Genomic DNA, 287102 nt, shown 5'->3' with positions numbered 1-287102 from the left:
GACCAGGCTGGATTCCTGAGTGCTGGAATTAAAGGTGGTCCCCTCTACACCTGGTGCAGCTATTTTGAATCACTGTTGCTAGTTTAGACTGCGCAGTGGCTACCTTGAGCAGTAACTTACTAACTTATTCAACCTTTTACTTTTTTCTTTTTCTTAATTTATTTTTGTCACTTGGAAGGCAGAAGCAGATGGATCTCTGAGTTTGAGGTCAGTTTGGTCTACATGGCAAGTTCTATACAGTGAGACCCTCTTTCAGAATAAGGAAGTCTTGTTTTTATTCACACCTAGGTGTCCTTGGGAACGAACACCACAGGTCGTGAGTGCTCCTGGAGACCAGAGCAAGGCCTGAGAGTCTCTGCAGCTGGGGTCGCAGACGGGTTTTCTTAGGATGTGGTGTTGGGCCGAAGACTCTTGACTGCTGAGTCATCTCTAACTTTTAATTTTTTTTTTAAAACTAGGCCTTTAGGGGGCTGGAGAGATGGCTCAGTGGTTAAGAGCATTGCCTGCTCTTCCAAAGGTCCTGAGTTCAATTCCCAGCAACCACATGGTGGCTCACAACCATCTGGAATGAGGTCTGGTGCCCTCTTCTGGCCTGCAGACATACACACAGACAGAATATTGTATACATAATAATTAAATAAATATTTAAAAAAAAAAAACAAAAAAAACTAGGCCTTTAATTCTAGTACTGTGAGGGGTAGAGGAGGGCAGAGCTCTGAGAGTTCAAATCAGCATGATCTACATAGCAAGCTCCAGGGCTTCATAGAGAGAGGCCTTTCTCAAAAATAAACGAAATGAACAAAACAACAACAAAATTGTTTTGAATGTGTTTTTTAAAACTTTGCATTGGGCGATGGTGGTGCTCACCTTAAATCCTAGCACTTGGGAGGCAGAGGCAGATAGATCTCTGTGAGTTCCAGGACAGCCATGGCTGTTACACCAGGAAGAAAAAAAAATCTGTGGGGTTTTTTGTTGTTGTTTATTTGTTTTGTTTGTTTGTTTTATTTTTCAGAGTGGCAAAATTTGCCAGGCAGTGGTGGCACACGCCTTTAATTTCAGCACTCAGGAGGCAAGCGGATCTCTGTGACTTCGAGGCCAGCCGGGTCTCCACAGTGAGATCCAGCTAGCCTTGTTACACAGAGAAACCCTGACTCAAAAAACATACCCAAACAAAACAAAACAAAAAGATTGGCAAAATTTATGTTAAACAAAAGCAAAAGATCTGAATAATGAGTGTTGGTCCTGAACGGGGAACATAGCTGGAGTGAGTGAAGTCGTTTCCTGTGTAGTGATGCAAATAAAAATAGTGTAGACCTTAGACTAGAGAAGCCCTGTCTTGAAAAGCAAACAAACAAATCTTTAAAAATAAAAAGCAAAATAAAAAACAAAAACCTTTGGGTACTAAGTTTTCAAGGCCAAGTGTCTTCTTCCCTTGCCGATCAGTTTACGTCAGGTAAATCCTCCAGGCTTCTGTCATTTCCTTCAGCGAGGTCTAACCTGACCATCTGGTTGCACAGCAAGTCCAAATGCCTTTATATTGCCTTTATTTATTTTCCTGAAGCAGTTGGCATGTTGTTGTTTTTTTTTTTTTATCATTTTATCCCTTATCTCCTCCTGGCTTAGCTTGGATAGGGGCTTATAGCGAAGTCAAGTGAACTAAAACCTGGGTGTGATGCCTGCCAGCCTTGGAATGTTAGACCCCTCTGTGAGTACTGGGTTAGCCCGGTCAGTCTGGGAGTGTTAGAGTGTTAGACCCGACTGTGAGTGCTGGGTTAGCCCGGTCAGTCTGGGAGTGTTAGCCTGGTCAGTCTGGGAGTGTTAGAGTGTTAGACCCGTCTGTGGGTGCTGGGTTAGCCCGGTCAGTCTGGGAGTGTTAGAGTGTTAGACCCGACTGTGAGTGCTGGGTTAGCCCGGTCAGTCTGGGAGTGTTAGAGTGTTAGACCCGTCTGTGGGTGCTGGGTTAGCCTGGTCAGTCTGGGAGTGTTAGACCCGACTGTGAGTGCTGGGTTAGCCTGGTCAGTCTGGGAGTGTTAGAGTGTTAGACCCGACTGTGAGTGCTGGGTTAGCCTGGTCAGTCTGGGAGTGTTAGACCCGTCTGGGAGTGCTAGGTTAGCCTGGTGTTTATGGTGAATTCAACTCACCAGGGTTACATGGCGAGAACCTGGCTTAAAAAATAAAGGCTGGAATTGCTGTCTAGCCTTAGTCAATAAACCTGTAGGACTTTTAACATTAAAAATAAAAAAAAAAAAAAAAATAAAGGCTGGATGTAGAGAAAGCTGGGTGTAGCAGCTGTAATCAACACTTGAGAGGTAGCCGTGAGAAATAAAAGCGTTCAAAGTCGTTCTTGGACTCTGAGGCTTTGTCTCAGAAGAACAGGCCTAGGGAGAGGGTACTTGGCTCTCAAACAGGAGGACCTGAGCTTAATCCCTAGAATTAAGTAAAAATGCCAAGCAGGAGGCAGAAGCAATGTGGTTATAGCTCCCGCACGAGAAGATACAGACAAGTGAGTCCTCGTGCTTAACAGCAGTTAATGGAGCTTAACCTGTGATTTCCAGGCCTCCAAGGAGGCAGACAGACTGCCTGAGGTTTCCAGGCCTCCAAGGAGGCAGACAGACTGCCTGAGGTTGTCTTCTGACCTCTGCACATGCACACAGAAGCGGGTGTGCACAGGAAAAGAAAACTGAAAGAAACAATAAATGTTAACTAATGATTTTTTTATTTTTTGAGACAGGGTTTCTCTGTTATAGCTCTGCTGTCCTGGAATTGACACTGTAGAACAGGCAGGCCTTGAACCTGCCTCTTTCTGATCTAACTGCCTCTGGCTCCTGAAAGTTGGACTAAGGGTGTGCCCTACCACACCCAGTGTGAATTGGTGAATTTTTAAAATTTTTATTTTTATTTTATGTTTGCTTGCACGTATGCATGTATATGCATCATCTTTGTGTTTGGTGCCCAGGAAGGCCAGAAGAGGGCATCAGATCCCTTAAAATAAACAACCATGTACCCACAGGGAAACTAAACCCTAGTGTTCTACAAGGGCAGAAAGTGTTCTCCAGGTCTTGGGAGTTAATGACTTTTGTAAGGATTGTACCTCTTGGGCTTCTTCGGTCAGTCAGGGCTCAACAGCAAGTTTCCCTGAATGATTGACTAGGCAACCAAGGAGTTACCAAGGGCTGGGCTGGGTGGTGGTACTGTCTTTAATCCCAACATTTGGAAGGCAGGGGCAGGCAGATCTCTGTGAGTTGTGAGTTCGACTCCAGCCTGGTCTACACAGTGAGTTCCAGGACAGCCAGGGCTGTTACACAAGAGAAACCCTGTCTCGAAAAACCAAAAACAAACAAACAAACAAACGTGCAAGGCTGCATGTGGAATATTCTGTCTGTGCTGGTCATGGACTTAGCCCTGTATCTCCCGCCATACAGTGCAGTCCCTGGAAGAAGAATTCCTGCTGCACCGCAAACACAAGCCGGGAAGCTCACAAGGACATTTCCTACCTGTACCGATTCAACTGGGACCACTGTGGAAAGATGCCATCGAAATGCAAACGACACTTTATCCAAGACACCTGCCTCTATGAGTGTTCTCCTAACTTGGGACCGTGGACCCAGCAGGTATGAGTGTCCCCCAAAGCCAACAGGGCAGCTGCGCTCTCTAAATATCTCTACAGGGTCTGCCTCCCACACCAGGTCTACTCAGGCTGCAGTTCTGAGGCTCCTGAGCTCAAAACCTTCTTCATCGTCTTGCAGGTGGACCAGAGCTGGCGCAAAGAACGAATCCTTGATGTCCCCCTGTGCAGAGACGACTGTCAGCAATGGTGGGAGGACTGCCGTGCCTCTCTCACCTGCAAGAGCAACTGGCACAAGGGGTGGAACTGGACTTCCGGTAAGGAGTAGTGGGCGGGAGGGGAGGGGCTGGACCTCTGGCAAGGAGTACGTGGGCGGGAGGGTGGGGGCTGCACCTCGGGTAAGGAGTATGTGGGTGGGTGGAGTGGGGGCTGGACCTCGGGTAAGGAGTAGTGGGCGGGAGGGGTGAGGGGCTGCACCTCCTGTAAGGAGTAGTGGACAGGAGGGGAGGGGCTGGACCTCTGGCAAGGAGTACATGGGCGTGGGCAGGAGGTGGGGGCTGTGCCTCCGGTAAGGAGTACTTGGGCAGGAGAGGTGGGGGCTGGACCGTGGTTAAGGAGTATGTGGGCGGGAGGGGTGGGAGGGTGGAGGCCGGACCACGAGTAAGGAGTAAGTGGGCGGGAGGTGGGGGCTGCACCTCGGGTAAGGAGTACGTGGGCGTGGGCGTGGACGGTAGGGATGGGGCTGGGCAACTCCTGTGTGAAGATCTGGGGTTCTGACGCTGGCACAACCAGAGATAATTCTAGGCACGGTGGCTAAAAGTCTTCCATGATTTCTCTAGGGTACAACCAGTGCCCTGTGGGGGCGTCTTGCCAACCCTTCACCTTCTATTTCCCTACACCTGCTACTCTGTGTGAGGAAATCTGGAGCCACTCCTACAAACTCAGCAACTACAGCCGAGGGAGCGGCCGCTGCATCCAGATGTGGTTCGACCCAGCCCAAGGCAACCCTAACGAGGAGGTGGCGAGGTTCTATGCTGAGGCTATGGGTGGAGCTGAGCTTCACAGGGCCTGGCTACTAGTGTGCAGCCTGTCCTTAATGCTGCTCTGGGTGTTCAGCTGAGTCCATTCCTCTTCTGATGCCTGGGGAGCTCCCTGCCTGGCTTAGCCTCTCACCTCCTAGCCTTCTTTGTGGTGGGACCTCAGACAGCCTGCTTAAATAAACCAGACATTCAAAATCTGTCTTAAATTATTTGGGTGTGAATTGGAATATAATTATTTTGCCTCCTCCTTCCCACTGATTGAAGTTGTTTAAATTTGGTTAGTTCCCTGTTCTGACATTTTCTGTGGGCTACTCAGACAGACTTTATTTTCCTAAGCCTTGCCATGTTCCTAGTTCTTGACTTCATTTTTCATATGAACCCTAATTTATATCCAAGCCCAGGATTTTGCCTCATTTATTTATTTATTGTTTTTTGAGACAGGGTTTCTCTGTATAGCTGTCTGTCCTGGAACTTGCTTCGTAGACCAGACTGACCCACAACTCACAGAGATCCACCTGCCTCCCAAGTGCTGGGAGTAAAGGTGTGTGCCAATACATTGGCTAAGGATTTTGCCATTTTAAATCGAACCCCAGCAGGACTAACCACTCAGTGATGTACTCATCTCTCTAATCAAAGAGCAGAAAATGAGAGGGTCCCGCAGGTTCTACACTTGATCTTAGCCGAAGGTCCAGAGGTGATCCCAGCTTGTCATATGAATCTGTGGGGAGAAGGAAAGAAGAGAGCCGTACCCTCCTTACTGTCTTAGATTTTATTTTGAGACAGGGTCTCACTAGCCCAAGTTAGCCTTGAATTCATCTTGAGCTACAGATCCTCCTGTCTCTATAAGTATTGGGATTACAAGTACCACACCTGAGCACCTGAGCTAGGCAATGCCAGCACACGCCTTTAATCCCAGCACTTGGGGCTGGAGAGATGGCTCAGTAGTTAAGAGTACTGACTGCTCTTCCAGAAGACCTGGGTTCAATTTCCAGCACCCACATGGCAGTTCACAACTGTCTGAAGATCCAGTTCCAGGGGATCTGACACCTTCACACTAGTGCACATAAAAAAAAGTTAAATAAACCATAAAAATATTTAAAAAAATAAATAAATCCCAGCACTTGGGAGGCAGAGGCAGGTGAAATTGCTTGATGTACAGGGTGAGTTCCAGGACAGCTAGGGCTATTACAGAGAAAACCTGTCTCCAAGAACAAAACAGATATATACGACACTGGACTTTGAAATTTTAAAGTTTGGGGCTGGAGAGATGGCTCAGAGGTTAAGAGCACTGACTGTTCTTCCAGAGGTCCTGAGTTCAATTCCCAGCAACCACATGGTGGCTCACAACCATCTGTAATGAGACCTGGCGCCCCCTTCTGGCTTGTAGGCACACGTGGAAAGAATGCTATACACATAATATAATATAATAAATAAATAAATATTAAAAAAAAAAGAAATTTTAAAGTTTGTTTCTCATTTATTATTAGTGTGTACTATGTGTGTATATGGTGTGTGTGTGTCCCCATCCTTGCTAGGGTGCTCATGTGAGAAGAGTTACAAGAACCTCTGGATGCTGAGAAATGAACACAGGTCCTCTGGAAGAGCAACCGGAGCTCTAAACTGCTGAGTCACCTTCCAGCCTTGTCTGTGGAGGTTTGAAGGAGAATGGCCCTCTTAGGTTCACATAGATGAATCCTCAGCACCCAGGAGTGGAACTCTTTGATAGGACTGGGAGGTGTGGCCTTGCTGGAGGAAGTATGTGCTCCTGGGGGTAGGCTTTGAGGTTTCAAAAGCCCATGTTAGGCCCAGTTCTCTTTTTCTTGGTCTGTGGATCAGGATGTGACTCTCAGCTCCAGCTCCAGCACCATGTCTGCCTGCCCCCATGTTCCCTGCCATGATGATAATGGACTGACCCTCTGAAACTGTAAGCAAGTCCCCAATTAAATGTTTTCCCTTATAAGAGTTGCCTTAGTCAGGGTGTCTCTTCACAGCAATAGAACAGTGACTAAGACATTAGCATCTCCATGAATCTGGAGTTCACCAGCAGTGAACTCCCAGGCTCCACCTGTCCCCACTCCCCAGGAGACACTACAGGCACCAACTCAGCAGTCTAGCAGGAATGTGTGCGTGCAAGCCCTTCGAGACCAGAAGAGCACACTAACTCCTGGGCCGGAGTTAGAGAAGCAAGTGCTCTTAATGACCAATGCAGATTCTCCATCTCTTACGCTAACATTCCTAATATTCTAATAATACAGAAGTTTAATACAACATTTATTTCTTGATTAAGCTATTGTGTTGACTGTGGATTTTTAGGGAGCTCGTGCTACTTAACTGGGATCCCAGGGTGACAGATAAAGGTGTCCTATGGTGGGGGAGTTGGTCCTATCTTATCACACAGTGCACGAGATGAGACAAGAGAGCTTGAATTCTGGAGAAGCCCTTCATACCTCCGCCACCTACCAGTTCTTTTATTGCCAAATGAGGTAGGTCATGACCAAGCCAAAAATCCAGGAATTCTAGAAAATATCATAATCCTACTAAGTTCCAGAAGGAACAGAAAACCACCTGGTCTGTCAAACAACCCACGGCCACTACAAAGACCTTACCTCACTTCTGGAATGGTCTCCCTGACAAAATCCCCGAGGAGACAACTTAAGGGAAGACTGTGTGTTTCACTCTCTGTTTCAGGGAGTTCCATTGTTTCTGGGTTTCTGTTGAGGCAGAGAATAAGGGTGGTGGGAACACGTGGTAGAGGAAGCTGATCAATAATCTTGGTGGCCACAAACAGCAAGTGACTTCAGGGCACACTGGTGGCCCACTCCCAGCTAAGTCCCCTCCTCCTTTCCACTGCCTCCCAAGAAAGACGTTGGGTTATTTGTTTTGTAGCTTGTTTATTTCGAGATAGAGTCTCACTCTGTAGTTTTGGCTGCCCTAAAATTCACACGTAAGCCAGGTTGGCCTTGAACTCATGACAACCTTCCGTCCAACTTGTCATATGATGAATCTATCAATGGATGAATTCATTTTTAGGTCAGAGCCGTTGTGGTCTAATCCTTTCTCAGTATAACTTCTAACAGAGGTCCAAGATTTCGACATGATGTTTTTTAAACCAATTTTTATCTACTTGAGAAAAGATCTTACTAAATAGCCCTAGCTGACCTCCTTTGTTGGCCAGGCTAGTCTCAAATTTACCGAGATCTGCCTGCCTGACTCCTAGGTGCTGGGATTAGAAGTGTGCACCACCACCACCAGGCTGTTAGTCTGGTTTTTTATGTGTGTATATATGAATGCATAAATTTATATGAGTGCAGGGGGCCAGAAGAAAGGTCAGGTGCCTGGAACTGGAGTAAGAGCCCCATTGTGGCCTGGCATGTTGGGTGTGGTACTAGGAACCAAACCCCGGTCCTCTGGCTGTGTTCAGCCAATGAACTGTCTGTTGAGCTCCAACTTCTCAGTGCGATCCCACTGCAAAGGGGTAGCTCTGGGACCTGCACAAATGACTCTATCAACACGAAAAGCTCTTATAAGAAGACTAATATGGGGAGGCAGAGGGAGCCTAATCTCCGAGTTCGAAGCCAGCTGGTCCATGCAGTAAGTTCCAGGGCTGTTATAGTAAGATCTTGTCCCCCAAAATGAGAAAGAGGCCTCCTGGGGGAGGTTTGGGGTGGGGGAGGGTGGCAGTTGAGACCACTGGGGTGCGGTGGAAACAGTCCAGGAAGAACTCTGTTCCCAGAGCAGGCTCTAGACAAATCCAGTTGGGACATTTATGGGAGTTGCCTACTGACCAAGGACTTTAAAAGAGAATGTTTGTTCCAGCAGACACAAGTATAGCCTGCTAAATTGAGGGTTACAGACCAGAGCCGGGGGCAGGGTGGAGAAGACTATATTGTATGACTGACCAAAAAAAATATATATATATATGTGTGTGTGTGTGTGTGCGTGTGTGTGAAGTACATTACCCAAAATAACAGGATCTTAACCACAATCACATCTCCCTCAGTTGTTGGGTCCCTAGAGGACAGGCCTTTGCACCCCCACTTGATCTGTTTTGCACTCTTGATGTTAGTTAAAAACAGGAATCTGTTGTTTTCAGCAATGTTTCTAAGGATGTTTATCCCTAAGCCATTGAGTTATGGTGAGGAGCTTCCTGCTATCTCTGATTTGGCCTCCCCTCCCTGCTGTGAGAAAGTGGAATAAAAGGCTTGTCTGCAGAACCTGAAGTTGTGTTGCATGTTAATCCCAACTTCCCTCACTCAGAAGAACGACAGTTGCCGTGCTGGTGCGGCAAAGTGGAGGTTTCCACAGAGATCTGAGAAAGAAGGGGTAGCAGACAGGGTCGTCCTAGGCCGGTAAGGACGGATTGGGGTAAAATGGGATCCACAAGCAGTAAGAGAGACCTGATATGTCAGATAGCTAAATTGTTAGAGAAACAAGGAACCGTGGTCAAAGAGAGAACTATAGAAGATTTTTTTAAGAATATAGCTGCAACAAGCCCATGTTTTTTGACAGGTGGAGTTTTGAACATCTCCAATTGGAAACAGGAAAAAACAGATTTGCAGAAACGGCTGCGCCGGGCGGTGGTGGCGCACGCCTTTAATCCCAGCACTCGGGAGGCAGAGGCAGGCAGATCTCTGTGAGTTCGAGACCAGCCTGGTCTACAAGAGCTAGTTCCAGGACAGGCTCCAAAGCTACAGAGAAACCCTGTCTCGAAAAACAAAACAAACAAAAAAAAAAAAAAAGAAAAAAAAAGAAAGAAACGGCTGCAAAAGGAGGGTGCCGATAGTGTCCCTATATCTACCTTTTCGCTATGGCGCCTGGTTCGCGATATTCTACTTAACTGATAAAGTGAAAGTGAGACCGGAGGTCTTCGCGGCTAAAGAGATACTTGTAGAAATACAGGAGGAAGAGACTCGCCGATCCATAGGATCAGCAGAGTCACATAGGGACCAAAAGGAAATGTCAGAGGTGCCAGGGGGAACTTTGGAATCTGGTGCGGGACTAAGGCTAGCGCCAAAGTCTGCCTGCTTTTGGGCGCAAAACCAGATAGCAATAACCTCCGAGTCAGAAAATGGGGAAGGCAGCCTCAGCTCTAGTGCAGAGAATAGTTTATCTGATGAGAAAGCACAGCTAATGCAGGAAATTAAGATACTTCGGAAAAGGCTGAAGCGCTGTAAGGCAAATGATTACTTATGTGTGCCGTCAGCCCCATTTGTTTTGAATGAGGATTGGGGAAGGAGGGAGTCCCATTAGGGACTGACAGATGACAGGGAGGCCGAAGAGGGCTCAGGAAGAAGAGGAGGTGTCTGTTTTCGGCCCCGGCACACAGTTGCTCCCGTTATAGAGGTACCTGATCCTAACAATCCAGGACAGGTACTGAGACAACATGTGGCCTTGAGCTTTAAGGAGATGAAGCAATTCAAAGAGGCCGAGTCGGTATACGGCTCTCAGGCCCCATTTACTCTTGCCATGGTAGAGTCTTTTGCGGCATTGAATCTTACACCTAGTGATTGGCAGCAGCTATGCCGTGCAGTATTACCGGGAGGAGATTACTTATTGTGGAGGGGAGAATATCAAGAAAATTGCTTACAAACGGCTAGGTTAAATGCACAAGCGGGACAGGCACAGCGCAATCTAGACATGCTAACTGGAGCAGGAGTTTATGCTGACTTGGCCAATCAAATTGTGCTCAATCCTGCCTTAAATCTCCAAATAAGGCCGCGGGGGATCAGCTGTCAAAAGTTTTACAAGGGCCTTCAGAACCATTTCAGGACTATGTGGATAGGATATTGCAGTTGGCGGGGAGATTATTTGGTGATGTGACCACAGCTATGCCCATAGTTAAGCAGCTGGCATTTGAAAATTCTAATAAATATTGTAAGGAAGCTTTGAGGCCACATAAGACAAGAAGCTTAAACAAATACATTCGAATCTGCCGAGATATTGACGGGCACTTCATTCAGGGCCAGGTGATTGCCGCTGCCATCAGGCCTGGGCTAGGATCCTGAACTGGGGGTAAAACCTGCTTTAACTGTGGTGCCCTTGGACATTTTAAAAAGGAATATCCACAACTCACTCGGGGAACTACTGCCAGACCAGGAAAGTGCCCACGATGTAAAAGGGGGGTCCATTGGACAAATGATTGCATATCTAAGACAGATATAGATGGAAGGCTTCTGCCCATCCAAGGCCAACAGCAGGGAAACTGGTGGAGGGCCCTGCTCCAGGGCCCCAGAACCTCAGCGTATGGAGCAATGACACCAGGAGTCAGGGGTCCCACCCCGGCAATGGCCGTTTCCAGTTTGTTCCACAGGGCAATCCTTTTGCGTTGCAGACCTTGCCCGCGCCACCCCAGGAAGTACAGGACTGGACCTCAGTACCTCCGCCCAAGCAGTCTTGACAGCCCAAATAGGGGTTCAAGCTTTACCCACTAATGTTTTTGGGCCGCTCCCTAGAGGGACCTTGAGGCTTATCTTAGGAAGAAGCAGTACCATCTTGAGGGGAAGTCAAATTCATCCTGGGGTTGTTGATGCAGATTATCAAGGAGAAATAAAAATTATGACATGAGTTTCTCAAGGAGTTACAGTAATTCCTCAGGGGGATCGTATTGCCCAATTGATCTTGGTACCCTTAGTTAACACCTCCAACCCTGCAGCCAGGTCCAGATCAAGTGGGGGTGCGAAGGCCTGTCCTCTAGGGACCCAACACTCAGTAACTTGACTCAGCCCTTTAAATTATTCCTCGGGTGAGCATCTCTCTCCATGTCCTCTGCCCAGAGGCTGCAAATTCTCTGGAAACCCTCAGAGTTTGACTCATCCAAGTATTACTTTAAGGCAGTGATATCATTTACATGAATCTGTTTTCTGTCAGCAAATTGTGGGAGGAATCTTTAAATAGACAAGAGGGGAGAAGAAAAACCACCTATAGAAGGTATCAGATGGTTGGGGCAGCCTGTTCATTTTCAATACCAGAGTGAAAAAAGGCCAGGAATGGTGGCGCACCTCCCTCCCCAGCAGTCCATCCTGAAGGCAGAGGCAGGTGGATCCGAGTTCAAGGCCAGTCTGGTCTACAGAGTGAGTTCCAGGACACCAAGGCTACACAGGGAAACCCTGTCTCCAAAAACAAACAAGCACCCCCCAAAAACCAACAACAACAAACAAAAACCAGAATGAAAGAGAAGAAAGTTTACTGGGATTTGACAGCATAAACCTACTGTCCTTCACTCGGAGGCAGAGGCAGGCGGATCTCTGAGTTCAAGGCCAGCCTGGTCTATAAAGTGAGTTTCGGAACAGCCAGGGCCGCACAAAGAAATCCTGTCTTGAAAAATAAAAATTTAAAATTAAAGTAGACCTACTGCCCTAGTTTGCTTTCTCATCGGGATCACAGTCTCTCAGGAAGAGCAGTCAGGGCATAAACTCAGCGCAATAACTGTTAATCCCAAAGGCAGCAGGAGAAAGACTCAAGTCATCATGTCCAACTTAACGGAAGCAAGTTTTTGTTTGGTTTGGTTTGGTTTTTCTGTGTAGCGCTGGCTGTCCTGGAACTCACTCTGTAGCCCAGGCTGGCCTTGAACTCGCAGAGATCTGCCTGACTCTGCCTCCTGAGTGCTGGGATTAAAGGTGTGGGTCACCACTGCCTGGGCTAAAGCAAGCTTTTTAATTCATGTACGTGGGCTGTCTCCTCCTAAGGCAGAGTTCGAGAGGCCAGCATTGAATCTGGAAAGACAAGGATTTTATAGCTCACAGGTGGGAGGGTTCCAAGTAGGGGGTTTGGTGGCAAAATAGGTGGGCTTATAGGAGCAGAACATGGTAACATGTAAGTCCTAAGGACTCCCTGAAACAAAGACATTGTTGCAAGTTGGGCATAACAAGGTAGTCATAACCACGGGTAGTCACAACAGAGTAGTGGCAGGGGGTCATATAACCTTCTGAAACAAAGGTAGGGTTGCAAAATGGTTACAAACAACTTTTTGAAATAAAGACATGATTATCATTTCCTGAAACAGGCAGAACAGAACCATTTGTAGTTAAGGTTACAAATACGGCATAGTCTAATCATTGAGAAACATTGGTTTAATCATAAACAGGCATGGATCTAGTTTGTCTTTTCTATAAGACGACTTTTAAGCTAAAGATGGAGGTAGGCCCGTTCTTTAGAACCCTGAGGCAGGAACTGAAATAGAGGATGTGAGGGAGCGGTGCTTACTGGCTTGTTCCTCATAAACCAGACTTATTGGCATAGGCCTGCAATTCTAGAACTCAAGAGGCTGATTTGCCAGTATCAGAAATTCAAGGTCAGGGCTTGGAGTGATGGCTCCGTGGCTCAGTCGTTAGGAGCATCAGTTATGGTTACTAGTGCAGAGAAGCTGTGTGTGATTCCCAGCTCCCACACGGTGGCCTGTAATGGTCAGTAACTCCAGTCCTAGGGAATTCAACACCCTCTACTTGTCCTCCAAAGGGATTGCACACCCTTGTTCCCAGGCACACATTTAGGCCAAACACTCATACACATAACATAATAAAATAATTTAAAAAATAAAAAAAGTTCAGGGCTGGAGAGATGGCTCAGTGGTTAAGAGTGGTGGCTGCTCTTCCAGAGGTCCTGAGTTCAATTCCCAGCAACCACATGGCGGCTCCAGGGGATCTGACACCTTCACATCACTGCACATAAAATAAAGTTAAGCCAGACGATGGTGGTGCACGCCTTTAATCCCAGCACTTGGGAGGCAGAGTCAGGCGGATCTCCATGAGTTCGAGACCAGCCTGGTCTACTAGCTAGTTCCAGGACAGGCTCCAAAGCCACAGCGAAACCCTGTCTCGAAAAACCAAAATAAATAAATAAATAAATAAAATAAAGTTAAATACATTAAAAAAAATAAAAATAGCCGGGCGATGGTGGCGCACGCCTTTAATCCCAGCACTCGGGAGGCAGAGGTAGGCAGATCTCTGTGAGTTCGAGACCAGCCTGGTCTACAGAGCTAGTTCCAGGACAGGCTCCAAAGCCACAGAGAAACCCTGTCTCGAAAAACCAAAAAAAATAAATAAATAAAAATAAAAGTAGTTCAACATCATTCTCAGCCATATACCAAGTTCATGAGACCTTTGCCAAGTTGTTTTTTATATAACCCAGCACCACCTACCCCAATAGTTAATGACAACTTTTGTTTGTTTTTCTTTTTTCTTTTTGGTTTTTCGAGACAGGGTTCCTTTGTGGCTTTGGAGCCTGTCCTGGAACTAGCTCTTGTAGACCAGGTTGGCCTCGAACTCATAGAGATCTGCCTGCCTCTGCCTCCCAAGTGCTGGGATTAAAGGCCACTACTGCCTGGCTAATATTTGTTTGTTTTTCAAGACAGGGTTTCTCTGTGTAGCTCTGTCTTAGAACTTGCTGTGTAGACCGGCCTGGCCTTGAACTCACAGACGCCTGCCTGCTCTGTCCCAAGTGCTGGGATTTAAGGTGTGCTGTGTTTCAAAACAACTGGCTGTTTTCTGTTGAGTGGTAGCGTGCTTGCTTAACAAACACAAGTCCCTTAGTTCAATCCCTTGCAGCACAAACAAGAAAAAATAAAATAAAAGTGACATCTCTAGAGCTGGGGTCCCTCCCACTGAACTATGTTAGAGTATGATCTGAACTATGTTAGAGCATGATCTGAGAATTTGACATGAGTCAGCACAAAGGCAAGAAAGCAAGCAAGAAAAAAAACTTAAAATAACAGACTTTTTGAGAAGTGAAAGTTCACTTTTAGGTTGAGTAAGGACATAAAAGCTGTAGTCAGGGGAAAGCACAGGAAACAAAAAACACTTTTATTTCCCCATGTTAAGAATAGACTACACTCTAGGTGACCAATATCGTTTAAAGCTTTATACTTCTTAAAATAGAAGTGATCTGAGCCAGCAGTACTAGAAGGGCAGAGGAAGGACACCTGAGAATCTGTCCTTCCCCAAAGCAGCAAGAACCATGGCAAGTGTCAATGTCAGATTTTCCAAAACTCTCAAAATCAACCAAAGCTTTCAAAAATAGAAGGAACAGCCTGGCGGTGGTGGCTCACACCTTTAATCCCAGCACTCAGGAGGCAGAGGCAGGCGGATCTTTGTGAGTCAAGGACAGCCTGGTTTACAGAGTGAGTTCCAGGACATTAGGATATTACACAGAAAACCCATCTCAAAAACAAAAACAAAAAAACAACCAAAGAAACAAAGAAGGTTTTACTTTGTTTTATATTATGATATTAATATGAGACCATGAGCCTAGGAAACAAAGGGGAAGGTTATGATTTAATAATGGGTGTGTTTGTCAGCTGTGCTGGTTTGTTTCTTGTCACTTTAACATGAATCAGAGCCATCGGGAAAGGGGACTTTATAAAAAGGCCTCTTCTCGACTGGCCTGCAGACAAGTCTGTGGGGCTTGATCAAGGACCCGAGTGTGAGGGTGCAGCCCACGGGAGCAGTGCTGGGCTGCTGGTCCTGGCCTGTAGCGCACCATGGCGCGGCCATGTTCTCAGGGTTGCCGTTTTTTTTCTATTGTCCCTAGTTGGTAAACAACTGCGCACGCTCGCTGCTGGCCCAGGAGTAATTTGATTCCCACCTATCACTTGCTCACAGGTCTTGCTCACAGGATCGCCTCAGTGTGGTCTGAGCCAATCGAGCAGTGATACGTCAAATCTGGCAATGACACGTCAGAGGCGGACCAGGGGCTGTATATATTCCCCCACGCGGACGGGCTCAGGGTCTTTTCGCCTCTACGTACGCTTCAATGTTCTGTGCTCCATTAAAGTACTTTCCAAGAAGAATCCTGTTGTGGCGTCTTCTCTGCTGGCGGAGTCACGCGCCGCACTGGACTGTGCATGGAAGCAGCCGAGCAAGCCAAAAGTAGCATTCCTCCATGGTATCTCTCAGCTTGAGACTTCCCTTCATGATGGAAGGTGGACACTGTAAGATGAAATTATTTATTTTATGTGCACTGGTGTTTTGCCTTCACGTATGCCTGTGTGAGGGTGTCAGAAGCCCTGGAATTGGAGTTACAGACAGCTGTAAGCTGCCATGTGGGTGCTGGAATTGAGCCTGGGACCTCTGGAAGAGCAGCCACTGAGCCATCTCTCCTGCCCCACCAAGTCATTTTTGGTCATGTGCTTTATCATAGTTATAGAAAGCAACTGAGACAGAAATTGGTACTAAGTATTTGTGCTACATGCATACATACATACATACATACATACTCAGGCACACACACACAACTATATAAAAAATTTTCAAACCTTAAGCAAAAGCAGGCAAGCAGGCTGAATCTCAGCAGGCACAGTGTGCCTTGTGTGGCATTTTTTTTTTTTTTTAAATTTATTTATTTATTTATTATGCATACAACATTCTGTCTCCATGTATGCCCGCATACCAGAAGAGAGCGCCAGATCTCATTACAGGTGGTTGTGACCCACCATGTGGTTGCTGGGAATTGAACTCAGGACCTCGGGGAGAGCAGCCAGTGCTCTTAACCACTGAGCCATCTCTCCAGCCCCCTTGTGTGGCATTTTTACTTGTGTTTTGGAAACTACACATTAGAAGCTTTCAAAATCAAGTCTCACTACCGCAGTTGTGAAAACCAAGATCCTGGCAGCCACTAGAGGGGGCAGAATGGGTTTGGAGCCTCCCCAAAGCCCCGTCTGGAGATCATACTCTTCAATCCATTGGGCTGCCCCCTTAAAAGTCTCCTTCGTTCCAGGTGCCGTGGCCTGTACGTAAAGTCCTATCTACTGATTAGTTGAACTTGGGAATTAGGGGCCAGCCTGGCAAATATAATAAAATTCTGTCTCAAAATAAGTAGAATAAAATAAGTAAACTTAGCTACCATTCACAGGGCTAGTCTTTATTTGACCCTGCTTGTAGCTCACATGGTGAAAAATTTACACAAACCTTCAACAAATTGTTTCACCTTCCAACTGTTAAAGGCAGGAAGAAGGATAAGGGAAACATGAGGCTAACCAAAATAGTTAAAGGGAACGAGATGTGTACAGGGCCCTTTGGAAAGCTCTGAAGCATCCCTGGATGTCTAGGAAGGCCTGAGAAGACACTCAGCTTCAGGGATCACGAGGCTGGACGGCATTGTCAGAAAGAGAAGGCAAAGGCAGAGCCGACTGCCAGAGCACTGAACGACTGGTCCAACCAACATGCAGAGCCCAGAGGAAGGGGAGGAAGCTTATGGTTTGAGGCATACAAGGAATTGCCAGTTTATTAGTTGACTTTTTTGTTTGTTTTTCGAGACAGATTTTCTCTGTGTAACAGGCCTGGCTGTCCTGGAATTCACTCTGTAGATCAGGCTGGCCTCGACTCACAGAAGTCGGCCTGCCTCTCCCTTCCAAATGCAGAGATTAAAGGTGTGTGCCACATTGCCCGGCATATTAGTTGACTTCTAAGTTAGCCAGGCAGAAACTTCAGTGAGCACACAGAACAAAGAAAATAGATTTTATAAAATTATTCTATGAAAATCACTAAATAAACAGCCACAACTAGCCAGCAAGATAGAACATGCCTGAAATCCCAGGAGGCCAAGGCAAGACCTCTGAGGCTAGACTGGGCTACTTAATGAGACACTGTCTTAAAATAAAACAAAAGAAGAAACAAACACAAGTAAAGAAGTATGAAGACCTAAACCCCACCTCTAGATATGAAGAAAAAATTGGGTATGGTGGTGAAGGCTTAGAACCCTATCACTAAGGAGGCAGAGACAGTTCCGCTCACTTGGTGAGCTCCTGGAGTTCATTTTGAAACAGTTTCATTAAGTTTCCCATGCTGGCCTTGAATTCATTTTGCAACCTATACTGGCTTTGAACTTGTGATTCTCCTGCCTCAGCCTCTTGAGTAGCTGTGGTAACCAGCCCGTGCCTCCAGGTCTAGTTCTAGAGTATCAATTCTGCAGGATGCAAAGGCTACGGAGATTGGACTCCAAAGTGACTCGGATGGCCACTAGTGACCAAGGTATGTATGTATGTATGTATTTATTTATTATGTATACACTATTCTGTTTTGCCTGTATGCCTGCAGGCCAGAAAAGGGCACCAGACCTCATTACAGATGGTTGTGAGCCACCATGTGGTTGCTGGGAATTGAACTCAGGACCTTTGGAAGAGCAGGCAATGCTCTTAACCGCTGAGCCATCTCTCCAGCCCGACCAAGGTAGTTTTAAAGGGTTAAGACGGGGAGAAAGATGGCTTATGTTAAGAGCACTTGCTACTCTTGGAGAAGTCTTGGTTGGATCACCAGCATCCACGCATCAATTCACAACCACTTCTCACTCTAGTTCTGGGGATCCTATACCCTCTTCTGGTCTCCGAGGGCAATAAAATAAGAATAAACAGTCAGGTGGTTATGGCATATTATAATAATAACAATAATAAATCTAAGCCAGGAGTGGTGGCACATGCCTTTAATCTCAGCACTCAGGAGGCAGAGGAAGGCAGACCTCTGTGAGTTCGAGGCCAGCCCGGTCTATAGAGTGAGTTCCAGGACAGCCAAAGATACATAGAGAAACCCTGTCTCAAACAACAACAACAACAACAAATCTATAAAAATGGTTAAGAAAGACAATTTAAGCTTTTCTGTATAGCGGGTAAAATCTGTCAGCTGACAGAAATCATTTATGCCTATGCAGGATGTGCCGGACTTTTACATGTATAATTCTCAAAATGTTTTGTGGAGCCAATTACAGCTTGGTAAGGTCTAGGGACTCCTGGGAGCTTTGAAAGGGGCGGATTTCTCACTGGGCCCTATTGGCATGATCTTACAGCCTGGTTTCTTCTCAGCCAGGGTTTAGTGTTGTAAAAGGAACAGTGGGCTGCGTCCCTGGCAACCGGCCACCCCCACGGCTAGCTTTACCCGAAATAATTACACGGAAACTGTATTCTTTTAAACACCGCTTGGCCCATTTCTATCTAGCCTCTTCTAGGCTAGCTCTTGCACCTGGACTAGCCCATTTCTAATAATCTGCTGTAGCCCACGAGCTGGCTTACCAGGAATGATCTTAACCTGCGTCTGCCTGGGGTGGGAGAATCATGGCGACTCCTTGACTCAGTTTCTTTCTCCCAGCATTCTGTTCTGTTTACTCCACCTACCTATGTTTTAACCTATGAGGGCCAGCCAAGCAGTTTCTTTATTACTTAACCAATGAAATCAACAGATTGATATATGACACTCCCCCATCACTTCCCCTTTTTCTGTTTAAACAAAAAAGGAAGGCTTTAACTTTAACATAGCAAAATTACATATAGCAAAACAGTTATCAAGCAAGAATTACAGTTACAATATTTATATCTATTTTATCTTTTATCATAACTAAGGAAAACTATAACTATCTATTCATTCTTCAACTCCATCAAAGACTCCAGAAAGATACAATATTACCTAAGCAAACAAGAAAAAAGCAACTTTCAAACTCTAGAAATGACAGAGACATCTCGCTGCCTGGACATTTATCCAAAGTTTCTCTGTACCGTTGGGGCATCCATCTTCGGCCTACAGGCCCATGGTATCCAGAGACATTTCCATGAAGCAGAACATTTCAAAGTCAGTTCAGTCACTATCTGTTGTGTCCTGCAGAATGTCTCGCATACTCTTTCATGAATTAGGAACCCCGAAAGATCATCTCACCTTTAGGCAAGTTCAGTAGTCCTCTCTCTGCGGGTTCTCTGTGTCCAGTTTATGCAATAGTCCAGGCAAGAACAGTTTCTCGCCCAAATGGCTATCAAACTCCATAAGGATCCTCTTCGATGCCCATCTTCTTCTTGAAGTAGATTGGTGCTGCCAGGAGCAGAATGTCTCATTGTCATGAAAAGTCCTAAGTTATTAAAACATTAAATGCCATATTCTGCAGTCTTTGAAAGATATGAAGAATCTCTATCTAACTGAAATGTATCTCTATATATCTAGAAAATCTAACTAACATGACTACAAGCTTGACTATTACTGATGATTATCCATTAACCTATATTTCTTAATTATACATTACATTTTTTAATGAACTACACAATCACAATATCTTAATCAATAGCAGAAATATGCATATACATATAACAAAATTGACCTTAAATCTCTATCAATAAAGCAAAATCTATACTAATACAAATTATTCATATCTATATCATATCCCCCTTTAAATGTTAAAGAATGTTTATAAACCATATTTGGGAACATGGGCGCAGTTTTTTCTCTCCAAACTGCTTCCTGCTGAATGGGGGCGCTGTTAATCAGATCATTTAGGGTGTAACCTGTGTGCCAGGTTTATCTCAGTTGGCAGTTGAGTGAAGTAATTTTTGAGGATGTTCACAGGAACTTTTCGGGAGGTCGTGGTCTATCGTACCATATCGGGATAGATGCAATCCACAGGGTCTGGTCCTTTGTGAAAACAAAAGAAGACCCTTTCCAAAGCATCATATCCTTAGGCCCAAATTTTGACATCGTAATACCCTTATATCCATTTTGGTTTAGCTTGGCAGCCCATATAATGAAATGTCTCTCTGTACTTAGCTCCTTCACAGTCAAAAATTTTAAAGAAAACACAATGTACATAATCCAGACTCTCTGTGAATTTTCCATTTTTACGTGGCTTATTTTTACTTTATTTCTCTTAATCTCTTAACTATCTGTACTCTGTCTCTTTAAAGACTTTACTTCTTTTTTTTTTTAAACCATTAACTTTATTCTCTATATTCTTTTTCTTTTCTCTCCCAAGCCTACGTACATTTATCCAACAGTGTGGTCTTTTATTTATGAATCTGTTTTATTGTGAATCTGCAATTTTTTACTATCCAGGAGCACTTTTGATTTGCACCTTTAAATCACTAGGCGCTTAAGAATCTAAGCTGTGACATTCCTAAGTCAAAAACAGGTACTGCCTGCTGGCCCCGCCCAGTCCAACATGGCGGAGCCGCTCATGCCTCTGATCCTTGCACATTGCACCACTAGCATGGCGGAGCTACTTGTGCCTCTGAGCTGCGGCTGAGTCATTGGCACGGTCTCAGAGCATTCTCCTTTCGATCCCAAGCAGGAACACAAACATCGAGTCCCATAAAAGCAGTTGAAATGCTTTAAAGCCAGAGTTTGCACTGGTGGCACAGTCCCAAGAAACTGCAATTTAAAATGACGCAGCTTTTTTTCTGCTGCTGTTGCCGAATCAGAAAATCTCTCTATAGCACGCCACCAACAAATAGCAAAAATCTGTGTTAAACTCTCTCTCCCTTATTTTTAAGCCTTCTCAGATTTTTAAGTGGATTTAGTCCATCATGTCTGGGCGCCATCTGATGACACTCCCCCATCAGTTTAGCACCAAAGCCAGCCTTGTCCTAAGAACCATCTACAGTATCTACAAACTTTGGATTCCCTCAGGGATAGGCAGCGGTCCAGATATTGGTGGATGCTGAGTGTGTGAACTACAGAAAGGGGGTGGGGAGAGGCTTCCACAGTTTTGCGCACCTCCGTTTAGGATGGCCCAGCTCCAGGGGATCTCGTGCTGTCTTCTGTCCTTTGTGGGTACCCACATACACGGGGCACATATATAAATAAAAGAAGAAAGGCTGGGTAGTGGTGATGCACACGCCTTTAATCACAGCACTTGGGAAGCAGAGGCAGGAGGATCTCTGTGAGTTCTAGGCCAGCCTGGTCTGGTCTACAGAGAGAATTCCAGGATAGCCAGGGCGGTTACACAGAGAAACCCTGTCTCAGGAGAACAAAAGTAGAGATGAATGAAAACAGCAAAGACTAGATGATGGTCTCACGGAGCCCCGAAGAGGGTAGGGTTTGCAAGAGAAGGAAGAACGGAAGTGATGAGCGGGCATATTTCATTTTGTGCTTACCAAAGCCCTCATCCTCTGTGCTCGGCAGCGGACAAAGACTGTGGGGACTGCCCAGGCTCTGAGCTGTTGCTAGCCTAAGATCAGGCCAACTTGGACACTCCTATATGTGCTCCCAGAAGGCAAGGACATTCAGGTAAGGTCTTCCAAGTGGGAAGGATGACAAGGACATAGGGGGACTGGGCGGTTTGTTCAAAGAAGGGACCTCTCTCTCTGGAAGAGCACTCTCACCCCTGTGGACACCTGCACCCTCATGCGCATATCCACACGCAGATACACTTGCCTACTATAATTAAAATAAAAACAAATCTAAAATCTCTGGCCTGGAAATGTAGCTCAGCGGAAGAGCTCTGGTCTAGTGTTTTTAAGGCTCTAGGGTCCATGACTAGTTCTAGAGGAAGGAAAATAAAATAAGAAAAGAAGTGGAAGGATGAGCTCTGAGCTCCAGGCCAGCTTGGTCTGCATAACAAGTTCCAGGCCAGCTACGGCCACACAGAGACCCTGTCTTTAAAAAAAAAAAAAAGAACAAGAAGAGGCTAGAGAGACAGCTCAGTGGCTAAGAGCACTGGCAGATCTTGCAGAGGACCCAGGTTTAATTCCCAGCACCCACATGACAGCTCACACCTGTCTGTAACTCCTATTCCAGGGGATCTGACACCCTTACACAGACATACATGCAGGCAAGACACCAATGCACATAAAAAAATTATTAAGAAAAAGAACAAGAGCCGGGCGGTGGTGGCGCACGCCTTTAATCCCAGCACTCGGGAGACAGAGGCAGGCCTATCTCTGTGAGTTTGAGACCAGCCTGGTCTACAAGAGCTAGTTCCAGGACAGGCTCCAAAACCACAGAGAAACCCTGTCTCGAAAAAAGAAAAAAAAAAACCTGTTTAAAGAAAAAGAACAAGAAAAGAAACAGGAAAGGAAGGGAGGACTGAGAGAAAGAAAGGAAAAAGAAAACAGAGATAGATCATTCTGGCTTTTGTGAGGAAGGTGAATGACTCAAAGAAGAAACTGGAGGGAAAACTTGTCCCTTGAATGTAGAGCCTTGGGAGGTTAGGCACAGGAAGGGGTCAATGTGTGCTGAGATGGTGAGGGGGAGGGGCTTAGGTGCTCCACAGAGGGAGCCCTGACGGAGAAGATCTGCCAGGGTGAGGTGAAGGTGGGAGGGAGCAGAGAAGGGATCATTGTGTTCCCCAGGTTCTTCCCCCGAGTGTTAGTTTAGTTGCTCTAACAAGGGGATATTTATGTAAGTATGCACGTGTGTATGCATATATGTGTTTTTAAAATCCAAATCTTTAAAAATGCCTCACATTTATTGATGGATTGAATGTGTTTGAGGACGTATACATGTGGGGAGTCAGTTGTTTCCTGCTATCACAGGGATTGAACTCAAGTCATTCATACATATTATTTCATCTTGTCAGCCCCAAGAGAGACTTTTATATTATCCCTCAGCTCTTTGGAGTGGGGGAATTATCACTATGTAGCCCAGACTGACCTAAACCCCACAATTCCTCTGCCTCATCCCCCTCTTCAATATATGAAAATTATAGGTATGTCCCACCAATTGCAGCTGAATTTGTTCTGTGTGTTTTCTTTGAGAGCTTAGCAAGGGTCTGGTGCATTTGCCGCAGAAACTGGGTCAGGCTAGGGTGCAGGGCTTTTGGAGAACAGGGAAGGAAAGTAGGAAGCGACCCTCTGACCAAACACCATCCTGCAGGGTCTGTCACTTGATCCTACGGCCACTCTGCAGAACTCAGCAGGGCTGGGTCACATCCCCCCCAGGGCTAACAGGATTTCTAGTCTGACATGATGACCCAGCTGATACAGGATGAGTGCAGAGAACTTGCTTGTGACAGGATGAAGGATCTGTGTGTCCTGGCCCTTCTCAAGGTAGCAAGCAGTCAGGGACCTGAACATCAAACTACATGTCAAAGAGTCCGGAAAGAAGATGAAGACATCACATTTCTTCCAGCCTGGGAAGCCCAACTTCTTTTATAAACCTCCTGTGCCACGGGGTCAGAGAGTATTCTTGCTGATCTTTGTTCCAGGCTTAGGGAGCCTCAGGGTCTAAGTGCTGAAGGAGCAGGGTCTGACCTTATCTTTTACTGTTGGGACAGAGAGTCTGAGGAAGGGAAGGAATGAGACACACCCACAGGGAACAAGGGGGTGTCTAGGTCTCCCTAACCATAGCTCTCCCTGCACAGACAGAAAGACATGGCCTACAAACAGACACCAGTGCTGCTTTTGGTCTGCATAGCCACCACATGCAGTGCCCGGGACAGAGCAGACCTGCTCAACACCTGCATGGATGCCAAGTACCACAAGACAAGGCCGGGCCCGGAAGACAAGCTGCATGACCAGGTTCTGATGAGTGTAGTGTCGTCAGGGAGGAGGAAGTCGCGGGGAAGGAGTGAGCAGCCAGACCACCCCCCACAACACACACTCTGAGCTGCTGCTGGACTGCTATGAATGGTTGGAGGTGATGTGGTAGAGCCGGGAAAGCGGTGAGGTGGTGGCCATGATACACCGCTCTTTAGAGCCTCTACCTAGAGGCCATGCGATGATAATCAAGAGTCTATGGAAGCACATGGACCCACAGCAGTTAGACACAGCCCTATGGCAGGGTTCGGGGAGGACTAGGGAGAGCTGCTCTAGAAATCTGGAGGGTGAGAAACTACGGGAGAGATGGTTTCTACCCTCAGTAGCCAGCAGGACCAAACACAGAAGTGGGAAGGCCCTCTGTGAGAGCCACAGGTATGGACTGCTATCCACACCGTTTATAAACATTTATGCCAACAGATGGAAACTCAGTGTGGCCTTTTTGTAACAAAAATGTTTAAATACCCTTTTATATTCTGGAAAGAAATTTAAAGTTAAAAACAAATACAAAAACATGGTCAAGTGAGGTGGCACACAGTTTTAAACCCAACACTCAGGAGGCAGAGACTAGAAGATCTCCACGTGTTCAAGGCTAGCCTGATCTACAGAGCTCCAAGGCAGCCAAAAATAGAGTGAAACCTTGCCTCAAAAACAAGCAAGCAAAAAAAACCCCCAAAACCTTATTTATATTTATTTATTGTGACAGTTCATTTTATTATTGATTGCTATGTCTATGCCAGGATTATATGTTAATATTTATATATAGTAATTGTTTTATTATTAGTATATACTAATAAAGATTAGAATGTGTATAATAGTATTGATGTGTATCTATATATCTATATCTATTCTATATAGTATTGAACACAGGACTGGAGAGATGACTCAGCAGTTAAGAGTACTTACTGCTGCTGAGGAGGACTGGACTAAAGAATGTAATTCCCAGCATGCATAAGGCAGCTCACAACTACCTATAACTCCAGTTCCGGAAGATTTGATGCCCGCTTCTGATTTGCTCATTCATACATGTAGGCACAGACATGAAATTTAAAAAAAATTGTAAAAAACTCATAAGAGCACAGAATGTGATTTTCAACCTTTATTACATGTATTTACTATGTGTGTGTGTCATACACACATGCTTGCTCATAGAAGCGCACATACATGCATAGCACATGTGAGGAGGTCAAAGGACAACTTGCAGGAGTCAGTTCTCTCGGTCATGTAGGTCCTGGGACTGCACTCTGGTCCTTAGACTTGAAGGCAAGTGCCTTCTTTACTCACCAAACCATCTCATTGGCCTGTTTTGTTTTTGTTTTCTTTTTCTTTTTATTTATTTATTTATTTTGGATTTTTGAGACAGGGTTTCTCCGTAGCTTTTGGTTCCTGTCCTGGAACTAGCTCTTGTAGAGCAGGCTGGCCTCGAACTCACAGAGATCTGCCTGCCTCTGCCTCCAGAGTGCTGGGGTTAAAGGCATGTGCCACCACCACCTAGATTTTTTGTTTGTTTTTGAGATAGTCTCATCCATGTTGTCTAGGTTGGTCTTGAATTCATGATCCTCCATCCTCAGCCTCCTGAATGCTGGGATTACAGGCATGTTGCCAACATGCCCAGATGAAAAGAATTTTTGTTTGTTTGTTTGTTTGTTTGTTTGTTTTTTCGAGACAGGGTTTCTCTGTGACTTTGGAGCCTGTCCTGGAACTAGTTCTTGTAGACCAGGCTGGCATCGAACTCACAGAGATCCGCCTGCCTCTGCCTCCCGAGTTCTGGGATTAAAGGTGTGAGCTACCACCACCCAGCTTTGTTTTTTTGAAAAGAGTTTTTATAAAGTGTGCGGCGCTATATAAATGAGAACTATTATCTCAAAGACAAAGCTCCTCTAGCTTCATCATAGTATTGTGGCAACCGAATCTCCCTAGAGAAGGGGACTCCTGAAGGTAAGAGAGAGGGGCCTCTGGTCAGTGTTCACAGACCACAGCGTTCATAGAACAGCCTATCTAGGGCAAGGAAGTGAGGACCAAGGGAAACACCGTTGGACGCTGACGTGGAATACAGAGCAGGTACAGAGACTCAGCCCTGTGTTTTCCCAAGTAGTGTAGTCCATGGAAGGAAAACGCCTGCTGCTCAGTCAACACCAGCCAGGAGATACACAAAGACAACTCCCGTCTGTACAGCTTCAACTGGGATCACTGTGGCAAGATGACCCCTGCCTGCAAGCGGCACTTCATCCAAGATACCTGTCTGTATGAGTGCTCCCCGAACCTGGGGCCTTGGATTCAGCAGGTAATAGGTACTTCCCTCATACACGTCAGGAGGGCACCCTTGGGCTCAGTTTCTTTACAGCTATAGCTGTCAACATCCCCTCTACCCAGGTGGACCAGAGCTGGCGTAAAGAGCGTTTCCTGGATGTTCCCTTGTGCAAAGAGGACTGTCGGGAGTGGTGGGAAGCCTGTCGTACCTCATTTACCTGCAAGACAGACTGGCATAAAGGCTGGGACTGGACCTCAGGTAAGATGGAGTTAGGGTTTGGAAAAGGGAGATTAAAGATTCCTGGGGTGAGTTTTGACCCTAGGGCTGAAGGCCTGTGTCCACCATGGTTCCGCCTGCAGGCGTTAACAAGTGCCCAGCCTCTGCAGCCTGCCGCACCTTTCAGCACTACTTCCCCACACCAGCCAGCCTGTGTGAGGGTCTCTGGAGCCACTCCTACAAGGTCAGCAACTACAGCCGAGGGAGGGGCCGCTGCATCCAGATGTGGTTCGACCCAGCCCAAGGCAACCCTAACGAGGAGGTGGCGAGGTTCTATGCTTCCCTTGTGTCAGCTGGGGCTGTTCCCCAGTCAGTGGTGCCTCTTGTGCCCAGCCTGGCCCCAGTGCTGTCATTCTGGCTCCTTGGCTGAGGTCAGTCTTCTCTATCAAGAAAGAGGAAGTCCTAAGCCTGCTTCCATCTCACTCCTCTGCCTCCAGTTCCTGCTCCACAATGGGGCTCGGGCTTCCTACAACAGTCATTTCTAATAAATCTGCGGCACATCTAGGTCTAATGAACTGTAGTCATTGTGAGTTCGTGGGTGGGCGGGGACAGATCCTTTGGGGTCAGAGCAAATAGAGTGTTTGAATGCCCCTTGTCACCATATAAAAGCTCGTAGTTAGTGCCCTCCTCCCAGAAGGTGGATGAACTAAGTGTCTAAGCATTAGTACTCTGTAGGAATCTAGTTGTTTCGGGGACCCCAAGTGAGAGGCAGATCCAGGATTTCTTATTTATATAGTTCCCAAACATTATCCCCTCATGGGCTGAGACTGTAACTCAGTTGGAAGACTGTTTGTCTTGCATTCAGAAGCCCTAGGTTCTATCCTAAAGGGTGTTGGCATAGGCCTGCAATCCCAGCACTTGGGAGAAGAAGGTAGGAGGATAAGAAGCTCAGTGTCATTGTTGACTACATGGAGAATTTGAGGACAATATGGGATATAAGAAACACTGTCTCTGGGGCTGGAGAGATGGCTCAGTGGTTAAGAGCACTGCCTGCTCTTCCAAAGGTCCTGAGTTCAATTCCCAGCAACCACATGGTGGCTGAGGTCTGGTGCCCTCTTATGGCCTGCAGACATACACACAGACAGAATATTGTATACATAATAAATAAATAAATATTAAAAAAAAAGAAACACTGTCTCCAGGCTGGAGAGATGGCTCAACGGTTAAGAGCATTGGTTGCTCTTCCAGAGGTCCCTGAGTTCAATTCCCAGCAACCACATGGTGGCTCACAACCATCTGTAATGGGGTCTGATGCCCTCTTCTGGCCTGCAGACATACATGCAGGCAGAATCCTGTGTACATAATAAATAAATTTAAAGAGAGAGAGACACTGTCTCCAACAAAAATAAAATCACATTCCCCATATCCCACCATGTGTCTGCTTATCTCCGTACTCAGCTTACAATGGGAAAACTGGAAATAGGAAGGGGGAAAATGTCACACTGCCTACCATGATGTAGATAGACTGGGTTTGGGCCCCTCGGAAGAGGAAGAGTCCTTTAGGAACCTGACTGAGGATACTGAGGAAATGCAAGTTTCCATTTGCCCAGTGCTGTGTCCTGCAGATGATGCTGAAGGTAGAAACCCTTTCCAGGCTTCCCTGAGGCAGGAGCAGCTCTGTCCTGTGTTTAAATTACATTTGTATTTATTCGGGGGGTGTGCACATGTGTGTGGCTGCATGGGTGTCTTGACACAGCTGTAAAGTCAGGACAACATGCAGGAGCTCTCTCCTTCCAACACCTGGGTCCCTGGGATTCAATTCAACTTCTTAGCACCTTTACCTGCTAAGCCGTCTCATCCCAAAGACCCAATCTTTAGCAGCCTGTTCTCGTGGGGGCTGTAGATAGTGATTTTGGAGAGTTGTTACAGCTTTTTTCTCTTCCTCCTTGTTCTTTCCTTCAAGGCCGGATCTCCTATGTATGTAGCCTTGGGTGGCTGAAACTCTAGACCAAGAAAGCTGCTTATAAAGTAAGAGATAGAGTAGGGAGAGATAGGTAGGGATGGTGCTTCTGCCTCCTGAGACAGTAAGACCCCTGTTTGCTGAGTCATTGCACACCTCCAGGAGCTTGAGTTGATTTCTGGGCCTGCTGTGCCCTCTCTTCCTCCCTTGGGAACTTCTAAAACTCCACATCCCTACGACAGTTACCCTCTGTGAGGTACAGGTATGAGACCAGTTGTTGAGGCTAGAGCCTAAATTGCAGATCCATAGTCTAGGTCTCTGGCCGTAACACCAGGGTGCCCCTGACAGGAGGCACACCTAAGTTCCTCACGGGAAAAGGGGCAGGAGGAGTTGGATACAGATTGGAGGATGAGTGTTTTTATTTAAGCTCTGGCAGGACCAGAGAAACAGGTAGGTGAGTAGAGGATCTCTGCTATTGTAGTAATCTGGTCAGGAAGGCCCCCACAGACCTTCTCTTCACGTCGTCCACGCTTTGTTCCAGGCTGGGTTCAGCCAACACACCTTCGAAACAGAGGAAACTCCACAGGGCTGACCCCGGGCTGGGCCAACAGGTTCAATTTACCAAAGCGAAAGTACTCTCCTAGATTAAAGGGATGCTCAGGCAGTCTCCCGGGAGTTGGAGGCTGAAGACGAACGGCTGGAGGCCTGCGCCTTTAAGGAACTAGGGGGCAGAGGGGCGGGGCAGGAAGAGAAATCCCGGGAGACTCCGCCACCGTCCAGGTCTTTTTTTAGGGGGAAAATGGGGCGGGCTAGAGCCCCGTTGGGTTCCGCCCCATCTTCTCCCGCCGCTCCCCCCTTTCCGCCCCACGGGTGGGAGGATGGGAGGTCGCGGCGACCGGGGTCTCCGGAGCTCCCCGCTCGCACCTGGCCCGCCAAGTCGCAAGTTTGTTGACTCGGAGGGAGTAGCCGAGGCGGGGGCGATGCTAATAATACCGTTCAGTCCCCAGTCGCGCTTTACAGTTTACACAGCTGTCACCTTCTTTACTCCTTAATTAATAATAAAAATAGCCGCCGTCCGGGAGCGCCCGCAGCGGGCCAGGCCGGAGCTTTTCAGGCAGAGCCTCCACGAGTCCGCCCTCGGAACGCTACCCCAGTTGTCGGGAGCGGGAAGCCGGGACGCGGGGAGACCCGAGAGCGGCCCGAGGTCACTCTGCGGGCGCGCGGCGCGGGGACCGGGACGCGGGCGGGCGAGGCGGGGCGCGGGGCAGTCCGGGCTCCGGGGGCGGGGCTCGGGCGGGGCGGAAGGCGCGGGGTGCGCGGTGGCGGCGGATGGCCATCTTAAGTGGCCTCGGGGAGTCCGGGACGGCTTTCCCCGGCTAGGAGTCACCCGAGTCGCCCCAGAGGTGCGGCCTGTGCGAGGCGGCCGAGGCACTGGGACTTGAGGGAGCTTTTTTCTAGATGGTCTGGAGGGGTACCCCCGGTCTAGGACTGCGGGTGTGGGGCGTGGTGCCAGGGAACTTGGCGGGGATGGGGGAAGGGCTCTGCCAGGCTTGGAGGGCCTGCGGGGACCCATGCGTGTGGAACTTGAGGATATTGGACCGTGTGCGTGTGCATGTGTAATCGGATCTCCTTGGATGGGGTCTTGTGGGATGTGTCAGGGACCGGAGTTTAGGGGTTCAGGTTGAAGGGGCTCTGATCGTGATCCCCCACAAGAGTTGGGGAAACTTGTACGCATAGATGATAGGGATATTTGCTGGAGAGATTCATCCCGGTGCCTTCCTTTGAGAACCCTGATTCCGCAAAGCTGTGGGGGTGCCGAGTAGAAAGGACGTGTAGTAGAATCAGACTGTTATAGGGATTAAGGGTCATCTCATTGCGAATAGTTGGAAGGGTTTAATTCACCGGGGAGATCTGGCACTCTCAAATTGTCCCGGACTGGGTCCGGGGAACTGGATCTTCTTGAGGTGGGGGGACAAGATAATTGCTGGGTTTGGGGAGGTGCGAGCCCTGTAGGACTTGTGGGGGCATCGTCCTTGCTGAAAGGTTGGGGGCAGGGGCGGCCTGGGCCCTCGGCCGAGTAGAGGGGGGAGGGGACCGCCGGCTCCTAGCGTCGCTCCTGCCCCTCCCCCGCCGCCTCTGAACAAACTTTTCTTTCTTTCTCTTCAAGTTGGGGCCGGCGCTGCTGGCGGCTGCTGCTGCGCTGAGTTCGAGGCGGCCGGTGCGGCCAGGCGTAGAGCCTCGATCTCGGCTCGCTCGGGCTGGTGGATCCTCAGGCCCGGGACCCGGGCACGGCCCCAGCCTCGACTCCAAGCTTTCCCGGGCGGATGGCGCGGGGCGGCAGGCTTCGGCGGCGCTGAGCCCTAGGCGGGCCATGGCCTCGGTGTGTGGGGCGCCGGGCCCCGGGGGCGCGCTGGGAAGCCCGGCCCCTGCCTGGTACCACCGCGACTTGAGCCGCGCTGCGGCGGAGGAGCTGCTGGCTCGGGCGGGCCGCGATGGCAGCTTCCTGGTGCGAGACAGCGAGAGCGTGGCGGGGGCCTTCGCACTCTGCGTCCTGTGAGTAGGGCGGGTTATGCCGGAGTGTTCCTTGGTGGTGGTGGTAATCGTGGTAGTGGGGAGACTGGAGCTGTGGGGCTGCAGCCCCGCCTCCACCCGAGAGGAGACCTTGACTTTCTTGCTGGGTGGAGGAAGGAGACAGGGAAGCACTTCCTGCTGTCTGAGAGCAGTTTCTGGAGCCTGAGGCCAGAGTTCTTAAGCCCAGGGTGGGTGTGATAGGAAGAAATGTTGGCAGTCTGCGGCTTAGACTGCCCGTGCCTCAGAAGCACGGGGGAAAGAATGCTTGTTTCACGTGCGTGCAGTTCTTTTAAAAACACTTAGTGGTAGGCAGTAGGGGGCAGAGGGATCAGTGTTTGGATGCCCAGCAATTCCTTAGGAGTTTGAGGCTGTATATGGTTCTGGGGTAGGGTGGAATAGTGGGTGTTGAGAGGACTTGGGGAGGCAGCAGTGTGAAGCTGTGTGGAAAGCACTTTCATTTCAGGAATCAATGAGTGAGTCTTGGCTTTGGATTGAGCTCTAGTTAATTGGCCATGAATGAGTGCTGAGTGTAAGCTAGACTTGGCAGGCTTTTTAGTGGGCCTGGTACTGCGGCTGTACCTGGTAGCTGTGTGTGTTTTTCTGTTTTGCAGTGTTTTTTTTTTTTTCTTTTGAGACAAGGTTTCTTCTGTGTAGCCTTGGCTGTCCTCACTTTGTAGACCAGCTGACCTTGAACTCAGATACCCACCTGCCTCTGCCTCCCCAAGTGCTAAACTGTACTCCCTGCTCCACAGTTCAACACTGAGTGGCCTCTGTAGGAAGCGTCAGGCACTGCTGTGTTGAGGTCTTGTGAGAACACTTCCTCTGTCCTCCCCACATCGTCTACCCCCCACATCTTTGGGAATACACTGGCCCAGCCTACAGGGACCATTTTTGATTGTCACACTTGGGATGGGGCTGTGGGTATTTGGTGGATAGAAGCAGAGATGCTGCTACATATCTGGCAGTAACTAAGACAACAAAGGATTATGGGGTTCCAACGGCTAGTAGTGCAGACACTGAGGACTCTGGCCAAGACAGTTGACCTGCTGAGTGAGGGGTCCTATAAATCTCAGCTTTTGCAAAGTCAGAGGCCCACTCAGTGTGGAGAGACGAAAGCCAGATATCTTATGCCCAAGAAAATCTCAAGAGTCCTGCCTCCTAGCCACCTCTAAACAGATCCCTTAATTAGGGAGGGGACAGGGGCAGGTGCTGGATCAGCTGTCCGAGTGGGAGGGGACAGCTGCGGCCCTTGTCTGGTTGAAGAACTATTGTCCCAGTGAAGAGAGATCCTGGTTCCATTGTCAGGAGAAGGCATTTGGGGATGTAGGGGTTTTGTGTGTGGAAGAGGGATAGCATTCAGGAGCCTGGCAGAAGGGATCAGAAGTGGGCGGATTTCTTAGGCTTCTCAAATCCATGCTTACCTATATACACATCACGTGTACACAAATAACATCCAAGGCACACCCCTGCCCTGCAGACAAACTGGCTTCTGCCCTGCCCTGGTTTTAGGTACTAGCCAGTAGTATTGCCTTTTGTTTGTTCTAGGACCTTGAGCAAATAATTTTTTCTTTTGAACCCCAGTTTTCTCATCTTGAAAATGGAAATATTAGTATCTACAGTGTGAATACGAAGTGTGGGGTGCATAACATAGTCAGGGTTTGGCTATTAGGGTGTATTATTGTTATAAACAGCTCCAGACACCACCAAGTGACTCCCCTAACTCAGGTAGGCTAGCTTTAGAGAGAAAATGACCTTGTGGTGTTTGGTCCTCTCTGGAGCTTGCACCTGCTTCTGCCCAGCATGGACAGAGACCCCAGTACCTCTTTGAGGTGTGGAGGCCAAAGAAGCCTTCCATCCCCCATTTAGTATGTGTCTGGATCAGCTGTTACCTGCTCAGCTGCCGCCGCCATCTGTCAGCACCCTCTTGGCTTGGGGTTTCTAGAAGCTGAGTCTTCCGTAGGGATCCATCCCCCTTGGGTCATTCCAGTTTTCTGATGCTTGAGAAAAACAGAAACCAAAGCCCTAGGTTGATGCCCCCACAATCCCCTGTAAAACTGCCCCTGGCAATCCAGCTCCAGTGGAGCCAGACACCAGCATAAACAGACAAAGCCTTACATGTGTGTTAGCACATTGCCCATGCATGCAGATAGGCGCTAACCAGGCTTCTGAGGACTTTTACTCTGGCGGGGGGCCCAGACTGCTACCACAGCGCAGAGGAGCTGTTTAGACAGCTGTAGAGGCCACAAAAGAGCTAGCTGCCTGTTGCTTCTCAGGCCCTGCAGTGGGTGGATGTGGAGGCTGTGTAGGTCTGAGAGTGGGGAGGGGGCCTGGTTAGTCCTGCTCCTGTGGACAATACTAAGAGGGTGGAAGTTGGCTGCACCGTCATTAACCCTGTGCAGCCTGGACAAGTGGTTTTAGAGAACCCAAGCTGAGGGCCAGAGGCTGAGCCTAGTGACAGGAGTAAGTAGGAAGAAGGAGAAGAAATCGTTGCTATTCAGACTCCAGCCTGGGGCTGACAGGTTCTGGTCCCTGCTTTGCACTAGGTATCAAAAGCATGTGCACACATACCGCATTCTGCCAGACGGAGAGGACTTCCTGGCTGTGCAGGTAGGAGCTCAGACCCGTGACCTCTAATTTTGGTTTAGCCTCGAGCTTGGGGACCTGCTGGCTGACGCTGCCATCCTTGTTCTTCAGACCTCACAGGGTGTCCCTGTGCGCCGATTCCAGACCCTGGGTGAGCTGATAGGGCTGTACGCCCAACCCAACCAGGGTCTTGTTTGTGCCCTGCTGCTGCCCGTGGAGGGGGAGAGAGAGCCAGACCCGCCTGACGATCGAGATGCCTCAGGTATTGTTTCTCCTACAGCTGGAGAAATCCCTTGGACTGGGGAGGTGGCTCAGTGAGTGTCAGGATGAGAGTGGGGTTCAGATCCCCAGAACCCACATAAAAGGTGGGAAGGTGTGGTAGCCTTGGGCAGGGAATCCTTCAGTTTATAAATAAGGTGAAGTGTGATAGAGGAAGCCACTCAATATCAATCTTAAGCCTAGATGTGCGCACATGTGTGCGCACACACACTTTCACACACACACACACACACACACACACACACACACACACACACACACACACGGGCGCGCTAACATGTATTCACATGCTTGCAAAGAAGAAAAGAAAATCCTCTCCTTGCCAGGCCTGACTCTCCCTGTTTCTTCCCATCCCTACCTCCTTGAAGGCCTACTCTCCCTGACCATGTCTTCTTGTCTGTGGACGTCTCTGACAGCCCTGGCAGATCCCTGTCATATAACATGGTCTCAACTGCTGTCCCACTGTTCCCTGTCCACAGATGTGGAAGATGAGAAGCCCCCACTGCCCCCACGCTCTGGCTCTACGAGCATTTCTGCCCCTGTTGGGCCCAGCAGCCCCCTGCAACCCCCTGAGACTCCTACAACTCCAGCAGCTGAGAGGTAAGACCCTCCCAGTCCCCTCTGCTGAGCAGGAAGTCCCTTCTCTAAGAATTGTTTCCCCATTTGACTGTCCAAGCCCCCCTCCTGGGACCCCATCTCAGTTCCAGAGACAGAAACTCTGGCATATTCCCCTCTAGCTGCCTCCAGTACTTGATGTGCTGGATGGAGCAGGGGTGCTTTGGCAGTCGGGAGGACCTCCTCTGACTCTGTGGTCTCTCTTGGAAGCACCCCCAATGGGCTCAGCACTGTGTCACATGAGTATCTGAAGGGCAGCTACGGGCTGGACCTGGAGGCTGTACGAGGCGGAGCCAGCAATTTGCCCCACCTCACCCGTACCCTTGTCACCTCATGCCGAAGGCTGCACAGGTATTGAATGTGGAAATGCTACGCTCAATGCCATGTTCCCTGAGTGACGGTCAAGGTACATAGTCTGACTTCTGTGTCTCCCCTAGTGAAGTAGACAAGGTCCTGTCAGGTCTGGAGATCCTGTCAAAGGTGTTTGACCAGCAGAGCTCACCCATGGTGACTCGCCTTCTGCAGCAGCAGGTGGGACTGGAGGGAGGCCTCCAGGAGGTGGGGCATACCTTGGAGCTGTACATGGGCCTTCTGCTTAGGAACTTTGTCTACCACCCTTATTTTTCTCCCCTCAGAGCTTACCACAAACTGGAGAGCAAGAGTTGGAGAGCCTTGTGCTAAAGTTGTCTGTGCTGAAGGACTTCCTGTCAGGCATCCAGAAGAAGGTGGACTGGCCTGCCCTTACTTGCCCCTGCAGACACTTACCCAGCATCCTGGGCCCTGCACTGTACATTGTCTCCTTACCTCACCTTCCGTACCCCTCCAGGCCCTAAAGGCACTGCAGGACATGAGCTCCACAGCACCCCCTGCTCCACTGCAGCCTCCCACACGAAAGGCCAAGACCATCCCTGTGCAGGCCTTTGAGGTACATGGCAGGCGGGACCACACAGCGCAGAAGGCGCTGGAGGCGAAGGGGGCACCATCCGTCTAAGGTCTTGTCGGCAGCCTTTCCATTCCTGTCTTACAGGTGAAGCTAGATGTGACACTGGGTGATCTGACCAAGATTGGGAAGTCCCAGAAGTTCACACTGAGCGTGGATGTGGAGGGTGGGAGGCTGGTGCTGCTGAGGAGACAGCGGGACTCCCAGGAGGACTGGACGACCTTCACACATGACCGAAGTGAGCTAGAGGCAGAGTTGGGAGAGGTGGGCAGCTTGATGGCACAGGTTTGTGTGACTCCTCTTTCGTTCCCCCAGTCCGCCAGCTCATTAAATCCCAGCGCGTGCAGAACAAGTTGGGTGTTGTGTTTGAAAAGGAGAAAGATCGGACCCAGCGCAAGGACTTCATCTTTGTCAGTGCCCGGGTGAGTTGCTGCCTGTGCCAGGGTATTGGGGGCTACTGGAGTCTCCAGAGGATATCTCCTACTGGAATATGAGGTACGGGCCTGTTGCTTTTGGTAGGGCATGTATTGACAATAGGTAGCCCGAGGTTGGATTCAATACTCATTTTTAAGATCAGCGTTCAGGAAGCAATTGCTAGTGTTTTCATAGTGTGTGTGCGGTGGGAAGAACTCAGGATACCTGCCACAAATTGGGGCATCCCCGTGGAAGGGACTGGTGAGTGCATACTGCCCATGACTGGCTGCTGTGTTCCCCCCTGCCCCTGCCCCCAGAAGCGGGAAGCCTTCTGCCAGCTTCTGCAGCTCATGAAGAACAAGCATTCCAAGCAGGATGAGCCAGACATGATCTCTGTCTTCATAGGCACCTGGAACATGGGTCAGGCCCGGGGTTATAGTCGGGGAGGAGGCTGGCCTGGGACCGGGGCATGACCCACACTCCTCTAATTCTTGCTGCCCCCCTCTCCAGGAAGTGTACCACCTCCAAAAAACGTGACATCTTGGTTCACATCAAAGGGACTGGGGAAGGCCCTGGATGAGGTCACAGTGACTATACCCCATGATATCTATGTCTTTGGGACCCAGGAGAACTCAGTGGGTGACAGAGAGTGGCTGGATCTGCTGCGTGGGGGCCTCAAGGAGCTCACAGATCTGGACTACCGCCCGGTGAGAGGGCTATCTTTCCTGATCTCGTGTTCCCACAGACCTGTGTTTTCTGTTTGATTTCTTGGCTGGCTCTGGGGAGTACTATTCACATGAATTTTCCTCAAAGTCCTGATGTTTCTTTTGGGAGACTAAAGTTGAATTTTATGAGTTATTCATGCCATGGGAAGGGATGCTGTTCTTGTTTACAGTATAGATGATAGGCCGCGGAATGCAGCCAGAGACCTTGACTTGGGCAAGCATCACCCCCGTTCTTCCCGTAGATTGCCATGCAGTCACTGTGGAACATCAAGGTGGCAGTGCTGGTCAAGCCAGAGCACGAGAACCGCATCAGCCACGTCAGCACTTCCAGTGTGAAGACCGGCATCGCCAACACCCTGGGTGAGCAGGAGTGGGCGCGAGGGTCCTTTTCAAGGCTCCCCCTTCTGCCTGGTTTCAGTTTTCTCTCATATGAGACACTTTGAACTTCGTATGTTCTCATTCTAAATCTCTCCCAGCCCCAAGGGAGACTCCTAGTGAAGGTGTGTGTGCTCGTGTGTGTCTGTCTGTCTGTTCTGGGAAGGAAGGATGCTGACTGCTGTTTGGAGGGATAGGGACAGTTGGGATTCCTCTTTATGTGGTCCCTCTTCAGCCTTCTTTTTCTTGTCCTGACAGGGAACAAGGGAGCTGTGGGTGTTTCCTTCATGTTCAATGGCACTTCATTTGGCTTCGTGAATTGCCATCTCACCTCAGGAAATGAGAAGACTACCCGGTGAGAGACTTTTCTCATATCTCTTTTCTTATCCTCCTGTTTCCTGAAACCCTTTTCCCATTGCCCAGTCTTTGACTTCTCTCATTCCTGTTCCTAGAGACCTCCCATCTTCTTAGGACCCCTCTTGTCTATGCCTGACCGTGGCCTTGTCCCTCTCTACTTTCTCCATCCGTAGGGACCCTCAACCCTGCCCATCCCTGACCCCAACGACTATCACTTTTATGCTCTGCCTCCTTTCTGACTCTGGATATCTGCCTTGCCCCTCTACTGTAGGCGTAACCAGAACTACCTAGACATTCTGCGCCTGCTCTCGTTGGGTGATCGGCAGCTCAGTGCCTTTGACATCTCTCTGCGATTCACTCATCTCTTCTGGTTTGGGGACCTTAACTACCGCCTAGACATGGATATCCAGGTGCCAGCAGGGCCCAGAGGGTGGCTATAAAGGAGGGCATTGGGAGGGAGGCTTGCATGGTTCTCCTTGAGAGGCAAGCCTCTGGCATTTGTATCTGCACCCCAGGAGATCCTGAACTACATTAGTAGGAGAGAGTTTGAGCCCCTGCTCAGGGTGGACCAGCTCAACCTGGAGCGGGAGAAGCACAAGGTCTTCCTTCGATTCAGTGAGTGAGGGCCTGGTGATGGTCAGTGATGACCCCGTGGCTTGAAATACACCCGGGTCCTTGGAGCCATGGACTTCATGTGTCCTCTGCTCTCTTTAGGCGAGGAGGAGATATCTTTCCCACCCACCTACCGTTATGAGCGGGGCTCCAGGGACACATATGCTTGGCACAAGCAGAAGCCAACGGGGGTGAGTGAAAAATATAGATTGGGGGACCCCTCCCTCTGCTTTCCAGGAGTTAAGAGATGGGACGTCAAAGATCTGGGTCTTGCAATTACTACTTCAGCTTATACGGCTTCCCTGAGGCCTTTGGGGGTGAGGTTGGCTATTTTGGGAATTCAAGGAAGAAGGCAGGTGCTGGGTTCAGTAATAGAAGAGGAGTAGGGTTTTGTCAGCTCTGGGTGGAACCCATATTGTTATTCCCAGCTGACGGGGCTAACCACATTGCCACTCCTGTTACAGGTCCGGACCAATGTGCCTTCGTGGTGTGACCGGATTCTATGGAAATCCTATCCTGAAACCCACATCATGTGCAATTCCTATGGTCAGAGCCTTGGGCAAGGATGATGGGAGGCACTGGTGGTCACTGTCCTGCCTCAGCCCTCTTTTGGGAAGTGGTACAGAGACCAGGAATAGTTCTCTTGAGCCCCTATTCCTGTCCCCTTGAATAGGTTGCACTGATGACATCGTCACCAGCGACCATTCTCCTGTGTTTGGAACATTTGAGGTTGGAGTTACTTCCCAGTTCATCTCCAAGAAAGGTGCCTGTCCTGATGTGGAGACGTGTGGGAGGGCCTAGGGATGTGATGGGCTTGATCACCACGTATTTCGGTGTGTTTGTGTGAGTGCAGGGGTGTTTCTGAACCTATGATGTGTGAGGCTGTGTCTGTATCTGTCACACATATGCTCTGAGTATGCCTGCAGGTGTGGTGTAGTGTTGGCACTGTGGTGCCCATACCCTCTGACATGAACTTTCCATGCTTGGCATCCCTTTTTGCCCTGGGTTTGGGTTTGTAGATCTCTCTATTGGCTTAGGACTGGGAGACTGCTTTTTGCCTTATTGTTTGATCTGCCAGGGCCCCTCATTTTCTGTCCTAAGCTCAGTATCCTGACCCTTTTGCTTACGGTTCTTCCTTCGCTCCCTTAGGGCTCTCTAAGACCTCAGACCAGGCCTACATTGAGTTTGAGAGCATTGAGGCCATTGTGAAGACAGCCAGCCGCACCAAGTTCTTCATTGAGTTCTATTCTACCTGCTTGGAAGGTCAGAGGGGGCCATTACTAGCTGTGGGCCAAGAGAGTGGGATGCCGAAGGCTGCTCAGAGGGGTCAGCCCTTCAGCTGGGTCCTCCCACCTTCACCCCAGAGTACAAGAAGAGCTTCGAGAATGACGCTCAGAGCAGTGACAACATCAATTTCCTCAAAGTGCAGTGGTCCTCCCGCCAGCTGCCCACGGTGAGGCTGTAGGAAGGGTCCAGACTTGTAGATAGAGAGGTACAGAGAGTAAGACGTAGAGCAAGGCCTAGCGGGTGTGTGTGCGCTTTTGGACACAAGTAAGGATAGACAATTGCATCTTTGGGAGCTGTGGGACCAAGTTGTAGATTGTTTATTCATTTGTTTAACAAATACTTTCTGAACCTTTGATAAATGTCTAGTACTGTCCATTGATGGCACAGAAAATTAATTAAAGTGATGTTAAATGATATTAAAGGCCATGCAGGGCTGTGTCTTTAAGAGTGAGCATGAACAAGCCTTAGGGCAAGGGGTGAGTGGGGCCCCGATTGCTGTGGGAAGGGCATGGTGGGTGTTTAGGGCACAGCTCCTCATTGGGCCTCTCTGTTCCTCAGCTTAAGCCAATTCTGGCTGACATCGAGTACCTGCAGGACCAGCATCTCCTGCTCACAGTCAAGTCCATGGATGGCTATGAATCCTATGGTGAGGGACAAGAGGTACCCAGAGGTACAGGGAACCAGGTAGCGCCTTAGAAACGCCTGGCAATTTGTTGGTGTGTTGTATCTCCTCCTCAGGAGAGTGTGTGGTCGCGCTCAAATCCATGATCGGCAGCACTGCCCAGCAGTTCCTGACCTTCCTGTCCCACCGTGGAGAGGAGACAGGCAACATCCGTGGCTCCATGAAGGTGCGGGTGCCCACAGAGCGCTTGGGCACCCGTGAGCGGCTCTATGGTGGGGGCTCCATTGGGCAGGGTGTGGGGCAGGCGAGGTGGTGGTGTGAGCCAGGTGTAGGATGGGTAGACCCAGGGTGGGCAGCATGCTGGAGTCTTGTGGTACTCGAAGGTTCTGCAGCTATGACTGAGTGGGTCTGCCCTGAGGGTCAGCTGGGAAGGGACTAGATACTCCCAGTGCCCGTTACTATTCCTAGGACCCAGGTCCCCAAGTCCTTGCTACGTTTTCCTTCTCTGTGTTTTCCCAGAATGGATCAGCATTGATAAAGATGAAACAGGAGCCAAAAGCAAGGTTCCTTCAGTGTCCCGAGGCAGCCAGGAACACAGGTGAGCTAGGGTTATGCCGAATATCACACGAAGGACACTTGGGAGCTCCTGGCAGCTCCATATCATCTTCCTTCTCTGTCCTCCTGGCAGATCTGGGAGCCGCAAGCCAGCTTCCACAGAGGCCCCCTGTCCACTCTCCAAGTTATTTGAAGAGGCTGAAAAGCCACCACCAACTGGCAGGCCCCCAGCCCCTCCCCGAGCGGCCCCTAGAGAGGAGCCCTTGAACCCCAGGTGAGAGGAGAAGCTTGCTATCCCCTGACGCTGCTGTAGTCCATTGCTGTGCCTGTAATCTCAGTGTTTGGAGATGGGGCAGGAGGATTAGGCGTTCACAGTCATTTTCAGCTACAAGTGAATGCAACAACCAAAAGAAACAAACAAAAACAGACAAAGCCTGAAGTTGTTTGGAGAAGGCCCCAGCTCACCCTGAGATTTCTCGAGTCCACGCTACGAGGCTGTACCTAACGCAAGATCCCACTGGAAATGGTTCATTGCCAAAAGTCTGACAAATGCTTCTTTCCGGGCTCTTTTTAGTTTCCGTTAGTTTGTGCCGTGTCCATAAGTATTAGCAAAGGTTCTGAGGATGTGGATAAGAAAGTTTAATAAGTCATCCAAACCTAATGGGCCTGGAGACTTCCTCCCACATAGCAATGTCCTGGACCTGGGTATCTTGGGAATTTGAGGTTAACCTGGGCTAAATCGTGAGGGTTTGTCTAATGGGGAACTAGCAGGTAAAACGCCAACCTGAACCTGGGTAGGATTCTGCAGGAGGGTCCTCACCTGTTCCTGGAGGCTTTCTGATCTCTTTGGTCACCCTTACCAGATGCTTTTATCACCCATTCCACCCATTTCAGCTCAAGTTTCAGTCATAAAAGCATAAAAGATCTGAGAATGAGCAAGTGGGGAGGGTTAGGGCTTTGCCTTCCACACTCACCCTCCCATCTTAGAGATCAGGAAATCAAGAGCTCAGAGTGAGCTAGTGACTTCTCAAGGTCATGTGCACGTCGGACCAGGACCCTGGTCGCTTTTCCCCAGCTCCCTCCCCTGTACCCCATTGTCTTCACTTTGGGTCCTGAAAGTTTTCCTGCTCCCAAACTAGGTTGAAGCCAGAGGGGACAGCTGAGCTGGAAGGCGTGGCAGCTCCTCCACCCAAGAACAGCTTCAATAACCCTGCCTACTATGTCCTGGAAGGGGTCCCCCATCAGCTGCTGCCCCTGGAGCCACCTTCACTTGCCAGGGCCCCTGTCCCACCTGCCACCAAGAACAAAGTAGCCATCACAGTGCCTGCTCCACAGCCTGGGCGCCACCGGACCACTCGTGGGGGAGAGGGAAGCTCATCGGATGAGGATTCTGGGGGCACACTGCCTCCTCCAGATTTCCCACCTCCACCACTGCCAGACTCAGCCATCTTCCTGCCTCCTAGCCTGGATCCTTTGTCGGTGCCAGTGGTCAGGGGCCGAAGCGGTGGTGAGGCCCGTGGTCCACCACCTCCCAAGGCCCATCCGAGGCCACCACTACCCCCAGGCACCTCACCTGCCAGTACTTTTTTGGGGGAAGTTGCAAGCGGGGATGACCGGTCTTGCTCAGTACTGCAGATGGCCAAAACACTCAGTGAGGTAGATTATGCTCCTGGGCCTGGACGCTCAGCACTGCTCCCCAGCCCCTTGGAATTGCAGCCTCCTCGAGGGCCCTCCGACTATGGCCGTCCCCTCAGCTTCCCTCCACCCTGCATCCGAGAGAGCATCCAGGAAGACTTGGCAGAGGAGGTGTGTAGACCAGAGCTAGCTGGCTGTGTGTACCTGGTGGGCAGTGTGCCTTCATCCTGTCACTCAACTCGCTGGTGTCCACAGCTCCCTTTGCTTGTAGCTGGATAATGGGCCTTTTGGGGGGGCACATGGACCAGCTTCATTCCTTGCCTTTCTCCTTAGAGCATGGGTAGAATGTGACTGTTTGCATGTGTTTCTGTGAGGAGCCACCCTTAGTTCTCCGCCTAACATGCTGTATTCCCTCAGGCTCCGTGCCCGCAGGGCGGGCGGGCCAGCGGGCTGGGAGAGGCGGGCATGGGTGCCTGGCTGCGGGCCATCGGTTTGGAACGCTATGAGGAGGGCCTGGTGCACAATGGCTGGGACGACCTGGAGTTTCTCAGGTGGGGGCGGGGCTGGAGGTGGATAGGGTGGGGTGTCTGGCCTCAAGGGTGGGATTGCGGGGGCGCCAGGACCTCCTATCCCATCTCCCAACTTCTCTTAACTCCTGCAGTGATATCACTGAGGAAGACCTGGAGGAAGCTGGGGTGCAGGATCCTGCTCACAAGCGCCTTCTTCTGGACACCCTGCAGCTCAGCAAGTGATAGAGATGCTGCCAAGCTGCAAAAGCAGAGAGGTCTTTCCCGTGGGAAGGGCATATGCAACCAGGGGTTAAAAAGTTTGCAGGGGTGTGACAGTGCACCTGTGTCTATTTATTGGGGACCAGTGTTCCCTACTGCCCAATTGTTTGGGATGCTCTAATTAGGACAAAGTGCTCCCCGTCAAGCTTTTAGGGTCGGGGTCGGGGAGTTTAGTAGCCTGTGGGGATAATGAAGCACGCTGGCTACTCCGGTGTGGACACCTCCAGCCTCAGGGTGGTACATGGGGTGCAGTTGGGCACATCCTGTTCCCACTTCCATCGATGTTTCCACTTCCCTCGCTCGGACCTGAACCACAGGGGAAGTTCTTCCCTGCAACTCCTACTCTGGGGACTTTGTCCGGAAATGAAGGAAGAGCCCAGAACTGGGCTGGGTTTATTTAAGTTTTTCTGTGTGGGTTTTGGGGAGGGTGGGCACATTAATTTTATTGGGGTGGGGCAGGACCTCGGCCTTAAATGCGAATTTGTGTACTTCTGGCTGCACCTCTGGTCTGTCTTGCCCTGGCCCAGGGAACACGAGGCAGTCTGTGGTAGAGACGGAGGGGGCCTCCATGGTTGTCACTGCATTGGGGTGGGGGCCGGGTTTTTGCCAACAGTTTATCCCATCTTGGGAACTTGGAAAAGTTGCCAGTTTGATGTCTTCAATAAATTAAGTTTTATTTGGATTGAGCAAAACCACCTTAATAAATAAGTTTTTTCAAAGAAAGAAAAACTAAGGGAAAAGGAAAACCACTTTGTTCCATTCCTGGACAGCCCTTCTCCTGTGTGTCTATCCTCTGCACCAGACTGGCTAGGGATGGGAGGTGACTCCTTAGGAAAGTGGCAGTGGGACCCTTCAGGTTGCTTCTTTTAAGGAGTGGCTGGCCCAGGTAGCTGGAAAGTAGGAACTGCCAATTGGGCTTTTTAAGATCCGTTAAGATTGGGCACTGTATGAGGGACAGGAGTAATTTGATCCCGGTTCCGAAGAAAGCCAAGCAAGAAAGGGCTTCTGGGCGCCCTGGAAGGGGGGATCCCTGTGTGGGTACTCCTCCGCTGGGTGTTGGTGGGTAAGGACGAGTGACCCTGGCTTGTTTTACAACGAAAGGGAGGCCACATCTAGGCATCAGCCACTGGAAAGTGGGGACGACTGGGAGTTTTCCAGGCAGGCGGCCGGGATAGGGAGGGACTGTCGGGTCCAGTAGGGTAGGGGTGTCTCTTGGGGCAGGCTGGGTGCCTCCAAACGCCCGCGGCTAGAAGAGGTTTGTCTTCAGGGTGGGGCCGGGCTTTCGGTGAAAAGAAGACAGAACTCCAGAAAAGGGCCCGGGGCCGGGCTCCGCTGGCTGCCAAGCCTTAAGCAGCTCTGCTGCTCCCGCGCCGGGCCCGCCACCCCCGCCGCCCCCTACCCCCGCCCACAACGCCCCCTTGAGTGGCTGGGGCCCGGGCCCGGAGCCCAGCGCGGCGGGTAGAGGGCTGGGGCTCAGACGCGGGCTGGCCAGACTGGGTGCGGGCGGCGGCGGCAACGACGCGGTGCTGTCGGGCGTGGGACTGCACGTGGACTCCTTGGAGTCGTCGTCCTCAGAAGAGCAGCGCGCTTCGCCCTTTTTGGCTCCTGTCGCTCCCGCCGCGCCTTTGGCGCTAGCCGCACGCTCCTGTTTGCGGAACTTGGCCCGGCGGTTCTGGAACCAGACCTGTGGGCACAGGGGCCAATCAAACCCAGAGGATGGACATAGGGAGCACTTCAGCCCCCGGGCCGCTAGGCGCCTATAAGACCGCGGTCCAGAAAGGATCGGTCTCGGATCACAACCAGTCGGAGGTCCACAGCCTTCCGCCCCGCCCTCCACCACTCCGTCGCCGCCCGGTCCTTTCTTCCGGCTTCTGGAGTCCCTTCCTCCAGGCCCTTAGGTTTTTGTCTTACGATCTGCTCACCAGAAGACCCCTCTACCTCCTTGTATTTTGGTCTCCTGGAGGGGACTCTGCTGTCAGTCTTATGACCCTAGGCATACTTTTTAGGAAGCTGGGCATTCACCTGGAGCATTCTATGATAGTGAAGAGTGGGTCGGGGCCCTAGGGAGCCTTTTGTACAAGGTGCCGATGTCAAAAAGGGCCAGTTGGAATTTGCATACCCAGGCCTCTCTTGTCCTCCCTGCAGCCGCCCCAAACTTAAACTTTACTGACTCAGGAGTCCAAATTGAGATGCTGGGTCCGTCATCTAGAAGTACTGATTGGCCTGATCCTACCGTCTACCGTCAGTACCCTGTCAACCCGGTCGCCTTGCTTCCTGGCTTCAGAGTAAAAATTCTCAACCTCCGATTTAGCGGGGTGGTGGTGGTGGTACGAGACGGGTTGGGATGGGACGGGACACGCGAAAATGTAGGAAGCAAATTGAAGCTACCCAATTCCGGTCTTTGAGAGCTCAAGTCCCGACCCGCTGCTTCTCCTGAACTGTCTTGGCTTGCAAGCTGTACCCTCCTCTAGCAAACGCGTGCACAGCACCTGTGTGCATCCACGCACCTGCACGCGAGCCTCAGTGAGGTCGATCTTGAGCGCCAGTTCCTCGCGTGTGTAAATGTCGGGGTAGTGGGTCTCGGCGAAGACGCGCTCCAACTCCTTGAGCTGCGCACTCGTGAACGTTGTGCGGATACGCCGCTGCTTGCGTTTCTCATGCAGGCCCGACGGCTCCGGGAAGAACTTGTAGGGCACTGCGGGGGTGCGTGCGAGGAAGGCAGGGGCGGGGCAATAAAAGGGAGTGCGTGAGAAGCTGATCTCAGTCCCCCAGATCCTGTATCCTGCCCTAGTGGAAATCGCATACAACCCCTCTCTCTTGGCTATTTGGTCCTCAACAGTCTCCAGCCAAAGTGTCCAAAATGCGAATCATTTGGGAGACCTGGGGCTTAAGCGTTCCCTGAAACAAGCCAGAAACCCCAATCAAGGGTTCAATGTCCATATCCCCTCCACCTTCTGCCAAGCCCTCCCACCTCCACGGTGGTGTTTCTCCTCTGGCACCCTCCCTACGGGACTTCAGGCTCTGTTCTCTGATCACATGAGCCGGCTATGTCTGCTAGATCTCATCAGCACCAAAGTCTCGCTGCTATCCAGTCCTGGGCCTTGAGACGCTTCTGCTGGGTCTACGCCACCGCTGCCTCTGCTGTGTACTGTTTCCGTCTCTCTCCTTCCTAATCTTTATTTCCTCAGTTCTGCCTCTCATCCCTGGATCGTCATTCTTCTCCTCCTCTTTTTCATCTTCATCTTCCTCCATCTGAATCTCTCTTCAACTTTCCCCTTCTGGGTCACTGTTTTCTTATTCCCTCCTATCCAAATTGTTCTATTTTCCTTGCCCCCTTTATCCCACCCAGTCGCCTTCTCTGTGTCCCATCTCCTCTAAATCCTATCCTAGCCCCTGTACCCCATGCAGATACCATCTCCAAATTTCTGGTTTAAGTCTCCATATTTTTCTTGGGGTTCCTCAATCACCTTCTTTGTCTCATCTTCCAAACCCTTGTCTCCAACACTCCACTTTTATCTCCCTCCAGCTTATCTCTTTTTCCAACTCTTTTGCTCCCTCTCCTCCATAATTCGTGTTCCCACCATCTGGTTCTTATCTGTCTCCCAACTCTGTGCGCCCATTTCTCTCCTATCCGTTTCTCTCCACTTTCTCCCACCCACAGTCTCACAAATCCCTTTCTCGGGAGTCTATCTCCCTATTTCCTGTTCCCATTTCTGCAATCCCCATCCTTGTCCAGTCCAGGAATCTTCCCACCCCCATTTTTGGCTCCTATTTCCCTAAATTCAAGTACTTATTTTCCCATCAAGCCACAGTCCTCCTTTTGGGTTCCATGATCTTCCCAGGAGGCCAAGAGATAAGGGATGAGGAACCGGGTGGGGCAGGCTGAGACTCTTGACAGAAGGGCTAGGGATGCCTGAAAGGCTAAGCGATGTTGAGGGTTGGGACAGGGACTTGCTTGGATCAAAGGACTTGAATGAAGGTGGAGGATCTGCCCCTGGGTTTTGTTGGGCTGTAGCTAGTCTAGGTTCGGGGGAACGTAGAAAGGAAAGTGGCTCAATGATAGAGGCTCCTTTCTTTTCTGTGCCTTTGGGAACCGGTTTTTGGTGGTGCCGTAGATTTGGGCCCAAGCAGGACAGGTCTAAGGGCTCTAGAAAGGGCCCCATCTATACAGCTCAGCTGCAGCAGGGATCTTTGCTGAGGGTGGCATAATCTAGGACATAGGTGGCAAGGATGAGAGTTGACCGGACTGAGCTTCAAGTCCATTCCGAGGATACGAGGATATGGGGTATGGAGAGGTTCGGTGGTCGCCTTTGTAGATGGGAAAGGGAGGGCCTAACGAAAGACCTAGGACTGGACCTGTTTCTTTGATTCGAAAAGCACAGGGTAGGGATTTGGCATGGAGAAAAGGGGACAAGAGGGTGCAGCTCATCCCTGCCAAGAAGAAACTCCTATTACTGGGGTTCTCAAAGTACATTGGAGGGTCCAGCCAGGGGCATGGTAGGGGGCGGCTTGTGGGTACAGTCACATTCACTTGCAGAGCAGGGCAGGGAGTGGGAGTTCCGTGGGATTTGGAGGTAGGGTTGGGACGGGACTGCGCTCACCTGCCGAGTAGGGCGCTGGCTGGTGGTCGCGTAGGGCGCCAAGCGCACAGTTGGAGGAGCCGAGCGCGGGGCAAGGTGGCCCCGCGGCGGGGAAGGCAGGCCGCAGGGGACTGTATTGGAAGCCGCCAGGCTGGCTGCAGGCGCCGAAGTCGCCGTAGGCGGACGCCTCCATGGCCGCCACGCACGAGTCGTACGAATTGAGGTAGGAGTAGTCCATTGGCCCGAGGGGGCGGGGGCGGGGGCCGGGCCGGCCGGGTTGGGGTCGGGGTCCCGGGTTTGGTGGAGTTCGGAATGGGGGACTCGAGCTCCAGGCGCAGAGGACCTGAGACCCGCTCTGAGCACCCGAGAGTCCGCCCGCCCCGTCGCAGCCCGCACTCTGCCCGGGTGCAACGCAAGTGCAGTGTGGCCAGCCCGCGCGCCTTTTAACGCGCAGGACCCCGAGGAGGGGGCGGGGCGGGGCGAACTCCGCGGGGCGGGGCCTCAGCGGCCCAGACCCCGCCCCGGGCCGCCCCGGGCCCCTCCACCCTAAAGGGCTCCTGTCTCCCTCTTAGGGCTCCCGAGGAGCAGGCGGGGCTGCGCGGGACCCCATCCCGAGAGTCCCTTATCCTACCCCAATCTGGCCCAGACACATCATGCCCAGCAGGAGGGTCCCGACCTCGTCCCTGGGCCTCCCACCTGCGGCCCCGTGGAAGCTAGGGAGGCAGACTCCGCGGTGCTGGTGTGAAGAAGTTAATTCAATTCTCTCCGATAACCAAATTATTCCTATCTGGCCCCTCAGCCCCGCCCCCAGCTAGGTCCTATCCCTGCGAGGACTGCAGAGGCTGCCCTGGAGTGAGGGGGGCGGGGGATGGAGGCAAGGACGAGAAAGAGACAAGTGATAGAACCTGGGATAGGGACAGGAAGGGGACGTGGGTATGGAGAGGAGACCGAAAGAAAAGGGGACAGACCCTGTGGTGGGGACAGAGAAAGAGGGATATATAGATTGAGACAAGGATAAAACGCAGAGGAGAGAAAGGCGGTGGTGGAGAGGGAGACAAGCAGAGAGGCCAGCAGGATGGAGAAAGACAGGCATGGAGACAGAGGGACACGGAAGAACATGGATGTGGACTGCAACCAGGATTGTGCTGGAGCGCCGGAGAAGGCTGAGGGACAATCATAGTGAGGCCACACGCAGGATGGTCTTAGAGTTACAAGACCAGAAACAGACCAGCGGAACAGAGGCTCATGAGTGGAGAGCTGGGGTTTGTGAACCAGAGCAGAAGGCGGCCAAGACTTTGTGGTGGAGGCTGTTGAGGGGGCGGCATAAGGGGAGGAAGGGGCAGGGTCGAGGTCTCCCTGATTGTCCTGAGGGCTGCCCCACTCCTCCCTTCCCTGTTTCCTCAGCTTCGTTGTCTTCCCCAATAACTTGTGTGACTTCGCGCGCGCGTGTGTGTATGTGTGTGTATGTGTGTGTATGTGTGTGTGTGTGTTTTGAATATGGTAATGAACCCTTCCTGTCCTTTGCTGTCTCTCCCCTTCAGAGGCCCTTTTCTTCTGGAAAGCCAGGTAGGATGATCCTCCCGGGATTTTTACCCCCACCCCAGGCTGTGGGGTAAGGGAACACATTCAGCATTTTTACCTGGAGGATGCGTAGAAACCCCCTTCTGCCTTTCTGGCTCTCCTGAAGAACGAATTGAACCTCTCCTCCGTAGTCCCCAGCCCCCGGTGGCCAGGTTTCTACACTAGGTCTTGCTGATGGAAAGTCTGAGACCCAAGGAGAAGCCAGAAAGAGTATCATGTCCTTGTCATCAAGTGGGGACCACAACCCCCAGGTCATTCCCCTCCCCAGTCTACCTTCTTTGCTTGACACACCCCTCGGTTCCTGTAAGTACTCTGTCAGGAGTTTTGGGGGTGTTTTCACAAGCCATTTCCCCCCATTTTTGGTTGGTTGCATGCATAAACACCAATTTTACTGTCATAACTCTGTAATTGTATAGTTCCGTGTTGTTATTCATTATGTTGGACAACACAGTGTCAGTGCCATGTTTATTTCCATAACTTTGTAAAATACAAACTCCACATATGAAGCAATAATACTCTAACCCCATCTTCTGGTAAATACCGTCTGATGTCTGTCTCTCTGTGTAAGTTTTTGAGATGGGGTCTCCTGTATCCCAGGTGACCTTGAACTCCCCGTGTAGCTAAGGATGACCTTGAATGTCTGATTCTCCTGACCCTTGTTCTGTACCAGGTATTACATGCATGCACTACCGTGCTCAGCTTTATGGGAGGGGCTGGAGATGGAGGCCACGGTGCTGTCAACACTGGACAAGCACCTGAGGGCTGGACTTCATGTGCAGCAGCAGCTCTGTAATATAAACACTCAGTCTTGGGCTGGAGAGATGGCTCAGTGGTTAAGACCATTGCCTGCTCTTCCAAAGGTCCTGAGTTCAATTCCCAGCAACCACATGGTGGCTTACAACCATCTGTAATGAGGTCTGGTGCCCTCTTCTAGCCTGCAGGCATACACACAGACAGAATATTGTATACCTAATAAAATAAATAAATAAATATTTTTTTTAAAAAAGAAAAAAACACTCAATCTTATAAAATGGAATCGCACACTATTTACCTCATGTGTCAGGCTTATTTCACTAAGCATGTTCTCAAGGTTCATCTGTGTGCATATGTCGGATTGGTTTCCTTACCTATCCACTCATGGGTACGTGGAGTCTGCTTTAGTTGCCATAATGCTGATATGAATGTGGGCATGTAGATATATAACTTTGGAATGCTCTGATTTCCATTTTAAAAAGATTTATTTATTTTATTTTATTTATTTTGGGACTGGAGAGATGACTCAGCCATTAAGCAACATTTGGCTGCTCTTCCAAAGGACCCAAGCTCAATTCTCAGCACGTACACGATAGCTCACGACTGTCTGTAACTCCAGTTTAGGAAGATCTGCCACCCCCAGAGAGACATTTATGCAGGTAAAGCATCAGTGCACATAAAATAAAAATAAATCACTGAAAAGTACACACACACACACGCACACACATGATTTATTTATTTATCTGAGACAGGGTTTCTTTGTGTAACCTTGACTGTCCTGGAAATAGCTCAAGCTAGCCTTGAACTCACAGAGATCCACTTGCCTCTGCCTCCTGAGTGCTGGGAATTAAAGATGTGCACCACCACTGCCCAGCAGATTTATTAGTTTTACTTCATGTGTGACTGTTTTGCCTACATGTATTTATGTGCATCGCATCTGTGCCATCTCTCCAACTCACTTTTTTTTCCATTTAAATCAGTGTCTCACTATGTTGTGCAGGCCTTGAGCTCACAGAGATCCGCCTGCCTCTGCCTCCCAAGTACTGGGGTTAAAGGCCCTGCTTTCGATTTTCTATTTTATCTTAAATATTTATTATTATTATTAGTATTGGTTTTTCAAGACATAGTTTCTCTGTAGCTTTGGAGCCTGTCCTGGAACTAGCTCTTGTAGACCAGGCTGATCTCAAATTCACAGAGATCCGCCTGCCTCTGCCTTCCGAGTGCTGGGATTAAAGCATGCACCACCACCGCCTGGCTTATTTATTTTTATGTGTGTATGCGTGTGCCTTCATGAGTTTTATGCAGTGCATGCACGTCTGTGTGTGAGTGTGGGTGCCTGTGGGGTTCAGAAGAGGGCATCGGATCTCCTGGAACTGGACTTACAGATGATTGTGACTGACTGTGTGGGTCTGGGAACCAAACTTGGGTCCTCTGCAAGAGCAGCCAGTGCTCATGAGCACTGAGCCCTCTCTCTGGTCGTGGCAGGGTTTTCACTTTTTAAGGAACTGCTGTGCCATTTACATCCACACCAAGAGTTCCAAGGGCTCCAGTTCCTCTCCATCCTCACTAACCCTTATTTTTTTTTAATATTTATTTATTTATCATGTATACAATATTCTGTCTGTGTGTATGTCTGCAGGCCAGAAGAGGGCACCAGACCTCCTTACAGATGGTTGTGAGCCACCATGTGGTTGCTGGGAATTGAACTCAGAAACTTTGAAGAGCAGGCAGTGCTCTTAACCACTGAGCCATCTCTCCAGCCCTTAAACCTTATTCTTCTCTGTGCTTCTCGTTACATTTTAGATTGTAGAGACTGAGATCCGACAGTTTGACTGCTTCCACAAGTTCTCCTCACTGGTGTGTGTGCTGTACCCTCACTTGGACCTATCTATATATCCAGGGGCTCAAGGAGTTACAATGGGACAGGGCCCTTGTCTTCTGTCCTTCCACGGCTTCTCATGATCAAACTCAAGTTCTCACACTGGCCCACCATGTCCTGGGTACCAGGGCTCCACCTCCTTTTATTTTTCTTTTCTTTATAGCACCATACACACACTAACTGTTTTGTTCAGAGATGCTTTTCCCCTGCTTGTCTCAGTACTCAAGCCTCATATTATTTACCCACGGGCTCACCTTGGACCTTGCTGGCTTTTCCAAGTCATCTTTGGGTGTCTCTGCTGTATCCTATAGGACCTCTCTTCCATTGATTGCTCAGCTCACCATATTGAAGTGTTCACAGCAAAGTGTGGGTTGTTTTTGTTTTTCTAAGACAGGGTTTCTCTGTGTAGTCCTGGCTGACCTGGAACTCTCTCTGTAAACCTTGAACTCTGAGCACTGGGATTAAAGGGGTGCGCCACCACCGCCCAGCACAGACTGCGGCTTTAGTGCAGAACTGTGTCCCCTACAGCTTGCAGGACAAAGATGTGAGGGTCTGAGAGGCCCAGTGCTGTTGAAGGTCCTGACTCCAGGTGTCTCAGAGGCCACCGTGCAGTACATGACTTCTACAGTGTGGTCCTGGGGCTGATGATAACCCCACCTCTGTTCTGCAATACTTTTTTTTTTACAAGTTTGGCTAATTTTCTAAGTTTTTTAAAAATATTTATTTATTTATTATGTATACAATATTCTGTCTGTATGTATGCCTGCAGGCCAGAAGAGGACACCAGACCTCATTACAGATGGTTGTGAGCCACCATGTGGTTGCTGGGAATTGAACTCAGGACCTTTGGAAGAGCAGGCATTGCTCTTAACCTCTGAGCCATCTCTCCAGCCCTTCTAAGTTTTTTTGTTGTGTGTGTATGGGTGCTTTGTCGGCATGTATGTCTGTGTACCATATGTGTCTTGGAGGACAGAAGGGACATCAAATTTCCCAGAACTGGAGCTACAGGTAGCTGGGAGTTACCCTGTGGGTACCAGAAATCAAACCCAGGTCCTCTGGAAAAGCAGCGACCCCCCTAACCATCTCGCCCACCTGCAATGCTAGTTTTAGTTGGAATTCTAGCACAATCAAGAGTAATGACATAGTAGGGATATCATTGTGGAATGTACACTATGGAGTCCTCAGATGAGGACCTGGCCTCCTTGTGCCTCAATGCTGGACAGCTGTGTTCTCTTTTTCCTGGCAGCCACTGGCTGCTTGCTGGCTTAGGAGCTGAGAAATAACCTGAGAAAGTGCTCTGAACCTTGTCCACTGTTGTGGTGAGACAGTGGACATAGAGGGGCTTTGAAAGACAGGCTGTGGGAGAGTAAGGGCCAGAGAGAGTGTGTGTGTGTGTGTGTGTGAGAGAGAGAGAGAGAGAGAGAGAGAGAGAGAGAGAGAGAGAGAGAGAGAGAGAGAGAGAGAATAAGATTCCTGGAAGGGGAGAGCTAAGAGAGTGGCTGGTGATTAGGAGTCTGGGGTGGGGGGCTCGTTCTAACTGAGGGTATCCCACCCCACGTGTGCCCTTGTGGGAGAACTAAAGCTGCTCTGGCCCCAAGTGCTGTCGTGCACGCTGTGAGGACTCTCCTTGTGAACGTGATGTCTGCAGTTTAATGACTGGTGGCCAATACTAGCTTCCAATGGCTAGGTACAGCTCTGCCCTGCTGCTGTCTGCTGAGTGACAGGGTGAGGTACTCAACCTCTCTGTACCTTGGCTTTCTCACCTGTGAGCTGCTTTATTTTGATTAGATGAAATATTAAAATATATAGTGTTGGAATATATATTTATTCTGTATTTATTTGTGGGGGTATTAGAGCTACTCACAGGCTGTGGTCCAGCTAGTCTAACAATGGCCATCTACCAATGGACAGCCCAAGAATTTAGCAGTTGTTCTGTCCCCAAGTCTGGATGTCTCAGCTGGTCTTTGGTGTTCACTGGAATCCTAAAGAAGCAGGCTGTAATGCCAGTTAAGGAACAAACTTGTCACTGAGAGTGAGGGCAAGCAGGCAAAACAATGAAAGCTTCCTTTTTCCATGTCCTTTTTTTTTTTTTTTTTTTTTTTTTTTTTTGGTTTTTCGAGACTGGGTTTCTCTGTGGTTTTGGAGCCTGTCCTGGAACTAGCTCTGTAGACCAGGCTGGTCTCGAACTCACAGAGATCCGCCTGCCTCTGCCTCCCGCGTGCTGGGATTAAAGGCGTGCGCCACCACCGCCCGGCCCACGTCCTTTTTGTAGCCCACTACCAGAACGTATATGGCTCAGATTAGAGGGGGATCTTCCCACCTCCAAAAGATCTGGATTGGAGGTGGGTTTTCCCACCCCAAACACTTTAGTTGAGAAAAATCCCTCATGGAAGTAATCAGCTCCTTGGTTTTCATTCACTTCAGATGTAATCAAGTTGACAACCAATGATTGCCGTCACGAATAGTGTCTGGTATGTAGCACATGTTGATGAAATTAGCTTCTTCCACACCACCACCACGGTCCTGAGAGTCAGCCAGTCTTCTCCGGCAGAGATCGAGGTTAGGGGAGGAGTCGCCTGGTACAGTGTGCGCTGTGGCCCCACCCTGTTCTGTGCTAATGTATCCACTGACGCTGGGCAGCAGGAGAGCTACCAGAGTGGCTGAGAAAAACCACTGTCCTGGAGATCTCTGCCCGCCGTTGGCCACACCGAGCAGGGCAGCCTGCAAGCAATCACTAATCTCCTGGGTCTGAGTATCACCTGCATGGTGGTCCTTCCTGCTACTACAACAGATCTTCTCTCCTTGGAGGTAATGACCTCAGGAGCTTCATTATCCACTTACAATTAGAAGCTAAGTGGAGTCAAATGTCTCTGTCTAGTCTCAGACCATATCACCCTGAGCAGGCGTGATCTCTGAAGAATACTCAAGCCCAGTTAGACCTTGTGTGAGTGACGTCCCAGTTGTACTGGTTTGGATGAGAATGGCTTCCATTGGGTAGTAATTCAGGGAGTGGCACTAGTTGAAACCATTAGGAGGTATGACCTTGTTGGAGAAAGTGTGTCACTAGGGGTGGGCTTTGAGGTTTCAAAAAGCCCATTCCAAGCTGAGTTTCTCTCTTCCTGCTGCCTGCTTTTTTTGTTTTGTTTTGTTTTATTTTTGTTTTTGTTTTTGGCTGTCCTGGAACTTGCTCTTTTGACTAGGCTGGTCTCAAGCCTCAAACTCAGGGATCTGCCTGCGGTCTGAGTCCTGGAACCAAAGGAGTGCACCATCATGCCCAGCTAAATGCTTTCTTGCTTTGTTTTATTTTATTTTTATTTTTTAAATTTTTTTAAATTTTTTTATTTTTTGGGTTTTTCGAGACAGGGTTTCTCTGTGGCTTTGGAGCCTGTGCTGGAACTAGCTTTGTAGACCAGGCTGGTCTCGAACTCACAGAGATCTGCCTGCCTCTGCCTCCCGAGTGCTGGGATTAAAGGCGTGCGCCACCATCGCCCGGCTCTTGCTTTGTTTTTTTGAGACAGGGTTTCTCTGTAGCTTTGGAGCCTGTCCTGGAACTAGCTCTTGTAGACCAGGCTGACCTCAAATTCACAGAGATCCGCCTGCCTCTGCCTCCTGAGTGCTGGGATTAGAGGCGTGCAACACCACCACCTGGCCAATGCTTTCTTTTCTAAGAGTTGCTGTGGTCATGGCGTCTCTTCACAGCAGTAGAACACTAAGACACCTGTCTGAATAAAACAGATAAGCTCTGTAGTTGCTTAGAAAGGGGCTATAAGGATGGGCGGTGATGGGGCATGCTTTTAACTCAGCCTTTGGGAGACAGAAGCAGGTGGATCTCTGTGAGTCTGAGGACAGCCTGGGCTACAGAGCAAGTTCCAGGACAGGTTCCAAAACGACAAAGCCCTGTCTTGAAAAAAAAACCAAAGGGGGGAAAAACACCAAAAACCCCCCAAAGAAGCAAAAAACAAAAAGGGGGCTATAGAAAAAAAGCGAAGAGTTTTATTCTATTCTATTAGTTATTTTTATTGTTGCCTGTGACCAGACAGAAAACTTCAGGACAAAATAATTTATTTTCATTCATGGCCTCAGAGAGTCCAGTCCATAGACCTGGACTCTCTGAGCTTGGTCTCGTGTTGAGGCAGACTATCATGGCAATCGTGGGTGTGTGGAAGAGATGTTTGGAGACAGAAAGTGAGGACAGGACCAGAGACCGGGTGAAACCTTCAGAGCCATGCTCTGGTGACCCATTTCCTCCAACTAGACCCACATCCTTTCCAGGACCCACTGGGGACAGTTCACATTCAGCCCTTAGCTCCTACCAAGCATCCCACAGGGCTGCTGTAGTAGACAGGAATCGGTCGTCCTGGCAACCCTTCCCCTCGGGAACTGAGAACCATATGGTTACCAGGACACACGTGTTTCTATAATCCTGCCTCAGTCAGAACTGGTCCAAGTGCGGGCCTCGACCAAAGGTGGGTCAACAAAGCTCTTCCCCACCGGTTATTGTTAAATGACTTTAGAAAATAAAATAATATTACTTATTTATTGATTTTGAGAGGTCTCATGTAGCTCTGGCAGGCTTAGAACTCACTATATAGTCCAGGCTGGCCTCAATCAGCAGAGATCAACTGCCTGTTTCTGCCTCCTGACTTTTGGTGTTAAAGACATATGACATCTTGTGTGTGTGTTTCACAAGACGCCTTTGGGAGTCCATTTTCTTCTTCTACAATGAAGATCCCTGTGGATCAAATTCAGGTCAGGAGACTTGGTGACTGCAACCCCCTTTCCGTGCTAAGCCCCTGGCCCTTCCTGAGACATCTTTACTCTTTCTTCAGATTAGTTGTCTAGCCAGTGATTGGATTTTATTACCTTACACATTCTTATCTACGTTTAATCTAGTTCAAGTTGGATTTCTGTCACTTCCAAACCAAGGAATCCAAATAGAGTTGGTATACTTAGTGTGGTGTGCCGGGATGCAAATGGCAAGACCTAAAACATGGACCCGGCTCTGCTGTTGTTGTGGATGGGATGCAGTGAGGCCCCTCCGCGGTCAGAAGATAGAGAAGCAGCTAGGACACAGCCGCATTCTGTCATCTGGACCGGACCTCAGTCTTCCCCTCTTCTTGATGGCAACTTCAGGAATAAAGTGGGAAATGGTAAAATACTGGAGTGCTCTTTGTGGAACCCTCAGAAGAGTCCTTGAAGTGATGGACAGCAAACTGGCCTCAGGAAGGAGGTGGAAGGAGCTGGAGGTGGGGTGGGGTTGTGTACTGTCGGGGTTTGAATGAGAAAGGCCCCATAGGCTCACATATTTGAATACTTAGTCTCTGGGGAGTGAAACTGTTTGAAAGGATTACAAGGATTAGTGGATTAGTAGGTATGGCCTTGTTGAAGGAAATATGTGTGGGGGTGGGGTTTGAGGTTTCAAATGCCCATGCATGGCCCACACTCTCTCTCTCTCCACTTAAGGATCAGAACGTAGAACTCCTAGCTGCTTCCCCAGCACCATGTTTGCATGTGTACTTCCATGTTCCCTGTTATGATGCTAAAGGATTAACCACTGGAGTTCAGTTAAATGCATTCTTTTCTAAGAGCTGCTGTGGTCATGGTGTCTCTTCACAGCAACAGACACGAAGACACACATTTAAGGCATCTTGGGGTGTACAGCAAGACAGAGTGTGGTGGGGGAGCCAAGAAGAGGGAGAGGTGGGGAGCAGCAGGCCCACGTGTGGGTTGCTACAGGAGGAGGAACAAGAGTCACAGGGGCCACTGAGTCACATGTTTTACATCCTGGAGTGAAGCAGAGGTTCGGAACTGAGGAATGCCTGCCAGGTGACCCGGGGATGTCTGGGAAGTGTGACTTTCCAGCAGCTTGGGACTTTGGCTTTATGGGATGCCTTTTCTTTTTTTTTTTCTCTCTCTTTCTTTCTTTTTTCCTTTTTTAAATTTATATTTCATGTGTATGAGTGCTCTGTATGTATGCCTGCAGGCCAGAAGAAGGTGCCAGATCTCATTACAGATGGTTGTGAGCTTCCATGTGGTTGCTGGGAATTGAACTCAGGACCTCTGGAAGAGCAGCCAGTGCTCTTCAGCATCTCTCCAGCCCTCTTTTCCTTTCTTTTGAGACAGGGTCTCACTATGTAACTCTGGCTGTCCTAGAACTCGCTCTGTACACCAAGCTGGCCTCAAAGTCCCAGAGATCCACCTGCCTCTGCTTCCTGGGTGCTGGGATTAATAACATGAGCCACCACAGTCCAGCTTGACCTTGGCCCAATGGAATGGAAGAGTTTATATTTGTCATTCCTTTTTGAAAAAAAAAGATTTATTTATTTATTTATTTAATATGTGTGTGTACTTGCCTGCATGAGTTTATGTGCACCTTGTGCATGCAAGAGCCAAAAGAGGCCAGAAGATGGCGTTTGTCTCCTGGAAGTCCAGCAGCAGGCAGTTCTAAGTTGCTGTGTGAGTGCTGTGAACTGAAACCTGGTTCTCTGCAAGAGCAGAAAGTGCCCTTAACCACTGAGCCAACTCTCCAGCCTGTGGCACACACTTTTAATACTAGCAGAGGTAGGCAGATCTCTGTGAGTTCAAGACCAGTCAGGTCTACTTAACAAGTTCAGGCTAGCTAGGGCTACATAGTGAGATCCTATCTCAAACAAAGTTAGACTGTATGGATATAGATACATTAATTGTTTGAGTTCCAAGTCATTGCCTTAAAGGCCCAGGGCCTCATGTGATTTGGGCTGTCCTGCGAAAGACACAGCCATGCCAGGCTCCTGACTGCCTTGTCCCTGTGGGGTTCCTTTATTAGGAGATGTCCTTTTAAGGAATTTCCCATACCCCTCTGGTTTTTTGACCCAAAGTCTACCACAGTGGACGCCTTGTGCTAGGCTTTGACTTTTTTTAAAGTCCCAGCATGGACTTTAAAAAGAAATGCTTACAATTCGAGACCTAATCCTCAAACACCCTTGGTCTGCCTTTTACAAATCTTTTAAAAGTGGGGCTATCTGACACCTTACATCCCTTAACTCCTAAAAAGGTTTTGAGGTCATAAAACAAACAAGCCCCCCATATGCCCATGGTTTCTGGATGCTGTGCTCCCACCCCCTCTGCAACCTCCCTGCCCTCTTCTCTAGCTGTCTGTTGTTTGTCTGCATTCCTGGTATGTAATCTGGTCATGCTGGGATTCTCCCTACAGTGGATCCATTCCCTGGTCCTTCTACTCTGAACTGCATACGCGTTCCATCCCTCAATGGGATCACCTGTGTGCTCACCTGGCTTCTGTAGCCTACTCCAGAATTTTTAAGTTGGTTCCTTAAAAAAGTTTTGTTCGTCTGTCTGCTAATATATATGTGTAAATAGTGTGGCCATGGTATGCTTGTTTTATGTCTGTGTGTGTATGTGTGCTTGTTTTAAAATCTGTAAAACTTGTAACTCCAGATTACAACAGCTCTGGAAAAATACAAACACATGGATAGCCACCGTTTTTGGTAGAGGTCAAAATAAAAACCTCAGTGCCATCTTTGATAAGAGCACCCACATGTGCTGGTCGTACCAAGGAGAAATTCTACCTCCAATACACTTTGGCTTACTAAAATATTCCTTCTAATCTTCTTGCCTCTAATAGCATTGGTAGGCTGTAACTGACTGGGTAAATATATGTCTATATGTCTAAATTTAACTTATATGTCTAATTTAAATATATCTGACAGGTAATGGTACCCTGATTCTCAAGTGCCTTTACAGATCTGAGAGTATGGCATTTAACAAAAGAGCTTCTTATGACAGACATGCCAGCTCCTGCAGCATCCTATAGCTCCTCCAAGAAGATGCATGGTTACAGAAGACCTTCTGCCCTGAAGGCTTGCCTTTGGGTATGGCAAAGCCACCCACACAGCAAAAGCGACTTTCCACATCATCAGCTTCCTGGACTACACCAGGGGATTGAACGTCTCATCTTGCTAAGACAAGTAGACTGAACCCTATCCCCACAGGAAAATCTGTCAGACCTCCTGGGCTCAGCAGCTAAAGGCAAGCACTGCTTCTAAGACTGGTGCTTGCCAAAGACCACAGAGAGACTTGGGATTGCCTGCATAGGTAAAAAAGCTACCTTGTTTCTGCTCATTTATCCCTCTTAGATCTGTCTACTAGTTAGCTCATTACTTCATTTGTTAAGTTTTCTGCTAAAAATACCGACAGGTGTGCCTCTTTCATAGGCTTCATAGTCCAGAATGAACAGGCTTCAGGTGTATCTTCAGAGGTTCAGAGTTTCCAATTTCCTTTATCTGGTCTGGTAAGAACTAACAGTCTCCAGAGCCCATTTTGACCCCATCAAGCGTATTTTACAGGTCACTCCTGCTGTGTGAGCCAAGACCAACTTACAGAGAGCTCTCCAGATAGCACCAGCACCTACACCAGCTCCTGGGACTCAGCCACTGGTACCACCTCTCCTGGCTCAAATGGGCACCTACCCAGCAGCTAAAATCTGGTTTTAAAGGGCATGTGTGCTCTCCTCTCACTCATTCACCCTTGCCTCTCCTGTGCAATGGGGCTCCTCTCTGTCCCATTCTTTCTGGGCGTTAATGACCCTTCCCATGGCTAGTCCCATTCACAGGGCCAATAATGATCTATTTTTTCTCTTCCCACCTGCCTTCTCATCTCCTTCAAGGAACAGATGCCTGAGGTCTCCAGGATGTCAGTCAACTGAAGGCCTCTCCAGTTACACCTCCCCTGAGCGTGATCCCACCAACGTCCAACTCTCCCCTCCCCCATGTCACCCCATGTCCACAGGAAGTAGCTAGACATGAACCAGCGCCCATCTTGGAAGAGAGAGAAGAAAGAGTGGGAGACTGAGGAGGACGGGGCAAAACTGGAGTCTTCTGGCGGGACAGGCTCTGGTTGCCTGCTCGAGACCTGCACAAGGGCAAGCCAGTCAGCATTCTATAAGCCCGATTCCCCACCCCTAACTTGGGAGGACTTGAGGCTTCTGAGGGAGGGAGAATGAATTTTCTCTAAGCATGTGGTTCCTGGCAGGTCAGCCTCATCCTGTGGACGACCCTACATGTCGGCAGTACAAACTGGAGTCCATGGGTTATTAACCAAAAGAAAAGAAAGGATAAAATGGGAGGATGGGTCTGGAAGGAGTTAAGGGAAGGGGTGAATATGATCAAAAAACATTGTGTAGAACTTTCAGAGTTAATAAAATACTTTAAAAACTATTGCAGTTTGATACACTGATACAGTCTGCCAAGTCATGAACTCATTTTATCAATCCAGGATCTTCAACAGACCAAATGCCAGCATCGCTGTGTCTTCCCTTTCTCTCCCCTCTCCTTACCTCCTGTATTTCTTTCCTCTCGGACTCAAGTACACAGAGGTGAGCTTTACCAATCTACTAGGTCCTTCTGATCAAACTGACCTGCTGTTGTTAGTTAAGACAGGGTCTCCACATATTCCGGACTGGCCTTGAACTCACTTTGTAGTCAAGGCTATCACCGAACTTTTCCTTTCCTTTCTCTCTCTCTCTCTCTTTCTTTCTTTCGAGACTTATTTATGTATATATTTTAAGCATATGGGTGGTGTTTTGTCTGCATGTATGCAGACCAGAAGAGGGCACTGGATCCCATGGGTCTACAGTTATAAACAGATGGCCATGGGTCCTGGGAATTGAACTCAGGAAGAGCAGTCAGTGTTCTTACCACTAAACCATCTCTCTAGCCCCCAGACCTCTAACTTCTGATCTATGCTTCTACCTCCCAAGTGCTGGAATTACAAGCTTGGGACACCATACCTGTTTTCTCATTGTGATTTTAATTTGCATTTCCCTAAAGGCTAAAACTTGAACATATTTCAGTGCTTATTGGCCATTTAATTATCTTTTTTGGGTGAAAGTGTATTCATACCCTTTGCTCATTTTAGTTTTTTTTTTTTTTTTTTTTGGTATTTTTCGAGACAGGGTTTCTCTGTGGTTTTGGAGCCTGTCCTGGAACTAGCTCTGTAGACCAGGCTGGTCTCGAACTCACAGAGATCCACCTGCCTCTGCCTCCCGAGTGCTGGGATTAAAGGCGTGCGCCACCACCGCCCGGCGCCTTTGCTCATTTTAAAGATCTGGTTCCTTTTATTGTTAAGTTTAGTTCCTTATATACCCTGAATACCAGATCCTTATTGAGTTACTGTAGATTGTTTTCACTTTTTTTTTTTTGAGATAGAGTCTCACTATGAAGGTCTAGCTATCCTGGATCTCACCACATAGACCAGGCTGGTTGGAATCCCAGAGAACCTCCTGTTGCCGCCTCCTGAGCGCTGGGATTAAAGGTGTGTGCACCACTATACCTGACGGCTCACATCCTTTTTTCTTTTTTTAAACTTTAGAAAAATTTTATTTATCTCTTCATTTTACTTTTATGTGTGCTGATGTTTTGCCTGCATGTGTATCTGTTCAAGGGTGTTGGGTCCTCTGGAATTGGAGTCACAGACAGTTGTCGTTGGCAGAGACCGCTCGTTCATTCTTGGGCACCCACACCCGAAATAATCACACAGAAACTGTATTAATTGCAATACTGTTTGGCCAATAGTTTAAGCGTATTCCTAGCTAGCTCTTACATCTTAAATGAACCCATTTCTATTGTTTTATATTTTATCACGAGGGTTGTGAACTGCTGTGTGGGTCTTGGGAATTGAACTTGTGTTCTCTGGAACAGCCAGTGCTCTTAACCACTGAGCCATCTCTCCAGTCCCACAACCCCATCACTTTCTTCATAATACTATCTCTTTCTTTCTTTCTTTTTTTCTTTCTTTCTTTCTTCTTTCTTCTTTTTATTTATTTATTTTGTTTTTTTCAGACAGGATTTATTTATATAACAGCTCTGTCAGGGAACTAGCTCGATAGACCAGGCTGGCCTTGAACTCACAGGCTGGCCTGCCTCTGCCTCGCTGGGATTAAAGGTGTGTGCCACCACCACCTGGCTAATAATACTGTCTTTTGTTTATATTTTTTTTTGAGATAGGGTTTTACATTGTACAGGCAAGCCAGGCACTCTGCCAAATAAGCCACACCTCTGTCTTTGAGAGTGTTCCTTACAAATAAAGGTTTTTTAATCTTTTGATTTTCAAAAGGTTATTGTATGTGTGCATGTGTGTGTGTGTGTGTGTGTAGATTTATGCCATGTCTTCAGGTACTTGAAGAGGCCAGAGGAGGGCATCAGATGCTTGGGAGCTGGAGTTGTTTAGGAGTCACCTGAAGTTGGTGCTGGAAATTGAATTAAGAGCAGCTACCATTCTTCTAAAAGTGAGTATTCTCTCTGTCCCAAGTTCTTAAATTTTGATAAAGTTCAATTTCTTTCTTTAAAAAAAAAGTATGTGTATGTGTATAACTGGGATGATGTGTGTGTGTTTGTGTGTGGTGTTTTCTTGTAGCCCAGATTGGTTACCACACTATGCTGTAGGGCAGCAGTGTGTGTGCGTGTGTGTGCATGTGTGTGTGTGTCCATGTGTGTGTGTGCGTGCGTGTTTGTGTGTGGTGTTTTCTTGTAGCCCAGGTTGGTTACCTCACTATGCTGTAGGGCAGCAGTGTGTGTGTGTGTGTGTGTATGTGTGTGTGTATGTGTGTGTGTGTGTTTGTGTGTGTGGTGTTTTCTTGTAGCCCAGGTTGGTTACCTCACTATGCTGTAGGGCAGCAGTGTGTGTGTGTGTGTGGTGTTTTCTTGTAGCCCAGGTTGGTTACCTCACTATGTTGTAGGACAGCATTGTGTGTGTGTGTGTGTGTGCGTGTGTGCGTTTACGTGTGTGTGTGCGTGTGTGTTTGTGTGTGTGGTGTTTTCTTGTAGCCCACATTGGTTACCACACTATGCTGTAGGGCAGCAGTGTGTGTGTGTGTGTGTGTGTGCATGTGTGTGTGTGTGTGTGCATGTGTGTGTGTGCGCGTGTGTTTGTGTGTGTGGTGTTTTCTTGTAGCCCAGGTTGGTTACCTACTATGCTGTAGGGCAGCAGTGTGTGTGTGTGTGTGTGTGTGTGTGTGTGTGTGTGTGCATGTGTGTGTGCGTGTGTGTTTGTGTGTGTGGTGTTTTCTTGTAGCCCAGGTTGGTTACCTCACTATGCTGTAGGACAGCAGTTCTCAACCTGTGGGTTGCCACTTCTTTGGGGGTCAATGACCCTTTCACAGGGCTTTCAGATATCCTGCATATCAGATATTTATATTATGATTCATAACAGCAGCAAAATTATAGGCATGAAGTAGCAACGAAATAATTTTGTTGTCACCACAACATGAGGCACTTGTATTAAAGGTCTCAGCTTTAGGAAGGCTGAGAATTACTATTGTAGAGAATGACCTGGAACTTCTGGTCCTCCCGCCTCCACCTGCTTAGTGCTGTGAGCACAGGTGAGTGGCCTATTTATATTAAATCCCCACGTGGTGCTTGCTGGGTAATCACTTTACCCAATGAGCGACACCCACAGCTCCTTGGTTTCTTTTTTCTTTTCTTTTTTTTTTTCAAAGTTTGAGACACTTTTATTAGAGTTTTAAGGATAAACCTCATGGAAGGCAAACTGTAAATCCTGCAGCTGCCGTAGGAGAAGCCTGGGGAAGAGCAGCGATAAGGAGCACAGGTTTCTGAGTTAAGCTGCACGGAGTCAGGCTGCAGGTGAGGCAGCCTGTGCTGGGGAGGGGATTTAGGCAAGGACGGGAAGCCACATGCTTAGGGAGGCTCTGGGCAGGATGGAGAGAAAGAGGCAGAAGAGGAGGCTCTCAGGACTGGAACACTGGTGGGCCGACCCGTCTTAGAGCTTGAGTTATTGATGTCCACATCTAAGACACCACTGGTTAGTCTAAGGTCTAACAACCACGTCTCTCAAAAATTACACTATATAAAAGCTCAACAGTTAGACCACTCTCAAATGTAATTTTTGGTTATCAGTGGTGGCACACACCTTAGATCCTAGCACCTGGGTAGCAGAGGTAGGCACCTCTCTATGAGTTAAAAGGCCACTTGGGGCTACATTATTTAGTGGCATTTCATGCATTTACAATGTTGCAGGACAGCATTTCTAGAGTTCCAGAAAGTCCATTGCTTCTTCCCATTCTTTCCTTTGCTGGCACCTGGCAAGCACTGGCTGGCTGTCCATCTCTGTTCTGAGAGAAAGGCAATTACACAATGTGTCTCTTTGGCAGCTTTCGCTCAGCATGAGGCTCTCAAGGTTTAGCCCATGCTGTAGCATGTGTCCATATTTTATCACCCCCCCCCAGAGAGAGTTTCTCTGTGTAATCCTGGCTGTCCTGGAACTCACAGACATCCACCTGCCTCTGCCTCCAGAGTTCTGGGATGGTTAAAGACATGCATCACCACTGTCCACCTCTTATTAACTCTTATTCTTTAAATTTTACTTAAAAAATTCGAGTTTTCTTAATGAATATAAATAAGATCTCATTGTGGTTTTGATTTGCATCTATCTCAAGCATAATGATGCTCTAGTACATTGTATGCATATCTTTGTGTATCTTTTTGTTTGCATCTCTGTATATGAATGTGTATTGGTTACTTTTCTATTGTCCTGAAGAGACACCATGACCAAGACAACTTATAAACTGGGGGCTTGCTTACAGTTCCAGAGGGTGAATCCATAACCATTCTGGTGGGGGTACAGCAGCTGGCTAGCCTGCCACTGGAGCAGTAGCTGAGAGCTTACATCCTGACCAGTAAGTTCAAGGGAGGGAGGGAGGGAGGGGAGAGAGAGAGAGGAGAGACAGAAAGAGGGAGAGAGAACGCAAGAGCACGCAGAGTGTGCTGGAAATGCATGGGCTTTTGAAACCTCTGAGTTCACGTTCAGTGACACACCTCCTCCAACAAGGCCACACCTCCTAATCCCTCACAAACAGTTCCACCAACTGTGGACCACATATTCAAACACATGAGCCTATCAGAGCCATTCAAGCCACCACAGTGTGTGTGTGTTTCTGTGTTTGTGTGTGTAGATGTGAAGGCCAGAAGTTGGTTTCAGGTGTCTTTCTTGATTGCCCTCTACCTTGTTTTTGAGACAGCGTCCCTCTCTGAAACCTGTGCTGGACTGATTGGCCAACAAGCCCTAGGTGAATACTGTACTGCTAATGCTTTTTTTTGGAGGAGGTTTTCTCTGTGTAACTGCCCAGCTACCCTGGAACTTGCTCTTAGACCAGGCTGGCCTCAGATGCACAGAGATCCGCCTGCCTCTGCCTCCTGAGTGCTGGGATCAAAGGTGTGCTACAATCACCACCAATGAATACAGCTTCATTCTTATGATTATGCCTTTCACCCATTATGAGTTAATTTTTGTGTACACTGTGAGAAACAGATTTCTTTGCACGTGGATATTCAGTTGTTCCAATATTCTTCTTGTCCTTTGAGTTGTAATGCCCAAGTTTTAATTTAACATTGGACAGCCGGGCGGTGGTGGCGCACGCCTTTAATCCCAGCACTTGGGAGGCAGAGGCAGGCGGATCTCTGTGAGTTCGAGACCAGCCTGGTCTACAGAGCTAGTTCCAGGACAGGTTCCAAAGCCACAGAAAAACCCTGTCTTGAGAAACCAAAAAAAAAAAAAAAAATTAACATTGGACAATATGTGTGGGCAGCAGATGCTAAAGTGGAATTTATGTCTAGATATGGGTATGTCCCTCTGCTGGACTAACAGCCTGGGAAAATTAGGTAACTTAGTGAAGAGTTGATCTGGATATAGGTTCTATTGTTGCTATGGTTACTGGCATAGAGGAAAAGAGCCAACAGAATTGATATATAATTATAAAGGGGGCTTATTAGATTGGCTTACACAATCAGAGGCTGGGTAGTCCCACAACAGCCATCTGCAATCTAGAGACCCAGGGAAAGGAGTAGCTGCTCGGTCCAGGAATGTGGCAGCCTCAGAGCAAGTAGGGCCAGTGATACTCCCCACTGTGGGGCTGAGGCATGGGGTGGGGTGAGGGGATGGGGTGGAGCCTGGGGCCTGTAGATGGTGACAGGGCAAGAGGAAAATGCATTTCGTTTGTTTGGTTTTTCGAGACAGGGTTTCTCTTTGTAGCTCTGGCTGTCCTGGAACTCACTCTGTAGACAGGGCTGGCCTCGAACTCACAGAGATCCTCCTGCCTCTGCCTCCTGAGTGCTGGGATTGAAGCTGTGCGCCACTATCACTCTGCAGAAAGTGCATTCTTAAGAAGAATTGGACTTACCCTGGCAGGCAACTTCCTATTTATTGATTAATTGATTTGTTTGTTGATTGATTTATTAGTGGTAGGGATTCAGGGTTCTATGGTATCCGATACACTCCAAGCTAGTATGCTAACATTAAATTATATCTCCAACCCTTAAAATGTCCTTTTTCCTTTTTTTCCCTTCCTTCTTTAAAAATAATTTTGAGTTGGGAGTGGTGGCACACATCTTTAATCCCAGCACTTAGGAGGCAAAGCCAGGCAGATCTCTGTGAGTTCGAGGCCAGCCTGGTCTACAGAGAGAGTTCCAGGTCAGGCTCCAAAGCCACACAGAGTTGATAAGAGCTGGGCAGTGGTGGTGCACGCCTTTAACCATCCCAGAACTCTAGAGGCAGAGACAGGTGTATCTCTGTGGGTTCCAGGACAGCCAGGACTACACAGAGAAACCCTGTTTCAAAAACCAAACAACAACAACAACAAATTGTAAGAATTAAGACACCAGCCAGGCGGTGGTGGCGCACGCCTTTAATCCTAGCACTCAGGAGGCAGAGGCAGGCGGATCTCTGTGAGTTCGAGGCCAGCCTGGTCTACAAGAGCTAGTGCCAGGACAGGCTCCAAAGCTACAGAGAAACCCTGTCTCGAAAAAACTAAAAAAAAAAAAAAAAAAAGAATTAAGACACTGGAACACTCACTCAAAACAGCAGATTAGGCCGGGCGGTGGTGGCGCACGCCTTTAATCCCAGCACTCGGGAGGCAGAGGCAGGCAGATCTCTGTGAGTTCGAGACCAGCCTGGTCTACAGAGCTAGTTCCAGGACAGGCTCCAAAGCCACAGAGAAACACTGTCTCGAAAAACCAAAAAAGAAAAAAAAACAAAAAACAAAAAAACCCCAGCAGATTAGAAACACCCCCAGTCCTGTCAACTCACTGATGCACAAACAAAACGTAGCATGTCTGGTTCATGAGTACTACCCAGCCAGAAAAAGTGACGAAATATCGCCGGGTGGTGGTGGCACATGTCTTTAATCCTAGCACTTAGGAGGCAGAGGCAGGGGAATTTCTGTGAGCTTGAGGTCAGCTTGTTTTACAGAGGGAGTTCCAGGACAGCTCCAAAGCTACATAGAAAAACCCTGTCTTGAAAAACCAAAAATAATAAATAAATAAAAAATAAATAAGTAGGTAGATAATTTTGAAGTGCTAGATCCCTGGAGCTGGGATTACACCTAGGTGGTTGTGAGTCACCCCACCCAGGTGCTGAGGAACTGAACCTGGATCTCCACACCCTTGAATCCTCTATTGTACAAACACTTCCTCCCATTTTGTGGGTTACTTTAAAACTTCTTTAGTAATTTTTAAAGATTTCTTTACATTTTATGTGTATGCATGTTGTTGCCTACATGTTTGTGTGTGCAACGCCTTCATACCTGGTACCTATTAAGGCCAGAGAAGCGCATCAGATCCCTAGGGGGAGTGAGGAACCAGAGGCACTGGGTAGGAGCTGGGAACCAGCCCTGGTCCTCTGCTAGAGCAGCGAGTAGTCTTACCCACTGAGCATCTCTCCAGCCTCGACTTCCTTCCTCTCCCCGCTTTTCTTCTGGGTAGCCCTGACTGTCCTGGAACTTGCTTTGTAGACTAGGCTGGCCTTGAACTCACAGAGATCCGCCTGTTTCTGCTTCCCAAGTGCTGGGATTCTAATTTTTTTAAGTCAAGAGAAGGCATTACATTTTGTCAGTTTGTTCTCTACATGAAGCGAGATGCTCATGTGCATTTCCTCCCTCTTTGTTAGAGAAGTGTGGTGATTGACAGATGATTCTTCCCACATGAATTAGCCCTGCATTCAGGGAGAATGCCTACTTAGTGACAACATGGATCCTTTTAACATGCCACTAATTTCGGTTCGCTTGTGTTTTGCTAGACTTCAGGCATGTGTTCACAACAGATGCTGACTGTTGTTTTCTTCTTGTGTCTTGTCTTGCCTTTGGTATTGAGATAGCCTGGTCACAGGCTGAGTTAGAAGTGCATCTTCCTCTCAGTTTTTAGAGCTTTAGGATTCTTGTTTGTTTTTTAACTACTGAAGCCATCCGGTCTAGGGATTTTGTCAGGACAATTTTTTTTAAAGATTTATTTATTTATTTTAAGAATGTGAGTACTCTATCTGCATGTACAACTTCTATGGCAAAAGAGGGCATCAAATCCTACTAGGGATGGTTGTGAGTCACCATGTGGTTGTTGGGAATTGAATTCAGGACCTCTGGAATAACAGGCAGTGCTCTTAACTATTGAGCCATCTCTCCAGCTCCTTGTCAGGACATTTTTGCTTACTGATTAATCTCCTTCCTAGTCGCTATGGTTTTAAAATGGATATTGACCCTGTATTTTACCCACCAAGGTCGTGGTATTGGAAGGTGCTGTTGACTTGATGGGAGGTCCTTAGAACACAGTTTCTTCCTCCTAGATGTCAATAATCACTCTCCCATGTGCCCTCACTACCTGCCTCTTCCTCCTAGATGTCAGTACTCACTCTCCCATGTGCCCTCACTACCTGCCCCTTTCACCAGAACAGCTTGCGCCATGCCTTTGAACTTCTAGTACTATAGTGGATAAGCTTTTTCTATAAGTGCATCAGGGGTTTTGATATGGTAATGAGAAATAGATTTATAGATTCTTGATGAGTTTGTTTATATTTTCTCCACCCCCATTTCTTCTTGACAGATTTTAACTATTTTTATTTTTTTATGTGTATGAGTGTTTTGCCTGAATGTATGTCTGTGTCCCACAGGGCATACAGAATGTATGTCTGGTGCTCCAAGAAGCCAGAAGATGGCATCAGACCCCCTGGAACTGGAGTTAAAGCCACCATAAGGGTGCTGGGAATTGAATTCAGGTCCTCTGGAGGAGTACTAAGTGCTTTTAACTGCCAAGCCATCTTTCCAGCCTGCCTTGACAGATTTTAAATCTCTTGGGATTTATCTATTTTCTCTAGACCAATCATTTGTTGGCACACAGTTATTCATACTAGAAATGCCCCACTTGTACTATGTAAAGACTTGTCACTTGTATTAATTTAATAAAATCCTGATTGACCAGTAGCCAGGCAAGAAGTATAGGTGGGTGACCAGAATAGGAGAATTCTGGGAAGAGGAAAGGCTCAGTCTGCAGTTAACACAGAGTCAGCAAGATGAGAACGCCTCACTGATAAAAGGTACCAAACCACATGGCTGACACAGATAAGAATTATGGGCTGATGTAAGTTATAAGAATTAATAAGCCTGAGCTAATAGGCCAACCAGTTTATAATTAATGTAGACCTCTGTGTATTTCATTGGGATTGAACGGCTGTGGGACTTGGTGGGACAGAAACCTCTGTCAACACCCACTGTCATTTCTGACTTTAATAATTTGTTGTTATTTATTTAATTTTGGGATTTTTTTTTGTTTTTTTTGAGACAGGGTTTTGCTGTAGTTTTAGAGCCTGTCCCGCAACTAGCTCTTGTAGACCAGGCTGGCTTTGAACTCACAGAGATCCACCTGCCTCTGCCTCCTGAGTGCTGGGATTAAAGCCATTCCCTATCACAGCCTGGCTGACTTTAGTAATTTGAGTCTTCAAACCTTTCTAGGAACCATCTTTTTCTTTTTTAATTTTCTCATTTTCATATTACTAATTTGTTTTCATCTTTACTATTTTCTTCCTTCTGGTAGCCTTGGGTTTATTTTCCTTTGCTTGCTTCTTAAATTGCAAGTTAGGGTTGATCGTTTAGACAAGTTCTCACTATGTAGCCTTGGCTGTCGTCACACTCAACTACTCTTGTTTTTCAAGACAGGGTTTCTCTGTGTAGCTCTGACTTCCCTGGGTCAGGTTTTGTAGACCAGACTGGCCTTGAACTCAGAGATTCACCTCTCTCTGACTCCCGAGTGCTGGGGTTAAAGGTGTGTATTACCACTCCTTGGTTTCAACTCTTTCTTTTTAAACATCAACAAAAAAAAAAATCTCTATTTGTAGGTCTGAGAACCAATTGTTGGAGTTGGTTCTCCCCTTCTATAGTGTGGATTCAGGGACTGAACTCAAATCAGCAGACTTGGCAGCAGGCACCTTTACCGACATTTAAAGCATGTTGGGTTTATCAGTCCACTGCCTCCTGCTTATATTTCTGGGGAAAAAAAGGGGGGGCTTCCCCTAGTGTTACTTTGTATCCTTATACATGAGTTGTTTCCCTCTCGCTGCCTTCAAGATTCCTGCACGGGTCTGAGTGTGACGTGTCTCTGTTGGTGTCCTAAGCGCCCAGGACCAAAAGCAAACAGGGAGGAAAGAAAGGGTTTGCTTCCCACCCCAGGTCATAGTCCACGTGGAACGGACACCTCGGGGATTGCTGCTTACTGGCCCACTCCATGTGGCTTTCCTTACATAATCAGGCCCCATCTGCCCAGGACTAGCGCGGCCTGAAATGGGCGGGAACTCCCTCATCAATCTTCAAACAAGAAAATGCCCACTTCACCAGGGTTTCCTCTTCAGGAGACTTGTGTCAGGTTGACATATTTGGTTTACAATGAGTTCACAGAACCTTCCAGACATTTATGTGCATGTCTTTCATTAGCCCTTATTTCTTCTCTGTCTCCTCTCATTTTTCTTTCCTGATAGGATTATGTAGCTCAGGGTGACCTCAAGCTCACTACAGTTGAGAATGCAGTTGAACCCCTATCCTGCCTCCTGCTGATAATTGAGGTCGCAGGCGGTCACTACCTAGTCTGGCCTTGACCATGCCTTCCTGCCTCAACCTCTTGACTACTGGGATTACAAACATGTATTACCTCAGTTCCTGTGTGTGTGTGTGTGTGTGTGAGAGAGAGAGAGAGAGAGAGAGAGAGGGGGGTTGTGGGGTCAAATCCAGGGCCTTATTCATGCTAGGCAGGCACTTTAGCCCTGAGTTACAAGCCTACCTTGACATTTACACCTTGTCTACAGAGTATCCAACTCTATCCATGTCTGTCTTTGGTTATTTGAGCATCTTTAAGTCAATTATGCGAAGACTTTACTTCATTGGACATGGTGGTGCATGAGGGAATCCAGGAATTAAGGCGGAAGGGATGGCTCAGTGGTTAAGTGGTATTGCTCTGGTAGCAGACCTGGGTTCACTTCCCATCACCCACAAGGTCACATACTACCTCCTGTAACCCCAGTTTCAGTGGCTGGCACCCTCCTCTGCTTCTGTGAGCACAAAGCCTGCATGTGGCGCACGGAGACATGCAGGCAGACATTCATCTACATATAATAAATTAAGGAGATCCCGGAATAGGGAAGGTTGAGCTGGCAGCACTACTGTGGTTTTTTTTTTTTTTTTTGGTTTTTCGAGACAGGGTTTCTCTGTGGCTTTGGAGCCTGTCCTGGAACTAGCTCTATAGACCAGGCTGGTCTCGAACTCACAGAGATCCGCCTGCCTCTGCCTCCCGAGTGCTGGGATTAAAGGCGTGTGCCACCATCGCCCGGCGACACTGTATTCTTTTAAACACTGCTTGGCCCATTATATCTAGCCTCTTCTCAGCTAACTCTCGCACCTGGACTAGCCCATTTCTAATAAAGTGTGTAGCACCGAGGTGCGCTTACCGGGAAGATTCTAGCCTATGTCCATCCTGGGCCAGAGCTTGATTGCCTCTGCCTCAGAGAGCAGAGCTATCGCGTCTGCTTGGGAGAGAGGAGCATGGCGTCTCTGTCTGAATGGCGTCTCTGTCTGAGGTGTCTTACCTCACTTCCTCTTCCTCCCAGCATTCTGTTCTGTTTACTTCTCCCACCTATGTTTTAACCTATGAGGCCAAGCAGTTTCTTTATTACTTAACCAATGACCTTCCTCCATCAGGGCGTGAAGTTTGAGGTTTCGTTCTCCGCTTCCTGTTTACGGTGGAGGATGTGATCCCTCACGTGGAGGTGCGGTGCTGCCTCCTTCCGCCATTCCTGGCAGCGATGGTGAAGGGCTCATCCCTCTGGGACTGTCAGCCCCAAATCGACCTTTTCTCCTGTAAACTGCTGGTCGTGGTGTTTATCACAGCCATAGAAAAGCGGCTAATACGCCGGCAGAATAAAGAGATTTTTTTTTGTGCACTCAGCTTTTATTCACCAAATATCTACAATTCTGGTAGGTTTTCACAACTGCCCTTTGGATGTTCTGAATACAGAGCTGTACATCAGAACAAGAGAATTCACTCCCCAACATCTGTGCCAACGGGTATTCTCCGTAGTGGAGCCTTCTAGGCAGTCTCCTACTTCAGCCTCTCAAGACAGGCTTAGTGCTTAAAAGCAAAACAGTTATTAGTTTTTTGGTGTTCTATCATATACAAATATTTTCAACTCAGGTTTAAGAAATCCCACTTGAAACTGGTCATCAGGCTATCAAACCCCACAAAAAACTACACACACTGGTGCTCATCTTTCATTTAAAAACCTTAATTTTGAAGTAGTTCTAAATTTGCAGAAAAGTTTGCAAAAATAATACAAAGAATTTCTGCATACCTTTCTGGAGACTCCAAATGCTGACTGCTGTTTCTCCTTGGTGCACAGCATGCACGATAAACTCAGGCTCCCGAAGCGGTGCCTTTACATTTTCTAAATATAAGGACTCTCTTCCATAGTCACAATTACCCTGGGCAGCAGCTGCAGGCCCTCATGAAACCAGGGACTACAGTTCACCTCGCCTGGCTTTCCGCATGCAGTCGGAGGGAGACTACGACTTTCAGTCACCTTTGCCAGGTCTGAGTACCTGTGGGTCTGTTATTTATTGTTCCAAGGGGTCTCATATAGTTCAGGCCTCGTAAGTCACTACCCAGGGATGATCCTCGTGCTTCCACCTCCCAAGTGCTGGGATTACAAGAATGAGCCACTATGGTCCTACCACCACCCTTTGCCCACACAAGGCTGGGTCCTCCTACTTAAATTTGCAATTGAAAAAATGCCTCCCAGACTTGCCCACTGGCTAGCCAAATGGAGGCAGCTCCTCTTTTCCCAGGTGACTTCAGTTTGTGTCAAATTGACACTAACCAACACATATATAAATATAACCACAGCACTGCCGAGGAAGGCAGGCAGGTCCCTGGCAGCCAGCTCAGTCTCCACTCCGGTGAGCTGGTCTCAGAAATTCTGGGTCATGGGATAGCTCAGGAGGTAAGGCTGCCTGCCCCCAAACCTTCAAGAGAACCGAGCTTCACATGCACGCCCGCTGCATGCAAGCTTCCTCCTTTCCACACGCGAAATAAGTCACAATACTGATAAAACGTAATGTACTAACAAAAAACCCAAGGCAAATGGCTACTGAGTAACAAACTGAGGCAGACCCTGACATCTACACATACCCCTCCCCCAAACCCGAAAACAAACCCACACAAAAGTTTAACTGAAATGTTTTTTTTAATTTATTTATTTATTAAAGATTTCTGTCTCTTCCCCACCACCACCTCCCATTTCCCTCCCTCTCCCCCAATCAAGTCCTCCTCCCTCGTCAGCCCAAAGAGCGAACAGGGTTCCCTGCCCTGTGGGAAGTCCAAGGACCACCCACCTCCATCCAGGTCTAGTAAGGTGAGTATCCAAACTGCCTAGGCTCCCACAAAGCCAGTACGTGCAGTAGGATCAAAAACCCATTGCCATTGTTCTTGAGTTCTCAGTAGTCCTCATTGTCCGCTATGTTCAGCGAGTCCGGTTTTATCCCAGGCTTTTTCAGACCCAGGCCAGATGGCCTTGGTGAGTTCCCGATAGAACATCCCCATTGTCCCAGTGTGTGGGTGCACCCCTCGCAGTCCTGAGTTCCTTGCTCGTGCTCTCTCTCCTTCTGCTCCTGATTTGGACCTTGAGATTTCTGTCCGGTGCTCCAATGTGGGTCTCTGTCTCTGTCTCCTTTCATCGCCTGATGAAGGTTAATATTCAGGAGAATGCCTATATGTTTTTCTTTGGGTTCTCCTTATTTAGCTTCTCTAGGATCACTAATTATAGGCTCAATGTCCTTTGTTTATGGCTAGAAACCAAATATGAGTGAGTACATCCAATGTTCCTCTTTTTGGGTCTGGCTTACCTCACTCAGGATGGAGTTTTCTATTTCCATCCATTTGCATGCAAAATTCAAGAAGTCATTGTTTTTTACTGCTGAGTAGTACTCTAATATGTATATATTCCATACTTTCTTCATCCATTCTTCCATTGAAGGGCATCTAGGTTGTTTTCAGGTCCTGGCTATTACAAACAATGCTGCTATGAACATAGTAGAGCATATACTTTTGTTGTATGATAGGGCCTCTCTTGGATATATTCCCAAGAGTGGTATTGCTGGGTCCAGGGATAGGTTGATCCCGAATTTCCTGAGAAACCGCCACACTGCTTTCCAAAGTGGTTGCACAAGTTTGCATTCCCACCAGCAATGGATGAGTGTACCCCTTTCTCCACAACCTCTCCAGCAAAGGCTATCATTGGTGTTTTTTATTTTAGCCATTCTGACAGGTGTAAGATGGTATCTTAAAGTTGTCTTGATTTGCATTTCCCTGATCGCTAAGGAAGTTGAGCATGACCTTAAGTGTCTTTTGGCCATTTGAACTTCTTCTGTTGAGAATTCTCTGTTCAGCTCAGTGCCCCATTTTATAATTGGGTTGATTAGCCTTTTACAGTCTAGTTTCTTGAGTTCTTTATATATTTTGGAGATCAGACCTTTGTCTGTTGCGGGGTTGGTGAAGATCTTCTCCCAGTCAGTGGGTTGCTTTTCTGTCTTAGTGACAGTGTCCTTTGCTTTACAGAAGCTTCTCAGCCTCAGGAGGTCCCATTTATTCAATGAGGCCCTTAAAATGTCTGTGCTGCTGGGGTTAAACGTAGGAAGTGGTCTCCTGTGCCCATGTGTTGTAGAGTACTTCCCACTTTCTCTTCTATCAGGTTCAGTGTGTTCGGACTGATATTGAGGTCTTTAATCCATTTGGACTTGAGTTTTTTTTTTTTTTCAGTTTGCCAGCTGTGACTGTTTAGTAACTGACCAGATTACAAAAATACCATGGGCAACACCTTAGTTCATCCGTCTAATAAGCCTGTTTATCTGGTCTTCCCTGTTGCCAGCATCTCCACCTTCCACAAAATGAGTTGTCTTTTTCTTCATTCCACCTCGTGGAGAAGACAATTTGAAGGGCCACAGGAAGTTATTTGCTTCCTTGAAGCGTTTTCCAACTGTATAGATCTCATGAATTAGATCCTCCATGCAGATGATGCCGTATTTACCAAGAGACCGAGCAATCAAGGAATTATCTGTCAAGGCAATTCTCTTCTTATAAATTTTGCCATAGCCGCGTTTGTAGATGAGCTCTTTTACTGACTTCAGATTGGGGTACCCCCATGCAATGTATGGTTCCACAATCCTCAGCATGTTGATTGAAGCCTTGTTGAGCTTAACGAAGGTGCCGTTGAAGATCTGCCGCAGACGAAGAAGCTGCAACACCTTGCGCACCTTTGGGCTTACACCATTGATACCTCGGATTCTGATGACGAACGCCAGCTTCGGTTCTGCAGGCACATAGAAGTTCCCAGCTTTCCTTGCCATCCTGGCCATGCGAATCTCCGTCCGGTACATTTGCCTGTACTCCTTGTGATAGTACTTTGCCTTCTCATAGATGAGCTTCCTCTGGGCCCTTCGCAGTGACTTCAGGGCAATCTTCTTCCGAAGGCGCTTCACCTTCAACTCTGTGAAATTTCTTCGCTTTTTCTTCAGGGTTTCTGGCACAGCAGGAAGCTTCTTCTTCTTCAGGGTTCCTGGCGCAGCAGGAACCTTCTTTTTCTTCTGGGTTTCCGGTGCAGCAGGAACCTTTTTCTTCTCCGGCACAGCCTCCATGGTTCCAGGCGGAAAAAAAGAGCTGGACTTGAGTTTTGTGCATGGTGATAGATATTTTCATTCTTCTACAGGTTGACATCCAGTTTTGCCAGCACAATTTGTTGAAGATGCTCTCTTTTTTCCATTGTATACTTTTAGCTCCTTTATCGAAAATCAGGTGTTCATAGGTTTGTGGGTCTTCTATTCGATTCCATTGGTCGACTTCTCTGTTTTTATGCCAGTACCAAGCTGTTTTCAATACTGTAGCTCTGTAATAGAGTTTGAAGTCAGGGATGGTAATGCCTCCAGACAATCCTTTATTGTATAAGATTGTTTTGGCTATCCTGGGTTTTTTGTTTTTCCATATAAAGTTGATTATTGTCTTCTCCAGATCTGTGAAGAATTTTGATGGGATTTTGATGGGGATTGCATTGAATCTATAGATAGCTTTTGGTAGAATTGCCGTTTTTACTATGTTGATCCTCCCAATCCAAGAGCAGGGGAGATCCTTCCATTTTCTGGTGTCCTCTTCAATTTCTTTCTGCAAAGACTTAAAGTTCTTGTCATATAGATCTTTCACTTCCTTGGTCAGAGTTACCCCAGGATATTTTATGCTATTTGTGGCTATCATGAAAGGTGATGCTTCTCTGATTTCCCTCTCTGCTTCCTTATCCTTAGTGTATAGGAAGGCCATTGATTTTTTGGACTTGATCTTGTATCTTGCCACATTACTAAAGGTGTTTATCAGCTGTAGGAGTTCTTTGGTAGAGTTTTTGGGGTCGCTTATGTATACTATCATATCATCTGCAAATAACGAAAGCTAAACTTCTTCCTTTCCAATACGAATCCCCTTGATCCCCTTATGTTGTCTTATTGCTATTGCTAGACTTCAAGCACTATATTGAAGAGGTATGGAGAGAGTGGACATCCTTGTCGTGTTCCTGATTTTAGTGGGATGGCTTTGAGTTTTTCTCCGTTTAATTTAATGTTAGCTGTTGACTTGCTGTAAATAGCTTTTATTATATTTAGGTATGACCCTTGTATCCCTAACCTCTCCAAGACCTTTATCACAAAGGGGTGTTGAATTTTGTCGAATGCTTTTTCAGCATCTAATGAAATCATATGGCTTTTTTTCTTTCCGTTTATTTATATGGTGGATTACATTGATAGATTTGCATATGTTGAACCAGCCCTGCATCTCTGGGATGAAGCCTACTTGATCATAATGGATAATTTTTCTAATGTGTTCTTGGATTCGGTTTGCCAGTATTTTATTGAGAAATTTTGCGTCGATATTCATGAGTGAGATAGGCCTGTAATTCTCTTTCTTCGTTGGGTCTTTGTGTGGTTTTGGTATCGGGGTAACTGTAGCTTCATAAAAGGAATTTGGCAATGACTCTTCTGTTTCTATATTGTGAAATACATTACAGAGTATAGGTATTAGCTCTTCTTGGAAGTTCTGGTAGAATTTTGCATTGAAACCATCTGGTCCTGGGCTTTTTTTGGAAGGAAGATTTTTGATAACAGTTTCTAGTTCTTCGCGACTAACAGGTCTATTTAGATAGTTCACCTGGTCTTGGTTTAGCTTTGGTATATGGTACTTATCTAAAAAAATGTCCATTTCTTTTGCATTTTCCAGTTTTGTGGCATATAGGCTTTTGTAGTAAGATCTAATGATTCTCTGAATTTCCTCTGTGTCTGTGGTTATGTCCCCCTTTTCATTTCTGATCTTATTTATTTGCGTGTTCTCTCTCTGTTGTTTAATTAGTTTGGATAGGGGTTTGTCGATCTTGTTGATTTTCTCCAAGAACTAACTTTTTGTTTCATTGATTCTTTGGACTGTTTTCTGTTTCTATTTTGTTGATTTCCGCCGTCAGTTTGATTATTTCCAGTCTTCTACTCCTCCTGGGTGCGTGTGCTTTCAGGTGTGCTGTTAAGTCCCCGATGTATGCTTTCTCCGTTTTCTTTAAGTGGGCACTTAGTGCTATGAACTTTCCTCTTAGCACCTGAAATGCTTTTTGTGGCGAGGTGTGGTGGTGCACACCATTAATCCCAGCAGTGGGAAGGCAGAGGCAGGCGGATCTCTCAAGTTCAAAGCCAGCCAGGTCTACACAGTAAGATCCTATTTTAAAAAGTACAAAAAAAAATACACAAAAACCCAAGCCACAAAACAAAAACCCAAAACCCAACCATCCAAACAAAAGCAAACCAACGCAGGAAGTTTTCTGTGGTGCTAGTGACTAGACACAGCCTCACACGGCTTAGTGATCGCTGTCACACGCCAGCCCAACAGAGCCATCTAGAGCCAGTGTTCCTAGACAGCCTGATACTGCGAAATCATAAAAAAATATTTCCCCATACGCTGGTTATATCTAATTCATACTCCTAATCTTGGATTTTCATTTTTGGCCTTTTTTGTTGTTGTTTTGTTTTTAAGTTGCTTATTGTTTTGCTTTTTTTGTTTTATTCTTTTCTCATACATCCTGACCACAGCACATACACTAAAATTGAACAATATGGAGAAGATTAACATGTGGTTGACATGCATTTTTGGCCTTTTTCTGGGTTCTCTTTTCCTTTAGCTGGCTCAGGAAATTTTCCCTATTTAACTTACTCTTTCAGCTAATTCATGAAGATCCATCTGCATCAGCTTCCTCAGTGCTGGGATTATAGGTGAGACCCCACACTTGGCTAGTTAATTGTTAGTATTATGATTATTTTCTTTTGCAGTTTTTTTTTTGAACTCACTGATCTGCCTGCCTCTTCTTCCCAAGTGCTGGAATTAAGGGCATGTGCCACCACTGCCTAGCGAGTTAATTTTTTTTATCTTATTTTTTCCTCCTAAATTTCAGCTTTGATTGTCCACTTTCTGCCCATTTCTTAAGATTTTTTTTTTAAATTATTTTTTATTTTATGTGCATTGGTGTTTTGCTTCTGTGTGTGTCTGTATAAGGGTGTTGGGTTGCCTGAAACTGGAGTTACAGACAGTTGTGAGCTGCCATGTGGGTTCTGGGAATTGAACCTCTTAACCACTGACCCATCTCCCCAGTCCCTATTTAAGATTTACTTTAAGAAAACGTTCAGGTTTAGATGTCTTCAGCGTTTTTATTTTAATGGGTATGTTCATGAGTTCGTGTGTGCACCAAATCACAGGAGCCCGTGGGAGCCAGAAGAGGTTAGGATTCCCTGGAACTGGAGTTTCAGACATGTGGGTGCTGAGAATGGATCCAGGTCCTCTGCAAGGGCTTAAGTACTCTTAATGGCTGATCCATCATTTTAGCCCCTAAATGTTTATTTTGCCTCCTCACCGAATCTAAAACAATCAGTACACTCCTCCTGCCAGAGTGCCCGCCCTCTCCCCCAGGGATTACAGGTTTGACCCAAGCTCTGCTCAGCCTTTTCTCTTTGCACCACAGTCATGAACGACAGGACCCTCCATGGGATGCCTGCTGTCACCTTGCTCTGCTTGCTCAGATCACCCCTGGTGCGTCCCACTTCCTGGCTAACAATGAATAAATAATATCATCTAATATTCCTGGGGCGCCTGGGTGCATGCTGGCACCGTGACATGGCAGGTTCTGTGCCGATTAAGCCAGACAGCATCTGCCCTCTTGGAGCTTGCGTTCTAGTGACAAAGACTGACCACAGAACAAGAGGGGTAGGCAGGCTGAGCAAAGCCAGGATGTGCTCCAGTCCTGGACGAGAGCACAGTGTAACCAAGCAAAGGTCTATTCTGTTCCCCATGCTACAACCAGGAAGATAGCCAAGGGGTTTCCAGGCACAACAATGATCTAGTTTAGAGTTTAATTCCAGTTGTTTTTGTCCACAATTGATTATCCAATAGAATAAGGCATAGGGATGTGCACTGCCCAACTGACTTAGAGCATCTAAGGGAGTGGTCCCCAACCTTCCCGATGCTGTGATCCTTTAACAGTTAGAGCATCTAAGGGAGTGGTCCCCAACCTTCCCGATGCTGTGATCCTTTAACAGTTAGAGCATCTAAGGGAGTAGTGCTCAACCTTCCCGATGCTGTGATCCTTTAACAGTTAGAGCATCTAAGGGAGTGGTCCCCAACCTTCCCGATGCTGTGATCCTTTAACAGTTAGAGCATCTAAGGGAGTAGTGCTCAACCTTCCTGAATCTGTGATCCTTTAACAGTTAGAGCATCTAAGGGAGTGGTCCCCAACCTTCCCGATGCTGTGATCCTTTAACAGTTAGAGCATCTAAGGGAGTGGTCCCCAACCTTCCCGATGCTGTGATCCTTTAACAGTTAGAGCATCTAAGGGAGTAGTGCTCAATCTTCCCGATGCTGTGATCCTTTAACAGTTAGAGCATCTAAGGGAGTGGTCCCCAACCTTCCCGATGCTGTGATCCTTTAACAGTTAGAGCATCTAAGGGAGTGGTCCCCAACCTTCCCGATGCTGTGATCCTTTAACAGTTAGAGCATCTAAGGGAGTGGTCCCCAACCTTCCCGATGCTGTGATCCTTTAACAGTTAGAGCATCTAAGGGAGTGGTCCCCAACCTTCCCGATGCTGTGATCCTTTAACAGTTAGAGCATCTAAGGGAGTGGTCCCCAACCTTCCCGATGCTGTGATCCTTTAACAGTTAGAGCATCTAAGGGAGTGGTCCCCAACCTTCCCGATGCTGTGATCCTTTAACAGTTAGAGCATCTAAGGGAGTGGTCCCCAACCTTCCCGATGCTGTGATCCTTTAACAGTTAGAGCATCTAAGGGAGTAGTGCTCAACCTTCCTGAATCTGTGATCCTTTAATACAGCTCCTCATGTTGTGGTGACACCAAACATAATGTTTTTAGTTTTTTTGTTTTCCAAGATAGGGTTTATCTATGTAGCTTTGGAGGCTGTCCTGGAACTTGCTCCATAGACCAGGCTAGCCTTGAACTCACAGAGCTCCACCTGCCTCTGCCTCCCAAGTGCTGGGATTAAAGGCATGCACTACCACCACCTGGCCCATAAAATTATTTTTGTTGTTACTTCATAACTGTAATTTTGATATTGTTATAATCATAATGCAAATATCTGCTATACAGGATGGTCTTAGGCAACCCCTGTGAAAGGGTCATTTGACCCCCCCCCCCCAGAGGGGTCCCAATCTACTGCTCTAAGGGCAGTCTGACACCACAGAGGAAGAAAAGGAAAGGAACCGAAAAGGAATAGTAAGGTTTTAAGAAAGCCACTGCATGTGCTGGAGCAATGGCCCAGTGGTTAAGAGGTCTAGCTGCTTTCTCAGAAGACCAGGTTCAAATCTCAGCACCCACATGGTGGCTCAATAGTGTCTGTAACTCTAGTTCCAGGGTATAAAACACTTTCTTCTGGCCTCTAGATACATACATGCATGCAAAACACTAATACACATAAATCTAAAAAAAAAAGGCTGCCACACATTACAGTATTAGATTGGACTATAGGCACCACTTGGAACTCATGATTTTTTCATAACATAGATGAAGGGATAAAACCAGACATATGTATATGCATGTATCTTTAGTTCCTGGTGCATCTGCTGGGAGGGTCTGGACACCACGAACATCCCTGGTGTCCAGATCTTACTCTTGAAGTATCAATAAACCAATGGTCCATACAATAAAAGGAGACAGGAGTCTTGGAGAAATGGCAGCTGTGCTTTGGAGACGGTGAGTGAGCCCAGAAGTCTATGGTGCTGGAACATGAGGCTGTGAGGCTTGACACAAGGGCAGAGCTGAAGGAGCCAAGCAGGGCTGCACCATCAGCACTCTTCCTACTACAGTACAGCCAACGCATGTCATAACTGGATATATGAGGTAACAGTCTTTAGAACAGAACACCCATTAATAGATACAGATGAATAAGGACGGCAAAGTCGTCATAAGGAATACAGTAAGCACAGCAGTAAAACAGCTAAGCGAGATGAACACAACACTAAGAAAAATTCTACATATGTGACATCCAAACAGCCTCAAGTTATCTTCCCAGAACATTTTATCCCTTTTTAAATTTATTACTAAATAATGTGTGTATGGGGGCATTCATGCTACTGTATGTGTGTGGAGGTCAGGGGACAAATTTTTTAAAGATTTTATTTATTATGTATACAGTGTTCTGATGCACACCAGAAGAGGGCACCAGATTTCGTTACAGATGGTTGTGAGCCACCATGTGGCTGCTGGGAATTGGACTCAGGACCTCTGGAAGAACAGCCAGTGCTCTTAACCTCTGAGACATCTCTTCAGTACACAGAGGACAAGTTTTTTCAAGTTGGTTCTCTCCTTCCATCTTTATATGGGTTCCAGGGATTAAACTCAAATCATGAGGTTGTGCAGCAAGCTCCTTAACCTGCTGAGCCATATTACAGCCCCCTCCCCCCTTGTTTTGACAGGGTCTCACTGTGTAGCTCTGGCTGGCCTGGAGCTCACTCTGCAGACCAGGCCAGTCTAGAATTCATAGAGCTCTACCAGCTTGGCTCTTTCTATTTGGAGACAGGGTTTTACTATGTAGCTTAGACTGGTCTAGAACTCACTATGCAGCAGATGGTAGCCTCAAACTTGTGACAATCCTACCTCGACTTCTCAGTTGCTGGGAGTCTAGGCATAAGCCAATATATTTGGCTTGATTTCATTTCCAGAGGAAAACTATTTATTTATATATACACTTATTTTTTTTAAATATTTATTTATTTATTTATTATGTATACAATATTCTGTCTGTATGTGTGTCTGCAGGCCAGAAGAGGGCACCAGACTCCATTACAGATGGTTGTGAGCCACCATATGGTTGCTGGGAATTGAACTCAGAACCTTTGGAAGAGCAGGCAATGCTCTTAACCACTCTCCAGCTCCCTATATATACACTTATTTCTGTGGTGTTGGGAATCAAACCCAAGCCCTCATGCATGTTAGGCAAGGTCTATTACTGAGCTACACCCCAGCCTGAAAGTTTACAATTTTACAGTAGAGAATCCTTCCACAGACAATCCTAGTCTCAAGATTACAGTTACCAGTGCAAGTGCTAGGAGCGCAGGGCAGACAGCTTCTGTGGTCACCCTGCTAAGGATGCAGACCTCAGTCTCATCAGTGACATCAGACAAACCCAAGCTGAAGGACTGTTTAAAAACGAGCAAGGACACAGAAACTGCCTCAGGCAGACAGGAAGAAGAAATGGAAAGAAAAGGCAATGTGGGGTTTCGAGAGCTCGCGGCAGTGTGCGTCTCCCGGCCCTGGTCTGGTCATTACCCACACTGAATGACAGGAGGAGAGGCCGACTGAAAGGTGTCAGAGGGGAGGGGGAGAATTTTCTATAAGTCTAAACGATTTCAAAATAAAAAGGAGAATAAATTACTGAGGTAGAGATGAGCAGCTGCCTGGGGAGCTGGGGACACCCAGAGCTCGTCACTCATGCTCTGGCCTGGCCATCTTGTCCTGACATTCTTCTGTGACCCTATCTCTGCACCCTGGTGGACAGAGGGCTCGACCCAAATCCTGCAGGAAACTACCGGTGGCTTCTGCCAGGTCTGTTGTATCCTGCCTGGCTGGGCTGAAACACACACGATGTCATGCTGTCCGCAGTGGACATGGCACACTGAGTTACCAGCAGGCTCATTCCTGACTCACTCGGCTGGGACAGCAGTTGAGAGACAGCGCTGAGGCACACTCCACGTCCACCTACATGGAGCCTGACCCTAACCTTGCTCCCATACAGCTTTCCAGTACCTGTACTGCCAGCCTGCTGAGTTTGGTCACCAGGGAGCACAGTCCCATCCCAGAGGATGGCAGGAACCACTCAGACCTATGGGTGCCCTACCCTGGCTTAGTCATAAGGCTGGACTCCAGGGCGGGCACGATAGAGAGCTACGGGCATGGGAAAGAGACAGCTGTAGACTGCAGAGCCTCGTGCTTGGAGCTCTTGCCTTCCTCCACCCCCATGGGGACACCATGGGAACGCACTGCGTCAGCACAAGCAGAGGTGCACAACACCGCCTGGCCCTGTCTTCTTCCAGCCACACTTGGTTTCTGTTGCCATGCTTCTGATCTTCTGGTGACATGGAATGGAGTCCGCACTCAAGTGCAGACCAGGCCTTCCTGTTCCTCACTCGGAGATCACAACAGACCATGAACCTCACAACCAAGAAGGCAGGGGAGGGCCTGGGCCTTGGGGAGGCATGAGGGGACGGCATGTCAGTTGCCATGTCACAGCAAGGGGTCTTTATTAGATGTTCAGGGTACACACAGGCAGGCGGATGCTAGATGGTGTAGCACACCTTTTCAGGGTGGAGTGGTGCCCGGATGTCCAGTTTGCGGGTCTTGCTGTCCTTATCAATGATCTCCAGACGCAGTGTGGGCGGACGCTTCTCAGCCTTGGGTGAAGGCAGGTCAGGGCTCTTGAGGAGCTGCTTGTCCGAGTCCTCCACGGTGATGCGCAGGGTGCAGCCCCCTGGCAGTAGGTCCTGCTCATAGGCTGCTGCCAGCTGGTTTACCACACGGCGCTCTACCTGCAGGTGAAGGAAGGTGATAGGGCCATCACTGCCTTAGCCTGCACCCGACCTGCAGCTTCAGCCAGGAGCTGGCCTCTATGGCTTACTGTCTGGGCAAGTCACAAACCTCAGAGCCGTAGTTCTCACTTGCAAAGTGAGCTTTAATGGCAACTAGCTTACCAGGAACTGCTGAAGGCTCCATGGTGTTAGTTTTCGGAGTCTCTCAGTCCAGGTCCTTCTAATGAGGATTCATACTTATTCACCCTGCTTAGAGACTAGTGTTTTGTTTTGTTTCTGAGACAGGGTTTCTCTCTGTAGCCCTGGATATCCTGGAACTTGCTCTGTAGACCAGGTTGGCCTTGAGCTCAGAGATCTGCCTGCCTCTGCCTTCCACCTGACTAGAGACTAGTCTGAATTGATCATTTTTTATTTTTAGTTCTGAAGGGGCTTCTGTTCACTGTTGGTATGGATAATTTCAGGGAGACCGGCTGAGCATGGAAGCCAGGGCACCAGGGGGGAAGGTGTAGAGGTTCCGTGTTTGTCTCAGGCCTCTGTGCTCACCTCATGCTTGATGGAGCGGGCGCCATAGTGGACATTGTAACCATCAACCAACACATCTGCCACCTCGCGGTCCCACAGCAGTGTGATGTTGTGTCTCTGCTTGGCCTGAGGTGGGTCAGAGAGAGGACTGTCTGCATGTTGCCCAGTACCTTCTAGCTCTAGGCACAATTGGTCCGCAGGGGCCTTGAGAGACCGTGCCCCCAGGACCACTGGCTCCAGATATCTTATCCCCACCCACAGGCAGTCAGTCCTCTCTTACTCTCTTGGCCCAGAAGTTCAGTTCCTTGTTGACCAACTGGATAAGCTCTGAGTGGCAGAAAGGGAGGAAGTAGACAATCTCATTGATCCGTCCCAGAAATTCATCTCTCCGGAAGTGAGCCTGCAGAGACAGGTAAAGGGTGGAGGCGCTCAGTGACAGTCAGGTTGTTTCTGGACCAATGGGGGAGACAGGGACTTCCGTACTTCTAGAGCCCCAGCAGGAAGCCAAAAGAAAACCTCACTTTCAGAATGGGACGGATCACATTCTCCTTGAAGTTCTTTGAGATGGTGATCTTGTCACTCATCTGGACGTCCCCTGTGAAGACAGATCATAAAGTACTTAGCTATCACACTCAGGACCTCTGGGGCTGTGCTGGCCCCAGGGAAAAGCCTGGGCTTCTGTTGAGTGCATGTAGCCACAGTCTGAGGTCCCAGCCTTGTCCTGAGCACCTAGCTGACTTCTGAGGCCCTTTGGCTTGCAGATGCCACAAAGCACTGACTCAGGTTTGGTTGGGTTGGGGCAGAGACAGCTCTGACCCAGCAAAGAGGCCCAGGCTCTTCCAGGAGCAAGGCAGAAGCGGCCTCTCTCTGATGACATCTCCATGACCCTTGTACGTGAGGCCTCGCCCACTTCCCCAATTTCTGACCCATTGAATATGTGTCTCCCTGGTCCCTAGGGGGGTGGGGTGGGTCTGAAGCCGTCCTGTAAACTGGTGGACCCGGGCTTTCCTGAAGGTGGGGCACTATCTCTTGTCCCCACTGCTCTCTGGGATGATGCCTACTTTCTACTCTAAGGGTTTCAGTTCCATTTCTGCCCCAGATATGCCTGTGCTCAGATCACCTCCCTGGATCGCCCAGGCCACACATCATACCAAGGTTTTCGGCAATTCGATTTCGGCTCATCTCCAAAGCTTCCTGCCTCAGCTGTAGTGCATGCTGGGCGATCTCATCACTGGCTACATTGGAAGTCATGATAAAGATGGCATCCTTGCAGTCAATGGTCTTCCCCTTGCCATCTGTCAGGCGGCCCTGGGAAGGATGAAGCTGGTAGCTGGGTAGGCTCCATCAGACAGCTGTTCCCCAAGTCCCTCTGCTGCTGCCTCCCACTCTAAGCTCTCTGGGGATATGACTCACATCCTGATGGGCTTTACCAACCGAGGCCTCCAGGTGAGGTGCCCCTACTTTTGGCACCTAGCATTCCTGGCTTCCAGTGGCCAGTCTCACTCCCAGTCAAACACACTTCCTTTGGAGGCCTATTGTGTTGGAACTTTCTGAGCCTTCTCATGATCCTGGCCTAGAAGGTCAGTGAGATCAGGAAATAATCATGATGATGATGATGAAGGAAAGCCTTGGTCACTGCAGAAGTGCAGGGGAGGGCATCTTAGAGGATGATTATCAGGACCACACATGGTCATTGGTGAAGGGCAAATGGTTAGACAGCTGTTACTCCTGTCGCTAATGACATCTGCTAAAGTCAGGCAGCTCTTATTTTTACAGTGTACACTATGCACGTGTGGGTGCCAACAGAGGTCAAAAGAGGGCACTAGATCCTTTGGAGTGGGAGATACAGGTAGCTGTGAACCCGATGAAATGGCTGCTAGGAACTGAAAAGCAAGCACTCTTAGTCATTGCCTAATTGCCTGCGTATGTATGTATGTATGTATGTATGTATGTATGTACGTATGTATGTATCCATCCATCCATCCATCCACCCACCCATCTAGCTATCATTCATGTATGTATGTATATATGTATGTATGTATGTACGTTTGTATGTATCCATCCATCCACCCACCCATCCATCCATCCATCCATCCATCCATCTAGCTATCATTCATGTATGTATGTATGTATGTATGTACGTATGTATGTATCCATCCATCCATCCACCCACCCATCTAGCTATCATTCATGTATGTATGTATGTACGTATGTATGTACGTATGTATGTATCCATCCATCCATCCATCCATCCACCCACCCACCCATCTAGCTATCATTCATGTATGTATGTATGTATGTATGTATGTATGTATGTATGTATGTATGTATCTATCTATCTATCTATCTATCTATCTATCTATCTATCTATCTATCTATCTATCTATCTATCATTTAATGACAGGGTCCCATGCAGGCATGCCTAGCTTCATACTTATTATAATATAGTTGATGATGAACTTGAACTCCTGATGCTCCTGCCTCCATTTCCCTAGTGCTGGGGTTACAGGTGCAGACCACCATATTCAGCTATCTTTGGAGTTGTCCTCCATGCTGGCAAGGAGGAATAGATGGCGAGGTTCCTCTAAGCACTTTGGGGATTTTTTTTTTTTTTTTGAATTTTCAGTTCTTTCCAGAAGTGACATTGAGGAAGCCATCTCTCTTAGAGGCAGGCACACAAAAGAACAGGAAAAGGAGCAAAGGGAAGAAATAGGAATAAAAGTACAGGGTTCTGAAAGTAGCCAGGTGAAAGGAGCAGAGGCCTGGTCATCTGTACACTAACAATGGACAGTTGTGACAGCAGTGGCAGGGCGCACACAGGCAAGGGCACTGTCACTGCAGTGTTCTACTCATCCAGGACCCATGAGGAGAGGCCAGGCTGCTCATCACTGTCCAGGGTCAGTACCTGGCCCAGGCGTCCAGCACTCCGAGCCTCATGCCCTCCTCACTGGCTTTCTAGGCCAAACTTAGTTTGAATCCTTTGCTTCTTACTGGAGACAAGTGTGAGGGAGAGGGAGACAATCCCTGCCTGGAGTTGTCTGAGGTACGACAGAATGAGAGAACATGGCCCTGGGGACAGATCACTGAGCTATGGTGGGCTCCTGCTCCAGCCTAAACCTGTCACCACGCTTTCCCCTTCCCTGATGGCACGAGAATGAGTCAGAGGTAGTCTCTGCTTCTACAGTCTGTGCACTGGCAAGAATCCCTAGTGCTGGGCCTGCTTTCAGGGCTTGTTCCTGTTCCTTGCTTTTCAGTTCCGGCCCCCCAAAGAGGAGGGCAAGGGAAGCAGGGTCAGTCCTTGAGCTCTCTGCTCTTGCCCCAGTTCACTGGCTCTAAGATGACGGAGTCAGTGGGGGAGCCAAGTCTGCGTGCCTGCATGACATGGCCAAGCATGTACCTGGCACCTCACTGTGTGTGGTCCACACTGGCTTTTCAAGCCCATCTCTGAGGACTGGGTTCATGCACTGCTGTCCCGGACCTAGCAATAACCCAGCAGCAATTTCAATGTGAGAGACCAAAGCTCTGCTCATAACTGGGCCTCAGGATGGATCCAGGTGGCCAGGGGAGCAGGTGCAGTGCACACTTAACCCAAAGGTGACTTTCAGCACTCACACCTCAGTTTTCTTGGTAATTCAGATGTGTTCCAAAGATGAAACTGTCCTTGTCCTTGTCCTGGCTGGGGTGCAAATCTCGCCCCAGGCTTATGGGCTGCCCGTCTTCCCAGCCAATAATTAGGGTTAGGATCATTATGAATCCTCAATGTCCAGGATTTTCTGGGACTTCTATGCTGGGCTATAGTGCTGTGTCCATGGGAGATAAGCCAAGTATTCAGGTGCTTTGGTAACTGCCATAGAATTCTTGATTTTCTCAGGGCAGGCTTGGGAGGACAGACCTGGTATGGTTCCAGGGACTTCTATCACCCCAAAGTCTGAACCCCGTGCCCCTAACTGCTGCGCTTGTTACTGTCCCTGGGCACAGCTCCCACCTCAGCATCCCGTCCACTCAGCTCATCATTAGCACCGCAGGCTGTGCCCCGCTGCCCTGCACAACACCTCATGAATAAAGACAAGAGCTACACTCTGGGGACTGCCTATCACTGGGGTGAGTCCTGATTCCCTCCCTGAACCTTCTCTGACTCGTACTAAGCTCACAGTTTAATCCCTCACTGTTCCTGTGCCACAGAACCCTGCTGAGATGGACGTGGCCTCCCTTGAGGCCTCTGTTAGCCTCTGTGCTGAAGGAATCATGAATTGTAGCTTTTGGCCAGAGTGTCCCTAAATTCTGGAGTAGCTATGGGTGGTTCATATGCATCACATTATTAGCCACAGCGACTCCCCAGGCGTCCCCTTCCTACACGTGAGAGTCTCCATCTGTTGCTTGGTCCCCAGGCGTCCCCTTCCTGCACGTCAGGGTTTCTATCTGTTGCTTGGTCTGCAGATTTTCTTGCTTCAGGTCATGGCCCGGTGCTGGCCAGAAATCGGCTCATGTGGGCACCACTCTCTCCCCACAGGCAAATGTCTAGAGCTTTCTACATCCCATGGAAGCTGCTTTAGGCCAGGTGCTGCAGGTACAGATGGATTCTTTAGCACTTGTGCACACATGCCAAGGATGGAACCAGGATCTGCAGAATGCCGGGCAAGTCTGAGGCTCCTTCTAGCTGTGTGTCCTTGGCTACCTCATCTGTGCTCTCCACCTGACGGCACTGTGGCACTGTGGCGAGCTGCAGACCCCTGAGGCTTCGGGGGTGTCAGCTTTCTCCTTTCAGCCCTTCTCTGTGTTCACCTCATAAGCACATGGTCGTATACATATTTAATCCTAGTACTTGGGGGGCAAAGACAGGTGGGTCTGGGTTTGAAGCCAAGTTCCAGGACAGCCAAGACTACACTGCGGAAACCCTGTCTCAAAAACCAAAATTACAGTTAGCCCACAGCGTTTGCTGGCCTGGGGGCTGGTGAAGGGCTGAAGGGCACCAGCTGAAGCCCCGCCCTCAACAAGCATAGCAGCTCCAACTGAGGGCATCACAAACTAGCAGACTGGGCTCTGTGCTAGAGCTTCCTAATAGGCCTTTAGTGGAGCCCTGTGGCAGGACAGGGGCAGACTGGCCTTCCCATCTGGCCGGAGTGTTTGCCTTTCCCCCAGGTGTGCTGTCGTCCTGCAGAGGACGAAGGGCCAGTCACCCGAATGTACTCGGGCATGTTGGTGGAAGGCAGTTGCAGCTGGTAGGGAGGGACATTTGGATCCTGTGACTTGGTGCCTAAGTTGTTAATTGCTCTTGGAGAGTCTCTCCCTGTGCCTCATGGGGCACGGGAAGCAAAGCTGGAGGGGACCAAAGACCAAAGTGACCCCATCTGCACACGATGCCAGCTAGTACAGCTCTTAGCATCTCCTGGTAGGGCAGGGACCCTGAAATGGGTAGAGCCTGCCCTCTCACGGAGACAGGCACAGGGTCACATGTATCCACAGAGCACCCCCGTCTTCACAGAAGCTCTGTCGCTGTGCACTCACCATCTATACCTTCTCTGAACTTTGGTCTTTTTGCCTGTAAAAAAATCAGCTAATTTCTTCCTAGCTATCACAGTAACCAGCAAAGATGTCTGTAAATCTTTACTAGAGGTACACATCAAATGCACCAAGAAAAGCAAGTTCTTGTTGGGCAGTGGTGGCGCACACCTTTAATCCCAGGAGGCAGAGGCAGAGGCAGAGGCAGAGGCAGAGGCAGAGGCAGGCTAATCTCTGTGAGTTGAAGGTCAGTCTGGTCCTTGGAAGCAAGTTCCAGGACAGGTTCCAAAGCTACAGAGAAACCCTGTTTCAAAAAAAAAAAGAGAGAGAGCAAGTTCTTATTTCTAGCTCACCCTAACTAGTGGAAGGACTGCCCAGTCTGTAAGGAGATGGGCCCTATGAACACCAGTCACACAATTTCATTACAAATAACGTGGCTGTCATTTTAAAAAAACTAGTGCAGACCCAGAAAACTGGCTCAGCAGTTAAGAGTACTGGCTACTTGTCCAAAGGACCCACGTTTGATTCCCAGAACCCACATAGTAGTTATTATTTGTAACTTCTGATGCCCTCTTCTGGCCTCTGTGGGCAGCACGCATACACACATGCACGCAATACTGCAACCTCCAACCTCCTTGTTTGTCACTGATATCTAGAGATGAGCAGTGACAATTATAAAGTCAGTCAGGAGCAGGGCTAGACCTAAACTTCCTGTCTCCCTCACCCCTACCCTATGGCACCTCAGGAAGGCAGCTTGGGAGCCATGAAATCTGGTTGGTTTCCTTTCAAGTGCCTCACTTGGGCCTGCCGAGAGGGGATGGAGTCACACTGCCAAGTAACTAAGTATACATGGGAGGAGAGAAGATCAACCAGACAGGCTCTGGGCCTAGGCTCCTGCTGCCCGCAACCCCCATTAATGCTGTGTCCCTACTCTTCACCTTGGCCTAGTCTGCTCTTACCTCATCAAACAGCTGCAGCATAATGGTGAGCACATCTGGATGGGCCTTGTCCACTTCATCGAAGAGGACAACTGCATTGGGGCACTGTTTCAGCTTCTTGGTCAGTTGGCCACCCTCTTCATGTCCGATGTAGCCTGGTGGAGAGCCAATAAACTTGGCTACCTGGTATAGGGCAAAAACATATTAGGAAGGTCTCTCTCTGTCTCTTTCTCTCTTTGATAGGGCTTTTCTCTATAGCCTTGGATGTCCCAGAACTTGCTCTACAGACCAGACTCTGAAGACTTAACTTGAAATCAGAGATCGGCCTGCCTCTGCCTCCTGAGTGCTGGGATTAAAGGTGTGCGCCACCACCGTCTGGCTTCTTTTTGTGTTCTTAGCCTACAATGTGTTCCCAATGTGGGAAGATGGCTGCATGCAGTATTAACAGGGCCAGTTTCCTTCAGAACAAATGTGGTGTAGAAGACATTACTGACTCTATTGTGCATGTAACCCCCATGCCCCAGGACAGATCCTAGGGCTGCTGATTTTACTGGAAGCCAAAGGCTCGACTGACAAGTCAAACAAAACACAAAAGTAGCCATGACAACAGGCCCTCTTAGCCACACTTCCCTGAGACTTTGTCTCACCTCATGTCGCTCCTGGAACTCAGACATGTCGAGCCGGATGAAGCCCTGCATAGAAAAAAGCAGGAGGTCTGTCAGTGTGAGACAGGCGGCAGGGGAAGGACCCAGGCCAGAGCCCTCAACTATCCTAGGTCTTTAGGCCACAGTAGCTTGAGATGTCTGCCATCCCAAGTGCACTTTCTGTTTTCACTCACTCTCCCTCCTGACACCTTCATTTTCTACCTTAGCAAGGCAGCTCACATCTCTGCCTTCTGAAATATGGTTCACCATGTCCTTCCCTCAGGCAGCTTCTACTGGTCTCCCTTCCCACATTCTCAGAGGGTGTTCCACACGCACTCAGAACTGATGCTCTCATCTCTGAGGAGCAGCTGTCTGAGCGGAGTCGGCAGCACCAGCGAAGATGAAGGACAGGGCTCCATAGCTCCTGGACTTTGCAAGGCTGTGGGACAATAGCTATTGTTTCCATTCTTCCCCCTTAGGTATCTATGATGACCCTGCAGGTCTCCTCTCTCCACCACGGGCAGGTGGCTCAGAAAGTAGCCCTTTAGGGAGAAGGCCACAGTTAGTGCCAGGAAAGAAGGTAGAGAAGCCCTTCCTTGTTACGGGCACCTGGCTACTGAAAACTTCTGCTCTGCTCTCCTTCCCGAACTCTTATAGAATGTACAGTGCTGCTGCTCCAGGAGCTGAGGGCACAGCAGGACACTCAGGAGACGGCATGCACAGCTGTATTCTGGCCAGACATTCAGCAAAGTGGTCTGAGTTATCTGTCCTGTCACTGTACAGAGGTACAGGCTGGAGGGAGGTGCTCAGACCCAGCGCTGTCACTGACTGTGGTTTTAGCCCTCCAGCCAGTCTCTCTTGGGCAACACTAGGCTCTTGACTCCTCTCCGAGTCAGCTGGGGCCTACGAAGGAAAGGTCTTAGAAAGACTATTATTAAGGCTATGTGGGGTGGGGACTGCTCTCAGTTCATAGGGCATGAGCAACATTTCCAAGAGCATCTCATCAGCTCATTCATAGAAGCTTCTGGAAAGGTTCAGAGTGCTGACCACGAGAGCGAAAATCTGGAAGAGAGTCATAGACACGCTTCTGATAACAACAGCTCACATCTGTTAGGCTTGCTACCTGCCCAACAATGTCCTGAGGAAACTACTACTTGTCTTAGAACTATAAGCCTGTGGTAAGCAGGAAACGAAGGTCAGGCAGGCTTTGCTGTTAAGTTTTTAATTATGACAAGTACTGTGCTTCATTTCCTCCTCTTCCAACCAGCTGGGTTCTCAAAAGACTTCACTTGGAAGGCTCAGAGGTTTGTGCTCAGAAGGGCTGTCCCAGGGCTCAGAAGGTCCAGAGCAGTGGTTCTCAGAAGTCTTCACTTGGAAGGCTCAGAGGTTTGTGCTCAGAAGGGCTGTCCCAGGGCTCAGAAGGTCCAGAGCAGTGGTTCTCAGAAGTCTTCACTTGGAAGGCTCAGAGGTTTGTGCTCACAAGGGCTGTCCCAGGGTCCAGAAGGTCCAGAGCAGTGGTTCCTATGCCAAGGGATCTCACCCCAGCTACTCCGGAGTCTATTTCAGAGTCTTGCTAAGCAGCTTGCACAGGTTTTTGGGCTTAATATTCTTGGCTAGAATCTTTCTGGTTACATGTGACACCCCCTGCCCCCGGGTTTCTCTGTGTAGCAGCTCTGGCTGTCCTGGAACTAGCTTTAAACTGGCCTTGAACTCACGGAAAACTGCCTGCCTCTGCCTCCTGAGTGCCGGAGACTAAAGGCGTGCACCACCACTGCCTGTTTGGTGACATGTGACTTTAACCTGGTGCTGTGTACACAGTGAGATAACAGCAACCAAGAGCTCATCCAACAGGTACTGACTGCACTCTAGGTAACGCTCTGAGAAATGGCGGTCACCATTTGCCATCACTGTCTCAGTGATCTAATGGGCTATGGAGCATTACGGAACCTACTACGTAGACACTGGTGAAACAGAGTCTCAGCCAATTCCACAGGGGAGGAGACCAAATACTAGTTCTTACCCTGTAACCATACAGACACTAACACTCAAAAGTCTTTTGGGCTCTAGTACCTGACCTTATGACGACATCACAGAACAAAGGTTCTTTCTCAAGGATTATTAACTCTGATGAGAGCTAACAAGGCTGTCTAGCCGGGGCGAATTAGTGCAGAAGCCGAGGGAAGGAAAGCCAACAAGCGCACAGTGGACCTGCTACCAATGTACAGCTACAGACAATGTCTTGTGAGGCGGTGAGGCACTAGCGTCTCTTCACAAACCAGTAAAACGAGGAGCAGAGAGGCAGGCCAGCGCTCAGTTCAGTTCATGAGCCACCTTGGGTGGCACAGGAACACAGCTCCTGCCTGTGATGACCCATGGGACACAGGGCTCAAACCCAATACTTTTTGCTTTATGGAGTGTCCAGGAGGTGCCAGGAACACTGGTTAGTCAGCTTACAGTCCAGGGTTCTCTTGGATTTTGAAGGCATGCTTCAAACATGAATGTTCCATGGGCAGACAATGTTTATGTAAACACATTCTGTAATGAGTTGGCCCAGGGGACTGCACAGATCAGGGGTTTTATAGAAGAATCATCTAGGATTTAGTAAGTGTTTGGGGGGGGGGGGCTGTTAGGCACCTCATTTTCCTTTGTGAAACATTTCAACAGTTTAAATCCTCACTCCAGAGCAGCAGAGAATATGGTACTAAGGAAAGAGCGGAAGGCTGAACTCCGGGTTCACGCCTCTACTGCAGGGCTTCAGTTCTCTCAACTAAACAGCAGACCTAAGTCAGCACCGCGCTAAGCTCCTCACAGGGTCAGGTGAGCACACACAGCAGGAGGACACTGCTGGGGACAGGAGAAAGGTGACGCTCAACACAACCTTAGACACAGAGCTGGAGAGTTCTGCCTGAGAAAACAGCTGGAACTCCAGTCGAGGGTCCCTGGCTCTGGAGCTGGGTGCACCATAGATCACTGTCAAACAGCAGGTGTAGGCATGTGCTGATGGAAGACACCATCCCACCTGGGGACACCCTGAACGGGAGTAAACTCTGTCTCCTATTTAGATGTTCTGCCTAGGAAGTACCCGTATCACCGGTCTTCTGCTAGGGCCCCTCCTTTCTACAGCAGCAAATCAGCAGATACTCTCCTATTTCTAGTGTATATGAAGATATATTAAGACAGCATGGATAAAGAGATTATAATTTGTAATTAAATATTAACCTTTCTGATAGTATTAAAATTAAGCCACTCAGAATTCTTCATCCCTAATCAGGTGGTTCCTGCCCGTAACTGTATCTTTCCTAATAGTCTTGTAGTTTATGGCCCTTTCCAGAGTGCTAATTGTTTCAATCGCTGCCAACCTGATGAACTGTCTAAAGCTGCTGTTTCGGTTGGAGAACATCAGCATGCCACACACTTCTAGCCTGCCTGTCCGGCTAGTGGGTCTGCCAGAGACGAAGGTTTACATTTTTCTACTAGCTGATCCACAGGAGACGCCCACAGAGCCTGGCTCCAAGGATCCTCAGAGAGGTGGCAAGGGAGCAGGGGCCACAAGGGATAGAAGTTCAGGACTTGACTGCTGGGCTACATGGCTGGAAAGGGCCTAAGCAACTCTTCTTTGCATGTGGAGGGTGGGGAAGTGGGGAGATGTTCATGAAACCAGGCAAGCGCACTGAAGTCTTGGGCAACCTCTTGGAAAAGGGAAACTTAGCCTTAATGTTGGGAAGATATTTAGCTTTGAGTATTTTGTACTGTCAGCAAGGACTGATTTTTCAAAAGCATCCCTGTCACCCAAGGCCTTTAAAAGCCAGGTGTGGATAAATGGAGCTGGGAACGGCTCTTTGCTGGGGAGAGCCAATGGCTCTGGGCTACAAGAAGGAGCAGAGAGGCAGTCCCAGTTGAGGGCACAGGCTAGAGAGAGACACGGCAGACACCACACGATCCCTACTTGTTTTCTCCAGTGCCTCCCGAGGTTCCTGTAGCACAGCCCTACCTGACTAACACTGAGCTAGCCTGAGCTCCTGCAGACAGGGCCTCAATATAATACACACTGTTAGCTTGGCATGGGCCGGGTGCTCAGCTACGTGTGGATGAAATCTCATCTATTTCTCCCAAGAGTCCTAACTCAGGCCGGCTAAAGATGGCCATTTTCATTCCACAGCTGCAGAAACTACGGCATGAAGAGATGATTCCTGGAGCCAGTCCCGGCTACAACCGAGGCCTGTTTCTGGGGCCAGGGCCAGCTCTTCAGGACAACAGTCATGAACAGCAAGGTTTCCCTGGCTTGTTGACTAGACCTTGGTCTTAATTCCTTACCTTTTTGGCATCTTTGTGCATATACTTGGCAGTCTGCTTGGCCAGTTCAGTTTTCCCTAGGAATAAGGGGATGAAGTGGATCAGGCCCAGGCAATGGTCTTCGGCGTCAAAGAACACTAGGGCCAGGAGTGGTGGCTCATATCTTTGATGCCAGCACTCAGGAGGCAGAGGCAGAGGATCTACATAGTGAGCTTCAGGACAATTAGGACTATGTAGAGAGACCCTGTCTTAAAAAGTTAAAAAGAACACTAGGAATACATGGACCCTGACAAGTACTCCTACGGATAGGGAGCTGAGATTCAGAAGCTCTCCCAAAATTGGTCACCCAGAAAATCAATGGCGAAGTTGGGACCACAATGAAAGTCTGGACTGTCTCCCAAGGGCTTTTCTCTGTAGCAGCACTCTCAGAGTGGGGACAGGCAGGAAGACTCATAAGCCACTCATCCTCTGGAGCTCAGCACAAACCGCATCTCTTCTTGGGTGCCCTGCTTATGGCCTCTTGCTCTGCATCTCTTGCACACACTCAGGATCCAGCCATTCAGCTATATCCTGAAACCTCGAGCCAAGAAATGGCTGAGGAGGATAGAGTACTTCCCATGAGCTCCACAGATGATCTTGTGGCAAAGTGGTATCTTGGAAGGGCCATCTAGAATGATGGTAAAGCCACTCTGTGGGTACATAGGGCTTCATGATCAGGGTTATCAACTTTTTGGGATCCGAGGAGAGTCAGATCCATGAAGTTGCTGGGAGGGGAAGAGGTTGTGGTTAGACCACAAGACAGGTGGAGGAAAGGCAGAGAATTATCTCAGAGGGTACAGCCCAGTTGACTACTAGAACAGTTTTCTTGAGCTCCCCAAAGGTAAGCTGCCCCAAGTACAGATCATGTGCCAGGCAATTAAGGTGGTTCAGTTGTCCCCAAAGGGAGCCCTGGGGATGCACAGTACGTGGGCCAGGGATAACAGGACCCAGTGGTCTGGTGCATCAAGTAAATTCACCCTTGAACCACGACAGGGGAAGGAGTAGAAATTCCAGCTCTTGGTAAATGGAACATGATTAAGAAGCCTAGGTCTTCTTTTCTTGGTAGCTCTGTAGTCTGGGCAGCTGTTTCTGGAGCTTCTCCAGCTCTTCTGCCCCAGTGGCTAGCCGATCTGCCTGCGATTACCTATTCCAGATGATCCCAAGAAGAGGAAGACCAGAGGGTGCTCCTCATCGTACCAGCCATTCTCCTTCCTCCGGATCGCTACGGCCAAACACACAACACGGGATGGGGAGGGAGACAGATAAATCAATGACACAAAAGGCAGGATAATTATCACTAAGTATACAATATGTTTTACTGCTCTGTGCCCACTCAAAGTCCTCACTACCATTAGTGCTGCCTAATCTGATTAGCTGGCAAGGTCCCTAGAGACACCTAATCAGGTTAGCATGGATTTGGAAAGCTGCCCAGAGCAGATTTCGGATAAAGTTTTCCAGGATGAGCACTCAGCGTTGCTAGGGAAACGGAGAGGCGGGTGGATGGTGAATGGAGGTGAAGGGGGTGGGGGACTGGTGAAGGAGAATCTGAGAGGAATGTTAACTCTCGCTGGTCACCCCTCTATCACTTGGGGAAGTAGAGGGAAGATTTTATGGTGATGCCTCTAGGGGCCCAGGGAGGTGCAAGATTTGGGCTGTTTCCCATTTGGGGAAACCAATGTCTGCTCTGTTGTGATTTAAGAAGTGGAAACAGCTAAAAGCATTTCTGGGGCCAATCAAGGGTAGTGTAGAGCTTGGGGTCCATCTCTGCTAACTCTGGAAGGCTGGGGGTGAGGAGTGGAGCAGATCTGCACTAAGTTCTTGAGGCTCTGCTTCAAGGGCTATGCATGAAGGTAAAGAAGCTGAGTCTCAGTACGGAGTGGGAGAATCAGGCTTCAGGTGGGACAAGGCAGGACCGTAATAAGAGTATTCTAGGTACAACTGGAAACTTGTATTTATTCAAGACCCACAAAACACTGAAGGAAAAGGATTTTTAACTCCATTATCTGGAACAGGAAACAGAAAGATGGCTAAAGAGACTTGTTTAAGTCACACAAGAGTTTCTTCTTTCCCCAAACTTGTCTTTATTAAAAAAAAAATCCCAATACAGCTGCTGTAAGAAGCGAGATCGAATTTGGGTTGCACTAACAGAGACACTGATGTTAGGAGCAGGAAGAGGACACAAGAGGACAGAGCACTGTGCACCATCAGGGTCTGTCTGCAGATGGAACCGTGTGTCTGCTCTGGTCCCCAGAGTGTCAGGAAAATAAGAGAAGGACATATGTCAGAGCACAAGGCCTGGAAACTTACTCAGTGGAGAAGTCAACAGGCCTAGGGATGTGCCTGCCCATCTCGAGGAGTCAAGCTCCCGAGTGTTATGCAGTTGAGTCTCAAAGCAGCTGCAGAAATGATGACAGATCTCGGGGGCTGACGGGATCTGCAGAGGTGGCTGGCACAAAGTGAGGAGGGCAGAGGATGATGACATGAACACAAGGGATGGGTAGGAGCCGACCGAGTCTGGACAACCTGTCTAAGGCTTTCAGGCCTGTGCTTGTCATCTTCCTCACCTTCCAGCAACAGATGGAAGCCGTGCAAACCCATGGAATCCAGACTAGCCACCTGTGTTGCCAGGAGTTGCTCCTGGAGAAGGGGCTGGGGAAACGGCCTGATTGCTCCCCTGGGCTGGCATCTGGATCTGCTCTAACTGGCTGCTTGGGACTGTCTGAAAGGCTGGTCAGGAATACTCAGAGACCTCATAGGCCTGGACTGAGGGCTATATATCTATATCTATATCTCTATATCTATATCTATCTATCTATCTATCTATCTATCTATCTATCTATCTATATATATATATATATAAATATATAAATAAAGGCAGGGCTGAGAAAAGGTCAGCATTCTCCCAAAAGCTGGCAGAGATAAGAATCTGTATTGAGAACAGAGGAAGCCCGGAGCAGGGTTAGGCTTTGTATATCTGGGGAGGCAGAAGGACCCAGCATCACTCAGACAGGTGGTATGACCCCCTCAGGCAAGGTATCACATTTGTGAGGTTCTGCTCTTGGCTGTTCTTTTGGGGTAGCGTCCTAGCCCATTGCTGGGCTGTGCAGCACAAGAAAAAAAAAAAAAAACAACTCACCATGGAGAATGTGGAATTGAATTACGCCCGGGGCCATCTTTCCCCTCCTCCCTAATAATGCACCTGGGGGAGAGCTCTTTATAATGCCAGGCAGACTCCACTGCACAGCTGTCCCTGGTCAATTCTGCCAGACCCAGGGCATGAGTTTGGGGTGGGCCTGCTCTGGGGTCCCTCTGAAACAGGCGAAATGCCAACCATTAAACAATTATAACTCTGGATATTTCTAATAATATCTGAAGAGAAAAACGGCCAAGCAGATGGAGTCCGACAGAATGAAAAATGAAGGCGGCCAGGAAAAACTGGAAAAGGCGAGAGCCCCAGGGTGTGTGTGGCTGGTTGGGTGGCTAAGGTCTAACTAAGGCTGGGGAGCCTGGAAGAGTCCTGCACAGAGGCCAGATGAAAACATCCATGTGGCCATGGTGCTGATGGCTCTTTCTGTGGCTCAGCAAATGTGCAACTTACTTGGCTAGAGCTTTATAACTTGTATCAGTAACGTCACATTTCCTCACTGTGATTATATGGGGCGAGATGGGCAGGGAAGGTGATTCCTGTTTTATAGATAAGAATATATAAACATACACACACACACACACACACATACACTAGGAAACCCGCTCAGGTTCATAGGAACATAATCAGAAGAGCATACACTGTGTTAAGAGCACAGCAAAGGAAGTCAGTTCTCCCAGCCCTGACTCACTCTCAAAGTGTTCTCTCTGTAGTCCTCCAATCTGCACACTCAGCCATTCAGGACACTGTCCCCGGTCCTGTCTTTCCCACTGTTGGCTCTCTCCATAGTGCCAGGGGTGGGGGCAACTCAGAAGCTCCTCCCTAATGCCCCCTTAAAAGCCCAACTCTGCAAGTTCCAACCATGTGCTTCCGCTCTTACAGGCCATGCCAGTGCACATCTGCTTGTGTCTGTCTCTTCTAGATGTCTTTTCCTGCCTAGGGCTTTTACTGTGAGGCCACTGAAGGATGATCTGTACCAAGTCTTCAGGGTTAATTCCACCAAAATGGCCAATCAGTTCTCTGGTGTGTATTCATTTACAGGGTGGCGTGGTAGAGGTGATGAGTTAGGAGGAGCTAGCCTGGAGTCTTGTGCCTGACTCAGTAAAACACCCATTCCTTTAGAGTTCCCATTTCTTCACTTCTGCAGTGAACACAGACTCATACACTGTCGGCTCTGATGAAGAAGGGACTCGGTGCTCAGGAGAGCAGGAGAAGGCTGCGGACAGGGCAGTGACTGGGTGACAGGAACAGGGACTGGGTGACAGTAACAGGGCTGCGGAGGGAGCAATGGTGGCAGTCAGGTCGGCATTTTAAATTTTTCTATTTTTTATTTCCTTTCTTATTTTTTATTTATTTATTTATTTATTTATGTTTTTTGAGACAAGAGTTTCTCTGTATAGCCCTGGCTGTCTTGGAACTTGCTCTGTACACCAGACTTCAAATTCAAAGAGATCCACCTGCCTTTGCCTCCCAAGTGCTAGAATTAAAAGTGGGAGCCACCACGAACTGCCGTGGTGTCAGCATCTTCTTTGAGACAGGATTTCTCCGTGTAGCCCTAGCTGTCCTAGAATTCGCTTTGTAGACCAGGCTAGCTTTGAACTCCTGAGTGCTGGGATTAAAGGCATGTGCCACTATGCCCAGCTAGTGTCAGCATTTTTAAATATCCTTCAACAGTATAAGAATCTCAAGACGTATGTACTGTCTCTGCTTCATACAGGAGGAAATTAAAACCAGACATGGGAAAACAATGTAAGGTGTTTTCTTCTGCTAACTGCCCTTGTATCTGGAGGAGAAAGTGCCCTCACCTCAATTTGTTCTGGGGAGGTCGGTGCTAGACACTTTGATTCCTTGGGATTATTGCAACTAAGCCCTCATCGGTTTGATGGCTTAATGTTTGTTGACTAAATTAATTCTTGGTATTTCTGGGACTGTAAAAAGGAAGGCCGAGTCTCCAACTCCCATTTTATAGAGGACAGTGTGGCTGGGAGAGACTCAGTTCTGCTGGTGGTTTCTGCCACCCTGGAGAAAGGTTTCTGGTCTCTTTTTGAGCTCTTGAGGAGTCCTATGCATTCTTTCTGCAAACAAGCTTTACCATTCACTTGGCACACACTGTCATGAAGACTGAGGGCTCTGGATGGGACGGTGTGCCGGGAGTATGGCGGAGCATCCATGACTGGATGGCATTCATACTTGAGCATGAGGTAGAATAGGACATTCTAAGAAGGCTCTGATGTGTGAAAAAGCAAAGAGAAGAAAGAGCTGCCTCCTCTCAGCCCAGGATTCTGCTTCCATTCAACTGAAGGTTCTGGGGCAGCCTGGCTAGCTGACTCATATTTCCTGAGAATTCTTTTTATTTTTAAATTTATTTATTTTTTTGAGACAGGGTTTCTCTGTGTATCTCTGGCTGTCCTGGAACTCACTCTGTAGACCAGGCTGGCCTTTAACTCACAGAGATCAGCCTGCCCCTGCCCCCTTGAGTGTTGGGATTAAAGGCATGCGGTACTATCGCTTGGCTTAAATTTATTTTTATTTATGTGTGTATGCCATGTAGGCAAGTAGCTGAAGGCCAGAAGAGGGTGTCAGACCCCTGAAGTTGGAATTACAGGCAGTTGTGAGCCACCCAATGTGGGTACTGGGAACTGAACTCAGGTCCTCTGTAAGAGCAGCCAGTGATCTTAATTGGCGAGTCATTTCTCCAGCCCCTCTGGTTAAGTTCTTAGGTCTCATGTGAGAGGATTTCCAAAGTAACCGAGAACACAGCTGTTCCATGCTGTGGCATCTCCTGTGGAACCAGCTCTTCAGAGATGCTAGTGGCTCAGAGTCACCCTTGTGTCTACAAGCGGTATCAACACGGGCTCTGTCTTCATTCACCTTTGTACAGCTGTGACCCAACCCCGGGAAACAGCTGACACAGGTGGTAGGTCCTGATCTCTGAGAAGTGACGACAGCTACTCTCAGGAAGCCCAGGGAAAGCTGAAAGGCATTGCCAGGGAAGGGCATGTGGTCAGGCCCGAGGTGCATGTGCAGATGTGCACTGCAGATGTGCTGTGGGTGCACGGAGTTGCACGTGGGAGTGCAGGGAACGCCGAGGCTCTGCGGGGACCTGGGGGAATGTCCTTATACAGACACAGTTCTGAAGCTGCCAGGTATCTGCAGGCTGACCTGCTGCCCACTCAGGAGGTCAAAGGCCAAAGAGGATCACTGTAACTAACAACCTTATGAGTGTTCCCTCCAGTATGCCTGTGAGCTGCTAGAGGGCAGGGCTGTTGCTTCTCTTCTCTCCTCAGAGTAGTTGACAGAGGCACAAAGGGCCACAGCACATAAGTGAATTTCATACACCACTTTAGCACCTCCTTTGAGTGGGAATGGATAACACAACACGTCCTGGTCTCCTCTTACAGAGCCTGAAGTATACTGCTACCCAACGGTTAGTCACTGTGTAGGGCTGGCCCAGGTGGCAGAAGGTCAGAGGAGGAACTTCAGGCAGAGAGGGCAGCATGACAGACTCAGAAAGGAAAGCAAAGGCAGGGTGCTGTGGCTGGTGGGGGCTGTGGGCAGAGGCAGTAATGGAGGGGGCAGCAGCGCCAGTGGTGGGTTCCCTGTGCCACATTAGGGCAGTAAGGACACTCACAGGCTGCAGCACGGGAGCGCTGTTCAGATACGTGTTCTCTAAAGGTCACTCTGGCCCAGCAGGAACAGCAGGGGAAGGAGAGGAGGCCACTGCATGGCTGGATCAGAGCATCACGATGTGATGGTTCACACTGTCAACTTGACAGGTTCTAGATTCACCTAGGTGACAAGCCTCTGGGCATGCCTCAGGGATTTTTCTAGATTAGGTTAACTGTGGTGGTGGTGGTAGCATTTCACAGGCAGGGTCTCAGACTTAGTAACAAGGAAAGTGAACTAAGCACCAGCAATAGCTGCTTGCTCTGTTACCAACCGCCTGAAGCTCCTGTCACTATGGTTTGCCTGATATTATGGACTGTATTCTTGAACTGCCCTCGAACTCACAGAGATCCCCCTGTCTCTGTCTCCCAAGTGCTGCTATAAAAGGCATGTGCCACCACCGACCCTCTATGTTTGCTTCTTGTTAGGTATTTTATCACAGCAGTGAAATCAGTAAAAATTGTACAGGATAAGAAAGAAAGGTTAGGTCTGAGAACCATGGAGAGAAGGGAGGTGGAGCCAAGGAAATACTCTAAGAGGCTAGTGACTGGAGGCCTAGTTCTGGTATGCTCCGCAGACAGCCTTTCTGAGGAGAGCGGGGCTGGTGCTGAGCTCCCAGGAAGTCTGCCATCTTCTATCACTTGACTGGGTTCTGGAAGGAGAAGCTCACTTTCCATGCCCATGTAGTCTGTGTGACCTCATGGAACTGGTGACCCTAACAGACAAGAGCAGCCTTGGGGGCCTGGTTTGCAGGACTGGTACTTTAGCTCCTCCATTTGTAAGGCAGTAACTGTGCGCCAGCCTTGCTAGAAGCCCCGCAGCTGGGGATCACACTGATAAATTCACTGTATTACTTTGCACAAATCAATATCCCAGCACTTACCAGGGGTTGATGTGACCAAAATTGGTTTCAGCCAATTCGTGAGGGTAATAAATGGCCATTTATCAAATCAATTCATTCTGTAGGACTTCTCTGGCTGCCCATTCTCATGGTACCCATGGGGTGCCAGGCTCTGTGTCCATCCAGATGGTCCTAAACACACACACAACACTAGCTTGGAGAATCCAGAAATGCCTAAATGTCCTCTACATCTGCCCACGCTCCTATGCCTGCTGGGGTTCTGAGGTGCCAGGGTCCTGGGTAAAAAGTGTCTCGTGCTTGACTAGGCTTGCAGCTACAGCCGTTAGGCTGCTCACTCCTTCTTCCAGGAATCCAGAAGCTTCTAGGATCTGGTCACAGGAATGAACATGGGGTAGGACATCCTCAGAGTGGCTCTTCAGGAAGGCAGGTACACAGTAAGTGAAATAAAGAAAGAGCACAGCCCTGTACAACATGGGCCCCAAGGGTACTGTCTTGTGTAGGGTCACCAGAGCCATAGCAGGGACAATCTATACACAGTGGGGCAAGGGGTGGGCCTTCCTGGCAGCCAGTTTACTGTTGACCTCGTGCAGAGTTCAGGACAGAGAGAGGCTTTGAGGGAATGGAGCTCTCAAGAGTACAGGACCCAACCCAAGAAAACATCTTGAGGACAGGGACTAGATTGTGGGCTGGGTGGCATATAGAAAAACATGGGCTTCAAAGTCATGGGGTGTTGGTCATGGTACTTCACTATAAAGGCAAGAAACGTGATGCCAAAGAAGCCGAAGTACACAGAGGAAAGCAGCATCCCAGGGCCCCTGTAAATGGTGCTTCTGGAAGTGTTTTAGCTTCTGAGCTTGAGGGGCTGCTGAGAAGTGAAGGTCAGAGGTCAGGAGAAAGTCGGCTGAATCACTGAGGGCAATGGTGTGTTCTGTTAGGCCTTCAGGTGGGGCTCCTACCCCGTATGTGGCAGTTGGACATAGATGTGGTCACTTCTGACTTTTATAGGGGACGTCAGCGTTGGTCCCTAGCGAAAGGCTCATAAGCTTCCATGATACATGAGTATGAAGGAGATAAAAAGTTGGGCTCAATGTGTCTTGGGGTAACTGCCACCATTTTCTAATTACTCCCTAACGTGTCCCCAGAATGTCCCAAAGAGGGCAGCCTGGATTCCCACCTGATGGCTCCTTTCTTAGTGGGCAGAACGCAGTGAGTCCTGGACAGACCCTGGGATGGAATGGGAGGATATGCCTAGAGGGGCCAGTTAGCAGGACTGGCATAGACAGTTTAGGATAGAGGGTGTTACACTCTGGTTCAGTGGCAGATCATAAAAACCAGATTCTGATTTCATAGGTGTAAACCAAGGCCTGAAACTGTGGTAGCTGGTGCAGATTCTCCTTGGAGAATCACTTGTATTGAGGGGGGACCTCACCACCTCCAATTAGTCTGGTACAAGCAACTGCTTCCCTCTTCACCTGCCTCGTCACCCTGAAACAGGCACGGGTTTGAGATTTAGAACAGAGGCGAGGCCCCTGCCTTCAGCAGCACCTAGTGTACACATTTGCTGAGAAAGAGCTGTGCTTGGCAGGGGCCCTTAGGATGGGAATGAGCCCGTTAGCAGTGGGGAAGAAGGCATTTCTTGAGATCTGGCCATGCGGCTGCTGGCAAACCATTCTCAAAGTCTGGGATTGAGTTCTGGGCTGGCTGGCATATAGAAACTGAAGTCTCGTTCTAGCTCAGCTACCACCCCTCTGAGTAGGAGGTACGCGAATGGACCAGACGATGACAAGAGTTTGATTCCAAGCCCAGGAAAGCATCCTCGAGCAAATTTCTTAGATGCCGCACCATGTTCCTCTGTAAAATGGTATTTGCTGGTGTCCCTCTCATAGCATCGCTATAAGGACTAAATGACCTAAAATACGCCAAGAGCTTAAGACAATACCTGGCATGCAGATGGCACTTCACAAATGATAACCCTGAATATAAACCACATCTCTCTGGCTTTGGGGCAGCCTTGCACCTCTGTGGTGGAGCACAAGCTGTCCCGACTCCCCCCACCCCCCAGTGCCGAGGACTCACCAGCACCCACGGTGGCAATGGCACTCTCCTGGCCGATGATGTGCTCCTTCAGCCGCTGTTCTAGTGGGAAGCGGCGCCTCTCTTCTGCCTCACGCTTCCTCTGCTTCTCCATGTACTGGGGAGAAAAAGCAAATGGTTCAGGGAGGCTGGCCTCAGCGCGCAGGGGAAAACTACAGAGGTTGGGGCTCCAGGGGTCCTGCTCTGGCTCATGGCCACTGAAGGCTGGTTCAGATGATCCCTAGCCCACGGTTCAGGACGCAGGAGTGGCAGGGCCTACCCACAAATACTCCCTGGGAAGAACCACTCTCCTCATGCTTTGACGGGGGTAAGAGCTTCCATCCATGACTGTACTTTTCACTGAAAGTGCTACTGGAAGTTTCTGAATGTCTGTAAGCCTATCCTGACTCCACAGAGTGCTTCCTAACACAGGTTCCAGCTGTTTCTGACACGGACTCTGACCTAGCAGCAGCATCTGGCGAGCATAAACATTAATGTAAGGGTAGACACAACAGGAGAATTAACAGCTAGATGGGACGGTGCAGACGTTCAGGAAAGGGGAAGATACGTAAATATGGACTGCTTGGGTGGGGGCTTTCAGGGACACAGGGCACTAGAAAAGGCTGGAGGACCCGTAACCAGGCAGAGGGTGCTGAGGGTGTGGGGCAGATCCTAAACTGAGAAGGAAATGCCAGGTCTTAAGCGGCCCTGATAATGTGGGCATCTTTCCTGGGAGAGAGCTGCCTAGGTAAGGCCCCGTCACAGAAGTTGTGGCTGCAAATGTTCTTGCGGGCAGAGTGGATGAAAAATACCTGCTGCTTGGGTAGTGTTTTCCTGTTACAGTAGTGACCTTGACAGAAGTTAAAAAAAATAAATAGCAAACAATCCAATTTTGGCTGTTGCTATCAGTCTGTAACTGAAAGCTCCCATCAGTCCTCGGTTTCATATGGAGCAATAATTCGGCGCCGATCCCAGTGGAGTGACGCTTGCCGGCTGGAATCCAGAGTGTCACTGTGCAGCTCCCTCAGGCGCCACATACATCACCTGGCTCTGCCAACTCCAGCCATATATCTGCCTCTTCCTCCTCCCTGCCCACAAGCCCATTCAGCACTCAGGCCCACTGGGCTGGGCGGTGCTGGTGACAAGACACATACACTACACTCACTGGAATCGTGTCAACACTGGACAGACCCTGAAGGAGCCTCAAGATGAACTTGGTTTGCCAGGATGACCCGGGCACACGTACACACTGCCATGTGCCAGGCACTGCACTCAGCACGTCATCCAGTGACTGTTTAGAGTCACCTTCCGTGTGAAGGTGGGCTCCTCTTCTGACGTACAGTGAACTTGTCATGTGGCAGAATGACCAAGCTTCTCTGTAGACAGACGTGAACTCCAGTGACCTCATCCATTAAAGAGCTAGTGACCTTGTTTGAGCTACCAGAGCTGGAGAGGGTGCTCACACCCACCCTGCAGGCAGCTTAAAGAGGAAATGAGATAAACACTCAGCAGAGCCAAGCATGCAGGAAATATGGCAGTCAGAGTGACTCAGATGTCTTCGAAGTACCTACCCTATGAAACATTTGAGCATATTTTTCTCTCTCCCTTCCTTTTCCTTCCAGGAGAGGAGATTGGGTCTTGATCATGCTAAGCAAGCACCTTAACCCTGAGCTATACGCCAGTCCTGGTCTTGCATAAATACTACTTTCCTTTACTCCATCTGGTAACTAACTGCCTAATCTGTTGTCTGTTTTTTGTTTTTGGCAAGGTGTGGGGTGGGAGTGGGGATCAAGTTCAGGATTCCTTTTAATTAATTCAGTCACAGGTAGAGGACCACAGACGGAAGGAAGAGCTGCTCTGAACTAAGTGGAAGCTGGAACCAAGTCCATTTGGGTGTCCACTATCCGGGGAGCTCAGTCTGCAGGTGCTGGCTCCACATCGTCCACTTCTGAAGATTCTTTGACAACAAGAAGCCGCTAACTGGCCACCAGTTTTCCTTACATGGCATGGAATTCGGTCTTTGTATATTTTCCATCTATGCAGCCTCATAGAACACAAATTCCCTTTGTGCCAGGCAATGCCTAATGAGACTTTTTATTCCATTTTGGTGAGTGAGGTATGGCCATCGTGGTTCCCCAAGTATTCTTCCTACATGATAAGGTCATGATTTTATGTTGCTTTAGAAGTTCCTTTACCCCTTTGGATGTCAGTGTGGCGATTTCTCAGAAAATTAACTTTCCTCAAGACCCAGTAATACCACTTTTGGGTATATATCCAAAGAATGCTTAATCGTGTCACAAGGACATGTGCTCAACTATGTTCATAACAGCTTTGTTTGTCATAGCCAGAACCTGGAAACAGCCTAAATGCCCCTTGACCAAAGAATGGATAAGGAAAATGTAGTACATTTATACAAGGGAGTATTACACAACAGAAAAAAATAACGGCATCTTGAATTTTGCAGGAAAATGGATGGAGCTAGAAAACACCATTTTGAGTGAGGTAACCCAGACCCAGAAAGACAATTATCACATGCACTCACTTATAAGTGGTTTTTAAACATAAAGAAAACCAGCCTACAAATCACAATCCCAGAGACCCTAGATAACAATGAGGATCCTAAGAGAGACTTACATAGATCTAATCTACATGGGAAGTAGAAAGTAGAAAAAGACAAGATCTCCTGAGTAAATTGGGAGCATGGGGACCTTGGGAGAGGGTTGAAGGGGAGGGGAGCAGAGAAAAAAAATCAATAAAAAAAAGTTCCTTTAATTTCTTGGACAAAGGGCAAGAATCTCTAATTACTATGGAAGTGAACATGGGGAACGGGTATGAATGACTGGTTGGTTTCTTGGGAGCTTCCTAGATAGTCTTGGAAAAGGTGCCAATGGAATTAACTCCTGGAACACACTAGAACCTCCCAAGTGTCAAGCCTCAAACAGCTATTTATTTAGAAAAATCTCTGAAAGTCTATCAGATTTATTTGATAAAAATGTACAGGAGGGCTGGCAAGATGGCTCACTGGCTTAAAGTGTTTGCTTTGCAGATCTGACCCCTGACTTCAACCCCCAGATCCTATGTGGGGGGACAGCACAACTTCTCAAAGTTGCTCTTTGACTTCCACACACGTGCATCATGGCATACACGGATCTGCATTTATATACATGTCTCATGTACATAACACACATAATAAAAATGTGCAGTCTGCTGGGGGTTATATGAGGTCACATGTTACCGCTTTGTGTTGTTTCACCAAGGTGTAGAAGCATTTGTACTACAGTGTACTAAATCACATTTTAATCTGTGCTGCTTTACACTGCTGGGGACAGAACACTGGGCCTTGTCCATTCTAGGCATGGTCACTTTTTGAAGGCATCTGTTCTGAGCCCAGCCTTGTGGAAAGTTAGTCAGCTGGAAAAAAAAAAAAAGAAACAAAAACTGAAGAAGGAAAGCACTTGATTTGCACTTGTTCCAACTGGGGGAAGGAAGCAGGAGAGGAGCTCCGAGGGCTCCATGGATGCAGGCTGTTGTGCCTGGCTCTTCTGAGGGCCCGTGGAACAAGGCTACAGGACTGAGTTCGAGGGGCTCCACTTACCTAGAAGACGAGGCAAGAAAGGGGCCAAGGGAAGCAGAGGGTGTTGAGCTGAGGAGCTGCGAAGGGGCTGCCAGGAGAGCAGCTGTGGGGAGTGACCATTCTCTTAATAAAAGCCTGCTACAATTAACTTCAGACGCTCTCACCTGGAGCTGGCATCCACCAGCTTCCCATGCTGCACCTTGGCTGGATAATCACAGCCCCTGGTTTCCATCAGTCTTGATTTAATATGGCACTCCTCCTGGCTATAAGTGCATTTACAGGAAAGGGCTGGAACCTAGCTAAGCTTGCTCCGCTCAGAGGTGAGCGGCACTGCAAGGGAGGGTTTTGGGGAGAAGGCGAATGACAAGCGTCTTGACTACTGGGCATGCCTTAGGGGACAGGCTTGACAGTGAAGCTGGAAAGAAAAGGGCAGCTGTGGTGCTGGTGAGAGGTGGGCAGAAACAGTCCCTGGACAAGAGTGAGCTTGTGAGGTGTACTGGAAGGAACAGAAGAGAGGCCAAGTTTGCAAGCTCCCTTGGAGAGATAGGGCAGCCAGAAAAGCTGGCTACTCCAATCCCCTCTGGAGCCTACACTTTCTACTTGGGGATGAGAGAAGCCCCCATCTTCACTGAGTTTAAGGTCTAGTTATGGAGACAAGACTTAAAAGGCAAATTTGCTCTCTTTGCTTCTACTACTGGATTACATAGTGAGTTTACTGAAAATAAATACCAGAGGGTGTTCTGTTCAGAAATATCTAACGAGTTGAATCAGTAGAACAGTAGAAAAACTCCAAATGAAGGACATTCTACAAAATAACCAAGCTGTACTGTGACAATGGCAAGCTCATCAACAAGAAGAGACTGAGAAAGCAGCCCCGTCAGAGCAGCACGATGACCACATACAATGTACGGACCAGACCTTCTCCTTACAGAGAATTCTGCAGCGCTGGGAATCGGAATACCACGAGAAGGTTATTTTTATTGATATCAATTCTTTTTGATATTTTGATTTTGATAACTGTGCTGACAGGATGTAAGAAAGTGTGGGCTGAGTGTGTTGCTCAGTGCTCCTGAGGCCCTCTCTAAGTGTAGAAAAAAAGTTCCCCAAATATAAACAAACCCTTGTTTTAAAACAAACACCCCCCCACAGAAGAGTAAAGAACCACCATGAGTACAACCTTAAAATGATTCAGAAAAATTTACCTATATCTTCATATATAATTCTATCTATCTATCATCTATCTATCTATCTTTCTTTCTACCTACCTACCTACCTACCTACCTACCTACCTACCTACCTATCTCCACACACACAACAACTGTGATAAAATGTTAGCAGCTGGGGTCTGATAGAAAGCTTTTTGGAACTTGTTATATGATTTCTAAAACTGGGCCATAATAAAGGGGGAAGTTAGGAAATGGACAGGCCTCTCTGGATCATTTCTTCATCAGGAGTGCTTGCTGCGAATACACACTAACCATGGCTCTGATATGCACACCTTCCTTATATAGATATATTTCAACAGAAAGTTCTTGAAGAGGGGGAGGCCGGAACTCACGGAAGCTCGTTCCCATAAAGCTTGCCTCTGAGGCCCACAAGCAGGTGCCTGTGCTGATGTGCAGCCCAGCACACGGGACAGAGCAGGTGCTGAGAGGAAGAGGTGCCCCCCACCCCTGCCCTCCACCCTCTTGGGTGCTCTGCCCACCACTCTTTGCAGAGCTTCCCTCAGGTCTGCTGGGAGCAGCCAGGCTCTCAGCCTGGGACGGGGACCCAGGGGACCCCCAGCTACCCTGAAGCGAATGAGAAACTAGAGACAGGAACTGTGATTGTGATGCTGTCACTGGGATATGCAAATAAAATATAGAGGATGGGCCTATCTGCCTAATATTCCTGCCAATTCATTCTCTGGGTGTGATTAAAATGAGCAATAAATTCCTCGTGAGTCTCAGTGGAGTGAGGATCGGGAGAGGAGCTGCGGCTGGCATGCGTGCGTCCCCCTCAGCTGAATATTCATCATGGGATAGCGCCCCATATTTTTGTTTTATCTGCCATCATGTGCACAGAGATATATTTCTACCTCTCTTTCATCTCTTAGTTAGGACATGAAAATGGTCTAGGCGCTAAGTATTAAACTCTCATTGTACTGAAATCATTCAAAGTGAGATCTAGGCTAACCCGTTCTATGAAGCCTGCCCTGCCCATTCTGCCAGGAGCCTGGCAAGCCCCACTTTCCTAGAGACACCCCACCTCCACGACTCTGCATCCTTCCTGAGGCAAGGCACCTGTCAGTTCTCTCGACAGTGGAGCCTGTCTCTCCCACAGTAGGACAACAAGCTAGAGACAGCGGCTGGGCCTCTCCTACTGTGGGTCTCTCCAGGGATCAAAGCTTAGGCCTAGGGGCTGCAGAAAGACTCTCATTACGAGAAGATCATTCGGTCCAGTTAAGGTGACAGAGAGTCTGAAAGCCATGATTAGGATTATGGATAATTTTAAATATGCAGAAATCACGAATAGTAAGGGAGAAGGGTAACACAAATGGCTGGCGGGTGAAGACACAATACAGCAGGGACTTGGCAGCGGCATATACCCCACCCCTCCCTCTCACTGTCCCATCTGCCATTTCTTCATTAGAGGAAGAAAATGCAACACCACAAGTCCTGTGTCTTTAAAGTCACACTTTTGGGGGAATTCTGGGTTGACATATAAGACATTGTTGCCAGTAGGTTTAGGCAAATCTATGTAAAGAGAGCTGGCTGTGGTCTGTACAGTACCATCGAGGTACATCTGTTTAAAATACTGACAACTTGATTTCCTGTGTGTCACTTCCTTCTTTTTTATTTATTAGATTTAAAAAAAAAAAAACAATCCAAGTTCCCACTCTCTCCCCTCCTCTCATCCCCCCCACCCCCGCCCATCTAATCCTTAGCTAGGGTAAGGCACATTGCTTTGTGGAAGGTCCAAGGCCCTCCATACTATATCTGGGCTGAGCAAGGTATCCATCCAAACAGAATAGGATCCCAAAAAGCCAGTACATGCAATAGGGATAAATCCTGGTTTCACTGCCAGAGGCCCCTCAGCCTTCCCCAGCCATACAGCTGTCACCCACATTCACAGGAACTAGTTTGGACCTATGCTTGTTCCTTCAGTTTCGCAGGAGTTGGTGAGCTCCCATTAGCTCAGGTAGATTGTTTCAGTGGGTGAACCCATCATGGTCCTGACCTCTTTGCTCATATTCTCATTCCTCCCACTCTTCAACTGGACTTTGGGAACTCAGTCCAGTGCTCCAATGTGGGTCTCTACCTCTGCCTCCGTCAGCTGCTGGACGAAGGTTCTATGGTGATATTTAAGATAATCATCAGTCTGACTACAGGGCAAGGCCAGTTCGGGCACCTTCTCCTCTACTGCTTAGGGTCTTGGCTGGGGTCATCCTTGTGGATTCCTGGGAATTTCTCTAGAGCCAGGTTTCTGCTAACCCTATAATAGCTCCCCACTTCCTTCTTTCTGGCCTATTCAGTTTTCCCATCCGCGAGATAAGAGTATTATGAGCAACCGTACACGTTTGCTACAGGAATAGAGAAATTATGTTACCATGCAGCACAGTGGTAATAACAATACAAGCAACACTTATCCAGAGGCAGGATACTTTTACTTGAGATTGGGCTTAGTTGACCTCTCTTCCAGAAGCCTTTCTTGAGTAGTCAAGGCACTGATTCATTTGCCTGTCTGCCTGTCAGACTGTGAGCTCTTGGGTTCAGTGCAGGAGGAACAGAAGGGGAGCAAGACAAAGTCAGAGAAGTAGTAACTTGCGTTGTGCTGGACAGTTTGTGTACACTGGACACAGGCTGGGGTCATCTGAGAGGAGGGAACCTCAATTAGGAAACTGCTTCCAAAAGATTGGGCTATATGCCAGGCCATGATGCTGCACACCTTTAACCTCAGCACTCGGGAGGCAGAGGCAGGCAGATCTCTGAGTTCTCTAGGCTAGCCTGGTCTACAGAGAGAGTTCCAGGGCAGCCAGGGCTGCACAGAGAAACCCAGTCTTGAAAAAACAAAAAACAAGCAAACAAAAAGATGGGGCTGTAGGTTAGCCTGTAAGGCATTTTCTTAATTAGTGGTCAATGGATGAAGGTCCTACCTTGGTGGGGCCTGAACTCTGATGGGCAGCTACTGCTTACTACTGGCAGAGAAAGATGAAGCTCAGGTCAAAAATAGAACTTTCCCATAAAATTCTGCCTTAAAGAGCTAATTTTTTAAAAAGATTTATTTATTTATTGTGTATACAGTATTCTGCCTACATGCATGCTTGCAGGCCAGAAAAGGGCACCAGATCGCATTACAAATGGTTGTAAGCCACTATGTGGTTGCTGGGAATTGAACTCAGGGCCTTTAGAAGAGCAGGCGGTGCTCTTAACCATTGAACCATCTCTTCAGCCCCCCAAGAGCTGGGTTTTGCAGTTTGGTAAAAAAATAAACAGAGGAGAAGGGAGAGCAAGGAGAGCTGGAACAACCACGCCGAGGACAACATAGACAGCACAATGAGTGGAGACACTGAGGGCACCTGGTACTAGATTAACAATACTGTCGTCACCTCCCTCAGGACCTTCAGTAGCTCTAACAACCTGTGCTGACACTAACATGCTTGTCCCCTTTGAGAGAGACCTTGGCATGACCAGCACCAGGACTACGTCCCACACCTGACACACTACAGGTGTTTTTGGCCTACAGAGAAGATGATGGGTACAGTTCCTGGGGCTCTCTGGAGCCAGCAGGGATTTCATCAAGGCATGTGGGGAAGCTGGCCTGAATGGCAGTGCAGCTGTTTCTAGGGGCGAAGAATCTGAGCCCAGGGAGGGAAGCAACAGCCTCTTGAATTAGTAACTCTTTTTGGTCCCAAGAGCCCACTGGGATGGGCTGTGAAAAGCTGGCTGTCATTTCTTAACTCACCTCTTCTCTCAAGAAATTATCCTAGGACAACCAAGTGCATCAGAGACACCCTTTCCGTGGCCGAGGCTGATCACTGAGTTGTTCCAGCTCTCCTATGAATAAGGCAGGATTACTTTTTTGCCCTTGTTTGATTTGGTAGGAGCCTGTGGCTAGTTCTGGCCAGTGAGTTGTAGGAAGTAAAGGGTTCTGCTTCCAGATGGAGTAGTCAACTCTGAGTGTGGCCATGAGTGAGAGGTCAGAGGGCAACTTGTGGAGTTGGTTCTCTCCTTCTTCATTTTATGGGTTTTAGGGATCCAACTCAGGTTGCGAGGCTCTCACAACTGAAAATTTAACACCCTTCAGAGTATACTTTACCCTTTGGCAAGCAACCAGTGACTGGGTGTGGAGCAGGGTGGAGGAAGAGAGTGCTGTAAAGGTGGCATCTGAGTGCCTTTGATGAGCAGAGCCCACCTTCCTTCTCCAGCAACAGAGAACAGTAGCACAAGGCAAAAATACATGTTGTTCAAACCACTGAAATTTTGGACAATTACAGCAACAGAGTCCAGCTTATTCTGCTGGATAAGCAAACATACATCTAGCTGACCCTTAGGGACTATTTAGTTCAGTATTTCTCTTCCCTGGAGCTTCACTGAGGCTTCAGTGAGGAAAGTGCTAGTTCCAAGGATACACAGGCAGAATGATGGAGCTAGGCTGAGAACCAAGTCTCTGCTGTCTCAGACAGGCAGAGTATCTGCCACTAGGTGGGACCTGTCACTCTGAATTATCTCTGTGGACAAGACCATGTTAGGAAGAGCAAAGAAAGAGGAGGGCTCAGAAGCCTGGTGTTCCGGGCTAGATCCCGCCACGGAGCTCATCAGTCAGCTGTACCGCACCTCGGCAGCTGCCTGGCTTCTGAGGGAAGAGTGGGCTGCATGGGTAACACTCGGACCATCTTCCCTTCAACCAGAACAATTCCATTCCTCTGATTCATTTGCTTTGCTTTCCTACGATTTCCCATCACAAGATCCAATGGCTGTCCATGTTTCTGCCAGGTCTGATTCTTGGATTCTACCCAATTGCTCCCAAATTGTAAGTTCTGTAGCTGGGGAAAGCAGGACCTTAGTCTCGGGAAGTTCCAAAGTGTGGCTGAGAAACTAACATGAGGATGAAGCTGTTCTTCCTGAGAGTGTGGAGCGCCAGGGCGAAGGAGTGAGGACGGGAAAGGATGCTGTCTGTGAGAGGCTACAGGACAGGTGAGGTCTGAGGAACACTAGGCTGGCCTCCAACTCACAGAGATCCACCTGCCTATGCCTCTCAAGTGCTTGGAAGTAAAGGTGTGCGCCGCCACCACCACCCCGCTAGTTCACTCAAGACTTCATTTGGCTTCTGCTGAAAAGAAGCAGGGAGGCTATCACCTTAAAAATAAAGGAGACTGTTTAATTCTCAGAAGCCACATATGGCTTGGGCCTCTCCCTCTCCATGTTCATGACAGGAAAGCTCTCTATTCTTGGTAAGACCAGAGCTGGATGTGAACTGAAATAGACAGTAACCATCAAGGGTTGGCCTAGCGACCCATGCCTGCAATCCCAGCACTGGGGATTATTTTAAGGCTCTTCAGCCAGGCTGCAGACAACAGATCCCATATGCTAGAAAGAGAGCAGGATAAGGGCCAGAGAGCCAGGTATTCTGTGCTCATTCCTACATGGAATCTACTGTACATAGTCTTGTGGTCAAATGCATTTGCTTCGGGCTTGATAATTTACTCTAAAAGTGGCAGTTTTATAAAGTAAGATCACCTAAGAAGTGCTCTTGGTGTGGAACCTGAAGCAACTGATAAAAATGGAAGGTTATGGGCTGGAGAGATGGCTCAGCAGGTAAGAGCCTGGCTGTTCTTCCAGAGGACCTGGGTTCTAGTCCCAGCACCCATGTGGCAGCTAACAACTGTCTGAACTCTGGTTCCAGGGGATCTAATGTCCTCTTTTCCCCTCTTCTGGGCATTGCACACACATGATACATATACACAAACACAGGAACCCCCAAAATAGTAGAAGATTAAATGACATATGGGGTACCCACAGCCTCCTCTCTCTACTTACCTTGGTCTCCGATGCTTTCAGAAGCTTCATAATCTCTCCTTCCCGGGCATAATCCAAGGGTGTGTGTCCCATCTCATTCCTCTGAAGGGGGTTGGCTCCTGGCAAGAAAAAAGGATAAATGGTCAGGGGCTATACAAAAGATTCCTCAGCATTCACCTATAGGTGGCTCGGGAGTCTCAATTTCAGTATGAATCTCCATGAAAATTTATGAGATTACAGAATGACAGGATAAGCATATTAAGTTACTTTGGAAGGAGAGATATGATGGAGGTCAGGAGGGGCTTCATACACAGGTACATGCAGCTAAACATGCTAACACATGCATTCACATATATACATATATGCATTCATTAAAATGTTCACATTTTCCAATATAACTACACACCAAGGAACAATGATTCACAAAGCCATATAATGGGTTCCTTTCTAAAACAGAAGAGCCCAAATAGGAATTTAAAGGCCTTGCTTGCTTCTTTTCTCCTTAATATCTTTTATTTTTCTCTTTTGCGAAGTCTCCCTATGTATCCCTGGCGCTTGATTGTAGAGTAGGCTTCCCTCGAGCTCAAAGCCTCCCATCTCAGCCTCCTAAAGGGGGGTTAGAGTGTGACTCACAAAACCCAGCTCTTCTCCTTCCTCCAGCCAGACTCAGCCAAGTCCTGGGGAGGATGTGGACATCTGAGGACTGTGCCCTGCCCTGCTAGCTGATGATGAGGGTTGTGTTCTGATGACTGGAGGACAAAGGTTAGCCAAGAGCCACGTGACTACCCTCTAAGTGCACAGAGCAGCAGTATATGGCGTGTACTTAGCAAGGCTTGAGATAACAAGGAAAGACTCCTCTCACCCTCAGTGCTGCCAGAAGCTTCTTCCCACAACCCAGTTCTGGGAAACGCTCTTCCCAACCCTAACTCTCTCTTTCTAACCCTAACCCTCTGTTCCCAACCCTAACTCTACACTCTCTTCCCCGACACTAATCCTCTCTTCCCAATCCTGGCCCTAACCAATGCCAGCTATCCTGCTTCTGTTTTTGTTTCTCAAGACAAGGTTTCTTTGTGTAATAGAAAGGCTGCCCCAGAGTTAGCTCAGTAGACCAGGATAGCCTCTGCCTCCCAAATGCCGGGATCAAAGGTGTGCGTGCGGCATGGCAGATTTTTTATTGTTGTTTCTGTGTCAGCTACCTTGCAACCTCCGAAGGAATGGAGCTTGAGGACAGAAGTGGCCTTGCCTCATAGGCTTGCCTTCCAATATCACCAGAAAGAAGTGCACATCACCTGCAGCATGCGGCAGTAACTACTCAGTAATCCCTGTGCTCCTTTCTTACTAGAGAAATGTACAGGAGTTAGGAGGAGTTTAGCCTAGTCGCCGCTGTAAGGCCGTAACGAGGACCCACACAGCACAGGACCTTGCTCACAGTGGATATCTGATCACTGGGGATAGGAGCAAAAGCCAGTTTTCCTAAATCTGCCTGTGGGAACTTATCTCATACTTTGAAACCCTCCCCCATTGAAGTTCTTGTATGTGGCTGTCTGAGTGGGAGGAGGAAGGGCACAGGGAAGTTTCAAGTAAGAAAACAGTCAGACATGTACCTCTAATGCCAGCACTCGGAAGACAGGGACAGGAGGTCCAGGGCAGTCAAGGCTACACAGTGAGACACTATCTCAACAAAACAATCACACCTCCTCCATAAAAATGAAAAATAAGACCATTTCAATTAGGAATAAATACTAATATATATTTTATAATACACAGAATATGGAATTCAGATACTAGCTGTGGACACCACGTTGCCAAACTCGGTTGTACGCTTCCTGTCTTTTAGTAGATGTCCTGGAGTGACAGGAACAGTCTACTGATCATTATTCATGCTTGACTCTGTACTTCTTACATGGGTTTTTGTCTTTTAATGTTCAAAACCCTAAGGAATTAAAATTGCCAAGATACAGACAGGGAAACTGGCCTGAAGATCCACCATCACCGCAGGCCTACTGTTTTGAGCCTGAAGTCCACTCTAGCCTAGTTAGTTTTCCTAACTCCGATTCTCCACACCCTCAGAGGTGTCTCAGGAGGGACCGTCATACCTCACCGCAGGTGTTTCCTGAGCCCAGGGAGGCTCTCCCACAGCCCGACTGAACGATCACGTGGTTACCAGCACTACTGTTTCTAGTCTTTTAGGACAGAGCCTTTCTTGGAAATGAGTTGGCGCTCACTGGGCACTCCAGCATTTCCATCCGTGTGCAGGATGGGGACTGGCAGGGCCAATGAGCAGTTCCTTCTTTAGCTACTTCTGCTGAATTGAAAGCAGCACTCTTAACCCATGAGCTCTTTCCAACCCTTCCCCTCATACTTTTGTTTTTTGTTTTAAGAGGGACCTGGCCTTTAAGTTCACTATATAGCCCACCCTATCCTTGAACTTGATGGAGCTCCTCCTGCCTTGTTATCCTGAGTGCTGGGAATGTTTTTTGTTTTTGTTTTTTTTTTAAATCCCTCCTTACTGTTCTGTAGTAACTGGTAATCTGGCCATTGACTCCTTTGAGCTTTTTAAGAACTCTTTTCAAATCCTCCCCTCAATCCTGTGACCAGTCTTCCTGTCTCCTTTGCAGATGTCTTTTCCTATTTTTTAGGAATAAGTCTCCTTTGAGTCTAGCACAAACTCAGCTCTCCAAGAGCTTATGGGGACATGATGAGCTCATGACAGTAACACAGACTGAGACTGGCCACTGTGCCACTGAAGGACAGGCAGATAAGAACCACAGAGTTCAATGAGGACAGGGTTAATTCTCTTGGCATGGCACTGAATGGGGTCCTGCAAGGTCCAAGGGGCGAGTGCCAGACAGCATCCTCCTCATCCCATAGCACAGCCGGGGCAGGAGTCTCCTGGAGCAGTGGAGAGGGCTCTCCTTTCTCTGGCTGCCAGGAAGGAGTTCTGCTATTAGCTGTGCTGTGTGCAGTGGGATTAAATCTCTAGGAGGGAGAGGAAAGAGGGAAGGGAGGAGGCATGGGCAGAGGGGAGGAGGGAGGGAGAGGTGAGAGAAGGCAGTGGAAGAAAGAAGAGAGGGTGAGATTAGCTGCTTCAAACAAGTGCTGTCAGTGATCTATATTTGCTTACAGAATGAAAAATGTGTGCCATAAACATTGGCCACTGAGTAATTTCTAGCAGGAGTCGTGTCACTTCTCATAAAGCATGGGGTGGGGACAGGTAGGACATCTCTGCACCTGGGCCAGCCAGCACAGGGGCTTCCTTTTATAGCTATGCTGGGCTTTGGATCCAGTCCAGAAGACTCTCAGGTCAGGCTACTCACTGGGGAAACCAGTCGGGTTCTCCAAGGTTCTGGAGCCTAAGGGCAGCACATCTGCCCCACTTTAGGAAGGCTGAGGCAGGGCACCTGGATAATGTCCATCCAATATTACTCCCCCAGACTCATACCCTCCCTCTGACTTGACTAATTGCTCTAATAATTGATAGAACCTGACTTCTACCACTGATCGATTTCACCTTCACGACCAATGGCCACAAACCATTACACTCCAATAAATAACCACGCTGGGCCTCACCCGGCTGCCCTCTCCGGGGGCATCAGGATAGCCTGTGCCCTGGCCTGACCTCCCCTTGCCTCCCACCCAGGGCCCCTCCAGGCCAAGCAGCTGGTCTTGAGGGCCAGGCCTCTGGGAGCAAGTGATAGAGCTGGGAGGAGGTGGGAGCACTAATCGCAGGCCATCCGTCACCTCCCACTGGCTGTCTGGGGCTGGGGCAAACACCTGGAGCACCCTAGGCGGTGTGGTGCAGGACCCCTCCTTCCTCTCCTGCTCCAGATTAGTTGTCCCAGCTTATAATATTTGATAAATAGCAGTCTGGCTTCCTGGCAGCGCGGCTGCGGCTGCGCCTGCCCGCTACAGCTGTGGAAGGTCACTCATTGGGGAAATATGTTTCTGTCAGTGGTATTGAAAAAAGTTTAGTGGAGTGACAGGCCTCAATTTTTCAAATTTTATTAACTCCATCCTCTTAACCATTTGTCTTGAATTCCTTCAGATTCTGGGGGATATGTCAATAAGGATCGGGCCCAGAAAGTAGGATAGGGGTAGTTGGGTGGGCAAGAAGGAACGGGTGCTGGTTGGTACTGCTGTGGCTGGCTGAGATCTCCTTACCTAGGAAGGTTAAGGGAGTGGAAGGGGTGTTGGTGAGAGAGGCTTGGCTCACTGGTGCCTAGGGAGCCTGCTGCTCTTCTCAGGTCAGCATCTGCTTTTGATTTGACATAATCACTATGCTCCAGGTGGGAAAGCACCCTCCTAAGAGCTCACTTCTCTCTACTGCGTCGGGAATAGGTGCTCCCCCGGCTCCACTGACTCCATCTTTGAAGACTGAACCTGTCTTCAGGAAGGCCTCCTTACTCCCTCCCACAGACTGTTTGGAACTGGAGAAGAACCCAGCAAAGGTTGGGTACCATCGTCTATACCCCCATAGCGTTCTGCCTGTCTTCCTGCGAGAACTGCACACTATGCACGGTCACTGTTGCTGGACACCAGCACAGGGCCAGCACACGCTTCTTCCTGTTTGTCGGAGAAGACTGTCTTCTCCTCGGGAGCTATCTTTTGAGGCTGAGAGAACACGACAGTTGTTCTGTGTGCTGGGAAAGCCTTCCTGACAGCAACTGTGTGACCACGCCCTTGTTCCTGTAAGGGAGAGCCAGACTCTTTGCTGCTCCCAGATGCCTCTCCATCTGAGAGGAGAGGAGAAGCTCTTCCCCTCCTAGCAGGGGCAGGTGGGTGAGGAGTACCAGCTGCTGGCTGGGCACTTCTCTACTGTTCTGGTGGTGACTGCTGGCCCATCCACCTCTATGGGTTTTCTGAAGACTGAATGAGGCTGAGATAAGATTATAGCGACCTCTGTAAAGGCTTTGTCATCCACTCCTTTTCACATCTACCTTCGCTTCTCTGACCCCTTCATCCTGACTTTCGTGATTCTGGCAGTCTCTTTCCTATCCCCAGCGAGAGGTTTTGGTGGGTATTAGAGATGTCCTCCACGATAAGAGGTTCCAGGCAGACTGGTATTTTGGAAATAAGATCCCTATCAAGGAAGCACTCGGAAAGATGGCTGGACAAGCGTCTGTGACAAGCCTTCCCTGTCACCACACTCTCTGTCATGCTATCTGTGTAGTTCCTTCAGTCCTTGTCCCCTCTGGGTCCTTATTCTTCTTATTCCCTTTTCGGGTCATGGCCTGCCACAAGCCAGTTACCACAGTCAGTCCCCGTACCTCGGAGGCCAGACCCTGACCAGCTCTCTCTGTGTCCTCAGAGGCAGACATCTAAGAGGCTGGCGAGAGTGACAAGGGAAGCACAGTGGAGGAGCGAGAGAGCTCCGCCTCCTGAGGAACAGGGCTCTACACTACACAATCAGACGCACTCAGCTAACAACAGGTAGAAGGCTGTAGCCCAGGCTGCATCTTCTGCTGACTACACCCATGGATTTAATCCTTGCCATTGGTGAAGGAAGCAGGGGAGTCCTCCCCACCCCACTTTACAGATTGCCTGGGTCTGGTGGAAGAGTAAGAACAGGGACACACGCTAACACTTGCTGGGTAAACAGTCTTTACATACTGTGCCTGAATAATTCATACACGAAGAGAAAACAGGCTCAGAGTTGAAATAATTTGCCCCGTGGTCATACAGCAGGCGAACAGTGAAGCTAAGATTTAAAACAGGGTTCATTTCTCTTTCATAAATGTTTGAAATGTTACATTTTTTAAAAAAGAAGATAGCTCTACTACCCCCACCCCACCTCAGAGTGCCACCAAAGGCCTGATGACTCCCTTCCAAAGTGCTGAGATGCTCTGGGGCCAAGCAAGACAGAGGAGTTCCTTCTCATCATGGGCTGAGGACAGACATCTCTGTAGAAAGGGTACGGCAAAGCATTTCTTCTCTTCCTATTCAGGGTTCCCAGTCTGGGGCAAAGGAAACTGTGAGCTATAGTAACTCAACTTCCTGGACAGCACCCAGAAACCTTTCTACCTCCTCATGGCCTCACTCAGACACAGTCCCACAGCACAAAAAGGCAAGAACTGCCACACAGTGGAAGCAGCAGGTCCAGACTGTAGGGAGGCAGACGCTGTGATGGAGGAGTGAGGAGCTGGATTGCCCCCCTCCCCTCATGCACCATGGGTCTGGGGAGCTGGGACCAAAGCTGAGAGGAACGTGTGGGCTCAGCAGGTAAAGATATCGGCCACCAAGTCTGATTACCTGAGTTCGAGCCCAGGGACTTATATAAGGGAGAGAACTCACTCCACAAGCTGTCCTGTCCTTCACATGCGTGCTGTGCACACGCGCACGGCAGACAAATAACCGCAGTGAAACGGACAGCCTTCCAGCCATTTCCTCCGTCCTTTCACCATGAACTTTCCACACACTGCCTCATCTCCGGAACCAAACGTATGCGTCAAGGGGGCTTTGTGAACCTCTAGAAGAAGTGGGGTGACTGCTGGCAACTGATGGTCTCCTGTATCAGGATTACCTGTGAGCTCGGCCAGGTAGTGAGGGCAAAGGGGGACTTCATCAGACATTTGGTGGGATGTCTCAGGAAAACCCTGTGGTCACATGAGGACACTGGATGCCAGCAACACATGGAATGTCAGTCAGTGGCTGATGGACAACCAGACCCCAGGGGGAAAGGGTAAAAGACAGACCAGAGAGGTTTCCAACGGCAGTAAGTGGTTTGGCTGTATCCAGCATGTTTATTTCTCATCTGGATATCAAGGGGTGGGCTACTCATTAAATCCGTAGAAGTGATGAGGGTGGAAGGGTACCTAATACACCTGACAGAAGACTGACAGTAAGAGGTGAAGTGTCAGTGAGGAGTCATAGGTTTTGGAACAGAGACAAAGCAGAGAGATTGTTCTGGGAACCACAACGGGTGTGGAAAAGGGTTTAGAGCCATGTGAGAAAAATAGCTCAGGGAACCAACTAGTTGGTGGTTTGGACTGGAGAGAAAAAAAAAAAAAGTTCAGGAGACCAGGCCTGCTACCATGCAGAACTGAGAGGTTAATAATAAGACCCCTGGATACATCCCATGGCTGGCTTGCTAAGCATCAGAAAGTCTAAGGTAGACTACGGCAAAGTTAAGTTCCCCGGCAGCAGAAGTGCTCACGCATTGAATGGATAGCTACTTGGTAAGTGTACTACTGAAATGTCACTTAGTTTGTTTTTAAGATTTATTCTTATTTTATATGAATATTTTGTTTGCATGTAGGTCTGTGCACTACTTGTGTGCCTGGTGCCTATGAAAGTGAGAAGAGGATGCCAGGTCCTTTGAAAATGGAGCTGCAGACGGTGGTGAGCACCATGTGGCCCTCTGCAAGAGCAGCAAGTGATCCTAACTACTGAGCCATCTTTCCGTATTAACTGCTAATTATCTGTTCACATGTCCATTCAAAGATACCGAGAGTCCTTTATGCGTCTATCAGCATGCTAGGTATGAGGAAGACAGAGGTGAGGAAGAAGATGCTGTCTCTCCTCCTAGGGAAATCCTGATCCTGACTGCAAGACTAATACAAGGAAGTCTAGCTTCAGTTTAGATGAAGTCAGAGTTCTGGTGGAAATCCTCACACATTTGGCTGCCAAATCCCCCAAGCAGACCAATCAGGAGCAGCTCACTCGCTGAAACTCAGCGCACTGTCTGTGGGACAGAAGCACACAGTGAAGCAGAGCTTGTGAATCTTTGTGCTTGATGTTTTGCTCTTACAGTTTCAGTTGTGGTCTTTGGTTTATGTACCCACAGCTTGTCTTACAAGTGGCTGTGGTGTCAGGGTGAAGTGATTTAGCCAGCAGGGCTACCAACTCTCCATTTCTTACCCACCCTGTGGGGACTGCTTCAGCACAGACATAAACATGCTCCTGCCGTTACCTTATTGCACTCGTCACATGGGGAGGCTAGAAGGCTTGATTCAGGGATATGATTGGATTTTAAATCCCAGTCTCACAGGATTTTAATTACTGGTCTGGGGCAGCAGGGATAGGCGCTGGCTGCCTTTGGATGGAGGAGGTCGATACACCAGTCCACAACATATTGAGCCACAATGCCTGCAGACTCTATTGCTCTATTTAATCATCTTTTGCAAAATTTACAGTGGAACAGGAGGGATCAATACGGAATTTATCACATTCTCTTGTAAATATGAGCCAGGAAAGAGTTCCAGGCAGTTTGTTACTGAGTGGGAGGGAACATGTCTGTGTACAGCTGGGCATCAGGAGATGAGACAAAATCCATACTTCTTGGCATAAGCTACTCAGCCAAGTTCAATGGGAGGAACACTGATCCATTCAAACAACCAATCATCCAAGCAACATTCCAGAACCCACTTTACCCTGTAGTGCTGACTGTGGAACATGGCATGTAGGAACATAATAAAAATATAACACAATGATCCTGCCACTTACGAGGTGAACCTATGCAAGTTCCCAAACAGTCTGGGACCCTACTTACACACATGGGAAATGAAAGAGTCTATTCTGTGGTTAGCTAGTTATCAGAAGAGATAAAAGCCTTGGCAGGTGGTGACAGCTACTGCCATGTTTCCTCTAACTGCCTTCCTACATCAGGTACCATCCGTGAATAGGTGTGGATCTGGGTGATGAGCAGGGAGAAGGGGTTCTGGGTGCTCTTCCTTCACTAATAACCTGACCAGGGCTACTAGTGGCAGAATCTGTGGCGCCAAGAGAAGGGTGCAAGGAGAAGATGTACAGGGATCTGTTTTCCAGATCTTTAAAACCTGTACCCTTTAAGCTTTCTCAAACTGCTGTGGGGGAAGAGGGTGAGAACTGAGTCTCCTTGTGTAAGCACACCAGGGAACATCGGAAAGACGATGTAAGGAGCAGCCTCCAGAAGCTGGGCAGACATGGACAGCTGCAGAAGTAGGGAAGGGTTTCCCACAGGGACGACTGCCAGGGCATGAGCGGTCCAGCAGGCCTTGGACAGCTCCGGCCTATTTCCCAGACATCCTGCTGTGGGCCTAGCAGGTACTGGCCCCAGGGTTGCAGGGTTGGACGTCTGGATTGACCTTGGAGGTACTGGAAACTGCTGAAGGTTTTAGAGCCAGAAGAGCAAACAGTTCTGCAGGGCGGAGGCTGGGGATCCTGGAGGAAGGGCGGGCGACAACGAGGCTGCTCTAGAGCTGTAGGCTCTCTAGAGCCCCAGCTGAGGGAAAGTAATGGGGCTTGTTAAACATGGAGGCAGAAGGCACCAGACTGACTAACCATGCCTTCTTGTTGAAGGTGGCAGATGGTGACAATGCCGTTCACCAAGCATGGCGAGCAGAAGACAGTGGGAAGAGGGCAGGTTTGGAGACACCGCGTGAGTTGCTTACAGAATATTAACATCAACAGAGCTACTGGCACCATGAAAATGCCTTGCTTGTTCTGAGGAAAATATGCAGACTAGTTTGGTCAGGAGAGAAGGTAAATAACCAAAGGAATGAGTGCCCAATATATGACACACGCGGAGCTAGCAAAGCAAAAGGCAAGTCTTCTGCCTCAGACTCCAGCTCACTGCAAACCTGTGGGACCCTGACATGCTGACGACTCTTGCCTAGCATGTGATGGCACTGGGCGCAGAAGCTCAGTTCATTTTTTAAAATTTGGACAAGCCGGGCGGTGGTGGCGCACGCCTTTAATCCCAGCACTCGGAGGCAGAGGCAGTTCGAGATCAGCCTGGTCTACAAGAGCTAGTTCCAGGACAGGCTCCAAAGCCACAGAGAAACCCAGTCTTGAAAAACCAAAAAAAAAAAAAAAAAAAAAAAATTGGACAAGTTTCAGACTAGCTGTATTCCTCCTCCTCCCAATCCAGCACACCACCTCCAAGGTGTCAGTGTGCCCTGGATGAAGCAGAACTCAGAGGGGACTATATAAAAGCCTGGGTCCCTAGGCTTTGTCAGCCTTGACTCCACTCCCCTCCCCCTCTTGCAAATAACAGCTGAGACTGAGGAAGCCAAGCTCAGGTCTAGGCTTGTAATTACACTGCTGATATCTGCAGCAGAGCCACAGGCTGCAGGAGGCAGCATCTTTTGTTTATGCACTAAAACCACATCATCTTCAAACATGCTAATCGCATGTCTGCTTTCATCTAACAACATTGGAGGAGGCTGAGGAAAGGGCACACAATGCCCACATCTGGCTAATTCAGTTAGAAGGCCAATCAATCTTGATGGGTTGTCTATAAAACACTGCTCACCCCAAAGGGCTGAGCTGACCAGATGTTTAAGCGTCTGCTGACCAATCCCAGCTGATGTCCATAGCCGTGGAGAGAAGGCTTCCACTTACAAGTCTGTTTCCCACAGCTCAGTCCAGACTTCTGCTTTGAAAAGTATTAGCAGTTAAAGCAATGGCTGAAGCTGGTTGTGGTGGCTCATGCCACTGGAAAGACTGAGGCAGGGGGACTGCTATAAGTCTGAACCAGCCTAGGCTAGACATCAACACACAGTCTCAAAACAAAACATAAAAGCAACGAGTGAGCCTCTAGATCCTGGAATAAGGCACATTCATAGACTTCCGCTCTGCCCTTCAGGAAGACTTCTGCAGAGTTGACTTTGCAAACAAGCAATGGAACATCCCAGTGGGATCTTCTTACTACTTACCAGTGTGAAGAGAGTCGCAAGTGTGGGAGAGGTGTCTTTTATATGGTGTCAAATGTCATAGGCTATGGGTCTGAGCATTTATCAAGGCTGCAAGAAACACTCATCTTCCCCGTAAGACTGCATTTCCCAACAGAGGCTGCTGCCAGCAATCTTTCAGTTTATGCTCTACACCTAGCAGTTATCAGGTGGCTGTCTCAAAAATAAACACAGGAGAGGGGGGACGACAGGCCCAGACACCAAGAGGACCACTTTGATGGACCTCCCTGTCTGGGCTGGATTATTATTCAAGAGCGTTTTGCCCTAATGAGTGCTGAGGACCTGTCTGTCCCAGAGCTGATCCAGGATGATCCAGATTTGTGGCACAGGTAAAGGGCAGATTAGAAATGACACCTACTTCTAGCTTCCCCGGGCAGCTACTCTCACACAGCACACACTCATCTAACAAATAAAAGCAAATCTTAAAACAAACAAACAAAAACATAAGGGAGTATTATGTGTATCTATGACCCCAGCTCTCATAAGGCTGAATGAAGCGGGAAGATTGCTGTGAGTCTGAAACTGATCTGGGCTACAAAGTGACAACACCAGGTCAACTGGGGCAGCACCGCAAAACAAAACAAAGACCAACCTTTAATCCCAGCACTCAGGAGGCAGAGACAGGTGGATCTCTGTGAGTTCGAGGCTAGCCTGATCTGCAGAGCGAGTTCCAGGACAGGTTCCAAAGCTACATGGAGAAACGCTGTCTCGAAAAACAAAACAAAAAGCAAAAAACAAAAAAAAAAAAAAAAAAAACAAAGAAAATCCAATGGTTACTTTTTTTTTTTTTGGGACAGAATTTCTCTGTGTATCTCTGGCTGTCCTGGAACTTGCTCTACAGACCAGGCTAGCCTCAAACTCAGAGAGATCCACCTGTCTCTACCTCCAGAGTGCTGCAATTAAAGGTGTGCACCACCTGGCTGAAATGGTTTTTAAATACATGAAATGATGTTCAAATACATTTGTAGTAAGAGAACCAAGTAACTAGGTAAAATATTTCCCTTCTATTGTGACTGACAAAATTCCCGTGACAATCCAATGAGCTCCAGAATCAATGAGATCCTATTTCAAACAGTAAGGCGGCACACACCTGATGCACACCCTCCCTAACTCCCCACAGAAACCCGAACATGTTGGCGGTTAACAAAGTGCAAGAAGTGTGCCCAGGCCGCCTTCCTCTGCCATGTCCTATGTGGAGTCATGGCTGTCCTCTGTCCTCTGGTGAAGTCTAAGAACATTAAAAAAAAAAAAAAGGACAAAGAAATTCATCTGGTACTAGTAAGATGAGTCACTGAGGATGAGTCTTGAAGTTTCAAAGAGCCCAAGTCCTTCCCAGTGAGCTCAGCGTCCTGTGTTCCAGTACCACGCCTGTGTTTCTGCTGCCATGCTCCCCACCATGAAGGTCATGGATTCCACGAGCCCCGTTTGTAAGAGGCCATGCCACGGTGCTTTGTCAAGGTGACAGAGACGGTTAAGCTAAGACCCTGGTCCACTGTGTCAAGGAGCTAGAAGTGCTGCTGCCGAGCAACCAGTCTTACTGTGCTGAGATCGTTACGTTTCCTCTAAAACTGCAAAGCCATGAGACAAAGAGCTTACAGCTGTCATTAGAGTTACCAATCCCAGTGCCACCAGCTGAGCAGTGAAGGAAGGGGCAGTTCACATGCACGCTTTATTTTTGTTCAAGTAAAACCACAAAAACTACAAAAACGAGGAAGAAAAGAAGCTCAATACTAGATTTCAGTTTCTAAGACAATTGCTCACAAAAAAATCCCAGGCAAGGCAGAAATAGGTGGGCAAAGATGAGCTTGAACTGTCTTGCTAATGCTAAAAGAATAAAAAGAAACATGTTGGTGCACACCTTTAATCTCAGCACTTGGGAGGCAGAAGTAGGAGGATGTTAATTCAAGGGCAGCCTGGTCTATATAGCAAGTTCCAGGACAGTCAGGGCTCTGTAGAGACCCTGTCCCCCACCCACCAAAAGAAAACAAAATAAAACAAACAACAACAAAAAAGAAAGGAAGGGAGAAAGGGAGGAAGGGAAGGAGGGAGGAAAGAAAAAGATAGAGGAATGCTACCCTGGTAAAATCATAGACAATTTTAGCACAAATATAGTTAAGGACAGTAATGAATTACAGGCATTAAAACAGTATGTATCAGTGAGTACACTATGACCAATATAGATATATTGGGGGAAGGGGTTTTGCATACCACAGAAGAAGGCTACATGCCAAATGGTCACTGTTGGGTGAGTACTGGCATTAGAAAGTGTGGAAAACATCTATCTCAAAAGGGCTGTATTAAAGACTGGTTTTGGTTGGGCAGTGGTGGCACACGGCTTTAATCCCAGCACTTGGGAGGCAGAGGCAGGCAGATCTCTGTGAGTTCGAGGCCACCCTGGTCTACAAGAGCTAGTTGCAGGACAGGCTCCAAAGCCACAGAGGAACCCTGTCTCGAAAAATAAAAAAACAAAACAAACAAAACCAAAAATTCCTGCTCTAGTTAACCGCAAGGAGGAAAAAGAAGAAATACAACAGAGAGAACGGACAATACTTTGGTTGAAGCTGGTGTGGGAATTAAGACTTTTATTACTGTAAACTCTTGAAGTCTGTGTTATGTGCAACCATTAATTGTTCAAAAACAAGAATAAAAACAAAGTATGCATAAAATATCTCTGAGAGTGTTCTAGGCAGAGTATGCCCACAATGAAGTTCCCAAGTCCTGTGAGCCTGTGAATATATCACGGGGACATGAACAGGCTTGAACGCTACAGGCACAATTAAGTTTGGTTATCAGTTGGCTCCGAGATACCTTATGCTATCCAGTTTAGTCCAACACAACTACAGGGTCTTTCTAAAGGGAGGAAGAGGGGGAAAGAATGCCAAGGTGATGAAATATGAAAGAAACTCAATTGGCCATTGCTATTTGGAGGCGGCTGGTCTCCAAAGCAGGGAATGAAGGCCCAATATGGAGTGGACAAAGTGGGAGGACAGGCTCTTTACTAGAGCCTCCCAAAAGGAAGACATCTCTGAAGGCACCTTGATTTCACCCTAGTGAAACCCACTTCACAACCGCACGATGACACTCATGTGGTTGTCTCCCATGGTGCTAACTGCTAACAACAGGCATAGGGCGAACCGTAGGAAAAGTTACAAGGCCTACCCTGAGGAGGACCAGAGATGTGGCAGGGACACCTCTTTCCCACCATGTATCCTCCTTTGATAAACTCCTTTCCTAAAATGCTCCATGAAACTTTATAGTGTATCTTTGTAAAAGTAAAAATCATCATGGTCAAAGATACACACATGACAATCACTTCAAAACTGTTTTGACTACAAATTTATCCTGGTTCTTCCATCCTAGAGGCCTTCAGCACTCAAGTCTCCTTAACAGTCCGGCGGGGGGCCATTTTCCTAGCATCTCTACACAGCATACAGGCTCAGGGCTTGTTTTGGTTCCACTTCCTAGAGTAGCTTTGTCCTTTCCTTTGCCTCCCTTCAATCTGGGCCTGCAGTTCTACCTAACACAATGCCTGTTTCAATGCCAGAATGGGTCTTCCGCCTCCTTGTCCTCAGTTATCATGAAGGAAGACAAGAGAAGAGTCTATTTTATTGCCTGTGCTTATTTATAAATTAACTTACTCAGCAATTACTTATTGTCATGTGCTAAAGCAGGTGAGATTCTGGGAACCTAAGCAACCACGTCCATATTCTGCATCTGAGAATGTGCTTCAGTGGGAAGGAGATATTTCAGTTCTGAGTAAGCGTGGGTGAAAAAAATCAGCCAGGATGCTTGAAGATCACCAGAGAAGCCTAAAACAAAGATGATGGTGATCAGCTGCAGAAAGAGAGATAATAGTTGCTGAATAAATAGGAAAATTTCGATTTACAGGCACTTGAGCAAATCATAAGGTAAATGTTCATTCAAAGTTACAAAATATCATAATGGAAAGTCTGGGTACCACAAGCTAACTTATTTTAGGACAGCAAACTGATGCTATTAAAAAGGAGGTTGGACAGGGTGTCAGAATGACGTACGTGCCAGACCCCAACACCCAGGCAGCACTTCCTACCACACAGGGATCCATTACTTCCAAGGGGGTAAGTTCCCTTCTGTTATAATGAAAAGAATTCATTTTCAACATGCAGTTTAGAAAGGAGCATGTGGCTCAAGCTCACAGAGAATATCCTTGCTGGGTTCCTCCAGGACTCGGTCAGGCTTCTGTGCAGAGGAAAGAGCACAGGAATGCTAGAATCAAGACTCCTTTCTGGGAGGCAATCTTGGTTCCCACTCACATCTAGTCTACCCTTTCGCTGCTATTCGGTAGGCACTGACCTTCAATTTGATACCTTCCCTTCCTAAAGCAAGGTCTCTCTTCTTCCTCTCTAAGACATGCCCTAGAGGGGTATAAATAAGCCAGCAAGCACAGCTGGCCTTGGGAACTGTTTCCAGGTACTGTGCAGGTGAAGGAATGGAACCCGGAACGACCTGCCTAGCCAATGCTGACCTTTCCTTCACCCAGGGGAGGCCTGGCTTCCAGCTGCTACTGATGGCGGTGATGAGCTCATGCCGGATGCCAGCCAGGCTCATCTGACGACTGCTTGGAGCCCATTAGAGCCTTGATGAAATGCGGGTGCCTGGATGGCAGATGGTTCTGGAAAGCCATGGTGACCAGACTCTTGTCTCCAGCTCAGCCACTCACTGATTCCATAGGCCCTAGGGTACAGAAGGACCTCACCTTGGGGTTGAGCAAAGGAAGTTTCATTCTGACCTGGTTGAGTGCTGAGGGCAGGACTAAGGATCATGGTGGTCCTACACGGCACCTGATCCAAGATGTGGACTGCAATGATAATACCACAGAACAGTGGTTCTCAACCTGTGGGTTGGTCACATAGCAGATGTCCTGAATATCAGATATTTATATTATGATTCATTTTAGTAACAAAATCAGTTATGGAGTAGCAATGAAATAATTTTATGGTTGGGGGTCACTATAACATGAGGAACTGTATTAGGGGGCCACAGATTGAGCAAGGTCGAGAACCACTGCCGTCAAACTTTCCTACTTGTTAGTGTCCTTGGATCCATGATTGCTGGTCCCTGAGGGTGACGAGTGGCCCTCTCCCTCCACAGGGTTGTCTCAAGCTAGATGACATTCAAGTATCTACATTGCAGATCTCAGCACGCGTGGCTTTGTTCAGAAGACTTCCCTCAGCCCCCTGGACTAGATTAGGTTTTCATTATCCTCTTGTAGTACCTTCTACTCTTCTGCAATAATAGTACTTATATTATTAGCTAACAATTTAGTAATTATTTGTCTAATGTTTCTACTCTGACAAATTTTAAGCTTTTCAAGGGATGGGGTATGCAACAGATATTTGTTAAGATAATATGATGAAATTAATCAAAATGTCATTAAGAGTAAGAGAATGTTTACAGTTAAATTTTTAACAGCATTCTTTAAAATATTTTTATTTATGTGGGTGTGTGTGTCACATATGCATAGGCGACTGTGGAAGCCAGAAAAGGATGTAGGGTGTCTTGGAGCTGGAGTTACAGGTAGTTATGAGAAGCTCACACTGGGTGAGGGAACGAGCTCAGGTCTTCTATAAGGGCAGCAAGTGCTCTTAGGCAGCGAGCCATTTCTCCAGTCTCTCAATAGCGCTCTTGAAAAAGAACTGATATCACTGACGGGTCATCTCATCTGCCATGCTAGACGAGGAGCTGATTCTAGTTCTCTTGGCTTTCTGACTTGTTTCCAAGTAGCCAGCCGCCCATCCAAGCCAGAATTGTTCAGTTTGGAATGGTATGGAAGAGTTTTTCTTTTTCAACAGCTTTACTGAAATATAACTTACATGCCATCAAGTTTGCCCATCATTTAATGCTTTTTAGCATAAAGACAGTACCATACAACCATCACCATAATCTACTTTAGAATATTTTCATGCAAACCTGTGCCTATTACCTGCTCCCTACTTCCCCTAGACACCTGCTAGCACAAAGGTTTTCTATCTATGCCAAGCAAAAGGAGGCGTTTTTTGTTAGCACTATGATCTCTTCATTTTATAGCTAAAAAAGTGATGCCGGAGAGGGGCTGTGATCACAAAGATGAGATAAGGCAGAGCTGGGGTGGATCACAGTTCCCGGTGCCTGCAGCCTCTGACACCTCTACATGCAGCATGATTATGTCCTGAACGACGATCTTGAGGGCAGAGGCTATCTTATCTTCTGCTCGTCGGTCTCCCCTCTGCCCAGAGGACCAGCACAGCAGTGACGCTTAATGTGGGGGCCATGAACTAGTGCCATTCGGTGAACCTCACCATCTGTCCTCTAGAAGACACTTTCATAGTGACTTTCAGAGTCATTTTATGTCTATGGACACTAATAACAAAGATGGGCATGTAGTTGGCATTTCTCTTGAAAACATCCCTTTTTCTAATAATTCATTTTGATTGTACTTAAGTATTATTGTTTCTCAGCATAATTTTGGCTAAAATCAAGTGTAGAAGATAGTGGTTTGTGATGAGCAGATGAAAACAGAGACCAATCTTTTGCAGATGATGTGAGATGCACTGCCTTGGCGCAGCACCTCCTCCCATTTCCTGGGCCCTTGCTTCGTACCTTTTGTACCTTGCATCAGTGGGGACCTTCAGCTATACTGCCCATGGACAATGTGCAGCCTTAGCCATCCCCAAGAAAATGACCTCCAGTCTTCCTGTTCAAACCTACCCAGCCCAACTGCCTGCCTCGCTAGCCATCTTGACTGGGAAGCACCAAGTTCCTTGTCAGTAACTGTGAGTTGCCTTCCCTATGCTCACTGTGGACTGTCTGTCTACAATCGTAAGAGAGATAAGGCCTCTGTGGCCACAGGACTCCGTGTGCTGACAGATAACAATGACACAAATAGATCTGCAAGGTGTGGGAGAATTGTCTGTATTCTGTCAATCTTGTTTTAAGAAAACGCTGATTGGCCAGGCAGGAAGTAGAGGCGGGGCGATGAGAACAGGAGAATGCTAGGAAGGAGGAAGCCCATTCCTCCCATTCCAGCCCAGACCACCAAGAGGCAAGACCTGCCTGGCTGAGAAAGGTACTGAGTCGCGTGGCTAGCATAGATAAGAACAATGGGTTAATATAAGCTTCAAGAGCTAATAAGTAGCCGGGTGATGGTGGCGCACGCCTTTAATCCCAGCACTCGGGAGGCAGAGGCAGGTGGATCTCTGTGAGTTCAAGACCAGCCTGGTCTACAGAGCTAGTTCCAGGACAGGCTCCAAAACCACAGAGAAACCCTGTCTCGGAAAAAAAAAAAAGAGCTAATAAGTAGCCTGAGCTAATGGGCCAATCAGCATTATAACTTATGGAGATCTTTCTGTGATTTTCTTTGGGGCTTGCTGGCTGTGGGGTTTAGGGCAGGACACAAACCCCAAGCAGCCTGGCCCATGTTACATCTGCAGGTGCCAAGTTAAGTGCCACGAGGAAGGCGAAGTAGTGGCACTGGAGCAACTTTTACTAGGGTAGCTTGGGAAGTCCCTGAGACAGGACATTTAAGTAAGGCCTGAAGATGGGGTGGCCATCCTTTGGAGACAACGAGGGCTTAGTTTTTCTGAAGAAGACTGACATCCAGGGAGAGCAGTGACATGAAGCTGCAGAGCTCTAGGTGACAAAGGGCTTTTAAGGCTCTGGTAAGAGTCTGACATTTGTTGTTACTTCAATGGTGGGGTCAAAGTTGTTTTGTTTTGTTGTTTTTTTTAGTAGGAAACTGTTTTTTAAAGTTGTTTGTTTGTTTTTTTTTTTTTTCCAGACAGGGTTTCTCTGTATAGCCCTGGCTGTCCTGGAACTTACTCTGTGAATCAGGCCAGCCTCGAATCTGCCTCCTGACTGCTAGGATTAAAGAAAGGCATGTGCCACCACTGTCTGGCTGGGACATGACATATTAAGGGCAATAATCCCTTTGGCTGTGACTTGGTGGAGGCTTGAGGGGACAGGAATAAACTGTGAAAATAGTCTTCTCAGGGCAGTACATGAGAAATGATGGGGCCAGGGACAGGACTTATTAAAGTACTGTCCATGGAATGGAAGAGAAAAGAGTTCAGGATGACTTAAGCTTTGGATCTGAAAAATCAAGACAATGACGGTACTACCATTTAAGTAATTTTTAACACTGACATTAACAGTTGAAGTTCAGGAAACAAGAGAAACTGAGAAAGCAGAATGATGGGGGGGCAATTATTCCTTTGAAAATTTTAGTCACTGTGGCATGCAAGAAATCGGATGAGCTCTAGAGATAGCTATGAGGCTTGTTTTTCTTTTAATGAATGAGATGAAGGCACATTTTCACACTGGTGCACATGAGCATCTAGGGAAGGAGAAAGAAGTAAGGCAGGAGAGGAAGGCATGAATTGGGGAGCAGAGTTCTTGAGAAAGAAGAACCAGAGCCCCTGAAGGGCTGGTCTCAGGAAGTGCTTCAGTACTGGAGGAGGGAAGGCATGGCTCTGCAGCCAGGCAGGTGGGAAGATGGCAGCAGTGAGGAAGTTCCCTTCTGACAACAGGACCTTCTTTGTGAAATAGGAGAAGAAAACAACTTGGGAGTTCATAAGGGAGGGCCTAGAGATCAGAGGAGAGAAAAAAAGGACTGAGGAGCTGTCTTGGTGCCCCATCTCACACCATGCGAGATTTATGGTCATATATGTGGAGTGAGTTCAGGATGTGCAGGACTCACAGAGAGAAAAGCAAAAGCATGGAAGGGTACAGTTACCCTGGAAGTCCCTGCCTGTCCTCGTCCAGTCACCCCGACGGTCTCTAGGTCACCCTCCACTACAGAGAAAGTCCAGGCTAGCCTGAACACATTAGGTTGTATCTCAAAACCATCTAAGCAACCAAACAAATACTTCCCAAAACCTCTCATGTTTCTCCTGAAAATGTCATTGTTTGCCCTAGAGGGAGCTTCCTTAGCACAACCCTTTAGCAGCCAGTTCTTGCTTTCCATTCTCGACCAGACACCAGGGCCCCCACCCTTCTGAACTACCTGCGTGCTGTGGAGAGTGGACTACGCCTCATCTTCCATGCTTTGAACACAGGCCCCCTCTAGTTACTGCCTTTGCCAGCGTGGGGACCGGGCATCTACCCTTGCAGAGTAAATACCATCTCCTAGACCAGGCTTTCCTTGCCTTATTGGAGACTCAGAAAGCTCTGTTTGTGGCAAGGTTTTGTTGTACAGCCCAGAGAATCTTTGAACTCAATACACAGCCCTGCTGCTCACACTTATGATTCTATTGCCTCAGGCCTCAGGTGTTGTGATTACAGGTGTGTCTTACTACAACCCCCTCATCTTTTTTAGGCAGGGTCTCATATATCATATAGCCCAGGCTGGCCTCAAACTCTGGATCCTCCTGTCTCTATCTCCTTAAGTGCTGGGATGACAACAGGTATTCTACAACATGCAGCTTAAGATCTCTGTGATCTCACAGCACATTCTCTAGATCTCCACTATCACATCAGAGTCATAGCTTTTATTTTTATTTATTTTTTTTATTTTCGAGACAGGGTCTCTCTATAGCTTTTGGTGCCTGTCCTAGAACTAGCTCTTGTAGACCAGGCTGGTCTCGAACTCACTGAGATCCACTTGCCTATGCCTCCCAAGTGCTGGGATTAAAGGTGTGCGCTACCATCACCAGCTCAGAGTCATTGTTAAATGTCTGGTTTTTTTTTTTTTTTGGTTTTTTCGAGACAGGGTTTCTCTGTGGTTTTGGAGCCTGTCCTGGAACTAGCTCTTGTAGACCAGGCTGGTCTCGAACTCACAGAGATCCACCTGCCTCTGCCTCCCGAGTGCTGGGATTAAAGGCGTGCGCCACCACCGCCTGGCAATGTCTGGTTTTCTTATAAACTGAGAAACTGAGTTCCTTAATGGCAATACCCAGGTCTGGATCAGAGTTATTGGCCTGATGCCTAGGTTGAGACTTGTGACAGGAGAGGTGCTCAGCAAATGTCTCCCTCCCATTCCCGTCCTTTCTACATGCTTTGTCATATCTTCCCACCACGATGGTCTAAAGCCTCGGAAACTGTGAGCAAAGTGAATTCTCTCTCTTTAATACTTATACTGGTATTTTGCCACAGCAATAAAAATTTAACTACTATAGCAAATGCTTGATAGATGTTAGAAGAGACTTAGCAGAGGCTGCACAGAACACCAGGGCTGGAGGAGGGTCCTGAGAGCAGCTGTGGTAGCTGCTCTGTTTTATGGACAGTGAGAAAGGGTTTGCACAAAGGAGAATTGTGGGTGGCAGAACCAGAACTTGTGATCCTTGTCTGCACTGCTGGGTGTGAAGTTTCAACAGAGGGAAGACAGCCCCAGGCAAAGAAAGCTGCCGGTGCAACATCTGCTGGTGTAGACAGATGGACAGTGAAGTGGAACAAGAAACAGAACGCCGAGTTTTGGTCCTGACGATGGGTTAACCACAGGCCGCTGCAGGAGGATGTCAGCACTGGAAAGGCTCTTTGCCTCAGGATGCTGGCAGGTTAACACCAACGATCCAGCCAGGCACTCAGAGAAGGGGTCAAAGAGGAACCTTGAAAGTGGGAAGGAAAGGCTGAGGGAGGCCTGGGGAGGATGGATTAGATTTCTGAAGGGCCAGGCATTCTGAGGTAAGGAGCACCGTGGTGAAACAGGGAGGAGCAGTGGGAAGAAGAGACAGAGAGGCAGCAGGACACTAAGAACGGGTGGGTCAGGAAGCCATGCAGGGCTTTCAGAGATTTGTTAGTGCATCCAAAAATATACACACGGTAGTGTGCCAGTGTGCAGGTAAAGAGGTGGAGGTGAAAAGCTAGGTAGACTCTTGGTGTGCACTCTACCTTAGTTTAGTAAGTGATGCTGTGCTCTAGTCCCAGGGGCAGGGAGGATGGAAGCAGAACTGGGGATTGGCTGGTAGAAAGAAACGCACCCACCTGAGAAGGCCCCAATGGGACACAAGGCAGAAGGAGCTGCACAAGTAGAGGGAGGCAGGAACATGGGGTGGGTGCTAGAGGCTGCAGGAAGAACAGCCAAGTGTCAGGCTGATACAAACGGTATTATCACCTCTCCCAAGAGTGTCACTGGTATACAGTGAATGCCTCAGGGCTTTAGGACTTATTTCTCTGAAGGAACTAAGTCAAAGCCCCATGATTAGAGGTGTGCTTCAGGCAGACAGGTGCCCATGGGAGCGCATTCCTGTGAGCTCACCAGCTCTGGGTGTGCTGAGATGCGTCTATGGGACTTCGCTGCTGGTCACAGTGCCCACCTGCCCTCCTCCATCTTTCCGTGTACTTGAAAGTGTGGCAGCACAACCTTCCTGTTCTAAGTAAACAACACCCCGAGGCAGCAGCACCAAGGATGAGAACATACTGTCAGTATACTTCTTGTAGGATAGAAAGACTGCCACCAGTTAATTCAAATCCTACAAGAGAACTGTCTCCCCATTGCTCTTGCTGGAAAGGGGATCACCCACTCCTCCAGGAGTCTTTCTGTAACGTGTTCCACCTCCCTGCTCGGTGACAAGAAGGCATTTCCTCTTTCACGTACACAGTGCCCCTTATTCAACATCCCACTGCTATGGCCGGTTACACATCTGTCAGCATCAGAGTCTTAGGGTCAGAGATGGTGTGCCTGACCCTTAAGATGTCCCGAGGTCCATGATCTCAGAGATAGCAAATAGTTCAACATGGGATGTAACAGAGACACGCTTTAAAGTCAAGTCTGTCTCCAAAGCATGTACCTTTTCACGGTGACAGGGTCACTGGAAAATGATCCTGAGCGTCTGTGGTGAGCTCTCGGATAACATGGCACAGTTCATAGGAGGAAGGATGTACCCAAACAGGTGGACAAGCAGAAAAGGCTTCCCAAGAGATGGGGTGAGAAGTGAGGAAAGGCAACAGCACTCTAGGCTGCGTGGATGGTGCAGGCAGAGAAGCAGGAAGAGAAATGGAGTTACAGCTGCCCACCCAGAGTGTAACTATCTCAGTTGTCACGGTAACTGCTATGGACAATAGAAACATGTCTGTCAGCTTGGATCTGAGAATTCACTCAGCTACATAAAAACACTTTCATGTAGAGGCCATGAAAGCAGAGTGAGACGGAGGGAATGAAACAACCAGTGCGACAGCAGGAGGGAGAGAAATGATCCAGGAGCACGATACACGAACCCCGTTATCACATACACTCGATACACCCCAATAAAAATGAAAAAAAGAGTAACTACTTGTCACAGAGCATCTACCATGTGTCTGCCAGGGACTTTACACTTGTTACTAATCTCCACACAGTCCTATGAAGGAGGTGTCATCTGACGAATCAACCAAGGATAACCTGTAGGTTATCGGAAGCTGGATCCCAACCCAGATTAGCTGACTCAGAAGCCCGGGCTGTGCTTTCTACTACTCCATGCTGCCTCCTACAGGCTGGAAGTGTCTACATACTCAGCTTGATGTTGTTGCTTGATCCTCTTCACAGCTCAGAGAACAAGCAGCAAGAGTGGTTACTCCCTGTAGACCTTGTGAGCAGACAGTCTTTGTGCCTAGGCCTGCCTTGGGTCTTGCAGAAAGAACCTTCCTCTTTGCTACAGCAAAGCTGGTGGCAGAGCACTCTGGTAAAGCTGATGGGCAGGAAGGCAGACCCTTCAGAAAAGGTCAGCAGAGGTCAAAGACTTTGGAAATGTTACAGACAAGAGCCCCTAGGACAAGAGAGCAGAATCCTGCCTCTTGGTTGGCTGGTCACACACACTGGTAGAGTAAGGGAGGTCAAGAAGGGGAGAGGGGTCAGAAATTGGCAGGCCTGCAGGCCCTGAGTGACAGCAACTTGTTCAGGTCTAGAAGGGAGGAACAAGCAGGCTAATGGCTTTGACCCGAGGCTGGGAAACTAGGGCAGGGTATAAATGATGACTCCTAAAGAGGCAGGTGGGAGAAATGCAGAGGTGGGGGCTCAGGGTATCCGTTCCAAGTCACCGGGCAGGAAAGCATGTCCCCGGAACAGCTCAAAGGGCTAGCCTTGGCCTGGGGGGCAGGTGGACGGAGCCTCATAAAAGGCCCTCGCTTCTTCATTTCAAAGGTGTTCGATCTGCAAGCGGGTGCGAAGGCCCCTTGTAGAATGAATGCTGTCATCTGTCTGGGGGCTGGGGGAGCAGGGACAGGAACCAGGAGACAATGACTGGGCCTACGGATTAGAAGGCATAGGAGAGAGAAGCCCCACACGCACGTTCTGATGCTTAGCTGCAATGTCTCACCAGAGAGCTTTCCAAAGGACAGAGTCACCCTACTCTACCTGGCAGAGCAGGTTTCCAGGTACACTTACAGACCAAGGCCCGCTTTAGGGCTGGCCCCTTGAAGGGTGAGGGCACGGGCAAGGCCTGGTTATGAAACCAGTGTGCCTATGGCTTGACAGGAGGTGGCAAGGCTGGGTTCCTGGGAAGTGTCCCAAATCAAGGACATGACATGGGCTGGAAGATCATTGGGCTAGGGGACAGGATGAACTTCCTGTGAAGGCTGACTGGAAAAAATGGTAGGAAATACAAAGTGACCACAGCTCACTAAAAAGGTGTTCCCATGGAGCTGACTACCTGAGGAAGGAGGGGGATCCCTCAGACTACCAATCTTGGAGAGATTTCTTCAGTGAGGGACTCAAAGGATGGTCTAGTTCTTTTGGTCCCCATGGAGAAGGAAGGAGGACCTGAGGTTCTAGCCCAAGAATGGGTCTGGCCTTCAGAAAGTAGTAGGGAGTGAATGAATAGCATTCTTATGCCGGGATCAGGGTCCTCCACACACTGGCTCTAATCTCATGCCATTACCTCACCCGGGATCCAGGTCCTCCACATGCTGGCTCTAATCTTTCAGAAGCTGGATGGGGATAAGGGGAACTAAGAAGGAAATGGCCATATGAAGGTGTCTGGCAGTGAACTCTGTACCAGATTTGGAAAGAACCAGCCCAGCCAGAGTCTGGAGCATTCTATTTCTGTAATGAAACTGATATTCTTGAAAGGGAGGCCATTCATTGTTCAGCAGATAGTTACAGAACGCTCACTACATGGCATAAACTATGCTGGTCCTAAGGATACTTAGTAAGTCAATACAGTCTGTACTCGAAGGGGCAAGTCAAATGAGAAGCCTTCTGCTTTGGTATTGTTGCTAGCTTTGGAGACAGGCTTAGTTATAGACCTCAGATTAGCCTGGAATTCACTATGAAGCCCAGGCTGCCTCAAACTTAAGATCCCTGTCCCAGCCCCTGACTACAAGTGTGAGTGTGAACAGGACACCATGGCTCAGAGTAACAGACCTACGTGAGACTGCAGTGAGGCCGAGACCACAGCGACTCTGGGACACAGGTTAGTAGGGTTTTGTTCTCCTGGTCCTGCTCTGGAAGTCACAAGAGAACGAGTTGACACTTTTGGGAAGAGCCATCAATGAAGAAAACTCTCACAGTGGGGCTGAAGAAACAGCTTAGCAATGAGGATCCAAGTTCAGTTCCTAGTGCCCATGCTGCTTTTGTAATTCCAGCTCCAGGAAGATCCAATGCCACTCAGCTCTGAGGACACCTGGACGCAGGTGCACACACCTACTCCCCCACATAATTTAAAAAAAGTCTTTAAAAAAACAGTCACAACTTATCATAGACAGGGTGGAGGACAACCCCCTCCCTGCCCCCAATACACACATGGTCACTGTTATTCTTCGGATTAGCTCAATGAGAGTAACAGGATCACTTTCCCCTGCCAGCCACAGCCACAGCTCTCACCTCCATCTAGGAGCTCCTTGACAATGTGGTAGTCGTCGGCCAGGACGGCATAGTGCAGAGCTGTGCAGCCCTTGAAGCTAGCACGGTTGTTTAGCCGGTTGTTGAAGTCGTCTTCTCGAGTGACTAGGACTGAGGGGCCAAAAACAAAACAAGATAAAACAAAAAAACCATCAAGCAATAAAACCAATCAAACAACAACAAAAAACCCCCACAAACCTCCATTAGCAACAAATTAGTCTGTACATGCTCATGATTTTTGTCTACTTTCCCTACCCACTTCTCCCTTTAGGTGGGTAGGTAGGTAGGTAGGTAGGTGTGTGTGCGCGCGTGCGCGCACACCCGCTTGCTTACAGGGTCTCACTATGAAGAGTAGACTGGCCCAGACTCTCAGTGCGGGACTAGAGTATGTACCATCCTTTGGCTCTCTGGCCATTTTGTTTTTCCCTGAGACAGGGTCTCATTATGTGTCCCAGAATGGTCCTCAACTCGCAGTGCTACTCCTGCCTCTATCTCCCACGTGCTGGGATTCCAGGTGTGAGAGTCATGTGTCCAGCTTCATTTGCTTTTTCATTTCCTCATGTTTTTGAGGTAACATTTCTTTGTGTACCTCAGGCTGGTCCTCTTGTTTCAGTTGCTTGAGTGCCTGGCTCTTCAATATTTTATCTATGAACTTCTAAACATTAAGTAGCATCTACACTGTGTGCCTGGCCATCTGGGCTGGGCAAGAGGAGGTAAAACAGCCTGGTTTGTTTCATGAATATGGTCCCTGACCTCAGCTGACTGAAGAGGCAGATGATAAACAGACTGTAGAGTGCTGCAGATAAATCCTATGCTGGGGTAAAATGGGAGGACACAGAAAGCCAGGGCAAACGGAGGGAGGGAGGGAGGGAGGGAGAGAGAGAGAGAGAGAGAGAGAGAGAGAGAGAGAGAGAGAGAGAGAGAGAGAGAGAGAATAAAGAAGGTGGAGGGTGGGATGGCGAGAACAGGGAAGGGGTGGCGGGAACAGGGAAAGGCAAGAGGATGTTTGAGGCAGAAGAGTCACACACCTCAACTGCTTACAATTCAGTAAGTAACTTAAAGCTTAAAATTTGATTTACCAAATCAAGTAAAAATTGAAACTACAGAAGGAAACAAAGAAGAAAAAGGGCCTCATATCTCAGTGACCTGAGAAGGAGCAAGCACATCTGGTCTAGCTCGTCATGGATTGCACACGGTGCCTGAGTGTGTGTTCCCTACCAAGTCGGAATTTACCGTACCTCTCATTTGCTTTTTGGTCTGTTTTGGTAGTGCTGAGTGTTGAACCTGGTGTTGACCACATCCTTGTGCACGACAGACAGAGTTCTACCAATAAGCTCCATCCTAATTCTGCAATCTGATTTCCTACCCTTCAAAACTCTCTATAAACATCCTCTGGACACTGAGGACAGACCTGTCATGGGAGCTGAGCGTGCAAACCCTCAGGCACTATTCATGTGCCCTCTTTTCTCTCTCCTGTCTTATTAAAATAAAACCTGAAACTGTTCTCACTTTCTAAGACCTCTGGGTGGGTGGATATACACATATCTACTTATGAGACTGGTTCTGGCTTACGTTGTTACCCAGACACCTTTTAGATCAGCTAATAAACTAGAAGGTTCAACCCCTGGGAAGCAAGGCCGCACAGAGCAGCTTGTTTCCCTCATCTGGAAACTACCCCAGAACCCAATTTTCCGATCCTAGCTCATTTTGTTGGGAGTAGAATCGAGGATCCAGGATCGGCCTGCCTGTGCCAGTTCTCTCCTGTCCCCTGGCACTAATCCTGTAAAGGGCAGGCTCCTGCTGCCTGGAGGGATAAAACGTCACGTACAAGGCAAAAAGTGACATTGCCTAGATAGCAGCACCAAGCAATTATTCCTACGCCACTCTTTCTGAGTGTTTTCAGAATCAACTGAAAGTGTGTTCCCTCTTGGAATACCGAAGACACTATCTAAATACAGATCTAAAAGCAAAAATGTCCAGTGTCAGTTTTTAGACAAGAACGTGGGAGCTCCCTCACTTGGCTAGTCAATGGTGTGTGAGGAGCGCAGAGGTGAGGTGGAAGGGCTGCCTGAGTCTAGCAGTCAGAATCACCAGCGGGGAGAACCAGAACCAGAACCAGGGTGAGTCGCATTCTCCCCTCACAGCGCCAATGAAAGAATCCAGCACAGAGAAAGCCGAGCCTGGAGGCTATACCAGCCTTAGACTCTTGCATTCTCTCCTTTTCTTATTCTGGCAACACAGTAAGACATTCGATGGAAGCTGGCATTACCATGAGATAGCCTGAGGTGTGTAGCCGCAGCCTAACAAGCCAGCATGAGTGGAAACACTTCAAACCTTTGGCTCAGAGCTGGAGACCAGACCACACTGCTGACCCCAGCAGTATAATGTGACTTTCTCCTGGGTGTCAGAAACAGGCAGCAAGAAAGTGTCTGAGCAGCTAGGGTTAGATCAGCCTCTGGGCACACATGAGGGGTTATCTAGATTAGCCTAGCCTCTGGGCACACCTGAGGGGTTACCTATATTAGCCTGGTCTCTGGGCACACCTGAGGGGTTACCTATATTAGCAAGGCCTCTGTGTGTGTGTGTGTGATGTATCTATGCTTTTCCTGTGTGAGCCCTTTAGGAGATCAATGAGAGGAACCAGCCCTTAGTCAAAAATCCCACTAGTTACTTTTAGTTACCCCATCATACTGGGGATCTTGTTTCTAGCCCACTGCAGGTTAGGAGAAGGAAATAAGGCTGGGTGGACACTTCCGAGGCAAGCAGATTGATCACAATCAAACGCTGGCCAGGCAGGGAGGGAAAAGAACAGGACAATGAAAAGCTGAAAAAGGATTCCAAGCCCAGCACCTCAAAAGGCCCTAAGGGCATCTCTGAACTGCCACACAGGACATTAACTGCTGGATATAATGATAAACCTGAAGAAAAGTGATAGTTGGCTCAAGAAAGCAAGAAGGGTATAATCCATTTTACAAAGAAACCCCATCACTCATTGGGCAAACAAGTGTAATGAGTGCCCGTGCACGGTGGTAGCTTCTGCAGACGTAATCACGAATGAATAGGGCGATTTCTGACTTTACGAATTAACTGTCTGATTCGAGAATCAAATCAATAATGTGTCTTCACAAGTATGACAAGGCTATGCACGCAGGGTGCTCATCACAAAGGGCAGGTGACTTCAGCAGAGATCCAGCGTCACAGCCCGAGAGAGCCCTGTTCCTCAAGCGTCCTGCTCCTCTGTGGTCTCCCTCTCACCCCTGCCTTCCTAATGCTCCTTCTTCTCCTGGAACTTCTGACCCAGCTGGGATCCGACCCTTCCGGAACTGTCAGTTGGCCAGGTGATCCTGCCTGAGTTGAGGCAGGTATTGTCCCAGAGACATTCCACAGTAACCACCTGCTGTGTGGCTGGGCTTGCCTACCAGCTGGAGATGAGAGTAACTACTTTCTTCACCAGTACACTCTGGGCTAAAGACAGCACAGCAGAGCTGAGCTGTAAACGCCTGACAAATGCTTGCTGAAGCAGCAAGTAGAAATAAACTGAGTGCTTCTTTTATGAAAATCAAAGATGTAAAATACCCCAAAATCCAAAAAAATTTTTTTTTATTCCAAATCCTTTTTCAGTGCTGACAACTTTCTGGGAAACAGAGGCAGAGGGTTACAAACTTGAAGCTATCCTAAACTACATACGACGACCTTGTATCAAAAAAGTTCCTGATTTTAGGGCATGGAGTTTGTATTTTTGGATCAGGGGTGTTCAACTAATAAACTTTATACACAAACATTCCAAGTTTCAAACAAACTCCTAAATCTGATTTTCTTCTGGTGTCAAGCATTTTGGATTAAATATATTCAACATCTCACACAAATAAAGTCCAGATATTTCTGTTTGTGGAAAACAATAACAGTATCTATAAACAAATGTCTAGTGACCGCAGCACAGAATGGCTGGTAACTGAGCAGGCTCTGGAGCCAGACCACTTGTGTTTGAATCCTGAATTTGCTGTGCACGTTCACATGCTTTGCTTGACCTCTCTGTGCCAAACTCCTGTCTGTAAATGGAAAGAAAGAACAGGAGGCTCTTGCTGGGCTGCTCTAGGTGTGGTAACACAGCATCTGGTCTCAGTGCCAGCCGTGACCCTTTTTATCTAGTCTCCCAGTAAGGCACAGGCGCAGGACACTGCAGGTGGGAGAACCACCGCCTGTTCTGCATAGTGTCACCTGGCAATGTCTACTTAGTGTTGCCTCATGCTGGTGTTCTCCAGAAAGATCACTCCAGAGCCGGGCGCTGGTGGCGCACACCTTTAATCCCAGCACTCGGGAGGGAGGCAGAAGGAGGATCTCTGTGAGTTCAAGGCCAGCCTGGTCTACAAGAGCTAGTTCCAGAACAGGCTCCAAAGCTACAGAGAAACCCTGTCTCGAAAAACCAAAAAAAAAAAAAAAAAAAAAAAAAAACCAAAAAAAAACCCAAAAAAAAACAACAACAACAACAAAAAAACCCCAACAAAACCCAAAAAAACAAATAAAATCCAAAATAACAAAAACAACACACACACACCCAAAGATCATTTCAGAACTGCTGCCCCAGGAGCTGTAAGTTTATGCTCCCATTTTGTACGAAAGCCCTGGTGTTGAGAAGAATGACATTTGGTGGCAAGCAGGAATTTCCCATGCCAATTCTGCGTTTGGCATGAAGCTTTTTCTGCACTGTCCAGTGTTGGCAGCCTGAGGTCCTTAGCCCATGCCTGGCCAGGTCTTTTTATCTCTGCTTCCAACTTGTAGGTACAATGTAAGCTCTCAGCTACTGCTCTGGTGCCATGCCTACTGGTCTGCTGCACGCTTCTTACCAAAGAATCGCCCTCCCCTCAACCCCCCCCCCCACACTGAAACTGTAAGCAAGTCCCCAATTAAATGGTGCTTCGTTGTTTTTGCCTTGGTCATGGTGTTTCTTCACAGTAATAGAAAAGTAACTAAGACACAGCCCCACTGCTAACTGCTAATAAGGCCCAATCCTGAGATCTCATTCTTCTTAAGCCACAAAAGATGATGAAGGTAGAAAGGGGGTGGAGAGAAGGAACAACACCCCACCCCCATCCCGTTGGCCTGAGAGTAAGCAAAGTCATCCAAAGGAGCATCCAAGTCTGTCTTACCAGCTGGCCACCAAGGTGGTCTTCTCAACAAAGATATCTTCCCACCTGCAGGGGGTGGTAGGCTCCTCTCCCAGATGCCTCCCAGTCTCTGTGGGAGGTTCCACACCCCCTCTGGCCACAGGAAAAGTGACAGCCACTACTCTGCTCACTTCTGCCCCTACCCCTGCCGGTGAATGTTACAAAGTCTATGCCTCAGGGGTCCACAGCCAGAGTCCCCATGCCCTCCAAGTAGCTCTGGCTGCTTCTCAGGACCACTCAAACACACACACACACAGCCCTGCTTATCTTAGCTCTGTCATGTGCTAAGTACTATGTAAATGGTATGGCAAACAATAATTTGAGGGGTACTGAATAAATAGTTAGTGCTCATGGTACTAAAATACCAATACTTACAATTAATTATAAGTCTAAAATTTTCTTATAATACAAAATAATTATATCCTTTTAAAGATATAATTCTTTAAATAAAATCTGACATAGATTGGAGGGGTGTCAATATGTGCCCCAGGTGGTACAAAGTACTCAGGAGCAGAGCCAGGTCCATGTCTGAGGTCAAGGCCAGTCTAGTCTGCATAGTGAGTTCCAGGTCAGCCAGAGCTCAAACAGGAGAACCTATCTCAAATAAATAAATAAATAAATTTAAAATTACATAAATATTTATGGCCATGTATTTATAAAAGCCCAAAGGTAAACAATATAATATCTATCATATGGTGAAGAGATAAATGATATATAGTAGAATACTATTCAACCATAAAAAGGAATGAAGTAATGACAGTTGCCACACTATGTATGAAACAATGCTAGGGAAAAGAAGTCAGTCACAAATGTCAATTCAATTCAATAAAGGTGCTATATTTAAAAGTATAAACCAAAGCAAACAAACAAACAGTGACTGCCAGGTGTAGTGGCACATGCCAGCAGTCTCAGCACTTTGAAGGGGCAAGAGGCTTGGGAGCTCAAGGCTAGCCTAGGCTACATAATGCATTCAAGGTCAGTCTGAGTTCCTATCTCAAAGATAAAATGTCTGTAGGAAGCTGGGCATATTACCTGGCATTCAGGCAAGAGTCAACAAGTGCTCTTTCTCCTTCTGACGCCATCCTGCCGTGCTGGAACCCTCCCCAACACTAACAATGGAGAACGGGCACAGGGACGTCACCCCAGTACTGTGCTAAGAAAAGAATGGCTTCTATTTATTAAATTCTATGTGTGAGAGATCAGGCCAGGGACTTGATCAACTATTTTCCTCACAAAAATGCAATAGGCTGCCATTTAATAAGCAAAGAAATTAGTCTCGGCTCATGCAGGTGGTTAAAGTGGCACCGTCAGGCAATGACTGTCCAGCTCAGATGCCTGTCTCTTCTATGGGACTATGCCTCACTTCTGGCCTCGTATTTCCTGACAGCAGCCTGAGGTCATGATCCCCTTCCTCTATGCACTGTAGTAATATCTAGTTCACACTGAATTAGGTGCCATCTTCTCCTACACGGGCCTGTGTATTCTTACATAGTTTCATGCATTACATTCCTGTATTTAATAAATACTTCCTCGGTGAGATGTTAAGCTTGTCTTCTTAAGCAGAAACTAGGTTCTTAAAGTATGGATATTGTTATCAGCTTTATCCTTTGTGGAATGTATGAGCCCACGGTGACCAAGGCTGGTTTCAGGTCCAGCCTCCACTTAAAAATGGTTTTCACAGGTACCATGCTCTCTGTTCATGGACTCCTGAGGAACAGGGTCCTTCCTGTCCCCACCACCACTCCTCCCAAGTGTAATGACTGGCTCAGAAAAGGTGTGATGGGTTAAAGGGAAGACTGGCCAGCAGCCTTCTGACAGGAAGCACAGCTCATCTCTTCTAATCCCATGGAAAGGAAGACAGAACAGAAAGGCTGGCAAGGAACTAAAGATGGCTTACAGACTGCATGGCATACTGTTTGGCCCAGGACTCCTTTACCAGAGAACCTGGTGAGGCTTTCCACGTCACACCTTTCCATCCTCAAATGTACAAAGGGGGCCAACTCCTGAGTCTGCTGAGGATATGTATCAGGACTCAAACATTGCTTCAATTTCTTTCACTTCTCACCTTTCCTGACTCTTAGAGAGCATGGTGCTCAATGGTTTCTGGCTCCAAGGATCCTGAGGGACAAGCTGGCAGCAAGCACAAGAAGCCTGCTTCTGAGCAGCTATGCAACCTGGCTGGTCCAACTTGGTCCCTCAGTGATCTCCGTCTCTGCACCTGCTTGCCTCTCCTCTGCCTTTTCTTCAAGATGTTAAAAACTTGCAATAAAAAACAAATACAAAACGCTGTAATTAATAGCCAATTCCAAGCCAACCAAGCATCTCTACTAATAAACCTCAACACTTGCAAAAAGAACAATAAATTCTGCCCCTCTCTGGTTCTGAGGTGGTCTCTTTATATACTCTGTGTTGTGTGTATGCATGTGGGTAAGTGTGTCTACATATATATTTATTTTCTTTTATTTCCCATCCAGGGAGGGGCAGAATAATGAACTGCGTGCGTCAGAGAAGATGAATCTGAGATACTAGGGAGCAGTGCAGTAAAAAGATTAAAGTGTTATTATTGTTGGTTTTTTTTCCCCCATGGTCCGTTGTGACAGCTCGACCGTCATCTGTAAAAAATGTCTCAGCGAGAGATAATCATCGGAAACTCAATAAAGCGTCAGGGGGAGCCTCAGCCCCCATCAATCACTAGGTGCCTGGAAAATTTCAGCCCTCTGTCTCCCTTCCTGCTATCCATATAAATGTCTCTAATATATTTTGTGTGGTGTGTGGGACCCAACCCTGATTTGGAACTTTTGATGAAAAAATATTTATACACAAAATATGTAAATCAGCTAAAAATCACAAGACTAGCTCTTTGCTACCCCATCATACTTTTCTTATTTTTATAAATGCATCAAATTTATTCTTTTTAATAAAACATGTCAACTACTCTCTCTCCCTCTCCTAAGAGAGAAAGACATATATATCTATGTAAGCTTGGAGAGCTAAAAGAATAGAAACAATTAACCTAACTGGGTAATACATTTCATCTTGAAGTTGGCCAAAATGCCTGACGGAGTGACAGCCCTCTGTCCACCCTGCTGGTTCTGTGGCAGAGCTGAGAGATGGCATATAGAACTACTGGCCCTGGAGGGGTAATGAGACTCTTGAGTGGACCTGGACAAGGATGAAGAAGAGTCAGGGCATTAATAAAAACAACTTGCCTAAGAGCTTTTAGCCTGCTGGTTTTCTAAGCCTCTGGAGAAGCCAGAGGTCTGGGCATACTCAGAGGCACATGCAACCTGGTATGGTCTCTGAGCTCTACACAAGGGAAGGAAACAGTTTCATTGGTAACGGACATCACTGCCTCAAAAAAAAAAAGATTTATTCTTATTCTTTGTGCGTGAATGTGCGTATGCTGGCACACATACTTAGCCTCAGAGGCCAGAAGAGGGTGTCAAGTCCCCTAGAGCTAGAGTTACAGACAGTTATCATCCACTTGATGTGAGCGCTAGGGAACCAATTCCAGTTCTCTGAAGGACAGCACGTGATTCTAAGTGCTGGGCATCTCTCCAGCCCTCGGACATCACTGTTTTTGCCTTAGTTTTCTTTACTGAGCACATAATGTTGAACACAAGATCAATATATATAAATGTGACCTGCTGCTGCCTTAGCTACTGACATGGTACAGCTTCATTATCATACTCTCCTTTGCTACCCTTTGAAGCAGTCAATCCTGCAGCCCCTCACCTCTAGGACTTTGGAGCCTCTGCATTTGATGATAAAACCCCGGTGTCTTGATCTCTCCGTGTCTACCAATGCTATGTGTTGCTATGTGGTTTACTGCTCACTGAAAGGAGACCTTCTGCTCCATGAATGGTGTGTCCTAACACGTTCATTCTTCAGTCTGAAGCAGAGCTTCTCTATTTCACACCCCTGAGAGTTCTGGACACAGCGCATCCCTGCTCCCCTCATACCTACCCAGACCCACCTTTCTGTCCTCTGGCGGCTGCCTCAAATCTTCCTAGACTTTGAGAATCAAGGTTAATTTTATTTCCTTGATTACTTCAGCCCAACATTCTTCGTTCTGAGCTCCGCTGTGATCTGTACCGTGACTGGACCCTGGTCTAATGTGGTCTCGACTGTATCCAAACTTTATTATCATTAGCTGCCATTCTTAGTATATCATATTTGCTTTCATATCATACAAACACTTTCATAAGTACATCAACTAATGTTTTTTCCCCTGGTGTTGGGAGAATGGGTCTTTTCACAGGGCCTCACAATGTATCTCAGGCTGGCCTTAAACTTTCATTCTTTCTGCCTCAGCCTCCTGAGTGCTGGGATTATAGACATGCAACACCATACCAGCTATCAAATGATCGTTATAACAAATATGTGGTGTGAGAAATATTCTCTATAGATGAGAAAACTAGCACAGAAACAGGATAAACTGCCCAAGGTCATATCATTAAGTAGCACACATTTCTTAGACTCAAATTAATATTTGGCTCTTTAAGGATAAAGGGTCAAAGACCCTGTAGTTTCCTATGGACATAATTAGACTAACGAAACAGAGGTTTCCATTCATAGGATTCCTCCTATGTTCCAGGCTTTACATTACTTTACATTACTCCCAGCTCTCTTAATAACTTTTTTTTTAATAACTTTTATTTTACAAATTGGGAAGGAGAGCTTCTGAGAAGTCTAGGGAACTGCTCCAGGCATCACAGATACTAAGTGGTCTACAAACCCACTTGGCTTAAGGACATCTATGAATGAAGCCAAGAGTGGCAATCTAAGGTCTCTTCTCTAGGACACCAAGGCCAAGATGTGTTAAGGCATCTGGGCATTAGACTACAAGTAACACCCGCAGTCTGGATTGTGCTATTCATGGGCGGGGGAAGTGGGGCTGACATGCATGTAGGTCTCTGGGGATAAGACCCAAGCTCTCCCCTGGGAGTCTCTGGATTCCTATTAGTCTGGATTTTCTGGGGTCATTCATTTTCTACTGTGCCAGGGAAGGTTTGGGTACATGGTACTTAACTTCTACACTGGTGGTTAGCTTATATAAAGATGAATGTTGGAGAGTCCACCTAGCATGGCCTGGGGATGAGAAGAACTATTATAGTATAGAGAGCAGTTCCATTACCGCCAACGGGGACTCCTAGCCACCTCCTGAACTCCAGGGCACTTGTCCACTGGTTTGTGATGCGCCAGCTTGCACAGTCTTGTCCCCCATCTGAAGGCAAGAGATGGGGAGGTCAGCTGGAGCAGGCCAGGACCTGTTGCCCCTGTGGGAAGGGGTTCTTGGCTCTGGGAGGTCCAATCTGAGAAGCTTTCACCCTGAAAGAGCCCTGTGCCAACCCAGTTCTTCAGGACTCATCTTTATTCAGTTGCCACTCGAAGCTGAGAAGAGAACCTGACTTATAGCCTGTTCTGGCCACGTTTCTACCATGTTTTATTGTTTTAATTGTATATATGAGAGGCACTCGGAGTACGTGCTTGCATTTCTGACAGCACCAGACACTGGATGTTTATAACCATTACTTATAAGCAGCCCGCGGCATCCACGGCTGGGCGACTTGTTTACTGTTACCACTAATTTAATGTTTCCTCCACCTGAGGATAGGAGCCCACTGCCCAGCCACAAGGAGAAGTCTCCTGGAGTGAGCAGATAGGCTGAGGCTCTGAAGGGACTGTGATCGAGACAGGAATGAGCTGGCAGAGGAACAGCTATAATCCCACCTGTCTGTCATATCTGTCCCATCTGTGTCCCTGTCTTAGATGTATTTCCTTCTCTCTTCCTCTTAACTCTGAAGCAGCTCAAATCCTCTTTCCTCTGAGCTTATCACCTGCTCTACATGTAGCTGAGCATTCAGAACCAAAGAAATCATAGTTACCAAGACCTTTGGCCCATGTAACCCAGGGAGCCATGGCAAGAATCTCCTAAGAAAGTCTTGATGGGCAGACTCCAGCCTGTTTGTGCTCCTTGGTACATTGCTCACTACTTCCTAATCAGGTGTCCTGACTTACACTGAGCTCAAACTTACCTTCATAGAGGAACTCCATTGCCAATGGCTTTTACATACATATAGTTATTGTCAATCATCCTAACAGTCCAATAACATGGGTACTGTTATCTCTGTATTACAGAGAAGTCTGAAAGTCAAGGACTTTATGTCACTTGCCAAGATTATATAATTAGTCAGCAACAGGGCTTAGATAAACTATGGTTGCCTGGCAGTATTTTCTAAGCTTTTTTTAAAAATTATTATTTTTTATTTTTTTTTTAAGTCCACCATTATGACTCTGAAGACACCACTCTGAGGGCTGCAGAGAACAGCAACAACAGCCAGGCCAAGAAGATTTCCATGCCAGGCACTCCTGGGTCAGCTGTGCTAGCAAGCCCACCATCACCTGAAAACACCAACCTTGATAAGAGAGCATGAGTCTGCAATGTACTTAGCTAAGCAGGCTTCCTCAAGAAGCTGTGCTGGCATGTAAGGCAGGGGAAAGGCTTTCCTAGGGCCTCAGTGAGGACAGGGAAGACCATCCTGTCCTCCTCAGGCTATGTGTGTTCTAGGCAAGCAATCTCCAACTCATCCTTAAGAACCAATCCAAAGTCACTCATCCAATGACATGTCCAAGACATAGCCTGATCTTAGAAAAAAGACCATCAGTACCTCACTCTGGGCTGCTTACATTCTTCATACAGCTAGCTACCTTTGCCTTTACCACTCGGCAGTGTAACTCCTTGCAGAGGTCCATCTTACTTGGCTAGCAGCACTGCTGAGGGGCCAGACCATATATATTAATTTAGATATTCCCAGCATCTGGCAGAGTGCCCAACATGCAGTAAAAGCAAGCTGAATTATAAATAAATGGAACTAATAAGCAATTATAACTGTAGAGAAGTTTGCAATTCACGCGTCACATTATTTTATATCTTGATCAACAGCAATACTGACAGGCAGGCAAAGGCTATATATACTATTGGGGTTAAGGAAATTGGGCCAGAGTCACAAACTACAATCCACCATCTTCCCTCAGTACCAAGGATAGGCTAATATCCACAGAAATAATTATAAAATACAGTGAACTTTGGTACTGATTCTGACAGCAAGGACTGTCTAGCTGCCCTAAGCCTGTGACAATACTGGCTCTTCTAAATTCTTCCTCACACATCTCCCAGTCCCTCCACCCCCAGTCACGTCAGTCAAACGAGAAATGAAGCTCAGGGATGGATCTTACACTCGTATGTCAGCACTGAGATGGCGCAGAGCTGGCAGTGCCTGGCTCACGGCAGGCAATGACAGCTAACGGAGGATGAAAAGACAAGACGTCTTCAAATGGAGAAAGGTCTGAAAACCATGGTGAAGAAGATGATAAAGGATGCTGGGGCTTCTAACCTTTTGATACTGGAACCTGACATGTGCCCTAAAATACACTGGCCATCCCCGTAATTAACCTGGCGCCTAGAGAAGAGCCCTGAGATGAAATATGTCAAGTGTCATCATCCTAGTCCCATCCAGAAAGCAGAGAACAAAGTCCATCCAAACAGATATACCTTGGAAAATAATCTGTGGCAGACAAAGGTAGTCAGTGAAGGGGAGGAGATCTTATAAGCTACCAGTATACTGAGTTTATTAATGATTCCTGACAAGATACTAGAATTCAAAACAAAACAACAAAACAGCGCTGGGGGTGGAGCTCAAGGCCTCGTGCAAGTGCCCCACCACTGAGCAGCATCTCCAGCCCTCTGAGGCAGTGTGTGTTTGTTTTGAGACAGAGTTTCTCTGTATAGCTCTGGGCTGTCCTGGAACTCACTCAGAAATCAAAGCTCTTCTGCCTCCCATGTGCTGGGACTAAAGGTGTGTGCCCTCATGCCCGGCCCTACGATGCATTTTTAAAAAGCTTCTTTCTTTTTTTTTAATTAATTAATTTATTTATTATGTATACAATATTCTGTCTGTGTGTATGCCTGCAGGCCAGAAGAAGCACCAGACCTCATTACAGATGGTTGTGAGCCACCATGTGGTTTCTGGGAATTGAACTCAGAACCTTTGGAAGAGCAGGTAAGCACTCTAATGATTACTGAGCGCCTGTAGGTTCCCTGAAAACAAGTTATTAATGTGCAGGAGTAAGCAAGGGTCATCAGAATAAGGAAGGAAAATAAGTGCAGATAAGTGCAGGACACATTTTTTTATTTTAACAACAAATGGTAAAAAAAAAAAACTTCAGCCGGGCGGTGGTGGCGCACGCCTTTAATCCCAGCACTCGGGAGGCAGAGGCAGGCGGATCTCTGTGAGTTCGAGACCAGCCTGGTCTACAGAGCTAGTTCCAGGACAGGCTCCAAAGCCACAGAGAAACCCTGTCTCGAAAAACCAAAAAAAAAAAAAAAAAAAACTTCTCAATTTGTAGACAAAGAAATAGAGGAAGGGACTTAATGTCAGCTGCAGTTAACGACAATACATCAAAACTGCCTTGCCACATGCTGGAGAACTCTAAATCATCAAGGCCTTATGATCATTTGCTCTAAAAAGTGCATGGTGGTAGGGAGTGTGTCTGCCTAGTAGACTGCTAGCACACAGAAATGTCATCAGTAAGGAGCTCTAAATAAACACCGAGTCTACAGAAAGCCCACTGGTAACTGCAGGCTATACAAAACAAAAAGAAATAGTTAATATCTTTCTTTCATGGCGGCCTTTCCTAATATTTTTATTTGTTTACCTGCAGTGAAGGTTGGTTGGCATTGGAGTTAGAAGGAACTCAGGGAGGCTGTTCAAATGAATAAATGAACAAAGTCTGTTTGTGAACCATCATGGTTGCTTCAATACCGAAGAGTCAGGCTGAGTAGTCATATCAAAGACCAAATGGTCCATAAAGTTGAAATTTACACAATTTGGCTATTCCCAGAAAAAAAAAACAAACCTGTTGATCGCTATTGTATTGCTCTAGAATGAATTTGAGCATCAACCTACAAAGAAACATAGAATGCAAAGCTGAGAGCAAAAGCTTGATTAGAATCTGCAAAATCTGCTAAAATTCTCAGAGCAGAAGAGAAGGCACTGCAAGAATCCCCACTCCTTCCTGGCCCCAGCATCTGACAGCTTCTCTGCTTTCTGGTGAGAGCACCCAAACAGCAAGCGCACAGACGCAAGGGAAAGCTGTGTTTGAGATAGCCCATCGGCAGAGTCCATTTTAAGTGGCAAAGAAAGGGCAAGTTTGGTACTCCTGAACTTCTCTTCTGTTTGAAGTACAAAGTGAACACTTTCTAGCTCAGAGGAATTTACAGAGGCACAGGTCATGGCCTACACAAGGAACTCTCAGTTGGGAAGGAGAGGGAAGATATGGGCGGCGAGAGTTCAAATAACCATAGAAGAGGCCAAGATTTAAGGAGCATCCAGAAGAGCAGCTGACAGCAGGGTAACTACGCACTCACGTGGGCATCGTGCCCTGATGCTCTTGGACACTCCCCTCATGTCACCGACCTGAGAAACTTTGTCCCTGGCGCAGCACCACAGAGCTGCCAGCCTTACTTCCCTCGCTCAGAGGGCTAAGTGCACCGAGGCTCTCCTCTGCTGAATCTCCTCCAGGATTCAAGTGCACTCCAGGATAAGGCAGTCAGCAGGGCTACTGTGCTGCTATTACTAGTTCCAGTTCTAAAGCAGCCACTGCTAAGCTGTCCTGTCACCAAGCTTCAGTGGAATAGCAGTCTGTCTGGGTGATGGCGGACAGTGGGTAGGAGGCAGGCACAGGTTACACAGGCAAAAGCTCACATATAGAACACACATTTGTCTGCAGCCAATGCAACCTACATTGTTCTCAATTTCATTTTTGAAGAACTCCTCACCAAAGACCACACAGACTGATCCGAGCAGGTTCTCTCCAATAGATAGGTGCCACAACACCTTTTTCTGCGGCCCAATAACCACCCACACATCCGTGAGGTATTAGCAATAAGCCCATTTTACAGCTCTCAGAAGATCAAGGCACAAAGGTCTGTTCCTAGCCCTAGGTCACAGCAAAGCAAAGCACCAGTCTCAGATATCAGACCACACACTGAAAAAGCAATATTCACAACTGTACTTAGAGACCTTTATGGCTAGGAACCACAGCATATGTTCTAGTACGGGGGCAGGGAAGTCTGTAGGGAGTGAAAGGAGCAAACTCACATTCCATGCAGTATCCTCAACAATTTCATTGAAATCTGTTCCACTGCCTGCTCCTAGGAGGCTCCCAGTCTCAGGAGACCAGGTGAAATGTGCCCTACCTCAATGAAGTCATGAAATCAGGCTCCGTTCTCTTCCCCAGACACTTTGGAACTGGTGAAAGGAACTATGAAAGGCATCTCTCCTAAGCCCCTCGGGATGCCCTCAAGTAGCTGCGGACACTGAGCAAAGCTTGTGGAAGCTTCTGAGACACCCAGAGCAGTGGGGTAGCCCAACCTTACCTTCCAAAGAATGTATTCCCTGTTCCTTGGCAGTCTTGTAGACACTGCTGAAATCATCCCCAAGGTTTGGGTCAGCTCCAGCAGCAAGCAGAACCTGTACCACGCTGGAAGCAATTAGAAAAGCAGATCAAATGGTCTGTTTTTCACAGTTCTAAGACAATTCATCCTACAACTTCTTATCAAATGCTCACTACATTCTAGTCACCGGTCTGTGGGCTAGGTTCCCTGTGATATGGCACTTACAGACTCCTGGGAAGGAACAAGTGTACAGCTACAGCAAAGAAAAATAATATGAACAGACATGAATATTGAGATTGGGGATGGGTGAGAACAGGGATAAAGGGAGAAGAGAGGGGATGTAGGCTGAGAGGATCAATACATCATTACATATTTATATAAAACTGTCTAAGAGCAAATTTAGTTAATAAAAACACCTAGGAATAAAGCTTCTGAAGGAGTAGATGAGGATGGGAAGCACACGTGCACTAGCAGGGCACAGGAGCAGCCTGAGTAACGCCTTCCAGCAAGACAGAGAAAGCAGGTCAGCACAATGCGAGAGATGGAGGTGTGAAAGGGAGCAAGGACAGACAGCAGGACATGATCACATATGCTTTCTTCTACAGATCCACACATGCACACACCCATGCATGTATAAATTCTGACATTACTAAAATATCAAAACCGGAAGTATCTCCTAGAGCCATTTCTTTAATCCAAACTCTAAGAGCAATCATTATAAAGAGTTTGGCATATTTTATCTCAAACCTTTGCGTTAGAGAAATCATTCCAGGAGCTGTGTAAAAATGGGCTGGAGAGTTTAAATAGTTGGCAGAGCCCCCACAAGGGCACGGGGCACAGTGCTTGAACTAGTTAACATGCACAGTGTACGGAAGCTTCCCTTCTTTCTTCTATAATGTAATGGTCCCACTAATACTCATCCCCCAAAAGGGTTTCTATAAAGAAGAAAGATGTCTTAAAACACAGGCTATTTATTTGACTGTTTTTTCAGGAAGCACATTTATAATTTACAATAACTGGGTCATAGATAAATTCTAAATGTATGTACCCCCTTTTCATGCAGGCCCAAAACATCATTTGCCTCAGTTGTAGAGAATTCTGAGATGATGCTGTGTTGTTTTTTTGTTTGTTTGTTTGTTTTAGATTTTTGAGGCAGAGTTTCTGTACACCCCTGGCTGTCCTGGAACTTGCTCTGCAGACCGCGCTGCTCTCACACTCCCAGGATAATCCTGCCCCTGCCCCTGCCTCTGCCCCTGCCTCTGCCTCTGCCCCTGCCTCTGCCCCTGCCCCTGCCTCTGCCCCTGCCTCTGCCCCTGCCTCTGCCCCTGCCTCTGCCCCTGCCTCTGCCCCTGCCTCTGCCCCTGCAGTGCAGGGATTAAAAGCACGCACTGCAGTCAGCTGTTCTGTCTTTTAACCAATCTTTTACTGTAAAAGAAAATGTCTTTAATATTTTGATGACAAGCAGACATGTTACTAGAAAATTCAGCCCTAGGAGAGGGCATAAGGAGCTCTTACAAAGACTTGCTATGTATGTAGCCTTGGTTATCCTTAAACTTGTGACAATCCTCCTGCTTCAGCTTCCCGAGTGCTTGTATTAACTCTAGGATAAGCACTCAAAGTATTGCTGAGCTGCCTCTTTCAGAGATGGGACTAATGTTTATTTTCACAAGCTGAGCATGAGGCACATGAGAACACCGTGCCTTCCCTCCTTCAGACATGTTTTCTTCTTTCTTTTTTAGAGCAAAACATGGAGCCAAACTACTACACTCATCTCTCCGATTCCTAGCCACGCTGAATTCCCAAACTACTACACTCATCTCTCCGATTCCGAGCCAAGTTCAATTCCCAAACCCAGGTGGAATAGTCCTCTGCTCCCTATCTCATGATTTCCCTGAGTGTCTTTGCCAGATTTTTACATTCAAAACCATTAACACTTTGAAAGGCATAAATGGCAGGTGTGTCAAAAAAAAAAATTCCTGGGATTATCAGACTATTAAAAAGCCAGACTTTACTTTCAGTTTTTTCTCTTGTTTCTGCAGTATTTGCAGCCAACCATGCTGCTGGCTTTTCCATGTATTACTTGGTTTGGCCGCTGTTATGCACAACACTTGGCTAAGTAAATTCTGGGACAAACTGGGCATGATTACATGAGTAATGACAATAATGGCTTATAACTTGTTATAATTACATAAATATTTTCTTTAGAGAGAGACTGTAGCGATGAGGCAAAGTTAAGAGCTGGAAGAGTTTTTCTTATAGAGTCAAGGTACACTCTCTGGGGAGTGCAGCTATTATCAGATAAGTTGTGCTTATAATATATTTATGACTATACAAGTTTTATAACAGCCCAGCAACTAAGATGCAATCCCACGAGTCCACACTTAATCCCAACACTAGGAGGATCTAGAGTCAAGGTCATCCTCAGCTACACAGTGTGTTCAAGGCTAGCCTGGGATGCAAACAAAGCCAGGAGTAATGGCTCATGCTAGTAAACTCATCTGCAGGGATACTGAAGCGGATGATTTCAAAAAATTTAAGGCTAGCCTGTAAGTTTTTTTTTTTAAGTAATCTTTTATATTTGAGCCAAAGTCTTTTGATTTTAAATTTATTCTACATGTCTCTTACATCATGTAATTCGATCCTATTCATGTCCCCGTTCCTTCGCATCCACCCTCAGCTCTGTACCCACCCCCCAAATAAAACAAAATTTAAGAGAAAAAAAGAAAAAAATTTAAACAGAGAAAACAATTAAAAAGCTCACCATGGAGTGTGACACAGTGAGTCAGCAGTAACCCCTTTATCCATGTATCTTTACTTGCAAGTGTTAATTGCAAAGAGTCATTGGTCTGGTGCGAGGCCTCTGGTTTCTACTACACCATCAATTCTGGGCCCTCACTAGGACTCTTCTAGGATATCCCATTGTTGCCTTGTATTGTGGAAATCCTGCAGCTTTGGGTCTGCAGGCCAGGTTCCTTCACATGCTCCAGCAGGTCACAGATGGGGCAGATGCTGGGCGGACCAAGTCATAACCCTGGGTCTGGGTCTGGGTCTGGGCAGCTGTAGGGTTGGTCCACCAGATGAGAAACGGAAAGAGTTCTCCCATTTTTACAATTTCAAGGCTGGCTCACCCACACCTACACTAAAAGGGTTGGCTCTCCTGCTCTGATGACTTCCACCTGCTCCAGGAGTTGATGGGGAGGGCAGAGCAATTCTCCCCCGCCCATGCTGCCTCAAGACAGCTGTTCACAGCTTTGGAGCTGGCTTACTCACACCCTTGCTAACAGGGTTGAGCCAAGGTCTTCTGAAGCCCAGACTAGCCTATGATTGGCTGCATAGTCAAGACTGGTCTAAAATTGCCGAACCTACTGACTCCACCTTCTGAGTATTAAGACTATGGATATACTACCCTTGGCTGGGAAAACTCCCTCATAGGATGATAACTAATAGTTGTAGAAAGTTCCAAAATTAGAAAATTACCATTCAAAAATTTAAATTCCTTTATTTGTGTGTACAGCTGTAGATGGCACAGTATCACATGGAGGTCAGATGACAACTTTCTGTACCACGTTGGCCCCAAAGATAACCAGGGAAGTTTCGAGAAGTACAAGCTAAAAAACTTACCTGAGTAGGTAGCATGGCACTTTCTAACATGCAGAGACCTGGAGTACAAACGCGGTTCTATCATTTATAGACAGTAACTGGGACAAGGTACTCGATCTTTTCCTTACCATAATAACAGAGATAGCAAGGCTTCCTAGCAGACTACGAGGAAGTAAACTCCACAGTGCCTACAAGTACATGGGAAAGCTGCACAGACATGAGCCTCTTCTCATGGTTGACACAATCATAGCAATAACTTGAATCTGGGCCCCAACTGACCACTCCCAGAATGTATGCCAGCACAGCCTTACACCAAGTAGGCAGCTCTTCTACAGTCTGCACAAGTTGACATGTTTTCAAGTCCAAATGAGAAGGGTTTGTCAATCTAAATTCAAAGGGACATAATTTGGTTAATCCTCAGCTGCTGCATCCAATCACTATTCAATCACACCCCCTCTCATGGCAGGCTGTCCCTCCAGGCAGCTAGTGTCACTAACTGTGCTACCTGGGCCTCTCCAGGTCCATGAGTATTGATTCCATCTGTCCAATTTGCAGGCTGCAGGACGTGTCCAAGCAACCGTGTATGCTGCCTTTGGCCCTGGAGGACAGACAGTGGTCTGGCAGGATGGCGAGAGGAGAGTGGCTGGGAACAGCCCTGGGGCTGCTAACCCAATCAAAGAAATGGGCAATTCACTTCGAAAACTTGGAGACTAAAGCGGCTAAGCAATCCAAGACAGTGACTCATCTGCAACCTTGAGAAGATTCCCTTCATTTCTGACAGAACTCAAAAGGCAGCAGCCCTACTGAGGAGAGACAGGCCTTAAGGAAGCGCTGCTCCGTGACAACCATGCCTCCAAACACCGTGTCAGAGTTTTCTCTCCAGCAACGGTCACAACTTACAGAGCACCGATCTTTGGTTAGCACCTCCTTGTGGAAGCCAGCTCAGCCTGGGTTAGAAGACAGTTCACCTCTTGCTTGGATGACCGAAGATCCCCACTGCATTGTGGGTACAGCAATACAGGCTGTGAGCCAGGCTAGAACAAGCAACCACAAGGTTGCTGAGGACAAATTTAACTGTAAGCCAGAGACAAGAATTTCCAAGAAGTTCACAGCAATGAAGGGACACTGGGAAAGAAGTGATGCCTGTTTCTTTTCTGCTACAGGGAAAGGAAATTCCCTGGTCCAAAGCATGAGTGGGAGGAGAGGAGAGCACAGGAAAGCATGGTGGGTCAGCTAGTATGAAGAGAGGACAAACGCTGACAGTCCAGTGGCAGGCAGGGTCTACAAAGGGAGAGTGGGACCGCTCCTCTATCCTGGGACTGGCATGCTGGCTGCCATGTTGCAGGTCTAGGCTCAACCACCTCTGCCTTATATTTAAGTCTGACATACACTGGATTTTAATCATATGACTAAAGGAGGCAGAGGACATCATTCAATTCAACTGAGTTTTCTCTAACCTCTCATCTCTATTCAAAGGAACTATTCAACCCACCCTTTACTGGCCTTGAGTTATCAGGAATTCTCTCAGGCAGCTCAGGATCTGGCTTCAGGTGGTCTACAGAAAGATCTGCCTATCTCAAAGCTGGAGATTATCCCCTACTTCCCTTACTGATAGGAAGAAGCAGAGAATGTCTATTTCAGGAGATGTGCTACAGAGCCCTCACTTCCCCATACTGACTCTCAGCTATCAGCCTGTAGTAAATTTGGACAGACAAGCTAAGACTGGGGAAGAGACCCCCCCAAAAAATAAATAAAAAATAAAAATGAAAAAATGACAAGGATATAAAGCCACTTTCTATAAGAGGACACCAGAGATCAGATTAGGAAGCAAGTTCATCTATTATTAGAGAAACAAACTAAAACAACAAGGTACTTCTTTAAACTCAATATATTGACAAAAGTTAGAAAGCTGAAAAATACCAAGTATCAGTGAGAACATGGGAATCTGGGGTTCTCCAGGCACTGTCAGGGTATAGACCAGTGCAGTCATTCTGTTCGGGAAGCTTCTCTTGTAACACTTCATCAAATTAAGGTGCCTCGTCCTGTGTTACACGTGCTCCTGAATATGTATTTCCTAGAGAAAAACCTCATACAGGCCCATAGAGGGAAATAAGGGACTGTTCACCACAGCATTTTGCAGCAGCAGGAGTCGCCTGGAAGCAAGGGTATATCCCCGGGCGATGGAGCTGAACGTGGTAGCTAGGACACGATGCAGGCTGATGCTGATGCACACACAGCAACACGGGTATGTGACTTCTTAAGGGGAACTGAGGACCACTTCTGTTTATATATTGAGCCTGGTCATTTGTTGCAAGGGTTATTCCTTCTAGGAAGTTTCCTCAGCTATAGAATTCTAAGTCCTGACTGATCTTTTGGACTGAAGAATTAGGGACCCAAGATAGTCAGCAGACTCACTGAACTGTATCAAAGGTCAAAGATACCACTTTACTGTTTCTTGCTTCAACTGACTATGATCTTTCACCTTTGGGGTACCAACTAGCACCATTATGAACTCAGTGATGCCCTCTGAGCCCCAACTTGGGGTTTCATTCTTCCTCTCTGCACAGCACCCAGGTGGCCTTCATGGTTCACAGTTGTCTGACTTTTATTTGCTTTCCTACCAGAGTACAGAACAAGAGCCATATCTCAAAACTTATTTCTCGGCCCTGTACTTAGTGCAGGCAACTTAGATCTTATGTATCTTTACTTTGAAATATGTAACCATGTGTCACACTAACCAGTGTACTAGGCACTTCAGATTGTTTTCTGAATGAGTGCACAAATACATGAATGAGAAGGGATACAATCTTATTTGATGGGAATGGAAGAGAAACTTGGAAGGGCTCTGTTCTGCTGAACCTGTAGGTCTGAAGTGGGCTGCATGGGCTGCAGGCGGTTAGCTGTGAAAACCTGCATCTCACTTTCCTAGGCACCCGGCCCTTCGCAGTTTGCAGACAATTCCTAAACAAAACTGAGGACATGCCCGGGAGAGTGGTCCCCAAGTGGCAGTTCCTGGGACTCCGGGAACTCCCTTTGGAGCACAGCTAATTAACTTGTTGATCTGGCAGTAATTAGAGCAGAGGTGGGAGTGTGCCTCGGAAGTCTGCTCATTCTAACCCTGTGAGCTGTTGCTTTCAGGCTCATCAGTGTTAAGAGTTGCTTTCTGGTTTCAGTGGCTGCAGTTGTTTGGGGTTCTTACATTGTTTAGGGGAAAGAAGAGAAGCCTGTGGTGTGAGCTGGGGCTGGGCCAGGTGTGTGCAAGATGGCTGCTAATCAGCTGGAAATGATGAAGCAAGGGGCAATGACCCCAGGTCCAGGTCATTCCCACACACTGTCAAGCTTCACAAGACACTCCATATCCTCCTCCCCTTCCCCATCCCACATCTAAAGCACACACAGGCCGCTGTGATAAGTGTCACAGGCAGGAGAGGACAAAGTAACCCATTCTCAGCCCAGCCCACAGTCCCATGAGAAGCAAAGTCAAGAGTGGGGGCCGTTCAGTAGCATACTGACTGACTTCCCAAGGCTGGGCAGCCTGACCACAGGCACTGATGTGTGCTAACTCTAGGGGCCCTGTGGCACGGCACATGAACTGGGAAGGCAAAGGGCAAGGAGAGAACAGTTTTCTTTGTAAAGCTAGCTTCTTTACAAACGAATTAAAGAAAGGTAGCAAGTAAGGTGCCTGTGGAAAATGTGTCCCAGTTTCTCATAGGGCAATAATAAGCTTCTGTCGATTACTATGAAACCAGAAAGCACCCAGTGTACTAGGCACCTTACAGAATCACTAGTTCAGATCGTTATGCATCTTGCAAAGGACAATATTATTTTGTAAAAGAGTAAACTGAGGCTCAGCAAGAGTCAAATGTATACACTAAATAAACCAAGATGCAAAAATACACGCCAGATTGGGTCTAAAGTCAGGCACATTCCCAGTGACTCATTAGTTTGCAGTACTAACTCTGTAGACCAGGCCGGCCTTGAATTCAGAGACCCGCCTGCCTCTGCCTCCCAATGCTGGGATTAAAGGTGTGTGCCACCACCACCTGCCTAGCTGTTGTACTATCTCAGTCACTGACCTGCTATGTAACTGAGGACTGTGATATTTTCAGATGGTAGTTAAAGTGAAGCAGGTCACAGCAGCTAGCTGGGACAAAGAGAAGGTGCCCCATATAGACAACAGTCAAAATCAGTGGTGGTCCAAGACAGGTGACACATTTAGACATGAGGCTCGAAAACAGCATGGCATAGTAAGGTGAGAACCAAGAAATGAAGATCACCCAGCACAGCCTTCCTAGGACAATCCCTGACTAGTTCTAAGATGACATACGGTCACCAACCTTATCAGGACTTCTTACTGCAGTATGGGTCTAAATTAGACTCTTTGGCAAGTGACCTATCAGAATGACAGGGCTGTGTAAAAATAATGACTAATGAGATAATGCTACACTCCTGACTCACACTGGGACTCCTGCACAGTCACTTGGGACACAGAGATTTCAGTCAGTATTGACCTAAGTATTACCCTGGATTTCACAGCAGTTTTGGTTTTAACTATTGACCTGTACATTCGCCCCTCTTATTTTTCTTTCTTTCTTCCTTTCTTTTTCTCTTTTTAAATTCATTTAACTTTATTTTATGTGCATTGGTGTGAAGATGTCCGATCCCCTGGAACTGGAGTTATAGACAGCTGTGAGCTGCCATGTGGCTGCTGGGAATTGAACCTGGGTCCTCTTGAAGAGCAGCCAGTGCTCTTAACTGCTGAGCCATCTTCCCAGTCCCAGCCATCTCTCCAGCGACCCTTTTTTTAAAGACTCATTTGTATGTGTACCAGTGTCTTTGTGTGTATTTGTGTGTGCACACATGAGCGTGGATGCCCTGGAGGCCAGAGAGGCCATCAGCTACTCTGTAGCTGGAGCATTAGGTGGCTGTGAACTGTTGGCTACGGATGCTGGAAGCTAAACTCAGGTCCTCTGCAATGCTGCAGGCAATGACTCCTAAGTCATTTCTCCAGTTCCTTTATTAATGTTTTAATTAAAAACAATTCTTTTTTTTAAAAAAATATTTATTTATTATGTATACAATATTCCATCTGTGTATATGCCTGCAGGCCAGAAGAGGGCACCAGATCCCATTACAGAAGGTTGTGAGCCACCATGTGGTTGCTGGGAATCGAACTCAGGACCTTTGGAAGAGCAGACAATGCTCTTAACCACTGAGCCATCTCTCCAGCCCTTAAAAACAATTCTTAGGGGGCAGGGAGATAACTCAGTGGTTAAAAGTACTAGCTCCTCTACCAGAGGGTTCAGTTCCCAGCACCCACATGGTGGCTCACAACCACGTTTACTATTTTTCTATTGCGGTGATAAAGCACCACGACCAAGGGAAATTATCAAAGTGTTTAATGGGCTGGTGGTTTCAGAGGGACAGAGTTCATGAGAGCTGAGAGCACGGCAGCAGGAACAGCAGAGCTCAACCTTGCAGGGGGCAGGGAGGACAATGGACTCAAAGCCTGCCCCCAGGAATATGCTCCTCCCAAGCCCACACCTCCTAATTTTTCTCAAATAGTTCCACCAATGGAGAACCAACTATTCAAACACAAGCTTATGACGGTTACTTGCTTTCAAACAACTCTATTTCCAGGAGATCTGACACTCTCTTGCCTCTGTGGGCACTAGGTATACATGCAGACAAAAAAATACCACACATAAAAATAAATCTTAAAAAAAGTTCTTGGGCTAGGGAGATGGCCCAGTCAGTCAGCAAAGTGCCCGCTGTGCAAACCTAAGGCTCGAATCCAAGCCTTAGCACTCACATAAAGCAGTCCAGTGTGGTGCATGTGCCTGGACTGCTAGCACTAGAGGAGGGGCAGGAAAAGGCAGTCGCTGGTGCTTAATGGCCAGCCCATACAGCCACATGGTGAGCTCAGGTTCAGTCAAAGACTGTGTATCAAAAAACAAGGTTTACCAGGTGGTGGTGGTGCACGCCTTTAATCCCAGCACCCAGGAGACAGAGGCAGTGTATCTCTGTGATTTTGAGGCCACCCTGGTCTACAGGACAGCTAGAACTGTATGTAACACAGAGAAATCCTGTCTTGAACCCACCTCCCCAGCAAAGAAAAACCAACAAGGTTTATAGTCACAGAGAAAAACACCCAATGTTGACCTCTACTCTCCACATACACACTCATGCACGCACGCACACGTTCACGCACACACACACATACACACCTATATAAATTCTTTCTGCAGTGTTGAGGACTAAATCCAAGGCTTTATACATGACATACAAACATTATAACCCTGACTTATACCCTTGTCCCCATTAATTTTTACCAGTACGAATTTAATCATTGCTACAAGCCATTGAGATAATGTTCTTTCATCTAGCCTATCAATATACCTTTGTATATATCATTTAATCTGCCTGTTTGATTGGCCTCGATGAAATCAGTGATGTAGTGATGAACAGAACACAGCCCCATGGCTCATCACTTGACTCTGGCTCTATAGTCTTACGTCCGTTCATAGATAAACAACTAACCAGGCCGTTCACTATTTATTAGAGTAAACATATTGTTTCCTACACCATATTTACTCATGTAGCTGTCACATTGCTGAAACTCGGACACACTGGCCTCATCTAACTCTATCCTGCCCCTCCAGCCTATGAGTCCTATTCAGATAAGTAGCTTAAGGCACAGATGCACTGGAAGATGTCTCAAAGAAGAGGAATGGGTCTGGACCATGTCACAGTCCCCAAAATGAACAGCCTTTCCTCAGCAGCTGAACCAGATGGCACTGGAAGCCGCCCTGCCCCAACTGACACTCTCCAGAAGAAAGAGCACTGAGCATACAACTCCAGAATAGAATACAGAATTGAAGTGGGGTGGGGAGGGGCGGATACTGTCATGTTAGGCAAATGAGTTGGCACAGTTTTCCATTGAGCAATGTCTTGGGTTGTCTGAGGTCGAGGCATGCATCTGCCAAACTAGAAACGGGAGTATGCTGCAACGGAATATCATTACTACGAAACAGGATTATCGTGAACAGCGACTCCAAATGGGATTAGAAATGATTCTTTGTTACTCAGAGATAATCGGCCACAGCAGCAGTAGTGGGGAACCATCAAGCCCTGAATACTTTTCTGGGGGCATGGCACTGGCATTCCAGGCACTTGGCTAGTACCCTTGCCCACCCTTCCTTGCTGGGAAATACTGGGCACTGCCCTAATTGGGCAGAGGGCCACCTGAGACGAGAGCCAACTCTGTATAAAGAACTTTACTCAAGGGTCCCCTGTATAAAGAGGGAAAGGGCTGAAAAGGGAAACCAGAGCTCTACTGGTTCTTAGTCACCTAAGAGTTATAGATGAGGCAGGTACCATTGCCACTACGTCTTAGGTAGGTTTACCTGAAGGCCCTTCTGGGGAAGTCAGAAATAATAATAATGGAGGCACTTAAACCCAGCACAGCTTACTTTACAGCAGGACACTGCTCTAAACACTTTATGTCTATTTCTACATTTAACCTCACAGGCTGAGGTAGACCTGCTTATTATCCTATTTTACAGCCAGAAAAATAATCACAGAGAAGTCAAATAATTTGCCAAGTGAGTAAGAGGCAGAGTATGAGTTCAAACCCAGGTACCTGACTCCAGAGCCCACAACTGTTTACATACTAGCCAGAGATGTCCAACCCTGTGACACTGAGATATGCGTTGTCATCTTCAAATGTCTTGGCTGCATTCATAGATATCCTGAGGGGAAGACTGGATACACTTGTGCTGAGGAGGTCACAGCCAGAGACAAAGTTGGCCAATGCTTCCAAGTAAGGTCTCTGTGCTGAATAGTTTATGTTAACTTGACACACAGTTTTTAGTGAACTTGACTAACTTTATCTGACAGAAGAGACCCTCAAAATGCCTCTATAAGATATGGTTGTAGGCACAGGTGGTGGTGACACTCACCTTTAATCCCAGCACTCAGGAGGCAGAGGCAGGAGGATCTCTCTGAGTTCGAGGCCAGCCTGGTCTACAAGAACTAGTTCCAGGACAGGCTCTAAAACTACAGAGAAACAAAACAAACAAAAAACCACAAGATATGGTTGTAGGGCATTTTCTTAATTAGTGATTGATGGGGGAAGGCCCAGTACATTGTGGGTGGTGCCATCCCTGGACTGATGGTCCTGGGTTCTATAAGACAGCAGGCAGAGCAAGCCAGAGGAATCAAGCCAGTAAGCAGCTCCCCCATGGCCTCTGTAACAGTTCTGACTTCAGGTTCCTGCCCTGTTTTGAGATCCTGCCCTCACTTCCTTCAACGGTGGAGTAAGATGTTAAAGTATAAGCTGCTTTAGGCATGGAGCTCCATCTCAGCACCTGAAACCTAACTGAGTCTTCCTTGAGCACTCTTCGGTCTTAGATCCTGCAAAGTAGCGGGGCAGGGACACCTTGCCTCCTCGCCCTCCGATCTAAGCAGCAGCAGAGGAGGCTACCAGGGAGACTGCCAGAGTCCAGCAAGGGCAGCACCAGCTTGCTGGCACCAAGACCACCTGTGGAGCCTCTGAGTGCACAAGGGAGAGGCCTAAAGAGCCTCCCCTATGGAACAGCACCCTGGCGGGACTGCTGGTTTCTTAGAGGCAGGACTTAATGGTCCCCTTCCCTGAGTGAGGCAGAGGAAAAATAAGCAAATGCTAAAAATAAATGACTGCTCTGAAAGAGAATTAAATGGTCGCCAGCCAAGGATGGCAGCATCTGAAAATTAACAAAGCCCAGGTACCACATCCAGGAAGGCCTTGGCAAATGCGTGTTATCTACTCATTAGCTCAGTTCCTCAGGGACGCCAGCCAAGCAGGGCAGGCAGTGCCGGGAACCAGTCCTTCCGATGCTGATGAAGTGCACTTGGGGGTGGGGGTGGGGGTGGGGGTGGGCAAAGGCAGTAGGAGGAGGGAGACTCTCACGCGGAATTTCAAACAGTTTTGCTGGGTCTCCGCTCTCCCTAGGATTCTCACCTTCTCTGAGGCAGGAGCTTGCAGACACAGGCAGGCCCCAAAAAGACTCACATCTGGATGTTTACACCAGAGGTCTCCTTCAGAATCCTAGTAATAGCCTCATTATTTAGGGGTCTCACTGGCCTGAATGAAGCCTAGGGATAAGGAGCCCAAGAATGGAGGGGAAAAGGCTACAACCCCCACCCCATTGTTCAGACTTTCTCCTCATTGGAATGAAGAGTCATATACCTGTGAGCATATGTAAACCCAATGCATGCTGGGACAAAGGTGACTCTCATGATTCATCAGCAGCAAAACTTCACGATGTCACTGATCTCCATTCTCTACTAACCATCAGAACGTAGTATTCTATTGCTGGATACCAGCAACAGAAAGAATCAAAACACTCCAGGCAACCAACTACATTACCACAAACATGAATTCTCAGTACACCACTGGTCACAGCTAATAATGAATATTAGAGAAGATGACAGTTTTTATTTATCTATCTCACTATTTAACTAGTTGTTTTGTTTTTTTGAGACAGGATCTCAATATATAGCCCCAGATGGCCTAGCACTTACTGCATGATCTTGCCTTTGCCTCCTGAGTGCTAGGATTATAGGTGTGCCTATGCTATATTTTGCTTTTTAGAGGCTGGGTTTCACTCTAGCCCTGGCTGGTCTGAAATTCATTCATTATATAGCCCAGACTGGATTCCAACTTGTGGGAATCCTCCTGCCTCAGCCTTTCAAATGCTGGGAATGCAGATGTGAACCACCACATCTAGCTCTGTCTGGGATGAGAGCTTTTAAATATGCTTTTCTAAGCCAAGTTTACTGAAGTATCATTTATTTTATGCTTTTGAAGTATCATTCTAAATATACCTTTTAAAAGATTATATATATATATATATTTTTTTGAGACAGGGTCAACATAGATATAATTAGATTGGTCTTAATCTCACTTTGTAGCCTAGGACAACTATTCAAAATGTATGATTTAATGCATTTTATTTTATTTTTTTTTTATTTATTTATTTTTTTTTTTTGGTTTTTTTCGAGACAGGGTTTCTCTGTGGCTTTGGAGCCTGTCCTGGAACTAGCTCTGTAGACCAGGCTGGTCTCGAACTCACAGAGATCCGCCTGCCTTAATGCATTTTAATAATGATGTAGGTAACCACATATAATCACCACAATCATTAAGATACAGAATATAAACCAGGTGGTGATGGTGCTTGCCTTTAATCTCAGCATTTGGGAAACAGAGGCAGAGGCAGGCGAATCTCTAAGTTTGAAGCCAGTCTGGTCTACAGAGTAAATTCCAGGACAGCAAAGGGCTACACACAGAAACCTTGTCTCGAAAAACCAACCAACCAACCAACCAACCAACCAACCAACCAACCAACCAATAAAAAGATATAGCAATATTGAATATTTCTACCATCCTAAAAGTTCTTTAGCTGGGCAGTGGGAAGTAGAGGCAGGTGGATCTCTGAGTTAGAGGCCAGTCTGATCTACAGAGTTCATTTGCATAAGCAAAGGCTCTTACTGACAGAACTGTCTCCCTAACCACCTAGTTGTTTTCAAAAATAAAAAAGGACTTAGGTTTATTGCCAGGGGCATGGTGGTGCACACCTTTAAATGAAGTAGGAAAAACATCTTGTTTGAAGCCAACTGGGGCTATATAACAAGACCCTAAACAAACAAACAAACAAACAAAAAGATTTGAGTCATGTGATGTGGGAGGTGGGTGCGTGCAGTTGCGTGTGGAGTCCAGAAGAGGGTTGGAGCTGGTGTTACAGTATCTGTGAGCTGCCTGATGGGGATGATGGGGACTGAATGAACCCAGGTCCTCTGTACGAGCAAGATGAGCTCTCAAACACTAAACCATCTCTCCAGCTTTCCTGACCCGGCACCTAAACTATGGAGTATTATCCGATTAAATGAACGTACCGCAGTTTGTCGATTTGCTACTTGATGGACACTTCCAGTCTTTGGTTGTTTTACAAATTAAGCAGCTACAGATATCTGCATCCGAATCATATTTCTCTAGAACAAATACCTTATTTCTCTAGGAGCTGTTATTTCTGTGCTACATGGCACGTTTGCTTTCCTTTGGTAAGAAAGCTGCTTAAGTGTTTTCCGATGTGGCTGTATCATTTTATGTCCTGGAAGCAATGAATGGTAATTCTTTTTGCACCCCTGCCAGGACTTAGGACTGTTAGCATATCATTATAACTTTAATTTCCATTTCCCTATGACCAACGCTGTGTCTTTTCATGTGCACATTTTCCATCTATCCCTTATTTAAGTACAACATCTCAAGTCTTTTGTCCACTTTTAAAAAATTTAGTTGCTTGTCTTAATTGATCTGTAAAAGTTCTTTATATATTCTAATACTGCTCCCTATCATCTGATGCTTTCACAGCTTGCTTGTTATTTTAGAATAAGAAACTAAAATGATCTAATCCATGCCATTTTTTAAACATACTGCTTCTCTCTGCACATGTACTCTGATGAAGGGAACAAAAAGGACTTAAACTTTCAATTTGTAAATATCATTGGCCTGTTGGATCTTAGGACCAAGCTGCGCTTGGTGTCTGCAATAGAAGACTATTTTTATCTCCACTGGATGCTCCCAACCTCCCTAGACCTTTAAGGAAAGCTACATCTGGAGAAACGACTGTCTTAAAAAGAGCCCTCCCACCCCCCCTCCCCTCTCCTGGCTCTGTACTTTCCAAAGCCCTGTTCTGGTTCGCCAGGCTTCTGGAATGGTCAACAGTCGTCACACTCTGTCAGTGGCCATTGTCCACTGGGAAAGGTGGGAGGCTCCCGATCCATCCTCCAGTGAAAGAGCAAACAGTGGAGCCTGTGCCTGCTTGGACATCAAAGTTGAGCAAACCGGCCTGGCAGACCTTGCTTCCCCGCCTACACAGCCTGCAACTGCCATCTGAAGGAGCTTCTCCACGCAGGTCATGACTCTCAGCTTGTCATCCCACACATCAAAGTTCCCACCACACACGAACTGGGTGCACAGGTTCAAATCAAGTTGCTCAACAGTGGATACTCGGACATTGTGCCTAGCTTTAATCCTGTGTTTTCCCAAGTAATTAAGCCTTCTTGCTTATGAACTTGTGACTAAGTAAAGCATCACTGAGAGGTTGTAACATCAAAGTGCTGTCCACCGTCTGTCTGTGTTTGGTAAAATTGGATTTCTTTTCCTTCTTAAAGAAAGACTAATTGAATTTCACCGAAAGCTCCATATATTTGCACTAGCTGGTGGAGGCTATTCTAAGTCGAAGTGATCAGCCCAGGACCGTGTGGCTTGGCCTTTAGTTTTGCTGGGTCAGAGGGTAATACAGAATGGGGCCCCCGGACTCAGGCTAAACAAGTGCCTTGTGGCAGAAGGCTCATCAGGGGCTCAGAAACTGGTGACCGGACTGTTAACACTCTGCCCACGCTGTTGCTAGTGCTGACCATGGGACGGTCCTAGGAGAATGTCAGGAAGTCTTTGGTCATTGAGGACTATGGCCATTATGTTACTCAAGTCCTCGGTCATTAGCAGTCAAACTGTGTGTGCGTGCGTGTACGTGCTATGTGGGCACATGTGTGTGGAAGCTACAGGCTGATGCTGAATGTCTTCTTCAATGCTAGGGTAGGCCAGCAAGCCCCAGGGACCTGCCCAGTTTACCTTCCCAAGGCTGGGATTCCAGGCAGCTGGGTACACTGTCCTGCCCAGCTTTTCATGTAGGTCTTCTTACTTATGCAGCCAGACCATTTTCCCACTCTCAAGTCATGTTCTGTAGGACAGTTTGTGATTGCTTACACTCTGTACCTTCATGTAGCTCAGCACAGCAGCACCTGATACATCATGGTTTGAAGCTGCCCAGATGGATGAAATGATAGGAAAAAAGTTCAAAGTTCTTTAAACTCCAAAGTGTCTCTCTCCAGAACCAAAACTCGGGATTGCTATCTGACTTCATTAGTTAGTTACCCGATTTACAGTCACACAGCAAACTCCACTGACGTTAAGTACGACTCAAGAACTAATCTCTAGATAGAAGGAGTTCAAGAGATGCCACGTTTTCCTCAATATTATTTTTACACAAACAACCTATTTTTAGAAAAGAAAACCTCTGGTTCAATATCCTGAAACAATTATCTTTCCTTCTAAAAACATTATTTTGATCTTGATCCAGTTTTTAAGTCTTTGATATATATTTGTATTTAATTAAGTCACTTCAAAACCTTTTTATAAATAAAGGAGTAAATCTTAAATTAAGCTTCTGTGATGACATTATTCAAAACTAAATAAAATAAATGCATTCAGAAATCCCAATTGGTGAGCAGTTAAGCGCCTTAAAGATTTGAGGAGATTGTTTTCTAGAGCCCTGAGGGTGAACTGGCTCTCTTTGGGTCCACAGGCTGCAGATATCTAAAGAAAGCGGAAGTCCTCTGCTGTCAGCCTTGAATGAAGGGGTGGTGCCTCTCTGCTTTCCCTTCATACTTCTCTAAGAGGAATTGTATATGACAGAGATCTGTTTTTCACTGATGTTATTTCAAGTACTAGCAAAAGTAGGGACCCCAAACTTCTGTGATATCAATAAATAACCTAACCAGACCAATGCTATTTTCAATAAAAAGTTGTCCCACTTGGATAATGGAAGGAAGAGGAGGGCACGGAATGGATGTTTAAAAACCCACCCAGTGATTGTCCTGAATGGCTCAGGGGGTAAACAGAGCTTCCTGTGCGGGCATGAGGCCAGAGTGGGGATCTGGGTACCCCTGTAAAAGCTGGGTATAGGACCATGTCTATAACTCCAGTGCTGGAGGAAGCTGAGGCGGGTGAGTCCAGGGGCTTGTTAGCCAGTCAGGCAGTCAAATCAGCAAGTTCAATAAGAGACTGAATGAAGTTTATGCCCTGGCAGTGCTGAAGCAGGCATGGACAGCAGGTTCTTGTCCATATTGGGTTTCATGGTCTAAATTGATGAGGACAACTAACCAGGTCTCTTTCTCAAGAGGGCATCAGTGAGAGGCTACATCTCAAAAAATGCAATGGAGAGTGATACAGAAAGATACCCAACACCAACATTTTTGTTTTCTGAGACACGGTTTCTCTGTGAATCTCTGGCTGTCCTGGAACTCACTATGTAGACCAGGATGGCCTCAAACTCAGAAATCCACCTGTCTTCTGCCTCCCAAGTGCTGGGATTAAAAGCACGTGTCATCACTGCCCGGCTCAACACTGACTTCTAGTGTCTGCAAGTGTATATATTAATGAGTGCACCTGCACGCATATGCACATGCTTGTATAGAACTGTCTCACCCACCCATATTTAAAAAACAAAGTGGCACATGACTAAATCCCAACACTCAGGAGGTTGAGGTAGGAGGATCAGGAGTTTAGTCAGTCTGGGCTACATGAGACCGTATCTCAACCCATACCTCCATCCCAAAAGAAGACTATAGGTTCAATTTCAAGCATTAGTTAAAAAACAAAACAGAAAGGGATAGGTCAGGGCTAAGCCCAATGTGGAACAAATACATACCCACACCCACATACACACACACACACACACACACACACACACACACACACACACACACACAAAGATAAAACAAACAAACAAAAACCCCAAGCCAACTAGTAATAATCTTAGAAGCCAAGTAGGTAAAAGCCAACACTCATTTTGCTCAGCAGGCATCACTGAATTGTTACTGCCCTGGAGAAGGATAGAGTCATCAGTTAAACCAACCCCATTAAACTCAGAGAGCAGTGTCCCCAAAAGCACATTCTCCAGCAATCTGGTCACTAATTGAGAGTGTTCTTAAGAAGAGTGCTCAACTCTGAAAATACCACACACAGAAGAAACACCGTCTGCTTCCTCACCACTGGGACTTCCCCACATATGGAAAAACCTGCAAACTCGGCAAGACAATGGGTAGGTGGGTATAGGTAGAATCAGTGGTGGAAAGTAATGTGTGTGATAATGTGTGCTTGTGCATACAGAGATGACTTGTGTCCTTGGTCACCAAAGAGTAACAACTCCCATTCATAACCTGAGGCAGACACATTTTTTTTTTTTTTTACTTATAAGAAACAGTGGCATAAGAACAGACAGGAGGACGAATGGAACCGAAAAGAAGACCCGGATGTCAATCCACATATCTTCAAACACCTGATTTTTGACAAAGAAGCAAAATATATCAAATGGAAAAAAGAAAGCATATTTAACAAGTGGTGCTAGCATAACTGGATATCAACATATAAAGAATGAAAATAGACCCATATCTATCACCATGCACAAAACTCAAGTCCAAATGGATCAAAGACCTCAACATAAACCACACTGAACCTCATAGAAGACAAGGTGGGAAGTACACTTGTACGCATTGGTACAGGGAACCGCTTCCTAAATAAAACCCCAGCAGCACAGACACTGAGAGAAACAATTAATAAATGGGACCTTCTGAAACTGAAAAGCTTCTGTAAAGCAAAGGACACGGTCAACAAGACAAAATGACAGCCTATAGAATGGGAAAAGATCTTCCCCAACCCCACATCAGACAGAGGTCTGATCTCCAAATTATACAAAGAATTCAAGAAATTGGTCATTAAAAGAACAAATAATCCAAAAAAAAAAAAAAAATGGAGTACAGACCTAAACAGAGAACTCTCAACAGAGGAATCTAAAATGGCTGAAAACACTTAAGGAAATGTTTAACATCCTTAGTCATCAGAGAAGTGTAAATCAAAACAACTCTGAGATTCCATCTTACACCTAAAAGAATGGCCAAGATCAAAAACACTAACAACAACTTATGCTGGAGAAGATATGGGGTAAAGGGAACACTTCTGCATTGCTGGTGGGAATGCAAGCTGGTACAACCCCTTTGGATGTCAGTGTGGCGATTTCTCAGAAAATTAGAAAACAACCTTTCTCAAGACCCAGTAATATCACTTTTGGGTATATAACCAAAGGATGCTCAATTATGACACAAGAACATGTTCATAGCAGCTTTGTTTGTCATAGCCAGAACCTGGAAACAATCTAAATGCCCCTTGACCAAAGAATGGGTAAGGAAAATGTGGTACATTTACATAATGGAGAAAAAAATTTACACAGCAGAAAAAAATAATGACATCTTAAAATTTACAGGAAAATGGATGGAGCTAGAAAACACCATTTTGAGTGAGGTAACCTAGACACAGAAAGACAATTATCACATGTACTCATTCATAGGTGGTTTTTAAACATAAAGCAAAGAAAGCCAGCCTACAAACCACAATCCCAGAGAGCCTAGGTAACAATGAGGACCCTAAGAGAGACATACATAGATCTAATCTACATGGGAAGTAGAAAGTAGAAAAAGACAAGATCTCCTGAGTAAATTGGGAGCATGGGGACCTTGGGGGAGGATTGAAGTGGAGAGGGGAGAGGCAGGGAAGGGAGCAGAGAAAAATGTAGAGCTCAATAAATATAAAAAAATTAAATGAAAACACAACAAACATACAAAGAAACAGTGAGTCATGGACTCTGCTTCCACCCATCCACCTCACACCTTGTAGCTCCTGCACCCCAATCCCCAGCTGTCCTCCTATTCTCTGTACTTGTACTCCTCTACATTAGATTATAAGCTCCCCACTTGTCTTTAAAGATTATTTTTATTTTATGTACACTCGTATTTTGTCTACATATTTCTATGAGGGTGCCAAATACCCTGGAACTGGAGTTACCGACAGTTGTGAGCTGCTGTGTGGCTGCTGGGAACTGAATCTGGGTCCTCTGGCAGAGCAGCCAGTTCTTAACCGCTCAGCTATCTCTCCAGTCCCACTCCCCACGGTTTGGTAATTCAAAGACTAGAACATGTTTCTCGTGGGGAGAAACACTTAAACACAGAATCACAACTGAATTGTCTCAAAAACAAAGTATATATAGTATCTTTTTAGTTTTGTACTGTGATGCTAGAAATGGAATCCAGGACCAGGCAAGCACTCCACCACTGAGCCACACCACCAGCACATGACCACATCTTTAAAGAAGGATCTCCAGGTGATCTGAGGCAGATCAATGCCTAAAATTCAAAAATCCCAGTTATGTGGTTTTTCTCCATGTTTCAGATTCTTCCAAAGTGGTCAGAACTAGCAATAATAGCCTTAAAGACCTGCTTGACAGGAGAATTAAAAGTGGTGCCTCCAACAATTAATTTAGTAGCTGCTCTCTGAAAGCATCCCTTCAAAAGCTGGCATGTCTCAATGGGAAGGCGTGGTGCGGGAGAATTATCTGTATTCTGTCAATCATGTTTTGAATAAATGCTGACTGGCCAGGCAGGAAATATAGGTGGGAAAACCAGACAGGGAATAAAAATGATGCAATGAGAACAGAAGAATTCTGAGAAGGAGGAAGTTGATTCCTCCCACTCCTGCCCAGATCACTGAAGCAGCAGGATGTGATCTGCCTCACTGAAAAAGGTACTGAGCCACATGGCTAACATAGATCAAAAAAAGGGGTTAATCAAGATGTGAGAGTTAGCCAGTGAGAGGCTAGAACTAATGGGCCAATCAGCTTATAATTTATAGAGACCTATGTGTGATTTTCTTTGGGGCTAAACAGTTGTGTGGGGTACCGGGCGAGGCAGAAACCCAAACAAGCAGGCCTGGTCCCCCATGTTACAAAGGTGCCTGCCGCACATGCCTGCCACCCTAGGTTCAATCCCCAGCACTGGGTGAAAAAAATCTAAAAACATGCTGTTGTTTTTGTTGCACAATTTCTTTCATACAATGAGAGCTAGATGAGTATACACTTCATCCCACTAAGACTTCTGGAGACCCGGGGGCAGAAACCAGAAAGCTGGGGCTGGAGGACTGACACGGAATAAGATGCACACTGTGCATGCCAGGTTAGCCTGCCTACATGACTTTAGAGAAAACACCTTTCCTCTCTGGGCTTCAGTATTCTCAACTGTAAAATGAATATAACAATATATATTTTGTGCAGTGGCCATGAAAAATACAAATAAGGCCAGGCACGGTGGAGCACGCCTTTAATTCCAGTACTCAGAAGGCAGAGGCAGGCAGATCTCTCTGAGTTTGAGGTCTACAGAGTGAGTTACAGAACAGTCAGGGCTATACAGAGAAATCCTGTCTTGAAAATCAAACAAGCAAACAAAAAAGAAGCTACAAGTGGTTGCCTATGCCACGTCTGCTGTGTCTTGCGTGTGCATGCGCATGTGCCTGTGCACATGTCCATGTGTGTGTAGACTAGAGGCAGCTGTTAGGTCCACTCATTTATTTGTTTATTCAAGTTCTGAGACAGGGTCTCATGTAGCCCTGGCTGGCCTGGAACAAGTTATGTAGATCAGGCTAGCCTCAAATTCAGAGATCCACCAGTTACTGCCTCCATGCCTAGCCTAGTCTAATCCACTTGACTTTTTGAGGCAGGGTCCTCATCTCATCAAACCTGGAACTCTGACTCAGAGTGGCTGACCAAAGAGTCCCTGAGATCCGCTTGTCTGTCCTTGCAGTCTCCCTAGTGCTCAGCCACTGGTGCACTAGGCTCACACATGGTCCTCACGCACTTCAGGGACCGAGCTAGCTCTCCAGTCCTATAACCTTGATGAAGGGGAAAGTAGGTAGGAAAACATCACAGCCACCAACAGAAGGAACGGATGGAAGTTTCCAGACCCTCCAAAGAAAAATTCACTAGGAGAGCCCTCAATAAGGGCAGTAACGGACAGCTTCTCAATATAGTGAAAACTCACAGGCGTAGAACCATTTAAAATCTGCTCTTAAAAACGTGGCTGCTATGATAACACCAGTTACTGGCCTAAGGTCACAAAGCCAGTGACTGGTACTGCTATGATCTGAAACCACATGTGCTTCTCCACATCCACCATGCAGCACCTGGGACTGCAGCCGAGTAGCCAGGGAGGCAGCCCTGGGTGGAAGGAGATTCTTACCTGTCATTTCGGCTGATGGCTGCCACCATCAGTGCTGTCCAGCCAAGTTTGTGCCTTGTGTTGACATCTGCACCTTCTGACAACAGCCTGACAAAACACAGAAGAATATTGTCAGCTTATCATGGACAGGAGTGGAAACAAGCAGAAAAAACCTAGGACATACAGTTAGTGCAAAGCAGCCTGGACAACACAGTGAGAACACTAACTCTAGAGAGCAGATAACAAACACAAATATGCAGGAGCATGAATCTGGACACAAGTCCTTTGAGTTCTAACCCCAATTCCAGCTCAGATCACCAGAGTCATCCCTTGCTCAGTTCCATACTGTCATTCTCCCAAGCCTTTTGAAAAAGATTCTGCCTTCTCTATCTTAATAGTGATACTATGGCACCCCTACTTCCTTGGCCCAAGAGCCTCTCAGCCCCTTTGCTACGTTGAAATCTTGCCTCTAGGTCAGGTGATATAAACCTGGTGCCCACACCCTCTCCCTTAAGTTCCCAGTGTTTAGCACTGAAGACCTAACATTCCTTAACTCTGATAATTTTATCATGGCTATTTGTAAAATACAAACCCTTCAACCCAAAGAAAGATGGGAAGAATTTCAGAAATGCTAAGTTCCTATTATAGCCCATGCAGACCTATTGGGATCTACAAGCCAGATGCTTAGCATATAGGAGTCCCTTGATTGTCAAGTAAACCAACAAATCCAAGTTCTAAAGTACATCATTATAAATCTGAGCTCTGGGTCCTGTTCCCTATAACAGAGGCAGAGACAAATGAACAAAGCCATGCCTTACTTAGCCTGTCCTCTTGGAACTTCTTATTCCTGGGTTTATTTACTCTTCACAAGCTGAAGGAGCAGAGAGAAACTCTTGTAATGGAGGAGGAGACAGGAGGGAAAATGACTTGTGAAAGGCTGGATAGACTCTCTCCATTATCCACAGATGGTCTCTCCTCATCTCGTCTCATTAGCCCACCTCCACACAGCACCCCTCTTCACAGAACACAAAAGGCAAAGATAAACTATTTCAGCCAACCAATGGCAGGGTCCTACAGTACACTCTAGATGTGGGTAAGAAGATGAGGGGTCTGCTCTAGGACAACTCAGGAAATCAAAGACCACAGTGCCACTAAAGGAAGATAAAATCAAGAATTCAATTCAGCCAGGCAGGTGGTAATCCTCAGGCCTAGGCAGGAGGTTCCCCACGAGTTCAAGCCCCCCCTCCCTCCATGGTCCATCCACTAGGCAGATGTCCATACAAGCAAAGGGCACAAAATTTTCTCCATCCTATCCCGATCTTCCATCCTATCTGGACTGAAGCTTCCTTCACAATCACAGTGAGGGCGAGATCTTCATCTACACTTTAAGCTTCAGAGCCGAATGTTTCAATGACACCACATGGTTTGTGCAAAACAAGATTTTTTCCCCCACACAAATAATGTATACCTAGGGTTCTTAGGTTCTTTAACATCCATGGCCATGAAAGGAACAGGGGACCAGAATAATTCATCACATTCTTCTCTACCCTCTCCCAGGGACACCCAGACTCAGGTAGCCACCAAAAACAATGCTCAAAGAACATTCTCTCCCATGTTTCCTGGAACCTATGTGACCACTGCCTTGGGAATAGGACCTCTGGGGCATGAGGCATGCATGTGTGTGATGTGAATAAACTGCCAGCATCCTCCAGGATAACGACTGCTCTATAGACCTTCATACCAGCAGGACGGGGTGCTCTGTGCACGTCTCTTCTTGCAACACCTGGCAATACTAGGCTTTGTAGCATGATTAATAACCCAGAGACAACATATTGGGGTCAATCTGAAGATCAGAATAGCAAAAGAGCCAGCCATTGGCTCTTACCTCTACCTCCGTTCAAGATGATGATCCTGCCTCCAGAATCTCAGAATGAGACTGTGTGTGAGAACTGTCTTGTCCCATCTTAGATTCTTCTCTACTGCTGGGATTAAAGGCGTGCACCACTACCGCTTGGTTTCTATGGCAAACTAGTGTGGCTACTGGGATTAAAGGTGTGTGTCACCACTGTCTGGTCTCTAAGGCTGTTTTACTCTCTGAACTTCAGGCAAGCTTTATTTATTAAAATACAAATGAAATATCACTATAAGGCGTCTTTGTTTTTGTTTGTTCTTTTGGAAACAAGGTCTACTATGCTGCCTATGCCAGCCTTGAACTTGCTAAGCAGCCCAGGCTGGCCTTGACTCATGAACCTCCTATCTCAGTTTCTTGCATGCTGGGATTATAGGTCTAAGGGGTGCAAAGGATATATTGCTGCTTTTAATGTGTGATGATGAACAATTTAAAAATACTTTTTTTTTTTTTTTTATTTTTCGAGACAGGGTTTCTCTGTAGCTTTTGGTTCCTGTCCTGGAACTAGCTCTTGTAGACCAGGCTGGCCTCGAACTCACAGAGATCCGCCTATTCCTGCTACCCAAGTGCTGGAATTAAAGGCGTGTGCCACCACCGCCCGGCTTTAAAATACTTATAAATATGGGACTGTCTTTTCTGTGAAGGTTTTGGTTAGTTTTTAGAAGAAACTCTTGGCAGAGGGGGTGTCCTTTTGACTTACTATCATTTTAGTGAAACAATATAAGGCCAGTCCAGCATGGTAGTACATACCTCTCATTGGGAGACCGAAGCAGCAGAATTGCTGCAAGTTCAAGACCAGCCTGAGATATACTTTGTCTCAACAATAACACAGCAATACAGTGCTGTCAGAAGCCCTTCATCTAGTCTAGCTCTAAGCTCTGTTACCTACTATCTTAACACCCTAAGCAGTCACAGCCTCTCACTGAGCTTCAGCGAGGACGGTGAGGACGTATAGTAGAGCAGGGCTTTGCAAATCCCCTCAGTCCCAGGAGAGTAACCCGTGGTGTTCTTAGTGAGCCCAGCTCTTGACTGACCATCAGTCTTTGTACTCTTGGGGCCAGGGTGTGATGGGAGAGAGCAAGGGTCCTGGTTCTAGAGTCAGGCTCTGCATTCACCTACTGTGAAGGAGGAGACAATGCTAACCTCTCATGCAAGGTGACTGTCACGATTGAGAGACATACTATACTGTGGGTCTCTGTAAAGAGTGATGTACCCGGTAAACTGAGACAGCTAACCTCACTATCACCACAACAAACCTAACCACAGACTTTTTCTCTTGTAGCACTGAAGCAGGGGTGGGGAGCGCACCGAGTCGTCCCGTGACCCCCCTCCCCCCGGGTGTAGAGCAGTCCCCAAAGTTAGGACCTCACTAACCAGATCTCCCTATTTCATTTTGTGGTTTCACAAGTGAATGCCCAGCAGGCACTCATTTCAAAGTCCTGAGCCAGCTGGGGGTGGGGTGGGGCAATGACTGCCTGCTGAGAGTGGCTAAAAGGGCCTCTGAGATCAGAGAAAGCCACCCTTGCTCTCCCCCCCTGTGATTTTCACCAATGGACAAAATGCGGCAAGTGAATTAATCTCTTTTAAAAAGAGCAATGCTTGTGACAGAGCACGGTGTCTCTGTAAAGGTTAGGATTCCATCATCCCTGAGATGATGAGCAGAATGCTTAATGTAGGCTGCCAGTCAGGGCAGAGCAGCCCACGTAGTCATGCTGGGGAGGGAGTGGGCACGGCAGGCTTTCCTGGGCTCACTCTAGACTTATGGCCAGCCCTACCTAATGAACTAACTCTCCTGCTTGGCAGGACAGTGGTGGGAACGGCTCCGGGTAGTGGACAGGAAACCACAGCAGCAGTCGGAGTGGATCCCTGCTCTTGCACAGCTCCCAGGGCATACAAAGTAGAAAAGACCTCAGTTCAGATATAGCCACGGCCATGGCCACTGCAGGATAAATGTGAGACGTGACCTCTCTGTTCCTCCGTCTTTATTTGTGGGAGAATGAACTGAACCTCTCTGTTCCTGCGCTCCGTCTTTATCCGTGGGAGAATGAACTGAACCTGGGCCTGTACTTAGAAAGCTGGGGCAGGAGTGCCACGATCTCAAGGGTCAGGGCTATAACAAGAAAAAGTATTCCACCAGCTTCCCTGCACGACACAACAGGGGTGTCATCAGGAGATAGTAAGTCATGATGGCTAAAACACTTGGCATACAACTTGCTTATATTATTAGCATCATTGCCCATTTTACATTAGTGATGGGGGGGGGGGTGAATGGCTCAGTGGACAAGGGTCCCCGCTACCACACCTAAGTAAATTAAGATGTCATAGGAAAATATAGCAAGTATTGGTGGGCAGAAAATAAACTGCCACAGAGCAGTGGAGGCAGAGGTAGGCCAGTCTCTGAGTTCAAGGCCAGCCTAATCTAAAGGGTGAGTTCCAGGACAGCAGGGTTACACAGAGAAATCCTGTCTCGAAACAGTCTAAAATTCCCAGGTAAAGGCAGTCAATAGCAGAGCCTAAGTGCCATGAAGAAAAACACAGTCTCTCTAGCAACCAAGAATGTGGGAGAGGCCAGCAGACCAAAGACCAGGAGGTGACATGGCCACTTCTGCCAGGCGCAGGAGAGGAGCAGGGTCACTTTCCTTAGCGTTTTCACAGCAGCAATCACAGCAGTTCCCATTGTTTTCTTAACCAAATTAGGTTTCATCCTTTCAGGTTTCCCTAAAATGGCCCTATTGCCTCCAAGTCCCCTGTGCTAATCTGTATCAAACAGTCACAGTTGGCTGTCTTGTCTTCATCTGTCCCCTGTTCCTGCCCTGGCAGTCAGCACATGGGCATTCTCTATAGAACCCGCAAATAGCAATCCGCCACCAATAAATATTTCTGTCATGTGGTGGAAGACGTGTGGCCTAACGGTCTTTTTCAAAATACTTAAGCTCGTGCGTATAAATACGCCAGGGCATCTCAGATTCAGGAGTGGCTGGGGACATTTGGGGACAAGGCCTGGAGGGCTGAGAGGCTCTAGTCATGGCTCTGTCAGGTACTTGATATGTTGTTCAGGATTCGTCTACCCTTGTGAGCCTTAATTTTCTCTACAGGAAAACAGAACTGAATGAACTCTCTAAAGTCCCAATCACTGCTATAGTAGCATCTGGGGCAGCAGAGATGGCTCAGCTTTATGGGCACATGCTGTTCTTGCAGAGTGTTTGGGAGAGGTGTACTGGGGTGCAGAAACTGTTCATCTGGAGGTCCCACTGAGATGGCCCGGGGCCACGTGGAGGGAACACCCCTTCTTCCCACACCTGCTCTGCACCAGGCTAAGACTGGCTTCGTCTAAGTCATTGCCTTTAGAAGCCCAGGATCTCATTCAATTTTCAGGCTGTCTTATGAAAGACGCCATGCCAGGCTCCCGACCTTACCAGGAGAAGTACCTGCCTTGTCCCGTGGAATATTCTAAAATATCCCTTTTTCAGGAGATGTCCTGTTTGAGAGATTTTTTTTTTTTCTGAGACAGGGTTTCTCTGTGGTTTTGAAGCCTGTCCTGGAACTAGCTCTTGTAGACCAGGCTGGTCTCGAACTCACAGAGATCCACCTGCCTCTGCCTCCCGAGTGCTGGGATTAAAGGCGTGCACCACCACCGCCTGGCTGAGAGAATTTTTCATACCCCTCTGTTTTTCTGACCCGTCTATCCATTGCATCAGGCTATGGGTCCCCACATAGACTTGCAAGAAGGGGACCTACAATTTGAGTCCTGATTCCCAAATACCCTTTTACAAAACCTTTTTAAATTGGGACTATCTGATACCATATGTCCTTGACGCCTAAATTTTTTTTGCCAACGTGAGAACAAGTAAACAAGCCCCCCACATATCCATGGTTTCTGAATACTGTGCTCCTGCTCCCCCCACCCCCTCTCGCTTCTTTCATTGTTTGCTGTTTGTCTGCATTCCTGGCATATGTGATCTGGTCACACTGGGATTCTCTCTGCAATGGATCCGTTCTCTCCCACCCAGAGCTGCGTAAGTGTTCTGTCCTCAAGCACCTATGTGCTTGCCTGGTTTCTACAGCCTACTCCAAAATTTTTAGGTTGGTCAGCTGACACAGTTTCCTGGAAAAAGTTTTGTTCATCTGTCTGCTTATATATATGTGTAAATAATGTGGCCATGGTATGCTTGTCTTATGTCTCTCTGTGTGTGTGCGCCTGTTTTAAAATCTGTAAAACTTGTAACTCCAGATTACAACAGCTCTGGAAAAATACAAACATGTGGATAGTCGCCATTTTTGGTTGAAGTCAAAACAAAAAACTCAGTGCCATCTTTGGTAAGAATCCCCATGTGTAAGCAGGATGGTGGTGTAAACCTTTAATCCCAGCAATAGGAAGGTGGATCTCTATGAGTTCAGGGCCAGCCTGGTCTACAAGAGCTAGTTCCAGGACAGGCTCCAAAGCTACAGAAAAACCAGGTCTTGAACACCCATGTGTGCTGGACCCCCCAAGGAGGCAGTCCAACCTCCAATATTCTTTGACTTACTAAAATATTCCTTCTAATCATCTTGCCTCTACTAGCATTGATAAGCTGTAACTGATGTCTATAAACTATGTTTACAGACTATAAACTATATGTCTAAATTTAACTTACATGTCTAATTTGGATATACCTGACAGTAAATGGTACTGATTCTCAAGTGCCTCTACAGATCTGAGAGTAGTGTGGCATTTAACAAAGGAGCTTCTTATGACAGAGACATGACAGTTCCTACAACATCCTATAGGTCCTCCAACAAGATGCATGGTTACAGAAGACCTTCTGCCCTGGAGGCTTGCCTTTGGGTATGGCAAAGCCACTCACACAGCATGTCTTCCACCTCACCAGTATACTGGGCACAGCACCAGGGGATTGAACGTCTCATCTTGCCAAGATAGGTAGACTGAACCCTACCCACCACAGGAAAATCTGTCAGGCCTCCTGGGCTCATCAGCTAAAGGCTACTGCTGCTTCTAAGACTGGCGTTTGTGGAAGACCATGGAGAGACTTGGGATTGCCTGCGTAGCTAAAAGAGCTGTCTCACTTCTGTTCATCTACTTACCCCTCTCAGATCTGTCTGACGGCATTTAATGGCTTAGGATACTGATAGCTCATTACTTCATTTGTTAAGTTTCCTACTAAAAATACAGACAGGTATGCCTCTTACACAGGCTTCGTAGTCCACAGGCTTCAGATGTATCTTTAGAGGTTCAGAGTTTCCAATTTCCTTTAATTGTCTTCTAAAATATTCACGCCTTTTTAACTTAAAGCCATAGCCTTTTGCTATGACGCCAGGATGTAAATCTGTTCCAGCTGTCTTATAGATATCTGCAAGATCCTGGGAAAAGTTTTGCTGTTGTATCAAGAAATCTGGTCTTGTGAAAACTGTCTCCAGAGCCTATTCTGACCCCACCATTTTCAAGCATATTTTACAGTCACTCCTTGGGCATCCAGATATCATCACCAGCTCCTGGGACTCAGCCACTGGTACCATCTCTCCTGGCTCAAATGGGCACCTACCCAGCAGCTAAAATCTGGTTTTAAAGGGCATGTGTGCTGTCCTCTCATTCATTCACCCTTGCCTCTCCTGTGCAATGGGGCTCTTCTCTGTCCCATTCTTTCTGGGCGTTAATGACCCTTCCCATGGCTAGCCCCATTCACAGGGCCGATAAAAACAATCTATTTTTTCTCCTAGCAACCTGTCTTCTCATCTTCCTCAAGGAACAGATGCCTGAGGTCTCCAGGATGGCAGTCAACTGGATGCCTCTCCAGCTACACCTCCCCTGAGTGTGAACCAACTCCCAACTCTCCCCTCCCTTACATCACATACCCACAGGAAGTAACCAGACTTGAGCGGGTGCCCCTGTAACCAAAGAGTCTGGGATGTTTGGTTGGAAGTGTCACCCCAGACCCTGGCATCCATATATCCAAAGAGCCTAGAATGTTTGGGTGGAAATTCCATCCCAAGTCCCCTCCCCTGGGAGTTGCCTCAGTCCAGACTCCATCCCTGAGAAAGCCCGCCAATCCATGATCCCTACCCAGAGATGCTCAAGATCACTCCCACAGGGTATTTAAACTGCACCCCAGGGAACAAACACATGATTTTTGGGTCTTCCTTCCTGGCTCCTCTCTGGGGGCCTGGGAAAGCCATCTGGGAGCACTGGTATCCATTAAACCTGGGTTTTTTCTAATTTGGTTTGATCTGATCTGATTCGGATTACTGCTTCGGCAGAGAAGTTTATTGGGGTGCAGAAACTTCTCACAGAGGACCTGGTTTGATTCCCAGAACCCACGCAGAGGCTCCAAACCTCCTGTTTCCAGGAGATTCTCCATCCTATTCTGACTTCCATGAGCATCGGTCACACACAGTGCACACACATGTGCACAGGCAAAACATCACGCACATAAAGATAAACAAATCTAAACTATAAAATGAAAGCTGAGGAGTGGATTCCTAGTAGATTTGACACAGTGTGAGACGTCCAAAGACAAGCCGGTTCCTTAGGTTTGCTGACTGTGGAAGGGAAGACGTCCTACGCAGGCAGTGGCAGGTTTAAGTCATTCTGATTAACTAGCTCTTTACAGGGAACGGAGAGATCACTTCACTTTTCTTCCTTTTTCTTTATGACCAATCAATACAAAGCGGCTAGTGAACTTCAATCATGCATTGTTCCAACTGATTTCCGGATCCTTTGCAGGAACTGGCCCTCAGCTGCAGCTGGGAGGGGCTGAAGAATGGGAAGCCCTGTCCCACCTGCATGGAAGCACTGAGCCATGCAGACCCAATCACGATCACTATCTGGGCAACAGGACCCTGGTTGTAGATGCCCAGAAGGCCCTGTTTACAGTAATAACAGCACCAGGCCCTCTGTCTGAGCAGAGGCAAGGCGCCTGGGGCTAGAATCCCCAGGCAGCTTCCATCTGTGCCTTATCTCCCAGCCAGCCAGAGATGGGGAGGTGGGGGAGGGCAGCAAAGGATGTTCTTGGAACCCTGCCTGGGCCTACAGATTTCAAGGCAAGGGCCTGACGCTCCGACTGCACAGGCACAGGGCCTCTTACACTGGCCATTAGAGCACCAGCCTCTAAAGCTCAGCTCAGGTCCCCTCCTCTAGGAAGCCCTCTAGGTGTCCTTGCTTCCAAGTGCCCAGCACTCTTATACCAGGCCAGTCTCAAGGAGAGCAAACGAACAGCAAGAACGAACAGACTGGCGTGTGTACCGCACCTCTAACTTTGATGAAGTGAATCTGTATACTTCACCCCTGGTTCTTTCCTACTACAGTTAGTTTCTGGAACCTAATGAATGCCCTGCAGAATCAACAATCCAAACTTTTAAGCACAAAGATGAGCAGGTTCACAAGGCCTCTCTTGGAAAAGACTGACCCAGAAAGGAGCCTGTCTCTGTCAGGCTGTGTGCCCATGGCAGGTCCAGCTAACCTGCCAGAACCCAACAAGAGTGCCCATATGTGAATGTGCATGGCGTTTCAAAGGCAAATGCTGAAGGAGTTGATCCACATCCTAAATGATACTCACTGGTTTAACAAAATAAAGCCCAATGCCAGGTAGCCATCCTATTCTTTACATATAATTATATACTGATGTGCACAGATTGCTATTGTTAAATTGTTAAACTTAGAAACCAGTTACAAAAGCCGGGCGATGGTGGCGCACGCCTTTAATCCCACCACTCGGGAGGCAGAGGCAGGTGGATCTCTGTGAGTTCGAGATCAGCCTGGTCTACAGAGCTAGTTCCAGGACAGGCTCCAAAGCCACAGAGAAACCCTGTCTCGAAAAAAACAAAACAAAACAAAAACAAACAAACAAAAAAAAAGAAACCAGTTACAAAAATAGCATCAAAAACTCCTTCACATGTATCCACTTTACGCTTTGATTCACTTGGTTCCTATTGCTAATACATTTTACTTCCCTACATGAGAATTAATTTCAGACATTATGCCCCTTAACTCCAAATACTTCAGCATGTATATCGGTCTTGGAACAACAACAGACTTCTACAGAATCACCATAAAGGACAAAGTCTCAATGAGAATCAACCAAGTGCAGACCCAAAATACTCAAAAATTCAGAAACTAAAAACAACCCCTGCATCTATATTGAACATATACAGACATTTTTGTTGTCATTATTTCTTAAACAGTATAGAGTATGACAATCATATGCACAACATTTACACCAAGTCATATATAAGCAGTCTGGATATGGTTTAATTATATAAGAATATATAATATATGTGTAGGTTTTATGTTAATACTATGACTTAATACATAAAGGGCTTGAGTATCTGCAGATCGGGGACCCATGAAGGATCCCAGAATCAACTGATAGAACAGAAGGAGCATTTGACCTCCTATTCTGCCTGTGCTCAACCACCTACAGTTATCCTAACAGTTTCCACAGCATCCTAGCCCTGTCATCCGAACGGAAGACAGAATCAATAGAAAAATCAAACACTGTGTCTATTGTTTCATCTAGCATAGTCCTTCAACTTTCAGTCATCTTCACAATTCTGGCAGTTTGTATTTCCCATCAGCTTTGAGGTACACTCCCTCATTCAGCACTGCGCACTCTCCCTGAGGACTGAGGACTGCAGGACTCTGAGCGCATGCTGATCCAGGTTTCTAGGCAGCTGGACAGACACATGCTTGGCAAACAGCTAAAACACAAGCCATGTGAGTGGAGGTCGAGGCAACAGTGCAACAGGAATGATTTTCGGGGTGCAGAAAGCTTCTGTCACAGGGGATAGGCAGAAGCTAGGATTCCTCTAATGATCTCCTGGGATCCCCTGAGGCATCACCACTGCACTCCCAGGGAGATGTGCCTGGCTGAAATGGAGTGAAATATGAAAATACAGGGAGAAAATAAGGGAGAGGAATGACCCAGGACACCCTCATGTGACCTCGGTCCAGGGCTACAGAGCTGCCTTAGTCCAGACAGCTGAGGAGTGGGAAAGGGTTATGAGTGCCCCCTACTGGCCCCAAAGCAGGACTCTGGATTGCAAGTGTTTGCTAGGAAGCTTGCCGCAGTTCAGCAGTGATAACAGTAGTGGATCTACCACTTCAAAGTGGACTGGCAACTGAACCACTACTGTCAAGTTCTATGTAGGTCCACATGTGATTTTCAGTGAGGAGAAAAGCTAACCATAAAACCTGCCCCTACCCGCAGGGGACAGCAAAGGGTCAGCCTTCCTCACTCAACAACAGAACTCACAAACAGCTGGGATTGAGGGACTGCAATGGACAGATTCCCCCAAACCTGAATAATGCATTAATTATCGTGAGTCCTCTAAGACGTCTGTACAGGACAGCAGCAATAACATTTTGGCAAACTGTTGAATAGCGTTTTTGCTTTTCAGTACTGGAGATTGAACTCAGGCCTCCTGCACGCCCGGTACACACTCAATCACTGAGCTATACTCGTAGCATTGCTTACACATTTATTTATTTATCTAGTTATTTATTGGTAAATATGTGTGTCTGAGTCCACATGGCCAGAAGACAGCATTGGATCCCTGAGAACTGAAGTTACAGGTGGTTGTGAGCTGCCTGATGTGGGTGCTGAGAACTAAACCCAGGGCCTTTAAGAAGAGTAGTAGCATTCAATTATTCAGCCACGTTCCCCAGCCTTTTTCACTTTCCAACAGATGTCCAAACTGCCTAGGAACTAACTTATGCTGTAGTCCAGGCAGGCCTGTATCTGTGATTCTCCTGCCTCCGTGTCCTGGTAGCTAGGACTCAAACAGTGGAGTTCCATGGCTCCTCTTTCCTGTCTGACTGGTGCCTGACACTCGACACCTACCATCTATCTCATTTGATTCTGAACTAGAAAAGAGAGCCCCGTCTCACCAGTGACCAGATCCCGAGGCCGTAAATGGCAGCTTGGAACTGTAACCCTTACTCTGCTCCCCACAGCACAGCGCCTGTTCTTTCTACATACAGCCACGGGACAGCACACTCCCGCTGTATGATAGGACTGTAGGCGGCAGACAGATAAAGCAGAGACCTCCAGTGAGGTGATCTACAGGTTGGAGATACTAAGACTAGTTCCATTTCTTAGGCTTCTCCCCTGAAAAAACAAAACGAAACAAAACTCTTCTGGTCTCGATATGAGAACGCCCCCAGCCCATCTGTCTCCTCACTACCACGAACCTCATACACACATACAGTGTCTGCAGTGGCTGGGCCTCTGCCCCAAACCAAGCTAAGCAAACAGATGTAATCGAATGTTTACAGAATGCCAGCTGTCCTGACCAAAGCTTAAGAGATCACAGGAATCCAGTGAGAAAGGGGCAAGAAAGCCATCGTAGGCTCTAGAGAGGGGAACAGAAGCATACCCTCTCACAACGACAACAGTGCCATACTGGAGTCCAGGGAGAACCAAAGGTTCACAACCTTTTCATTAGAAAGAGCCAGGATATAGAAACTTGAAACCATGGCTTAGGAGTCAGACTTGGGTAGTATGACACGGTCCCCGAGGATCTGCCTCCTAGTGGCACTTTCTCATCACAAGGAAAGGGAGTCTCGTGAATAGTCCTGGAGGACGGAGCTGCAGCCACACGAAAGGCTAGCACGTAGTGGCAAGCTCGCTGTGTCAAGTGTTATGGGAAGGCTACCCATTTCATCACGGAAATAGCTACTGTTGGAAAAAATTGTTTAAAGAATAAAGAGATTAATGTAGTTAGAAAAAAATTTAAAAGGACAACATGGGCCTTGTTCATAATAACATAACTGTTAATCATTTTCACACTGTGAAAACGTGTCTGTCAACTGACAGACGGATCAATCAAAAAGGCACGGAACAGCGACACTGTGCCGCGACACACGAGAACACTGGGAGTGCAGCTGAGCTGAAGAAGTCAGAAATAAAATCCAGACTGTGGGGTCTCATTCATGTAATGTGTCCAGAATGGGCAAATCCAGAGCGACAGGAAACACACTAGAGGGTGCCAGGGCCTGCGGGGCAGGAAGGGTGGGATAATGAGATGTTCTAGAGTTAGACCAGTTAACTGTCCTATCTTATAAATGTACTAAAAGCTACTGAATTTTACATGCTAAAGGGGTGAATTTTCTGATACATGGTTATATTTAAAGAGAGAGGGAAAGAGAAAGACGAAGTGGATGAGCAGATGCTTGTTTAATCAAAATCTACTTCTTCAGGAACACAGAGCACCTAAAGCTTAGGGACAGGATAAATGAGCCTAAAATCCTGGCTGACCCAGGCACTCACCAGCCTAAGAGATGTTGTCTTCTTGCTGTATTCCGACTCCCAGAATTCCAGGTGCCTCCTCTAATTGTACTTTACCACCCGTCCCCGCTCACTGTTCTTCTGCAAAGCCTGGTCAAACACACAGCTCTCTGGGGAGGCCGGGGTGCTAACCCCAGACAAAAGGCCATTGAGATGGAAGTTTGAGACCAGCCTCAGAAAGGATTCTTATGCAGGCTGGCAGGGCCTCCCATCCACATGAATGGAGACTCCTGGTCCAGCTGCTGCCCAGGGCTGTGCTCTCCTACTGGGTAGTCTTTGGAGAAAAAACAGTACTTTAATCAACCAATCAATCAACAGGCCAGACTCTATACTCTGTTCCTTTGGAGCGCTCAGATAGCCAATGCGACCTGCTAAGGTGGAGGCAGAAGCTGCCATCGAGCATACTCAGATAGGGTCCCAGCCAGGTGAAGAAAAACACAGGCAACTGGAGAAAAAAGGGCAAGGAAGTAAATCACTTAGCCTTTAAGGTCTATATAATTTGATAAGAATTATATATTCAGCCGGGCGGTGGTGGTGCACGCCTTTAATCCCAGCACTCGGGAGGCAGAGGCAGGCGGATCTCTGTGAGTTCGAGACGAGCCTGGTCTACAGAGCTAGTTCCAGGACAGGCTCCAAAACCACAGAGAAACCCTGTCTCAAAAAACCAAAAAAAAAAAAAAACCAACAAGAATTATATATTCAATATAATAATAATTATATTCAATATGAGCTACAATATGAGCTACTGGGGAAAAACACAGGCTGTGGATGTGTGTGGGCCTTAGTGTAGATCACAAGTGTACACTGGCTGGGAGGCAACCAGAAGGAACAGAGTCTGTGTAAGCACTGAGTTTCATCTGGAAAATGCATGTAACCGTTTATTCTGTGTCACACTAGGATTCACAGCCAATGAACAATGCTGTTATTAACCAGGGTGCGTTTTCTGGAGGAAGAGCTTGAGGTGGCAATGAGGCATGGCCAGGTCTAGACAGGCAGGAGAGCCTGAGAATGCTGCAGTCCCGGGGCAGTTTATCCTTAGGAACCTGTGGATTCCAAGTGAGCCTCACAGACATCCTAGTCTGGTAGGTAAGAAGGGCTACTTCCCAAGAAGAGAGTTTCGAGAGATTTACTTAAGAACCCTTAACTTTCGGGTCATTATCTGTGAAGGTGCTGTGTTACTGGCAAGGTTGTGACATGTTAATGTCACCCAGCTGGTTAGTAAGTATAACAAAAGCAGACCCCAGGCCCTCTTATTCTGCAACTCTTGAATTCTTTCTATAACGTCATGGTGCCTTTCAAAGTCCTAGCATTCAGGACACCCATGAGGGTTACATGAAAAACCTGGAGTCCTCAAGAAGCACAAACTATCAAATTACAGAGTGATGCTGTTCAGGCCTTGACCTCTGCTGGTCTGGGATCAAGATTTTGTTTCAATGCACTGCAAGCCACAAAGACATTTACATATTTACTGATTAAGAGAGCAGGATGTTTTGGTTGCTCTGATGCCATCATTAATATCTTCCCATCCAGCCAAAATGATCCAGCAATCGATAAACAGACAGCCTCTCCAAGGTCCAGAGACAGCCAAATGTATTTACCAGGCAGGGCTTCTGTTAATTAGATAAAACCCCCAGATCAATTCTTAGAACATTCACCTATGCTGTAGCTAAACACATTCGGGACACCTTGATCCTGGCACTCAGACAGCAAGTGCCTGGAGCTGGGGCATCAGGGGACAAGAGCCAAACCAAACCATCAGTGTAAAGCTAGAATAAATGTGTTTACCTTCAACAAAGCCAGACCTGTATTCTCTCCTGAATTGTACAATTATTTTTTCCAAAGCCATCTAATAAGCCAGTTTAATCCTCTATTTTCTAAAAGCATCAAATCAGAAACCAAAACAGTATGTCAAAAGAATTTCCAGATAACTGATAAATTTAGTATGCTTATTAATTAACTAGAGACAAGGTCTGGAATGCTCCATAAATTGGGCTGGCTTTGAACTCAGAGATCTGCCTGCCTCTTCCAAGTGTAGGGAATTACAGGCATGTGTCACCACATCTGGCTAAATTTAGCATGTTTAGGACCTGGAGAGATGACTTGTGCCCAGAACCCACATCAGATGGTTCACAATTGTCTGTAATTTCAGTTCCAGGGGATGTAAACACCTCTGGCTACCATAACCGTACATCTACACATAATTAAAACTCATAAAAATAAACCTCAAAACAAACAAACAACAAAAAGGGCTGGCGTAGAGGCAGACGCAGGTGGATCTCTGTGCCAGCCTGGTCTACAAGTTCCAGGACAATGTAATGATCTGTCTTGTCCCTTTAAGAGACAAACCTGCCCACTCCTTCCCCCTTCCACTGAGGCAAACAGATCTTCCTTCCAGCCTGAGTTCTTTCCTTTCCTCTCTCCTGAACCTCGAGGTAGCTTCTGCCGTGCCCTGCCTTCCCCTCTGTTCTTCCTCCTTCTCCCCTTACCCCATTTCCCTTTCCCCTCCATAACCCACTAAATAAACACCCACCTTTTCTGTCTCTCTCACCTGCCTCGCAGCTCCCTGCCTGGGACCCATTGGCCCTCAAGGTCTATGGGCCGCTAGGGGAACTGCAGCAGCGGTTTACCACAGGGAACAGCGCCATTTTATTTTTACCATAACAGACTATGTAGTAAGAGACTGTCTTGAAAAACAAAACAAAGCCAGGCTGTGGTGGTGCATGCCTTTAATCCCAGCACTTGGGAGGCAAACACAGGCTGGGTCTCTGGGAGTTCAATGTCAGCCTGGTCTAAAGAGGTAATTGCAGGACAGGTCTCAAAGATACAGAGAAACCCTGTCTCAAAAAAAAAAAAACAACCCAAAAAAACAAAAACAAAACAAAACAAATAAACAAGCCACCACAGAAAACAAACAAACAGACTTCAGTCTTTTTTTTTTTTTTCAACTTAACTCCTCCAAATCCTCTTTTCAGAGTATGGCAACAACAGCACCTATGCAGGAGCTCCAGCCAGAAAAATGGGAACTCACTGGCATTTTCTGTCTGAACTAGAGCTCTAGTCATTCATTCGGCACCGTCTGCTGAACACTCACTGTGCAGCACTCTGAGTCAGGCACGAGAGCCTGGCTAACTCCCCACCTGAGCCCAGCCACACACAGGAGCTTCTGGGCTCTTCTAGTTGCTTTTCTCTTCTTTTTTTGGTGCCAGGATTGAACCCAGCTTACGGAAGCAGGCAAGTGCTCTACCTGTGACCTACAACCAGCTTACAGCCCTGTTTCAGCCAGTCTTTCCACACTAGCTGCTGACCAACATGGTTTCCACTAAGCTCTAAAACCTTTGAAAATTATAATCCACAAGCATATCCGTTTGCATCTCTGCCTTTTAGAAAGCACAATGTGCTTTCCTCAGCTCCCCATATCTCACACCACCCACCTTTGCTCTCTAGGGCCCGGCCGTATCTATTGCTTCTCCCTCTCAACACAGGGAGTCCTACAGGTTGGCTTCAAATTCACTGACCTCTTGCCTTTACAGTTCTGGGATTACAAGTGGGTAACAGCCATACCCAGCTCCACATCTTTTCCATCAAAAGGAGTCATGCCTGTTCAGGTGTCCCCTGTGCCAAAGGACCCAGCAAATGACCAGCACTCAGTAAATGTCTGTCGAATGAACACATGGACTGTGAAAAGAAAGGGCAGTTCGCCACTGGAGACCAAAGCTTTTGCTACCAGGTTCCTTCAGCTGAGCCTGTTTGTGCTGATGAAAGACGACCTGGGGCCACATTAACACAGGGCCAGCTCTCAGTCCGCGAAGGGAAGAGCAGACGGGGTGCTGCCTCTCAGCGGTGTGATCTGAAGGAAATTTGATCTCCAGCAGAGAACAGGTTTCCCAATCCTGTCCCCAGCCCGACAGGTCCCACAGGGCTCTGCCTGAACGCAGACAGATGTGCTGCAGTCTGTCCCGGTGCCCTTGGTCTTGGGTGAGTGACTCAGTGTAGAAGCCAGGCTGAGGGTGGGGCTGGGCCAAGGAGGTCACCTGCTTTCACAGCTGTCCAGAGGGGCAGGGGCCAGCCTCCCTGCTTGAGGAGCTGGGTAACCTAACAAAGTTTAAGTGCTTCAAGGAGAAAGGAGAAAATGGCTGCTGCTCGGGAAAGGGGAAGGAGAAGCAGAAGGAAGGAGAAGAGTCCAGGCTTCCCACGGGCCAGTGAGGACTGGAACAGGCTCAAGTCAGTCACTCAATGCTCAGAAACATGCAGGGAGAGGGACTGCAGACCCTGTCCTTGACTCAAGGTGAATGGTCGAGTTCATAAACTCTTTGGGGCTGGAGAGATGGCTCAGTGGTTAAGAGCATCGCCTGCTCTTCCAAAGGTCCTGAGTTCAATTCCCAGCAACCACATGGTGGCTCACAACCCTCTGTAATGAGGTCTGGTGCCCTCTTCTGGCCTGGAGACATACACACAAACAGAATATTGTAGACATAATAAATAAATAAGTATTTAAAAAAAAATAAACTCTTACTTTGTTTTGGTGTTGTTTGGCTTTGTTCTGCTTTATTTTGTTTTGAGACAGTCTTGCTGGCCTCTAACTCACTGAATAGTGTTTGGTCGACAGAATCACCCCAGCTCCCTAACACCCCTTTTACAAAAAGTCCGGATTGCTTGGCTGGGAGCTTCACCCCAGCTCTTGGAATAAGCCCCCTCCCCAGGGAGGGTCAAGAAAGCCCAACAAATGGTAACCCCTCCCCAGGGAAGGTCAAGACCACTCCCACAGGCTATTTAAACAGCCCCCCAGAGAATGAACACGTGGTCTCCAGGTTTTGGTGGTCTCCCCTTTTCTCTCTTCCCCCGGAAACATTTCATTAAACATCTTTTAATTTGGCTTAATTTGGTCTGGTTGGAATTATTTGCATCTGCAGAGAGGCCCATCAATCTAAATTGAAATACCTAACAGATAGGTATTTCTCTCTGGAACTGGAGAGCTTCCTGCCTCAGCCTGAGTGCTAGGATTACAGACTTGAACCAGTATGACCAGCTCAGACCTTTTAATACAAAGTGCCTGCCATCAAGTCTGAGGTCCTGAGTTCAATCCCCAGAACCCTATGGTGAGGGAAAGAACTGACTCCACTGGTGACCTCTAACCTCCACATATATGCTGCAGCACCAAAATTAATAAATAAAATGTAAGAAAGACTAATGTGTGGCAAATGGTAGGTGCTGACTTGTCCTTTTGATTGAGCAGCCCCCTACACACTATTAGCCAGATTCTCATAAAGCAGTAAACAGTTCCCATCGCTAGGCCCACACCCAAGCTGGTGTGACTGGGCTGACACAGGGGTCACGAGCTTTCCTGAACATGCTGACTGCATTTCTGACATTTAACTCTATTTCTCCAACCTGATCTCTTCCAGATAAGCCTTAGACTCCCCCACACCACAGGAAAGATACAGTAGAAGAGGACAGAAGCGACTGAACCGGCTACGACAAACCAAAGAGAGGGGCGTTAGAAGGCAGAACTTCCACTGAGGCTCAAAGACTGGCCTGGAGCAACAGCAGTGGGGGGGGGGGGGCAGCAGGGAGTCTCCATCTGTTCCAGGGATTACAGACTCGGGGGTGAAGCTCCTCTCTTTAAACAGAAGAGTCCCTCCCCATCCTGAGCTCTCCTGAGGTTCTGGGCTGAAGACAGAGCTAAAGGAAGGTCCAGGCACAGGAATGACAGAGCCCAAGATGGCAAGATTATTCTCCAGGTTTGAGCTTTACTCCAAATATTGATGTCACTAACCATATCGATCATAAACGTGGCAAAACAACTGTGTAAACTGGTTGGGGGGACTGAGACTAGAATTGTCTTGTCCAGGCAGGCCTGCTGGACACAAACAGAGGCTAGCACACAAACAGGATCTAGGGCAGTGGAAGGCATCAGGGGAGTCAAGGGCACACACAGAAAAACTCAACAAAACTCAAGACCATTTCCAGTGAGGATGTCAGGCCCTCTGCCCCTGCTCCAGGCTGGCCTACTAGAAGGATGACCTGCACCTGGGGCATTACATGTCTGTTTCCTTGAGGCCAGACTGCTCTTTACTCCTTCCCATCTACAGCCATCTACAGCACGCATGTGAGGCCATTCCTTTCCTTTTGTTGTTTTTTCTGTCGTGTTTTTCAAGACAAGGTTTCATTATGTGTAGCCTTGGTTGGCCTGGAACTTTGTATTTCTGGCTAGCTAGAACTCAGAGATCTGCATCTGCTAGGATTAAAACTGCACCGCCATGCCCAGCCACTCATTCCTTCTTAACAAGTGCTCTGAGTGAGGAGAGAAAAAGATGAAAGTCTCCCTCAGCTTGGCCTCCTCCTCAGACAGCCTCTCAAAAGATCTGCCTTCAGCTTTTTCCCATTTCTTCCGAAGCAGCCCTAACTGGTTCAGTTCCCTGCTCAAAAGCCTCCTAAACCTACCTACTGCTCATAGGAAGAGCATTCAAAACCCCGACCGTGGCCAGGGCAGCCAGGCATATTCCCACCACATCACCACTCACCTCCGCTCTTTTCTCATACCCTGCTTAAGTCCTGGGCCTGGCAGTCAGTCCACATTGCCAGGCCCTTGCCCAGCTTGTCCCAGCTCTGGGGACGACATGAGATGGGGGCTGAGGAAAGCCTGTGCCTCATTCAACTGATTACCATTGAAAAGTATTTAGTTGTCATTATAGAAATACATATTTAGGGACTGGAGAGATGACTGGGTGGTAAAAAGCATATACTGTTCTTCAGGTAGTTCACTGTCTGGGGGTCTGACACCCTCTTCTGGATTCTGTGAGCACCCACACACACAGGGGCACACCCTTCTTCCCCTTCACATACACAATCTAAAAAATATAAGTGTATTCAACAGGGTATGTGCACATATAATCCCAGTACTAGGAAAGCAGGGGTGGAAGGAAGGGAGGAGAGGGAGAAAGGGTATTCACCTGCCTGCAATCACAGCACTGGGAGGCCAAGGCAGGAAGATCATGAGTTTTGGATCCCTTTCTGGACCAAATAGCAAGAATCTCCTCAAAAATAAACAAAAAAACCCCACCCCCAAAACAAGACAATAAGAAATCCCAAAGGCTGAGGCTCAACTGGTAGGTGCCTTCCCAGCATGCACTAAGTCCTGGCTTGATCCTCAGCACCACACAAGATGGATCATGATGGTGCATACTTGGGATCACATCGTTCAAAGGCAGAGACATAAGGATCAGAAGTTAAAGGTCATCCTTGGGATCACATCGTTCAAAGGTAGAGGCAGAAGGATCAGAAGTTAAAGGTCATCCTTGGGATCACATCATTCAAAGGCAGAGGCAGAAGGATCAGAAGTTAAAGGTCATCTTTGGGATCACATCATTCCAAGGCAGAGGCAGAAGGATCAGAAGTTAAAGGTCATCCTTGGGATCGCATCATTCAAAGGCAGAGGCAGAAGGATCAGAAGTTAAAGGTCATCCTTGGGATCGCATCATTCAAAGGTAGAGGCAGAAGGGTCAGAAGTTAAAGGTCATCCTTGGGATCGCATCATTCAAAGATAGAGGCAGAAGGGTCAGAAGTTAAAGGTCATCCTTGGGATCGCATCATTCCAAGGCAGAGGCAGAAGGGTCAGAAGTTAAAGGTCATCCTTGGGATCACATCATTCAAAGGCAGAGGCAGAAGGGTCAGAAGTTAAAGGTCATCCTTGGCTATGTATTGAGTTTGAGGCCAACCTGGGTACATGAAACCGTGCCTCAAAAAACTTAAAACTAACAAAACAAAACAGAAAAACACCCTCATAAATTTTTGAGCTAAAATGACCCTTGGAGTGTCAGCCTCCCCAGCTTGGCCTACACTGGGCTTGGGGGAGGGAAGCTGCAGGCTGGCAGCCTTTGGCAGTTACCAACAGGTGATTCTGGATCACTAAACAAGTTCCGACTCCTCGCTTCCCTGTAATGAGGCTCTGGAAGGAAAGGCACGTGTCTGGGGCATGAAGATGCCGCACGCAGCTGCAGTTATGAATGGCTCTTATAACAAGATGACATCTGCGCTTGGCTTTTAAGATGCATCAGCACATGTTTATTAAACTATTGCTCCATCATATTTATTTGGCTACAAAACAACTCCCAGCCCATACTTCCAAAAGTGGTTTATTAAAAACTAAGCCTTGAACATTAATACTCAAAAGCACCCTTGAGAATCAATAATAATGCTGCAGATAAAATGAAAGGGAATCAAAGCAGTAAGTCTTGGTGGAGCCGTGGCTGCCTTTCCACATTTTCTTCTATGCTCAAGCATCTGGAGGGGAGAAGTACACCCAGGGTCCAGGGCATGCAGGGACTCCAAACACCGACCTGACTTCCTCTCTAAAATGGGAACACAGCATCACGCATGGTGTCCACACCTATAATTCCAGCACTCAGAAGGCTAAGGCAAGAGGAATCAAAGTTCAAAGCCAACCCGGATTACTTAACAAAATCTATCCTCAAAAAACAAGAGTTATGGGCCTGGAGGGATGGCTACAAAGTTAAGAGCACTGGCTGCTCTTACAGGGGATTTGGTTTCGATTTCCAGCACCCACACGGCAGCTCAAAACCATCTGTGACTCCGGTTAGAGACGAGCCAACGCCCTCTTCTTGCCCAGAGCACTGCATGCACACGATACACAGAGATACATGTGGGCAGAATGGCCATAATATAAAATTAGCTGGTCATGGTGGCACACGCCTTTAATCCTGGTACTTGGGAGGCAGGGACAGGCGGATTTCTGTGAGCTTGAGATAAGCCTGGTCTACATAGTGAGTTCCAGAGCAGCCAGTACTACGTAGAGAGATGTCTCAAAATAAGTTAAAAAAAAAAAAAAAACTTAAACTAAATGAACAAATAAAAGCCAAGGTCTAGAGAAACAACTCACTGGTAGAGTAATTGCCAAGAATGTTTAAGACCTGCTCAGATTCAGCACGGCAAAAACAAAAACAAACCACAACACCGAAAACAAATATCTGAGGTAAAACAGGGGTCCCATGAGCACTTAGATTTGTTTGAAGGGCAGTAAGGCCAAGGTAAGGCCCACGAGGGATGAATACTGTTTCTCAACAACAGACCATAACTGCTGCTTGGCGCAGGTCCTCTCTCGGCGTTATCCTTCCTGCACACCGCCAGGCTTCCAGCGCAAGATGAGCTTTCCCCTGCTCAAGGAGCAGCCTCTGTGCAAAACACCCCACTCCATTGGAGAAGCAGCCCAGGAGAACTGGGTGAGCCACTGAAGCTGAAAAATTACAGCCTGCCTCTGCTGGAGGCCAGCATGCCTCAGCCCTCTGAGCAGGCCTTCCTAGTCCCAAGCTTCTCTAAGGATGCCCATCTACCCCAGGTCCAGGCAGCAAACAGTAATACATGGTCACTTCCACAGAAGAACAAGAACAAACTAAGATTCACAGGGCCCATGAACTCCAAGCCATTGCCACCAAACACTGAGATGTTTGGGTGCCCTCATCCATACTTAAAATATATAAAGTCTGATCTGGGCCAGGGGAGCCTCTGACTGTGGCTGCAGCGAGCCCTTGGGAAACAAGCCGGATGGGAAAGGCTTTTCTCTAAGGCAGATCAACACACTCTGCTCAGCCCTTCTGGGTAAGACAGTAGGGCTCAGATACTCACCTTTTGACTTCCTGCACATTGTTGGCACGGGCAGCTTCCATCAGCGCTGCATCTGAAAAGAGATGGGGTACTGGTCACACCCCTGGCTAGGACCTGCCCCTCAGAGCTGAGAGAAGGTCCAGCAAGTCAGCGGAAGTTGCTTAGAAAGTGAAAGGCTGGCGTGAGAAGACTGAGCCCTTCTTGCCCTTCTTCCCCTGGAAAGATCCACCCCACCTCTGTCTGGGGATGAGGCAGATGCTGTACCAGTTCCCCCAGTGTTCCCAAGCACTGAGGCTCGGGTGTGTGGTCTTCCTAAGAATGGAAAGAACCCCAATCTGAAGTCATGGACACTGGAGTCCAACCCACTCGGCCATTACTCTCTGCAGCCCTTCTTTTTCAAGCAACTTCCCATGGTATTCAACAAACAGTAACTTTTGTCAGCCTTACAAGGATGCTGAGGAGATAAAACAATGACTGAAAAATCTCCAAAATCCTTAGTACAAACCCAGAGAAAGGAGACCCAAACTGTTCAGTGAGATCCCTGAGGACCCAGGCCTAGCTAAAGCCTGGCCTGGCTGTTGGCGCCACCTTGTGGCCACTTGGAAAAACTCACAAGTCAACAGCAGAGGCACAGTTGACAGCTCTGTGCCCAGCCTGACTCTGGGTTATACTGCTGGCCACTAGCTGACTTCTGCCCAGGCCTCAGCATTTAAGACCCACTAGGTAAGAGAAGTCACTAGAGTCGGAGACAAACTGAGCCCAGCGCCAGTCCCAGCACTAATGATTACTTTGTGTGTGATTTGTCCGACTCATGTAAACGCCTGAGCTGCAGCATGTGCATAAACCAGGTTTTTTGTTTCTTCGTTTTTGTTTTTTATTGTTTGTGGTAGGGTTTCTCTGTGTAGCCCTAACTGTCCTGGAAATAGCTCTTGTAGACCCGGCTGGCTTTGAACTCACACAGCTCCGCCTGCCTCTGCCTCCAGAGTGCTGGGATTAAAGGTGTGTGCTGTCATGCCTGGCTCTTAGGGATTGTTCTCATCCACACACCTAACAACCTCCAGCTGGGAGAGGAAAACCATTCCTTCTAACGTCTATTCTCCCTCCTTCTCTAAGGTCACAGAGCGGGGAGAAAAGAGCTGTAACCTGGGGCATTCTGGGCTCACAGACTTGCCTTGGCTTTCCACTACCTACAGCAGAATTCATCTTGGCTCCTGAAGGGACCTGTTTCTCAGAACATTGAACTGAAGGACTCTGCTCAAAATCCCCTATCAAGTAAGTGAGAAGGGCCAGAACGGGCCACAGTTTGAGTCATTTCATTACGTGGCACTGACATTCATGTGCCACAGAGTCCAGCCTAGGGCCCTGAGTTCATACACATTTCCCCTGTTCTTCAGTCTGTGCTCATGAACCTTCATGCTCTATATTGCCTGCAGAATCCTACACACTCCTGGCCTGGCATGCAGGGCCCATTTCTCTTCTCTCACTTCATGCCCTGTCTTCCAACCTCGTCAAAGAGCTCGCTCCCCCACACCAAGCTGACTGAAGTCTATGGACTTCAGTGTATGGAATCCAATCCAATCCAAGGCACATTTGTTAAGTATCCCCTTCCACAAGCCACACACTGTGGACAGATTTTAGTATTAGGGAAATACTAATAAAAGTAAGATGCAGACCTGGCCATCATGGGGTGCACACACACGCACACACGCACTTATATTTCCTGTGTTCCTTCAGAACTCAAGTTCAAATTCCCCGTCTTCCAAGAATTGCTCGTCCTCCAGGAAGGCTATCCTGACCCTAATAGCTCTCTGACCTTCTTTATACTGGCTAGCCCTGCATGGCCAACTGCCTTAACTGGCTTGGTTTAAAGTTGGGGCTTTTTGAACACCTAGCCCCAAACTAAGTGGAGAGAACGCTACCTCCACACACACACACACGAGCTGCGAGTCAATCATATAATCACTGCATGTTTAAGCTAGAAGGGCCCTTCTTCAATACCCTCAGTAATAGAGAGAAAACTGGACCAGCGAAGAACAAGAGTTCAGCTTTCCAAAGTGCGTGAGACAGTACAAAACAAGATCCTGGTGTCCTCATTCCTCATCCAAAGCCCTTTCTTCTCAGGTGGCCACATCTTACTGAACACACAAATGAAAGTCAAGGCAGTGCTCAGTCTTGCTCAACAATCTGAGTTCAGGGTGCATGGAACCCACCAGCACCATGCTTTAACAAGATCCTTCCTCACCAGCTCTCCGTATTTAGGTAAGAAGCCAGTCCGGGTTAGCTACCTCCACTTCTTAGCCTATCCCTCCTGCTCCCAGTCTCCAGAGAGCTACCTTCCTTCTGCCAACTACCTGTTCCCCCAGGCTCCACCCCCACACCCAATACAATGTTCACCTTAAGCACAACACTAAGCATAGCAAAACACTAAGGAACTGCTGAACAGACTCTGAACTCCAAGAGAGGTCAAAGCGTCAGTCTTAGCAGAGTACTGAGAAATTGCCTTCACTATACAGTGGGGAAACTAAGACCAAAGAGGAGCATGGGAGTCAAGCCAGCATCAGAACCAAGGGTCCTCCTTCCTCGGGCCTTTCTACAGGCAAACATGTAGAGGTGTCGCTAAGCTGCTGGGGCTTCCTGGAGACCTCTTGTAAGACTAATGGACTAGGCTATAATTAGACAGTCACTCCAATGTCCCCATTATACAGATATACAAACTGATGTAGGGGACTAGACCTACAATGGCAAATTATGTAACTGCAAGCAGTGAATTTTCCAGGGCAACTTGTTGCCTCTGGCAGCAGATAGGTACCTGGGTCTCTCCAAGGATAAGGTAATGCGGGTCTGAATTTACAAACACCATCAACTCTCCAAAGGAGTCAGGACCCACCCCCACACCTCTCCCTGGAACCCAGACAGGCCCCATAATCACCCTTGTTGGAAGGACTCTTGCTGTAGCAATGAACCACCAGCGCCGTGGCCAGGGCCCACATGCCCAGTCCTGCCTTGTTGGGGACCCCATTCCAGCTGTCCTGTCCGGGCAGTGTTTCTTCGGGGCTAGGACCGTGTCCCCACGAGGCGGCGGCTAGGCAGGAGATCTCGGTGCGTTCTCCACGGCGCCCCCCGGTGGCTGCCCCCCGTCCGGGGAACGAGATAGAAGATGCTCCACGGCGCACCCAGGCGGCAGCTTTCAGCCGCTGCGGCTCTCCCCGGTCTGCGGTGGTTACGCTCCTGCCGTAAGCACTTCCGCGGCTTTGGAATGATGGAGACTTGAGTAACCCTAGGAAGAGCCGCGGCGCCGGCGCGGTTCGCCTCAACACAGCGGACAACATCCTTACACCTGCTTCTACAACCCCTTGGAGCCGGCCCCTGTGCAAGCCACGACCAACATGGCTGCCGCGGCGCGTTCGAAGACGCCGCTTATGGGGTGGGACTGCGCACTACCTCACGGGAGTGGTAGTCCACAGCCCCTGATCTTTCCTTAGCTAGAGAATGAACAAACTACATTTCCCTGAGGGCTGTGGGATGACGTCACAATGACCGCTAACTTAGAGGTCTTAGGAGAATGTTGGGAAATGAAGTTCTGGTAGAGGGGCGTAAAAAGAGAACTCTCTGGTGGGGGCGTGGCAATTAGAATCCAAGATTCCAGAGCCGGTGTGTGTGTTGTTGACACAGAGTGTTAATCCGTTTTTGGAAGGTGGGAATTTGGGAGATTGGAGTTCAAGGTCATTTTGGTTTAGGTCAATCCAAGAACCAATTCCCTAGTTGAAACACGTGACAAAATTCCTCACTAGTTTAAATAAAATTGTATCTTCGGCTGGACGGTGGTGGCGCGTGGCTTTAATCCCAACACTCGGGAGGCAGAGGCAGGAGGATTTCTATGAGTTCGAGGCCAGCCTGGTCTACCAAGCGAGTTCCAGGACAGCTAGGATTGTTAAACAGAAAAACCCTGTCTTGAAAAAACAAAGTAAATGGAGACTTGTTAAGTAAACTGCACCCCTCCCCACCTTTGTTTCAGGTTGGTAAGACGCCTGGCGTGCTCGCTTCAGCAGCACACACACTAAAACGATTCCTAGGGTTGGGCATAGATGCTCAAGCAGACCTCTGTGAATTTGAGGTCAGTCTGCTCTATATAGTGAGTTCCAGGACAGCCAAGACTAGGCAGAGAGACCTTCTGTCAAAAGAATATATATATTAAAGAAAGGGAGATTCTTAGACTTTGAAGCATCTTGTTTAAGTGTTGTGTAATGGTGAATCTGTGGATTATGCTACAATATATTTATTTCTTTTGTAGTTGGTAGACAACCATATACATAGCTGTGTCTGGCTTGTTACAGAATAGGTTTGGGATCTTCTGAGGAAAGCCGTTCGTCCTACTGAGTTGTTCCTGATCTAGAGGCTACAGAGAAAGCCTTGTAGGTAGGATGCTCCCTGGTTTTACACTAGAGCCTCAACCCTTTGGTTTCCTTCTGTATTAGTGCTACACTACTAGGTGTGTATATGTGTGTGTATGTGTGTGTGTGTGTGTGTGTAAGATTTCACTTCTTTTATGTGTATGAGTGTTTACCTACATGTGTCTATGTGTGTGCCATGTGTATGTAGGAGCCCAAAGAGTCCAGAACAAACTGTAGGACCCCAGTAGTGGGAGTTACAGGTGGTTGTGAGCTGCCAGATGGGAACCAAATCCTGCCTAGTCCTCTGCAAGCACAACAAATACTTAAACACTGAGTCATTGTTCCAGCCCCTTTTAATGTTATATGGTAGTTTGTTTTTAATCTTTGTGGTGCGGGAATTAGGCCAGGGCTTTGTGCATATACTGGGGGGTAGCCCTCTACCGCTGAGGGCTTTGTGCAGACCAGAGGAGCCCTCTACCACTGAGCCACATACTCATCCCACTTCAGAGTTTTCAACGTGCTGGTGAGAACCCCACACCCCTGCCATTGCTAATGGTTTCCAGGGCTCTCCTGACTAAGAGTCTTCTAGTCTCAGTCCTAACTGCGGTGGTGATGCCAAACTGTGCACCACTAAGACACTGGCTCTTTCTTTTTGTCCCTACAGGTGAGGGAACAGGGCTCCTCCTCCAAAGGGGGGTGGTAAGTTGGTTGTGGGATTTTCCTCTTTGGAAACTTTTAAAGTGTCCCATGTAGAGCTTGGGGTTCAGGGAACAGTTACACTTTTCCTATTGAATGGCTCTGCAGAGTTTTCTTGTATTTACTAATTTTTCTAGGTCACATATACCCATCTTTTCATTTAGAGGTTCGAATGCTCAGGCCTGGACAGCAGCTGCTCCCAGGTTCTCTCTATGTCTGGGAAGAGAATAGCCATCATCTCTGTCCCTAGAGCTGGACCTGCAGGGCTCCACTGGGCTCAGCATCTCAGCAAGGCTGCCCTGTCTGTCACCACATCATCTGCTTGGCCGAGGTTCTGCTGCATGAAGAGCAGACACAGTGTGCTAGTCTTGCCTCGCTTTGGTCTGTGCTGTGCAATAGAAGGTCACACCAACTCCATAATTCAAGAGATACACACAATATACAATGAGCCCATTTCTGAAGTGCCTTTAGATATGTTTAGACAAACCCAGAGCCTTTGTGACACCCGCCAAAATCAGTATTTGCATGACCCTGAAAGAAACCTGGCCCCTTCCCAAGTGTCCTCCCACATGCCAGCTCGCAGAGCCCAGCCTGCTCAGAGAGCTGAGTCTTAGAAGAGGCACATGGTGCACATTCTTTAGCCTGGATTCTGCCACCTAACAGAGCAGGGTCCCCAGGTCCAGCCAATGTCACAAGTGGTCCTGCTCCTCTCATTCCAAACTGATGTTTGTCCCTACAGGCGAGGGAATAGAGCGGTTGTCCCTTGTGTTCTGTTTTGTCTGATGTAATCTTCTGAGTATGTCTCGGTTTGGACCAATGTTTCCATTCTCTTGGAAAAGTACTATAGAGTTATTGGGTATCCATCAGAGAAGACTACTTGGACATGGGTATAAGCCAACAGAAAGTCCGTGTTAGCCGGCTGTGACTACACTGGGTGTTCAGGACCCAAGTACAGGCCGAAACCTTTCTCAGGGTGAACTTATAAGCACAAAAACCATGTTCTGGGTTGACATGCTTCAGCTAACAAAAACAGTCAGCTAGAAGCAGAGCTACAGAAACCAAAGACCAAGTGTAAAGGTAAAATTTAAAATGCTATGAATTCCGAGTGGCTGCAGCAGGCAGCCGGCCATGAGACCACACCGCAGGTCCCCGAGCAGGGGATAGGCAGCGGGCCCCAGAACAGTCAGTCCCAGGCAGGGACGGCGCACGAGACCACACCACAGGTCTTCAAAGGCGGCTGGTCCTCGGAGGTGGGCGAGAGACACGCCATGCTTATGGGTTATGGAAGTATGGAAGGGAAGGGAGAGAAGGAGAAGAGGAGAGAGAGAAAGAGGGAGAGGGAGAAGAGAGAAGAGAGAAGGGAGAGACAGAAGCTGCCTCTTCGAGAGGGAGACGGAAAAGGAAGAGACTCGGGCTGGAAGCTGAAAATCAGCTTTCCTCAGCAGATGGGAGGGAGTGGGCATGGCTTGTCTCTTAGAGAGACAGGACAGACCATTACACTAAGGTCAGTACCTTTAGAGACTTTCCCAGAACTACAGACTTTGGTGGATTAGGTCTTCATTTTCATTTTGTCTGGTTTTTATGAATGATACTTCCATCATGGAGTCAGTTGTGCCTCTTAAGGTCTGGAAGCCTGTTACAAGAGTTGCATATAATTGTGTGTGAAAATATTTTCTATGTGTAAAATAACTGTGACAAGCTTGTGAAGACACTCCCAGGTGAGAGTGCCAAAGACAGGAGCTCATCACCAAAGCAGAGCATTGGAACTTAAGTTATAATTATACTAGTATACCCATAAAATAAGGAAATTGTTGATTTAGTTTGGTTTCTCGAGACAGGGCTTCTCTGTGTAGCCCTGGCTATCCTGAAACTCTCTCTGTAGACCAGGCTGGCCTCTGCCTCCAGAGTGCTGGAATTAAAGGTGTGTGCCACTACTGACAGGCTTAATTTTTTTTGGGTAACATTTCTGTGTAGCTCAAACTGACCTTGTACTTTCTATATGGTTGAGGAGGAGCTTGAACTCCTGATGTTACATCACACAAGTTAGGAGTACCCTATGCCTGATGTAAATTGTTGTTCTTGTAATAGGCACAGTGAGGCATCAGGATGGCAAGCAGAAAGGAGAGTTTAATTGCTCCAGTGAACTTGAAGCATTTACTCTGAGTATGTAGTATTCATCCTCTCTGTTGTTTCTGGAAGATGGTTCATTGATTGTGTTCAGTATCATCCAAACTGGCAAACCATTTCTTTCCTTGCGTAGAAACACTGCCATCTTGTGGACTTCTATGTGAATGCAACTCTAAAATGAGAACTTTTGTACACTCCTCTCTGTTCCATTCCTCTCAATAAATATGCACTGAGCGTCCATCTTGGGCTTTTGCCTACCCTTCAAAACTTACAACCTGTTGCAGGGTGTGGTGGTGCAACTTTTAATCCCAACACTCTGGAGGCAGAGGCAGAGGGATCTCTGTGAGTTTGAGGCCAACTTGGTCTACAGAGGGAATAAAACATCCATAATTCAGCTATGCAGAAAGAACTTGCCTCAAAACAAACAAACAAAACTTCCAGGCTCATTTACTGGGCCCAAGAGAGTATGCGAATGCATGAACAAGACATGGAGTGGTTAGCTGGCAGCCCTGTGATCAACAGGTAATGTCAACACAGAGTTCTGGGTCACCATGGAGACAGACCAGATTTCTCTGGAGACCATGGAGGCTGGGTGGTCAGGGAAGGAAGTATCCTTTATCAGTTCTGTTCCTCTAGAGATCCCCGAGTGTTCCTAGAGCCTCAAGTGTGAAGTAGAGGGACCGAAGAAGCCCAGCTCTGCAGGTGAGCACACTTACTCGGTTCTCTCAGCAAGTTTCCTGAGATGGACTTGAGGCATTGAACCCGGAGCTTCCTTTCTGTCTCACCATGAAAATCGTGTTCTGTTCTCTGGACCCTGTGCTTGCTGCTCAACACATTGAAAACAAGCAAGGGGCTCAGCGGGTAAACGCATTTGCTTGTTTAGTCTTGGAAGCCTTGGCAGAAAGAAAGAAAGAAAGAAAGAAAGAAAGAAAGAAAGAAAGAAAGAAAGAAAGAAAGAGCGAGCTGATTCTCGACAGTTGACCTCTGACCTCCATGTATGGTGTTGTGCCATGGATCTCTCTCTTTGTTTCCCTGCCTGTCGCTGTCTCTGTCTCATCTCTTTCTTCTCTCTCTCTCTCTCTCTCTCTCTCTCTCTCTCTCTCTCTCTCTCTCTCTCATACACACAACAATACATTTAAAAAAAGAGACAAGGGAGAGAGGGTTTGTTTGGACTGATGATTTTAGAGGATTCAGTCCTTGGGTACTTGAACCACATCCTTGGGAAGAAACATCAAAGTGGCAGGAGTGTGTGCGAAAGGAAAGCTGTTTGCCTGAGGGCAGAGCAAAGGTAGAGAAAGGAGACTACAGAATCAGCCTAGGGCCTGCTCACAGACCCTGTACCTCCTCTGACTAGGCTCTACCTCCTGCCTTCCACCAACAACCATGGTGTTGGGACTCCATCAAGGGGCTAATCTCGTCATTGGATCTAATCGTCTCTGAAAATGTCACCACGAATGGCACCCTAAGGTGGGATTTACTCATCTAGGTACTTAGTCTCGTTTACAAATATCTGGACAGATAAGAGGAAGAGGCAGGACTGGGCACGGGGAGACAATGAATGGTGGAGACCTGGTCACGCCTTAGCCCACCATTGCTGTGAGCAGAGTCCAGGCCAGACGGAGACGATGTAGCTTTGGATGCTCTGCCCGCTCTCCCATCTCTCCCACCTGGCTCAGCCACCAGTAAAGGCACACACTCGCTGACTGTGGACAGCAAGCTCTTGATCAGGAGGATCTGAGCAGTGTATCACCACGACTACCCAAACCCTGCTCACTGTCCTTTACTGACCAATTGTCCAGTGAACTCTGTGCTTGCTTCTGCATTGTTTGCTGGGAGACAGGAACAGATAGATACAGGAGGATGAAGCAGAAGGAGATCTGGCCCTCCAGGTGAGTCTAGAGGGGAGTCACATGATTAGAGGGAAGGGTGGGGAGTTCACGGACAGTGAGAGGACCTAGACAGGCTTACCCTTCTAGTGTGGGCAGCCTTGACTAGGTACGTCAGTGTAGCTGAGCTTTTAAAGAGAAAACGTTCCCATCTGGTCTCTCATCCCTCACTCTATATCCCTTCCGTTTGACTGAGTATTTTCCTCATGTGAGTGCCACCCGTCACTCCTCATCTGCAGCGACACTCTGGGTATATCCTGGTCTCTAAATGCCTGTCGTTCTGTTGAATTTTGTTATCTCCCTCAGTCAATGTGCTTGTATTCTTTTTTTTTTAATACTATACACACAGAGCCTGTTGTGAGGTATCTGCCAGAGAAGCCGCCTTGGACATGGGTGTAAGCTAATAGAAAGTGTCTGTCCTCCAGCTGGAGACCGAACGGGTTTGTGTGACTGGAGTGTAGTTCCAAGCCTTTCTCGGGGGAACTATTTTTTGGGAAAAAAGGGGGGATTTATTTATTTATTTATGTATTTATGTATTATGTATACAATGTTCTGTCCGCATGTATGCCTGAAGCCAGCAGAGGGCGCCAGAGCTCATTACAGATGGTTGTGAGCCACCATGTGGTTGCTGGGAATTGAACTCGGGACCTCTGGAGGAGTAGCCAGTGATCTCAATCATTGAGCTATCTCTCCAGCCCCAGGGTGAACTTTAAAGCATAAAAAGCACACCCAGGTTGACACACCTCAGTGAGCAAGGACACTTAGCCAGAATCAGCCAGAAGCAGAACTACAAAAGCCAAAAGCAAGACCATCCCATTTGAGGACTTTCCAAGAACTATGGACTTTGATGGATTAGGTCATTGTTCTCATTTTGGCAGATGCTGCTGCCTAAGTGCTGAGTTTTACAGCCTGAATGGTACTTCAATCATGGCATCCGCTGTTAAGGTCTGAGGGCTTGTTACAAGCCCACAAATCTAAGAGGTTGGACACAGGGGTCTTTAAAGTAGGGAAGGGAGTTATCCAGATGAGAGAACTGTTTAATCTCTGTAGAGCAAACAGTAATTTAGAAATGACTTTAGTTTCTTGCTCTGCAGCCTTGGCTAGCCTGGTAGCCACTGTGTAGCCCAGAAGCGCTGCCAGTCCTCCTCGATTCACATGTCCATTACCTCCTTTGCGGGGAGGAGGCTGTTAGGAAAAACACTTTTGTATGACTGCATTAGCTGTTCTTCTTAAGGATTTATTTATTATCATTTTATGTGTATAGGTGAGTGTGCCTGCATGTCTCTTTTCACAAGTAAGTGTAGTACTTGTGGAGACCAGAAGAGGGCATCAGATCCCTTGGAATGAGCTACAAAGGTTGTGAGCCACCAGTGTTGGGACTCAAACACGAGTCTTGTGGAAAACAGCAAGAGCTCTTAACTCTGTGCAGCCCTGGCTGTCCTGGAGCTCATTACGTAGAACAGAATTGACCTTGAACTCACAGAGATCTGTCTGCCTCTGTCTTCCCAGTGCTGAGCCAAACTGGGCAGCTGCTACACTAATATTTCATTTAAGGAGACCTAAAGGAATTAGGGGCAGCTGGACTGTTGCTTTACTGTTGGACCTTGGCCCAGGGACTCCAGACAGAGTGGGTACTCTACCACAGAGCTGCATCTCCAGTCCTCCGTCACTCCTAATAGAGGGAAAATAATCGCTTGAAATAAGAGCACAGTTCACTTCCTAGCAGTTATGAATGATTCAGTCAGTTGACCTAAATTTGGAAAGACTAAGAAACTGGTGACAGTGGCATAGCAAAGAACAACGTGGAAGTGGGTCTTAGGGATCTGGGCTCCTACCGTCACGGGCCACCATCACCCGGGTGCTCAGAGCGACTCCGAGAAAATGTCTGTCTATGTCAGCTGTCATTGTCACAATAGGTCCGGAACCAGAACCGCTGCAGTGGCGGGGGAAGCTGTGCAAGAACCCAGTGTTGATAAGTCCTAGGTCCTCCCCCCTCCGTCCATATCTAGGAAGGTGAACATCCAAACTGGCTAGGCTCCCACAAAGCCAGCACATTACGTAGGATCAAAACCCCGTGCCATTGTCCTTGGCATCTCATCAGCTCTCATGACTGCTCTTTGGACTGGAGAGGGAGGGGGAAAGGAATGGGGAAGGGGGAGAAGGGTGGGAGGAGGGGGAGAAGGGTGGGAGGAGGGGGAGGGAAATGGGAGGCTGGGAGGAGGTGGAAACTTGTTTTTTTTTCTCATTTTCTCAATAAAAAAAAAAAAGATTAAAAAAAAAAAGAACCCAGTGTTGTAGGGCTCGGATCATGCATATGATATTTTAAGATTAACAACTTAAACATTGTTTCCGACAATAACTTTGAAAGAGCCGTTCAACACTCTGCCTGGTCACCTTGACCTCGTTTACCCTCCAGCTGCTCATTTCCTTCTCTTGTTCTTTTTCTAAAAATTGAGCTCTGTATTTTCCTCTGCTCCTCTCCCTACTTCTCCCCTTCCATTCCCTCCCCTCCCCATGGTCCCCATGCTCCCAATTTACTGAGGAGATCTTGTCTTTTTCTACTTCCCAAGTAGATTAGATCCATGTATGTCTCAGGGTCCTCTTTGTTGTCTAGGTTCTCTGGGGTTGTGAATTGTAGGCTGGTTTTCTTTGCTTTATGTTTAAAAACCACTTATGAGTGAGTACATATGATATTTGTCTTTCTGGATCTGGGTTACCTCACTCAGTATGTTTTCTAGATCCATTCATTTGCCTGCAAATTTCAAGATGTCAATTTTTTTTCTGCTGTGTAGTACTCCATTGTGTAAATGTACCACATTTTCCTTATCCATTCTTCGGTGGAGGGGCATTTAGATTGTTTCCAGGTTCTGGCTATGACAAACAATGCTGCTATGAACATGGTCGAACACATGTCTTTGTAGTATGATTGAACATCCTTTGGCTATATACCCAAAAATGGTATTGCTGGGTCTTGAGGTAGTCTGTTTCTTAATTTTCTGAGAAATCACCATACTTATTTCCAAAGCAGCTGTACCAGTTTACACTCCCACCAGCAATGCAGGAGTGTTCCCTTCACCCCAAGATGTGGTATTTCTATTCACGAATGCTTGTCAGCAAGTGACGGATACCGAGTCCTGTATGTGGGATCATTGCTTTGGGCCAGCTGTCCATGTCTGGTGGTGTGGTGGATAATCTTGGTTGTCAGCTTGACTACATCTGGAATCAACTAAAACAAAACAGACGGACATGCCCATGAGGGAGTTTATTGATTGAATTACTTTAGGTGGAAAGACCCGTCCTAGACCTGGGCCACACCTTTTGGTGGTGCTCTATGTAATAGCAAGGAAGAAGGAAGCACTCGCTTTTTGGCTGCTTGCCCTCACTCTAGCTGACAAGCTTCTCTGTCCTGCTGCTAAGACACTCCTTCACTGGTTTTAGAGCCTTCTTCTTCTTCAGGTTTCCAATGTAGAACAAAGACCAGTAATTCTCTAGGAATCCCCTGGGTCTCCAGCTCCATACTGGGACTGCCGAGACAACTACCAGATTCTTGACCTTTCTGTCAGGAAACAGCCGCTGTTGGACTACTCAGACCACAGCCTGTAAGCCACCCTAACAACCCTCCTTTATATATGTGTGTGTGTGTATGTATGTATGTATATGTATATATATAAATTCTATATGTAAAGGAATCAGCTCTGTTCCTCTAACGAACCCTGACTCATACAGGTGGCGAGGTTTCTACAATGGCTTGGTGGAAAGGGAAGAGCTCCCTCTCTACTGACTGACGCCGGCTTTGAAATGGTTGCTGCTTCTGCCCCAAGTGCTTTCCCCAAACTGCTCCCCACTAGAGCATTGGATTTAGATGTCTGAACCGACATGGGATCTCAAACAATCTTGCCTTTGATGAAAATCTGTCTTATGGCAAAGGAGGTGCATGACAATGACCACAAGGTCCAACATCCTGCCATGTTTTACATATCTTAAGGCTGCCCACGGGACTGCTGGTGAACCGCTCAGCTAAGCTGCCAAGCCGCGGACAGTATTCTTCCCAGACGGAGTGTATCCATTGCCTGCTAGCTAGTGTATAACGCTGAAATAAAATGGCCCCCCTCTGGCTGTGGAAGAGCGTTTGCTGGGCACAGGAAGCTCTATGTTTGAACTGCAGTGCTCCAGAGAGGGAGGAGGAAGGGAGAGCAGGGTGGGGAACTTGGCCCCTCTCCTCATCACTTCTAATAACACCCCTAAACATTTGTTCCTGCCCTCGGTGTAGTCCTGGGGGTGGAGGACTTTCAGCTGGGGCTCTATAAAGCCACTAGGCATTTTGAGTCTACGGCAGACATCTGGTCACTGTGCCTGTGGTCGCGCAGGCAATGAAAGCAGTACTGATTCAGGTTACTGACCTTGATAATCATGACAAGCAGATGGAGCCTCTGAGGAGGATGTTTGCAATGCAGAATTCAATGGCATGTCTTGGCACCTCTACACCTAGAAATAACTGAAGGAGCAATGGCAGCAGCCGCCGCTTGGCAGGGTCAAGGTACAAAGAGCTTTATTCCTGAGAAATGATGGCCACTGGCACCTGACCAGGCTGAAAACTAAATGAGACAATGCTAGAATAGGTGCAGGAGACGAAAGAGAGTACCATTCGTTACTAACAACTGGGAGGATTGCTGTTTTCTATTTTATTATTTTATTTTATTTTATGTGTATGAAGATTTTGCCTGCTTGTGCGTCTGAACATCATATGTGTGCCTTGTGTACAAGGAGGCCAGAAGAAGGTTTTGGATCCCTTGGAACCGGAGTAATGGATGGTTGTGGACTACACGGGGGTCCTGGAAATCAAACCCAGATCCTCTAGAAGGTCAGTGTTCTACTGAGCCATTTTGACATCCCCACGGCTTGCTTTTATAATCACTATGTATTAAAGCTACTAATAGAAATTGTAGACAGCTATCATCTTTAACTAGCTGGATTTAATAGAGTGGATATAAGATTAAAAAAAAAAAAGAGCCTAGCCAGACACGGTGGTATTGCCTGGGAGCACTTGGAGAGTGCTCAGTGCTTGGGAGACAGAGTCAGGCGTGTCTCTTTGGGCTCATGGCAACCCTGTTCTACATAGTAAGTTCTAGATCAGCCAGGACTACATAGTGAGACCCTATTGAGTAGACAGACAGACGGAGAGACAGAGAGATAGATAGAGGGATGGATAGATAGAGAGATAGATAGAGAGATAGAGCACCGAATGGTGGAAAAGCTGACTGACTATACCAGAGTCTGAGGTGCCCTGTGTCAAAACTACTTAGCTTCTCTTGGATTTTAGCCATTACAGTAGTAACTGATCATTTTTTATGACTGTGATCCCAAATGTATAGAAAGCATCCCTTTGCAGGGGCCATCACCTAAGGCTTCATGTTTTCATATTTAAACTCTATCAGATCCATGGGCTGGAGAGATGGCTCAGCAGTTAAGAACACTTGCTGGCCGGGCGGTGGTGGCGCACGCCTTTAATCCCAGCACTCGGGAGGCAGAGGCAGGCGGATCTCTGTGAGTTCGAGACCAGCCTGGTCTACAAGAGCTAGTTCCAGGACAGGCTCCAAAACCACAGAGAAACCCTGTCTCGAAAAACCAAAAAAAAAAAAAAAAAAAAAAAAAAAAAAGAACACTTGCTGCTCTTGCAGAGGACCCAGGTTCAATTCCCAGTACCTATGTGGGGGTGGCTCAAAACCACCTGCAACTCCAGCTCCAGAGGATCCAACACCCTCTTCTGGCCTCCTTAGGTTCCTACATGCATACAGACATTTAATCAAGACCCAGGGCAGCTTCCTAAGGTCTGCTTGCGATTCTTCAGTGAGGACTTGGCAGCCTCCCTGCCCACCCCTGCATGTTTTCTGTCTGTTGCAAGACACTTCTCACACCAAACAGCAGGGTACCTTGAGCAACTTAGACCTGCTACAGAGGCTTCTCTTGCTCTGGTCTTCATTCAAAACTTTAAACTTTACACTTGCAAGCCACTGTGTTGATACAACATGTTCAAATGATGTGTACACTCATAACTGTGTGTGTGTTTCTCCCAAATCCTACAGGCCTACCAAGCTGTGGGCTTCTTTGCTCATGGCGGACAATGCACAGTAAACCAACCTGCCTTTCATTTTCAAAGTTGAATTTCAATTTTTCCCAGGCCTTGGACTCCTCCAGTCATTGAAGGAAACTTATATGCCAAATTTTTGAATTGTTAGTATTTATCTTTCATATCCTAGAATGCATGTTTTCTACCAAAGTAGCTGGGAAACCTGGTACTTCCTGCATATCAGGTCCAGTAAGCATAATAGCATCAATGAAAGGAACCTGTCTTATGTTCTGCAAGCCATCAGGACAACCAAGGCTCCTATGTGATGCTGGAAATTGAAGGCTGATGTAGCCCTGAGGTGAATTAGTGAAGGAATACAGCTGTCATGCCACACGAACGCAGTTTGCTTTTCGGTTGAAAAGGAGACATTTCCCAGATGCTGGGGGCTGTATTGATTCGCTCCAATAAAGACACTACACCAAGGTCTCAGCTATAATTGGATTCCCCTCCCAATTATGTCGATAGTGATCTGTTTTCATTCTTCAAGATTCATCAAGATTTTGCATCTGCCAAAAGGACAAATGAAATAAGAGTGTGGCAGGATAATAACCACGCATCTCTCAAAGCCTGGCAATGGGACAACCTTTGCAGTTTCTTCCAGGGTGCATTGCCGTTGTGGCACTGAGCGAGACGGCGTTGTCTCCCTAAATACCGACAATAAATAGATCTTGGCAACTCCAAGTTGGTGGACCGCCATGTTTCTCAACGACCCCCTTGTAGAATTTATGTTTCCAGTACTTTCTCCCTGATAGATTCCTCTGTGTGTACGTGTGCGTGTGCGTGTGTGTGTGTCTGTGTCTGTGTGGTGTGAACTGGGAGCTGTGGTCATCTTTGTCCACTCTGGACTCCTCATGCCAGCCAATCAGCAGACAATAAAAGACCTTTCTGTGCTGGAAGGGGTAGCTGACACTCATTCTCGTGAATGACAATGGTGGTCCTTTCATGACGCAGAGAGTGTATCTGAAACTCAGAGGGCTCTGGGGGGGGGGGAGGAGGGGAGATCCCTTTCCAGTGAGAAGTCAGAGCTGCACTGGCCATGGCCTGAAAAGACCAATGCAAGAGGGCTTCAGGTCTGGATCGTTCCACCAGCCAAGAACCCAGGCCAATGGAAGTTTTCACCAAGCCTAGAACAGCTGATAGATGAAGAAGATAATAAATACCAACCACGGGCCTGGAATTCAAAGACCATCGGCTCTGAACGGACAAAGTATCCCATTAGCCCAGAAGTTCATAAAGCCTGGCACGATGGTGTATGCCTATAACCCCAGAACCTGGGAGGTAGAGCCGGGAGTATCAGAAGTTCAAGATTATCCTCAGCTATATAGCAAGTTTGGGGTTAGCCTGGGCTACAGGAGACCCTGTCTCAAAAAGAAAGTGCTATCAACCATTACCAACTCTAGTAATATAATAACTTGATGCTTTAGTCCTCCTTCTTAGGATACTAAGTGCAACTGGGCATGTGCTTGCAGAATTGAATTTAAACTTCCCTTCTTAGAGAAAAAATGAAATCTTTCTTTCCTCTTGCTTAAGATGCAGTAGGAAAGGATAAAGATAGACCCATATGGTATGGATGAAGGACACGCATGGTACAGGTAAGGATGCAGTGTACACAACTTGCCTGGCTTAACCCCTTCTTCTGGCTGGGGCCCTTTGTTTTATAGGTGAACTGGTTCCTGAGATGGCCCATTTTCTTCCGTCTTTCTGTCTGCCCCGGACAGGCTGTCCAGCTTATCCGCAACAGCATCAGTAACTGTAGCAGCTCCAGCACTAGGGCTGAGCTGACTGGATTTGTGAAGCTCTGGCCCCTAGGGGCCTCCCAGACTGGTCAAATCGTGAGCCCTGCAGGAATGATTCTGAGCAATGGGAGGAAACACATGAGAAGACAGGGACAGGAGATAGATGGCCACCTTCTGCTTCCCGTCAGACAGTGGTTCCGTCTGGACTCTCAACCCAGCTAGGTGTCCTGCAGATGCTGTGGACTGGGTAAAGGACACCATGCAGCCATCTGGGCTCCCTGCCCGACTGTCCCTTTCCCTCACTCTTGCTTCTGTCCACAAAGCATCTGCAAGCTTGTTCTCTTCGGGCTTTGAGTTCGAGGAAACTTGGGTTAGGAAAGAGATGGGAACAGAGAATGAGACACTTGAAACTGAGCATGTGTAAGAGAGGCTTGGGTAGAATGAATGAAGTTCCGTGGAGAAGAGAATCTATCCATCCAGGTCTCTGGGACACTCATCTTGCTGGACATGGACATCCTCACAGTGACACTGGAGTGTTGGAGAATGGTCCAGTAACCAGATTACTTCTCCCCTCATTTTTCTCTTCCTTTCCTACCTCCACTTCTTTCTCATCTTCTTCCCCCTCCTCCTTTTCCTCCCCCTCTTCCTTTTTTTTTTAAAGACAGGTCTCATGTAGCCCAGAATGGCCTCAAACTCACTTTGTATCTGAGAAAGAACTTGAACTTCTTATCCTCTTGCCTCTACCTCCTGAGAGCTGGGATTACAAGCATGAAGTACTGTGCCCCAGCTTAAGCAGTTTTGGGTCTCGAACCCAGTGTTTGGTTGTTTGGTGCATGCTTGGTAAGTGCACTGCCGACTGAGCTTCATCGCGGCCCGGAGGCAGGTGAGGACAGGTGTTTATATATATATGGTGGTTATACATAGCATAGTCTCATCATACGGAGGAGGGTACATTTGGGACTAGCATTGAGAACCTTGGGACTAGCAATGAGAACCAAGGAACGTGATCAAGGACATCATTACGCCCCTGGGCCAGGTGAAACAAAGACTGAGGGATGGCAAACAGCCACCTTGAGAGGACTGCAAAGAAAGAAGCCTTACAGAGCAAGAAGATGACGTGAATTGGGAAAGAGGTAAGGATACCAACTATTCCCAAGATCTTGACTCCAGGGTGCATAGTGGAGAAGCTTCTTGAGAAGTTCTATGGGAAACGGAATCAGAGAGGCGCTATATAAGCTTGATGTCAACTGGAGCTGGGTCAGGAGAGGGAGGAAGAGCTAAAGCCACAAGGCTAAAGCTGCGATTCACCCTGAAGCACCAAGGCATAGAATGATGGAGCAGTTGCCAGTCTGTTTTGTTTTAGAGATTTATTTATTTTTTATGTGCATTGGTGTTTGGCATGCATGCATGTCGGTGTGAGGATGGCAGATCCCCTGGAATTGGAGTTACAGACAGCTGTGAACTGCCATGTGAACTGAACCCAGGTCCTTTGGAAAAGTGGTCAGGGCCCTTAACCACTGAGCCTGCACTCCAGCCCCTCAGTTGCCAGTCTTTAAGGAAGAGAAGTGTGAACAGTCTCACACACACACACACACACACACACACACACACACACACACACACACACCAGGGGTTCCTCCTCAGCCCTGCTGACAGATGAGAGGAGTCCAGTTAGTGAGGGGCCTGAGTTCTGCTCTTGAAGCACAAGGTCGTACTTCTTCATTCCTGTCCACAGGAGGCCTCCAGGATAGTGAATGTCTCCCCTTGTCCCCTTGGGCAGGTGCCCCTGCCTGTCACTACCGTACCAGCGCTGTCTGTTTCTCTGTGCGGTCTCTAGTTACTGGTGTGGAATTGGGCTGTCCTTGGAGTCCACCTCCCCACACCTTTAACTGAACAAAGCCAACAAAACTCTACTTTTAAAGGCTTTTATTATTTATCGCATACTAAAAGCAACTCCACAGGTCTGTTTCAGTCTTATTTTTAACTGAAACAGTGCGATTTTTTTTTTTTTTTGCCTACTTCTTCCTTTTTAGGGAGTTCTCCCAAGTCCAGATAAAAACTGCCTTACCATATGACGGAAGCACCACTCTGGAAAGATGCTAGACCCCTCAAACTCCTCAGCACCAAACTCCTCAAACACCTCAATACCCATCCTGCCGTGCACGAAGGAGACCAGTTCCTGAGTTTGTTCCTTTTTAGATCACTGACATGACCTCGGGAGTCCTCACTCACTTAACTTTTCACAGGAGCTTCCTGTAACATGGCAATCAAAACTCAGAGCAAGCCGGACGGTGGTGGCGCATGCCTTTAATCCCAGCACTCGGGAGGCAGAGGCAGGCGGATCTCTGTGAGTTCGAGACCAGCCTGGTCTACAGAGCTAGTTCCAGGACAGGCTCCAAAGCCACAGGGAAACCCTGTCTCAAAAAACTAAAAAAAAAAAAAAACCCTCAGAGCAAGACAGTACCAGCCCATGAAGGAGGGAGGCGTAGTCCTCTGGGCGCCAGTCTGCCTCACTGTCAACAGGACCCACTGTGGTCTTCCTTTCCATCCTTTGGTTCTCAGGCAGAGGATTAGGTGTGTTTTTTTTTTTTAGCTTGGTTCATGTCTACTTCTTTCTATTTATTTATTTTTCTTAATTGTGTATGTTGGGGCTGGAGAGATGGGTCAGCAGATAAGAGCACCGTTCATGTAGAGAACTCAGATTCAATTCCCAGCACCCACATGGCAGCTCACAACTGTTTATAACTCCTGCTTCAGGGGATCTGATGTCCTTTTGTGATCTTCTTGGGCACCAGGCATGTGTGAAGTGCACAGATATACATTCAGGCAAAATACCCATCCAATAAAATGTTCCCTGTTAACCTCTGTGCCTCTAACCACCCCGCCTCCTCTCCAGCCCCGGTCTAACCACTGCGCCTCCTCTCCAGCCCCTGTTAACCACTGCGCCTCCTCTCCAGCCCCTGTTAACCACTGCGCCTCCTCTCCAGCCCCTGTTAACCACTGCGCCTCCTCTCCAGCCCCTGTTAACCACTGCGCCTCCTCTCCAGCCCCTGTTAACCACTGCGCCTCCTCTCCAGCCCCTGTTAACCACTGCGCCTCCTCTCCAGCCCCTGTTAACCACTGCGCCTCCTCTCCAGCCCCTGTTAACCACTGTGCCTCCTCTCCAGCCCCTGCCTACTTATTTTTGAGACATTTTATGATACCATTGAACCTAGATAAACTTTCATGTCTTTTTGGTTTTTGTTCCCTCACCCATTTTATATAATTCTCACTCTTTATCTTCTCATCAAGAATCTATTTTTACTTTCTGACATCTCCTTCATAACCATTGTTCTCTCTGATACATTGTCGGCTTCCTTTACCTCGGCTGACATCGCCCTGTTTGTGCTGCCTCGGCCTGACACAGCTGCGCGGAGATGTTGCCCTTCGTGGGGAGGGGAGAGGAAGGGAGGAGGGCTTAAAGGACTGTACAAGAAACAAAGAACATACTGATTTGTGCATTTAATTTTTATTTTGTGTTTATGAGGGTTTTGCCTACATGTATGCTCATGTACCACGTGTGTACCTGATGTTCCGGAAGGCCAGAAAAGGCCATCAGCCTTCCTCGAACTGGAGTTAGAGACAGCTATGAGCCGCTATGCAGGTGCTGGGAACTGAACCCAGGTCCTCTGCAAGAGCAGCAGGTGTTCTTAATCCACAGAGCCATCTTCCCAGGCCACTAGCTTTATCCTTTCATTTCTGTTAGTTAATCTTAGCTTTTTCCTTCATTCTAACACAGAAAATTACTTTTCCACTCAGTTTGGCCTGTCTAATATACCTCCCTTTTAATTCATATTTTTCATCTTCTGATGCATTCTTAACTGCAAAACTACCCAAATGTCCAGCCACCTGCAAGTGCTTTCTTACTTTTATAAATATTTTTCATTGTTCATTTATTCATTCATCTGAGACTTGGATTCACTATGTATCCCTTGGCCTTCGCCTTGAAGTTGTCACTAGGTAGCTCAGATTGACCTGAACTTGCAGCAATCCTCCTGTCTTAACCTTCCAACTTTCTGGCATTGCAGGTCTGAACTATTATGCCCAGTTGATACATATCTGTCAAAGATGTCTTTTTCTTCTCCAAGACAATTCTGGTGTGTGTGTGTGTGTGTGTGTGTGTGTGTGTGTGTGTGTGTGTGTAATAAGGCCTGCATAGCTGAGAATGACTTTGAACCCCTGATCCTCTTGCCTCCACTACAGTATGTTGGCACCACCATACCCACCACACCCACCATGCCCACCACCAGCTTTTGTGGTGTTAGGAACCAAAGTCAGGTTTTGTGCACACTGGTAAGGGTCTGACCAATTGAGTCACATCCCAAACCCCTCAAAGCCCATTGAAGTTTACATTCCTGCATTTAACTGACATAATTTGGGCTGATCAATGAGAGTTTAAGTCCATTATGCTGCAAGTGCTTGCTTCATATTCACTTTTTGGTGTCCTTTCTGAAGTCTTCCCAAATGTTTACGATTCTTGTTTTAGTGGGCTTGGCCAGTCCTGATGTCCTGGGTCATGTTTCCCTTTCTGGAGTGCCTGTGGTCACTCTCTGGCCATCAGTGCTTTATTTTTAGGCTGACTTTTCTTTTCTTGTCAGTTTGCTCCTGGTATCTCTGAACATGTTCTCAATTGCTTGGATGGCAGGATGCTCCAGGCTCTGGATGAAGCATTTTATAGTTTCTTCCTCAGAGGCTTTCTTCTTCTGCCTAGAGAAAAATATCAGGGCCAAAGTCTGGGCCTGAGTTGTGCACATGTTGGAGAAGGCCGCTTGTTGGTTCCAGGTTGCTCAGCCGCTTAGACCCGAAGTAATTATACAGAAACTGTATTAATTAAATCACGGCTTGGCCCATTTGCTCTAGCTTCTTGTTGGCTAACTCTTGTATTAATTTAACCCATTTCTACTAATCTGTGTATTGCCATGTGGCTGTGGCTTACTGGGTAAAGTTTCCAGCGTCTGCCTCTGGCAGCTCCATGGCTTCTCTCTGACTCTGCCTCCCTTCTCCCAGCATTCTGTTTAGTTTTCCCCACCTAGCTCTGTCCCCTATAGCTCTGCTATAGGCCCAAAGAAGTTCCTTTATTTATCGATGGTAATCACAGCACAGAGAGGGGAATTCCACATGGTGCACACTAGCGGTGTTGTCACCAGTCAGGGTGGGTAGCCTCTAGTGTTTCCATTGTCTTCCCTTTCCTCCCTCCCCTTTTTGAGGTGTCAGGGTGCACCATGTTCTATACAAGTCATGTCCTTCTCTGAGTTAATTTACCAACATTCTTGCTACTTTGCTCCACTGTGAGATATTACTAGTCATATCCCCTCCCCCACATTCCCCTCAGGGTTCCACTATGTACTTCTGGTTGGCCTGGAACTTGCTATGTAGTACAGGCTAGTCTCCAACTCACAGAAATCCACCTTGCCTCAGCTTCTCACATGCTGGGATTAAAGGTGTTCACCACTATGCCCTGTTTTTTTTTCTTTTTGACTGATAATTTTTCCAATTTTCCCACCAACACTGATATAAAAAATGCTAATCATACATTTTAAAATTATTTTAATTAATTACTTAGTTAACTAATTAATGTTTTTGGAGACAGGGTATCACTATTCAGCCAAGACTGACTTTAAATTAAAAAATCTTCCTGCTTCAGCCTTTTGAGTGCTAAAATTGTAGCTTCTATACTCTGTTCCAAGTCACATATTAAATCATAGCTTCATTCTCTGATTTTCAGGTCTCTGTTTGGCCTTTCCTTTCCGTGTATTTGGTGTATGCATGTGAGCACATGATGGTTGTGCATCCATGTGGAGGCCAAGAGGCAGGTGTCCTGTCTCATCCTCTATTGCTCTCTGACTTAATCCCTGAAGATACCATCTCTCCTGGAATCTCCGAGGGAGTAGGTCTGAGCCAGCGAACTCTGCTGGAGCAGGCCTGAGACAGAAAACTCCACAGGATCAGGTACAAGGGAGCAACCGCCAAGGGAGCAGGCCTGAACCAGAGACCTCTGCCCTACTGGGTGTGAATTAGCGACTTATGAGGTAGCAGGCCTGAGCCAGCAACAACCACTGGAACAGTGTTGGCTGAGTTTCCTGTCCTGCCCAGTTCCCACAGTTGTTAAGTCCCACAGAGGTCTAGATTAGTTATAAACTGATTGGCCTAGCAGCTCAGACTTCTTATTAACTCTTATAGCTTATATTAACCCATTAATATTCTTGTCTATGCTAGCTACGTGGCTTGGTACCTTATTCAGTGACTTAGTCACATCTTGCTTCTTCTGTGGCTGGGTTACAACTGCAGAGGAATGTGCTTCCTTCTTCCCAGAATTCTCCTGTTTTCATTGACCCATCTCTACTTCCTGTCTGGTTGTCCCACATATACCTCCTGCTTGACTACTGACCAATCAGCGTTTATTTAAAATAAATTTTGGGAATGTGGGTGTAGTTTTCCAGGCTACTTCCTGCTGGTTGAGGGTGCTGATAATCTTATGGGGACCTAAAGAAAATTTAGAATTATGATCAAGTCCTGACTGGAGTATCTTGTGAGGCTTGATCATCTCAGGCAGCAGTCTTGAATCCATTCTAGATGTAGAACCCAGACATCTGGGCCATTCACCCCTATCAGAGATTTCTCAGGTGGTCTTCCTTGATCAAATCTGATTTTTCTTAACTCAGAAGGAATCCACAGCCTCTCACTTCCTGTGTGTGTGTGTGTGGGAAAAACAAAACCTCTTCTCCAAAGTAATATACCTTTTAACTTCAATTTTGAAGTCAAGATATTTTCAAAATACCTATCTTGGATTAGTTCAGCAGCATTTATAAACAAATATATTTTAGTGGCTGTTGCTCCTTCCTCAGCATTCAAACAATTCAAACATAATAACATACAGTATCCAGTTTCTCTGTGTGTTTTCCATCTTTACGTGGCTTTATTTTAAACTTTATTTCTTTTATTTTTAATTTTTGGCTTTTTACGACATGGTTTCTGTGTATCTTTGTCCTAGAACTCACTCTGTAGACCAAGCTGGCCTTGAACTCACAGAGATCTGCTTGTCTCTGCCTCCCAAGTGCTGGGATTAAAGGTGTGTGCAACCATACCTTGAACTCACAGAGGTCTGCCTGCCCCTGCCTCATGAGCCACCACACCCAACTTCTCTCTCTCTCTTTCTCTCAAGGACTTTAACATTTTTCTTTCTCTCCCAAGCCTGCATATAATTTTAACACACTGTAAAACATTTAGAGGTTTTCTTCGTCTTTGAATCTCTCTTTACTGTATATCACTCTTTTTCTGACCATGTGAGTCTTTAATTTGCTAAGCAATATAGCTAGGATTAAAGCGTGGCGTTGATGGCTGGATCCAGCCTATTTCTTAGCTTTCTGAGATTCCAGCTTCATGGCGGAGGTACCAGCTGTAGACATGTTTATTGCCACAACTCTATGGTGTTTCAAGGTCCCTGCCACCACCAAAAAGCATGTAGTCAGCTTTTCATCAACACCATTTAAGTGTTTCATGGTAGGATCTCTTAAAGAGCTGCAAAGTTTTGCAGCTAATACTGAGTCAGGAAACCTCTCTTAAATGAGAGTGCTTGCCTCTAGCAAGCAGAGCCCACCTGAGAAAATGCTACTATTAAGAAGCCATGCTTAACTCTATTCTTTTTTATCTAGAATAACTTCCCAAGCTCTCTCAGGCTTTTAAGTAGATTTGGTCAGCCCCACGTTGGCATGCCAGAACAGGCCCAATCCAGCAACCTCCTCTGGAGCAGGCCTGAGCCGGTGACCTCTGCCAGAGCAGGACCAAGGCAGAAAGCTCAGCAGAAACAGCTACAAGCAAACAATCTCCATGGGAACATGCCCAAACAACCCCTGGTATTGCAGAGCAAACCCCAGGAGTGCTGAGTGACCTCCAGGAAAATGGAGTGACCAATGGAGTGATTGGAACTGTGGCCCTGACTGCACCATGAGGAGCAACCATCTGAACCTTGGATCCACTGGTACCTGGAAGATTGATCGCCTAGAGTCACAGACAGCCCCAACTACACCAAGCAGAGGAAAAGATGAGTAAACAAGGTAAGAACACATTTAATACTACAGAGGAACACAACACCAGTAAAAACTAGTGACCCGACTTGAATAACTTGAATAACCAAATATAGATGAAGCAGAAGAAAATGATCTAAAAAAATAATTTTAGGAGAATGTTTGAGGTCCTTAAGCAGGAAATGAAAAATTTGCTTAAAGAAATGGAGGAAAAGACAAACAAAAAATTGGAAGATATCAACAAATCCCTTAAAGAAAACCAAGAAGAAGCAACCAAACATCTGGAAGAAACTATTCAAGACTTGAAAACTGAAATAGAGACAATAAAGAAAACACAAGCTGAAGGAATTATAGAAATAGAAATCATGAGAAAATGACCAGGAACCACAAATGCAAGCTTAAACAGCAGAATACAAGAGATAGAAGAGAGAATCTCAAGTGCTGAGGATACAATAAAGGAAACAGACTCATTGATCAAAGAAAACATTAAATCTAACAAAAGCTCAACACAAAATATCCAGGAAATATTGGACACTATGACAAGACCAAACCTAATAATAAGGAAAGACTATTAAGAACTGCAAAGAAAAAGGCTAAGTAACATATAAAGGCAGATCTATCAGAATTATATCCGACTTATCAATTGAAACAATGAAAGCCAGAAGGTCCTGGCCAAGTGTTATGCAGACATTAATAGAACATGGACGCCAGTCCAGACTACTATACCCAGCAAAACTTTCAATCACCACAGAAGGACAAAACAAGATATTCCATGACAGAACCAGATTTAACCAATACCTAGCCACAAACCCAAGCCTACAAAGAAGAACTAATACCAATACACCTCAAATTGTTTCACACAATAGAAACAGATGGAACATTGCCAAACTCTTTTTATAAGGCTACAATTACCTTGATACCAAAACCGCATCAAGACATTACTAAGAAAGAGAATTACAGACCAATCTCACTCCTGAACATTGAAGCAAAAATACTCAATCAAATACTGGCAAACCGAATCCAGGAGCACATCAGAAAAATCATCAAGTCGGCTTCATTTCAGAGATGGTTCAACATTCGAAAATCTGTCAATGTAAGGTACCATCTAAACAAACTGAAAATAAAAACCATATGATCATCTCATTAGATGCTGAAAAAGCCTTTGACAAAATAAACATTCCCTCATGATAAAGGTCTTGGAGAGAGCAGGGATACAAGGAACATACCTAAACATAATTAAGGCAATATACAGCAAGTCAACAGCCAACATCAAACTAAATGAAGAGAAACTCCCAGTGATCTCACTGAAATCAGGAACAAGAAAGACAAGGTTGTCTACTCTAACCATATCTATTCAATATAGTTTTTGAGGTTCTAGCTAGAGTGATAAAACACCAAAGGGAGATCAAGGGAATACAAATTGGAAAAGAAGAAGTCAAACTTTCACTGTTTGCTGATGATATGATAGTTTACATAAGCGACCCCAAAAATTCTACCAAAGAACTTCTACAACTCATAAACACTTTCAGTAATGAAGCAGGATACAAGATTAACTAAAAAAAAATCAGTAGCCCTTCTTACACAAATGATAAATAGACTGAAAGAAATCAGAGAAACATCACCCTTTACAATGGCCACAAATAACATAAAATATCTCAGAATAACTCTAACCAAACAAGTGGAAGACCTGTATTAAAGAACTTTAAATCTTTGAAGAAAGAAATTGAAGAAGACAACAGAAAATGGAAACATCTCCCATGCTCTTGGGTAGATAGAATTAACATAGTAAAAATGGCAATCTTATCAAAAGCAACCTAAAGATTCAATGCAATGCCCATCAAAATCCCAGCAAAATTCTTCACAGACTTTGAAAGAACAGTACTCAATTTCATATGGAAAAGCAAAAAAACCCAGGATAGCCAAAACAATCCTGTACAATAAAGGAACTTCTGAAGGCATCAAAATCCCTGACTTCAAACTCTACTACAGAACTACAGTACTGAAAACAGCCTGGTATTGGCCTAAGAACAGAAAGGAGGACCAATGAAACCAAATCAAAGACCCAGATATTAATCCACACATCTTTGAACACCTAATTTTTGACAAAGAAGCAAAAAATATCAAATGGGAAAAAGAAAGCATACTTAACAAATGGTGCTGGCATAACTGGATATCAACATGCAGAAAAATGACATCTTGAAATTTGCAGAAAAATGGATGGATCTAGAAAACATATTGAGTGAGGTAACCCAGACCCAGAGAGACAAATATCATATGTACTCACTCATAAGTGGCTTTTAGACATAAAGCAAAGAAAAACCAGCCTACAATTCATAACCCCAGAGAACCTAGACAACAAAGAGGACCCTGAGACATACATGGATCTAATCTACTTGGGAAGTAGAAAAAGACAAGCTATCCTGAATAAATTGAGAGCATGGGGACCATGAGTGAGGGTTGGAAAGGGAGGGGAGAGGAAGGGATGGGAGCAGAGAAAAATGTATAGCTCAATAAAATCAATAAAAAAGATATTATCTCTTGCAGGTGGTGGCGCATGCCTTTAATCTCAGTACTCGGAAGGCAGATGCAGTTGGATCTCTGAGTTCGAGGCCAGGCTGGTCTATAGAGTGAGTTTCAGGACAGCCAGAACTGTTACATAGAGAAACCCTGTCTTGAAAAACAAAAACAAAAAACATAACAAAACAAAAAATATATAAGCCTTTTCTTCTTCCTCTTCTTTCTTCCCCTTTCTTCTCCTACCACTCTCTATGTAGCCCTAGATAGGAAACTCCCCCTGCCTCCCTGAAGCTCTGTGTTTTTGTGAGACAGACTAGCTAGCAAGCTTCTGAGATCCATCTGTTCCTACCCAACAAAGCTGGCTTTGCAGGAACACATGGTCTTACCTGTTTTTTTTTTAACTTTTTTTCTATGTAATTTTTGTTTGTTTTCTGTTTTTCAAGACAAATTTTTCTTTCCTTTCTTCTTCTTTCTTTTCTTTCTTTCTTTCTTTCTTTCTTTCTTTCTTTCTTTCTTTCTTTCTTTCTTTCTTTCTTTCTTTCTTTCTTTGTGTAGGCCCAGCTGTTCTGGAACTTGTTCTACAGACCAGTCTGGTCTCAAACTCAAAAATCCTCCTGCCTCTGCCTCCTCAATGCTGGGATTAAAGGCGTTCTCCACCATTGCCTGTTATAAAATGACTTTTTATTCTTGATACACCCTGAACTAAAAAATGCTTGTCGTGTAGATTCTGGATTTTGTCTCTGTACTGCAGAAGAGGAAACCATCTGGAGAAAAGTGCTCCACGCAGAGGATGAAACCAGCCTCACTTTTAAAATGCAAACCCTCAGGTGTAGGTGGCCACTAACAGAAATTCATGAACTACTTTGATAAAATGGCTGTCTGCTTAGAGAGTGCCGATTCTCTTTTGCTTTTGTTTTGAGACAGGGTTCTCGTGGTGTAGCCTGGGCTGGCCTTAAACTCCCAGCAGTCCCCTTGTCTCAGCCTCCCAAGTTTGGAGAATAGGGGTGTGAGTCCTCATAGCCGTCCCAGAGGGCTGTTTGGAGAAGCTGCACCTGTTACAGCGTGGGTGCTTCTGATGAAGTCCACAGGCTCAGTGCGTGTCCCTCTGGACCTGTGTCAACCCTTGTCTCGGGTCAGTGTTCACTCTAGGGATGTGAATAGAGGTAGAGACAGAACAGGGCTCGCCATCAGAGGGCCGGGAAGTGCTGGGGGAGAAGCAGTAAGCATCGGGCAAGCTGGGAAGCGCTGTTGGTAGGGCTTGGAAGACATACAAGTGATCACGGGAGTTCACCTCCATTTTGGGTTTCCTCAAGGCTGGCTCTGGTTCTGAACTCATTTAAAAGATCACTGTACAGGGTGTTCTTAGAACGCTATTTTTAACCGTGGAAAAACAGAAGCAGCGTGAATGTCTAATGCTAGCAAAAACAGCTAGTTGAGGGAATAATAATGTAGTCTTTTTAAAAATAGACTTGATTTGCTAAAACAGTTTTAGATTTGCAGAAAACCAGGAAAGAATGCAGAGAGTTCCCTGTACCCGGACCTGTCTTCTATTTTATCGACCTCTGTGTCGATTCTATCTTACCTCTGTGTGACTTTTGTGGCAATTGTGGACGTTATGAACACCTTACGATTAAAGTCTGTCCTTCAAATTTCCTCAGTTTTCACCTACTATCCTGTGTTCTTTGGGATCCCATCAAGGCTGCACATTGTATTTAACTGCCATGCCTGCATGAGATGAGAGTCATAGGTAGTCTGAAGGAATGTGCTCTAACAATGTGTATTTGGGGATAAGCATGCTGAGATACATAAATAAATACAAATACTATGTTGGGTTAATAAAAATATGCTTCAATTTATTTTATTCACCTTTTTTTTGAGACAGGGTTTCTCTGTGTAACAGCTCTGAATGTCTTGAAACTTGTTCTGTAGTCCAGGTTGGCCTAGAATTAGAGATTCACCTGCCTCTGCCTCCTGAGTGCCGGGATTAAAGGTATGAGCCACCACCACCTGGCTTATTTACTATATTTTATTAATATAAAATAATGCATTTCAGTATAGCATTTTCTTTTTGATTTTTCAAGACAGGGTTTCACTGTGTAGACCTGACTGTCCTAGAACTTGCTCTGTAGACCAGGCTAGCCTTGAACTCAGAGACCTGCCTGCCTCTGTCTCCTGACTGTTGAGATTAAAGGCGTGTGCCACCACCCCACAACTCAGTATGACATTTTCACACACACACGTCATTACCTAATTTTTTGCTTTTGTTTTTAAATATCATATCTAATTTTTAATCACTCCGTACCACTGCTGTCTATGCCTCTCTTACTCCATCCTTGCTGTTTCTGTCCCCTTCTAGGTTCTCGTCCTATACACATGCTCATATGTGAGATATTTTGTCTTTTCTCCATTACCCTCTTTTTTCCTCTTATTCATCTCTTTATACTTCTCCCTCCCTCTCAAGACCCCACTTATATGTTCATATCATGTTCAAATATAGATTCCACATAAAGGAGAAAACATTTGTCTTTCTGAATCTGTCTTATTTTGCTTAATGTAAAAATGACACAGTCACATTCTTTGTAATAGAATAAAATTTTATTGTGTATATATGCCATTTATTATTCGTGTATACATGAGTGTGAATGTGTTGAATGCATGTGAGTATGTGGATGTATGTGTTTTCTGCCCTACACCTTGAGGCAGATTCTCTTAGTAAATAAACTGTTTGGGTTAGCTGTTGGGCCAGTGATCTCACAGGGTCCTCTGCCTCTGCCCTCCAGCTGAGGCTACAGATCCTCTCAACCACACCCTTTTTTTGGTTGTTGTTGTTGTTTCCCTTAACATGGGTGCTGTGATGATTCACACTCAGGTCCTCAGACTTGCAGAGTTTGTAACTGGGTCATCTCCTGACTCCCCCCACCCCGCCACACACATTTTTTTTTTATTTACCTGTCTTGTTGATGGACATCTAGACTAGTCCTATACCTTGAGTCTTCTGAATTACTTTAGTCTCTTTTATTCTTTTGTTACCTGGTAAAGGTCTCACTCTGTAGTCTAGGTGTTCCGGATCTCACAATCCTGGAGACACAGCTCCTTCAGCGCAGATTATAAGGTAAACAGCTACGCCCAGTTTGCATGACTTTTCACTGACTCTTGGATAAACAGCACCCTCCACCAACTCCCAAACAGTGGGTAGAACCCACAGCAGACCTTGGAAGCCCGTGTGTGTGTGTGTGTGTGTGTGTGTGTGTGTGCGCGCGTGCATGCATGTGTCTGTACATGAGTTTGGTTTGAGTGGAATGACATCTCTTCTGCTCTTTTCATCGCCCCTCAGTTAGAGAGGTCATGAATATGCACCCGGGGCTGCAGGTTCCGACAGGGAAGATTTCGCTCCATTTCTGAGCCTAGATACTGACATACTGTAGATTCTTTGATGTACCTGGGGAATAAACCCATGTGACTCTTCATTCCTTCATTCGTCTTTCTTTCTGTCTCTAAGCAGGAATCTTCCCCTCTTTGCAGCAGTGCAACCCGCACTGGAGGGTAGGACAAGACCATGAACATGGGCAAAATCAAGGGAGTCTTAGGCCTCCTGTGCCCAGGCTAAGTATAGGATAGGCTGGGGTGCTCTGCTGTTCAGAGGGAGGAAATGGGGGACAGAGAACAGAGCTGACTTTCTGGAATCCAAAGAGGTTTGAAGCTACACCTATAGAATATTAGCATATTCTGGGGCTTTTCCTCATTTTTCCTTGAAGGACTGAGTTCGGTCCAGCAAAATTTGAGAAGTAATGTTTGCCATCTCAAGGTTTTCTCATGAAAAGGAAACAGGCAAAATAGATACAATTTTGTTCACTAAGGCTGTCCTTCTACTGCCCAGGGCACACACCTGTCACACTGCCTAGGGCACACACCTGTTCTATACTGCCCAGGGCACACACCTGTTCTATACTGCCCAGGGCACACACCTGTTCTCCACTGCCCAGAGTACACACCTGTTCTATACTGCCCAGGACACACACCTGTTCTATACTGCCCAGGGCACACACCTGTCCCACTGCCCAGGGCACACATCTGCCCTCCACTGCCCAGGGCACACACCTGTCCTCCACTGCCCAGGGCACACATCTGCCCTCCACTGCCCAGGGCACACACCTGTCCTCCACTGCCCAGGGCACACACCTGTCCTCCACTGCCCAGGGCACACACCTGCCCTGTACTGCCCAGGACACACACCTGTCCTCCACTGTCCCAGGGCACACATCTGTCCTCCACTGCCCAGGACACACACCTGTTCTACTGCCCAGGGCACACACTGTCCTACTGCCCAGGGCACACACCTGTCCTCCACTGCCCAGGGCACACACCTGTCCTCCACTGCCCAGGGCACACACCTGTCCTCCACTGCCCAGGGCACACACCTGTCCTCCACTGCCCAGGGCACACACTGTCCTACTGCCCAGGGCACACACCTGTCCTCCACTGCCCAGGGCACACACCTGTCCTCCACTGCCCAGGGCACACACCTGTCCTCCACTGCCCAGGGCACACACCTGTCCTCCACTGCCCAGGGCACACACCTGTCCTCCACTGCCCAGGGCACACACCTGTCCTCCACTGCCCAGGGCACACACTGTCCTCCACTGCCCAGGGCACACACCTGTCCTCCACTGCCCAGGGCACACACCTGTCCTCCACTGCCCAGGGCACACACCTGTCCTCCACTGCCCAGGGCACACACTGTCCTCCACTGCCCAGGGCACACACCTGTCCTCCATTGCCCAGGGCACACACCTGCCCTCCACTGCCCAGGACACACACCTGTCCTCCACTGCCCAGGGCACACACCTGTCCTCCACTGCCCAGGGCACACACTGTCCTACTACCCAGGGCACACACCTGTCCTCCACTACCCAGGACACACACCTGTCCTCCACTGCCCAGGGCACACACCTGTCCTCCACTGCCCAGGACACACACCTGTCCTCCACTGTCCAGGGCACACACTGTCCTACTGCCCAGGGCACACACCTGTCCTACACTGCCCAGGGCACACACCTGTCCTCCACTGTCCAGGGCACACACTGTCCTCCACTGCCCAGGGCACACATCTGTCCTCCACTGCCCAGGGCACACACCTGTCCTCCACTGCCCAGGGCACACACCTGTCCTACACTGCCCAGGGCACACACCTGTCCTCCACTGCCCAGGGCACACACCTGTCCTCCACTGCCCAGGGCACACACCTGTCCTCCACTGCCCAGGGCACACACCTGTCCTCCACTGCCCAGGGCACACACCTGTCCTACACTGCCCAGGGCACACATCTGTCATCCACTGCCCAGGGCACACACCTGTCCTCCACTGCCCAGGGCACACACCTGTCCTCCACTGCCCAGGACACACACCTGTCCTCCACTGCCCAGGGCACACACCTGTCCTACACTGCCCAGGGCACACATCTGTCCTCCACTGCCCAGGGCACACACCTGTCCTCCATTGCCCAGGGCACACACCTGTCCTCTACTGCCCAGGGCACACACCTGTCCTACTGCCCAGGGCACACACCTGTCCTACACTGCCCAGGGCACACACCTGTCCTCTACTGCCCAGGGCACACACCTGTCCTCCACTGCCCAGGGCACACACCTGTCCTCCACTGCCCAGGGCACACACCTGTCCTCCACTGCCCAGGGCACACACCTGTCCTCCACTGCCCAGGGCACACACCTCTCCTACACTGCCCAGGGCACACACCTGTCCTGCACTGCCCAGGGCACACATCTGTCCTCCACTGCCCAGGGCACACACCTGTCCTCCACTGCCCAGGGCACACAACTCTCCTGTTGCTCAGGGCACACACCTGTCTTTTCTCTCCTCTCTTCTTAGTTACAATTTCAGGTGCCCCCATATACAAGTCACACATCACTTCATATTCACTTTGGGTGGCAATCTAGTCAGTCACCTGTGTCCTCCACATTCAGCTACAAGTTCAAGATTCCTAGCTACAATCTGCTTCCTCTACATGTAGTATTTCTCATGATCTGACCATTTATCCAGCAGCTACAAAACCAATTGCTTCCCTTTCTGGGTAACAGAAATTCAGGGGTTTGGCAAAGTGAGATAATTTTTTTTAAAAAATCTTTTTTGAAATAGGGTTTTTTTGTGTAACAGCCCTGAATGATCTGGAACTTATTATTATTATTATTTTATTTGTTTTTTCGAGACAGGGTTTCTTTTTTTTTTTTTTGGTTTTTTTTTATTGAGAAAATGAGAAAAAAAAACAAGTTTCCACCTCCTCCCAGCCTCCCATTTCCCTCCCCCTCTTCCCACCCTTCTCCCCCTCCCCCCACTCCTTTCCCCCTCCCTCTCCAGTCCAAAGAGCTGTCAGGGTTCCCTGCCCTGCGGTAAGTCCTAGGTCCTCCCCCCTCCGTCCATATCTAGGAAGGTGAATATCCAAACTGGGTAGGCTCCCACAAAGCCAGCACATTACGTAGGATCAAAACCCCTTGCCATTGTCCTTGGCGTCTCATCAGCCCTCATTGTTCACCATGTTCAGAGAGTCCAGTTTTATCCCATGCTTTTTCAGTCACAGTCCAGCTGGCCTTGGTGAGCTCCCAATACATCAGCTCCGCTGTCGAGACAGGGTTTCTCTGTGGCTTTGGAGCCTGTCCTGGAACTAGCTCTGTAGACCAGGCTGGTCTCGAACTCACAGAGATCCGCCTGCCTCTGCCTCCCAAGTGCTGTGATTAAAGGCGTGTGCCACCATCGCCCGGCACCCTGGAACTTATTTGTAGATCAGATGGGTCTCAAACTCACAAAGAGCTGCCTCCCTTTGACTCCCGAGTGCGGGGATTAAAGGTGTGTGCCCCCTTTAATCTTAAAGCCAAGAGGTGAGGTCTTGTCAGGGTGTGACACCTGCAACGTCGACTGGAGAAATTCGTGGGAATTTGCCACGCAGGCGGAGAGGTAACTGGAGGTGGAGAGAACCTGCAGTTCTCAGAACTCAGGACTTCCAAACACCCTCAGAGTCTATGAGACACTGCTGTATGTTTGTAATGTCTTTTCTACCCCTTTCCATCTCCTCAGCCCACTGCCATTTTTTGGTTTTGTTTGCTTTTTGAGACAGGCTCTCAGGAGTTTAGGATGTCTTTGAACTTTTTATGTCTAAGAGAATGACCTTGAACTCCTGACCCTCCCTTCCTTTGTTGGAGCCTGGGGGCAGCATATCACTCTATCTCAGGCTGACCTGGTCTGGAACTCACGACAGTCTTCCTTTGCCAGGATTAACAGGTACGTTAGCACATCTACTTTCTATACTCAAAAGAGTTATTTCATTAGGAAAAGAGATTCCCTTCTAGATTCTAGAAAGAAAAATCTAACCCCTTCACTAAAATTTTAGATAAAAAACTCCTACCTCAGGGCTGGAAAGATAGCTCAGTGGTTAAGAGCACTGGCTGCTCTTCCAGAGAACCTGGGTTCAATCTCCAGCACCCACATGGCAGCTCACAACTGTCTGTAGCTCCAGTCTCGGGGGACGAGACACTCTTTTTTTTTTTTTTTTTGGTTTTTCGAGACAGGGTTTCTCTGTGGCTTTGGCGCCTGTCCTGGAACTAGGTCTGTGTGATTGCAGCAGAGGGGCTGTGGTGAAAAGGGGAAAAGAGAGCGTGGGCGGCCCTGGAGGACGTGGAGCTTGAGCTGATGGATTCTTAAAGCGCAGTAGGTGTGAGATGCGAGGGAGCGGCGGGACCGATGACCATGGGCTCCATCTGCAGCACTGCCGTGTGCCAATCTGTGGCTCGGAATGAGAGAAGGATCACTCTGTCCTTCTAACCGGCAAAAATGGGAAAGCTAATTAATTCTAAGTGTTGTCAGAGCAGACTGGTGCGCCATTCCTGTTAGCAACCTGGCAGGACGCGTTACATGCTTGGCCACCTAATTACTTTCCTCCTGGGTGCACATCCGCGGGAAATTCACACATGTCCAAACGGGAGATGTACGAGGGTGCACATTGCAAGGTTTTGTTTTTAAAAGAAGTGAGTTGAAGCCATCTTCTCACCCGTCACCAGAAGACTCAGCTGGTAAAGCGGGGTGTGGACATTATATATCAGCTAGGAGCAGCAGATGGGGTTGTGGCAAGGTCTTAGGAACATTTCAGGAAAACCAAAGAACTAAGGAGGGGACGGGGATGTAGCTCAGTTTGGTAGCGTGTTTGCCTAGCATGTGGAGGGAAACAAGCCTGCTCGAGCATGTGGCTCTGGCGGGTCTTGCCCTTTCTCCTGAGGCTGACTACCAAAATCCAGCAATCAAAAGCTCCCTTTACTTCACGTAATTAACATGCCCAATTAAAATTAAACACCTCACATCCTAACACGGGTTTTCCTCCCTTACCTTTATAAACCGTCATTTGCTTATGTGCCAAAGTCTGTCTCTTCCTTCCTCCTTTCCCTTCCCCCTCATGCCCATCTCCTTTACCACCGCATCTTAGCCCATTCTAGCACAGACCTCCCCTTTTTCCTCTTCTTAGAAATTACACCTGCAAGGTCATTTGCTGCTGTTTGCCGCCCGAGTCAGAAAGCAGCGACTTAATCTTCTCTTCCCCACTTAATAAAGGCATTATTAAATATCTGTGAAAACAGGTGTTTGGGTTTGGGCTATGCCTGATCCGGTATCTGGGAGGAAGCCCCCACTGTACAGGGATCTCTTTCAACATGCATGATGATTTGAGTTTAATTCCCAGGGTGACACGGAACAGTGACAGTGGCACCCACCTGTAGTATCAGTACTTTGGAGGACAAGAAGTTCAAGGTCATCCTCATTGACAGGAGTTCAAAGGCCAACCCGGAATACAAGACAAACACTTCAATGAGGATGACCTCGAGCAGAAACAAAATAACAAGAGAAGAAAAGAAACATTGAGCTATGGCACAGGTCATCGTACAAATAAAAATTCCCTGCACCTGAGATAAGAGAGTTCATACGAAGCATAGTTAAGCTAGGTATCATTATTGTGGTGTTCACATGTACTTCCCACACTCAGGAGGCGGGAGCAGTGGGACTGCAGGAGTTCGAGACCAAGCTAGGCTGCATCTAGGCTATATGAGACCCTTTCTTAAAAACAAGCAAACTGCAAACCAACATACAAAGAAAAGGATGATCAGCCAATATATTAGACTGGATGGTTATAGTTGGGAATAAATAAATAAATAAATAATTAAATAAACAAACAAACCCATGTCCTCTTCTGAAAATAAGAATTTAGGGGAAGAAGAAGGAAGGGTTAATATAATATCTGGAAGAGTAGTATTTGCAAGGTCTGAAAGAGAATGGAGCCCATAAGCTAATGTGTTTGCATTCTTGATCCCCAGTTGATGGAACTGTTTGGGAAGGGTTATGTTATGAGGTGTGACCTTGCAGCAAGATTATCACTGGGGAGTGGGCCTTGAGACTTCAGAAGACTCAAGCTATTCCCAGTGTGTCTCTCTGATTCCTGCTTAAGATCAAGATGTGACTTCTCAGCTGTCCCCGCCACCACGCCTTTGCTCCACTGTCATGGACTCTAACTCTGAAACTGTAAGCACAATTAAATGCGTCCTCTTATAAGCTGCCCTGATGGTGATGTTTTAACTAAGATAAGCAGGAACATCCCATTTTCCTACCTCTCTCTAATCATCTATTCAGGTTCCCTCAGGTGAACCTCTAACATTTTCTTAGATTTTTTTAATGAGAAATGAAAATGAGCCGGGCGATGGTGGCGCACGCCTTTAATCCCAGCACTCGGGAGGCAGAGGCAGGTGGATCTCTGTGAGTTCGAGACCAGCCTGGTCTACAGAGCTAGTTCCAGGACAGGCTCCAAAGCCACAGAGAAACCCTGTCTCGAAAAACCAAAAAAAAAAAAAAAAAAAAAAAAAAGAAAAAGAAATGAAAATGATGCAGGCAAGTCATTAAAGTAGATTACCTTTGTGAGAGGTCATTCACAAAACAAAGCAATGGTCTTGTATTTCCCATGCCCACTTAAACTTGGATGGAACATTCTAGTCTATTTTCTTAGGGGGTCTCCACATTACTAATTATCTGAAGATGACCCTGAACTCCTGATCCTCCTGCCTCAGTATCTCTAGGAGCTTGCGCCCCTAAACCTGTCTTGTTATTTTTGTAATGATTAGGTTTTCTAAGCCCAAAACGATGGGGACAGGAGTGAAGAACACTCAGGAACTCCAGGATGAGGTCAGGAGAGAAGACTCAGAGGGTAAAGATGCTTGCTGAACAAGCCTGGCCACGCGAGTTCAGTCCTGAGAGCCCACATAGAGTTGGGAGCAAAGAGAGTGCCAACCCCACAAAGTTAGGCTCAGAGGGTAAAGATGCTTGCTGAACAAGCCTGGTCACGCGAGTTCAATCCTGAGAGCCCACATAGAGTTGGGAGCAAAGAGAGTGCCAACCCCACAAAGTTGTTCTCCGACCACACGTTCATCCTGTGACCCTGCCCTATGCTTATGCTGTGCTCGGAACAGAACCTAGGACTGTGCACGCTAGGAAAGCACTCTACTAAGTAAGCCACATCCCTTGCCCTGATTTTTGGTTTTAAGAGTGTCTTGCTATATAGCCTTGGTTACTTTGGAACTTGTTATGAAATCCATGCTCCCCTTGAACTTGTAGCAATTTGGTCTCTGCTTCCAAAGTGCTAAGGTTACAATACAGGTGTCCATTACGATGCTCAGCTAATTTACTTCTGTTTAAAAAAATCTTTTAAACATTTATTTATTTAGTGTGTATGTATGTGCATGCACACATGTGTGTATTCATATGTGCACAGGTGTGTTGGTCAGAGGATAATCTTTAGGAGTTGGTTTTCTGCTTCTATCACATGGGTCTTGGGGATTTAACTCTCTAGTCTCCTCTATTCTCTGAGCTATCCCACTAACTCTCTTTTCTGTGTTTTGAGACAGCATCTAGCTATGAAGTCCTGGTTAGCGCTGGCCTGAATCTCACTACATAGACCAGGCTGGCCTCAGAATTGTGCCTGTTCTCCTACCTCGGCCTCTTGGATGATGGGTTTATGTTTTCATTTCTATTTATTATTTTGTTTTCTGAGACAGAGTGTCATCCAGACCCCAGCCTGTCTGTGACCTTGCTATGTAGCTGAGGATGACCTTGACCTCTGATCCTCCTGCCTCCACTTTCTAAGATAACAAGTGTGTGCCACTACTCCAGTTCCAGTTTTAATTAATTTTTATATCAGTATAAATGTAATTAAAATTATTTATTTATTTATTTTTGGTTTTTCAAGACAGGGTTTCTCTGTAGCTTTGTAACCTGTCCGGTAACTAGCTCATGTAGACCAGGCTGGCCTCGAACTCATAGAGATCCGCCTGCCTCTGCCCCTAGAGTGCTGGAATTAAAGGCATGTGCTACCACAGCCCAGTTTAAAATGTTTTTTTACTTATTAAATTATTTTATTTTATGTCTATGGGTATTTTGCCTGCATTGTCTATGCACCGTGTGCGTGCAGTACCAGTAAAAGAGGGCCTCAGATCCCCTGTGACTGGAGCTACAGGAGACTGTGACCACCACATGGTGCTCAGAATCGAACCCAGGTCTTCTGGAAGAGCAACTTAGCCATCAATCTAGCCCCTAATTTTAAATGTTAAGTCTACAAGAGCTAGTTCCAGGACAGGAACCAAAAGCTAAGGAGAAACCCTGTCTCGAAAAATAAAAAAAAAAAAAGAAAGAAAGAAAAAAAAGAAGTAAACCATCGAATTTTCACCTAGCCCATTGTCCAACAGCAATAGCAGCCAGAGCCGCAGACGACTGCTCCCTAGTCTAGGCTTACCAAGGCTCTCAACAGTAGGCTCACCTCTTCTCAACTTGTCACCTTTTCCTCTGTCATTTCGAAGATGCCATAAAATGGGTGTTGGGCATGCGGTGTTAGTCTTGGAAGCTAGGAGAAGAGGACCGGACGGTTCCTGGAGGAAAGCGCCGCCAGGCTTCGGGCACCGGCAACACTCCGCTTTCCATCCGATTGGTTCTGAAACACCTGGTTTCTCCTTCTCCTGAGTCACAAACCTCTTTGATCAATACGCCGGGTTGTTGCTGCCCAGGTCGCACAATATCTATTGCAATCATACTCTGATGTCAGGCTATACGATGTCTAAGTCCAGGGTGTCTTTAGAGGGGAGCGGGGACCTGAGTGAGCAGGAGTCTACCCATGCGAAGGCCAATGCCTGCTTCGCTCCTCAAGCTGCGCCCACAGGCAGGAGCTGCCTTAGGAGGGCTTTGTTCTGGTTTTGTTTTGTGTTTTGAGACAAAGTCTCATTTCTGGTCTTAAACTTTCCATATATTCCAGGCTAGCCTTGAACTTCTGATCCTCCCAACCTCATTTACTGACAAAGATGTGGTCTTCTTGACAGTCTGTGGTCTCAGAGGAGAGCACTTTTGCTTTGTGTGAGGCTGCGCAGGGAAGCTGCTTGTGAGAGGATTCGAGACAACGCGTAAGGATGAGAAGACGGTTTCTCTGAAGAGAAAAACTGGAGCTGCACAGACTTGGGGCAGGGGCAGATCTGGAAAACATTCTCAGTGCCCTGCCTAGGCCACCCCCCCCCCCACACACACACCCTATTGTCTCTCCCTGAGGCTGTTTCAGAGCACAAACTATGAACTCTGCGGGGAGGAGGTGCTGAGGAATTGACATTCCCCGAGCAGGCGTCAGCCAATGACAATGAGAGTGGGCGGAACATACTCAGCTTCCTGTCTTTCTCTGGTGTGACATTTGTACAATCTCCTGACTCCTGTAGGGTTAAACTCTAGCTGCTTTTTGTGGCAGTCCTTGATAACACATCTTCTTGGCTGACTTCTCGATGTCACTCCCCTTCTCTCCTGCAGGTGGCCCCCGTGTTTCCCAAATAAATTTTCTGTGGGCCAGGCGTGATGATGCAGGCCTGTAATACCAGCACAGAGGAGCTGAGGCCAGACGGCGAATTCAAGGCCAGTCTGGACTACGTGATGAGTTTGAGGTTAGTTTGGACAATATAGTGAGACCCCTTCTCAAACATGAAATTAACAGCCTGCACTTGAACCTCTACAAAGAGTCGTTTGCCAGAGCTGGGATTGAGTGCAAAATGAATATATAATGAGAGCAATTTCTCGAAGGGCTTAAAATTCTGCCCTCGAGTTTAGACTTGATTTAGGAGACAATTTACATGCTGGGTGAAATGTGACTGATGCATTTTTTAAAAGAATATATTATTCTCACATTCAAGTTATTAATTCCTAGGTTTCTATAAACCTTGCATTACCCATTGAGTTCTGGTTAATAAAATCTTGCCTGAAAATAAAGTTTCCTTATCTCTCAGTTGCTAAAGGAGGAAAAAAAAGGAGAGAAATTCTAGGGAGATAAGTGTTATTAAGGTGTAAGACAGATAAAATGCAGAACTCTGAAGCCAGTCCTAGGGCCTGAGGGAAACAGACGAAGGAGAAGAGTCTGGAGAGTGTAGCTGGCATGGAGAATGCCATGTGAAGTCAATCTGTTCAATATTTTATCTCCTTTAAAAAAAGTGGCTGTGTAAGACTATCTGAAAGTCTCCTCGAAAATATTAGGTCTTCAAAAATTTAACATTATTCCCTATGGTAAGACATTTTGAATCTCAAAATATTGTATAGTAATTGGTTGTCAGGGGAAACTGTGGACTCTGCCCGATGTCTGCAACCCGATAACATACATAAACAACCGAAGAGCTTTTGTTCTGCAGAAGACCCTGAGTATTCCACACAGGATGCTTCTCATTTATTCCCAAATCAAGATAACCAAGCCAGGGACCCAGGCAGACTGTGTCCTGGGACAAGATGCTTCAGAGCTTTAGATATGAAACACGGCAAATGTGTCATGTTCATTTTCACCTACAGGCTGAGGCACTCAGAACAGTTCTGCAGAGAGCTTTTTTCTCTTTTGTGGGCACTCAGAAGTTTAGAATCATCCTTAATCTGTAGATTCCCATTAGCCAATCTCAGAGAATGATGCATTAAAAAAACCAGACACGGCATACACCTGTGATCCCAATATTGGGTAGTCTGAGGTCAACCTGGGCTACATAGTGAGACTCTGTTTCAAGAAGGAAAAGAGAGAACCCCAGTTGGTGCAGGCTGATCAGCTCACACCAGGACTCTTTCTGCCAGAGGCATCTAGATCTTCCCTGATCAGTTTTGCCCTGTGGACAGTCTCCCCAAGAAGACAGATTATAATGCTTGTCTTAGTCAGGGTCACTATTCCTGTGGCGAACCATCGTGACCAAAGCACCTTAGGAGGAAAGGGTTATTTCAGCTTATACTTCTAAATCACTGTTCATCATCAAAGGAAGTCAGTTCAAGAACTCAGGTAGGTCAGAAACAGGAGGCAGCTGATGGAGAGGCCGTGGAGGTGTCTGCTAACTGGCTTGCTCCTCGCGGCTACTTAGCCTACTGTCTTGTAGAACCCAGGACCACCAGCCCAGGGAGGGCACCACCCACAGTGGTTTGATTATGTCAAAGGCTGATGGACTTAAGCCTCATTAACAATGGTTCTCAACCTTCCTATTGCTGCGACCTTTTAATACAGCTCCTCATGTTGTGGTGACCCCCCAACCGTAAAATTATTTTTGTTGCTATTTCACAACTGTAATTTTGCTACTGTTATGAATTGTAATGTAAATATCTGTGTGTTCTGATGGTCTTAGGTGACCCCTTTAGAGAACCCCTGTTCTCAAGGTTGTGCACTGCTCCTCATGAAGGTGAAATGCTCAACCTACCCGCTCCTGGGACCAGCCAGCTGCTGCGCTTCTCCAACGGTTGGTGGCTGCTTGGATATTGATGGTGCGGTTCTTCGCCGATTAGCCAACCACCCTTTTCTGATGGACATTCTTCAGATACTTTCACTACATTGGACCAGTCCCTTTCAGTGCTAACTAAAACATTAGTAACAAAATAAAAGCAGTTTTTCTGGAGGGGAGACAGCTTTTATCTGACTCACAAAGGATGTGTTACCTAAACAGACCAAGGAACCATTGATGTAAATAAAGCCATGTCCTGCTTGCCCGGCTCCTGCCTCTGTGAATGACTTTTCTATGTTCCCGCTGATCTTTGGGATGTGCTAAAGCATTAGCTCCTCTGAGGCACTGTTTCCCTTGTCGGTGTAACCATGAAAGGTTTGAGAGCCGCAAGAGCCGAATGACGTAAGCCAAAGAGACTTAGAGGCACATTCTAATTTTCACATTCAAGGGTTGGGGTGTTGAGATGATAAAAGTGCTTCCCACATAAATCTAGAGACCCATGTTTGAGCACTAGACCCATGTGGAGGTAGCGAGAGCCGACTCCAAAAGGTTGCCGTTTGCCTCATAGGTACATCACTCGATGATGGTAAATACAACTTAAACAAGAATTTCACATCGTTTGTTTGTTTGCTTGTCTGTTCTTGAGACAGGGTTTCTCTGGAACTCACTGTGTAGACCAGGCTGGCCTGGAACTCAGAAATCTGCCTGTCTTCTCGTGCTGGGATTAAAGGTGGGGCCACCACACCTGGCTACATCCGTTATTTTTAAAGTGATAAACATCCTTTTAGACATTAGCCTGTGAACTGATGCATTAACAGGCGCAAGCTGGAAAGCATGTGTGGAATGCTTCAGACCGAACAGGAGAGCTTCTGAGTCTGCTTGGCAGAAAATGATTGACAGGAGTATATTTATGGGATCGACACTACAGCATTTGCCCTGAGTGCCCGCCCACCAGTGCCTTTGTCAGTTCACTTCACGAGTCTTCTGAGGCTTGGAGACAGCGGTGGCATACAGCCAGTTAGAATGACAAACCGTCAAGGTTCTAAAGTCCGGTGGCAGAACGGACCTAAACCGGAAGTTTCCTCAGTTGCCTCCTCTTGCCACCCAGGGGCACAGCACAGTGAAGAGAACCCTGGAAAGCAATGTCTAAGACAGCACTGGGGGTGGGGGTGGGGGTGCAGGGCAGCACACTTGAGTTGAGAACTGGGCTTTTTTTCTCTTCCTTCCTTCCTTCCTTCCTTCCTTCCTTCCTTCCTTCCTTCCTTCCTTTCTTTCTTTCTTTCTTTCTTTCTTTCTTTCTTTCTTTCTTTCTTTCTTTTCGAGACAAAGTTTCTCTGCAGTTTTGGAGCCTGTCCTGGAACTAGCTCTTGTAGACCAGACTGGCCTCCCGAGTGCCACCACTGCTCAGTGAGAACTGGGCTTTCTTGAAATAACAAATTTCAGGATAGGCAAAGGCCAGGTAGTGGCTCCTTAAAGGAATCAAGGTGGGTTGCCAGTTTTGGTGGCACACACCGGTAGGATTTACTGAAAGAGATAAGAGGCAGGAGGATCACGAGTTTGAGACCAGACTGGGTTACACATTTTAAACTGGGTGGTGGTGGCGCACGCTTTTAATCCCAGAACTTGGGAGGCAGAGGCGGGTGGATCTTTGTGAGTTTGAAGCCAGCCTGGTCTACAAGAGCTAGTTCCAGGATGGGCTCCAAAGCTACAGAGAAATCCTGCTTCAAAAAACAAAAACAAAACAAAACAAACACAAACAAAAAATCAAGGTAGGTAAATTACATAGTATATTTCGGGGACAGAGGGCCTATTAGAGTGTTTGGCTTCTAGAGCTCTGGGGTAGCAGATCATGGGGTTCGTAGGCCAGCGCAGATGGTCAAGCTACAAAGATAGCTTTGTCTATATGACTAAGTCAGAACAGAAGGAATTTACTGCCTTATACCCAGTTACCAATGGAAGCAGTTCCCAGCTACAGATTACTGACTGAAGGCAGGCTGCATCCATCTAAAGAAAGACCTGGGCTGCTGTCACAAGTATATTCCAAAAAGGCTTGCAGCATCTTGCTCAAGCAATGATGCATCCAGAGGGAAAGTACCCAGACTTTCAGGGAACCATCAGAAAATGGTTCTATGCCGATCTCATTTGCTGGTGGCACAAAATGACCTGTTGGTCGGAATGTGGGTTAATGGAAGTCATGTGATGCATGGAGTTTTGCCCTCACTCTGCACAGTGGATCCAGTCATTTTCTTACGTCCCACACATATAACGTAGTTATACTTACTAATTGGCTGAACTCCTTTACTGGCCACACAATTCATTATTTATTGTCTCCTTTGACTCACCATTATGGTATCTCTAGCTCATGACAGAAATGGTCAGGAGAAGAGACATGAGGATGGGCCCTTTTAGAACAGGCTTAGTGTGTAAGGACAATCATGTCCCACCAAAATGCCCAATAGTCATCCATGATAAATAAACTCAAAAATCAGATAGACAGGATGACCTGGCATGTACAAATCAGCTGGCTTCTTTCTCCACCTATGCCAGCAGGTACTCACTGGAACAGATGAAGGTGGCAGGGTTTAGGGAATGAGCACCACACTCAATCTAACATGTATAACCCTTCACCCAAGTTAGTGTGACTCAGCGCCCCAGAAGCTGACACTGTCCCCAATATGACACCATTCCCTAGTGGGATTGGCCAAAGGAATGTTGAGGTAAATTGGAACAATCCCTTCACTGGAGACAGAAATACACTTGTGGGAATAGACATCCTTCCAGATTGTCTCTTTTGCTCCTGACACTCCTGTCAGAATCATTGTCCAGAGAGTCACAAAAGCAACCTTTCCTACAATGTTGCCCCACACATGACTCACGACCAACAAGCTCACTTGATTGGAAAGGAGATTTGTACTACAGAGTTGTTTGGTCTTAGGATGTATGTCATCACACAGACAGCACTGGCCTGGAAGTGCTGTGGAACGGTGTACTGAAGACATTCATGTGTCATGCCTCTCCCTCACACATACAGAATTAAAAAACAAAACAGTCTTTGAGGGTCAGGCATGGTGGTACATATCTTTAATTCCAGCACTTGGGGCAGAGGCAGGCAGATCTCTGTAAGTTTGAGGCCAGCCTGGTCTACAGAGCAAGTTGCAGGGCAGCCAATGCTACATAATGAGACCTTGTCTTAACAAAACAGAGCAATTATAATGAAAATATTTTAATAATAGATGTCATAGAAAATAAAAGCAATATCATTAACCATAGATCACATGGGTTTTAGACATGTCAATCACTTTTTGGTTCCAACTATGCAGCCAACGGTACACGGGTAGTTTCCTCATTTTTCTGAGGCTCTTCACGTCTAAGAATAACCCCTGGGGTGGACAGATAGCTAGAGTCTGTGGGAGATTGTGGATCTCAAATAAGATGAGTTTTTGAAATGGTGAGGTTAAATAAAAGACACAGCACTTAATTCTCCCTATGACAACCACTGTGTAGTCGTTATGCACATTTTAGACATGAGCTCAGTAGCAATAGAATATGACTTCCAGGCTGAACCAGGGAGAAGTGCAGGCTGAAGCCCCTGGGCAGCCTCCAGCACACACGGGGTGAAGAAATTGGCTCTTTATTCACAGGCGACCAGCCAGGCAGACTTCTGAACAGTCCATGGGCTGTACTGAAAACATGGAACCATGGGCTGTACTGGAAACATGGAAAAATGTACCCCAGCTATTTTTAAAAAAAGGCAATAGGGAGCAAATGAAAAAAATTCAAACTGAACTTGAAAGCTTGGAGGAAAAAAGAAACAGCACAAATAACCCAAGCAGAATGAATAATTCAGTCATTTCCTCGGATCAGCTCTGGCTGTGCGTGCCGTGTGTACTGAGACAGAATTAGCAGAGCTTCGAGAGAATTCTATCAAACCACCTGCTCTTGCTCAATGCCTCCCCTGTTACTTGACAGGAGCTTCCAGGCTCACCCTCCAGGAAAGCGAGCACAGCTATTGAGGCTTTTGTACCCAGCTGCATCACAGTGGTAGAGAAAATACACACTGGGCGTGATTGACCTCACATCCAGTCAGCAGACAGCTGCTCACCCACCAGAATTTGGTGGCCAGGCTCTGGTTTGCCATCAGTCTTCTGAGGAGTTCTACTGAAGAAGGTGAGGTGCTGGTTTCTGACCGTGAGTCGCTTCAGAATGTCAGGCAAACAAACAAGTGACCAGTCAAAGGGAAATACCATATTAACTTTGAAAAAGCAAAACAAACAAATAAACGAAAAACTGCCAGTAATTTCCACTGCATCTCCAGGTATGTCTGCGTCTGTGTTGGAGATGGAACTGGTGGAGCCATCGTGAAGTAGAAGAGGGGGTGTTTCCTGCCAGAAGTCCCCAGGGCAGTGGTCCCTGCCATAGAATAGAGAGCGGGCTATCCCGAATTTGGAAGAAGTGAAGCAAGAGCATCAGGAGTTCAAGGTTACCCTTAGCTAAATACCAAGTTCAAAGCCAGACTGGACTACATGATGAGATTCTTCCAGAACAAAACAAGACACAGGCCATTTCTGGTCTGGCAGAGCTCTGGATTTACACTGTACAGAAAGGACAGAAAATCTGTATACCAGCTGAATGAGCCACCGAAACAGTTGATATGTCTAGGACCATATCAAAGGGTCATGGGAGTCAGGAGATTTGGTTCCAAAAAAAGGGTGTGGCCATTAGAGTTTTCTGGGCAAGTATCCAGGCATCTAAACTGAGCAGGAGGCCAGGGGGATGGGTAGAGGCCTGGGTACCAAGCACCTCTGTGAGATGCTCTAGGATAAAGCAGGTGCAAGCTGGACAGACTGAAGAGTACGGTTGATATAGACATGAATAATTGGCATTAGTATAGATTTTGCTTTATTGATAGAGATTTACGGTCAATTTTGTTATATGTATAAATGTTTCTGATGTAACTTTACTTGATAACTGTTTTGTTATATGTAATTTTGCTATGTTAAGGTTAAAGCCTTCCCTTTTTTTGTTTAAACAGAAAAAGGGGAAGTGATGTGGGAGTGTCATATATCAATCTGTTGATTTCATTGGCTAAGCAATAAAGACACTGCTAGGCCCATTGGATAGGCCCACCCTTAGGTGGGTGGAGTAAACAGAACAGAACTCTGGGAGGAAGAGGAAGTGAGGTCAGACTCGACAGCTCTCCTCTCCGGAGCAGACGCAGGAGAGACGCCATGCTACCTGCTCCAGGGAAGACGCACGCTATGAAGCTCCGACCCAGGATGGACTTAGGCTAGAATCTTCCCGGTAAGCGCACCTAGGGGCGCTACACAGATGATAAGAAATGGGCTAAATTAATATGTGAGAATTAGCCTAGAAGAGGCTAGATAGAAATGGGCCAAAGCAGTGTTTAAAAGAATACAGTTTCCGTGTAATTATTTCGGGGCATAAGCTAGCCGGGCAGGCGGCTGGGGTTTTGGGGACACAGCCCTGCAGCGCCGCCGCCCTTATTACTACATACAGTGAGAGCACAGGGTGGGGTGGGAGTGAGAATGGGGAAATGGCTCAGGGGTAGAAGGCACTTGCCGTATAGGCCTGGTGACCTGACTTGGGATCATTAAACCTATATGAAAGCCATCCTCAGTGGTGCAGGCATCAGCAAACCTCACATGCTGTGGGGAATGGTAGGTAAACACAGGAGAATCTCCAGACTCTCAAGGACCAGGTTTTCTGGCTTATGTAGTGGCAGGGAGACCCTGTCTCAAACAAGGTGGAAAGATGAGAACTGGCAGCTGAAGCTATCTTGGTTCTCTCCATGATCTTTTTCTGAATTTTCTGTGGAAAACAGAAGCAGTGCAGACACAGGAAACAAAAATTTAAAGATGATTCCAGAGAGAGTTTTTCCAAGGAACTTCTGCAATCTTTGAAAATTCACATCATGCCTTAGAGGAAACAGAAAGATCAGGTAAACAGGCAAGGCAAGGAAAGCTGCCTCCCTTCCCAGTCTGTGGATGAAATGATTCCCACCAGATACCATAAAGAAACCAGGTCTCACCAGGCGGCAGAACATCCATTAACATATGAATAGAACTCAAAATTATATCTGTCAGCACAAGTTTATTGATTTCCTGAGCTAGAAACTTTAGAATGAGGAGCTTGGAAAGCCCACTCCCAGCCCCAGCCACAGGGATGGCATCTCTCACCTCCCACAGGCTGCTCCAGGGTGTCCAGGTTGCACAAGAACGAGGGCTGGAAGGCTGGACACAGAATCAGCAAGGGGGATGTGTGCCCATCCGGCTGGACAGCTGAGGCTTTTATGACCCCAAAGATTTCCCTGGTAGATTGAGGAGAATCTAGCCAGGCATCTACAGGGTGTGGGGCGAGCCCTCTGCCTGGTTTATTGATCACAGTGCGGTGCTGGAAAGTCAGGCCTGCATTCTGAGCCTTTTATCCTCTTCCCAGGCTTGAGAGAGCTGCATAGAGAGTTCTCCTACCTCACCTCCTGGACCTGATGCATGCACCTCTCTGGCACAGTTGTTCATCATCAATGTAGAACAAACATAAAAGAAAAGGAGGAGCCCCACTGCCTCCTTCATTACACAGATATCAGAGAATATGAGAAATAGAATCTTTCCTTGGTTCATAGTGTTTTGTTTGCTTTTCTTGCACAAAAGGCTGTAGTTTGCACATATATTTACTTAAAATTTTTCTTTTTAGATTTACTTATTTTTTGCATGTAAGTGTTTTGTCTGTCTGTCTGTATATATGTATCACGTACCTGCCTGGTGTCCAGAGTGGTCAGAAGTGGGTGTCACCATGTTGGTGTTGGGAACTAAACCTAGGTCCTGTGCTCTTAACCACTGAGCTGTCTCTCCAGCCCTACATAATTTTACTTATTGGTGTTGAAACTGAGACTTGGCTCAGCAGTTAAGAGCACTTGCTGCGCTTTTAGAGGACCTAGATTTGGTTCTCAGCACCTACATTGTGGCTCACAACCCTCCTCAACCTCAGTTCCAGGGGACCCAATACTTTTTCTGACCATCTCAAGAACTGCACACACATGGTGCACATACATACACACAGGCAAAACACGCATACACATAAAATAAAAATAAATTTTAAAAATGAGATCTTAGATGCTCATGATGAACAAACATCCTACCATTGGCTCCGTCCCCAGGCTCTCCTAACTGAGCTGTGTGAGTACATGGCTTATTTGGGGGGGTCTTTCTTATTTGGGGGGTCTTTCTGACTGTCACATGTTCTGTGCCTAAGTCCTTCAGTGTGATTAGTGACTTTGTACACTTTCAGTGACAGCACTGAACACATGTGTTGTAGGCCATAAATATAAAAGTGCTCTACAAGGGGCTGGAGAGATGGCTCAGAGTACCAACTGCTCTTCCAAAGGTCCTGAGTTCAATTCCCTGCAACCACTTGGTGGATCACAACTATCTGTAATGAGATCTGATGCCCTCTTCTGGCCTGCAAGTGTACCTGCAGACAGAACCCTGTATATATAATAAATAATAAAGAAAACATTTTTTTAAAAAGTGCTCTACAAGGATGCCCCTCCCATGTCTTTGGAGAGTTCTGTAAGCTATGCCAATTCCTGGCTAGCATCTTCCCCCCACTTACACGAGATGGATAGACACAATACTGACAGCACTTCCATGCTTTACCTGACTCTCAGAATGCCCATGGAAGGCCCTAACAATCGCCCTAGGCTATGCATGGTCTGTATACGCTAGACACCATGCGTCATGCCTCTTCAAGTTACGACAGCCAAAGATGTCTTCAGATATTGCCAAATATCCTCATATGGGCAAGGCCACCCCTGGTTGGCAACCACCGTCTTAGACAACCCACACATGTTACCCACTGGAATGTGTAATCAATCACTAGTTTTTGTTGAGTTGATTATAAATTCCATTTCCTCTCTATTTCCAACGTCTCTGGTCTCCTAAGGGAATGTACAGGGAAGAGTATGAAAGTAGCCAGGAAGTCTTACCAGAAGCTGGCTGCAGTGGCAAGTGCCAGCCACTGGGTGGCGTCTGTACATCACCAACTCTGGTAGAGCCAGCTCGCCCCAGAAGCAGACAGATGAAACTCTGTCCAGAACGCTAAGATCCAGCCACACCTACTGACAGAACACCTCCTGTGCGCCAGGCACTGGAGAAGGCACCTCACCTACAGTAATGTGCAGATAACCTTCACTTAAATATTTATTCTGCCCAGATTCTGACTTCTTTGTAATGCGTGGTCATCACCTTGAATTCTAACAATCCTAAATCATCATTCATTATCATATTTTATAGACAAATGAACAAAATCTACGAAGTACAGAAGAATTAAGAAATCTGAGGGCTGGAGTGTAGCTTAGTAGTGAAACACTTGCCTAGCATGCATAAGCTATGGACTCAATCCCCCAGCACAGCAATAAACAAACAAGCACACAAATAACAAATAAATAGACAAATATTAAAATTACCTAATTGTTGCAAAAATACTCAAGAAAGTCATATAGCTGTTGAATATCTACTATATGCCAGTCTTGTAGATGTGAGACACTGTTTAACCCAGATTTATAAAAAAGGATCTCAGTATGTGAACATTATAATCCAAGTTTGCAGAGCTTGCCAGGTCCATGTAAACTCGAGGGATAGGCATCAGCTTCCAGCACCTTCCGCTGCATCATACCAGAACACAAAGAGAGGAGCCTGAGTTCATGGCTCCTTCAGGCACTGTCTTCTACGTGTCAGGACCTCACATGCTGTGTCCGTGTGGCGTCTGAAGGTGAACAGACAGACCAGACCTTGCTTTTATGGAGCCTGCATTGAAGGCTCTGGAAGGGAGACAGCTGCGACCATCCAGATGTCACGGTGTGTCGGTGCTGTGCTGGACGGCAAGAGTCCTGGCACGGGTCGTGAGCCAGATGTAAGTAACAAACCCGTCATGGAGTCGAACAGCTGCTCTTCTTGTAAGGTTTTATTACCAGAATGGACTCTGGATTGGATTGCCTGGGTTTCAATTCTCTATCCACTGTATATTGGTGTGTCATTGGGCAAATTTGTCTTCTGTAAATTGGGAACAATTACCCCACTGTGGAGGCCCAAAAGAGGCCAAAGGTCAGAGAGTTTGGGACTTGTTTTTAGTTTATTCGAGATTATTATGCCTCTAACTCAAACAAAGGTCCCACCAAGTTGTACAGCAGAGTTCTGCTCTCTCAAGGTTATGGTAAACAGATGTGGCTGCTTGCCAGACTTCATGCTCCTGAAATAGGGAAGTAGTTGGTTCCTACATAAAATAAAAGTCTAAGTATCCAATTAAGTTCTAGTTTCCTTTATGGAAATAACTTGGGATTCCACCCAGGGAGTGGTTTGCCTTCAGAGTGTTTGATCTAGGGCCTCAGTCAAGGGCATGAGCAATGAATGTACCCCATGACTTTCAATTTATATGTTAATGCCGTTCTTTTGTTCTACTCCTACCTTTTGAAATCAGGGGTATATTAAGCTGTTGGAAATTAAACATGGACAAATTTTCAGGACTCACTGAAATTCCCTTCCGATACTATCCTATGTTTCTACGTTTTATTATTTTCATTCACGTCTTCGTATTCCTTACTATGTTTCTAAATTCCCACACCTCCACTCTGGGAGAAAGGTAATTTTGTTGAAGCTGGTCCCCGACACCCCCTCCTTTAAGACTATTGTGGAATCAAATGAGTTAGCCAATCTAAACACTTAGGATCACTGTGATACCCAAGACTTGCAAAGTATAATTATACCATTTGACAATTTATATTTGACTTTCTCCACTTCACAAGTAAACTTCTCTCCATATCATTAAAAATTCCTTTTAAATACAGACCATGTGACCATTTATGTCTGCTAAAACATGGAGGGGAGATAAATATCTCCCCGGGAGCCTTGTGGTCATCCTGAAAAGAGAGGGTAGGAGGACTTTATCTGCATTTCCTCTGTATAGCTTTTTATTGCTGTTCTGGGAATATCACCACCAACACCAACAAAGAACAAATCAACCTAAAAACAGAATAAAGAGCCAGCAGAAGATCCACAGCCTCCACTCCACTTTGTTCGGCCGTTAAAAAAAATGGGTTGATGAGATAATTGTGAAAAGAACCTTGACCCTTTTGCATAGTAATCAAAAATTAATTTGGAGTGGGTTATAGACTTCAATTGGAGCTAAATCAAGTTTCTTGAAGAATATATATGGAAAAGATTTACTAAGAAGAAGATGGGTATTTCATTAAGAACTTCTGTGTATGGGCGGTAGTGGCATATGCCCTTAACCTTAGCACTCAGGAGGCAGAGGCAGGCTGATATCTGTGAGTTTGAGGCCAGCCTGGTCCACATAATCCAGGACAACCAGAGTTACACAAAGAAATCCTATCCTCCCCCCCCGCCAAAAAAAAAGAAAGAAAGAAAAGAAAAGAAAAGAAAAAAGACAAGAACTTCTGTAGTTGGGTTTTCTTTGGGCTATCAACTGGCTCCAAAATAAAGATACAGGGACTTATTATTAATTATGAACACTTGGTTTTAACTTAGGCTTGTCCCACTAGGCTTTTTAACTTAATTTAACCTGTTTCTGTTCATCTATGTTTTACCTTGGGGCTTTTACCTTTCTTTCATTCTGTATGTCTTACTTTCCTGCTTCCTCTGTATCTGGTTTGCTGGCCCCTAGCATCTCCCTGACATCCCTTTTCTTTCTTTCCTGAGCCTAAATTCCTACTTCTACTTACTCTCCTGCCTGGAAGAGTATTGGCCATTCAGCTTTTAAATAGACCAATCAGATACCTTAGGCAGACAAAATAAAACAGCAACACATCTTTAATAACTAAATAAATACAACATATCTTTACATAGTTAAATAAATATTTCACAACACAAATGATGGCAGAAGTCACAAAATAATTCCATACTAGTTCAGAATTATGAATAATAAAGGGTTATTTATTTAGGGGAGACTTACAGATCACTGTCCTAGATAACAGTCCTCTGTACAAAAGGGAAACAGGAACAGAGTCTAGCAGCTGGAAGCGAGAGCCGGAAGCAAGAGAGAGAGTACACACTTTACAGCTGCATTTATAGTATAAGAGACCACGCACAAGTGGGCATGTATCCTAAAGACTATTAGCTGAAGGAGTGGAATGAGCTCCCACAGCACCTCCCCCTTTCGTTTAAATAAGAAAGTTCCAAACCCACTACAAAATACATGAAAAACAGATATCAAGTATAAGATTAGAATTACAACCAGCATAAATAATATTAAGCAAGGAATGTATGCTAAATAAGTATTTAAAAAGAACAGTCTATCCCAAGGAGTCTAAGTCTTGTTTTAGAAATGGCTTGGCTAGATCATAAGAGGATGGTAACTATGACTATCTAATCTTCAGCCCTATTGAAGGCCTGAGAAGGGAGATAATATTACTTGAGTAGGCAAGAAGTGCAATCAAACAGCTTCCAAAGTAAGCAATTGGACAGAAACAATTAATTGCCTGAGCAATCACCCAGAGTCTCATTTACAAGGTTGAAGCAACCAACTTTGGCTAAGGCCTAGCATAACTGACAGACCATTTTCAGAGGCAGGAAATATTTCAGAACCAGTTTACCCTGTCTTGGCAAGATTTGACAGTCTTTTTCTTTATGTCCTGCTTATCCATTTCCAGATACCATGTACTTTGTCAGTGGTTGAGGTATGGGCAGTTCTTTGCCCAAATGCCAATTGTGCCAAGAAGAAAACAAACTCGGAATGGAGTGTCTTTGGTGCTTAACATTCTGTCAGGAGCAGATTGGTGCTGTCAGGAGCAATCATATCTCATGTCAACAGAACCCTAAGTTATTTAAATGCCATATCCTACAGATCCTTGAAGTGGTTGAAGATTACCTATCTAGACAGAATACAATCTCTATGTATCTAAAGAACCTAATTGATCTGACTATATGTACAACAAACACGAACAACTATTGACCTGTAATATTTAATACTTATATAACTTAAAGACTAAAACTTCATGTCAGAATAAATGTGCAACAAATGAGAACAATGACTTCAAAATGTAAACAATGTATAAATATCTTTATCAGAGGTAGGAGTAATAAATAATGCAATATAAAACTATATCCTAAAAGTTGTATCAATATACAAAATGTCCTAAACAGAGGTATAAACATGCATATAAACAATCTGACAGAATAACTTTGCATAGGTATATAAATATTGTAAACAAAAATAACAAATATAATTTGAACTTGTGTCAATATACACAAAACTATATCAATGTAAATTATCCATAAATCACAAGTATTTGCTCTATTATCCAATATTATTATCCCCTTTAAAAAAAAGACAAACATAGTTTTTACTCCAACCCTTTATCTAATACACATAATAATCAACAATCCCTAAACAGTGTTCCAAACCCTGAGGACAAACGTTTTTGGAATGGGGGCATTGTCCTCTAAAATTGCTTCCAGCTGTCATGGTGGCTGTATACTCTTAATGGGATCCTACAAAATTAAAATGATGTTTAAGTTTCAAAATTTCTGTCTAGCATAACTGCAAATGATTTCCCAGCAGTCAATAGATTTTTGTTTTTGGTTTTTTTCAAAGTTCTTATTTAAATTCTGGCCAGAACATCATGAGAAGGTGCACCATTTCATCAGCTGGTACCCCAAAATCCGGTCTTATAATAGTGCTATCAGAATCACGATGTCATCTCAACCAGGTGGAGTCATCTCTCTCGGGCCCCAGCTTCTTCCTGGAAACTTCAAAGATTACTTCAGGAAAAAGATCTGTAGGAAAATCTATTGTTCATCGTGGAAAACTTAAGTATTATTCATAGAGACATACATTTAATAAAGAATTCAATATAGACAAAATAGACTGGAGAAAGTAAAATTTTTCCTTCTGTCCCATACCAGATGTCTCCCGATATGAGACATAAACTCTGAATGTTCCTTTTAAAAAATGCTTGGATTTAGAGAAGTACACAACCATTGTCCAATGCCAAGACCAGCTTTATATATTCATAAATGTATATGTATTGATTATCTGACTCATCATTCATATTCCTTTTTCTAAATGATCCTTAGTGGATAGTTATTTTTCTTCTGTCAGCATTCAAACATCCAGGGTCTCTTGAATTTTTGAAGATGTATATTTTCCTGTAAAGGTAAGAGCAGAACCCTGCCCCAGCCCTATATGCTTTCCTTACCATCTGTATGGTTGTCACCACTGTAGATGAGCTGTAATTTCTTTTTTTCAAGAGGTTTCTCCTTTTCAAAGTGAATCTTTCTTAATTTTAATGCTATCCATAGTTTTTCTTCTATGGAAACAAGAGTGAAATCCTTTCCCCAACGTAGCACATCTCCTGGTTTCTATTGTGAGGTCAACACATCCTTGAAGTACACTGGTTGATTCAATTCAAAAGTTTTTTCCCATTATCCAATGCCTCTCTACTGCTGTTGTTTCTTTCTCATTAGCATTAAGAAAATTCAAGGTTAATAAAGCATTATGCAATCTATTTCTATGGGTATTTTCCATCCCTTTCTGTTTGTTCAGCATATCCTTTATAGTACAATATGACCTTTCTATAGCTGCCTGACCTGTAGGATTATTTGGTATACCTGTAAGGTGCTTTATATTGTAATAGGCAAAAAAATTCATTTTTTAGATATATAAACTGGACCATTGCCTGTCTTTATTTATGCAGGAGTGCCCATGATGGACATAACTTCTAATAAATGTGTGATTACTGAATCAGCCTTTTCTGAGCTCAAGGCAGTTGCCCATTGAAAACCTGAATATGTGCCTATGGTGTGGTGTACATATTTTAATTTACCAAATTCTGTAAAGTGGAACATATCCATCTGCCAGATCTTATTCCTTTGAGTACCTTTTAGGTTAGTCCCTGCAGGCAATGGTGTTTGGTTATAGAAAGAGCAAGTAGAACATCTCTTTATAATCTCCTTAGCTTGTTGCCATATAATAGAAAACTTTCTTTAAACGTTTGTTATTGAAACCTTTGTTATGAAATTCTGAGGCCTGTAACACACTTCTGATTAACAATTGATTAATTTCTGCATTACCTTGTGCTAGAGGAGCTGGCAGACTCATATGGGATCAGAAGTGTGTTTTGTATACAGGACAAAGCCTATTCCTGATTATATCTTCCACATGGATGAATAATGAATTCAATTCCATATTCTCTGGTATAAATTAAGCAGTTTCAATATGCAAGACAACTCTTTCTGCATATTGTGAATCAGTAACTATATTGAGAGGTACTTTAAAATCCCTTAGCACCATAAGGATAGCATATAATTCTGCCTTCTGGGGAGAATTATAAGGGCTTTGTTCCACCTTACTCAATTCTTCTGATTTGTAACCTGCCTTCCCTCATTTATTTGTGTCAGTATAAAATGTTTGGGCTCCAGTTATTTGTGCATCACATACAATTGAAGGAAGAATCTAAGAAGTTCTCTTTATAAGGTTAAGTATATAACTTTTGGGATAATTGCTATTAATTTCTCCCAAAAAAATTAGCACAAGCCCTTTGCCAGGGGTTCATTGTCTTCCCATAACTTTTTTATTTCATCAGCAGTAAAAAGCACTATAATCTCTGCTCTGTCTATACCTAATTGACGAAGTCTCAATTTACCTTTTATAATTAATTTGGAGTCCTTTTCCACATAAGGTTTTAATTTTTACTTGGTTTATGTGGAAAAATATCCATTCTAAGATAATATCATCCCTCTGCATTAAAATTCCTGTAGGAGAAATTCTGGAAGGCAATATGACTAGAATACAATTAAGATTTAGATTCATCCTATCCACATGTGCTTCCTGTAATTTCTGTTTAACAATTGTCAATTCCTTTTCCACTTCAGCTGTTAACTCTCTGGGACTATTCAAGTCTTTATCACAAACTAAAGTTTTATTCAAATAAACTGTTAGGTCAGGTGTTATCCCAACAGCCAGTTGTAGACGGTGCTGCAGGCTGCTTCCCGCCACCCAGCTCCTGGCCACTGGCTAGCTTTACCCAAAATAACAACACACAAATTGTATTCTTTTAAACACTGCCTGGCCCATTATATCTAGCCTCTTCTTGGCTAATTCTTATATCTTGATTAACCCATTTCTAATAATCTGTGTAACACCATGAGGTGGTGGCTTACCAGGAGAGATTCAGCATGTCTGACCTGGCGGCTGGCTCCATCATGTCTGACCCAGAGAGGAGAAGCATGGTGATTGTCTCACTTCCCTTCTTCCCAGCATTCTGTTCTGTTTACTCCACCTACATAATTTTCTGTCCTATCAAAGGGCCAAAGCAGTTTCTTTATTAACCAATAAAATCAACACAAAACAGAAGACCCTCCCACATCAGCCAGTCATAGACTGGAGATGTCTCCCAACAATCTTTGAAAGTCATTAAGAGTCCGCAACCTGTCTCTCCTAATTTGTGCCTTTTGTGTTCTAATTTTCTGCAAACCTATTCTGTAACCTAGGTAATTATCAGAATCTCCTCTTTGAATCTTTTCAGGAACAATTTGTAATCCCCATTTAGGCAAAAGTTTCTTTACTTCTTCAAACATCCTTCCTAAAGTATCTGTATTTGAATCAGATAACAAAACGTCATCCATGTAATGGTAGATTATAGACTTAGGAAATTGCTTATGTATTATTTCCAATGGCTGGCTGACTAAGTATTGGCACAGGGTGGGGCTATTGAGCATTCCTTGTGGGAGGATGGTCCATTGATATCTCCTAGTAGGCTGAGAATTATAAGTAGACACTGTGAAGGCAAAACTTTTCTCTATACTTTTCTTGTAAAGGTATAGTGAAGATGCAATCCTTTAAATCAATAACTATGAGAGGCTATCACTTTGGTAACAGAGAAGGCAGAGGAATTCCAGACTGTAAAGGGCCCATGGGTTGAATAACTTGTTTGTTGATAGCTCTAAGATCTGTAACTATTTTCCATTTTTCAGATTTCTTTTTAACAACAAATGCGGGAGTTTTCCAAGGGCTGGTATATTCTTCAATACATTGAGCATCTAGTTGCTTTTGTACCAGCTATTTTAAAGCCTGAAACTTTTCCTCAGCTAGAAGCCACTGATTAACCCATATTGGTTTCTCAATTAACCATTTTAAAGGCAGTGCCATTAGTACCTCTGAAGGTTTATCAATTGTTCTTGTACAGCCCGAATGGCTGGTGACTGTTGTCTATAATATCTTCTAATATTTTCCACAGAAACATAAGTTTTTGGGGCTGCAGAAATGTTAATCTGGGTATTCCATTGCTGCAATAGGTCATGGCCCCAAAAATTCACTGAAATATTAGCTACATATGGCCTCACTCTTCTTTTTTATCCTTTTGGCCCTAGGCATTCAACCCATCTCATGCTTTGTTTTACCTGAGATAGGGTTCCAATTCCTAGGAACTGAACATCTGCCTCTTGAAGAGGTCAATTTGGATGCCAAGATTCTGGAGTAATGATACTTACATCTGCACCCATGTCTAGTAAGCCTTCAATAAAAATGCCACTTATACACACTCTCAGCTTTGGTCTTTGATCATTTATAGAAGTCTGTCAGAACATACGTTCCCTATGTCCTACTGGAGTTTTTGACTCATGTTCCATATTTATTCCATTATTCAGACGAGTATTGCTTTTTATAGTAGGCATTGGATTTTTAAATTTTCCTGGTGAGACACATTCTCCACAGTAACTGGGAATGACTAGATGTTAGTCATGGGCCTACAAAAGGCTCCCTACAGCATTTCCCAATGGTGTCAGGTTGTCTTGTCTATCTTTCATTGACCTACATTCATTGGTCCAATGTTGGCTTTTGCTATATCTCTTACATATACCTGAAGACTGAGTCTTCTTATCCCTGACATTCTCAGATGACACCTTATTCCTAAGAATCCCTTGTCTACAATCCCTTCTCATATGTCCCATTCTACCACAAATAAAACTTTATATCTTGATGTCTTCTCTTATCATTGGAAATTGCTTCACCTACCCAAGTTTCAGTATCATAGTCAAGTGTCTTGACATTCATTGTATGCAAGACCCATTCATCCATGGGTGCTGATGTGATCTTTAAAGGTCCAAGGATCCTTTTGCATTCTAAGTTGACATTCTCATAAGCCAAAGATTCAATTATTATACAACTAACTCCTAGCTTAATTACCCCTATTTGTACAGCCTTAGTTAGTCTTTGTAAAAAGTCACTGAAAGGTTCTCTCTGACCCTGTTTAACCCTAAGATATGATTCAATTCTCTTTCTTAGTTCCTGAATCCTGTCCCAAGCCTTTAAAACTGCTATGCTACATAGGGACAAGGTGTGTTCATCATAAAGAGCCTAATCATGAGGATCACAGTAAAGTCCCTCACCTGGAATTTGATCTAGTGAAATCTCAAGTCCTTTTGCTTTTTCCTATTGTTCTAAAATTTTAGCTTCTTCCTTAAAATAGCACCTCCAAAGCAACTGTGGTCCACTTTCTAGAACTGCTGAGATTGACTGAGTCCAGTCTTGTGGCATTGTTTTGTTGCTGGAAGCCCATATTTTGATTATTTCCCTAACAAAGGATAAATATAGTCCATAAGCTACAATTGCTCATTTAATTTCCTTTAGATAAGTCATATGTATGGGCTCCCATGGATATTCTTTGACAACCTTAAGTATTTGGGGCCAGATAGTCTTTCTGATGTTATCACCAGAAAGGCAGGCAGAACTCTGAGGAAGTTATCCTGGAGGGTTTTACATACTGATGAGGCTAAATTTTGTCTTTGTACCTTTTCCCCTGGTCATCAAATTCTATAAGTCCCTCAATCTTTTCAAATCTATTTACCACTGCCTTTTGTAAAGTCTGGATCTTCTGTCCAGTGTTCTGTTCTAATGCCTTCATTGAGGATTCCAAGGTATGAAGTTTGTCCAGTAGAGATAATGTCTCATCTTTGGACATAATCTTCATAGCATGCATATTACCTTCCTGAGAGACATTCTATCAGTCAATCTGTAATGTCCCTTTATACAGATTAATACACTCAACAGCATGAATTCTCTCAAACAAATTTTCAGCACCCTCTGTCATTGACTGGGTTTTATGTATCAAATCAGCTGTATCCTTCTCCAGAGTACTGAATTTTCCTTTTAGTAAATTACTATCAATCTGTACCATTTCTAAAAGTACCCTCAATTGACTGAGTTTTGTTAGTTAAATTGTTTATATCCTTCTTCAGAGTTCCAACCTCTTCTTTTAGAAGATTGGTTTCAATCTGTAAAGACTGTACCATTTCTAAAAGTGCCTCATTCTTGGCCCTATTATCAAACCATATTTTTAAGAAAAAAAATATTGAGTACAAGACTAATCCCCAGAATTAAAAATAGTGATGTAGGAGGGAAATCATATAAATCTTGCAAAACCCCATACATGGTGTAAGTAAAGAGGCTATTGAAACCTTGAAAGGCTAAACTGGCCAAAATCTTGCCCTTTTAAATTATATGAAATCTTACCCATGGTTCGTTAGCTGAAGTAAGTGCAATAACTGTTACCTGCCAGTAGGTGTCTCAGTGCACTTGGAGCCTCATGACTGGACTGAATCTGATTTTAGAGTTAAATGGTAAAAGATATGCTTAGATTAAAAACTGTTATTTAATATAAATCACAGACTCTGTGCTTCGTGGTGGGCCCTGAATAGTCAGCAGCCACACAGGCACAGGAATAACAAGATAACAGAGGGCCCCAGGAAAGCCCATGTCCTGTCTGAGTTTCCACAGTGCATGGTGGCAGAGCACAGGTGCCAGGGAGAGCACGCGGGGACTTGAAGCTTCTTTGAGGCATTTAATGAGAAAATTTAAAGAACTTCTGATGATTTGCAGCAAGAAAGGCTGCTGCATGAGAATTCTATATCCAAATGAACTCCTGGCTCCACACACAGGCCATGGCTGAGGCAGGCTGAGGGAAGACTCACTACATGCTCTGAGCCAGGCAGAGGACATGCAGGTACTAAGAGCCGGGGATTCTAAAATCCAACAGTTGGGCACCAGATAGTGGCAGAAGTTACAAAATTATCCAATACTAATTCAGAATTATGAATAATAAAGGGTTATTTATTTAGGGGAGACTTACAGATCACTGTCCTAGATAACAGTCCTCTGCATGAAAGGGAAACAGGAACAGAGTCTAGCAGCTGGAAGTGAGAACCAGAAGCAAGAGAGCAAGCACACACTTTACAGCTGTATTTATAGTATAAAAGACCATGCCCAAGTGGGCTGGTATCCTAAAGACTATTGGCTGAAGGAGGAGAAGGAGCTCCCACAGCACATAAACAAATGCAACACATCTTTGCATAGTTAAACAAATATTCTCCAACATTTCCCCCTTTTTGTCTAAATAAAAAGAAAGGTTTTAGATTTAACATAGTTAGACTATATACAATAAGAATAATTATCAAGTAAGAATTACATTTACAATATCCAGTTCATATGCATTTGGCAAATTCAGAGAAAATACTCATTATCTATCTTATCTTGGTGATTCCAAAGCTGTGTACCTAATTTACTTTCTATTTTAATGTGTATTACCAAATCAAAATTATCTTTTTATACCTGAAAGCATTTTATTAGATAAACAATTTAAGCTTTTATGTTTCTCAAACTTATAAACTTTACATCTCTTCTGTAAGTTTCTGTTCTGAATTTGGTGACAAGGAAAACTTTAACTATATTGTTTTCAACTCTATCAGAAACCCAAGGTTATACTATTACCTCAATAAAAAGGAAGTGCAAAGCAAGCAACTTCCAAACTATAGAAATGGCAAAGACATCTGGCTGCCTGGACAGTTATCCAAGGCTCCTCTGCAATTTTGGGGTATCTATCTTCAGCCTACAGGCCTAGCATATCTGACAGGACTTTTCTGTGGAGGTAAATTTTTGAAGGGCTGTCCCACTTTGTCTTGGCAAAGTTAAGCAGTCCTTTCCCTTTGTATCCTGCTTGTCCAGTTTGTATAGTACACTGTCCACAATTGAGGCAAGGACAGTTTCTTGCCAAAATGGCTAGCTTTGCCACATTGAAAGCAAACTCTTCATTGAGGTTCTTCAAGGCCCACCATCCTTTTAGGAAGTGGATTAGTGCTTCCAGGAGCAGATGTGTCTCACTGACATGGAAAGCCTTAGGTTATTAAACACATTAAATGTCATATTCTGTAGGTCTTTGAAGCATTTGAATATTACCTATTTATCTAAAATATATCTGTTTAACTCTGAAAACATACCTAACATGACTACAAGTTTGATTGTTATAGATGACTAACTACTAACCTGCATTTTTTAATTATCCTAAACAGTTTGTAATAATAACTTTCAAGGATTAGAGCTTTATATTACATTTTTAAATGAGCTGTATAGGTACAATACCTTAAATAAGAGTAGAAACATATACACAGTATAACAAAAATAACCTTAAATTTGTATTAATATACAAAAATCCATACATATGTAAAATATTTGGGATGAATAATTGTCTTATTATTTTATGTTTCTATATCCTCACTAAATGATGACACACATCTATAACTCTCCAGATAACCATAACCTCACCTCTTGGTGAGGGCATTGTTTTCTCTAGACTGCTTTATGTTGTTTGGGGGTGATAGCAACCCCAGGGGACCCTGAGATAAGTAAGATAATTATAAAGTCCAAAGAAAACTAGCTATAATATTTGTTGTGTAGTCTCTGTGTAATTGGAAAATGTAGGCTTTTCTGAAGTCTTGGCTAGAATAGTCTGTGAGGCTGGACCATCTTGGCTAGCAGCCTTGAAGTTGTTCTGAATTCAGAACTTTGAGGAAACTGTAACAGAGTCACCTGAAAGGCTGGATCACCTAGACCACTGTTTTCATTGGTGTTTGGTCCTCTTGCTCTAAAAACACACAAACTTTCAAAGGTAACACACATAGCTGCATAGACACAAATATGGACTGTGTATTGTATACAAATCAGACAGAAATTATTTTTCTTGTTTTATGTTTGAGGAAATGAAAGACATCTGTCAACTTTATAAGTTTGTTTGGACTATATCATCAAACTTCTGTCCACGCCATATGAAATGATGGCATGTAATAATAAATCATGAGAACAATGTAACCAACAAGATCTATCATGTCTCATCCAGTCTCAAAACTGCTCCCACATCAAAGGATCAACACATATGTCACCTGTCTTGTAGTTTTTCTGGGTTTATTTCTTTATGTCTGTAGCCAAGGTTTTCAGGTAGTCTCCCCCAATCAAATCTGGTCTCTATTAATTTTGAAGAAATCCACAGTCTTTCAATTTCCTGTGGAAACAAAAGTATAACCTCTTCCCCCAGTGTAGTACATTTTCTAAATTCCATTTTAAAGTTAAGATACTCCTAAGGCATCTAGACTGATTTAATTCAGCAGTTTCTTTTACAATCCCATGTCTCTTAGCAGCTCCCATTTGCTCAACAGTATTAAAAATTTCAAAGTCGAGTCCCGGGAGCCAACCCAGTCCTGAGACACTGGTGGATCAGGATTGAGCCAGCAATCTGACTCAGAGTCAGCGATCTCCACTAGAATCAGAGTGAGACTGAACCAGCTACCTAGGACAGAGAGGGATCAAGCTCCACTGGGAGCAGAAGCCAGGAGCAAATCCAATCCCAGAAGCAAACCCAGTCCTGGGACACTGGTGGATCAGGATTGAGCCAGCGACCAGATCCAGAGTCAGCAATCTCCACCGGAACAGGTACAGGGGAGTAACTACTGGGTCAATGGGCCAGAGCCAGAGACTCCTGAGGGTCCGGACTTGAATCTGGGACTTTCAAGGGAGTAGACCTAAGCCAGGACCCCGGTGGGTCTGGGCATGAGTCTAGGACCTTCCAGGAACTAGGCCTGAGCCAGTCTGGGCATGAGTGAACCTGGGACCCCCGAGAGAATAGACAGGAACCAGAGATCTCGTTGGTGCCAGGCGTGAGTCTGGGACCTCAGAGAAAGTAGGCCTGAGCCAGGACTTCTGTGGGTCCGGGCATTGGTCTGGGACACCTCTGCGGGTCTGAGTGTGAGTCTGAGACCTCTGAGGGAGTAAGCAGGTCTCCTGCAGGTCCAGATGCACCCGAGCCTGGGACCTCCGAGGCAGTAGACTAGAGACAGAAACCTTTCCAGGTGCAACTCCAAGCCAGGGACTTCTGCAGGAATGAATCTAGATCAGGATTTACAGAAACAGGACAAAGCTGGCAACCTAGGCCAAAGTAGTCCTGAGACAGCAAACTGCAAGGGAGCAGAGCAAAGCACAGGAGCACGGAACTCTCTCTAGGAACATGGAGTAACCAACGAGATATCTAGAACTGTGACACTGACTGTACCACGAGGAGCAACCATCTGAGCTTTGGATTCATTGGCACCTAGAAGATTATTCAACAGAATCTCATACAGCCACAACTATTAGAGGAAAAGATGAATAGAAAGGGTAAGAACACATGCAACACCGCAAAGAGCAACACAATACCGGTAAAACCTAAACACCCTACAACAGCAAGACCTGAACAACTAAATATGGAAGAAGCAGATGAAAATGACCTACAAAAAACTTCAAGAGAATGTTTGAAACTCTTAAAGAGGAAATGAGAAATTCCCTTAATGAAATGGAGAAAAAGACAAACAAAAAAAATGGAAGTCATCAGCAAATCCCTTAAAGAAAACCAAGAAATGTCCCCAGCTAGGTCCTTGGGCAGTAGAGGAGAGGGTGCCTGACTGGCCTTGTCCCATAGTTACACTGATGACTATTTTGAATATCACCATAGAACCTTCGTCCAGTGACAGATGGAGATAGAGAAGACCCACATAGGAGCACTGGACTGAGATCCCAAGGTCCAGTTGAAGAGCAGAAGGAGGGAGAATATGATCAAGGAAGTCAGGACCATGAGGGGGTGTGCCCACCCATTGAGACAGTGTGCCTGATCTAATGTGAGCTCACCAAAGCCAGAAGGACTGGGACTGAATGAGCATGTAATCAAACTGGACTCTCTGAATGTGACTGACAATGGGTGCTGACTGAGAAAATGATAATGGCACTGGGATTTGTCTCTACTGGACGTACTGACTTTTTGGGATCCCAGCCTGTTTGGATGCTCCTTCCTAGGCCTGGGTGGAGTGGGGAGGGCCTTAGACTTCCCACAAGGCAGGGTACCCTGCTCTCTTTTAGGACTGGAGGGGGGAGGGGAAGTGGGGGAGCAGGAGGGAAATGGGAGGAGGGGAGGAATTGGAAATTTTGAATGGTCTTATATATAAAGCAATAAAAATTAAAAAAAGAAAAACAAGAAAAAGAAATCAAACATATGAAAGAAACTATTCACGACTTGAAAACTGAAATAGAGACAATAAAGAAAAAACAAGCTGAGGGAATTATAGAAACAGAAATTAAGAGAAGATGAACACAAACACAAACATGAATAGCAGAATAAAAGAGATGGAAGAAAGAATCTCAAGCGCTGAAGAATAGGGGAAACAGACTCGTCAGTTAAAGAAAACATTAAATCTAACAAAAGCTTAACCCAAAATATCCAGGAAATATGGGACACCATGAAAAGGCCAAATCTAAGAATAATAGGTATAGAAGAAGGAGAAGAAGTTCAACTCAAAATTACAGAAAATTTATTTAATGAAATCATAGAAGAAAACTTTTCCAACCTAAGGAAAGATATGCCTATGAAGATTCAAGAAGCTTACAGAACACCAAATAGACAGGATCCAAATAAAACGTCTGCTTGCCACATAGTAATCAAAACACTAAACATACAGAGTAAAGAAAAGATATTAAGAGCTGCAAAGGGAAAAAGCCAAGTAACATATAAAGGTAGACCTATCAAAATTATACATAACTTCTCATTGGAGACAGTGAAAGCCAGAAGGTCATTGTCAAGTGTTATGCAGACATTAAGAGACCATGCATACCAGCCCAGACTACTATACCCAGTAAAACTTTCAATCACCATAGAAGGACAAAACAAGATATTCCATGACAAATCTAGATTTTACCAATATCTAGCCACAAATTCAGTCCTACACAAAATACTAGAAGGAAAACTCCAACCCAAGGAAGTTGGCTACACCAACAAAAACAGACAATTGATGGTCTCACAACAGAAAATCCTAAAGAAGGGAAAAACATACAAATTAACATCACCAACAATGAAAACTAAATTAACAGGAGACAGTAATCACTGGTCATCAATATCCTTTAATGTAAATGGTTTCAACTCACCTATAAAAAGGCACAGGCTAACAGATTAGATACAAAAACAGAATTCATCCTTCTTCTGCATACAAGAAATACATCTCAACTTCAAAGACAGACATCGTCTCAGAGTAAAGGGTTGGGGAAAAAATATACCAATCAAATGGACCTAAGAAACAAGCGGGTGTAGTTATCCTAATATCTAACAAAATAGACTTCAGTCAAAAGAGACAAAGAAGAGGGCTGGAGAGATGGCTCAGAGGTTAAGAGCACTGACTGCTTTTCCAGAAGTCTTGAGTTCAATTCCTGGCAACCACATGGTGGCTCACAACCATCTGTAATGAGATCTGATGCCCTCTTCTGGTGTGCAGGAAAACATGAAACATGCTGTATATAACCAATAAATAAATCTTTAGAGAGAGAGAGAGAGAGAGAGAAGGTCATTTTATATTAGTCACAGGAAAAATCCATCAAGAGGAAATTTCAATGCCCCAAATACAAGGGCATCCTCATATGTAAAAGAAACACTTCTAAAGCCATTAAACCCCACACACTTACAGTAGGAGACTTCAACACTCCCTTCTCACCACTGGACAGGTCAGTCAGACAAAAAATGAACAGAGAAATAAGATAACTAACAGATGTTATGACTCAAATGGTTTAACAGACATCAATAGAACATTCCATCCAAACAGAAAAGAATATACCAGCATCTCATGGAACCTTCTCAAAAATTGACCACATACTCAGTAACAAAACAAACCTCAACAAATACAAAAAAAATTGGAATAACCCAATGTACCTTATCAGATCACCATGGTTTAAAACTAGAAGTCAACAGCAATACTAATTCCAGAAAGCCCACAAACACATGGAAATTAAACAATGAATCATCAATGGGTCAAGGAAGAAATAAAGGGAGAAATTAAAGACTTCCTAAAATTCAATGAAAATGACCACACAACATACCCAGATTTATGGGACACAATGAAAGCAGTGTTAAGAGGAAAGTTCATAGCACTAAAAGTCTACATAAAGAAGCTGGGAAAATTACATGCTAGTAAATTAACAGAACATTTTAAAACTTTAGAACAAAAAGAAGCAAACTCACCAAAGAGAACTAGACGGCAGAAAATAATCAAATTGAGAGCTGAAATCAACAAAATAGAAACAAAGAAAACAATACACAGAATCATTAAGACAAAGAGTTGGTTCTTTGAGAAAATCAACAAAATAGACAAACCTTTATTCAAACTAACCAAAAGGCAGAAAGAGAATATCCAAATAAACAAGATCAAAAATGAAAAGGGGGACATAACAACAGACACAGAAGAAATACAGAGAATCATCAGGTCATATTTTGAAAACCTGTACTCCACAAAATTGGAAAACTTAAAGGAAATGGACAACTTTCTGGATAAATATCACTTACCAAAATTAAATCAAGACCAGATAAGCAAAATTTAAAAACCTGTAACTGCTGAAGAAATAGAAACAGTCATCAAAAGTCTCCCAACCAAAAAAAAAAAGCAGCCCAGGACCAGATGGTTTCAGCTCAGAATTCTACAAGATTTTCAAAGAACTAATACTCCTCAAGTTATTCCACACAATAGAAACAAAAGGAACATCACCAAACTCTTTTTATGAGGCTACAATTACCCTGATACCCAAACCACAGAAAGATATTTCTAAGAAAGAGAATTACAGACCAATCTCATTTATGAACAATGATGCAAAGATACTCAATAAAATACTGGCAAATCAAATCCAAGAACACATCAGAACCGTCATCCACCATGATCAAGTCAGCTTCATCCCAGAGATGCAGATATGGTTCAACATATGAAAATCTGTCAACGTAATCCACTATATAAACCAGCTGAAAAATAAAAACCACATGATCATCTCATTAGGTGCTGAAAAAAACTTTTGACAAAATACAACTTCCCTTCATGATAAAGGTCTTGGAGAGAGCAGGGATACAAGGAATATACCTAAACATAATAAAGGAAATATACAGCAAGCCAACAGCCAACATCAAACTAAATGGAGAGAAACTCCCAGCGATTCCACTGAAATCAGGAACAAAACAAGGTTGTCCACTCTCTCCATATCTATTCAATATAGTTCTTGAGGACGTAGCTAGAGCAATAAGACACCAAAAGGAGATCAAAGGGATACAAATTGGAAAAGAAGAAGTCAAACTCTCACGGTTGCTGATGATATGATAATTTATATAAGCTATTCCAAAAATTCTACCAAGGAACTTCTACAACTCATAAACACTTTCAGTAATGTAGCAGGATACAAAATTAACTCAAAAAAATCAGTAAGCCGGGTGGTGGTGGCGCACGCCTTTAATCCCAGCACTTGGGAGGCAGAGGCAGGCGGATCTTTGTGAGTTCGAGACCAGCCTGGTCTACAAGAGCTAGTTCCAGGACAGGCTCCAAAACCACAGAGAAACCCTGTCTCGAAAAACCAAAAAAAAAAAAAAAAAAAAAAAAAGAAAGAAAAAAAAATCAGTAGCCCTCTTGTACAAAGATGATAAAGGGGCTGGGAAAGAAATCAGAGAATCAACACCCTTCACAATAGCCATAAATAGCATAAAATATCTCGGAGTAACTCTAACCAAATACGTGGAAGACTTGTAAGACAAGAACTTTAAATCTTTGAAGAAAGAAATTGAAGAAGACACCAGAAAGTGGAAAGATCTCCCATGCTCTTGGGTAGGCAGAATTAACATAGTAAAAATGGCAATCTTACCAAAAGCAATCTACAGATTCAACGCAATGCCCATCAAAATCCCAGCAAAATTCTTCAAAGATGTTGAAAGAATGTTATTCAACTTCATGTGGAAAAGCAAAAAACTCAGGATAGCCAAAACAATCCTGTACAATAAAAGAACTTCTGGAGGCATCACAATCCCTGACTTCAAACTCTACTACAGAGCTACAGTACTGAGAACAGCCTGGTACTAGCATAAGAACAGACAGGAGGACCAATTGTACGGAATAGAAGACCCAAATATCAATCCACACATCTTTGAACACCTAATTTTTGACAAAGAAGCAAAACATATCAAATGGAAAAAAGAAAGCATATTTAACAAGTGGTGCTGGCATAACTGGATATCAACATGCAGAAGACTGAAAATAGACCCATATCTATCACCATGCACAAAACTCAAGTCTAAATGGATCAAAGACCTCAACATAACGTTAGCCACACTGAACTTTATAGAAGAGAAAGTGGGAAATACACTTGAACACATTGGCACAGGAGACCACTTTCTAAATATAATCCAAGCAGCACAGACACTGAGAGAAACAATGATAAATCACATATATTAAACTGTCCATCAGCTTTCCATCACTTTAACAAATGTCTGAGGTAATTACCTTATAAAGTATAAAGTAAAAGGGGTTTGATGTACATATGGGCAGGAGTAGAGCATGAGTTAGAGAGAGGGGTTTATTTTAGTTCGTGGTTTCAGAGATTCCAGTCCATGATTGATTACTTGGCTAGTGGTTTGGGGCCCATGACAGCATAACTTGGGGGGAGCGAGTAACAGAACAAAACTGCTCACCTCGTAGCCAGGAAACTAAAAAGGAAAAGGAGGACCTGGGTCCTGTCACTGCCTTTGAGGGCATGCTCCCAATGACTTAAAGACCTCTAGTTAAGTCCTGCTTCTTAGAGGTCTGCTATCTTCAATCATACTACCTGGAGACAAGGCCTATGGATTATACTTAAAATGTCAAGTAGAGCAGAAATATTAATCATTAATGAGGAATAATGAAGAAATATCATATATGAAAAAGCAGATGACTCTCAAAGGCAATGCTAATGGGAGTTGCTGTACTCTAGCCAAGAACAAAGGGGGAAAATCTGTGGCTTCACCCCCCCCCCCATATGCCAGGAAACACTGAGTGGGATTGTAGATCCCACCGTCATCTGCAGGGAGGCACTGAGCTCCCTGCTTGGGGGACAGCAGGAAAAGTGGAGTAGTGAGCTGCACTCTCATCCCCGCTGAGCCTTGATAAGACTTCCTCATCCTGCAGTCAGTGCAGAGATGTGCAGGGAGACAGGCCTTCTGCTTCCCAGAGGCTCTCACAGGAAGCCCTCCTCCTTTTGCGCAGTTGGGACCTGGAAGTTGGAGGCTGGGTGAGAACTGGTTCTCTTACCCACACTAAGCAATAATGAGGTGGAACCTGTAGCCTCTGTGCTGCTGGAACAGGTTTAGAATCTCAGCATGCAAATTCCCAAGATTTCTAGGTTTAAACTACCTGCTCGTTGTACTGTGGTAAGCTTGCCCGCTCAGGTTTTTACTCACAAACACCCCCAGTCCTAGTGTCGTGAACACCAGGATTTATGTCTCAGCTATGCTGGCTGTGCCATCTCCAGAGCAAAGCACAAGACAGGTTGGCTCCCTGTGAATCTCCTTTCCTTGGCTTGCAGATGCCCATTTCCTGCGAGATCCTCCAATTCAGCTAAGTCTGTGCTCCAATGAGGGGCAGAGAGAGAACGGATTCTTGATGCTCTGCTGTAACCAGTGAGGCGTGGGTCCTGGAACCCTGACTGGGAAGGAATGCAGACACACGTACAGGAAAGTGGGGGTCCCGTGGGCATTCTGGGCACTGATGGAGCCGCATCTACTACTTCCAGTAACCTGGAACCACAACCCGATACCTTAGTGTGTTTATTTTGCATGGTACGGGAGGCAGGATTAGCTAGTCTCAGTAGGACGTACGTACGGGCAGTCTCAGGCCATACACATCCAGGAAGAAGAAGCCGCAATGGCTGTTTTTGTACACACTGGTAACGTCACTCTCACTGGGACCCCCAAGGAAAGGACTGACGTCCTTCTTGAGTCCAGCCTGGTCCTGAGCACAGCAGGGCTTCACTCACTCAGGACTCCTTAGCTCCTTACAATACCCAACCCCCTCTGAGCAAGGGTCTCCTTGTGTAGCCCAGACTGGTTTCAAAGTTGGGACTCTGCCGCTTCAGCCCCCTGAGCGAGAGATGGAAAAACGTGCCACCATCGCTGTTTTTTCTTCTAAGGGTATTATTCTCAGCAGACTGCAACCCGGCTCTCAGAACCTCATCCAGCCCTGACTGCCTCCCAAAGCTCTATTTCAGATGCTCTTACATTGGGCATGAAGGGAGTTAAGAGATGGGTTTAAGGGGAATCAGACATCAGCCTACAGAATAAACCAAGAATCAGGAAAACCCCAAGCTGCACTTTAAAAAGACATCTATAGGGGCTGGGAAGAGGCTCAGTGGGTGGTGTTTGCTCCACAAGCATGGGGATCGGAGTTCAGCGTCCCAGCACCCATATAAGGAGCAGGTGCTGCAGCAGGGACCTGTGATCCAGGGCCGGCAGACTTTCAGGGACTTGCTGGCCAACCAGTATAGCTGAATTAGTAAGACCTAGGTTCAGCTAGAGAATCTATTTCACAAAGTATGGTGGTGAGTGACAGAAAAACACCTGACAGTGACCTCTGGTCTCCTCCTCATGAGCAAGCATGACATGCATTCACACATAACACAAGCACTCTCTCATACACACACATACACTTACACACACTCTCATACACACATATACTTACACACACTCTCATACACACACATACACTTACACACTCTCATACACACACATACACTTACACACTCTCTCATACACACACACACACTTACACACTCTCTCATACACACACATACACTTACACACACTCTCATACACACACATACACTTACACACACTCTCATACACACACACACACTTACACACTCTCTCATACACACACACACACTTACACACTCTCATACACACATACACTTAAACACACACTCTCACACACACATACACTTACACACACTCTCATACACACACACTTGCACACACTCTCTCATACACACACATACACTTACACACACTCACATACATTTCACACACATGCTCATTTACTCTCTCTTTCTTCCTCACACATGCACATACACTCACACACAACAACTTATTGACACCAGCAGCAAGATTACATCAATTTTAGAATTATCTGGCAAGGAATAAAGAATGAAATTATGTCATTTGGAAGAAAATGGATAGAGAACAAATGAAGGAAAATACAAGCAAATAAAACAAACTTCCCTTCCTCTGTTTTGTTTTGTGGGTTGAGATGAGGTCTGTCTTTGTAGCCCAGGTTTCCTAGAGCTGGCTATGTGGCCCATTCTGACCTTGAACCCTCTGCAATAGCTTCCCTCAGCTTCTCTAGTGCTAGATGATAGGGCTGAGCCACTATAGCTTTTCCTACTCTTGAGTTTTAAACTATATCTGGTAACTGCAGACAAATTTGTAACACTGTTGTTAGGAATATTTCCTAACACGAGCTCTCTGCTGACAGAAAAATCCCTGGATATTTCTTAATTTGGCTGGTTGTGATTTGGCTTGTTTGGGATTTTTTTGTGGGTGGGGGTTGGTGAGGTTTAACTCGACAGACAGCAAAGATCAGCAGATCATTAACAACATCCGTTCCCAGACTTCTGGGTGGAAAATTGGTATTCACTTCCTCTGTTGAGGAGGTGACCCTTCGTGATTAATGTTCCTGTTTTTATAGGACTTATCTGTGATCACTCGTTCCCTCTACACAGAAAGAGAAAATATTTGAGATAACAGTAAGGGGGGAAATAAACAATATTGTTTCTCCGTCCAAACTTCATACAGTGATGACACCAGTAGACTATGCTGGTATGGATAGACATATACAATGTCCAGAAAAACATCTAAAAGCTATACAAAGGTATGGATGGCCTCACAACACTGCCGCCGACAGGCCCGGGCATGCCGCTCAGTTGGTAGAGCACTTGCCTCACATGCATGAAACCCTGGCTTCAGTCTTCAGAACCACACAGAATGATCAAGTGTGGTGCCGAGAATCTGAACCCCAACATCCACCAAGAGACCAGATCTGATGCAAAAGCAAAGAGTCTTTTTAATTAATTAAGAGTTAACTAGGGGTCTATGTCCAGCTGACACAGGGGTGAAGTAGGAGGGACCCAGAGCTGCAGTGGGTAGGGTATTTATTGAGGGTAGAGCAAGGGGGTGGGTCTGGGAGTCTTCAAGTTGCATAACAACAGTCTCAGGATTGGTACACCTCCAGGCTGGAGGAACCTGTCGGCTCTACACCTGGAGGCTGTGGAAAGGATGCTGCATGGAACCATGGGAGGTTGTTACTTCCTTCTATCAGTAAAGTACATCTGGAGTCTGCCAGTAAACTTGTGATTGGAGGATACCTGGCAGTTTCTTTCCAGTAATTAGGGCGGGGAGGGGGGGGGTAGCATAATCTTGCTGAGTCAGGGGCCTACATCTTTTTTTTTTTTAAAGATTTATTTATTTATTATGTATACAACATTCCTTCTATGTATGCTTGCATGTCAGAAGAGAGCACCAGATCTCATTATAGATGGCTGTGAGCCACCATGTGGTTGCTGGGAATTGAACTCAGGACCTCTGGAAGAGCAGTCAGTGCTCTTAACCTCTGAGCCATCTCTCCAGCCCCAGGGGCCTACATCTTGCTGGGTCTTTTCTGCAGCTGTCATGGCTGCCAAAGCAGGGGCAGGGGCGCTGGTGAGGATCTGGGCCCTTCCTCAAGAGTAATCCTTGGATATGGGGAAACTGCCTGACTCCATTCTGAAGGCAGGAGCCATTATGCTGTATTGTTAAAACTGAGTTTCTGTTTACTGTGAGAGTCGAGTTGCTGCTTCCTGGAACCTGACCTTCCCTAACCCATGACCTTGACTTGTTTTTTGAGGACACCCTGACCTTCTCTGACCCTTTCTGACCACCCCTGCCCTCCCTGAATCCTCCCTAGTCACATGGTTTAATAGACTTCGGTGTTCTGTCTGCCACATCATTGTGTGATGCCCGGATCCAACAGATAGCAGTTAAGATAAACAAATACCCAGGTGGTGGTGGTACACACCTTTAATCCCAGCACTCGGGAGGCAGAGGCAGGTGGATCTTTGTGAGTTCGAGGCTAGCCTGGTCTATAAGAGCTAGGTCCAGGATAGGCTCCAAAGCCACAGAGAAATGTTGTTGGAGGCCACTTGTTCATGCCCAGCTGCCCAGACTCGAAATAACCACACAGACTGTATTAATTAAATCACTGCTTGGCCTATTAGCTCTAGCTTCTTTTTGGCTAACTCTTACATTTTAATTTAACCCATTTCTATTAATCTGTGTATTGCCGTGTGGCTATGGTTTACTGGTAAAGTTCTGGCTTGTCTGTTCTTGGTGACGGCTACATGGCATCTCCTTGACTCTGCCTCCTTTCTCCCAGCATTCACTTTAGTTTTCCCCACCTAGCTCTGTTCTGTCCTGCTATATGTCCAAACCAATTTCTTTATTCATTATCCAATAAAAGCAACACATAGACAGAAGGACTTCCTACACCAAAGAAACCCTGTCTTGAAAAACCAATAAAACAAAATACATAAATATCCAGGGTAGGCTATAACTGTATGCTCTCTACAAGATTCGCTTCAAATATAATACTTTAGGCAAGTTAAAAATAAAGGGATGGAATAATTATATATATATACATAATTGATATATGTATAAAAGAATATTTTTTAAAAGGTAAAGGGGCTGGAGAGATGGCTCAGTGGTTAAGAGCACTTGTTCCTGCAGAGGATCTAGATTCAACTCCTAGCACCCACTTAGTGTCTTATAACTCTCCATAACAGAGAACAACAGACTGGGTGCCCGTCTCCAAACATTACATCTACAACCCAACACTTACACCTAAGGCTAAAGGAGCATCGCGGAAGGAGGTGGGGTTAGAAAAGACTGTAAGAGTCAGAGGACCAGGAAGTGTGCTGCAAGACTGTCTTCTAGATCTATAGGTAAGCTACATGAAATCTCAACAGTATACCTACACAACAGCTGAATAATGACAACACCAGCTGATGTGCCAAAGTGGATGGGGAAATCTTACAAGGTTCCACCCCTAGATGAAGTGCAGCAAGCCACTTTGGAAAATAGTATGGCAGTTTCTCAGAAAACTGGGAATTAACCTGTCTCAAGACCCAGCAATACCACTCTTAGGTATATACCCAAAGGATGCCCAATCATACTATAAGGTCATTTGCTCAACTATGTTCATAGTAACATTGTTTTTAATAGTCAGAACATGAAAACAACCTAGATGTCAACTCAACTGAAGAATGGATAAAGAAAACATGTTACATTTACACAATGGAATACTACTCAGTGCTAAAAAAAAAATGACATCTTGAAATTTGCATGCAAATGAATGGAACTAGAAAAAATCATCCTGAGTGAGGTAACCCAGACCCAGAAAGATGAATAAGGTATGTACTCACTCATAAGTGAATACTAGCTATAAAGCAAAGGATAATGATAGAGATAAAGAGATAAAGGATAGAGAAGCTAAGTAGCAAGGTGAACCCTAAGAAAAACATACATGGATCCCCAGGGAAGGGAAAATAGACAAGATCTCCTGTCAAAATTGGGAGCGTGGGGTTAGGGGAAGAAGGGGGGTGAAAGGGAAGGAGGAGGAAGGGAACATGGGGGAGGAGAACTTGAGGGAACAGGATAGTCGAGATGGAGGAAGGACAGAGATGAGAGCAAGGAAAGAGATATTTTGATTGAGGGACCCATTATGGGGCTAGAAGGAAACCTGACACTAGAAAACTTCCCAGGAATCCACAAGGATGACCCCAGCTCAGACCCTAAGCAATAGCGGAGAGGGTGACCTGACCTTGTCTTGTAGTCAGATGATTATCTTAAATGTCACCATAGAACCTTCAACCAGCAACTGATGGAAACAGAGGCAGAGACCCACATTGGAGCACCAGGCTGAGCTCCCAAAGTCCAGCTGAAGAGTGGGAGGAGTGAGAATATGAGCAAGGAGGTCAAGACATGATGGCGACACCCACTGAAACAGCTTACCTGAGCTAATGGGAGCTCACCAAGTCCATCTGGACAGAGAAGGAGCCAGCATATGACCAAAGTAGACCCTCTGAATGTGGGTGACAGCTGTATGCCTGGGGTAGACTGTGGAGCCACTGGCAGTGGCACCAGGATTTATCCCTACTGCTTGTAATGGCTTTTTGGAACCCGTTATCTTTGGATGGATACCATACTCAGCTTAGATATAGTAGGGAGGACCTTGGTCCTTCCACAAAGCAATGTGTCTTACCTTCACTGAGGAGTGGATGGGGTGGGGTGAGGGAGAAGGAGGGAATGGGAGGAGGTAAGGGAGTGGGAGCTGGGGTTGGTATGTAAAATGAAAAAAAGATTGTTTCCTTTTTTAAAAAAAATAAAATAAAAAAGTGGGGTTGTAAACCAAAGGCTTCCTGAAAATCTATGGATGAATACTTAGAAAGAAAGCCCTCTCCCTAGCAACGCACAATATGAAAATGTAACCCAATGAGCATAGAATTAAAAATCTGAAAATTCCATAAAAGTGTCTGGCATTTGGGAAACTGGGAAAACCTGGGGAATCAGACTCCATGCCACAGGAAGTGTCCCTGGGGATAGAGTTAATTATTCCCAGACTGAAATCAGCCACGATTGCTGGTTATGCATTGACACCCAGCCTCCATGATACATAGAGTTAGGAACTGACCAGATTGTCAGCTCAAACTCCTTGTAATTGGTGGCAGCCTAAATTAACATTAGAGGAGGCTGAAAGTTGTCAATTTCCAAATCTTTTAACCCAAGCTCTCCCCCTTATTCTGACGTCCGCTGTTCTGCCTTGAGAGTCAACTCATCTGGACAACAGAAATATTCCCGCGACTACATGGTTGGCATGTACTAGTGGCTTGATTAAATGTGCCTCTTCTGATGCTTTATGTAATGAAAAAAAGAAACAATAAAATTTAATATGGACCCTGGACTACAGGGAAAAAATAGGCAATCTGCAGCTGTCCTTCTCCCCCTCCTGGTCAGAGCAGGGATTGCTAGCTCCAGCACCATAAGCACATCAGCCTTTGTCACGGGAGATCAAACCTTAAGAAAGTAAGTAGACAGGAGGATCAGGACCTAGAGGCATTGTAAGCTTCCATGTCTGAAACAAAACAACAGTTAGACTTCCTTGCAGAAGTGCTCCTGCAGAATCAGAAAGGCTTAGACCTACTTCTCATGAGATAAATGGGACTGTGTGGCTTGGGGAGAAGCTTTTTATGCTGGTTAATCAGGAGTAATTACAAAAAATCAATCATGGTTGGGGAAGATGAGAGAGAGAGAGAGAGAGAGAGAGAGAGAGAGAGAGAGAGAGAGAGAGAGAGAGAGATTAGTTATTAGGGTGTCCATCTTTGTTCTCTTGGTCTTCCTGGCTAACTATTCTGCTACCAGTACTGACTGGCCCTTTAATTCTCGTTCTGATTGGATAAATGAGGGGCCCTTCATCTTAAATTATAGAGCTGTATGAGTCCATGATTTGACACATTCACTTAGACTAGTAGGGAATGTAACAGGCAGACCTTAGCATAACTAATTCCATGATGTAAGTACAATTAAAATCATAAAGCTCAGAATGTAGGAGTACCACCTGCCAAAATGAAAACAAAAGCTTAATGCTTCAAAGTCCATAGTTTGGAAAAGTCTCTAAATGTATTAGTCTTACTTTTTTGGCTTCGTTGTTATAGAATATTATTTTAAGGTGTGTTACATTTGTTTATGCTCTGGAACATTTGTTTAATGACATAAAGATGTATTGCTTTTGTTTGTGCTGCATTTGGTTAGCTCTGTGAGCCTGTGATTCTTTGCCTGTCTAAACATCTGATGGTCTATAAGAGATGAATGACCAATAGTGAGGCAGCAGAAAGGACAGGCGGGGCTGGCAGGCAGAGAGTATAAATAAAAGGAGAAATCTGGAAGAGGGAAGAAGAGCAAGCAATAGATGAAGGAGGAGGACACCAGGGGCTAGCCACCCAGCTAGCCACGGAGTAAGAAGGAAAGTGTAAGAAAAGAAAAATTCCAGGGGCAAAAGATAGATGGGATAATTGATGTTAAGAAAAACTGGCTAGAAACAAGCCAAGCTAAGACTGGACATAAATAAATAAGAATAAGCCTCCATGTGTGATTTATTTCAGAGCTGTGTGGTGGGCCCCCAAAAGAACAAAGAGTAAAGAGCAAAAAATAAGCAACAACATTTTGGCATACTAATGTGGGACCTGAATATCCATCTAGAGCCTGAGAAAACTGAAAAACAATGGCTCCTTTAAGACCCCCTGCTGTGCAGCAGAGCAGCTAAACACATTTTTCATGCTAAACAGAAAGAATTAAGTAAAAATGCCTGCCACAGGCAAGCGTCGGTATTTGAGAGCTCTAGGAAGGTTGAATGTAGTTCTTGGTCACTTATCTCTTACTGGGCAGAGAGCTTTAGACTTTGTTCTCACGAAATGAGAGTCAGGTCCAGCCAGCGGCTAGAGCATGCAGAGGACCCAGGAGTAGTTTAACAGTCTGAAGTTTGCTCATGCAGACAAAAAAGGCTGAAAATACACAGTAAAGAGGCCCAGACGGAAAACCCTTTGAACAGGTTCCAGTGTGCCTTACGTTTGTAGTTTTAAGAAAGTGGGTATAGGCAGTTATAGAAAGAAATAATTTTTTAAAGTCTTTAAAGAGACAGTAAAAATAATATAAAATAAAAAAGTCATGTAAAGATGGGAAATACACAGGGAGTCTGGATCCTGTATAGTGTTGTGTTGATTTTGAAATTTTTGATTGCATAAAAGCAAAAGACAGCCGCTAAGAGACCTGGAATTGGAAGAGGGGCTGTTGAAATAAGCCAGCCTATACACTTTAGGAATGTCTTAATTATTATAAAAAATATCAAAAATGTATTTTTCAAATGGAAATCAAAAATGCTTTGGAGAAGCAGTTTTGTTTCCACGGGATACAAGAGGCTGTGGGTTCGTTCCAGGTTGAGCTGGATCTGGTTTGATCAAAGGAGACAACCTAAAATGTGGCAGGTGATATATCCACAAAGGTCACCACCAATCTTTCCAGGACTTGCTCATTATCTCAAAGTTTTATCAGGGACCTTAAAGATGCTTTGCCCTTATTTAACAGGAAGAGTCGAGAGGACACAATGTCCACATCCCCAAGAGCCAGATTGTGGGAGGCTTTTGGTTATTTTAGTTGGTTATGGATGTTTGTTATTAGGATAATAATAAAAACTATTTATCTCAGATATTTTTCATTGGTATGGATTTTGATATATTGATACAAATTTAAAGTTAATTTTGTTACACTGTATATATGGTTCTACTCTTGTTTGGGATATTGTGCTTATGCAGTTCAGTTAAAATATAATGTATAGGGGCTGGAGAGATGGCTCGGTGGTTGAGATCATTGGTTGTTCTTCCAGAGGACCCGGGTTCAATTCCCAGCATCCACATGGCAGTTCACAGCTGTCTGTAACTCCAGTTTAGGGGATCTGACACATTCACATCAATGCACATGAAATAAATTCAAATAAATTATTTAAAAATATATAATGTATAAAGAAGAAATGAGCTTAGTAGTTAATTTAAAATAATTAAACTTGTAGTCACATTAGGTATATTTTCAAGATTAAATAGGAATATTTTAGATAGATAAATTATTTTCAAATACTTCAAAGACCTATGGAATGCGACATTTAAAACATTTTTTAACTTGAGGCTTCTCGTGAAAATGAGATATCTGCTCCTAGCAGCACCAGTTTACTTCATAAAAAGATTATGGGCATTGAAGAAACTCCTTATGTAGTTTGCCTTCATTGTGGCAAGATTAGCCACTGGGCAAAGAAATTGCTCCTGCCAACAAGTGCTGACAGTGTGCTGTGCAGACCACACAGGAAAACGACAGTAGAGCTTTGCCAAAACAAGGCAAATTTTCTGCTTCATTGAAAAGTCTTACAGGTACTGTAGGCCTGTAGGCTGAAGAGGGATGCCCCAACACTGCAGAGGAACTTTGGGTGACTATCCAGGCAGCCAAATGTCTCTGTTAGATAATATTACATCTTTCTGGGTCTTTGATGGAACTTAAGACTAGATATAGCTGCATTTTTCCTTAGTTATGATAGAAAGTAAATCAGTTATAAAACTTTGGATTCACTAAAATAATGCATTTCTCCTCTGAATATGTTAATTACAAATGGACAGAATGTTATAAGTGTAATTCTTACTCGATAACTGTTTTGTTGTATATAATTTTATTATGTTAAAGCCAAAACCTCTCTTTTTATTTAGACAACAAAGGGAAAATACTGTAGAATATTATTTTAAGGTGTGTTACATTTGTTTGTTTATGCTCTGGAACATTTGCTTAACAATGTAAAGATTGCTGCTTTTGTTTATGCTGCGTTTGTTTAACTCTGGGAGGCTGTGATTCTTTGCCTGTCTAAAACATTTCTAATAAAGAGGTGGATGGTCAACAACAAGGTAGGAGAAGGGGTAGGTGGAGCTAGCAGGAAGAGAGCATACACAGGAGACCTGTGGAAGAGGGAGGGAGGGCACCCGAGGTCAGCCACCCAGCTAGCCACAGAGTGAGAAGGAAAGTGGGATACAGAGAAGTAAGAAGAGGAAAGATTCCAGGGGCAAAGGATAGACGGGATAGTTTAGGTTAAGAAAAACTGGCTAGAAACAAGCCAAGCTAAGGCCAGACATAAATACGCTAGAATAAGCCCCCATGTGTGATTTATTTGAGAGCTGTGTGGTGGGCCCCCCAAAAGAACAACAAATAGCAAGAGTAAAAACTGGCTAAAACTTTCTGTAGTTCTGCTTTTGGATCACTCTTCTTGCTAAGTGAAGTGTGTCAACCAGTAGGGTTGTTGTGAAAGGCTTGCTGCCCCACTGTCTTCCCTAAGACTCAGTGTAGCCACTGGCCAGCTAATAAAGACTTTCTATTGGTTTATGTCCACATATGAGCAGCATTTTCTGACAGACACCCTAAAATACCACAGCCCTTTTTGTATTTTTGACTCTAAATCCAGACCCACATGACCAAAACTGCCCAGTTCTGCTGCTTGATGGGGCTGGGACTCGACCCTCATTAGAACACATGTTCATCAGCTTTCTGTGGTTTGCTTTACTGGTTAAGTTCTTCCTCAATTCTTTTTCACAAGCTGGAAGCTTAGCTGGGCAGGGTTTTGCTTGGGTCATCCCTACCTTTATTCCATTCAGATTCAGGCTTTTCTTTAAGTTTTTATCTCATGAGCACTGGACTTAGCCCCACTACAGTTCCTGGGGCTCTTTTCTTTTTTTTTTTTCCTCAAACTACGTTTTGGACTTTTCCACCCTGATCTTGCTCCTTTTTATTATAGACCTCTGTAAGAGTGACCACTGATAATCACAGGACATAGTCAATACTAGGTTGTCCTGAAATCTCCACTGCTAATGAAATTAAACTCCAAAACTCTTCCATCTAGCCTTGGGCAGATTGTTTTGGACTTGGGCAGAAAGCAGCCACACTGTTTGCCACGCTATCACAACAATGGCCTGAGGCCACTTAGTGTTTTTCTGCTCTGAAAGCTCTTGAGCTGGGAGTTCCCACAGTTCAAATCATCCTCAGCACCAGTGTCTTCCAGGCTCCTCCTTGTATGACCCTACTTGTAAGTCCCTGTTAAAGCGTTTAATTAAGCCAAACAACCAATGTTTACATTCTGCTAACAAGAAGCATGGTAAAGTCTATCACCTGTTCCCTGGTACCAACTTCTGTCTAATCAACTGTTCTGGACCACAACAACTCTTATAAAGCAAAGTATTTGTTTGGTACTTGCTTAAAGTTTCGGAGATTTAGTCCATCATCAGCATGGTAGGAAGCATGGTGAATGCAGACAGACATTGTCCTGGAGAACCCCCTGAGGAGAGAGTCACCTCCAGTGACTCCTAAGGGCTAGGATTACAGGGATATAGGTCACCACACCTGGGAACTCTAGCACAATGTTCAGGTTTGCATTTCTCTGCCAGTAGGATTTTGTGCCTTCAGTTCAAAATCAGTCATCAGGATCAGACAATGATATGTTTTGTCCAATATAACATTATGGGATTATCCAGTAGTGTGAGAACAAGTCAGAGCACTGGAGTCTGTGGTACCAAGATTGTCTGAGAGACCTAGAATAAAGAGAGAGCTAGGGCAAGAGCAATTCTTTCTATCTTCTCAGCCACTGAGGAGGCTTGAGACCAAGACTTTGTGTCAGTCACAGTAACATAGCAAGACCCTGTCTCCAACAAGGAGGAGGAAGAAGGGTAGGAAGTAAGAAGTAGAAAGTGAAAGAGGAGGAGGAGGAAGGGGTTAGGTCTCTAACTTGCAGGATCTGAGAAAGAGACTTACCTCCAAATATACCCCAGCATAAGCACACACTCTTCCACGCTCTTTTTCTGGGAAAGTTCAGTTATGAAAGCAGGATGCAGAAAAGGTTCCGGACGTTATTTTGGAGAAGCCTCTTTTTTCCTCTTTCCTATATATGATGGGACAGGAGGTTACAGATTTTTGGTCACTTGTGAAGAGTCCAAGAATAAGAAAATAAATATGTAGATTTTAAAAATAAAAATGTAGAAATAAAGAAATATAAAGTTATAAGTCTAGGAGAATGAGAACAGACTCTCAGCAGCTTTCTCAGCAGATCAAGGATCAATTGCTCACAGTGAGCTATTTTCTTGGATGCTTGGGAAACCTCCATCATTTCATTTTACAACTGGTTGTTTTATTTACAAGGCCAGAGCTTCTCTCTACAAATTGAGAGTAGTGTCCTGGCAAAATCTGATAAACGACAGATGTGAACTGAGTTAACCTTTAGAAGACAGAGATACTGACCTCTGTGTTAGCCACTGTCTCTGTTATGGAAAACTGGCACCATTAACAGGGAAGCATGGGGCTTCAGTATACACTGCCTGGAGGTGCCAGGAGACACACTGGACAAGGTAGAAACACGGGTTTGACTAATGAGCTCTGATAATGGACGTTGTAAAGTATGGCAGTCTATG

At 46.4% G+C, this 287102-nt stretch overlaps 6 protein-coding genes across 12 annotated transcripts in view; 3 read left to right on the top strand and 3 right to left on the bottom strand.

Annotated features, from left to right (window-relative positions):
* LOC142850758 (folate receptor alpha) overlaps window positions 1-5199 on the top strand; it is a 14217-nt gene extending 9018 nt beyond the window's left edge. For both annotated transcript variants that reach the window (XM_075974667.1, XM_075974666.1), the window contains exons 3-5: window positions 3423-3611; window positions 3747-3882; window positions 4405-5199. In XM_075974667.1, the coding sequence (XP_075830782.1) occupies window positions 3423-3611; window positions 3747-3882; window positions 4405-4685 (606 nt within the window). In that variant the 3' untranslated portion in view covers window positions 4686-5199. The remainder of the gene's footprint in view (window positions 1-3422; window positions 3612-3746; window positions 3883-4404) is intronic.
* Window positions 5200-21466: 16267 nt separating this feature from the next.
* Folr2 (folate receptor beta) lies at window positions 21467-26845 on the top strand. Its single transcript, XM_075974665.1, has 5 exons — window positions 21467-21569; window positions 23644-23800; window positions 25914-26102; window positions 26192-26327; window positions 26429-26845. The coding sequence occupies exons 1-5, from the start codon at window positions 21541-21543 to the stop codon at window positions 26713-26715; spliced, it is 798 nt and encodes a 265-aa protein (XP_075830780.1). The 5' UTR covers window positions 21467-21540; the 3' UTR covers window positions 26716-26845.
* Window positions 26846-29145: 2300 nt separating this feature from the next.
* Window positions 29146-43332, top strand: Inppl1 (inositol polyphosphate phosphatase like 1). 3 transcript variants are annotated; one of them, XM_075971634.1, is made up of 29 exons: window positions 29146-29449; window positions 30413-30798; window positions 33360-33423; window positions 33511-33661; window positions 34158-34278; window positions 34504-34644; window positions 34731-34824; window positions 34929-35018; window positions 35120-35218; window positions 35321-35471; window positions 35549-35655; window positions 35965-36067; window positions 36158-36354; window positions 36615-36732; window positions 37006-37102; window positions 37376-37514; window positions 37620-37719; window positions 37819-37907; window positions 38181-38262; window positions 38390-38479; window positions 38866-38979; window positions 39081-39169; window positions 39562-39649; window positions 39742-39897; window positions 40145-40223; window positions 40314-40454; window positions 41320-41986; window positions 42233-42366; window positions 42477-43332. In XM_075971634.1, exons 2-29 carry the CDS (start codon window positions 30617-30619, stop codon window positions 42565-42567), a joined length of 3774 nt encoding a protein of 1257 aa, XP_075827749.1. In that variant the 5' UTR covers window positions 29146-29449; window positions 30413-30616; the 3' UTR covers window positions 42568-43332. The 3 variants fall into 3 exon arrangements, with proteins under 3 accessions (XP_075827749.1, XP_075827748.1, XP_075827750.1); XM_075971633.1 differs by lacking the exon at window positions 29146-29449 and adding an exon at window positions 29558-29648; XM_075971635.1 differs by lacking the exons at window positions 29146-29449; window positions 42233-42366 and adding an exon at window positions 29558-29648.
* Window positions 43333-43801: 469 nt separating this feature from the next.
* Phox2a (paired like homeobox 2A) lies at window positions 43802-47424 on the bottom strand. Of its 3 annotated transcripts, none has more exons than XM_075971638.1 (3): window positions 47205-47424; window positions 45111-45298; window positions 43802-44287 (listed from the first exon to the last, which is right to left on the bottom strand). In XM_075971638.1, the coding sequence occupies exons 1-3, from the start codon at window positions 47419-47421 to the stop codon at window positions 43850-43852; spliced, it is 843 nt and encodes a 280-aa protein (XP_075827753.1). In that variant the 5' UTR covers window positions 47422-47424; the 3' UTR covers window positions 43802-43849. The 3 variants fall into 3 exon arrangements, with proteins under 3 accessions (XP_075827753.1, XP_075827751.1, XP_075827752.1); XM_075971636.1 differs by having other exon boundaries at window positions 43802-44352; window positions 45107-45298; window positions 47205-47421; XM_075971637.1 differs by having other exon boundaries at window positions 43802-44335; window positions 47205-47421.
* Window positions 47425-75515: 28091 nt separating this feature from the next.
* On the bottom strand, window positions 75516-76419 carry LOC142849459 (large ribosomal subunit protein uL30-like). Its single transcript, XM_075971631.1, has one exon. The coding sequence runs from the start codon at window positions 76394-76396 to the stop codon at window positions 75581-75583; it is 816 nt and encodes a 271-aa protein (XP_075827746.1). The 5' UTR covers window positions 76397-76419; the 3' UTR covers window positions 75516-75580.
* An 8129-nt stretch (window positions 76420-84548) lies between these two features.
* Window positions 84549-206896, bottom strand: Clpb (ClpB family mitochondrial disaggregase). 2 transcript variants are annotated; one of them, XM_075971629.1, is made up of 17 exons: window positions 206429-206896; window positions 203521-203572; window positions 180715-180801; window positions 158155-158258; window positions 142531-142659; window positions 138717-138797; window positions 117133-117230; window positions 106543-106657; window positions 97938-98015; window positions 96776-96831; window positions 92465-92509; window positions 91839-92000; window positions 86532-86688; window positions 85902-85975; window positions 85661-85780; window positions 85402-85506; window positions 84549-84858 (listed from the first exon to the last, which is right to left on the bottom strand). In XM_075971629.1, exons 1-17 carry the CDS (start codon window positions 206826-206828, stop codon window positions 84610-84612), a joined length of 2112 nt encoding a protein of 703 aa, XP_075827744.1. In that variant the 5' UTR covers window positions 206829-206896; the 3' UTR covers window positions 84549-84609. The 2 variants fall into 2 exon arrangements, with proteins under 2 accessions (XP_075827744.1, XP_075827745.1); XM_075971630.1 differs by lacking the exon at window positions 138717-138797.
* Window positions 206897-287102: the final 80206 nt, after the last annotated feature.

The sequence above is a fragment of the Microtus pennsylvanicus genome, chromosome 5 (assembly GCF_037038515.1).
Source record: "Microtus pennsylvanicus isolate mMicPen1 chromosome 5, mMicPen1.hap1, whole genome shotgun sequence".
In the NCBI taxonomy this organism is placed as follows: domain Eukaryota; kingdom Metazoa; phylum Chordata; class Mammalia; order Rodentia; family Cricetidae; genus Microtus; species Microtus pennsylvanicus.
Note: the sequence above shows the minus strand (reverse complement) of the source record. Positions and strands in the feature narration are given on the sequence as shown.

Coding starts and splice junctions, on each gene's coding strand:
- Phox2a (XM_075971636.1), bottom strand. CDS start 47,421: ATGGACTACTCCTACCTCAATTCGTACGACTCGTGCGTGGCGGCCATG. Junction 45,299..47,204: donor GCCAGCGCCCTACTCGGCAG/GTGAGCGCAGTC, acceptor GCACCCCCGCAG/TGCCCTACAAGTTCTTCCCG. Junction 44,353..45,106: donor TGAGGCTCGCGTGCAGGTGC/GTGGATGCACAC, acceptor ATAGGCGCCTAG/CGGCCCGGGGGCTGAAGTGC.
- Folr2 (XM_075974665.1), top strand. CDS start 21,541: ATGTGCTCCCAGAAGGCAAGGACATTCAG. Junction 21,570..23,643: donor CAGAAGGCAAGGACATTCAG/GTAAGGTCTTCC, acceptor CTCCCTGCACAG/ACAGAAAGACATGGCCTACA. Junction 26,328..26,428: donor AGGCTGGGACTGGACCTCAG/GTAAGATGGAGT, acceptor TTCCGCCTGCAG/GCGTTAACAAGTGCCCAGCC.
- Clpb (XM_075971629.1), bottom strand. CDS start 206,828: ATGTTGTCCGCTGTGTTGAGGCGAACCGCGCCGGCGCCGCGGCTCTTC. Junction 203,573..206,428: donor CAAGAGTCCTTCCAACAAGG/GTGATTATGGGG, acceptor ATCTCTTTTCAG/ATGCAGCGCTGATGGAAGCT. Junction 98,016..106,542: donor CATTGCCACCGTGGGTGCTG/GTGAGTCCTCGG, acceptor GTTTGGCCGTAG/CGATCCGGAGGAAGGAGAAT.
- Inppl1 (XM_075971634.1), top strand. CDS start 30,617: ATGGCCTCGGTGTGTGGGGCGCCGGGCCCCGGGGGCGCGCTGGGAAGC. Junction 35,472..35,548: donor GACCTTCACACATGACCGAA/GTGAGCTAGAGG, acceptor TCGTTCCCCCAG/TCCGCCAGCTCATTAAATCC. Junction 38,263..38,389: donor CATCATGTGCAATTCCTATG/GTCAGAGCCTTG, acceptor CCCCTTGAATAG/GTTGCACTGATGACATCGTC.
- LOC142849459 (XM_075971631.1), bottom strand. CDS start 76,396: ATGGAGGCTGTGCCGGAGAAGAAAAAGGTTCCTGCTGCACCGGAAACC.